Genomic DNA, 220,207 nt, shown 5'->3' with positions numbered 1-220,207 from the left:
ATACATTTCTGGAAGTAAGATTACTAAGTTAACCAGTATGTAAATCTTAAATTTATGATCCTCCAAAGAAATTGCACCAATTTGTATTGCTTCCAACGGTTTCTTCATAACCATGCAGATATTGTGTATCATCAAATGTTTTAATCTTTGCCATTGTGAGAGGTTAAAAAAACAGTACCTTGTCAATTCATAAAGAATAAATGAGATTGAGCATCTTTTCACAGTTTGTAAGTCATTTGTATTTCTTTTTCTAGAAACTGCATCTATATGTCCTCATAGATTAATTTTTAAAAAATGTGTTGCTAGCTATGTTTTTGAGTCAGCCAGTGAGTGAGTGGGTAAGGACTGAGAGAGTGAGCTGAATCCCGTGTAGGGACCTTAGAATGTGGCCAGGATCTTTAATCTGCTTTCTTTCCTTCCCTCTGTCCTTTGGATTTGTGTCTAGACATCTGGGCTTGAAATTCTGCAGAACATAGATTCCCCTAGTCTTGTCTCCCCCTCCTACCCTGGCACCAAGCCATGTGGGTACGTATGAGCCAGAACCATGCAGGTGAGTGATGGTCAGGTTCCAATGGAGGGGCACTGTGCAGGACCCTTCCCTCCACTGCCCTGTGCCCTGGGAAGTCAGCCTGCATGCCCTGCCTCACTGGGTTGCTTGCCCTCCAGCTACTGATTGGGTTCAGTAAATGAGGAGCCCCACAGGAGACTGGAAGGAGAGGGAAGCCAATGTACTTTTCTTCTCTCCCTGTGAGGTTGCCACAGGCTGCCAAAGGTCTCAGCTCTTGGCAGTCCACTTTGCAACTCAGCCACCCCTCCTTTAACCACATCCTCCCTCAGCCCTCCAGGCCTAGGGGTGGGATGGAGGCTGTTGGTGACCCTGGGACACTGCGCTCTTCCTTGTGAGTTGCCTACTCCTCGCCTACACCTTTGTAAACAGTCCTAACAGACTGCTCATAGAGTGTCCAACATTGCAAATGTCATCTCAGTCTAGGGACTCCAACTGATGCAGGCACCTTGTGTTTAGCTGCATCCACTGGGTCCTAAATCAGAAGAAAAGTGATGGAGCAGCACCCACAGCTGGTGTTAGAACCTTCAGCCACACCCAAAGGGGTCACAGAGAGTAGTACCAGGGGCCAGTCAGCTCCATGCTGTCCCATAGAGCTCCCAGGACCAATGGAGAAAGGCTATGAGGCCTTTGTGGTTCTATTTTCTCAGACTTGACTTTCAGCTATATTCCAAGTAGATGAGGTAGCCAAATAATCTAGTGCTAGGCTGGGAGTTTGGGCTGTGTACTCTTGAAGGAACATGGCTGTGGTGGAATGGGGGCAGGAGATGGGCAGAGCAAAGAGAAGCCCCTGATGTAGCTTCTGGCTTCACTGACTGTGTATATTGGGCCCAGGATGTGATCAATTGTTATGGCCATAGGGCAGTGTGGCCCCCAGATGTAGAAGAGGCACTGTGACAACCCCGACAGACCGGACCCCAAGCACAGTTCTGTGGGGGTCCCGGGCTCTTTGGCTGCCCTCCTCGGCACCCAGACTGCCCATCTCTGTTTTTTTCCCATGCCTCATGCTTTGTCCTGGACCCTGATTTCTTACCTGAATCTTCTATTTCTGAATCATTCACATCTGAATAGCTGTGTATTTTTATTTAGTTCTTTATCTGAATACCATCCTGCTTCATTCTGACTCCAGCCTTCCTAGTAATGTCACAAACCATCACTACTTTTGGCTCTGGTGTCTTGGCACTTGCTTGGATCTAGTAGGCCCAAGAGTTTCCTGAGCTGGGATAAAATCACATGGGACAGCCAACTGGGATATAAGGAGAGGTGTATATTCCATGGATGGTTGGGTTGTGAAGATCAAGCCAGAAGATTCTAAGAAATGTAGGGTTTAATGAAAAAAATGGCTGGTGTTACGCCAGCAAGCACCCATTTGTGGTCTCCAACCCAGATTCTCAGTAAGTGGGTAATAGAGCTTTGATACTATCCTTCCTCATTCTGAGAGAAGAAAATAAGCCTCTGGGAGGACAGGTTCCATCCTGAGGCAAGTGCAAGAGCAGAGTCTTCCTTGAGGAGCTCCGTATCTCTTCTCTCTCCCTATCAGTATGGCCAATTGACCTTCTAAGACCTTTAAGGAATGGGTGAAGTTGGATGGGGGGCAGCAATGCAGAGATTCTAAAAGAACTTTTGACTTAGAATTGCACTGTCTGCAAAAGGGAAAGATGTCCCTCCAGTGTTCACTAGGTATGTTCCTTTTTAGCTACTTACTCTCCTATGAGCAAGTGCTGTTGCTGTGGGCCAGTTCAGGGTCTTCCTGGGGAGTCCTGCAAGCAGATCTGTTACCCCACCAGGTGAGGACTTAGCTCACAGTCACACCACTGCCTTCAAAGGCCCTGTTATCATCTACTGCCTAGATAATTTCAAACATGGTCTAGACCAGCACAGTCCAGAACTTTCTACAATAATGAAAAATTTATGTCTGCCACCAAAAGAGTTTTCCCTAATATACCCTAGTCTGGGTTAGGGACCCCAGATGGATACTTAGTGGTGTAGCATCACCCATTTCCCAGTAAACCCCATGTTTCTTAGAATCTCCTGGTTAGATCTAGACAACCTGACCATCCCTTGTCCAGCTGACTCTGAGGTCTGTGGGCTGATGTGGCTCCATGTGATGGCCTCCAGCATGCTTGGGTCACCTCTGTTCATAGCCCGCATGCTGAACCATTTGCTCTGCCCTCCTTACACCCCATTTCTTGCTCAGTCCCTTATGTTCCTCACTTTCCGACCACGTTCCATCTTTAGTTGAGCTCGCTGAGAGGGACCCTGGGAAAATCATATTTCTAATGTGTAAAACAGAAGTGTTAAACAGAAGAGTCATTAAGGATGAAGCCACTTGCTCCGAGGTGCACTGGGTGATTTACCAGATTCTTTTGGCCCTGACCTTGGTCTCTGTTAAGCAGAAATAACAATTAAGACAACAATAACAGTCATTCTTGCTAGAAAAATACAAAGAAATAAAACGTAAAATAACTTTGAAAAGTTAGAAATGCTCTAACAGTTAAAGTATCAAAAAGCTATCAAATCCTTGCTTTCCTCTGAGGCAGACTGCCAGAAAATGCTGCTCATTTTATCCCTTACGCTTTTTATTTCTCTTCCTTATTTCTTCTGGGCCAAGTAGGGTGTAGCTGATCAAAAAGTGCCTTGGACTGGGAGAGTTTCCTTCTCATGGTCACCATCAAAGTGCTCTCTTGTTGTCTTCTTTCATCTGGGTCACATTCAGAAATAGCTTTCTAGCTGGTTTGAAGAAACAACTTTCAAATTACTTCATAGAATAAAAAAATCAAGATTCTGACAACCCACAAGGCTCAGTGCACCCAGCTGGCCATTTCCATAAATGCCATAAGATGGCAGGCAAGGCTGCAGTGAATGCATCCACCAAAGTTGGCCAAGTGTCAGAGGACCCAGGACACTGAGGATGATTGAAAAAAAATCAGGGCTCCAGTCAACACATTTTTGGGAGAGAATCTTATAGAGATTTTTATACTAAATATCACCAGAAGTGCACTTAAAAAATAACCAGAACATACTCTATGGTAACTAACAAAATTTAAATAAAAAAATAATCAGAACATTTTCTTTCTTCATATTTTATAGCACGGAGCAAGAATTATTTTAGGCGAGTAGACACTGAACATACAGAACATAAAGAAAATTCTCCATAACTCATTTATCTTGCTGGATTTAGAAGGGTCGAGTGACAGTTACAAATGACAGTCCTCCTAGGTATTCAATTTTCTGAGGTCTTTTAAATAAGGAAATGTATTTTTGGGAATGTTTATACAACAGTAACAAAGCAGTGCTCAACTTTAGGTGATAAAAAATAGGGTTAATTAAAATACTTAAAAATGTATATCAGATTTGAAAGTTTTGTTTGAATATGTTGTGTTCATTGTTGGCATTAAAGAGGATGGCAGTGGGGGTGAGAGGGAGGAAGGCCATCTAGGTGCTCCGATCAGGGCCCCAGAGGTTTCGGGCCATCCTGTCCATGGCTAGGTCTTTGTGCTGAAGATTCAAAGACAGTCTCATAAAAACCAAATCCACAGAAGACTTATGAATATGGATACTCCATACCCTTGCAGGGGGGAGGACCTTGGAGGTCACCCTCCATGGGCAAAAATGAGAAGCAGATGCTTCTGTTGCCCACTGTTATGGCCCTTGGTCTACCCCTCCTTGGTCCACCCGTGGCTTCCTTTAGCTGAGGTCCCTGACTGGGCCATCTGAAGGACCTATCTCTTCTACTTCTTAAACTTCTGTAGCCAGCATTGCCTAGGTTTTCATCAGACTCTAACCCCAGGCCAAACATTCCAGATAAACATGCTGCCTAGGGGAAGATGTCTCCAGGAATGGGAGAGAAAGAAGCAACACCTGTTATGTTCAGGACTGTGTAATTGATCTGGTGCTCCCTACTGAGCTTGAGGCCAAGGTTATTGGCAAGTCATCTATACTTGCTCACGGGAGGGCCTCATTAGGCTTTCCTCCTCTATCAGCCAAAATGCTGACAAGGTGTGGGAGCTTCCTGGTTAGTCAAAGGCATCTGGTAACTCCTGGATGGGCTTCTTGTTAGTTACAGTGTTTTATTCTTCACTTTCCACTCAGTCTTCTCTTACAAACAAGATCCTCAAGAAGAGGGTAGGGTGGGGTTCTGCATTTGCAGAATTCTTGTGGCTAAGACAGCTGAAAACTATAGTCCTTACTTATTCTAGTTTCTCTGACCCCACTTAGGCTTGCATGGTCAAGGCCAATGCCCACAGCATAGCATTGAGATCTCAAGGGAGATCTCAGGTGTGACAGTCTCCATCCTGTTGCTTCTTCTCTTGGGAGCTCGTCCTGGTAAAGGTCAACCATCTGGTTTGGGGATGGGAGTTGCTCACTATCAAGCTTGCTTCCATCTTCCAAAGAGTCTGCCTTGCGGGTGCCTGAACCATGGCAACTTGGAGAGCCATGCTGGATCTGGAAGCCCAGGTCAGGCCAGCCATGGTGGTCACAATCTTTCATTTCTTGAGCTCACTCTGTTATTTGTGTATATGTGTATATACACACACACACACATATATAATATATATAGCACATATATTTTATATATATATATATTTGGATGGTGAGTTCGTGTGGGTGAATGCAGGTAGACACTGTATATGTTACAATCTCATCTGAAATCAGGGATATGTAATCATAAGCTTTTCATTCATTTATTAGTTCAAACAAGTATTTATTAAATGCTTAAAAGTGCACAACACTGTACTAAGAAGGAAGTTGGGGTGCGGGGCACAGAAAGGTAAAAAAGACCAAGTGCCCTCTCTTCAGGGAGCTCGGAATTTATGGGAGAGACAGGTATGTAACATCATATTTTACACCTGGCAAACATCGTCGAAAGAGAGGTATAAATCATGTAACATGAGCATTTTGGTGAGGAAAGGATCTGTTCTCCCTGTGGGCATTAGGGACCATGCCCCTGAGGAGATAACCTTTGAGGTAGCCTTGAAGGGTGAACAGAATTTCACTTTAACAGTTATAAAAATTATTAGTCTCGGCAGCAAAGCTCTTAACGATTTGTATTTGTATGACAGTTCCCACTGACTGAGCAGCCTCACGCACTTTATCTTACTTAATTGGAACAATAACTTTGCCAAGGTTAAGTAAGGGGATATTACTAGTATTTTTTTAAGGTCAAATTGAGGCTTAGAGAACTTTTATGACTTGCCTCAGGTGACCTATTATTTAGTCCAGGGAGGAGGAAGTGTGGATGTGCAGCAAGTGTCTCCTGAGAGCCTTTTCCCTGCCTGTCCGTGCTTTTCCAGAGGCGCGTTCCAGAAATTTGCCCATCGTTGGTCACTCACAGCCTTCCTAACCAGCCTCAGCGACCATCGATGGCTCTCAAACTGTGGTCCCCACCCCAGCAGCATCCACGTCACCTAGAAACCTGTTAGAAATCTAAATTCTCCTTAGCAATCCCGGCAGTTGGTGGTTTAACCAGCTTTCCAGGTGATTCTGCTGCAGGTTCTAACATGAGAGCCGCCGGCAGAGGGGATCTAAATAACACAACTTTTGAGGATTCTCTTAAAATAGAATGAAAGATGAGACTGCTTCTTTAAAAAAAACCCACTTAATCCTTACAGTGTCAGAAATTAAGACAAATTGTGTTTTTCTTTTTGTTGTTTGGGGATTTTTATTGAGCAGGGTGATTTGGCATAGGGCTGGAATAAATTTGGTAGTAAAACTGCATGCCCTTCTTTCTCATTGAGAAAACTGAGATACATTCAAAGCCACAGGGAACATGGGACTCAGTCCGCAAAATCAAGGCCTCCCAGAGCTGAAATACAAGGTCATACATTACTTTGGAACACAATGGGATGGGTTTCTGATAAGAGTTACCCGCAAAAGGGGGCCCAACCCCCCATAACTCGTGAATCTGCTCTTGAGAACATGCAGGCTCTAAAGAAATTCAGCTGAGAAATGGGAGAAATCCTGGTGTCATGGCATTTCATTCTTTTGAATACTCTGTGAGAAAAAAACAGAGGGATGAGGGTATTCTGTTACCATGGCAACCTGGAAAGGCCCAGGCTGGCGGATGATACCGAGGAGCTGACAAAGCTTGGCATCCTGATTCTAGATGAGAAAAATGGGGCTGTGGAGGCCTGGAGATTGGGTCAGAATGAATATTCTTTTATTCCTGCATAGTTCTGCCACACTGCCTGATTTAAAAAAATAATCCGTTAAATTAAACAACTTGCACACTGACTGTGATTGATGAACAACTAATCGTGTGTTCCCTTTACTTAGAAGGCCCTCCACTTTATTTGGTTTCTACCTGCCTTCACTGCAGAGCTCCTAGCCTGCTTTCTGAGGGCAGCCTTCCTCATGGACTGGCCCCTAAACCCGGCTCTGCAAGGCGTGCCCCCACGCCTTTTGCTTCCCAGTGTTTGTTTATAACACAGAAACTATCCCCTTCAGCGGGGAGAAAGTGCTTTCAGGGTCTAAATAGCAAAGCTGTCTCTAATTCCGCCCCCCCTCTTTCTTTTAAAATAAAAATACCTAACAGTTACTGAGTGCTTATTGTATACACCCCGGTGCTATTTAATGTGTGGTTGACCACCAGCAGCATCAGCATCACCTGAAAATTTGGTAAAAATGCAAATTCGAGGGCCCTACCCCAAACCTGCTCAATCAGAAATTCTAGAACATGGGGCCCAGGAATCTCTTTTTAATAAGCACCCCCTCCCCACCTCAGTGATTCTTATACGCACCAAGTTTTAAGAGTCACTATACTAGACACTTCTAGGTGCTTTGTATTTTTTCTCACTTAATTTTTGTAGCAATCCTTAAACTAGCAACTAGTGTTATCTCCTCACACAGATGGAGAATGGAGGCACAGAAAGTATGAGTAAATTACTCAAGGTCCCCGGGGTGTATTATTTTCAAAGATGTTGACCACAATCCCTCCTACTTTTCGGATAGGACTTTGTCACTTCTAGCAAGAAGTGGAGTCTATTTCCCTTCTTGAATTGAACTGGTCCGTGACTTGCCTTGACCAATAGAATGCAATGAAAGCATATGGCGCACCTTCTGATGGAGGCCTTAGGATGCCTTGCAGTGTCCGTTTTCATTCTCCTAGTACCCTGACTCCCATGTCAAGAAGTCCAGGCTCTCCTGCTGGAGAGAGAGGCCATACAGGAACAGGGACCATGTGGAGAGAGGCCATGGGGAGGAGAACCACAGTGTGTCAGCCAACAGCCCTACCTAAGCCAGGTCCTGTGGGGAAGGCCATCTTGTGGGAGCCATGGTAACACCACATGGAGCAGAGCCTTGCTTGTGGACTGCTGCCTGAATGCCCAGCCTGCAAAATGCGAGCAAATAAAATGGTGTTGTTTTAAGCTGCTGAGTGTTGGGATGGTTGGTTATGCAGTGATAGATAATTGGAATGGTCATGTAATTTGTCAACCATAGATCCTGGAGTCCAACCCAGGCAGTTTAGCTTTGTTGTACATCTTAACCTTTGCTCCTTGCTTCACTGAATTAAAACAACAACAACAACAACAAAAAAACACTTGCTATTTTGCTGCTATATAGGGCTTTCAACCCAAATTCCAAGGCAGAGAATCTGGTAAGTTTTGGTAAACCATGTAGCATGTGTTGCACCCGTTTTTTCCTCCTAAGCTAGATAATAATAACAGCTAGCACATGTATAGTACTTGCTATGTACCAGGCAAATCCTGCTTTGAATATGTTTTAATTTGCTATTTTTTTTAACTTTTGAACTATGTACTTAGTTAATTGGTTTTCAGCCTTTTAAAAATGCAAGTATTTAAAGCTATTTTCTTTTAAGTACTATTTTAGATACATCCTAAAAATTTTGATGTTATATTGTAATTATCATTTCATTCAGAATAATTTCTAATTTCCACTGTGATTTCTTTTTTGACCTAGTGTTTTTGTCTTTTTAGAAATACATTGCTTAATTTGTGTTTTTTTCTCATTACCTTTTTGTTAATTCTTTTATTTTTATTTTATCTTCCTGTGGCTAGAGGATATATTCTGTATGATTTCAAACATTTGAAATTGATTGGGACTTATTTTATGGCCTAGTATATTTTCAATTTTGGCAAATGTTCTATGTGTACTGAATAAAAATGTTCATGCTACAGTTGGTGGCTGACTTCCATAAACTTTTGATGTTGTTGTAGATAATTATTCCCTTAAGGAAATTTTCCTTTATAGACCCCTTCAAACAAAGAAGGATTATGTTGCCTCACAAGGGTCTGGAGGCCCAAGGTTGGGGAGGGGGAATATAACCATTTTTGAAGGCTTCTGTTTTATCTTAAAAGTTTTTTGACTTGTGCTGTTGATTCAGTAATATTTGTGTTTATCTGTGCTTATTTTGAAATGGAATTATTTTTCTAACACATGCGTCAGAAAAACACCACCTCCTCCAACAGTATCTGACACACAGGAGGCCCACAATAGGTATTTGTTGAATGACTGATGGAAGGTTGGTTGACCCTGTCTGCGGTCTCAGCCACAGAAGCCTCTTTAAGGCTGCCGTAGGCCTCACTGGTCAGATGAGATCCTTCCCTGCCATCTGCTGGGAAACCTTTGTAGAGAAGATGCAAATTATAATATCTCTAAGGCAAGTGGGGCCCCCTAGAGTTGTGCAATATCCAGTGTGCTCAGCAGCACCCGTGGCTCTAGCTGGGGCCCAGGTGGACCTACTTTCAGCTTCCGGTTCATCTTTTCCCCATATGAGCCACACGGGTAGGAAAGCTACATTCAAGCCCGTACCTGACTGGGGTTTCTCCTTATCTGGACTCTAAGCAGAGGACCTGGATTCCAGTGAGCGGTGGTGGCAGCAGGCAGTGTGTTTCCATGGAGCAAGCCTTAGCCAAGTGGTTCCGGTAACTGTGAGTGTCCCCGACAAGGAGAGTCAAGGTAGGACTGTGGTGTATCTTCACAGATGCTGAGATTTTCATTTCTCTTATTTTTAAGGTTTTTATTTATTTACTTGAGAGAGAGAGAAAGAGTATGAACGGGGGGAGGAACAGAGAAGAGGGACAAGCAGACTCCCTGCTGATTGTGGAGCCTGATGTGGGGCTCCATCCATCTCATGACCCCAAGATCATGCCCTGAAATCAAGAGTCCGATGCCTAACTGGCCGAGCCACCCAGGTGCTCCAAAGACTTTTATTTCTAATGGAAGAAAATCACTAGTCTTGTATGTCTTAAGTAATTGAATATATAATTACAAATATTTCTACAAAGAAAACTCCATGCCCAAATGGTGATTTTTAGCAAATATTTAAGGAAGAAATAATATCAATTGTGTATCTCTCTCAGAATTTAGGAGAGAGTATTTTCCAACCCATTTTATGAGGCCAGCATTACTCTGATACCCAAACCAGACAGACAGACATTATAAGAAAAAAAACTGCAGTTAATAAGCCTCTGAATATGGCCACAAAAATTCTTGACAATTAGCAAATCAAATCCAACAACATAAAAAAGGATAAAATATCATGACCAAATAGGGTTTAATTCTGAGAATGCAAGCTTGATTTAAGGTTCAAAAAAGTCAATGCAATAATCATGTTAACAGAATAAAAGAGAAACATCAAATGACCATTTCAGTAGATGAAGAAAAGCATTCGACAAAATTCGACACTCATTCGTGATTAAAAACTCTCAGTTTTCAATACAAGGGAAATACAAGGGAACTTCTTTAACCTGATAAAAGCTATCTTAAGAAAAAACAATTGAATGAAAGTTCTTCACTCTTTGCTCACAAATCTAGGGTGATAATATCAGTATCTAACATCTATTGAATACTTACTATGTGTCAGCCCTCGATCCAAGTTCTATTTAGATGTCATCTTATTTGATCCTCTGAATATCCCTATGTTGGTTGTACTACCATTATCCCATTTTGAGGATGAGAAAACTCACAGAGGCATTAACTACTTAAGATTGCTCAGCTAGTACGGGGAGGAGCTAGGACAGACTGGCTTCAGAGCCCATGCACTTAACCGTTGCCTTGTACTCTCATCTTCTCATCTGAGGTTTGACTTTGTGGCATAAACCAAAGGGCAAGAGTGTAAGGCAGAGGCTGAACGCTGGCCATGTAGTAGAAATGCTTGTAGAGTTTTCAAAAGCCACACGTGTCTTCAGGGCTATGCCATGTGGTTGCATCAGCTGTATGTGTTGGACGGACATTTTAGATTCCCAGCCTCTGAGATTCTGATTCTGTGGCACGAATTCAGCATGGGCATCTGCATTTTAAAAAGTTCTGCAACTGGGGGGATCAATTGGAGGAAGTGTTTTCTGTGCTGGATTCCTGGATTGGGCACCATGATCTTTAGAATCTTTGAGTGTACCCTTTGCAAAGGAATTACTTTCTCAAGTGCCTTGGTAAGATACAATTTCTCATGCATGCTCTCATGCATGCTTTCTGTGCTTACTGTGTACCCAATAGTCATTCACTATTTCTTTGAAAGAAAAGACAGATTTTGTTGGAAGTGGCAATGTGCCTAGTGAACAAACATTTCCCAGTTGTCCTTGCAGCTAATGGCCACATGACATGGTTCTGGTCAATGAGATATAAGTCTGCTGGGGATTTATTTGGGAAGTTTTGCTCTCATGGCTGATGCTCCAACCTCCAGACTTCTGAAGTATGTGAGAAAAAAATAATTCCCACAAATACTTGTGTATGTCTCTGTTACGTGCGGCCAAACCACTTTTCACTGATTTCCTTTCAGTAAACATTTACTGAGTACCTGACTCTGTGTTGGCTGTCATGGACAAAACAATGAATAAGCTAGAGTCTTTTCTTCAGGAAGCTCATGATCAGGTTCAGAAGAAAGATATATGAAAAACAACAATAGTACACCCTGATAATAGCTACCATAGAGGTAAGCATCAGCGGTCAGGATAATCAAGTCTGAATGAGCCAAGAAGGCCACTGAGAGATGTTTGTGTTTGTTCTGAAAGCGTGAACTGGAATTTGCTAGGTGGATTTAGGGTGGGGTGGGAGAAAGGGCATTCCAGATAGGTGGGAGAGCATGTGTGAATGTATGAAGTTTTGGAACAATACAGCATGCTCAGACAGCTCAATATGGTTAGCCTGTGGGCTGAAGGTAATGAACAGTGTGAATGAGAGCTGGGCCAGCTCAGACAGGGAGGTATGTGCCATTTCCTACTGGGTGTGATTGGTGTTGGGAGTCAGCAAATTGTTTTTAGTGATTTAGGGAAGTGATTTGATAAGATCTATGTCTTAAAATCCACACTGGCAGCCGTGTGGGAAGTGGACTGGAAAGTAGTGAGACAGAAAGATGAGTTATAAAGCTATTTCATTGTTAAGACAAGAGATGTCAAGAGCCCATGCCAAGGCAGTGGCAACAGGGCTGGGCAGGAAGGGATGGGGAGGAGATAAGGTTTCTGCTTTCTATTTAAATTCCATAAAATGACATTTTGGGCCCTCAATAGGAGAGTTTGCTCATTGGGACTTTGTACTTCTTCTTATTAGCAGTTTTAAATTTTTATTTAAATGTTCAATTTCCACTTATTTTATTGCCTTTTAGACTTGTGTTGTTTTTTAAATACATTTTTAAAATTTATTCATTAGAGAGAGAGCGAGAGAGTGGGAGAGGGTCAGAAGGAGAGGGAGAAGCAGACTTCCCACCGAGCAGGGAGCCCAATGCAGGGCTCAATCCTGGGACCCTGGGATCATGACCTGAGCCGAAGGCAGATGCTTAACGTCTGAGCCACCCAGGTGCCCCTAGACTTGTGTTCTAGTAATAGTTTCTGTCCCCAAGTGATGGTTGGTTGCCTTTTTTTCACTGGATTTTTTCCCTGAGTTCTACAAGGACCTTCTGAACCTCCACCTCTTGATCTTCATTCAGTTCACAAGGGAAAGCTCAAGATTAACTCACAGAAGAGCCTTAGGTCAGAGTCTTCCTCTGGAGGTGGATTATGTCCAGCACAGGCATCCATTCTGGAAAATTGCTAGAAAAACACTGCTAGCTGTTGTTATGTTTCTCTGAGAGGAAAATTATGACCTTAACTCAAGTTCTCTATTATGTATACTGGAGGATGAGCACTTGGGAAGTTCAGCTCAGATGGAAAAATAAAACTGTCTCTTCAGATTGTGTTTCAGAGAACACTTGTAAAGTACCAAGCTTCTCTTTACATCTCTTTAGACAGAGGAAGAGGAAGGATTCATGCAAATATTTATTTCTTTTTACGTCACCTACCCTTAGATTAAAGCTGTTCAAAATGATTGACACGAACCCTTGCCTCCAAGTTCCCGGGGGATATGCTTTCTCTGGCTTTCGTCTGCAGCTAATTAGAGGTGGACACATATGTGAAGAGTTTGAACTGGGACTGATTAGATGTGTTAGTTTCCCACTGCTGCTGTAACAGTAACCACAGAGTTAGTGGCTTAAAGCAACACTGCTTATTCTCTTATAGTTCTGGAGGTCAGAAGTCTGAAATGGGGTCTTATGGGGTTAAATCAAGGTGTCAGCAGAACTGCATTCTTCCTGGAGGCACTCGGGGAGAATCTGCTCCTGGCCCTTTCCAGCTTCTAGAGGTCGCCCACATTCCTTGGCTTGGAGCCACATCACTCTGCTTCTGTCATCAGAAGCACTCTTTCTCTGCTTTCCTTTTATAAGAACTTTTGTAATTACCTTGGGCCTGTGTGGGTAATCCAGGGTAATCTTTCCATTCCAAGATCTCTATAACCTCATCACATCTGCAAAGTCCTTTTTGTAAAGTAAGATAGCATTTCACAGGTTCTAGGGATTCTTGTGGGGTGTTATTCTGCCTACCACATTGGACTCAGTCCAGGGGACGTTGTCTGAAACAGGTGGCTTGGGAAACCACCATGCCGCCATGAAGTGAAAGATGGAAGTAATGAATGGTGTAGGTTACCTTACCTTCTAATCTTAATGAGGTTTTTTGGTCTCCGAAAACCCAACTTTCTGTTTATAACAATTAGTGCAATATGAGATAATACATTTAAGGGTTGTTTCCTGCCTGTTGCCATCATTAAGGGGGCAGAGACTATGTCTGTTGTGTTCATCACCAGTGTGTATAATCCCCCACTGGCTGCCCTACTTCTTCCTTAGTGACTGAATTTCAATTTTATTCTCAGGGTACTGTACACATCCCTAAGAAGCAAATGACTGTCTAAATCAGTGAGGTAATCCTATGCTCCTTTGCCTGTGATTAGTCTACGGGTGACCATGTGACCTAGTTCTGGAAAGATCCCACATTTCTACTCCTCAATCTTTAGCCCCTGGTTTCTCTATCTTAGCAAGTTACCAAATGGGTAACTCCTACTTCTTCTCTATCCCTTCAGACTGAATGACCCAGTTATTTCCTCTTCTCAGATACTTTTAGGAGCACAACATCTCAAATTTGCACATTATTTGCATGCTCTAATCATTAACAAAAGTCACCACTTGTTGGATTTGGTTTAGGTGAATCCATTTTTTTCTGGTTTTCCCCTAAGGCAGGAGATCAGGCAAAATTGAGTTTTCAGTCTTGCAGAGTTAAAGACTTGTTTCTGGATTCTGGGGACCCCACAAAATTGTCATTGGGTGGGAAGGCCTTGTCCACTTGCCCACTCTGATATCTCTCTCCCTCTGGACTTTAGCCCAGCAAAACTGAACCTTTTTAATGAGTAACCAGAGCAGCCATAAAATTGAATGTTCAAAGCTGTTCTGTTTACATTATCAACAAGAAAGCCCGTGTCTGGAGATAAGAATTCAGGATTGGTGCAGAAAGGGGACTCTAGTAATAGAAAGAGGCAAGGAGATGGGCTATCTCTGGAGAGTAGGGATTTTAGAGAAAATCCTAAATGATGATGAAGCTTCTCCTTCAGGTCAAGTAGTCTGAGGGATTTGGCCATTCCTGGTCTAAATTCTTAAGATAACTAAGCACTTAAAGCCAGAGAGTAAGAAGTGTCTCTACTCCTACTTAGGCACTGTTCGTGGCCCTGGAGGCTGCAGAAATGCCTTGGGAGGCAGCCCGGCAAAATGCAGCAGGAGCTCTAAAAATATTTACGTTGTTTGACATAGAAATTCCACTTCCAGAAATAAGTCAGAAGGAAATAATCTCAAATAAGGAAAAGAATTAATAGGCACAGAAGGGTTTATTGCACTTCCTTATTATAATAAGGAAACACTGGAGCCAACTTAACTCTTCAATGATAGGAGGATGGTTAATTAAATCATACTATATTCCCCTGATGAAATATTATGCAGTCATGAAAATTTTAATTGTGGAGACAATAAACATAAAAACATAACGATGTGAAATTTTATGCATACTTTGATTGCAGTGCCCTAAAAATACACAATCATGTAATCAAAGAGTGGAAGGGAAGACATAAAATGGGACATAGCTATGTTAAGGTGGTGGAATTATTAGTGATTTTTTTTCCTTTTATATTCCTATACAATGTAATGTTCCTCTTTGTTTTTTATAAATATAAAATAAATAAATAAAATGCAAATGCTCTAAGAATGGTTAAGAAATGGGGCAAGAACTAGCATTCACTGAGGGGCTATCATATTTCAGCTACTGGGCTAATAATATCTTACATATATTATCCGATACTATTCTTTTGTCTCCTAAGAGTTATCTGTCCTTACATTTTTATGTAAGAGGAAACTGAAGCTGACAGAAGCTGACTGAGGATGAATAGAAGGGGGGAGGAGGGCAGATAAACAGTCAGCATGATCATAATTTTCCCAGCAGCAGGACAATTAAGGAGCATCAGGAATCAGTCCATTCTATTCACTGGCTACGTGGGATGATGAGGGCTAATTCTCTCCTTGGCTTATTTGCTTGTGCTGCTGTCCTGGTAGACAACTGAAGGATGAACTGTTGGCCGTACCCAAATGGACTCCTGGATTGCTGCACCTCTCTGAGTGCCCTAGAGGACCTCCTCCCAGAACGGGTGACATCTCGTTGGGCATTACTTCAACACTTGGAGAGATAGGGTGTGGCTCTGACGTACACCTGTGAATTCTCAAACACACATTTCTTGGAGAGGGCTTAGAAATGGTGATGCAATAAATATCTTGAAATGCCTGGGCCAGAGACTTATAGGGCATCGGTTATGGGGTCCAAGAGAAGAGGGAAAAAGAAGCACATGGGTAGGGAGCTGAGAAGGTAATGATAGGAATGGAGGACTCTGGGGAAAGTCAGAGAGCGGATGTGGTAAGAGTGAGGACATCGATGAGCTTGCAGGACAGGAAATTATGGCTGGTATTAACGTTTCTAGATGATGACATTTTCAGGTTGTGACACTGGAAATGTGTGCATGTTAGGGACTGAATTGTGTTCCCCCAAATTCATATATTCGAGCTGTAGCCCCCTATTTGGAAATAGGGACTTCAGAGAAGTAATTAAGTTTAAATGAGGTCATAAGGGTGGGGCCCTAATCTAATAGGATTCGAATCCTTATAAGAAGAGGAAGAGACGCGCAAGAGCTCTCTCTCCCTCCACGGCACACAGAAGAAAAGCCACGTGAGGACACAGCGAGAAGGTGACTGTCCAGGAATGGAGCTCTCACTAGAAACTGAATTTGCTGGCACCTTGATCATGGACTTCTGGCCTCCAGATCTGGGAGAAAATAAGTACCTATGGTTTAAGCCACCCAGTCTGTGCTATTTTGTAATGGCAGCCTGACCAGACTAATCAGTACCTAAATCAGAGTGGGTGGGAGATCTATGTAGCTAAGATGGTCAAACTCTAAGACTAATGGGTAGAATTCATCTAAATGGATGAAAAATATTCCCATAAAGAAGATTATAAAAATGAATCATAATGTTAGCTAAACTTACTAGGCATTTATGGACCAAGAAATCTTTTAAGCACATTATGGGCAATAACTCATTTAATCCTCTACCCATCCCATGACATAGATACTACTATTTCATCCCCATTATAGTGAAAAGGCACTGAGGCCCAGGGAGGTGAGGGGGCATATCTAACATCACAGAGATAGACAGAGGCAGTGCCTGACCCACCTGCTTGGGCTGAAGAGCTCACACCCTTAACCACTGTTCTGTATTAGGGTATAGGATATGTTATGAGACGGGAGCCAAAGAAGAGATGTGCACAGAGAAGTGAAGGAGGAGAGATTCCCGAGTCATCAGCCAGAGCAGCTGGGCAAATCTGGTGACCAGTGGATGACAGATGTAAGAGGATGGCCTCATCGCCTCTCTTCCAGAGGGGGATAAAAACCTATGGTGCGAGCTTCAAGAAATGCGGGATTTTTGTATGAGGATAGAAGAGAAATGACATGGAATCGGTGGGGCACTGGGTTAATATTCATACCACCTTGCAATTGTGCCCCTCTGAGAGGGTTGTAATGTGGCAGAAGCTTCATGTCAACAGTAGGTGCAGGCTGGAAAGGGTGCCTTGAAGACCCTGTCCCCCGCCCCGGAATTGAAAACACCAGCTCAAAGGAATATTTGCACACCCATATTCACTGCAGCATGATTCATGATATCCAAGAAGTGAAAACAACTTAATGCCCATCCATATATGAACAAATATAGGAGCTGTGATATATACACACACTGCAATATTATTCAGCCTTAACAAAGAAGGAAATCCTGTCTCATGCTAAAAACATGGATGAACCTTGAGGACATTATTCTAGGTGAAATAAGCCTGCCGCAAAAGGACAAACAATTCATGATTCCACTTAGATGAGGGATTGAAAGTAGTCGTTCTGGGAAACGGAACTAGAAAGGTAGTGGCCAGGGGCTGGGGAGGAGGGAAAAGGGGAGTTGTTCAAGGGGTAGAGAGGTTCAGTTTTGCAAATGAAAAAATTCTAGCGTTTTGTTGCACAACAATGTGTATATAGTTAACACTACTGTACTATACACTTAAAATTAGCTAAAAAGGTAAATTTTATGTTATGTGCTTTTTAAAAAACGCAATTTGAAAGAGAGAAAAAAAATACAAGGAGGCATGTTACTTGGCTGATCACAGAGTGCTAACAAGCACAGCTAATTGCTTGGTTTCATAGGACATTTTCAGAGTCTGCAAATAGTCCATCCTGGGGTAAAAGGGAAAAGAAATGACCTCTCGGCTCCACCTCCCACTCTGTCTCCCACACCCCTGAGGTGTCACTCCACCATACTTCTAGCTTGTGCCACTGGCCTCTCCAACCAGTTGGCCGGTTCGCAGGGGGACGCCGTGTGCGAGGTGCTTCCCAATCTGCGGCAGCGACCTGGCTCCCCAGTCATGAGCTGTTGCTCAGGTGGGAACAAGGCTCATGGGTAGACCTGAGCGGTGCAGAAACCGAGGCCGGTACAGTGTTCCTATGGCCTCTTAATTAAAGCTGAAGTCAGGAAAGGAATTCTATGAGAACATCCTTGTTTGTTGTCAGGAATGTGGAGGAAAACATAGAATTGCAAACTGGTGTGTGAGGGCATTCGTTGAGGAAGCCATTCATCAAAAAAGCAGTCAGGTGCTGATGGCCCGGGTAAAATAATACTTTATGCGGCGGAAAAGCATTTTGATGGTATCTATTCAGAGTTCTGTGTGGCAAAATAAAGACCAGGGCTATTGGTGACGATTCTACTGTGGCTGTAGTAAGTAGTTTGTAAAACTCAACTAACAACGGAAGAGAACCCTATTTACTACAATGGCATGATGATGGGGACACATTTTAATGTTCAAAATACCACTTTGGAGGGTAAATTCATCAGTGTCACAGAGCTGGCTGGAACCTAGATTTTATTCTTCTCCAAATCGGCAATGGAAAGTAGGGTCAAGTCCGTTTTATTTGTATCGCTTTTGCATTGTGCTTTGGAGACTAGAGTGCCACACTAATTAAGCTGAACAAAGTCTTGCGAGAACTACTTGCTTTTATTAGCAAGCAACATATTTTAAGAAAAAAGAAAAAGAAGAAGATAACAGGAGAGGAAGAAAAGGGGAGTATGTCAGAGGGGGAGACGAACCATGAGAGATGATGGACTCTGAAAAACAAACTGAGGGTTCTAGAGGGGAGGAGGGTAGGGGGATGGGTTAGCCTGGTGATGGGTATTGAGGAGGGCACGTTCTGCATGGAGCACTGGGTGTTATGAACAAACAATGAATCATGGAACACTGCACCAAAAACTAATGATGTAATATATGGTGATTAACATAACAATAAAAAATTAAAAAAAAAAAAAAAGCAAGCGTTTATTAACCAAAAGGCTTTCCCTGCATTTAATCCGCTGTTACAACTAATCCCCGGATGTAGCAGGTTTTATTTCCACCCCTATTGAGAAGTACAGAAATTGACTGAAGGGCATCTGAATTGATCTAGCAATAGGAGAGATGATAGTTTCCCTTAGTTATGGTTTAGGATCTTGCAAGACGAGCAGTCCCGGGAAGAGTGAAGCAGTTATTAAGACAATGCACTTGTCACGAATGTGCAACTGGTCTCTTCTGCCTTTTATGCTTCCCTGTCCCTCCACCCCCGGAAGCGGGCATCCCTTTAGCAACAACTCCAGAGATCTCTAGTGTCTCCTAACTTTGAAGAGGGACTTTCTTCATCCCCAGCGCCCATGCAGCTTTGCCACTCCTGGACAACATCCATTGCCTCAATTTACTCCTTCTCAGTTGCATTTCAGAGGATGCTTCTCTGCTGATGAGCCGATAGCAGGTCATGCTCTCATCTCGACTGGGAACAAATCCCTTTTAAAGTTTTATGTCTCCCGGAAAGCAAATTAGCCCATCAGTGACTGTGGCACTGTTATCAAGCCTGGTGAGACATTTATTGCAGGCTGAGGGGAAGGAAATCCAGTGCGCTTCTGGGAGCTGTCAGGACACTCCTGTCCCCTCTCTCTGCCCTCCCTCATCTCCCATCACCCTTATCACTTAACCCCCACCGTCTGACTTCTGACTGCCAGCATGGGTATTTCCTTACCTGTGGGCTTTCCTGTGCAAGCCACAAGTGGCCCCTACTCTCAGCAGCCCTTGGCCAACGGATGGCAGTTGATGTATATATAAATCCCCTGGCTCCCTCACCCCGGGCTGGGACAACTCTGAGGCATGTGTGTATACCGACCCCCAGAGTTCCACAGCAGAATCCGGCTCCATGGTCCATAGATGGAACTTGCTTGATAATGCTCCTCATATTGGCTTCCTTCCTTCCTTGGCTCACTTGCCTACTCCTCTCCAGCAGTGTTGCCTGCCATTGCTTCACAAATAAACCACCTGGAACCCAAATGAGGAACCAACAGCGTTTAAAATCATAAGACACATCTGAGCTGAATAAAAGGCTGAAGTTTATTTCTAAAAGAGCCCTTGCTGATGCATATTCATGTCAGCCGAGCGCTTCTCTGTCACATGACTTCAATTTGCCCAGAGCTGAAGGGAATGGAGGCGTTTGGGTTTGCCAGACCTCATGACATTTTAAAGTTGTTTCCCAAAGCCAGTTTTTCTCTATTATTATCTATATTAGTGGTTTTTTTGGATGTAAAGTTTAATGCATTGCGTTCTATGAGAGAAGCAATGAGCCTGAAATTTAATGAGTTAATCCTTTCCCCCTCCTTCCTTTTCTCTAGCAATGGAAGCATTTTGGCATTTAGCTAAATCCCATACACTTTGATATATAGTTGAAAACATGGAAACAGATGAACTAAGGACCTAACTCCCCAAATTAGAAAAAAATGATGGCAAAGTACATTCAAGGGAAGCAGGAGGAAAACACAGTAAAGATAAAAGCAGAAATTAATAAATTAAAAGCCACAAAAATCATAGAATTGATAAATCAAAGAGCAGACTCTTTTAAAAGAACAATCCATCACATAAACCTCTGGCAAGTCTATTCAAGAAAAAAAGAAAACATAAACCAACAGAGTTAACTATTACAATACATCACATTAATAGAGTAAAAGATGCCTTTTTTATCACAGCCATTTTTCAACGTTGTTTGGAAGTTGTTATCCAGAATTACTCTGACTTCAATCCATGAACACAGGTTTTAGGAGAGGTGACTGTGGAATTTCTAGGTAGGAAAAGCTAAGAGGACATATGTTTGCAGGATGGGGATATTTGAGACTTTGATTGCCATTGTCCTGGGGTAGATTAACGGACATTGGCTGGGGTATTAGGTATGCTAGTTATGCAGGGTTAGATAAGTTTAACTAGCTTTCTCTACCATATGATTCAAGTGTAAGTCATGAACCTATGAGAGGAAGATAAAGTACCAGCATTTTCCAAATTCCTGGGACGCTAGGGTTCCGGGGGCCCTAGTTCTAGGGATGCAGTGAGGCAAGAACTGAAAAGGAAGATAGAAAAAGAAGAGCTGTAAGTTTATTTACAAAAATAAATCATTATTTTTAGCTAATGTGATTATTTCTCTATAAAATTTAAGAAAATCAATTGAAAAACTATATGACCAGTCACAACATTAATATATCAGCAAATATATCAGCAAAACCAGTTAAAAATAAAATGGGAAAAATATCATATTTAAATACTATTAAACATTTAAAATACCTAGGACTGACATTAATAAGAAATGTACTAGATCAATAGGAATAAAATTAAAAAGTATTCCTGAAGAACAGAAAAGAACAAATGAGCAGCGTTTTCAAGGTTTTGAAGCTAAGTTTTCAAATTAAACTATGGGTATAATATAAATAGAATATTTACAGGGATTTATAAGAAATTTAACACAATAATTATAAAAGTTACCTAAAGATTTTCTATTTTCACATAAATCTGTATTTATTATTTTTATAATGAGAAAAATACAGGTATAAAAAATAAATGAGTAAATACAGCTAAGAAGTGGTTGGAAAAGAAGTTATATGGGAAGTACTGACCTACTAGATATGAATGTAATATATAAAAAGACTATAAAAATAAAACAATTAAAATGTTATGGTACTGATTCAAGACATGAATAGACATCCATACTCTAGAACACAAAATAGCTTAAAATGTAGTAAATAGAGCATCATAATAAGAAATAGATGAATTACTTAATAACTGTTGAGAAAGTTGGTTATTTTCAAAAGTAATAAACACAGAACCTGACTTAAAATTATATGTATATACCTTAAACTTATACAGTGCTGTATGTCAATCATATCTCAATAAAATTTGAAAGAAGAATACATATAAAGCCTTAGGAAACTCGAAGAAAATAAGTGAATGTGGATTTAATCTCTGGGTAGAGAAGAGCTTTCCAAGTAGAAAACAATAGAATGAATAACAAAGGGAAAACAGATTTGCTTACATAAAATTTAAAAATCTTCTACTTTTCAAAAACTATGTAAAAATGAAAAGAAAAGCAACAAATGGGAATTATGATTTTTTAATCATTTAAGTCCTCATAAAAATGTTTAAAAAATTCCAAGACCTCAATTGAACAATGAACAAAGAACATGAAGATATGAAATTCAGAGAGGAGAAATTATAAATGGCTAAGAAACATACAAAAAATACATATCAACCTCAGTGTTAAATAAATGCACAATAAAACAATAATGAATTGCTAACTCTTGCTGGAAATTGGAAACTGTATCCTGTCTGAGGCAGAGATAGTCTGCTGTCACCTCTGTCATTCCAAATCTGTGCCCTTCCTCCAAATAGTGCAGAACGGACGAGGACTACATATCCCAGTAACCCATGCAGTTGAGTGCGGCCATATGGCTGGGTTCTAGCCAATGGAGTGTTAGTGGAAGTGATATAAGCCTTTTCTGGGCCTGGCCCATAAAAACCTCCCATGAAGAAATACACCATGTGTTTCGATCCTCCTGGGTGGCTGGATTGGAGACAATCCCCAGAGTGATCTTGGAAGCCAAGTGTTGAAGAAAGCAAACCCTTATCAATTCTGGGTCCCTGAAAGACCTGGCAATCTATTCACATGCCCACTACTATTATGTGATCAAGAAATAAATTTATATCGTGTCTGAGCCGCCATTCCTTTTGGGGTTAACTTGTTACAGGAGTTAGCCTACAGTAATCAATCCAGCACCCCCCAGGAGACTTTGGACTTTCCCTGCCCCAAGAGACTGTGCTGCCAACACATGGGGCTTTGTGGGACGCATCTTGCCTGTGGCAACTATTCCGCTCTGTCACTGTAGCGGGAAAGCAGTCATAGACAATAGGAAATAAATGGCCATGGCTGTGTGCCAATAAAACTTTATTTGCAAAAATAGGTAGCTGGCAAGGTTTAGCCTTAGGGGCTACCAGAGCCCAGCTCTACGCCTTTGGCCTAACTTACGTTCCTTCACAGCACTTACTCCATGATATATATCACATACAGAAGCTTCCCAAGAAGAGAAATGTTTTCTGTCTTGTTCACTAATGTATTTCCAGCGTATAGAGTAATGACTAGCTCATAATAAACCCTTGATGAATAATGATGATAGGTTTTAGTGAAATTGGTCCATTCATCTGCTGCTGCTGTGATTGTTAATTTTAGTATCATATTTTGGCAAAATATTATGGCAGAATGGTTGGCTCTCTTTTTACCCACCATGTCTCTTCATCTTCCCATATTGAAGCATCACATGTTTTACACTTGCAGCTACACAGTAGCCACACTTCTCCCTCAGCATGCCATCTGTGAAAAAATACATTCACCAAAATTACAAACACTCGGGGGCATTTTCACAGAAATGAATACCTCTGTTTGTAGTAATTTGGCCCTGGATGGTGATGTTGATATTTATTCTGTAGAACTTTAGTATCAGGGTAAACGGTCTCAGGCAACAATGACAAAATGACACCATTTGAAAAAAGAAAAGAAAATAGTTTTTTGGAGGGCGACCATTTGATCGTCTGTATCCCAGGCAGACTGCCTCCGCGGCATCAACAGTGCGCTCACATGGTATGTGTTCATCATGGGGACAGTGGCGGTCACTCCCCTAGTTCTCCTCACATTGTACAGAGGCATCTTTCTTCCTCTCAAATGTTTGATATTTTGGGCTCCTGAAGACCAGAGACTCTGCAGTTATGGATTCCAGTATTTTTTAGGTGTGCATCTTACCTAAGGAAAAAAAGCACCCCTGACATCTGGAAACTGGCCTGCCCCAATTAGCCTTGGTGTTGCTGGGAGGTGACCAGGCACCCAGGGCTGGGGCATGTTCGTCTATCGGACATAAACACCGACATCACACAGGGCCTCTCTGTGAACGGGATGACATGAAACACACCAAGGCCACTTCATAATTTTATGTGAGCTTAGACAAAAAGACGCCCCACTGGGCCATCTAAATAATACTGAACACTGCCTTATCCCGGCGAATGAACGTCGGCTGCTTCCTCTGCAACGAGAGCTTTGTCCCTGCTCTCGCCTGTTCTCCCGGTTGAGGAGCTATATTGAGATACCCGGTCACAAAATTGCCTACACTTTCTGGCAGTTTTCTGACATTGAGCGAATCTCTACTTCTTTAAACCCTCTCCCAAATCACCAAACCCAAACTCCCCAAATCTATAATGTTATTTCTAACACCCTCTTACTGAGACGCCCCACGGTCGTCTGCGGCATGTATTCTCCCTTTTGCTGCAATGTGATAAAACCCAACATGTTCAGCCACGAGTGTGTTCCTGGTGGCCTTTGGCTGGAGGGTCACCCGTGGGAAATGTGATGTCTTCCTGGGAGGGAAATGGCTAAGCATTAGGCTCTGTGACCTTCTGGAAAATTCCTAAAGTACATCTTGAACCTAATCTACCAATTTCAATGCTTGGAATTCTAATAGCAAACTACACAATAGTGTGGAGATAGAACCCCAGGACATGTAATAGGAAATGAGGATAGTTTTCCTCCTTAAAACATTTGGAACCTTAAAATTAGGCCAACCATGATGGGCTGTCTCCAGGCTGTCCTTGGGGATCACTAAGACCTCATTGTGAAAGGATTTCAAGCAGTTGGAGGAGAAACTTCACAGCAGATGATGATGTAGTTGCACCCAGCCCAGCTTCTCTGCATCTAGCCACCCCATTACTGAAGACTCTATCTGCTAACGGGTGGTACTTGAAATCACTAGTCCAGCACCTGGAAGTTCCTGTGCCTGCTCACCCTGGGGACAGGTATGGAACTCAGGCGAATTCTTATCAACAAACTCAGGAGCTAGCTCAGTCAGGGTTCTCCAGGGAACCAGAGCCACTAGGGGCTGTGTTTGTGTGTGTGTATACACATACATAAAGAGATGTATTTCAAGGAATTGGCTTATGTTATTGTGGGGGCTGGCAAGTCTGAACTGGGGGGCTGGCCAGCAGGCTGGAAACTCTTGGGCAGAAATTGATGCTGCTGTCTTCAGGCAGAAGACTGTTCTTCAGGGAAACCCCAGTTTTGCTCCTAAGGGCCTTCAATTGATTGAATGAGGCCCACCCACATAATCAAGAATAATCTCCGCAAGTCAACTGATTACAGATTTAGCCACAACTTCAAAATACCTTCATAGCAACACCTGGCAGCACGTAGTGTTTGATTGAATAACTGGGTACCATGGCCTTGTTAAGTTGACATATACAACTGTCCATGATGGTACAGCTCTTCTCCTGGGTAGTCAAGTGCCTTCCCGAGCAGGTAAGGAGGGGTGGGGCAAGGGTGTGAGGGGACAGGGACTCGGCTTACTCAAAACACGGGATGGTAGCTTCTAGTCAAGAGTGGAGGGATAAACAGGAAGCAGGGTCTGCTCATTTTCCTTCAGACATACATAGGGTAGCCAGAGCTCCTTGGTTTCCTCTAGTAGTATGACCTGGGCCAACTCCGCTGCTAAGTTATGCAAGTGACTTGGGACATTAGAGGTCAAAGTTCATAGGTACATTGTGGACACGACAGTGAAATAATCTATGTAAAGCATTTAGTTTTAAAACATTGGCTACTTGAGTATTAATATTTAATATCTCTTTTCTTTCTTTTCTGCTTATGAGATCACACTCATCCTTAGGACTTAGCTCAAACCCCAGCCTCACCTCACTTCCCTAGTGATGGCAGACTGTCCTGTGGCTTTAAACACCATCGATAATGCTGATGCTTTTTAAGCTGGTAACTTCGCTCTGACTTCTCTCTTGAACCCCATATTCATATAACTAACTGCCTGTGTGATGTTTCCACTTGGATGACTATTAGGCATCTCAAATTTGACATGCCTTAAACAGAACTTTTGATTCTCTGCCCCAAATATGTCCCTTCAGCAGCCTTCCCCATCTCAGAGGACTCAGCTCTACTCTCCAGTAACTCAGGGCAAAAAGTTTGCAGTTATTATTACTGTCTCCTCTCTCTCTCTCTCTCATGCTGACCTCCAGTTCACCAGCAAACTTACTTGGCTCTACTTTCCAAATAGAACTAGAAGCAGATCCCTTCTTTCCCCCACAACTACTCCCACCCTTCTCCGAGCCCCCTTCACTCTCTGGGTTATTGCGGAAACCTCCCCACTGGTCTCCTTGCATTCACCATTGTGTGCCTACTGGCTGTTCTTAACACAGCAGCCAGGATGATCGTTTGGAATCTTAAGTCCCTGTGTCCCATCTCTGCTCAAAACAGACATCCTGGCTTTCCATCGTGCTTGGAATGAAAGCTCAAGTTCTTAGGGTGGCCTCTAGGGCCCCACGTGTTCTAGCAGTACACCTCCTGCCCTGCTAAGTCACATTGATGAATTTCACAACGTAATGGCTGAAAGAAGCCAAACACAAGAGCATACATACTATATGTTTTTATTTATATAAAGTTGGAAACAGGCAGGACTTACCTGTGGGGCCCGAATTTAGGATGGTCCCTTAGGGAGGGGATGGTGAAGTGATAGAGCTGTAGGGGAGCTCTTAGGTGCTGGCACTGCTCTATTTCTTGACCTGTGTAGTTGTTGCATGCATGTGTTCACTTAAGGACAAATCATCTAGCTGTAACCTGACAATCTGGGCAACTTGTCTTTATGTTTGTTATACCTCAAGAAAGATGTTTAAAATCATCCATCAAGGGGCACCTGGGTGGCTCCATTGGTTAAGCATCTGCCTTCAGCTCAGGTCATGATCTCAGGGCCCTGGGATGGAGCCCCACTTTGGGCTCTCTGCTCGGCGGGGAGTCTGCTTTTCCCTCTCCCTCTCCCTCTCCCTCTGCCTGCTCCTCCCCCTGCTTGTGCTCTCTCTCTCTCCCTGTGTCAAATAAATAAATAAAATCTTAAAAAAAATCATCAGCTTTCAGATCTATAGGTGGAAAGACTCCACTTTTTTCTTTTTAAAAGATTTTATTTTTAAGTAATCTCTACACCCAGTGTAGGGGTGGAACTCACAACCTGGAGATCAAGAGTCGCATGCTGTACCGACTGAGCCAACCAGGCTCCCCAAAAGACTCCACTTTTCAAAATTACTGCCCAGGGATTTAAAACCATGTCTTGGTGACTTGTGGACATCAGGCTGCAGGTCAGGATCGGCAAAGCCATGTTACATGCCGACTCCATTCAGTTATTGGTGGCTGCCTGGGGCAGTGCTTCGAGAGGGGTTTTAGGTCACTTTCTGGGTTTAGCAGCAGTGGAATGCTATGGCCAAGAAGAGACTTATGTCATGACTGAGGGACAGAGAATTGGCTGCATGTATGCCTAGTACTAACCAGTCCCACGATGGCACAGTCAGGTACTAGCCAATTCCTGTCTCACTGTCTGACTTGGGCCAACATAGAACTGATTTGAGATTGCAGAAGCTCCATCATGAACCACAGACATTCTGTTGATCTCCGTGTCTCTGATATCTTTGATGATCCATCACTTTCTAAACCCCACCCCGCCCCGCCCCCCTCAAATAGCGTCCTCTAGACTTGAAGTGCTGGCAGGTTCTGTTAGCAACCCCTTACTAAGCAGGTGCTTGTTATTTCATCCTCCTTGCATCCGGCCAACCTCCAGCTGCCACACTGGCAGCCCCCAGCTGGACCCCTTACATCCAGTTGCCATCTCAGCCTGGGCACTTGGAGGCCCTGAAAAAGCCATGGGAGAGTGGTGGGTGGCCTCCCCCTTCCCGGGGAACACAGAGGATGACAGGGGGCATCGCTTCTGGTAGTCAAAGCCCACATGGTCTGGTCTGCCGTAGTAATCCTTCAGCCTCTTTTCACCTCAGCTTGGGGAGAGATGAGTGCCAAGATGCTTTTCTTTCTGTTCTTTAAACACAAGAAGCTGGTTCGCATTTCAGCATTTTACACTTGCTGCTACCTTTGTTTGGAACATTCTACACATAGCTGTCTCCTTCTCATTTAGGTTTCAGCCTTAAAGTTGCTTCCTTGGAGAGGCCTTCTCTCACCGCTCTGAGTCATTCATTCTCTCACTCATTCATTCAGCGATTATTATTGAGACCCACTCATTGCCAGACGCTGTTCTCCGTACCCTGATACAGCAATGAACAAACGGATGGAACCCCTACTCTCCAGGGAGCATTGGTCAAGCAGGGGAGAGTAGAATACTTAGTAAGTAAGCATGTACCTGTATCATGTAGCAGGTGCTGACAAATACTGGGAAGAGAATTAAATCAGGGCAAGGAGAGAGGAAATGAGAACAGGGAGAGAAGGGAGTACCATCTTGGGTTGGGTAAGCAGGGGAGGCCTCCTTAAGAAGGTGGCCCTTGAAGCTGGACAAAGTGAGCCAAAAGCGCAAGGAACGTCTGGGAACCAGCACTGCAGGCAGATGGACCAGTGAGCAGGAAGCCCTGAGCAGGAGCCCTGCCTCCCCTCTAACGTGCCCTCTGTCCCCTGGCCCCAGTTACTTTCTCCATAGCACCTGCTACCCTTTGAAATTATTTATTTACTTATTGTTTACATTATGGTAAGGAAGCTCTGCGAGAGCAGGAATCTTACTGATTGTTCACTGCTTTATTTCCTGTGCTTAGAATTGAGTTTTGTAAAAAAAAAAAAAAATACATGGGCATGACTTGTTAACTTTCTGGTCAATTAGGCTTTCTTAATGCAAGCCACAGAAACTTACAAGGAAAGAGAAAGCAGAACAAAAGCAAAAGGGAATTTATTGGAAGGAAGTGAGAGTTCACAGAATTATAGGCAAAGCTGGAGAATAGGACAACAAAGCCTTGGAAAGTGAAGGGCAGAAACCAGGGCAGTCCCTGTGGTCTGCTTGCAGGAATGAATGGGTGTCCCCATGGAGGTCTGCCACGGATGTGACTCAGCTTCCTAGTTTCTCCCCCTGTGACTCTCCTCCCAGGAATCCAGTGGGACAAAGAGGCTGGCTTCATGGGCATGCAACCATGCTTTGAAGAGCCCTTGCTTGACTTAATGCCCTGCTCTTGCCATCTTGAAATTCTTAATAATTGTTGAATAAGGATCCCTGCATTTTCATTTCAGTAAGACTTTAATTTGTTTAGAGCAGTTTTACGTTCACAGCAAAATTAAAAAGAAGGTACAGAAGTTTCTCATATACTCGCTGACCCCACACATGCATAGCCGCCCCCATTATCAGCATCCCCCACCAGAGTGGTACTACACTGATATATCATAATCACTCCCACTCCACTGGGTACATTAGGGTTCACTCTTAGTGTTGTACATTCTGTATAACTGTATAAATGTATGTATAACAACAGGTATCCATCATTACATACTGTTGTATGGAGGATTTTCGCTGCCCTAAAAATCCTCTGTGCTCCACCTATTCATCCCTCCCCACATCCCCCCATCCAACCCCTGGCAACCACTGATCATTTACTGTCTCCATAGTTTTGCCTTTTCTAGAATGTCATATAGTGAAATCATGCAGTATGTAGTCTTTTCTGATTGGCTTCTTTTCACCATATTATAATATACATTTTAGCTTCTTCCCTATCTTTTGATGGCTTGATAGCCCATTTCTTTTTAGTGCTGAACGATATTTCATTGTCTGGATATACTACAGTTTATTTTTTTATTCACCCACTGAAGGATATCCTGGTCGCTTCCAAGTTTGGGCAATTATGAATAAAGTTCTCTAAACATCCATGTGCAGGTTTTTGTGTGGACAAGGTTTACAATTCCTTTTGGTAAGTACAGAATGATACAGTAAGATTGTGTTTAATTTTGTAAAAATAACTGCCAAAATGTCTTCTAAAATGGGTTTGCCATTTTGCATTCCCACCAGCAATGCATGAGAGTTCCTGTTGCTCACCATCTTCCTCAGGATTTGGTGCTGTCAGTGTCTGCATATTGGCTGTTCTGTAGGTGTATACTGGTATTTCACTTGTTTCAATTTGCATTTCCTTGCTGACATAGGATGTGGAGTATTATTTCATTTGCCTATTTGCCATCCATATATCTTTTTTGGTAGAGTCTCTGTCTGCTCAGGCCTTTGGCTCATTTTTAAGTAGGTTTGTTTTCTTGTTGTTGAGTTTTAATTATCTATTTTGGATAACAGTCCTTCATGAGATGTGTCTTTTGCAAGTATTTTCACCCAGTCCATGGCTTGTCTTTTGACATTGTCAAAAGACATTGTCTTTTGCAGAGCAGACATTTTTAGTTTTAATGAAGTCCAGCTTATCAATTATTTCTTTCATGGATGATGCCTTTGGTGTTGCATCTAAAAAGTCATTGCCCTACCCAGGGTCATCTATGATTTCTCCTGTTTGTCTTCTAGGGGTTTTATGGTTTTGCGGTTTACATTTGAAATAGTTAGAAAAGGAGCCCTTCTTTTTGTAGGGATGGTAGTGATTCTTTTTGCCTTTTGTTTTCATTAGTGTACATGTGTAACAAGGAAGTGGTCTGTAGATCAACATTTTAGAAACTACAAATATAAGTTTGAATTAAATACTAAAAAAAGATACATCTGGGATCTATTTTGAGTTAATTTTTGTGAAGACTGTAAGTTCTGTGTCTAGATTAATTTTTTTTTTGCATGTGATGTCCAGTTGTTCCAGCACTATTTATTCAAAAGACTGCCTTTGCTCCATTATATTGCCTTTGCTCCTTAGTCAAAGAGCAGTTGATTGTATTTTTGGGGGTCTATATCTGGACTCTCCAATCTTTTCCATTGATCCCTTTGTCTATTCTTTTGCCAGTAATTCACTGTCTTGATTATTGTAGCTTTATAATAAGTCTTGAAATTGGGTAGTGTCAGTCCTCCAACTTTGTTCTTCTTCAGTATCATGTTGGCTATTGCAGGTCTTTTACTTCTCTATAGAAAGCTTAGAATTAATTTATAGTATTTGCAAAATAATTTGCTGGAATTATCAAGTCTGATAGATCCAAGTTGGGAAGATCAAGTCTGTAGATCAAGTTGGGAAGAACTGACATCTTGACAATATTGTCTCCCTAGCCATGAATATGGAATATCTCTCCATTGATTTAGATCTTCTTTGATTTTGTCATTAGAGATTTGTAGTTTTCATCCTACAGATCTTATGCATATTTTGTTAGATATGTATGTAAGTATTTATTTTTATTTTTTATTGTTATGTTAATCACCATATATTACATCATTAGGTTTTGATGTAGTGTTCCATGATTCACTGCTTGTGCACAACACCCAGTGCTCCACGCAGAACGTGCTCTCCTTAATACCCATCACCAGGCTAACCCATCCCCCCTCCCCCCTCCCCTCTAGAACCCTCAGTTTGTTTTTCAGAGTCCATCATCTCTCATGGTTCATCTCCCCCTCCAATTTCCCCCCCTTCATTCTTCCCCTCCTGCTATCTTCTTCTTCTTTTTTTTCTTAACATATATTACATTATTTGTTTCAGAGGTATAGATCTGATTCAACAGTCTTCCACAATTCACAGTGCTCACCATAGCACAAACCCTCCCCAATGTCTATCACGCAGCCACCCCATCCCTCCCACCCCACCCCCACTCCAGCAACCCTCAGTTTGTTTCCTGAGATTAAGAATTCCTCATATCAGTGAGGTCATATGATACATGTCTTTCTCTGATTGACTTATTTCACTCAGCATAACACCCTCCAGTTCCATCCACGTTGTTGCAAATGGCAAGATCTCATTCCTTTTGATGGCTGCATAATATTCCATTGTGTATATATACCCCATCTTCTTTATCCATTCATCTGTTGATGGACATCTTGGCTCTTTCCACTGTTTGGCTATTGTGGACATTGCTGCTATAAACATTGGGGTGCACGTACCCCTTCGGATCCCTACATTTGTATCTTTGGGGTAAATACCCAGTAGTGCAATTGCTGGATCGTATGGTAGCTCTATTTTCAACTTTTTGAGGAATCTCCATACTGTTTTCCAGAGTGGTTGCACCAGCTTGCATTCCTACCAACAGTGTAGGAGAGTTCCCCTTTCTCCACATCTCTGCCAACATCTGTCATTTCCTGACTTGTTAATTTTAGCCATTCTGACTGGTGTGAGGAGGTATCTCATTGAGGTTTTGATTTGGATTTCCCTGATGCCGAGCGATGTTGAGCACTTTTTCATGTGCCTGTTGGCCATCTGGATGTCTTCTTTGGAAAAATGTCTGTTCATGTCTTCTGCCCATTTCTTGGTTGGATTATTTGTTCTTTGGGTGTTGAGTTTGATAAGTTCTTTATAGATTTTGGATACTAGCCCTTTATCTGATATGTCATTTGCAAATACTTTCTCCCATTCTGTCAGTTGTCTTTTGGTTTTGTGGACTGTTTCTTTTGCTGTGCAAAAGCTTTTTATCTTGATGAAGTCCCAAGAGTTCATTTTTGCCCTTGCTTCCCTTGCCTTTGGCGATGTTTCTAGGAAGAAGTTGCTGTGGCTGAGGTCGAAGAGGTTGTTGCCGGTGTTCTCCTTTAGGATTTTGATGGACTCCTGTCTCACATTTAGGTCTTTCAACCATTTGGAGTCTATTTTTGTGTGTGGTGTAAGGAAATGGTCCAGTTTCATTCTTCTGCATGTGGCTGTCCAATGTTCCCAACACCATTTGTTGAAGAGACTGTCTTTTTTCCATTGGACATTCTTTCCTGCTTTATCCTGTCTCACATTTAGGTTTTTCAACCATTTGGAGTCTATTTTTGTGTGTGGTGTAAGGAAATGGTCCAGTTTCATTCTTCTGCATGTGGCTGTCCAATTTTCCCAACACCATTTGTTGAAGAGACTGTCTTTTTTCCGTTGGACATTCTTTCCTACTTTGTCAAAGATTAGTTGACCATGGAGTTTAGGGTCCATTTCTGGGCTCTCTACTCTGTTCCATTGATCTATGTGTCTGTTTTTGTGCCAGTACCATACTGTCTTGATGATGACAGCTTTGTAATAGAGTTGGAAGTCCGGAATTGTGATGCCGCCAGCTTTGCTTTTCTTTTTCAACATTCCTCTGGCTATTCGGGGTCTCTTTTGGTTCCATACAAATTTTAGGATTATTTGTTCCATTTCTTTGAAAAAAGTGGATGGTATTTTGATGGGGATTGCACTGAATGTGTAGATTGCTCTAGGTAGCATTGACATCTTCACAATGTTTGTTCTTCCAATCCATGAGCATGGAACGTTTTTCCATTTCTTTGTGCCTTCCTCAATTTCTTTCATGAGTATTTTATAGTTTTCTGAGTACAGATCCTTTGCCTCTTTGGTTACATTTATTCCTAGGTATCTTATGGTTTTGGGTGCAATTGTAAATGCGATCGACTCCTTAATTTCTCTCTCTTCTGTCTTGTTGTTGGTGTATAGGAATGCCACTGATTTCTATGCATTGATTTTATATCCTGCCACTTTACTGAATTCCTGTAAGAGTTTTAGCAGTTTTGGGGTGGAGTCTTTTGGGTTTTCCACATAAAGTATCATATCATCTGCATAGAGTGAGAGTTTGACTTCCTCTTTGTCAATTTGGATGCCTTTGATTTCTTTTTGTTGTCTGATTGCTGTGGCTAGGACTTCTAATACTATGTTGAATAGCAGTGGTGATAGTGGACATCCCTACCGCGTTCCTGACCTTAGAGGGAAAGCTCCCAGTTTTTCCCCATTGAGAATGATACTTGTTGTAGGTTTTTCATAGATGGGCTTTTATGATATTGAGGTATGTACCCTCTATCCCTATACTCTGAAGAGTTTTGATCAAGAAAGGATGCTGTACTTTGTCAAATGCTTTTTCTGCATCTATTGAGAGGATCATATGATTCTTGTTCTTTCTTTTGTTAATGTGTTGTATCACATTGATTGATTTGTGGATGTTGAACCAGCCTTGCAGCCCAGGAATAAATCCCACTTGGTCGTGGTGAATAATCCTTTTAATGTACTGTTGGATCCTATTGGCTAGTATTTTGGTGAGAATTTTTGCATCCATGTTCATCAAGGATATTGGTCTGTACTTCTCCTTTTGGATGGGGTCTTTGTCTGGTTTTGGGATCAAGGTAATGGTGGCCTCATAAAATGAGTTTGGAAGTTTTCCTTCCATTTCTATTTTTTGGAACAGTTTCAGAAGAATAGGTATTAATTCTTCTTTAAATGTTTGGTAGAATTCCCCTGGGAAGCCATCTGGCTCCGGGCTTTTGTTTGTTGGGAGATTTTTGATGACTGCCTCAATTTCCTTAGGGGTTATCGGTCTGTTCAGGTTTTCTATTTCTTCCTGGTTCAATTTTGGTAGTTGATACATCTCTAGGAATGCATCCATTTCTTCCAGGTTATCTAATTTGCTGGCATAGAGTTGCTCGTAATATGTTCTTATAATTGTTTGTATTTCTTTGGTGTTGGTTGTGATCTCTTTCATTCATGATTGTGTTGATTTGGGTCATTTCTCTTTTCTTTTTGATAAGTCTGGCCAGGGGTTTATCAATCTTGTTAATTCTTTCAAAGAACCAGCTCCTTGTTTCGTTGATCTGTTCTACTGTTCTTTTGGTTTCTATTTCATTGATTTCTGCTCTGATCTTTATTATTTCTCTTCTCCTGCTGGGTTTAGGCTTTATTTGCTGTTTTTTCTCTAGCTCCTTTAGGTGTAGGGTTAGGTTGTGTATTTGAGACCTTTTTTGTTTCTTGAGAAAGGCTTGTATTGCTATATACTTTCCTCTCAGGACTGCCTTTGCTGCATCCCAAAGATTTTGACAGTTGTGTTTTCATTTTCATTGGTTTCCATGAATTTTTTTAATTCTTCTTTAATTTCCTGGTTGACCCATTCATTCTTTAGTAGGATGCTGTTTAGCCTCCACGGATTTGAGTTCTTTCCGACTTTCCTCTTGTGATTGAGCTCTAGTTTCAAAGCATTGTGGTCTGAAAATATGCAGGGAATAATCCCAATCTTTTGGTACCAGTTGAGACCTGATTTGTGGCCTAGGATGTGATCTATTCTGGAGAATGTTCCATGGGCACTAGAGAAGAAGGTGTTTTCCGTTGCTTTGGGATGGAATGTTCTGAATATGTCTGTGAAGTCCATTTGGTCTAGGGTGTCGTTTAAAGTCTTTATTTCCTTGTTGGTCTTTTGCTTAGATGATCTGTCCATTTCAGTCAGGGGGGTGTTAAAGTCCCCACTATTATTGTATTGTTGTCAATGTGTTTCTTTGCTTTTGTTATTAATTGCCTTATATAATTGGCTGCTCCCATGTTAGGGGCATAGATATTTACAATTGTTAGATCTTCTTGCTGGATAGACCCTTTAAGTAGGATATAGTGTCCTTCTTCATCTTATATTACAGTCTTTGTTTTAAAATCTAATTTGTCTGATATAAGGATTGCCACCCCAGCTTTCTTTTGGTGTCCATTCGCATGGTAAATGGTTTTCTACCCCCTCACTTTCAATGTGGGGGTGTCTTTGGGTCTAAAATGAGTCTCTTGCCGACAGCATATTGATGGGTCTTGTTTTTTAATCCAATCTGATAGCCTGTGTCTTTTGATTGGGGCATTTAGCCCATTTACATTCAGGGTAACTATTGAAAGATATGAATTTAGGGCCATTGTATTGCCTGTGAGGTGACTGTTACTATATATTGTCTGTGTTCCTTTCTGGTCTATGCTGCTTTTAGGCTCTCTCTTTGCTTAGAGGACCCCTTTCAATATTTCTTGGAGGGCTGGTTTCGTGTGTGCAGATTCCTTTAGTTTTTGTTTGTCCTGGAAGCTTTTTATCTCTCCTTCTATCTTCAATGACAGCCTAGCTGGATATAGTATTCTTGGCTGCATATTTTTCTCGTTTAGTGCTCTGAAGATATCATGCCAGTCCTTTCTGGCCTGCCAGGTCTCTGTGGATAGGTCTGTTGCCAGTTCAGTGTTTCTACCATTGTAAGTTACATATCTCTTCTCCCGAGCTGCTTTCAAGATTTTCTCTTTGTCTCTGAGACTCGTAAGTTTTACTATTAGATGTCGGGGTGTTGACCTATTTTTATTGATTTTGAGAGGGGTTCTCTGTGCCTCCTGGATTTTGATGCCTGTTTCCTTCCCCACATTAGGGAAGTTCTCTGCTATAATTTGCTCCAATATACCTTCTGCCCCTCTCTCTCTCTCTTCTTCTTCTGGGATCCCAATTATTCTGACGTTGTTTCGTCTTATCGTATGGCTTATCTCTCGAATTCTGCCCTCGTGATCCAGTAGTTGTTTATCTCTCTTTTTCTCAGCTTCTTTATTTTCCATCATTTGGTCTTCTATATCGCTGATTCTCTCTTCTGCCTCATTTATCCTAGCAGTTAGTGCCCCCATTTTTGATTGCACTTCATTAATAACCTTTTTGATTTAGACTTGGTTAGATTTTAGTTCTTTTATTTCTCCAGGAAGGGTGTCTCTAATAACTTCCATGGTTTTTTCAAGCCCAGATAGTATCTTTAAAATCATGATTCTGAACTCTAGGTCCGACATCGCATTAATGTCCGTATTGAGTAGGTCCCTGGCAGACAGTACTACCTCTTGTTCTTTTTGTTGAGGTGATTTTTTTTATCTTGTCATTTTGTCCAGAGGAGAATAGATGAATGATAGAACAAAATGCTAACAGGTTAACAATGTCCCCAGAAAATATACTCTAAACAAATCAGAAAAGACCTGAAACCAGGGGAAAAGAAAGGGATAGAAAGAAAAAAGAAAGAGAGAGAAAAAAAAGAAAAAGATAAAAACAAACAAAAACAGAACAAAAGAAAACAAAAAAACAGAATATGATTAAATATGATCAGGCTGGTGCATAGATCAGTGGCACACACTAGGTTTTGGGTGTATTTTGGTCTGTTAGAAGAAAGTGCCTCCTAAAATTTTAAAGAAAGAAAGACTTATATATGTGCAAAATAAGGGTTGATACAATGAAGGTATGGAATATGACTGTAAAAATGAAAATTATAAAAAATTTTAAAAAAGGAATTGATCAGAAGGTGTTTGAAAAAATAAAGAAGAGGATTTAAAAAAAAGGAAAGAAAGAAAGAAAAAAAAGGGGAGAGAATGTGATCAGGCAGGAGACTGGAAAAAACCATACAGTAGAGATTTAGGGTATATTTTGATATGTTAGAAGAAACTGTATCTCAAAATTTTAAAGAGAGAACAACTTATATATATATGCCAAAAATAAAGGTAACTTCTATGAAGGGGTAGAATATGACTCTAAAAATGAAAAATAAAAATGTTTTTTTAAAAAAAGGGATTGATAAGATGTTGGTTGGAAAAGGGAAAAAGAAAAATTAAAAAAAAAACTGTTAAAAAAACAGTTAAAAAAATTTAACTTTGAAAGACTAATGAATCATGGTAAAAAAGCCATGAATTCTATGTGCAGTATTCCCCTAGCTCTGGAGTTCTCCTGTTCTCATTGATCGGTAAACTTGGTCTTGGCTGGCTGTTCGTGGTGATCTTCTGGGGGAGGGGCCTGTTGCCATGGTTCCCAAATGTCTTTGTCGGAGGTGGAATCGCCCCGCCCTTGTCAGTCCTGGCTAAGCAATCTGCTCGGGTTTGCTTTCTGGAGCTTTTGTTCCCTGCAAGCTTTCCGTACAGCTTTGGAGGACGAGAGTGAAAATGGCGGCCTCCCAATCTCCGTCCGGAGGAGCCAAGAACTTGGGGTCCCGCTCCTCAGTGCACCCCCAGAGAAAAGCAGTCAGTCACTCCCGTCTCCCCGGTCTCTGGCCGCACTCCGTGTTCACCTGGCCTGTGACCGAGTGTTTCTGTCTCTGGCACCCGACCCCGTGTGGAGTCCCCAAACCCAGCAGATCCCTGAGGTGCGCTCCTGCGCTGTTCCTCCCCGGGGGAGGGAGGGGAGTCTCCCCGGCTCTGCTGCTTGTTGGGTCCCTGCTGGAGGAGCAGTGGCCCGACTGGGCCGCGGATCACAGTTTATGGCAACCCCGAGCTGCGAGCCCACGCCTCGACTCCGTCTCTGCAGCCGGCTTCCCCGCTCTGATACCTGGGAGCTCTGCCGCACTCAGGCACCCCCGGTCTTTCTGTGACCCCAAGGGTCCCGACACCACACTGTCCCACGAGGGTTCCACCCCCCGCTTAGCCACTGGAGCGACGTCCCTAAGCGGAGCCGACTTCTTAAAAGTTCCGATTTTGTGCTCTGCGGCTCTATCACTTGCCAAAGCGGCAGACGGAGGCCCCTCCCCCGCCGTCTATCCTCCCGAATATCGCCTCGGATTCACTTCTCCGCACGTCCTACCTTCCAGTAAGTGGTCGCTTCTCTGTTCAGAGAGTTGTTGCTATTCTTCTCTTCGATCTCCTGTTGAGTTCGTAGGTGTTCAGAATGGTTTGATCCCTATCCAGCTGAATTCCTGAGACCAGACGAAATCCAGGTCTCCTACTCCTCCGCCATCTTGCTCCGCCCCCTGTATGTAAGTATTTAATTTGGGGGGATGCTAATGTGAATGGGTTTTTTTTTTTAATGTCAAATTTCACTTGTTCATTGCTGGTATATAGGAAAGTGATTGAGTTTTGTATATTAGGCTTGTATTTGTGCATTTTCATTTTGCACTGCAAAATGCGTGGTCATTCCTGGGGCCAACTTGGGTCATGTACCTATCTCTTTGTCAGAGGAGAGCAGGGGCAATATGCCTAGCAGCTCCCCCAAGATTTCCCCTAAGAAAAATGGAGGGGAGCTACTGGTTTGGGATGGGAGACAGACCATGCTAGAATTCTGTTATATACTGGGTTTGTTAGCAGTTAGAAGTAGAAATGGCTATCTGTTTCTAACTCAAGAGACAAATCTTATGCCTGTATCCACTCTCACCCATAAATGCTGTTTTCCTCAGTACGGGCAGGGTTTGGCCTGTACTGCTGTTTGTCTCTCAGTGTCTGTAAATGGTTTTCCCCAATTGTTCTATGTTGTTCAGAGAGGGAGTTCTGAGGTCATGCATGTTGACTTCTTGATTGCAAATTACATATAATGTAAAAAGTAGTATTTTCCTCAGTAAAATGTAGCTTTTTTTGTTTCATGAAAACCACAAGAAAAAATTAGTCTTTTTTTTTTTAAAGATTTTATTTATTTATTTGAGAAAGAGAGAGTGAAAGACAGCACGAGAGGGAAGAGGGTCAGAGGGAGAAGCAGACTCCCCGCTGAGCAGGGAGCCCGATGCGGGACTCGATCCCGGGACTCCAGGATCATGACCTGAGCCAAAGGCAGTCACTTAACCAACTGAGCCACCCAGGTGCCCAAGAAAAAAATTAGTCCTAATTGTATCTTACTTTAACTCCCCCAGTGTCTCTATCACCACCTCTCTGTGGTAAACTTTTGGGTTTTCAAAGGCATATTCTTGTAGTTCTCTTTGTATAGTATCACACTTGTTAGGCTCTTATTGGCAGTTTAAAAAAAAAAAACATGCTACTGTTTTGTTCCTTCCTCATGGCAAGTTAAGGATAATTGTATGGTTTTGGGTTCTGTTATTTGAACGGGTTTAAAATATATAAGCAGCTGAGTCCTAGAGACTTTGAAAACTCTCAGCCTGCTCTTATTGTGAAGCGATTCCCTCAGTTTTTGGTTCAATATGGTCAGCTGGGCACTCACTTTTATCTCCCTGCCTTCCCCAAATCCTATTGAAATGTCAGAAAAAGTACAAGAAATGCATCCACAAAAGCACTATAAATTGTAAACTTTGAGCATTTTTAGAAGATAGAAGGTAGATATAATCGAATGATGGAGAAACCAGCCTAGAGAAAACTGCAACTCTGAATGGTCTTGGGCATGGATGATATAGAGAGGTAAGAACCATTCTTCCCCATAGACTCTGGAGCTTAGAGGCAACAGAGTTCATCACATCAGTGACAGAGCACAGATAGTGAGAAATATCACAACTTACAAAAGAAAGATGCATCAAGGACTAATTATGTTCTATACAGTGGCTAACTGAACATGATAATAAAAAAAAGAAAGATACAAATCAACATATGAATATATAAAGAGCTTCTACAAGAAAACATCAAAATGCTCAATAGAAAAGTACAGAAAAAGGAATGAAAATGGTAAAAGAAAACAAAACCTACTACAAACAGTTGTGAACTTCGCTAATAATCAGAAAATTGCAAATTGACACTAAGCTGAGATATATAATTTCTGGCTAAATCGGTGTAATTAGGGTTCTCCAGAGAAACAGAACCAATAGGCTTTGTGTGTGTGTGTGTGTGTGTGTGTGTGTGTGTGTGTGTGTGTGTGAGTGAGATAGATTTACTTTCTGGGACTGGCTCTTGTGATATGTGGAGGCTGGCCAGTGGGAGCCTGCAGGGCCTGTGGGCAGGCCGGAGACCCAGAGAGCTAAGGCTGTGTTCAGGTCCGAAGGCTGTCTGGAGGCAGAATTCCCTCTTTCTTGGGAGATCTCAGTCTTTTTCTGCTAAGGTCTCTGACTGATTAGAAGTCTTCACATTATTGAAGGTAATCTGCTTTACTGAAACTCCACTGATTTCAGTGTCAATTTCATCTAAAAAATACATTCAGAGCAACATCTAGACTGGTGTTTGACCATATGTCTGAGTACCATGGCCTAGCCAAGTTAACACATAAAATTAACCATTACAATAGGCAACAATTTTTAAAAAGATGGATAAAATCATTGTTTATAAGAAGTAAGAAACATAGAAATTCTTCTGTACTCTTGGTGGGGAGTATATAGAGAGACCTTTCGGGAACCGATGAAACAGCAGTTTGGCAGTTTCTCCAGAAATGTGAAGTACACCTAACTTCCAGTACAGCCTGGCTTTGCTGGCTTATGTCTGCCTGGCTGTGTGGTTCCACCTGTTTCCACCGCTCCTCTCTTGTAGCCCTTGTCCGCCAACCTCTCCTTCTGGGTTCAGTCAATGCTCCCTTCTCTTGTGTCTTCAGGGCCAGGGGTGGCCCCCGCCCCCGTACTTCTGTAAACAATGCCCTGATTGTCCTCCCCCCGTTCTCCTGACTCAAGGGTGCAGTTTCCTCCTGGGGCCCTGCCTGAATCACCCATCCTCCAGGATTCTTCTCTCTCATCCTTTTTTAAAAAAATCTACTCTCTACCATCAAGACCTATCAATAAAATCCTTTTTACTCTTTTTCCCCTCTAACCACAGAACTAGTTTCCTAACTTCCTAACTTCCTGACATCTTTTGCCTGGATTTCTGAAGAACTTTCCTGACTACGTTCCTTGCCATTAATCTTATCTTCCTCCAGAAAATTTTCCCGTTATTGCTAAAAGATCTTTCTAAAATGAAAGCCTGATCATACCCTGTTTCTCTGTTTAAAATCTTCCAATGGTTCCCCAATGCTCTTAGGATAAACCTCAGATCTCCTAAGTGAGGATTGTAGGGCCTGTGGTACCTGGCACCTGCTCACACACGGCTTTAATGATTTCCATCTCACACAACTTAGTGCTCCCCATCTTTCACTCTGGGCCTCTTTTAACTTGCAACCAGGAAGCGCCAAGACCCAGAAGACAGCCAAGGATTATCTGTGCCCTGAACATAAGAGGCTCTTAACACCCAGGGAGGCTCTACTGGTTTTGAATAAATTCATCCTCCAAATTAGAACTGCCATTCTCAGCCCAGATGATGTATCTGGCGTGGTCTCCCAGCCCGACACCCACCAGTCATAACACTCAAGAGCTACTGAACAGAATCCCTCCTGGGAGAGTGAGGTTTTCTGGAGGAATGTGCTGTTTCATGTAGCAGCCACTCGTCCAGCATGGCCACCGAACACTGGGAATGTGGCGAGTGTCACTGGAGATGTGCCATACATGTAAAATGCATACCTGATCTTTAAGACTTAGTATGAAAAAAAGAATGCAAAATATCTCAGTAAATTTTGTATTGATTGCCTGTTGAACTGATAATTTTTGGATATGTTGGGTTGAGTAAGATAAAGTTAAATTATTTCCGCTTGTTCCTTTTTAATTTTTTAATGTGGCTACTGGAACACTTACAATGACATCTGTGGCACTCCGCTCCAGACCCCGCAGCTCCTGGCTACTCCACCACCAGCATCCACTGGGAGCTTGTTAGGATCGCTGATTTCAGCTCCGCTTCTGGCACATTACACATTCATATGCACAATGTACATAGTCATATGCACATTACAGTTGAGAAGTGCTGGTCTAAAGGGAAGGGGGCAATGAACAGAGCCTTGGTCATTCTTCCTGGATGCAGACATTGATTACATCTCTTCATTCAAAGGCTGTAAGTGTGGTTTTTGCTTTGGGGGCGGGGGAGATAAAATTTAAAGAAATTTTTTAAATCAGGTGCACACTCCCAATCAAGCATTCTGAGCACAGAGGTTTAAGAGGAAGTAAACTGAATACATCAGGTTTTAAAAAAATGATTGCAAATTCATGATAAATCAGACTAATCATTTGAGGCATAAACTTTCAAAGGGAAGAATCAGAACTCCTTCGGAACACCAATCAGGCTAGAGATTCTGAGCATTCAAAATTCAGACGGCGAGCACTGTTTCTCAGAACAGTTAGGGCGTTTGAAGTGATCACAGAATTGATGTCCAGAATTCTAGAAGGTTTGCCCCGAACTGCAGCATGAACCCAGCTGAGAAAATCTAACTGGAGACAGAAAAAGAAATGCAGCAGGTTTTGATGTCTTTCTCTCTCGATTATTTTGTGTTCAATTTATTTTTTTGGATGAAATCTGGACAATGTCTACATTTATTATTAAACTTGAAACCATCTTCTCCCAAGGAATTTTAAGAGTCTTAAGGGGGAGAAGGACATATTTCTATGGTTGTCATAGCTGCTGAAATATATCTGGCATTTAGCTGTCAAAATAGCGGCTGGCATTTTTAGACACTTTGCTTGAGGCAAACTGCAATACCAAACCCTTTCTAGATAAAAAGAAAGCGTTGTGGTATGCCATGTTTATTCTGAATGCATTATTTAAAAAAATTTTTTTTTTCTCATATGGTGACTCTCATGGACAGCTGTGCTCATTTGCCAGAGAAAACAGAGTGTGGTCATTACCCTGATCCCTTGCAACACATGCATGTTTAAAGTCAAGTTATTCTATAAATAAAATATGTTCTTTTAATAATGTATTCATATTATAGGAAGAGACACATAACAGATGCTTAGTGACAAAGATACCTGCTTCCAGCATGGTTTCTGTAATAGCAGGATGTTCCCATTCTCTTTAAAGGCCTCTGATGTCCTGGACAAAAGGTTTTTTTAATTCAGGGCTTTCCCTGGATGGTATTTAATAACTCCATTTTTCTTTTCTTTTCTTTCTTTTTTTAAAGATTTTATTTATTTATTAGAGAGAGACACAGAGAGAGAGGGAACACAAGCAGGGGGAATGGGAGAGGGAGAAGCAGGCTTTCCGCCGAGCAGGGAGCCCGATGCGGGGCTCGATCCCAGGACCCCAGGATCATGACCTGAGCCGAAGGCGACGCTTAATGACTGAGCCACCCAGGCTCCCCAATAACTCTATTTTTCTTAAAGTATTATGAACAGTCACCGTATCCTAGAAGGTTTAGGAAAAGATATTTGGCTTTCGGAATGGTTTCAAACTCATCCCAAGTTGTGTTCTCAATCTCCATTCACCAATTCCTCACAGTGCTCTCAGGTTAAACTCAAAGTATATGTATATTTTTGGTTTAATTAGGTTGATTTCTGCTTTTCTTGTTTCCAAAAAGTTCAAGGCAATTAGTAGAAAGGAGAACAAGGCAAATAAAATGGAAATAGAAAGTCAGTATACAGAAAAGTAAGTGGAAATAATGTACTAATGGTAAGATGGTATCAGCTGGTGTACAAGACCCAAACTCTCTTGCACATTTCCTGAAATCCAGGGATAAGAGGCAAGCAATAAATATTACACTATTCATGATCAGGAAGGAGTGAGTATACAAGTTTCCCAATAGAGTCAAAATTTTTCTGACCGTAAATTCCAAAAGAAATTCTCAAGCAGAGATTAAGGCGTATGGTGTGATATTGTGGATAAATGGATTAATGCTAGTACCTTCCTCCTTGGGGATATGCAAAGACTCAATGAAGCAAAACATGCTAAGTCCTTAGACTTGTGAGGGGCACATAGTGATCTCAAACATTAACTGTCATCCTCATCATGATTATATAAAAGTTATAACAAATTACATAATAAAAACATTGATAATATTCACAGTGACTTTTATAGCAAATGCAGAAGTGGATTTCATTTCATTGTTTCTTGAAACAGTTCTAGCCAAGAACATGACATTAACACAACTCAGTGAAGGTGGCCAGCAGGAGCCACAGCTAATGTGGTCCAAGTGTGAGGCTGGCTCCTCGCTGGATCAAAGGACAGAACAGAGGGGAGCTAGAGAAATGGCTGGCTTGCATATTTCCTAGACCAGTAATATTCAGATATGATTCTGAGTCATCTGGTAAGCCCTGAGGGTCCTTTAGATGAGCAGGGAATGAATCAAAAACCCCCAAGTTCTATAAGCAAACGGCAGGCAATTCCATAGACTTTTAAAGTTGCTTACTAATAACTATTAGGTGTTTTACTGAGGGTTACTAAAATTTGGTACTCAAAAAACTCACATTAATACTATACTAGAATTTCCTGAGGATTCTAATTCAGCAGTCTACCTGGTGACTCCACAATGCCCGATAATGCTGCAAAGACCAGAGAGAGAGAGATGGCTTGTTATCTGTTTATCATCAGCAGCATCCCGACTTTATTGGGATGGTAATTGAATGGCAACTATTCTTGATTTTTAATGTATTAATTTATTTTTCCGAGGGTTGTTTGGTTAATCCTACAATGTGTTATGATTTCCATTTACGTCAAAGTATTGCTAAAGTTAATGTCTGTATGATTCCCTCCAAATGTGCTTGTGTTATCCTCATGGTTCTTTGTCTGTTGGAGTGTCTTTCTCTGACTAAGTGACAGTCACAAATGTTTGAGAGCCGCTGCCTTAGAGTCTCTTGCCTGGATGTCACAGTGTCGGCTGGACTCTCACTCACTGCATGTTGCTCTGGAACCCAGCAAGGACAAGATGAGGTTGACTCCCTAATGTATATTCAGTTATTTATTCAATAGGTATTTATTGACCTAATCTAAATAATCTAAAATCAGCCCTTTGTGCCAATACTGTACTAGGAAATGGGTGTACACTGGATCATAAAACTAACTTGGGCTCCTCGTGGGACTTACAGTCTAACAGGGATCCAAACTTTAAAAGAATAGGGTGAGATGAGAGAAAATAAGGGTGGGGGTCTGTTTGGGGGCCTATTAATGTTGGGGATGTGGAGAAACATTTCCAGAGAAGTAGCTTTTATTTAGAGATGTGAAGTTAAATGGGTGTTGGCCAACCAAAGAGTGAAGAAAAGTTCATTAAGAAAATGACTGAAAACCAGAAAAAATCCTTTGTAGAATTCACTTATCCCTTCTCAGTCTTCAAATTCATGGACAGAGATGATTTATGTGGCAAGATGATCTTCACATAGTCATCACGATTTTCCAAAATTAAACTGGGTAAAACTTGCTCGGATCCATCTTGCTTGAAATTTGTAGTTAGGTATTATATTCAGATTTAGATTAATTGTGTGCATACTCGTGTGTTGTTACCTTTTGATGAGGGTCATACCTTGGAATCCTCATAAACCAGATAATGACTCATACTGTAACTTACAGTAATTCTGGGAACAGAAGGGTTAAGTTGAGTGGGGCATGACTTAGGGATAAAATAAAACCCTGGTTATTAGAACTAGGGTCTAAGGTCAGAATAAAAGACTAAGTTTGAGTTAATGTTGAGTTGCCTCAGAACTGAATTAAGATTTATTCAATTTCACATAAGGTCAAGAATAGCTTCAGAGCTGCCTTGGTCCAATAGCCCTCCTGGGAGAGTGGAGCCATCCGGGGACATAGAATTGTACAGGTTGTCATGTACACCAGCATAGTCTTCTTGGAAACACTTATTTCTTCCATTCTGGATGGTGAGTTTCACATGAGGATGAAAAAGGGTACATGTCCCCAAATATTGACTGGGTTTCTCAAAGCCTGGTCCCCGAACCATGTGTTTCAGAATCAGCTGTGTTGTTTGTTACAAATGTAGCCACTCCAGAATGGCCGAATCAGAGTTTCTGGACAGTCTGCAGTGACTCTTTGAAATCTTTTATATGCTCCCCCAACCACTAACTTGTAGCCCTGTTCCCCAACTTCCTGCCCATTACCAGTGATGACCCTGCTTTCTGCTTCTTAGAGAAAATGGAAACAATCGGTTAGAGGAATTTTTCTGATATCCGGCTTTCAAATCTCCGAACCTACCCTCACCCTTTGTTTCTCATCTTCCAGCTGGGCTTTCTTCTGCAGACCACCCTCCTGCTTTCCCAGAAACTGTTTGCTACCAATTTTCTCTTCTCTCTCCTATATATTCTAGTGCTCCTTCTCAAAAAGATCATTCTTGTAGGCACTGAATTATGTCCAAGTCTCTTCTGTTAAACAACAAATACAAATTAAAAATACCTTCCTTGGTCCCACATTCCCTCTAGCTACTGCCTTCTCTTCCTCTCCTTCTAAACTAGCCTTTTGGGGGGAGATCTGTAGGTTTGGGTCTCTCTTTCTTTATCAGCCATTTCTTCCTCAGCTCACTGTGATCTGCTTCTAGGACCCCACTCAAACAGCTCTTGCTAAGGCCACCACTGATCTTTTCATCACTAAACCCACTGGGCATTTTCCATGTCCCCTCTTCCTCAATTTGTTTGCAGCATTCAACATCACAGAATCCTTCCCTCAAAGATTTCTCTTTCATTCTTGGCTTCTGAGACACCATGTTCCCCCGTTGTGGGTTGTTCTCTCTTCCCTTCTCTCAGCACAACCCGACTCCTCTTCTACCCAGCTATGAGATGTTGCATTTGATTACCCAATGCTATCACACTTGGCAAGCTTCTTCATGCTCATGGCATCAACTGTCATCTATAATTGGCTTAGAAATCGATGTCCTCAGCCCAGTCTGCTCCCAGAGCTCCAAATCTGCATGTTCAGCTGCTTACTGGATATCTCTTTTGCTGTCTCTAAGTTAGCTCACATTCAACTCAGAATATTTCTGCCTCTCCTCTCTCCCCAAGCTGATATCCCAGTGTTCCCTGTTTCAGTAAATGGCACTATCCTTCAACTAATCACATGAGTAAGAAACACCAAATTCCCCCTTGAAACCTCCCCTTTCTCCATAACCAGTGAAGTCCGTCAACAAGAAGATATTTCTCAAATAGGCTATGGTCTTCTCAAGTCCATCCTCTCGTGCTCATCTCCTCTTACTTGGATCATAGCAATCGCCTCCTAACTGGTCTTCCTGCAGCTGGAGTGGTCTTTTCCAAAAGGATTGATCCTAAATCTTTTGCTGACTTGCTCTCCTCTAAGACTGAAGACCATAATGCTTCTCGAGGCCCATGAGGAGCTCCAAGGTCCTCTGCCTCCTTCTCTTCCAGCCTTGACTTCCACCATGTCTCCTCCCTCTTCCAGCCAGGCACATTGGTCTTGTGCTTCCAGTCCCTCAAATACACCATGTCCTCTTGCATCCCCGACCTTTCTCCATGCCATTCACATACTTGGAATGCTCTTTCCCTCCTCTTTGTCTGGGTTACTCTCACTCCTCAGGGCTTCACTTTCTTGGAGAACACTTCCCTGCCCTGAGATGCTGGGTCCAGTTCCTTTGTAGCTGAACCTTTCTTTCTCCAATAGTCCTTTCCTCAGTTTTTAATTATGCCCTCCTTTGTGGGATTATTTGATCAGCATGTCATATCTTTTCATTAGCCTGAAAGCTGCTTGCCAGTGGGAGCCAGGCCTGTTTCCCTCTCGTTACCTCCCTGATGCCCAGCACAGGGCCAGGTGGGTTGTGGGCATTCCAAGAAGGCATGGATGAAGAACTAGGCATGCCCAGACCTGAAGGAAGCTTCATATTGCTTGTCACAAGGACCATCAGAGATTATTTCTCGAGTACCAAAGCACCAACATTGCTTCTTTGGAAATTACTCATCATCTCTGAAGGAACATTTCTAGAATTCGATAAATGTTTGTTGAAAGGGTGAGTTTCGGGGAAGCTCACCGTTAGCCCTGCTCTGATTATGAAGGCAGGAAAGGGCATCCAGAGATCCTCTACCCCAGCTCTCAAGCCCACGTTGGGTGCTGCCTCTGCCTTCACAATGTCCAGTGGCACATCACACGGTCTGTTACCTGAAAAGGGATCAAACTGGAGATAACTATGCTTTATAGTCTTCTTTTCTTATAAAAAGAAAATGCATCCAACTTCTGCTGCTTTTGTCTTTTATAGAGATCAACTCCCCACCCCCCAATGTGCACATAAACAACATTGCTCTGACATACAGACTTCTTCCTTTGCTTGGATGTGAATCTGAGTTGAACATAAGGGGAAGTTGTAAATAATTGAAAAAGTCATAATATTGGAATGTGTGTTGGGTGTATAAAAATAAAGTGCTTTCCCATAAAATGCTCTGGGAATTGGTTTAGAATTCAGGGAAAACAGTTCCATCCTGAGCTGGACACAGTTCAATACTGGGGCTTTCCAGAATTTGGAAGTGATGGCACATCTCTAGAAATATGGGAAGTAAAACTTTTGCACTTTAATTCTGATTTTGCAAACTTGCATGAAAGAGGACCAAAACAGGGGCAGGGGGTGGGTGGAGGATAGTAAGTTACTTCGTGTTGGAGGGACAGTTTTGGAATGCTGGAAGGAAACACTGGGAATGGGGGCTCAGACAGGGCAAAGGCAGAAAGTGGATTGAGCTGTAACCCCCTCTTACATCTCCTCCCATTTTCCCCCTCCGCTTTGTGGTACTGACCCTGGGGCCTTGCTCCCAACTACCTGCTTAAGCCCAGTTCTTTGAGAGTCTACCTTGACTAAGTGAGGCAAGACTGTGTGTTAGGAACCCCCTCCATTCACCTACTCTTAATTCATCGTTTTCTGTGAAAACCCCTTCTAATCGACTTTCCAATCTGTTTTCTGTTTAGGTTTTGACCTGCCCAGTGGTTCCACAGGCCACCTGCATCATAATCACTGACATACTTGTTAAAATGCAGATCTACTAAGTCAGGATCTCTGGGAATGAGGCTAGGGATCTAGCTCTTGATAAACCCCCTAGGTGATTTTTTTTTAATGCCCATTAGCATTTAAAACAATTGACTTGGTCCCTCTAGTTTTCAACTTCCTACTTCCTTTTCTTGGGGATTGAACTCACCTTTCTTTCATGACTCAGTGATCTGTGGGCAATGATCTGGTTCAGGCTGGCCCAGGACACCTTCCCTTTGTGCACCATTTCCATGGCCAGTCCAGCAGTCCCCACCCTTACCTCCAATACCTAGATGAGTCTGACCTTATAGACGGGACATGGAATTTTTAAGTTTTTAGTTGTAAACATAAGATATTATCCTTCCCAGTGACATATATCTTTCCAAAAGAAGGGTATATCCTCCAGGGAAATGCATATCTAGGGAATTCTGTGCACCCAAGGCTAAATGTGCCAAGATTAATTACAGCAGGAAATATTTGATAAGCAGTCTTCAGATCAGAGTTAGAACCTGGCCACATATCCTGCCTAATTGTAGGAATGACTACAGAGAATATGAGGACAATTTACCCTTTGAAATGTTTTTCTGATGATTTGATGGGGCTGTGGAAGTTTGCTGCTCCTGGACATACCGTGTCTTGAATTAGCATTTTGGCAGAGTGTTTGGGGCAGTCCTTCCAGCCTGGCCTGCAGCACCTTTAAGAGGAGAGAGGCCGGGACGCCTGGGTGGCTCAGATGGTTAAGCATCTGCCTTCGGCTCAGGTCGTGATCCCAGGGTCCTGGGATCGAGTCCCGCATCGGGCTCCCTGCTCTGCAGGAAGCCTGCTTCTCCCTCTGCCTCTCTCTCTCTCTCTCTCTCTCTCTCTGACTCTCATGAATAAATAAATAAAACATTAAAAAAAAAAAAAAGAGGAGAGAGGCCTGGGGATATGAGGAATGAAGGATATGAGGGCTTTGTGATTGCACTGCTCTGAGAGTCAGTTCTGGTTAGATCTCCGACAAGTTACTCTGTATGCCCCATTGTTCTCCTATTAAATTAAGGGACAATAATAATATTGATTTCATGGCCTGTGAAGATGAAACCTGATAAGGTGCATGAAATATTTGGCACAGGAGATCCAGAGCATAATACTTGTTATCACTGTTATCATTGTCTTGATTATTACCTTTGAGATGGGAGAGGGAAGGAAACAATTCTTCTGTTCTTCTACTTTTCAAACCTTCAGACTTCCCTAGAGCACACATTTCTGTTTTCACTCACCTACTCTTTTCCTCTATCAAACAAGGACCTCTATCAAACAATATTTTACTCTGTGCCCCTTCTCCCAAAATGTAAACAGATGTGACCCAGGGAGCATGACCACCCAGGGCCAAAGGGTCTCCAGCATTCGGGGAATGTGTAGAAAAGGGCAAGGGCTGTCCACTCACCCTGCCTTGATGATAGCTGGGGAGTAGATTCATGCTGGTATAGAACCTCAATGTCATCTTCTTTTTGAGAAATTAGCTGACAGTCATGCCTTGGTCAGGCCATGGGACCCTGCAGCCAGAACACACACCTGGAGTGTGGGTTATCCTATTCTGCCTACTCCAGTCACGGGGATTTATGCACCGTCCCTTAGGAGATGTGGGGACTGAATTCTGCCCTGGAAATCTACAGAAAGATCCATGACAATCATCTGGTAGGGGTAAGAAGCTGCTGGGGCTTCATGCTTCTGAGCCACGGTGTCCAGTTCCCAATCCAAGTCCAGTGTAGATTGAAGCCAAGAGTGGCCCCGATTAGCCTAAAGTATCTGATGCAAAATAAATGCTTCCTGTCCCACGGGTATTGCCCTAGATGGGCAACTGAGCCTGCCCAGCCACAACTTGGCATCAGCAGCATAAGAAGCAGAGAACCTTATTGTCTCTTAAAGAGAGGACCTTGCATGGCATCTCTACATGGGCTGCTGGGAGCCTGGGCCCTGCACTCTGCATGTTCCTGGGTGGTGGGCCTAGCCATCCACTGCTCTGCATCCTACCATTATGACAATCCCACTGGAGCATTAGGACCATCGTGGGGCTCCTGGGAGCTGGCAGAATGCATATCATGATTAGGAACCGGGGATCTTCAGATCAGAGATGGGAGAAGGGGAGGGGCGTAAGGAGTCCATTGTGGAGCCCTACGATTGGCTCGCAGGATCAGATCGGGAGTTTTCCTGGTGGGAACAGAAGCACAAGTGGCTGTCTGTCCATAATGACAAGTCTCTTTTTCCAGGCCCCGTGTTTTCTAATATGTGTCTTACTTTCTTCAAATCTATAACCTAAATAATGCCCAGGCACAGGAAAATCATGCTCATGGCATTGACTCCTCGGCCACTTCAAAGCAAGCACCTTACCATCCGGCAGAGCGCTTTTTTAAATAGAGCATTTTTATAGGGTCCTCCAGAGGGCAGCAGAGAGCAGTCCTGAGGCACCAATGAGGAACTTGGCGAGAGGCGGCGCTAGCGGTGGTGGCCGTTACATTCCCCTGGGTCTGGCTGTTGACTTGGGAGGATTTGAAATTAACAGTAGAAAGGGGGCATGCATCGGAGAAAGGAAACTCACGACCCTGAAAAGTAAGGGTGCCCATTACATACAAGAAAACCTGGGAGATTTTGGAAGTGAGCCATTGCAACGGGCAAACGTTTGCTGTGAGTGATTGCCTGCCTATTGCCACTGACGAGAACACTGGCCTGAAGACTTTGTCATCTTTTAGTGACATCTGGGGAGGTGTGGCATCGAGTGTGCATCCTTGCTTTGACATTCCCCCCACTGGGCTATGGTGAACATCTTTCTACCCCTCTGAACTGGAGAGCAGGGACCAAGTGCTATTGAAATTTCTATTTCCAAATCCCCAGCGGGGCACCTGCAACGTCCTGGTTGTCAGGCAAATGTTTAGTGGACGAAGTTGAATTATCGGCTGCCAAATCTTCAGAGGTATAAAGTAAGCTGAAAAGACCAGCTTCCCTTGGTGAGAAAGTGTTTGGGTTGTCCCCAGATTTTGGAGGTCAAAACAGAGCCATGTTCATCATCAGCTGTCACAGCATCTCTTTTTGCCCATCTGGACCAATGCATGTGGCTGCCGTCTTGGAGCAATAGTTACCGCCCCGTGGGACTCTTCTGCCAGAACAAGTACTGTTCCAGGTGGTGGTTAGCGAACAAGAGGGCAATGGGCATGGCTCGGCAAGCAGCGACCAAAGCCCCAGAGAACATGCACTGCCTTCCCCTTCTCCCTCCGCTCTGGCTGGTGGTCTCTTCGAGCATTAATGTTGTTCTCCAAGTCCATACGTTGGCATGGCTAGGAGCCGATGGTGCTCCCATCGAGTCTGCTGTTCTCCCCTCCCAGCCCGGAGGCCGGATCTGCGAGGGAAGTTGCTGCTCTTAAGTGTAGGGACTAAGGAGTCCTGTCCCTAAAGCAGCTCAAAATCCGGGAAAGGGGGTGAGTGGGAGGTGGGGTTAGGGGGTGAAGGGCAAGTGTGGGTGGGCGGGTACGTGGGGCAGGCAAGGGGGGATTTGGGGAGATGGGATGGGAAAGGGGACTGCTAGGGATGGGCATTCTCACTACCGCTCCAAATCCTCTCTTTGTCGATGAGGGCACCGGGAGGGCATCCAGGGTTGTGGCATTACAACCTGGAGATTTCAGCAGGGAGCGTGTCAGGAGGAGAGGGCTTCCACGGATGGACTAAAGAGGGGAGAACAAAAGGAAACTGGAAATAAAAAGTGGCAGAATGAGAGAAAGGGCACGTGTGCACGCAACGCAGGGGACCTGGGTTTGAATCTGTCTGCATGAAAATCTCTGTAGCTGGGCGGGGGGGATGTATGTGGCCAACGTGTCACGGGAGAGAGACAGGGCAGGGGCCGCCGCGCGCGCCATCATGTCAGTGCCGATACCCGGTAGTCACTTGCTTCTACTCAGCAGCCTCGTCTCCTTGCTGGCTGAGCAGCTGCTCGAGAGGGAGGCCGGGAGCAAAGGTCGCTACCGTATTATGTAGGATTCGGTGCTTGTGTATAGGCCCTGCCACAGCCTCAGGCCCCTTCCTCCCCATTTTCCTCAACTGAGCACAGAGAAATGGGGGTGTCTCAGAACACTGCCTGTGGGGGTCAGGAAAGCAGTTTCTACAGCCAGATGCTCCCCTCGCCTTTGAAGATGGATGAGAGGAACATGCTTGGTGTGTCCCCCACCTCGCCCACCTCCACTTGGGGTTCTGACTGAAATCTCCCCTCAGGTTCCAGAGCTGAGAAGATCTGTTCACTCATGGACTCTCACATGCACTCATGGACGTGCACACCCTGCGAGGGGGATGGAGGGCGTGTTACCAAAGGCGGCTGCGGCTCCAGAGGCTAAGCATCCACAGTGTGTCTGTAGGCCACACGTGCCCACACGGGACTAAATGAAATGTCTTTGCCTTTCCACAGGAATATCCGTACTCCGGAGCTGGCCTGACTTGTTTGCCCACAACTCAGGTTAGTCCTTCCTCAGCTAACAAATACTCATCGTTTCATGGAGAAGAGTGAGCACACCCCTTAATCATGAATTTGGTGTTTTTACTGCCACAAACATCTTTAACGATGTTCTACAGCTTTAATTCATCCGCGTGTCTCGGGTGAATCATGCTCTTGTTCCAAAGCGGTTTCCAATTCCCCAGCAGCCGCTCTGGGTTCTCCAAGGCTGCCTCTACCGGTCACGGCGTCTGAAGGTCTCAAGGCTGCTCGGCCCTGTCCTACAAACAATTTCATTTCTCTCCTTCTCAGGAGAACAGAGGGTGGATGATTTCTTTGGGGGAGATTCAGGTTTTGCACCTCTTAGTACACACACACGGACACATGCACACGCATATGCAATGTCTTACATGTGACTTGTGGAAATCTTGCAGGGGTCTGTGGATCCCTTGAAGCTTATATAAGAATATCAGTTTAAGATGCTTTAGTTTGCATGGGAACATTTTTATTATTTGTGTCTGATACTCAGGATGTTGGGTAACTGCCCATATTCTCCTCAAAACTCCCTCTTTCAAATGCCGTTACGACCTTTGTCATTTCATGTCCGGACGGCTGCCCACTGCTCTTTTAGGGGAGGTGCCTGGCAGGTGAGGTGGTACAGGGTGGCCCCCGGAAGTAGCAGGCAGGTTGCCAAGGTTCACAGACATTACCATTAAGGTTTCACATTCGGCCAATGGTTTCCTGACATGTGTTTTTAAACGCAGGGGGCTGGCCCCAAGCTCTGGTGGCAGTCATGGGGGTCCCAGCTCTCATGTCCCTTCAAAAGAGAACTGAGCGGGGGGGTCAGCTGATAGCCCTCAGCTGCAGTGCCTCAGGATTCATGGCAGGGCTCAGCTGCAGCCCACTCTCTCCCCAGAGAGTTCTCAGCCAGTGAGCACCCGTGGCAAGGGTGCCAGGCCTGGCCATTTCTGCCACCACGGGGCTTCCCTATGAGCAAACTTTGATATTGTTGGGCCAGCTGAGAGTTTTCAGAGCTACACCAAAGTCTGAGGCTCTTCCTGCCCATCCTCCCCACCCCATTTCATCATACGGGTCAGATCTGTGCGGGCTCCTGCATCCTCTCCCCCCATCTTTCCCAGGTGTCCCCCCAATAAATCTCTTGCACTTCTAACTCTGTCTTGGTGTCTGTCCTGGGAAGATCTGCATGGACACAGCTCTGCTCACAGGTGACAGTGTTGGTCACTTCACACAATCCCACCTTCCCTTCCCAGATCCCCACCTGCAAATAGCTCCCACCACCTGCCAACCCATTTTGTCACAGAGTTAAGTTTGTTGGGTGTTGGGTTCCATCCTTCTGGCTATGCAAGTTAGCAGGGTTCATGATACTACCCCATTCAGCATCCTGTAGCGTCCTGAGGCTCCCTGGAGATGAGACAGAATCACGAGAGAGGCAAACACATACTTTATTTATGAATGGAAGTTCTTTCCAGGATCCTGGGTTGGATAACAGAAACCTCAGGAATGAACCCTTCCACTTACAGGACTCTTCTCGAAAACCAGGTCAATGAGGTCAGCTCCTGAGTCCCCTTTTCCCAGGAGTCCTCTTAGTCCTTCCGAGGGAAAGGGCATTCCAGCGTGTCTTTGGATTCTGGTGAGGGTGAGGAAGACGAGGGTTCCTGCCCTTCAGTCCCTCCCAGAAAGGTCTCCCACCCACCCCTCAATTACTGTGGTCTGATTGTGAGTCCATGATGTGTATCAGCTCTTCTCTGTGACAGAATGAAGAGGAGAGATTGGCACAATACAAATAATGCATTGACAGCAACTGGATCCCACATTTTGGAAGTAACATAACAAAGATGGCCCCATGATGTCTGATATTCTATTACTACCGGACAGTATATCAAGGAAAAATGCTCAAGAGATAAACACAGGGCGACAGATTGCCATAAGCATGAGACTCATGCATGGTGCAAATCATGGTGTTTCTCACACATGGGAGCTGACAACATTCTTATAAGTTCAATGGGCGCTGGACAGTGGGTCAGAGGAAGGTTTGCTGGGCCCTCAGCAGGGATGTTCTGCCATATTTGAACCAGCCATGACCATCCAATAGTCTCCCTTATTATGTGCAGTGGTGACACTGTCCAAGCACATCCCTTCAGTTACCCTGGACCGACTGGTGGCTCCCTTGGCAACAACCTCAGTGAACTCATCGCAAAAGGCTCTCTGAAGGTCCTAGCCTTTGGCCTGATTACCCATGTTGAGTGTGGGTCTTTAGAATCCTGGGGAGAATGTGCTTCTCAGCTGCCTCCCTGCCCGATGACCAGTCTGGACCCGCTAGGAAAGGTGATTTAGCCACAGCCAGTCTGGTAGTTTCCTCAAGAGTGGGAGGGGTCTCGTGTCCCCAGCTCAGGGCTAAGCGCAGAGCAGGTACTCCACAAATCCTTGTTGAATTCAACCCCCGCCTCTTCAACAGAAAGGATGTTTCCAATTCTTTGACACTTTCTTCGTAGGTATGTCTCATAATCATGCTGGTTCCTTACATACCCCTCTGGAGTAAATGATCCACACACGGCACAATTCTTTATTGGAAGCATGACTAATGCTTTGGGCATTGATTTTTTTTTTTTTTTTTTGGCCCTTAAATTATGTCTTTCATTCATATATCTGCACTGAGCTGGTTTTATTTAGTTTATTTAATCCTTCCCATGCTGCTTTGCAGAATATGGCTCTTGGGTTGTTCTGGCTTATACTGTTGCTATACAACCTCCCCCGGCCTGACAATACCCTGGTAGGGTTCTAGCCTGCAAGGCTGGTGAAGGCTGTAAAGCCTGGGAGCCGCATTGGTCTCCCTCAGTGCTGCAAATGCAGCACAGGTGCATCCATTCTTCAAACCACAAAGAGGACATTGATGGATTGTACTTGAGACTTCTGCTTTCAGCCACATCTGGACAAAACGCAAATCTGGGAGACAGAGAGAAACTGCGTGCTCACCTGCTGGACACCTCAAAGCTCTAGTGGGATAGGCAGGATTAAATTCATGGCTCTTGGTAGACTGACTGGCCCGTGGGGTGGGTGGGACATCCCACCCCTCATAGACAGCTGGCCAGTAAAGCCATGGGGGCAGGAAGGGAAGATTCAGAGAATCAGAAGGGAAGATACAAGGTGACCTCTTCCCACAAGTGGGGCTGCAGGGGGCAGCCTCCTCGTTCATTGGATATCTGAGCACATGCCTTATGCTGGTAGAAAGCTAAGACTGCATTAGTGTCCCTGCCCTAAGATACCCCACAAGGCCAGGGCAGGGAGTGCCTGTGTTCATCCTCCCTGGTGGCATCTCCAGCTGTGGGACTTGGCCTGTTAACATCTGATGGTGAGAGGCAGGCTTTGACATGAAGTCCTCTGCTCTGTCAAAGACCAAAATGTTCCAGAAGAAGGAAGGTACTCATGGTTTTAGGATAAACCAGAGAACGTTTGATATGGATATTGACACATTTTAGGAGTTGCTACTCTCCAGGAACTGGGTATTAAGTCACTGACCTTGCTATTCCTAGTCCTTTTGAGACCACCAATTTTTGGTGAAACAAACAAAAAACTCATACAGTTCTTGAACTCTTGAATGTTAAAAAGGATACTTAGGTTATTTCATCCATGGTTTTACAAATAAGGGAAGAAGCTCAGATAGATTAAGTATGGCACAGGCCTCCCGATTCTTGGTGTGTAGCTGACATTAGCTTGCATCAGTGGACATATTCTGCCACACTGGTCGCTCAGGACCGTCCCTAGGGACAGAATGCAGATGAACGTGAAGTTCTCAATCTCAGGATGTTTCGATGCACTGAAATACTGAGGTGCCTAAAGGAAGACATCCATGCCTCCTTTTCATAGATGCTTAGAAGACGGAGTTAAATCTTTCCTTCAGATTTTACATAGTTCCTTCTTTTGTTCACCCTGTCGAGTGAAGGTTGATGTGAGGTTGATGTAAAGACCAGCTAAAGGAGGGTAATCTGCACATGACTGAGGACAGCTTCACTGAAGTAAGACAGGGGCTCCAGGCAAATCCAGGTGCTACAGGATTCCTCCTGGAATGAGCCCCCACATACAACCAAAGTTAATTTTAGAATTATGGCAGGGATTGCAGGGAAAATCAAGTTCAACCTTGCCATTTTACAAGCTCAGAGAAGTTCAATGATTTGCCTTGGGTCACACAGCATGGGGGATGACAAAGTCACAGAAGAAACCAGGGTTTTTTTTTTTTTTTTTTTCTCACAAGCCCCAATGTGAGGGTGTTTCTGATGGTTTCTAGATCAAGGCGTTATCCATGCATGGAGTGAAGCAAGACACAGATGGTGGTGGCCGCCCCTGCTGAGGACCTGTGGTCTAGGAGAGCATGTTGGAGTAGAAGCTGAAGCTCTCTGTCACGGTCTTGGAGTCGCGAGAGGAGCCATTGGAGGTCAGGTCCAGAGCCGAGGGTATGGTCTTGGGACCATCCTCTGGCTCCTCCTCGTGGGCCCCCACCACTGTGGAGACGGTGGTCTCCAGGCGGCTGACCTTATACACGCTGCCCTGGGTTTGGAGGTAGCGGGTGGATTTCATTTCGAGCCCCTCGTAGTCGCCGGCACTGATAAAGGGGCAGCACCGGAAGGCATGCTTGAAGCCCAGACGGAACCTGGCGAGAGAGCAGATGGAGAGGTGACCCTCGGGGACAGCCTGCTCCTAGAGGGCATTCCCCCCACTGTCTCAGCTCTTGCACACGTGGACATACCCGAGCATAACTCTCTCTTATTGGTTTTTATACTGACAGCTGGAGACATTAAGGCCAAAACGATTTGAAGGTCAGTCATGAAGGCACAGTCCAGGACTAGACCCCAGGCTCGCGTGAAATGCTTGTACTGACTGAGGGTGACCCCTGAACTCTGCTGCCTCCACCCACACCTCAGCCCACGCTGGATCGATTCAACACTAACCAAAGCGTCCGCCAAGTGTTTGCTGTGTGCTCGGTACTGTGCTCGTCACTGGGCAGGAAACCCACGTGTCAGGACTCCTGTCTCTCGAGGAGCCTGCTGACTGAGGTTCACTTCAGTCACGTCCCTTCCGTGTGCCTCAGGTCCCTGGTTTGATAAACTGGGAGAATCAGCCTTTACTTAAAGACTTGCTGGGATATTTAACCCCAGATGAATCCATGAGTTAACCTAACAGACAGCATCTGGATACGTTCAAGAGAATGGCTGCCACCAAATTCACAGCACCTGAGTGTCTCATTCACAGAAGGCACTTTATAGGCTGATGACCGAAAGCTAGAAAGACCGTGACAAGCATTTTATTCCTCCCCCTGGCCCTGCCTCCTTTCCCAGCTGAGGGACTGAGCTGCCTCCTGGGGACTCTGCGCACGGACCCGAATTCCCTATTGCTGACCGCCGTCCCTGATGGGCTCCCCCTTCTCTTACTTGTCCAAGGTTGGCTTCTTCTACTAGGACAGCTCTCCTGACTGGTGTGGCCAAGTCAGGGCCGAATCAGGGCCTTTTGCTTACCCAGTCCTGCTGGAGCTGCTGGAAGAAACTGGAGAAAGCTGCCTGGATTGTATGATGGGATGGATGGGAAGGGGAAAGTGAGAGACCAGTGAGGGGAAAGATGCCCCGTGGAGAATGGTGTTCTGGTGCCGTCAGTGTCTCTGTGCATGACTCTCTCTGACTCCCTCTCTCTCTCTCTCCCTCTCTGCACGCACAGCCCCCTGTGCGTGGACCTGTAGGGCAGAGTGACCAAACTCCCAGGCCGTGAACAGGATCCAGCTTGCAGACCTCTTTATATGCATCAATGACAGAGGTTTTTTTTAATGTGCACCCCCACCCCCACTACCTTAGTTGCCAGTGTTCAAAAGTTAGAAGACCTCACACAAAAATGCGGATTTCTGGTTCTTCTTGGAAAGGAAAAAAAATGCCCACTTTGGGTTCGCAATCCTGCATGGCAATAATTAGTAGGGCTTGAGTGGCGTGGTCATTTTTTGCTGCAGTCCCTACCACTCCCTTTTGTCTCCCAGAGGCTCATTTAGGTTGGATGCTTGGCTGCTATGGAGACAAATGATCTTATTGCCCCCAGAGTGAGTGTGGGGGATGGGGTCCTCACCTGTCGTTGAGGCAGCAGTAGATGATGGGGTTGTACATGGTGGAGCTCATGGCCAGCCACATGATGGCCAGGTAGACCTGCTGAATGAACTTCTCCAGGTAGAGATCAGGGTTGATGTAAGGCAGGAGGAAGAAGATGTGGAAGGGCAGCCAGCAGATGGCGAAGGTGCACACCACGATGATCATCATCTTGACCACCTGGCAAGAGGTGAGACTCCAAGAGGGTGAGACAGGTCAGACCACCTTTTCTCATGGTTCTCTCTTCTCCCGCCCTCTCGCCGCACTCAGTGCAGTACAGGCTGGGAAGTATTGATAATAACCCCTTTCGAGGAGGAGGAAGGACAGTTTATGTGCAGTACCAAGGGACTTTGATTACGTCAGTAGTTCTCAGAGTGTGGCTCTGGGACCAGCTTCGTGACATCATTTGGGAACTCGTCAGAAATGTAGATTCTGGGACCCCATTCCACACTCACAGAATCAGAAACCCTGGGGATGAAACCCAGAATTCTGTGTCTGACAAGGCGTTCAGATGATTCTGAGACACACTCATGTTTGAGAACCTCTGTGTTCTATCATCCTTCTGGGCAGTGAGTGGAGAAGCCAAGGGTGGGCAGACCCAGGGGAATGGGTGTTCAGGGGGTAGAGATCCAGGAAGGGGGAGGAAGCAGCGGGGGTGTGTGGAGAGGAACCACGGGCCAGGGCAGTACCTGGGCAAGGAAGGGGAAGGGAGGGGTCTGGAGAGCGGCAGCAGGGGAGCACCAGATGGCGAAAGGGGATTTCAAGGGTTTTTATGAGCAGTGGGTGATGTAACATGTTCCTTTTTATCCCCACGAAACCTTCAGAGAAAAACTAACTAGCATCCACTAATGAGATACTATGTAAAGAGGTACCAAAAGAGAAAAAATTAGAAAGCTCTTGATGTATCGGTTTTCGATATATCTTGTGGATACTGTTAAGCGAAAAAAGGGAGGGGAAGAAGTGTGTATTTATTGTGTAAAAAAGAAAAGACTATATATTTGGCTTATAAATACATTGTAATATCTGGACGGATTAATAACAAATAACAGTGGTTACTGTGGTGTGCGTGTGTGTGTGCGCACACCTGCGCATTTGGGAACTGGGTAGATGGAAGACCTGGAAAGGAGGGAGCCCTTTCATGGTAAGACTCCATATATCTTTGGACTTTTGATTTTGAAATAATTTAAGACTCCCAAGAACTTGCAACAGTAGTACGGAGAATTCCCAGGTACCTCCAGCGATCTCATCTTACACAACTCTATCACGTGATTAATGAGGAAATCAACATTAGCACAGCACTATTACCTCAACTTCAGACTGCATTTGCATTTTGCCAGTTTTTGCATGCACTCATTCTTTTTTGGTGTATAGTTCTATGAAATTGCGTCACATGCATAGATGGTGAAAACCCCACCACAATCAGGATACAGACCTGATCCATCACCACAAAAAAACTCACTCATGCTGCCCTTTTATAGGCAGACTCTCCCCCCGGTATAACCCGTGGCAACACCTGGTCTGTTCTCCATCACTAATTTTGTTCCTTTTGATACTTTTTGACGTTTGAATCAAGTGAATGTATTATTTTGCCGAACCCTAATAATAAAAGAGGACTTAATAGCTCTTCACTGCCTTTGTAGTTAAATGTGTGTGCGTGCGCGCGTGTGTAGTGTATGTGTGTGCATGTTAATAGCTTGACGGGTTGCCAATTACTCTTAAGGCAAGAAGGAAGTGGCTCCTGCCTGTACAGGTGGGCCCAGGTTACAAATACGATGAAGAAAGGTCTCTTCCCTCTCCCGCCCCACATCCCCGCCCTCCCCTCCACTGTTCCACAGACCCAGGAATGTTTTGTGCTTGCAGCCTCTGGGCCTCGGGAGGCTCTGGGGCTCCGGTGCCTGCCAGCCTATCACCTGTACCAGGGTGGGTCAGATGCTCTTGCTCTTCGATTACCTTGCGCTTGGCAGAGACCTGCTCCTGGTAACGGTCCGAGGAGTCCCCAGGGATCTCGCTGGCCCACAGAGTGATTCCCACCACCGTGTACGCATAGCCGATCACCAGCAAGGGGAGGAAGTAGATCAGCACAGTCACACAGATGTGGTACCTGCAACAAGGAGCATGGGAGGCGTCCGTCTAAGAAATAACAGGGGTGGTCAAAGCTTGACAACTACCTTTCTCAGCATTTGGATGACAAGGCACACCCAGGGAGGCTTGCCGCCTGCATTGAATGGTTGGGTGATACATAAATGGATAAACTAGAGAAAACAAATCTCTTCAACTTATGTTTTTCTTGCGGACTCTTTCCGTAATAGAGATTCCTGTTGAGATTGAAGAGAAGAATAAACACCGATGAAAGGGAACTGAATCCGTTGTATACGTATGACAATTTTAGTTGATAGTAAGTTCAATATTCCTGACACTCTCCCTCCAAAAAAATGCAACCCGAGGCTGCATTAATAGAAGTATAGTCTCTAGAATGCAGGAGGTGGTTGTACCACTCGGTTTATACCAGTCAGATTACATTTAGGCTCAGTTTTGGTGCAGGAGTGTGGGCCAATTTGTACATTCAGATGAGAGCTACTGAAGGGTTGGTGAGCTCTCATCCATTCTGCATGACAAATGGATTCACGGGTATAAGAATAATTAGCTTGGAGGAGAGAGATTACATTTATCTTAGAACTAGGATCAGTGGGTGAAAGCCACAAAGTATAAGCCACTTCTAAGCCTGGCCCTTAAAAATCTATCTCCAGATGGAAGCTTCCCGGGTCTCTGAGTTACAACTCGCAGGCCAGATACCAACTGACTTGAGTTTGACTGGAACAAGGGCAGGAAAGAAACCTTTGCCATGTTAAGCCCCTGAGATTTTGAGGTTTGTTACAACAGCATACCTTATCCTATTCTGTTTAAGGCAAGGATCTTTCTAAGTAGGACACTCAAATAATTTTTTTTGAATTTTGAGAAAGGATATTTTTCTCAGGGGGTCCTTGACATGTCTGGCTAATTGTAGCCCCTTTCTCCTGGTGTAAGCTTAATGGAGAGGCTCAGTCTCCTAATAGTAATAATCGTAGTGGGAACAGCTAATATTTTGGGGAGTTCACTCTAGATCACTGTGCTAATAATAATGTACGGTATTCATAGCAGAAAGGGTAGTTAGATTTCAATTAGTGAAGAGCACAAAGCCAAGCACTCAACTACTCAACTATATTATTCTTATTTGATCCTGAAAACAAATGATTAGGTAGCTACCATCATAATCCCATTTTATAGATGAGGAAACTGAAGGTTAGAAATTAATTAACTTTCCCAAATTCACAGCTGCTAAAAAGAGGAGCCGGGATAAGAAGGCAGGACTGTGACCCCAGAACCAGCTTCTTGTCACTGGAGAAAGGTCACCCAATGGTATTTTATTCCACTCTGTTTATGCTTATTCTCTGAAATGATTTTTTTTCCCCAACAAGGAAAACCCACTTATTTATTTCATTTCTCTCCTTTATCGGTACTATGTTTTCAATCACTTTTTTGCCCCACAGTTTTACTACTTATTCAGCTTCCTCTGAATATTAAAATTTGCAACTTGAGGACCCTTGAAGAGCTCTTAAGTAGCGCACCACAGATCAGCAAAGCAGGGTGCTGAGCGCATCCATTTTGTGCAGACAGGCTGCTCCAGTCTCATCAGGCTGGGGGTCAAGGACATGATGGGAGGACTGTGCAGTCCTCACCCGTGCTCCTTACCCTGGACCAGTGGTTCCCAACTTGAGCCAGCTTCAGAATCACCTGGGGGGCTTGTTTGAACACAAAGGGCTGGACCACACCTAGACTTTCCCACTTAGCAGGTCTGGGGTATGCCTGAGAATCTGCATTTATTTTATTTTTTATTTATTATTTTTAAAGATTTTATTTATTTTATTTGAGAGAGGGAGAGAGAGAGAGAGAGAGAGCATGCATGAGCAGGGGGGAGGAGCAGAGGGACAAGCAGACTTCTTGCTGAGCAGGGAGCCTGCCACGGGCCTTGATTCCAGGACCTTGAGAACATGACCTGAGCCAAAGTCAGACACTTAGCCAACGGAGCCACCCAAGCGCCCTCCTGAGAATCTGCATTTCTAACAAATTCCTAGGCCATACTGCTGCTGCTGGTCCAGGTTCAGACTTTGAGAAACACTGTCCTAAATTGACAGCTCTCAAGCCGGGAATCATGAGAATCACCAGGGGAGCTTTTAAAATGATCGGTGCTCAGAGATGGACATTTAATTGGCCTTGAGTGTAGAAGCATGAAACCACAGTTGAGAAAATTCTCCAAGTTATTCGGATACTTGGTTAGCCCTGAGAAGCACTGTTTCAGGTCCAAGGTCTGCAAGCCCGTTGGAACCCCATTGTTTGAGATTTATGACTTCACTTAAAGTGTGTGTTAACCATATTTTTTTAGTTTCTGTATCTGGTGCTTTGAGGTCTAGGCCTTGCTGACCTGGAAAGGACTGTCCCTCCTTGTGCCAGTTGATTCCTAGAGATAACTTGTGTTGGGGTGACTTTCATATATAAACTAACCAACCCAGGGCCCATACCCCCACCTGTTTTCTCAGGGGCTTTTACACTGTGGGATGCTATCTGGCAGCCATAGTCACCCCAGGGCCACCTCGGGCAGTCAGGGGCACGGAACCCACGGAAATGATTCAAACTAGCCAATTCTAAGCCTGTTTACCCTGCCTCACCCATTCCTTCTCTGGAACACACAATAAAGTCTTTCCTGAAGTTCCCCCATGCTCTCTCTCTGCCTGTGGCCCTGTGTGGCACGTCTGCCCCTTCGTCCTGGGAACTATGAGTAATAAATTATCTTTTCCATGGCAATCATGTCCTCATCTATTGGCCTCGCCATACCTGAATAGAAAATAAAACTTACACTTTAAAACAAAGTGCCCTTTGGAAAATCACAGATCAGATTAGACCATTAGGAAAATGCGAAGCTGAATCACTAAACATAACTTATCAACCTTTCTTTTTTTTTTTTTTCCCCCAAGTAGGCTCCACGCCCAGCATGGAGCCCAGTGTGGGGCTTGAACTCACAACCCTGAGATCAAGACCTGAGCTGAGATCAAGAGTCAGATGCTTAACTGACTGAGCCACCCCGGAGCCCCCAGCCTCTTTTTTTTTTTTTTAAGAAGGAAAAGTTATTTTCTTATTTATTTGTAAACAACAGAAAGTATGGTAACTTAATTTCAGTTAAAAAGTATTATAATCAGTTAGAGCATTAACCTGTCCATTCTAGAACAGGGATAATGAAGAATAACAGAAATATGACTCCACGATTCCACTTCTAGATGTATGCTCAGAAGATTTGGAAGCAGGAACTCAAAAGAGATACTTCCACACCAATGTTCCTAGCAGCACTATTCACCATAGCCCAAAGGTGGAGATAACCAAAATGGCCCTCAAAAGTTGAGTGGATAAACCAAATGTGGTATATAATTAATGATGGAATATTATTCAGCCATAAAAAGGAATGAAGTTCTGGTACGGGGTACAAAATGGATGAACCTTGCAAACATTATGTTAGGTGAATAAGCCAGACACAGGAGGACAAATATGGTATGATTCCGCTTATATGAAATATCTAGAACAGGCAAATTAATAAGAACAGAAAGTAGAACAGAGGTTGCCAGGGGCTAGGAGGAGAGGATGAGATAATAGGTACAGAATCTGGGATAGTGGAAAAGTTCTGGAAACGGAGCGTGGTGATGGTTGCAACAATACCAGGAATGTATAATGGTACATTTTATGTTATATATATTTTATTGCAATAAACTTAATTTAAAAAGTCCATTAAGAACATTCTAGTGGAGCTGGGGTCTTTAGGTCTTCAGATGCACAGTCTTCTGCTCCCTCCAGCAACCCCTCAACAACCTCCCTCTCCAAAATCATAAAAAACAAAAAAACAAAAAAACAAAAACAAACTAACCTGTAGGTTTGATTCTTGGATGGGATCAAAGTTTAAATGCATCCCCCTAAATCTTGCTCAGATAAACCCCTTTTACATAGAAATGGCAAATACTCAATTTAAACAATGTCTGAGTTATCAAAACTTCTAAATGGCTCTTGAATGAAACTCCATCAGTAGAAGATAGGAAAATAAATACATTTCTCCCATCTTGACACTTTCTTGGAGAAATTTTATCATATCCTTGTAGTTAATTGAAGATAATCCTGTTTGGTAGTTTTTTTTGCCAAAATCATTATTTTAGAGAGCCGGCCAATGGAACCTGTGTAATCTTATTATGTGTGGCTCCATGCTATTGTTTGACTCTCAACTCTGATATTCCCTAGGTTCCTGCCAGGCAGGGTTTTATCAGCTCTCAGAATTAATATCTGCCTTGGGAGAAGAGAAGAGGGGTCAGGGATGCATCAGAGGTGAGTCAGAGAGAGGACCAGGAGGGACAGCAAGAGGCTGTGACAGCAGGGATGGCTTGGCTGCCTTCCCACTTGATGAGATACGTGCATGGACTCTGATCATTAAATTCTGTTGGTGGAAGCAGCACATTTTACAGGATAAACTTGCTAAATACAGACTGTGTCATCCCAGATCCTGCAGATTCGCCTGTCCTTAATGCCTTAATGCTCACTAATCCAGGTTTACTTAATGTCTCACTATCTGGAATCACCTTGTTGTTCAAGCACCAACAGTCTCTGAAATAATCCCCAGCATCTGAAATCAGATACATGGGTGTATTAAATAGTATCCAGTGCATCTTCTAATGCACTTCATGGAGGTTCTAGGTGCCCGAAGTGGGGGATGAAGGGGGCTGAGAGGGCAGGGCTCTGGGGTTCCTGCTTTCACTCTAAGAAGCAACTCTGCTTTGCTGGGTTTATGTGTGACTTTCTGTGGATGATGCCGTTTGGTGGTGGTGGGGGAGACTTCAGCTGTAACAGAAAGGCTGATGAGCACTGATGTAATCCTAACCCTTATCCAATGCATTAACCCTCTCCACACTTTCCATACCATGTAATCAGCCATTTACTTCTTGAATACCCCCTGTGACGTGCCGCTCACTGGCCATAAAGCCAGCTCCATCAGCGATACCTGGGGCTTGTGAGAGTTACAGGTTCTCAGGCCTCACCCCGGATGCGCCAAATCAGAATGTGTATTTTAACAAGACTCCCTGGTGGTTCAATGCGCAAGTTCAAGTTTGAAGCACACGGCTCTCCATCTTGGCTGCACATTGGAATCACCTGGGGAGTGCTGAAAAATTCCAGGGTGTGGACTCCACCCTCAGCTTCTGATTGAAGCCTGGCCTGCAGGGCTGCCTGGGTCTCGGAGTTTTCAGAAGCTCCCACGTGGTTCTCCTCACAGCTGGGGCTGAGAGTCATTGTCGCTGAGCCTCCTGCTGCCGGCACCTGCGGACCGATGCAGTGCCTCAGACTGAGAACCTGGGGCCTGCAGCTTTCACTACTCCATCCTAGGCCACGGGCAACAAGCTGAGTCCGCCTCCTGGGATGGTCCTGCAAGCTTGAGGTGACCGGGAGCACGCCTGTCCCCAGAGCCTTCTTTGCATCCCAGACTTGTGGGGCCACCCCTCGTTGGACACGAGCTGAGTAGCACCCCCTCCCGCTCTCCCGCCAATAGCCCTCAGGCTCTTGCTTCTTAGAGCACAGTGCTAGATGCCTGCTTGACTTCTTCCTCCCAAGAACTTGTCTTCTTTGCAGATAAGTGTGGTTTCTTCGTAGTAAAAGGAAGAAAAATCCATATATTTCTTGGTTCACTTTCACTTCTAGATATTAGACCAAATCCCAAAGCCCCTGGCAGCCCTTTTGGAGGCAGATGGAAATGACAATCTACTAGTTTATAAGTTCTGCAAGTGTTTATTCTGCACCTCCTACATGCCTGGCCCTATGTGAAGGGCCCAAGCGTCGGGTCTCATCACCAGGAGCTCAGTCTGCGGGGGACACAGAGAAGTGCCAAGGAATGTGACACGGGAAGTGACAGACAGTGGTTACCTCTTCAAGCCGAGTGGAGACACTGAGAAAGGTGTCAGAGGCCTTTATAAATATATATGAAATATAAAAAATAGATACATATATCAATAATTTAAAAATTACTCTGACTACCGTAGGCATTTTGTTACTAAGTGCGTGGAGAGGAATGAGAATGCAGAAGTGAGACTCTCAACCAAGCCAATCACGGAAGCTTCCTGGAGGAGGGGTGCTTGGCCGGGCCCTGATATATCAGCAGGAGGCGGGCACTTCGGGGAGGGAGAACGGCAAGGGCAAAGGCACTGACGGAGGATCTTGGCATGGTGGGGTGCTGTGCTGTGTTTTGGACTGAATGGAATGTGACCCGGTGAGGACGTATCAGGAGACTTGGCCAGAAAGGCAGACCAAGGCCAAATCATGAAGGGCATTTTATGACAGGCTGGAGAACTTATAATGTATTCTGAAGTTGATGGAAACCATGAGATGGTTTTAAACAGGGAGTGACATGGTCAGATGCTTGCGCTCTGATGGAGGCAGGGCTTGGATGGAGGCCGGCCAGGCTAGAGGCGCCAGCCTTTAGGATGCTGGGCAGGGATCTGGGCTGGAGGTGACAATGGCCTGAGCTAGAGCCACGGCAGAATGGGGAGGCGGGGAAGTCTCCAAGGGGTGCTGTGGCTGGTGGGCTTGACAGCCGATGGGGCAATTTAGCCGGATTTCTGGCCTGGGTGAATAGGGGAGAGTGAGGCCAACTGTTGCTGGTATGGGGACCGTGGAAGAGGAGCCGGCTTGCTGGGGGAGGTCAGCAGGTTGACGTTTGGACACGCTGACCTTCAGGCAGGCAGTTGGACATCTGGATCTGGCTGGAGCTAGGACAAAACACCTGGATGAAGACTAGATTTGGAGCCCTTGGGTGTCCCCAAACCCTGAGAAGATGAGGGGATGCGGGGGAGAGAGGAGAGTGGGGGTGAGCCCAGGGCAAGGAGGGAAGAAGGACCAGGAGGGAGCGGAGGGAAGGGAGGGCGGGTCCAGGGGCTGGTGGAGCCCGTCTGGGGGAGGGGCCTTGGGAGGGCGGCGGGTGGGATGAGGACTGGAACTTGCTCTGTGGTTTTGGAAAGAGGAGGTGAGCAGCGGAGTCAATATTTTCGGGGTGGTCGCGAAGGCTAGAGCAGGTGAGCTGGCTGATGGGGAACGAGGAAGTGGGGGCAGTAGGCGGGACTCCATTCTTAAAATGTTGGGTCACGAGAGGGAGGGGAGGGCAGGGACCCAAGGAAGCCATCTGTGTGTTGGTTGACAAGGCAGGGGCTACTGAAGCCCCCAAGTACCCTCCCCCGCTTGTGCCCGGTCTACCCTGGCGTACGGTCATGTGAGTACATGTCCTTCTCCCTGTGCTTCAGAAGAGGGGCCAGGATCAACCCTCCATCAAGACTGCATCCAGCCACCAACTCGGGGCACAAATGCCCCTAAGTCAGCCTCTTTTAGGATGTGCTTTGACCAATCGAGGCAGATGCTCAAGTGAATTCATTGAATTCACGGAAAGATTGGGTTCACAAAATTCCTACCCCCGAATGGTCCTGCCTCCTGGAGGTAGTCGCTCAGCTCCTGCCTGTGAACAAGACAGGAAATAAAGTACATTTCTTCGTCGGGCACTGTCCAAACCATACAAGTCATAATTTTGATGTGTTCTTCTCCAGGCAACTTTTTATATTTTATCTGCTTCATTAGATGCTATGGTCCTTGGAGGCAGAGCCCAACGGTATTCTTTAATCACCCTTGCAGAAGTGGTACCAAGGAAATGTTTCATAGAAAGAGAGCATCTCAGGCTTGGAAGGACATTAGAATTCTTCCCTGCTCCATCCCCACACCAGCAAGAAGTCCCCCTGAGGGCATCCTCCTCAGTAGTGTGTCTAGCATCCACTTGAATGCATGTCCTATAAGCACAGAGCCTGGAGGCCCAAGCATTTCCTACGGTTTCATTCTTTAATCAATAGTTTTCTTGTTGCAAGCACTATATATTCATTGTGGATTTGAAAATATGGACAAGGGTTAAAAGAAAAGCTTTAGGGGGCGCCTGGGTGGCTCCGTTGGTCGTGTCCGAAAACTCTTGGTTTCAGCTCAGGTCATGATCTCATGGGTTGCGAGATGGAGCCTGGAGTGGGGCCATGTGCTCAGTGGGGAGTCTGCTTGAGGATTCTCTCCCTCTCCCCCTCCCCCATTCATGTGCGCACGAGCATGGGCTCTCTCTCTCCACCTAAAATTTAAAAAATGTTTAAAAAAAGAGAAACTTTAGAAGTTCCTATAATCCCATGACCTTGAAATAAATTTTATTAAAAATGACTAACGTCGTCCTATACCTATATGCACACGCACACTCACATTTATACATACGTAAGTGTATTTTATATTACTTCAAAAAGCACACTGTGTCACAATCCTCTGTTTATGCCAATAAATATTTTTCTATAACAACGTTTCTCATGGGTGTGATGATGCCCCATTTTATGGAGGTACATGTGTATTCAGCCCGTCTTCTAATTGGGACATTTGGGTTGTTTCCTATGTTTTGATATTTAATCGATACTGTAATTAACATGCTGAATTCATGCCTTTGCTCTCATTCTTATTTCCCAAGGATTAATTCACCGGAATTAAGTTAAAGTGTCCTTAAAGGTTTGGTATATCTTGTCACTTGTCAGAGAATACCTGCCAGTTTACACCACCCGTGGCCTTGGGGCTTTCCCTTTCCCTGCACAGCGGCACCGGGTGTTAGTAAGTCTTCTAGTCTTCGACAGCATGATAGTTTACTTTTAATATTCTTGATTCATTATGCACTGAAATTTTATAATTATGCTTTTTTATCACTGTCATGTCTTCTTTTCCAAATTGATTGCTTATATAATTTGCTTGATTTTACATTGGGGTATTCCTACGGTCCTTACTAATTTGTGAGAACTCTTTATGGCTTCTATCATATTATACTTAGAATTGCCTTCCCAATACTAAAATCATGGAAATATTCACTCATATTTTCTTCCAGTTCATTTATTTGATTATTTGCATTATAACTATTCAGTCCATCAGGGATTTATTTTGGTGAGTATTATGACGAAAGGCTCCAAATCGTTTTCTTCAATGATTCCTTGGCTCTGTTTGGGGCTTTCGCTCTGTTTCCTTGATCGATCTTTCTTTCTGGTGCCATCTCCACACTCTCTCATTTTTTGGTGGCTTTGTAGTGTATCTTTTCTCCATGACAGTAAATCTCTTCTACTATTTTACTCAGTTCTCCAAAATAAAATATCTCCAGACCTTCACATTTCTTTTTTTTTTAAAGTACTTGCTTTATTTTTTTTTTAAGATTTTATTCATTTATTTGAGAGAGAGAGAGAATGAGAGATAGAAAGCATGAGAGGGAAGAGGGTCAGAGGGAGAAGCAGACTCCCCGCCGAGCAGGAAGCCCGATGCGGGACTCGGTCCCGGGACTCCAGGATCATGACCTGAGCTGAAGGCAGTCGCTCAACCAACTGAGCCACCCAGGCGCCCAGACCTTCACATTTCTTAAGAAGAGGGTCAGGGGATAGTTTCAGTTATTTGCAGCCAGACTTTCAGCTTTCTAGAAGATATCACATGGCAAATTCACTGGCCTCATCCCCGCACTGGCTCTCATGATGTCCTGGTTTCAGATTTTTTCTTGGTCAGCTAGCTCTCTCAGATGAAGAGAACAAAAGAGGATGTGTGCCAGGAATGGCTCCAGAGTTTGGAAATGCTCTAACAAGAGAAATGTAAACAATGGACTCCGGCAGAAAGAAACTAGACTCCCTTACCCACACCCCTCCTCCTTCCAGTTTGCTCAGGGGCAGAATGGGAATGGGGTAGAGACGGGAAGATAATACTCCTACCTGAAATTTTCACTGGTTTCTATGTTAAAGAAAAAATAAACCCTGAATTCCAAAGCTTCTGCGCACTTCCCAATGCTGAGAGAAGAGAATAAATCAGATGGTCCTTGATCTGGCTGAGGACTTTATTGTGTTTGGGGACAAGAAAAGATAGGCCAAAAGCTTAATTTGAGGTAGGGAGAAAAATGCTAAACCTGTCTCTGGTTGGGGGCAGGGGGGAGAATATCAACAGTACAAGGAACAAGCAAGAGAAAGAGCAAGCGCGAGTGTTCCTGAGCCCCAGGATCGGAAGCAGGGACTTGTGAAAGGGCACCGCCAGCAACAACTTGCCCATGGTGAGAACTGCTCATCAGATTGCAAAGACAAGGGTAGCTGTGAGTAAATTCAAGAAAGAACAATCCTATCCTCTGCTGTAATTCTCTGATTTCTATAATTACTCCTCTAATGTTCTGTAAAATATGCCCCACCCAATAGCTCAGTGTCAGCGGGGCTTTGAGGAAATGAAGGAGGAGGACTGATTTCCAGCGTGGGGCCAAGGGGCTGGTCAGAGACCCTGGTGGCCACAGAGTTCCCATGGTGGGTGAAGGTTCTTGTTTGGTGGGGTAGGGAATGTGGTGGAGAGGGAGACTCTGTCTCAGGAGGCAGGGAGACAGACATGGAGTCCCTGAGTCTATACTCTGTTCCCTGGTCAATCTTCTCAGCCTGGCGGATCACATCAAATCATGTAGATATTCCTGGAATCCCCATGGTAGTTCTGGAAACCCTAGAACTACACAGCCCAGCTATTGACGTCCGAGAAGACAACCACCACCAGGTGGCGCCAAACTGCAACTATCACCTGGACCAATCAGCATTTCATTTGGGTTACTGGCATTTCCCCTACCACCACCACGTTAAAGCAGCATGCATCTTATGGGCTTGCATTCGTTGTACCCTGCACACCTCACCCCCCAATCCCTCATGATGCCATTTTCCAGTATGCACTTTGGTCCAGTGTTTACCAATGTAGCATGAGCTTTGCAAGCTTCCTTGGTTCATTACAACCCCACTGAGAACAAGACTGCATTTTGTCTGTGACATGTTTTTTTCCGAGGATTAGTGAGCACTGATAAATGTTTTCCTGATATCGCTCACCCACCCTCAGCCCCTCCAGATAGTTAACTCTATTGTGCTCTGCTCTGCTTGAGGTTGGCTGACTGTCACTGCAGTGGAATCCTCCTTGCTGGATGAGTCACCGGGGACAGATCTGGGATGAGCTTCTGCCCTGGCTGCCAAGCCTGTAACTAATGCTGAGTGAGGAGGACTCAGACTCACGCAGCGGCACTGATGCTGGTACTTTATCATTCTGTCGAGCACTGAAAATACAGAGATTTTTTTGGTGGGGCATTGTTTAAAAACCGCTTCTGTTGGTGCCAACTGGTATCAGTAAACATTTCCTGATAGAAGTAAGTTGCACCAGAAATATGGGTGTTGGTTGGTGGTTACCCTCCCTCTAGTCTGTGGGATCTGAAGAACACTTAAAATAATCAAAACAATCCTAGTCATAAGAGCCTACCCGCCCTGTCTGGACTAAGTTCCCAGACTCTTGGCCTTCATGCCGAGTACCCACTTCTCTTGCTGTGCCTGTAACGTTCCTCTTCATAAGGCAATTCTCAGTAACAACACCTCCTAACGGATGGCCAGTTAGTGGCCATTTTCCTTTTCTTTGGGTGAAATCTTCTGATGAAACCTTGCATCAAGCGTGGTACCATGTAAGCAGCTACTGGCTTGTAAAAGAGGCAGAAGTCTCACGTTTTCTAGTTTCATTGTAAAGGTGTTTCTGCAAAGTGGATTTGCCTTCGTGTCATTACCTCTGGGACTTGGGGTAAGAGACAGAGATTGCTAACCCCATTTTAAATTGAAAAATTAAGGCACAGGGAAGGTAATTGCCTTGTTCAAGTCACTCAGGGTTGAAATGGGACTAAAAAACAGATCTGTCCTCCCATTTCAATCCTTTGCTTTTTTTTTTCCCTTTCTGCTCAGATGAGCTCAGAAGAAAAATTGATAAATGTCACTCAGAGCAGGGAAACCATAGTTTTCTAAGAATGAACAACACGTACATCATGCACAAAAATTATCCACAGCGTTTCATAATGGCAGGTAATTTACTGAAGAATAGCATAGCTTAAAACATCAGCCCCAGCATTCAGTTTTGTCTACATGGGTGACTTGGAATGTGGCCAAGTCTTAGCTTCCAGTTTACAATGCATTTCTACTGCCTTTTCCTGCCTTGAACCCTGAGCCCAAAGACGCTCCCAGTTGGCTGAAATATGTGGGAAAGACAAACACCCTACTTTCTGTTTCTCAGCCAAAAGTTGCTTAGCACAGAGAATAGACCAGTACACCGCCGCCAGCTTATAGTTTCCATTAACAAACTGAGCAATGCAATTTATGTGTCTCACAAGAAATATTCAAGGAGACTACATTAATCAATTTGAAGTCTGCTGTGAGTCGTATGTGAGAGGACAAACATTTTTAATGTGGGAGTATTGACAGATTCTTATGTCTCTCCAAGCTGGCCAAAGAAAATCTAGTAATTTCTGCACCATCTTTCATGTAGTCTTTTCCTCTTACAAAAAAAAGGGGGGTCTTTATTGCTGGAATAAGAGCTAAGCTGATCTGTGCAATAGAGACAGAAAGTCTGTATGGGCTGGATGTGGGAAGGAGGCTCCGACCAGGAGGGCCCGAGGGGGGCAGTGATGGGGTATGAGAGCGGGACGTCAGAAAAGACCAAGCATTGTTTGCGGTTATTGCTGTGGACAGCTGTTTTGGCTAATTTTTAATGGAGTTCCTATCTTTATTACTTTTACCTATTAAACGAGGCTTCCTGAACTTGACTCTGTGTACGTGCTGGATCATGCCAACTTTGGCTTTATATGGGTTGTGTGTATATTGTTAACAAAGTCACCCGTTCAGAATGGAGGCCAGCCCTGTGTTGAGGTAGCACTTTAGTTATGGGGGAGGAACGTGTGAAAGAAGGAGCAGTGTACTTGCCGCTGGGCTCCATTCATTCAGCCATCCGATTGTTCATGAACTCCCTACTTTGTGCTAGAATCTAGGGATACCTGGTGAATGAAAAACACATGGTCCCTGCCCTGGAGAAGCTTATAGTGGGGAAGACCGATGATAAACAAATATAGGAACAAATAAATATAAACCCATGAATGTGTTACGTGCATAAAGGAACCAGTGGGGATGGCGATGGAGAATACGAGGCACTCACACTCAGAGGACTCTCTGATGAGGTGACCTGAAGGGTGAGGCAGCCACATAAGGGTGCGGGGTGGAGGGCCCGCGCAGAGACAAGAGCAGGCACAAGGGGTCGAGACGGGGGCGGGGGGGCGGGGCGCAGAGGGGAGCGGGGCGCCGGGGACCAGGGATGTCCCCAGGCTTAGCCTCCGGCCCAGGCCCGCAGCCCCACACATCCACTGTGTTTGGGAAGGAAAGGGGCTTAGGAGAGGTGGCATCTTGGTTGAAATGGTTTTCCAACATGCGATAATCCTGGTTCAAAGGGGGCCCGGGTAGAACATGGTGGCGTAAGGAGCGTACGTGTAACTAAATAGCGCCTTTTAGTACTGACAGGGGCCAGAGATACCTAGCCCCGACAGGCCTCCAGATAATAACAATAATAATGACGACAACAACAGCAACCCCAACCCTAACCCCGCACACGGAGACAGTGTTTGCTGCATGCCGGGCACTGTTCTCAATGCTTTATATATATATGTGTTGCCCCACTCACGACTCCCTATAGTAATCTTGATTTTATAGACGATAACACTCAGACACAAAGATTGCAGAGCACTTATGTGCCGTGGCACTCGGAACAGCCCCGGGACGCCATTCGCAGAGACAGTTGTGTGAACAGCACCCCCTGGAGTTGTGCAAGGCGGTTCACCCTGACAGAGTCTAAGCAAGAGGCCCAGGAGTTCTGTGTTGTAGAGATCAGCATTGCCTTGGATGAAAGGATGGTGCCATTCTCATCACATACTATCAAAGGTACATGCTCTCAACATGGCTTATTGCTGTTAATGTTGACTTGGGTCACCTGAGGCGGCATTTGTTAGGTTTATCCACCCTACAGCTACTCCCTGCCCCATTCCACACTGTGCTCTTTGGAGGAAAGTCACCAGGCACAGCCCACACTTAAGGAGTAGGTAGTTATGCTCTCTCTATAGAGTAGCTACATAAATTATTTGGAATTTTTCTGCATGGGATAATATGGGACCAACAGAACATTCGTCCATTCTTCCGCATTTGCTTATTTATTCAATCCTTTATGTCAATATGGACCCATGGATATGTATTATATACTTTGAGTTATAATCCAATACTAATTTATTTTTTTGTTCTAATTGCCCCAGCTTCAGTCATTGGGAGCTCTTCTGATTGCCCTCAGGTCTCTTGACTTCCAACATCATTTGTGTGTGTGTGTGTGTATGTTGTATGTGTTGGTTCCCTTTGTTGGAGAACAAAGTTAGAAACTGAGATCTGGGTCCTGGGTGATACAAAGTCTCATTACCCTTTCCAAGTGCAGCCATATTTATTTCGTCATTTTCTCCCCCCACCTCTTATCCTCTCGCCTCCCAAATAATCCCTCCCTCCACCCCCCAGAGTGAGTAGAATCATTCCAACCCTACATAAAACTAGGGAACTGCCCTCCAGAGATCATGCAGCAGATCTCAAACTAGACCCTAAATCTCACAACTCTGAGTCTCAAGCTTTTTCCAACCACACCTGTGCTCTGCACTCGGTGCTCTTCCGGACTTCCTGCTCATTTAATCCTCATAGTGGCCAGAGGAGATGGATGCTCCTAGCTTTTTGCTACTCTGCAGGCAAGGGAGCTGAGACACAGAGAGGTAGCTCCTGCACAGCTGGGCATCTGGTGAGTAGTGGTCATAGGGAGGAATGGTCAGACGTGGACCCGGGGCCCCTGACACCACGGGCCCCACACTTTAGCCTTCCACGGCAGGGGCCACAAGCTACTGCCCTCAGGTCGAGTCACATCACCACCTGTTTGCTTAGGGTTCGTGAGCTAAGAATCATTTTTACATTTATAAATGGTTAAAAAACATTAAAAGAAGATTATTTCGTGTCATGTGAAAATTATATGACATTCAAATTTCAGGGACCATGAATAACATTTTCTTGGAACACAGCCATGCCCATTCAAGTATGTCAGCGACTGCTTTTGTGCCGCAGCGGCTGAGGGGAAGAGTGGCCCTAGGTCCTGCAAAGCCCGAAATAGTTACTACCTGGCCTCTTAAAATCTGCCGACCCCTTCTCCATTGTACTGCGAAGAGAAGGGGCTGAGTTACCACCATCACCGGGGAAAGCAGTGCAGGCCAGCGCTATGCCTTCACTGGTCTTATTTATGCTACTGGGATGCTCTCCCTGGTGGCACCAACCCTAGTCCTGCCCTCCTTCAAGGCCCCTCTCCTGCTGCGGGGAGCTTCTCTGGTCTTTGTCACCCCTCCCTTTCCTCTGATCTCCCACACCACTTAGCAACGACTTCGTTTTTGATTACTCGATGCCTTGTATAGTTTTTTCACGCACGTGAGCTTTATCTTCCGAGTTATCTGTGACCTCCCTGAAAGCAGGGACAGTATCTTTCTTCTGCACTCCCTAAATTATCAACCACAGATTAAGTATGCCAAAACCTGGCTCTGATCATTGAGACAAATGACCTCCTTGTGCAGGCTTCCAGCTGCCTATCAGATTAGGCATGAACTCCGTAGCTCAAGATGGAGAAGGGGAGGGGGAGAAGAGGGGGAAGGAAGGGTCCAGTTTCTGTCTTCTTGATGAGTTAGCTGCTGAGCCAAAGATGTAGGGAAGGATTAGAGACCTGAGGGGAGCAGTCGCAGGAAGACAGCTCATGACTTCAGTAAGGGAGTTGCTGGAAGGTTGCTGGTAGCACGAATGAATACAGCCACACACGAATGAAAACAGCCACAGTGCCTTGTTTCGGGACTTTCACTAGCATTCCTGGGAGATGCCAGGTGTTCAAGGGGAGAAAATGTAAGAATATGAGGTGGGAATGCTGAGGCTGGGGATAGGCCATGGAGACTGGAAAATGTTGAGAGCAAAAATATGAATACATTTTTTGAGCTACCCTTGATTTAGCCCCAGCTACAAGCTATCTTGCATTACCCTCTTTGATGCCCACACCAATTCTCTTCAGGTGGGGTTTTATCATGTCAGTTTTGCAATTAAATTTGATGTTGACTGATGTCACAGTACTAACATGTGGTGTGGGCTGGGATTTTAATCGATCTTTTTCCACTCTACTATTCTGCCTTTACACTGTGGAGATGGGGTCCAAGAGACCCCAGGGTACCACAGATTAGGGGAGTAAGTGAAGCCATGAAGGGTTAAGAGGCTCTTTAGCACCCTCATTTCTAGCCCATCCCATGTCTTTTTTTTTTTTTTAAGAATTTATTTATTTATTTGACAGAGAGAGACACAGCGAGAGAGGGAACACAAGCAGGGGGAGTGGGAGAGGGAGAAGCAGGCTTCCCGCAGAGCAGGGAGCCCAATGCGGGGCTCGATCCCAGGACCCTGGGACCATGACCTGAGCCGACGGCAGACGCTTGACGACTGAGCCACCCAGGTGTCCCTAGCCCATCCCATGTCTTTCTTCACTGTGGTGCCATTCACCTAACCCCTCCTGGCTGGCCCAGGCACACAGGGGGTGCTTGTGTTCTGCTGAATGTGTCAGTGAAAAGCAGAACCCTGAGGGTACCAATGTCCACCTGCGGGAACCATGGGCAGGTGCGTGGAGGAGGCCACTCCTTGCTTTCCTCTCTCTCCAGTCCCAGAAAATCAGGAGTGGGAAGGGGACCATCAAGGGTCCAACCTCAAAACCTCTTTGCTTTTCACTATGACTCTCCAGCAAGACCCCTCCTATGCACTGAATGTTCGTGTCCCCCCGGTTCACATGTTAAAATCCCCACCCCCAGCGGGATGGTTCTAGGAGGTGGGGCCTTTGGGAGGTAATTAGATGATGAGGGTGGAGCCTTCATGATGAAATTAGTGACCTTATAAGAAGAGGTGCGAGAGAGATGATCTCTCTGTCTCCATCATCTGTGGATACAGCAAGAAGGTGGCCCTCTGTAAATCAGGATGAGGGTTCTCACCAGGAGCTGAATTGGCTGGCACCTTGACCTTGGACTTCCCAGCCTTTAGAACTGTGAGAAATAAATGTTCCTTGTTGCAGCCCCTCACTGTGAGGTATTTTGTTGCAGAAGCCCAAAGGACAACCCAGGTTTATTCCAGACTCTCTACAATCCTTGGGTGAAAATCTGTTTTGGTGCCAATCGGACAATAGCAACAAAAATCGTTTTAAAGATAAGAAAGGAGGTGGCTTCCTGAGTCTAGAAGGAGAAAGATGAGAGGTTTTTCTGACCATGTGAAAACCCATTCGCTGTCTTCCATCTCTATGGCCGCTGTTCTCCAGCAGATTGCGTAAAAAAAGTCACCATGGGCATGTTTTTAAAAAACGATTCCTGGGCCCTACCTCAGAGATTCAGAGGGAGGACCTGGACATGAATTTGAACAACTGCCTCAGGCACCTGAGGCAGGTGGCCCCACCTGCACGTGAAGAAAACAGCGCTCTAAGAGGGAGACCAAAGTCACCAGTTTAAAACCGCGTCAATCCTAATTTAAGTCTAGTGGAGGGCAATCGTCCAAATTCCTCCCCAGAGACAGATTTGCCAGTGACCTTTGCCGCAATTTGAGAGAAAATGGGTGTCTGTGGCACACAAAGGTGTCTCTGGGGACAGCAGGCGGGCAAAGGGCATTCACCTTGGGGCGCTGTCTCCAGTGCAGGGCCTGGCCTCAGGTCCCTCATCTGTCAGCATGCACAGCCTCAGAGGCATGGGCTAACCACACTCTCAGGAATCTGATTTGGAAGCCATTTTCCAGGAGAAATAAGCTGCTAGGCAGACTGGATGCCAGTGCTGCCAAATCAACAGGCTGCAGCTCATGTCATCAGATGGGGCACTAGGAGGGCGGCTTGCTGAACAGGGCCTCCTGACATCAGACTCCGAGAGGCCGAAAGGCGGGTGCACACCCCTCCACAGTGAGGTTGTGTCACGGGTGTGGACGCGCCCGCCCCCAGGAGACACCCATAGCTTCTAAGTGCCGGGCGCACTGCCAGTGCCCTGAAGATGGCTTACAAGGTGAGGTCAACTTCAGGACACTTTTGCCCAAGTCCTCAAGATCTATGGCTCACAGACTTCTCCATTTCATGGAAACAGTTTAAACAAAACTTGGGGACTGATGTAGGTTTGTTTTTTTTCAGTCTCTTATTGTACAAGTAATTACTAGTACAAATACTAACCTAAGGGAAGCTAACCTAAGCTAAAGCAAAGGAGACTAAGCTAAGCTAGTGACTACCGTCATCATTACTATATTCAGTAAATTATATTTTACAACAGAAAGACATAAGAGCATCATTTCAGCATAGAAGGTAGGCCTTTAAATTAAAAAAAACCTCACTACCATCAACAGAGAAAGCTTTACCAGCTGCTGGCATTCGAACAGGGTGTCTGGAAGCCACTGAGAATCTGGCCATTGTTCAAGGGCCATCACTGTGTGTCACTGCCTACAATCACCATCCAGACGAGCTGCCGCCTGTCCATTTCCACCTCCTGGCTCCCAACCGCAGTGCCACCCTGCTCCCAGATGCCCCCGCCTGGCTGCTCAGGTGTCCCCCAGCTTGCACGGACAGCTCCTGCATCCTCTGTGTGTGCAAGCTCCCAGGGGGAGTCTCCGAGGATGACTTTATTTCTGAGTGGAGGAGAGGGAGGGGTGAGGAGGGTGGTGACTGGCTGAGGTTGGTCACCAGGCTTGGTGGCTGCATCTTCTGTCTGACCACCGCCGAGGGGGTGTGTGTGACCAGGAGCCGCACGGGATGTTGCTGCTGGCCAGGAAGGCAGCAACTGGTGTGAGCCCAGTTACTTCAGTGGGACGAAGACCAAAGGGAGAGAAAGAAACGAGACACTGAAGGATGAGGGCGTGGTGGTTGCTCACAAGTGAGGGTGCTCCTGGGGCCCCCAGAGTCAGCTGGACGCCCATGGAACAGGCCTGGGAGGAGGGAGCCATCAGTCTGTGGGGAGGGCAGGCTGACACAGTCTCCCATGTCTGGAGACCACTCTCGGGGAAATAGGACGGAGAAGGGAAACACTTCTGAGACACTCTTCTGAGACACTCACTCATCTGGTCATTTAATGGGATTCTGGGCGATTCCTTTTCCACAGCCTCATATAGGACCAAGAGATATAGGCCAGATAAAGCAAGGCTCCCAAACCCACCTGAAGGACCGTTTCTGCCAGGCAGGGTGAGGCAATGACAGAACAGGCTCTTCTCAGCCCAGCTGGGAAGCCCTTTTCTACCCAAGGGCTTTGAACCTGACGGCAGCTTCACAATGCCTGAAGTAAATGGACACCTGCTGCGGCCTCGCCCCATTCTGTGCTCTGCCCGAACAAAAAGTGTCTTGGAACTATATGGCACATACAGTGTCTGAGATAGACCACACAAATTAGAATTTATATTACTAGTTAGTTATTATTTTTTTAACCATTTATCATGTTACACTATTTACCAAGTGGAGGGAAGTATCAAAATACTGTTCCCAGGTGCTCCTGCTAAATGGCAGCCCAGCTCACAAGAGGCACCAAGCATATCTGCAAGGCAAGAAACCACTGAGACAAGTGTGGACTAGTGCTGTCGGAACTTGCTGCGAGGGAGACAAACTGACAATGGAGGGTCCCTGTGGTCTTTGTTCCCTGAAACTCCACCTCTAGCAAGAGCCCTATTAAGTCTGCTTTGAGAGGCTGGCATCCACCAGGAGCTCCTGGGTGTACCCAGGCCTTGCGTGGGACGCACAGCTTGGACTACATATCCACGAAATGTGGCTCTAGCGCCACATGTGGCTGATTCTCCCAGCAGATTGGCGCTGGGGTCTGTATCATTTTTGACATGTCTTTTTGAGACATCGCATTTCCCCAGCCTGGGGAAATAGGGATTTTTGGAAAAAATAGCATAAAATTCACTGTGATCCAGATTTTTCTTTTAAAGTGAGAAATAAAAGTCTTTCACTCATCTTATTCACTAAGAACAGGGATGATCCCTTGGGGGAGTGTTTTTAGGTGAGAAGGCGGCTTCGGATTGTAGTCTATCCGCAGCCATCTGCCATATAGAGGCCAGGCCTGTTTTGAGGGTGTGTGTATGCATGAGAATTAGGCTCCTTACATGGAATAAAATGGTTTAGGACTATGAGGGTTGGAGGACCTCAATATGTGTAGTGTGGGTAGGTGACAAGCTCGTCTCAGTTTGCCTGGGATTTTTTGGTTTTATTTATTTATTTATTTATTTATTTGACAGAGAGAGAGAGAGAGAGAGAGAGAGAGAGAACGTGCACAAGCAGGCGGAGCGGCAGAGGGAGAGGGAGAAGCAGACTCCCTGCTGAGCAGGGAGCCCCAACGCGAACCTCGATCCCAGGATCCTGGGACCGTGACCTGAGCCAAAGGCAGATGCTTAACCGACTGAGCCACCCAGGCGCCCTGATTTTTAAACCCTGGTTTTAAAACAGAAGGTCTTGCACCTGAGGAAACGCGTCAGTTCCAGGCAAATCAGAATGGTTGGTCACCCTACATGTGGGGGTCCTGTGAACCTGCTGCTCTTCCGAGCTGTCCCCTCTCTCACTGGCCTATGATAGGTCTGGTTAGACACTACTCAAGATCCATTCCTTTGAGTGCAGACATTGTCTCATATTAAGCTGTAGACACCTTGGAGAGGGGTGACCCATTAAACCATTACAGCTGGAAACAGCACTCTCCACAGCTGATCACTCCCTCCTCTCGAAATAACTATCTCCTTCCTCAGGGAAATGCAAATTAAGACCACAACAAGATAGCATTTCACATTTACTAGAGAGGCAAAAGTAAAGAAGTCTGACAACACCAAGTGTTAGCAAGGACATGGAACAACAGGAACTCTTGTTCACTGCTGGTGGGTGTATAAGTTGGTGCACTCACTTTGGAAAATAATTATCTTATGGACATTATCTTACAAAGTTGAACATGTCCAAATCCAAGCTAACTTCACTTTAAGTTATGTGCCCTAGAGAAACCCCTCTACTTGGAACTCAGGAATCATACATAAAAATGTTTACAGCTGCAAAACATGAGTAACCTCCAAAGTGATGACAAGGAAGAGAGAGGATAAATACATTGTGGAGTACTTACACATGGAATAACATGCAGCAGTTAAAACTGCTGAACCACAATCTCAGAGACAAAGTGTTAAGCAAAAAATTTAAACTAATCATGAAAACTACATGAAGTAGGACACCATTTCTATAAAGGTGAAAATCAAGCAAAACTAAGCAATCTGTTGTTTAGGAATGCATACAGACCACCTATGAGAGGGAAGCAGAGAGGATTTCTATGACTTCATAATGCTCTAGTGCACAAGACGAGCGCTAGATTCTCATGTTCGATTATTAATATGTCCTATTACTTGTGTATGTGTTTGTATGTATGTATTTGTAAAAACAATATAATAAATGTCCAAGGAAAATAAAAAGATAGAAATAAAACAAAATATGTCAATGATCATGATAAATGTAAAGAGACTAAATTCACTGATTAAAAAGCTGGGATGGTAAGATTATATCTTAACAACAACAACAACAACAATGAATCCGGCTAAATGCTCCTTATAAAAGATACACATAAAACATAAGGACACGGAAAGATTGAAAGTAAAAGGACAGAAGAAAACATTCCAAGCAAAAGGCACTATGTTAACCTCAGACAAATAGACAGTAAGGCAAAAATTAGGGATATCTAATATCCTAATGTCCAACATTAGCAATCAAGAGGGTCTCTATAAAACCACCAGAAAGTTATAACTTATTTGAATCTGTACAACATAGCTTCACTATGTTATACTATGGGTATATAGCAAAACCCACATAATTACTAGGATAAATGATAAATGCACAACCATGCTGGGCAGGAGATTTTTAACATAGCAAGTGAATGGCAGGTGCAGATTGGTGCTTGGATATGACTCTGCTATTCTGTCCCTCCCAATTTCCTATGTGACCTTGAACAAGTCTCTTCCTCTTGCTAGAACTGTTTCTCATATCTGAAAAGAAGGGACCGGACAGTACGGGTAGGATTCCTTGAAATACCCATACTCCCCTGCCAGGAAGTATTTGGGAAAAGACCTTGTCACATGATGGATACTTCTTTTTTTTTTTTTTTTTTTTAAGATTTTATTTGTTTGACAGAGACACAGCGAGAGAGGGAACACAAGCAGGGGGAGTGGGAGAGGGAGAAGCAGGCTTCCCACGGAGCAGGGAGCCCGATGCGGGGCTCGATCCCAGGACCCTGGGATCATGACCTGAGCCGAAGGCAGACGCTTAATGACTGAGCCACCCAGGCGCCCCACATGATGGATGCTTCTGAGCCCAGTGGCAGCTGGTGGTCTTTACTCAGTATGTCTCAGGAGAATCTATCACCTGCTGTTTTCTTCTCTGACAGTTTCACCTCCCCAGTTCCCCCCACCCCCATCCCACGCAGCTTTACACATACAGAAGTTTATAAAGCTCTTTGTCAGTTCAAGGGCTAATGGAGTAGAAGCACAGCCCGGTCAATCCAGCTTCTGGGAGCTCCATGTCTGGTTTGCCTCTTGAAGTCAATTAGGAGGTGACAGAGTGAGGCAGGCCGTCCAAGCTGACTCTGTTGGAAGGCTGGGATTAATATGGAGCAAATGCCCCTCCACACGTGGAAGAGGCCATCTGTGAAAGCTGGCAGTCCAACCTCCCTAAGTAGAAAATTCCAAGGGCAGCATGAAGGGACTAACGGGGCATGGTTAGCGTGGTCATAGGGGCTGGCTTTGCTGGCCTTGATGGTCACTGGTGCAACGCCGGGCTCCCTGCGGCTGGTCTCTCTATGTCTTCCTCATCTCTACAGTGAGATGGGGGCTGGGTTCTCACCTCTGTGGCCTCCCCAGCTCTCATAGACACGGGCAACTCTAAGTCTTGGAGAGGTAACTCTTTTGTTAATTGAATATTTTCCTCTGAAGGAAGGGGGGAGGTGGGGAACTAGGGCATACCAGGTACTTACTGGATTCCAGATGCTTTGTACAAGTAATTTCACACATCTGTTATTACTTTCATTTTACTGATGAACTGAGACTCTGGGAGGGAAGACTTTGGGCAGTAGTACTGGTAGGATTCAAATTCAGGTCTTTTGATACCAGAGACTGTGCTTTTTCTGCCAACCAACCTACGGTGGCTGAGACATCTCCCCTAAGAGTTCAGATGTGATTCTGCTATGAAATTTTCTTCCTATCAGGTGGAACACTTCCAGAAGGCGTGAGAAGGAAGAAGAGATTGTTGGTAAAGCGCTGACACGGCACTACAAAAATCCACAAATATCTGATGATTGACATGGCGCCAATATAAATACACAAACAGCCTGGCAAGGGGTCTTAGGAGGTCATGCTCAGGCAGAGCCCTGTACTGTAGTCAACAGGGGAGCACGAGCATTCATTCCTTCACCCATTAACCACGTTCTGCGCATTTACTATGGAACAGCTCTGGGATGCTGGGGGTATGGCGATGAGCAACACAGACCTAGTCCCTTGTCTCTTCATTCACCTGTTAAATTCACAGCAGCCCGAGTCTACTGAGAATTCAGAGGAGCCACAGAAGGAAGAACAGTGGCTCAGAGCTGTCAAGTTGTGATGATCATGAATACCAAACTCAATAATTAAATTAGGAACACAGGCTAAATTCAGTGTCCCTGTCCAGATTCCATTTGGATTCTTATTGTCTCATTTGAGTTGGGAGTAATGGATTTTGCACGAATTTGCAAGTTGTATGACCTTGAGTGATTTTCTAAATTTGCTGAATCTCAGTTTATGTATCTATAAAGTAGAGATTATATTATAATTCTCCTCACAGGAGTTTCTGAGAGGCAAATGAGATTGTTCATTTAAAGAGCCTAGCATAGTACCTGGCTCACATGAGGGCTTGAGAAAAACCTGGTACTATTCAAAAGAGTAAGAATTTAATTTCTGTTAATTCCCCCTTACCTCTGTTTTATTATTTCTCCTTTCTATTTATTTTTAAACATTTTCATTTATTTATTTGAGAAAGAGTGAGAGCACCTGCGAGAGAGAATGAGCAGTGGGGGAGGAGCAGAGGGAGAGGGAGAAGCAGACTCCCTGCTGAGCAGGGAGCCTGATGCGGGGCTCAATGTGGGGCTCAATCCCAAGACCTTGGGACCATGACCTGAGTTGAAGGCAGACGCTTAACCGACTGAACCATCCAGGTGAGGTGCCCCTCTCCTTTTTATTAAGATCCTCTTCTTGTAGGCAAAATATCCAATGGCATCTTATTTTGCTTTCCCAGGTTCCACCCCAACCTGCATCAATCACACCATCCATACCACTTGCAGCATCCTGGAGTAGCACAGAGATGTAACCAAGGCCCTGGTAGGGATGCATTCTGGGGAACTAAAGATCTTTGGGCATCAGAAAAGCAAATTGTAACTCATTTGCTCCTTTTCTGATAATTATGCTGTGTGCAAAATTCTTAGCACCATGACTTGCCTCTTGTAGATTCTGGGTAAATGAGGGCTCTTTATCCCTCATTCTCTTTCCCTTTCCCAACATCTTTTTATCTATTTCATCATAAATCCTGAACATTCTTAGAATTATAAGGGAAAAAATGTGACAAAATAATTCTAAAGTTCACGTGAAGTGAACAGATGTTGAACCATGTATCCACGAGCTCCCTGGCAAACCTATCAAAGCATCGAAATCCTGTCTGTGCTGAACACATCTCTCTGTGTCTAGTCTCTCCCCTGCGACCTTTCTTCCCCATTCTTGCCACATTTCTCTTCCCGAAACTGGATTACTTTCTCTTGGTTACAGCTCAAATGTTAAACTTGGCCCCTGAGCCAGTGCTACCACCTTCCCTGTCCTTCCTGCCCTCCGCTGCTGGTCCCCAACTGTCCAACCTGCCTTTCCTGTCTCGTCGCTCACTGAACCTTTCCACCACAGGTACCAGTGGTATCTCTAGTCACTGTGGACAACTTGTTGCCAAGAATGCCTTGTGATTTTCTGCCTCCTTGTTTTCACTTGGTCCATACTCATTCTTTCTCTGGAATATTCCCCCTGCCTCACCCTCTATGTTCAAATGGGATTTATTTATATTTTAGGAGAAGTCCAGACTGTGCTTCTAGACCTAATACATTTTTGTCTCAGGATAGAGTAAATCATTTCCATCCATCCCCTGAAGACATTATTCTTCAGGGAGATGTCCCAGTTGTGGCAACCTTCTGGAAGATCCATCCCATGGTGGTCTTTGGGGTTATCTGGAGGGAAGGAGACTGAAAGTGGAGAAACAGCTACATTTCCTAAGCAGCTGTGTCATCTCGGGCAGGCCGCTACCATCACAAGGTGCAGAGAAGGCAACCAGAAGCTGGGGTTGAAGTAATTAAGCTGGATGCTGACAGTTCACAGCACAGAAGGAAGTAGTTACTCTCCAATCTTGCAAAAGATTGCTACATGTCTATTACTTACACTTCAGGATATTAAGATTGGAACAGAGATAATTCTTACTGAAATTAGAAATCGAAATGCAATTAGAACTTCCTAATTAAGTTGTTATAAATATTTATGAGAGTATAAAAATGCACATTTCAAACGGCTGGAACACTGAATGTCTCTTTGAATGTTCTGAGGGAGAAAAAGGTAGTGCTCAGTCACTCCATCCTGGGAAAAAGGGTGGGTCCCCTGAAGGCTGAACGCACAGAGAACACATGCATGAAAACACCCCGCCACACACACAACCCTCATCTCTTCCCTTGAGCACCTGTCACCGTGGGTATGCTCAGAGATAGCTATTCATTTGGACTTTGAATAGTCACAATTTAACATTGGGCCAGTTATAGAGACATTTTATAGTCTTTATACCTCAGAACTTTGAAAATATGTTGCATTACTCACCATACAAGAACGTTATTAGGTAGCTCAGGAAGCTGATGTGGTATCTAGAGCCAACAGGTTTAGGGAGAAAAATACTTTACTCTAGAGGACGGAAGACCAGAACTTCAACTCTGGCTCTTTCAGTCATCAATCCTGTGAGCTTGAGTAAGTGTTTTATCCTTTCATACCTCCAGACCAGGTTAATAGGAACATCTCTACTTTGAGGGCTTTGGGGAAGATACGTAGAAATAAGCGATGTGAAGTACTTAGGAAAGTTAAAAAGAATGAGGCGCCCAGGTGTTATTGTTGTTGATGTAATTATTACTTAACCTGAATGGCTGATGGATTAGCACACACAGAAGAAATGCTTCCTAAAGTGTAATACCTGGAGGGGGAAAGTTGGAGGAGGGAAGCCGCAGGGAAGGGGCTGGATGAGAAAACAGATGTGCCAGGAGCATGGATGGATCAGTCAGGAGTCAGGGTGGAATCATCTTCATCAAGCCAAATGAGAAAGTGCCCTGATTCTGGGTCACCAGCAGACTGCTTGAGAGAACAATGGCATGTCAATCAATGATCAGTCCCTCAGTCCATCACATCCCAGGAGCTGGGAGGAAAACCAAAGAAGCACCCAGCTTGCCTTGGGAGAAATTACAATTGATTGGAGAAACAGGATGTACACTCAGGGAACAGAATAAGATTGTATAATAAATGATGTGACATTGTGTAAAGGGAAAGCACATTAGTTCTCCCAGCCCCATGCTTAGACCTGGGCAAGAGGGGGTCACTATCCTGTGTCCTGTGCTTTAACAGCCCCACTGAAGCCCTTGTGTGATCAGGCCCACCCCCACAGATTGAGGACTCTATGACTTTTTTGGGGTCAAGAAGACATGACCCCAGGTGACCCCTCTACCTTTGTCATGGTTTTGTACTTAGAATCCTGGAATTCCCTAGAGCCTACTTCTGGGGCCTGTGTGGGCCTCCTTCTTTGGGACAGTTTCCCCAAGGGTGGACAATGCTGCTTGTGTTGCTTGTGGGGTGGCCAGGGAATAGCTGCTCATGGGGCTTGGGTGTGGACAGAACTTGGATGCAGAGATCGGGGTGTCCCATGGGTAGGGGGCAGAGGCAGGGATACGAAGGGGAGTGGGCCAGGCTGAGAGCTAGAGGCTGGGTGGTCCTGCAAGGCCGTGTTCCCACAAAGAACTCCAAAGAGTAAATGGTTCAAACCTGGCCTCCAGGTCAGTGTTAAGGTATAATTTTTCAAGCTAAGAGGACAGAGATTTTAATTAATGTTTTATTAGCTTGATTTATAACTTTTCAGGATTTAGACATGATACACAGCCTGCACTCTTGCTTTTGACCTGCAAATGTTAGTGGCAGATCTGAGTGCTACAGCAGTTTTGAGAAGGCAGAGACCAGCATTTCCTAAGCAGCTGCATCACCTCGGGCAGGCTGCTGTATCACAAGGGGCAGAGAAGATTGTTGGATGCTGGTGTTGAAGTAATTAAGCCGAAGCCCGCAGATCACCGCACCGGAGGAAGTCATTATTCTCCAATCTTGCAAAAAAGGTTGTAACATGCCTATTACTTACACTTCAGGATACTAAGATTGGGAGCAAGCTATTTCTCACTGGAATTAACTGCAAGCATCTGGGAAGATCTTCCTCTAGGAGGAGGGATTTGAATTTTGCCTTGAAGTATCCATCAAGGTTGGGAAAGAATTTCAAGGCATGTGCATGATTGAGGCAAGTCTTGGAGGTAATGAGGTGACCTGGCTGGAGTCGGTCGCTGCTGATTCCTTCCAGCCTCTACCACTCTCGTTACAACCCTATGTGGCTAAATTCCTGACCTTTTCTTTATAGCTTACTGAAGCCCCACCTCCTCCATGAAGCCTCCTCGGATTTTTTCATTGCATAAAATCACCTCTCTTTTCTAATCCCCTTGTGGAATACCTTATCTACACCATCCACATGTACAACATTTTTTTTGAGAGATCATACCATGTACATGGGCATGACTAGTTGGCACTACCCAGTTGAGAATTTAATTGTGAACTAATAGTTTCAGAAGGGTTAGTTTTGTCTCCCCAAAACTCAAACTTCTGGGGATCAAGAGCCCTTCAGTGAAACACAGAGTGATTACAGAACTGCTCTGTGACAAGCTCATTCTGACAATTGTGTGTTGTTTGGGTTGAGCAGAGGGCAAATGGAGAAGGAAGAACAATTACTGGCTTTAGTCTTTTTGATCAGAGTTGCTTCTTGAGGCACAGGAACTGGGAACGTGTACCCTCCAGGGAATCTGAGAGCTTAGCTCAAAGCTATGCATGACAAGCCTAGACATTCCGTGAAGCCTCTCGTTTTATCTCAAAATTTCATGTAGGTTTTATATTCTACTCCATGAGATGCTTTTGTATCTGTTAAAATAGAGTTCTAAATTATTTATCACGGAGTAAAACTGACTCTTGGAAGATTCATCATGCCAGTATTATAAAGTGTGAATTATTCTCAGGCCAAGCACGGCCCTTGGCACAGGGTGGACATTCAATAAATATTTGCTGAATGAACAGATGAACAAACCACACTGGGGAGTCTCACGTCCCCAGTCCGTATCACTATATTCCCAGAAGGAGGCATGCCAGGTTGGAGCAGCTGGGGATTACATCACTATTTCAACCATCTACGTGTGAGGGAAAGGGCCCCGTCAGAGTGTTGGAAGTATAGGGGAAGGACAGAGATGAGAGATGCTTTAAAGGAAGAATAAGCAGGACTAATAATGCACTGACTGCAAATTTGGAAGCTAAACGAAAGGAAGATAATCAGAAATGGGGAAATTTCAAAAGGGAAGGAATGTTTCATTCAACTTTGTCATTTGAGTTTGTGATGACCACGGCAGATTCAGATACTCTTGGGTCATCTTTTGCAGGCAGAAGAAACCATCAATTCAACATACAACATGCTACAGACAGGGGTATTGTCAATGTAGCATGTAAAACACGAAAATTTTCAATCTGATAGATGAAACCACCACTGTCTAGACTCATCTGGTCCAATATGGTAGCCTCTGGCCACATGGAATTGGAACTGAACTGGGCTGTCTGTACAAAATTCACACTGGATTTTGAGGAGAGTATACACGCACATACACATACCCACAGTCAAAGGATTTAAAATAGCCCATTAGTAGTTTTTATATTAATTTCATGTTGAAATGGTAATACTATGGATGTATTAGGTTGAATAACATATACTATTAAAATTAATTTCACCTGTTTCTTTTACTTAAAAAATATGGTTACTAGAAAGTTTAAAAGGACCTATGTGTCTTGCATTTAAAATTCACATTATATTTCTATTGAGCAGTGCTGGTCTAGACGGATGAAGTAAGACAACTTGGTCACAGATCCAGGAAAAGAGATCTTAGTATCTCTTTCCTAAGGACTACCAAGGACAAGCCTTTGCAAACCTCCCTCTGCAAAACAATGTTTATCTCTCTGGTGTATTTGGGAGAGATTGTTAATAGATGGTTGCAGAGAACGATCATCCTTCACCACACACATTTGGTAGGGTTTACTGTTGAGAAGAGCTGTAGAAGTGTAAATTTGGATCGAAACTAATTAAAATCCTTGCCTAAAGAAGCCCTATCAGTCCCAAACAAACTCAAGCAGAGATGTGTGATTTAAACTCCCTTTTGTGTTAGTCAGCACTTCCCCAGCTGTATCTCCAGGTTGTCATGGATTCCTCCACCCCTTGCCATTTTAAACAGTAAATAATTAGACTTTTGCTCATCTCCTTGCCTTTCCTTATCCCTTCTCCCCTGCTGAGACCTGGTTCTTTAAACTAACTGGTCTTATCCCCCTGGAGGTTGTTACTTAAACACTGTCACAGTTCTAGCAGGTTCAGGATTTGAATCACCTTGTTATTTGTGGTATTTTCATGTAGCAAAGCACTACATGGAGTTACACGGACACCTATAAGGAACTTGACCCCCAGTGGCAGGCATTCAAGGATTGTTTTTTGAATCCTTCCAAGAGAAACTCTCTTCTGTGGTGGAATGAGCTTCTCTCATCTGCAGTTCTGCCTCACCTGGGTCCTTGCTTCTCTAGCCGACCTCTGCCTGGTAGGCTGGTCCTGCAGTGTGTGGCTCCAAGCTACCCCTTTGGTGACAGGTGGATGGGTGAAACCCAAACCCTCAATGTGGCCAGCTTTGTCTGACGTGCTCTTTCCTGCAGCCACATCCCAGGCCGCTGCCCCCTGCACCCCACTCCATTCACCCTGGCTGGCACAGGATCTTGTCCCTGTCCTACGGCTCAGCATTAGGGCCTCTCCTTACAGTGCTCCCAGCCTGCAATGAGGCCTTCTGCCCTCCCTCTTCAGACACCAACTCCTTCCCTAAACAGCTCCTCTGGGCATCTTTCTGGAAACCTCCAACCTTTTTATTTGCTCTCAGTGGAGGCCTGGGCTTATCTTTCAAAGTGCGCATCACAGTTGATGATCTATGGTTTGTGTGGTCGTGTGATTATTTGATTTCTTTGTCACGTGATTTTAAGAACCTGGAGGAAGGGGATAATCTTTGTTTTGTTCACTGTTGTATCTCTGGGGTAGAGACTTAATACGTATTTGTTGAATGAATTTATAAACATGTTTGTTCTGCTCCTCCCACAGACTGCCTGGAACAGCCCTGGTGGGCATACTGACCACGAGGCAGGTATGTGGGGTTGGAGGGACACCTGTCCCCTCATTTTTCCATCAGGTAGAAGGGCCTGTGCTTTAGACCTTAGCTGCTATGTGTGGGGAAATGGTAGGGTAGTTAGGTCAGTTCCAAGCAGACCCATGGAAAAGGTATGACTTATGGTGTAACCTCCACCTCTATACCTCCAATCCTTGCCCCCTTCTTTCAGTCCCTTGGTCTGAGCTACTTCTCTTCAGCCCCTGGGATTTCCTTCTCTTTGCATTTCAAATCTTGTCCCTTTTCCCCGTAGCTGTTCTGCTCCAGCTGCTTTCAGCTTTTTCCTTCCCTTTCCATGCGCTGCCCCCATCTTCCTGCTAGTCTGGCAGTTTCCCATGGAGAGCATCAAGCTCTCTGGGCACACGGAGGCAATTTTCCATCTTATTATAGTGATTTCTAGTTTTAGCACACCCATGAAAGAGAGCACAGGCTCAGGGAGCTATCTTGGAGGCTTGTCCCATGGTCCTCTCTTTGACCTAGCACACAGGGCTGAGGGCCTGGTACAGAGTTTCAGATGAGGCCACTGGTTAGAACTCTTCATGTCCCAGAGATCACATCTGCCACCACCTTACCTACCAGGTACATCATGGCTCACCTTTTGCATAGATGCAAGATTTTTTCATATGCTAGTTCTCCTATCAAAGACATATCAGGAATCAGATCACTTCTCACCACCTCTAATGCCAGCACCTTGGCCTAAGCCACTGCCATCTTTGTCCAGAATGACTGCCACATCTCCTTGCTTCTGCCTTTGAGTCCCTAGTTCAGCACTGCGTTCTGCATGATCTTGTTGAAATGTAATTCAACCATGCCACTTCTCCATTATGATCCTCTAACAGAAGGAAATACTGCCATTTGAAACTGTGTGAATGGACCATGAGGGCATCATGCCAAGTGAAATAAATCAGACAGAGAAAGACAAACACTGTATGATCTCACTTATATGTGGAATCTAAATAAACTGAACTCATAGAAACAGAATATAGATCAGTGGTTGCCACAGGTGGGGGGCCTGGGAGTGGGGGAAATGAATGAAGGTGGTCAAAAGGTACGAACTTTCTGTTATAAAATAAATTAGTCCTGGGGATGTCATGTAGGGCATGGTGACTATAGCTAACAATTCTGTTTTGTGTATTTGAATGTTGCTAAGAGAGTAGATCTTAAATGTTCTCCTCACAAGAAGAAAAATTTGTAAATATGTGAGGTGTTAAATAAGCTTATTGTAGTGGTGATAATTTGGCAGTATCAACATATAGCAATCCATTTTATGTTGCACATCTTAAACTAATGTAATGTTACATGTAAATTATATCTCAATAAAATTGGAAGAAAAACAGATCCTTCAATGGATCACTCACTGAGTCAAGGTGAAGTCCACGCAATTGCTCCCCGCAGCCTTGCCTCTTACTACTTTCCTATTGCTCATTCTACTCCAGCAACACTGACTTCCTTCTGGCTCCTGGAATGTGCCAAACATGGTCCTGCCTCTGCACTATGCATTTGCTGTGTCCTCTGCCTGGAATGCCAACTCTTCAGTGTGCCCACAGCTTATTCTCATCTCCTCCAGGACTCTGCTCAAATGTGATCTTATCAATGTGTGGACCTTGTGTCTTTGCCCTAACCTTTTATTCGTTTCCCCTTGTCTTACCTCTCTGGAAACAGACAGGCATACCATTGAGATTACGGTGAAACATTGGCTGGATCAGAGCTCCCTTAAGAAAATCAGTGCTCCTGCTCAAGGGCATCCGGGGATTTATAAGAGACGATAGACACTAGGGCAATGGTTTCCAACTTTAAAAAAATAAACGGAGCCCTTTCATCAAAGGAAATCATATGTAGAAGATCTTACTTTGGCAGTTTTTGGAGAGATGAATTATATGACCACATGAACACATTGCTGGGAGCAGAGGCTATTGTCTTAGCTGACAGATTAAGAAAGTGAGGCCAAAAGAGGTGAATTTTTTTAAAGATTTTTATTTATTTTAGAGAGAGTGAGAGAAATCACGGAGGGAGAGGGAGAGGGAGACTCCCCGCTGAGTAGAGAGACCGATGCTGGCCTCAATCCCAGGTCCCCGGGATCATGACCTGACCTGAAGGCAGACGCTTAACCGACTGAGCCACCCGGGCACCCCAAGAGGTGAAATTCTTAATGTAAGAGTTGGAAGCAGTGAGGGGAGACTGGGTATAGACTTTGTCAACACCACTCCATGTCCCACTCTCCTCCCCCCACCCAACCATAGTGCATAAGAAATAAATTTCTGGTAAGTACAGCATACTGCCTGGCTTCAGATGAATGCACCAAATATGGCAGCTCATCACCACCCTCACCTCCAACAAATCTTCGTCATTACCATTCAGCTAATTGTCTATATTGCATCATTTAGTTCATAAGGACAGTGTGAGGACTCATCCATGCATTTGCTAAAACAAATGTACTCTCCATCTCCTTCAGTTCTGCTCAAAGTTCACCTCTCAATGATATGGCCATCCTACTGCAGAATGGGACCTTCCTTTTCCTTCCCCTGAGCTCCCATTCCACCCACTCCATTCTGCTTTGCTTTTCCCATGGCACTTTTCACCTTCTAACATGTTTATAATTTACTTATTTATTGTTATTTTTTTGTTTGCCTCTGCTGGAATGTAAACTCATCATGGGCATCCCCTCTGTCAGCATTCTACTTTCCTTTCAAGTTCCAATCCAGGCCTAAGCTTCTTTCCTGGCTCTGGTTTGCATTGATTCTGCCTCCTCCTGATTTCTCACACATTTCAGTGTTTGATTAGAATGACTTATTGTAATCTTCCATTTCTTTTGTGCTTGAGGTAGAAAAATAATTTCCCACTGGGCTTCTACTCCTAACTCTGCCATAACTCAATGGTGCCCTTGGGAAATTATCCAACCACTCTGAACCTCAGTCTCTACATTGTAAGAAGGAGCTGAATTAAATGATATTCCAGTCCTCCCCAGATTTCACCTTGTAAGAAATCATAAGCAATTTGATAGGAGGGTCCATGAACAACAACAATAATAAACAATACCCATTCACAAATATCTGCTGGATCCTTCATCTACATCATTTCCAAACCTCTCAATGATCCTATAAAGGAAGTACTACTCTACCCACTTTACAGATGAGGAAAGTAATACTCAGAATTTAAAAAACAATCAAACTTGTTTAAGTGACTAATGAGATAGGGTTGGGAATCTTTTCTTGAGTCTGTCTAGCTTCTAAGCCTGTGTCCATTTCCTACTTCTACATGGTCTTTGTCTTATATTTCTTTTATATTATTTTTATTACACGAATGAAAAATCTGGGCACAATAAATGGTCTGAGGTGAACTCTGAATTGTTTCCCAAAACTCAAGGAGAGGAATCTATTTGCATTTTCTTGCTTGGCTCTGGCACCTGACTGCTGCGTGGGCTGGGCTATACCCTCCAGGGGCTCCTTGATGCTGGCAGTTGGGTAGAAGGCAGCCACATGGGGAAGAAGTCATCCTTCCACTCACTAATGTGTATGACTATGGACAGGTTACATAAGTTCTATAAGCTTCAATTTGCAAATTATTTTCACCCATTAAATAAAGACAATAGCATCTACTTCCAAGGATTATTAGGAGAAATTTAAATAAGGAGATGAAGGTAGCATTAGTGTGTGGTGTTTTAAAAAATTTGTTTAAATTGTGGTAAAATACACACAGCATAATATTTATCACTTTAATCATTTTTAAGCCCACAGTTCAGTGGTAATAAACACATTCATTTTGTTATCCAACCATTACCACCATCTATTTCCAGAACTCTTCTCATCTTGCAAAACTGAAATTCTGTACGGGGTGTATGTTTTTGTTCTAACTCAACCTAGATGCAGAACTTAGCAGACTTTCCAATTCTCTCAAAAGAAGACACACACACACACACACACACACACACACACAGAGGCAAAGACCTCCCTGATGAACTTACAAAGTGATAGAAGAGTGTTTAAATCACACACTGTAGTAAACAACTCAATGTCCACATTCTGGTTCCTGTTTTCCATCCCTCCACCAACTTCATATACCTCCCCTCACCTTGGGTTATGCAGAATGCAATACCACCAGCTTTCATCTCCGAACTCCTGTTTCTGACTCATTATGGTGCTCAGAAAACAAGGTCCCTGCTAGTTAACAGGATTCACTCTCTGTGGACAGTAATTTGGGTTATAAATTAAAAAGATTATTTTCCTTATACATTACCATCATCATCTTCATCATCAAAAACTTTTGTTGGTAACTTGGAGGAATGATGCAGAAAGAGAAAGGTGTAAAAAAGGGACAGTTTAATCAATTTAATCAACTCAAAAGAGTTACAGATAAACAGATCAAGAGAATTCAATGCTGGATAAAGTAGCTCTGGGACTCCGCCTCCTAAGTGCAGAGAAATGGAACCAACTACATCCAACAACTGAAGCTCGTCTATCACTCTATACTGGTTGAATATAGCCTGGATAGCCACAGCTCCACTCAATTCCCATTCCTACCTCATCTGTGATAGCTCCTGGGTGGGGGTGAGGAGGTCTCCAAAGACCACTCAGATTTGTCTGACCCGGAGGTTGGAGTCCTCCTCCCTGGGCTGACATGGGGTGGGGGTGGGGGTCCTCCATTACTTGGTTCATGACACCAATCTCACAGATCAACACTCCTTATCATGGACTGTCTACCAGAAACTCCCATGTCAGTGTGATTACCTCTGTCTGGAGGGTTCCTTCCAAGAATTAAGTGGAAATCAAATTTATCTGGAAAGGGTAACATGAATGCTATCTGAAGATGCTGAGGAATGGAGAAAGGGAATTAAAGCTATCAAAATAAGAAAATTCCTGATCAAGAGTCTTCAACTAGTCCTTGTCATCTACAGGCCAAGTTATTTTTTTGTGTAAGCTAAACTTGTTTCTAATACCTTAGTGAGCAATAAATCACACCACCGATGGATGGAACGCAACAGAAAGTAGACTGTGTATCTGGGCACGGGTCCTTTAAAAGCACAAAGGAGGAGAGGACAGGAGAAAGGGTGAATGCATTGCAGGTCCATATTTACAATCTACAACGACCTAGGGATGTTTAATTCCGACTTTCTTCTTCCTCACAAATTAACCCTCCATTTCCTCTGGTGTGACTGTCCACAGAGCAGAAAAAGGATTTACCTGAATATTGAAGATTTTCATTTTCTATCTTTGTGCAGTATCTATGCAGCATAGATCCCACAGATCTTAGGAGTTAGAGATTAGGCAATGGAAGGGACCAGAAGGCTTGTCAGTGACAGCTGTAAGCTTTGCTCTCTTAGCTAGATTTTCTCCATCATTAAACTTAGAGCAGGATGAATCTGATCTACTCTTAATCCCCTTGTGGAATTCTCAACAAACGCAAGACTGAGCTGGTTAAAGGCACTGACGAAGGGCTATGGGGCAGGCATTGGAGATGAAAGCCCTCAGTGTCTGGGAGGAATAGACAGGAGTCTGATAGCATTCAGTCTGCCCATCTGTAGCACCTGCAGAATCTGTCTCTGACTTGCATGTGGTAGGGAGGAAATTCTTTGTGCAGTTATGGCTACCACTTTCTGTTTGATTTCTAACAGCTCAGCAACATACTACACAGGCTGTTTGAGGAGGGAATTTACTGAAAAGTGGGGAGTCTGGGATAACTTCATGGAACAGGTGATATTTGATCTGAGTTTTGAGAGAGGATAGGGTTTGAATATACAGAGAGGGAGGATGTTTCATGGGGAAGAAAGCAGGGGCTGAGGTTTAGGCATTGGAATGAGTGGATCGGTTTTGCAGAAGTGGAGGCCCATGAGGTCTGTTGGGTAGAGTCACTCTGGTCATGCTGGGGACGGCCTTGAATGCTCAGTAAAAATGTTGGGCCCCTTCTAAGGGCAGGGACTTCTGAGTCAGGACAATCCATGCTCACCCAATATCTGTGTGTTCACCTTCATGTTGACCTCCCTTGTAGTCACCTGGGGCCCTGTGAGTGAGCTCTGGCAAAGAGGAATGTGAGCAGAAGTGATACATCACTTCCACTCGGGACACCTTGCCTGTCCCCTCTTCTTTGTGCCTTTGGAAATGCTCCAGGTTGTACAGCTACAAGATGGCAGAACCTTCATTACCTAGGACTCAGGATTGTGAGGAGGAGGACCCAGAGCATATGCTGTGCATGAGAAATAAGATTTTGTTGTGATAAGAGCCTCAAGTTTGGGGTTAATTTGTTAGGGCAGCTATCCTGACAGCTTCCAAGGCTTGGGGTCAAGCAGAATTGGAAGTTGGGGTTGGGTGTAAGGATACTTATAAGGTCACGTTCTCTTTATTTGTGAAGCTTTCTGTCACGAGCAATCAGATGGAAGAGTGCTCTTCTGGGCCCTGAAGAGAGCAGTTGATTATAAAATCTATGAATGCCTCTCCTTTTCACTAGGCACCATCCCTTTCCCTGTGCTGCTCTTCGAACACCTTGGAGCAGCAGGGTGGACATGGGGAGTAAGATACTTGAAAGGAAGTGTGATACTCTAGTTGAAGCAGAGCATTAGGAAGCAAGACCCTTTTGTTCTCTCCAAACAACAGCCAGCCAATGGAGGCTCTTCAGAACTCCTGATGCTTCTCAGAATCCAGGTTGAAAATGCATGAAAGTGCACAGGAATTGGATTTAGAAGATCTGGATTTGACTCCTGGATCCACCAATTACTAACCATGTGAATATGGGTAAATTTCTTAATCTCTCTGGGCTGCATTCTCCATGTGAAACTGGATACAATAATTGCACCTCCTACTTACAGGCAACTGTGCAAATGAGAGAAAATGTGTGAATGACACTTTGTGAACTACATAGGACTCCATGAGTATATATGGTTTGTTCATTATTGTGCATACATGGCTGCAAAGCTGTTTCAGGCGGAGCCTTGTTGCTCCCTATCACATTGCTTATGTTGTATATTCCAGAACATTTTCACTTCTTTCTGTAGATGACTTTGCCTCCCACTTCATGGAGAATATCAAGAACTTCCAACATGGTATCTCAGCTTCTCTCTATACTTTTCTACATCCTCTCATTCTTCTCTCCTGTTTCAGGGGAGGATGGTGTTCCTCTCTGCTCCAGGGCCAAGCCCTCCACTGGGGCTCACAGTCCCATTCTAGCACATATCTTTCAAAACTGCTCCATCCATCAACATCTATCTCCTATCTTACAATATTTCTGTCCTCTCAGTCAGATAATGTGTTCAAGTCTTGTATCCTAAAAAAATTCCCTTACCATATTGCCTCAGAAGGCTAAGTCTTATCTTCTCTCCTTTTCTTTACCACATATACTTCTGAAAGACTTGCCCAAGTTCTTCACTTCCATTTCCATGCTCACTTGGAGTGGGAAGAATGGAAGTAGATACTTTCTGACCATAATTAAAGAGCCAGCTAACTTTTCGTGGGTGTGATGGATGTGGGCAAGTAAAGAAAGGGAGGTGGTTCTTCAGAATCTTTTGTTCTGAGTAGGTGGTTCTTCAGAATCTTTTGTTCTGAGTAGGTACACAGTATCAACAACAAAAAAGTTTCATAACCAGAGAACTAGACAAAATAACTCACTTCTCTTTGATCCTTTTGCATTTTAGGTTTTCAGCAACGCCACTGCATCATTGATTTTTTTTTTTCTATTGTAGGTGATGAAACTGTTCTTTGAAGTGTATGAGTATGTATTTGGGGACTTGAAACAAACATCTCTTCACCTAATAAATAGCACATTCAGGGTAAGAGTTAGCCTGGATCTTTTAAAATAAATTACAAAACCATGGAACTCAACCTGGGAAAAGCAATGACAGTGATAGATCATTACACAGGGGCAAGAGTCAAGACTGTGGGGGGGCCAAGCCAGTTTCAGGTACCCTTCTCACTCCCAGTTTGGTATGAGCCAGCAACCACTGTCTATGCCCTGGGGGACCACCTGAAATGGAGGCAGCCATTATTTATCCACTAAATCTCAGAGACAGATTTTGTTTTTTCCTATTGCTCAGCTAAGACAGGAACAAGTTGTTGCTCTCCTCTCTAGGGATCCGCATCTGGTAGAGATATGGAGCATTCAGTCTCTCAAATCTTTGCCTGCTCAGGGGTCCCTGGTGGTGGTGATAGCTAGTGGTATGTTGGTAACACTTAGCTCTCTGTGAAGAAAAATCCCTAACTGGTAGCATTCTGTGGTGTAAATACATTGCTATGGTCAATTTCAAGCCACACCATGATGTCACTGAACAAAAAATTGGGAAGCGATGTGCACAGTTGGAAGTTGGCTCCAGCACACCACTGAGTATGTCACATATTCTGTTAACTAAGTAGTAAACATACCATAGAAAATTTGAAAATGATTGAAATGTAGGGAAAACTGCAGAGAGAAAAAAGTGCTATTATTTTCCAAAAAAAAAATATATATAATTTGACATATTCCATTTTCAAAAAAGAAAGAAAACTATGCATAAATTGCTTCCAATGTTTAGTTTTGCATGGTTGTCATCATCATCCTGCAGTTTGGTTTCTTTTTTATATCTACCACAAGATAGCATTTCCCCATATTTATTACAAATTTGTCCTAAATTTATAGTGGCTGCTTAATATTCCAATGCAGGAGCAAGCCAGTACATATCATGGGACATTAAGGTTGTTCCTGATTTGTGATAAAAAATGATCTTGCTTACCATAATAAACACCCTTAAATCTTCCAGAGATACTTTTGAGGAAGCCAAGGGAACAGCCGTCTTATGAGTATGATTAAGGGAAACCTCTAGAAACAGCTGCCTTCATATTGACCAAACCTGGGGATCACAGGATCTGAACTGAGTGAGTCTTGTCTGCTCAGAGATTTCCAGGCATTGTCCCTGAAACCCACATCCCCATCAACCTTGCTGCCAACCATCAAGGTAACTCTATGACTTGACTCTCTCTCATCTCCCTACTTCTGGGTTCATCCCATTAGCTAATCTAGTCTCTCTCACTTTCCTCTTGAACTCTCCTGCTGTGTGTTTGAACTTCTCCTTTGTGGCAAGTAAACTCCCATCTATCCTTGAAGATTTAGGAATGTTCCTTCACTTCCAGCCTTACTAGAACCCTGGCTGGCCCCCGAGAACATGTGTTCTCTGTACTTCTGCTTTCTGTTTTTCTTCTCAGTCTCACATTTATTCTCAGAACCAGGCGGTGGGGTGAGGGTCCTTCTGCTCCTCATCACCATTTCCAGACCACTTCCCTCTCTGTCCTCCAGCCACAAACCTCTCTCCCTCATTGCTGTCACCCTCCAGCCTCCAGGTCACCCTTCCCTCATCACTGAGGACTTTGGCTCTGGCTGGAAGCTTTCTTCTCCCTCTGGCCTCTCTCTTATGGTGACTTCTTTCTCCTGAGGAAGACTGCCCAGCACTCTGGCAGCTCAGCTCTCAGACTCCTCATCTGTCTCCTCAGTCTCAGTTATCTGTTTCCTAGTCATACCTGGATTGTGCACCACTTTTGAGACGTGAATTTCAAACATCCCCTCCATGCATACATGTTCATCGTCCTGGGTCACCTGCCAGAGTACCTCCACTCTCACAGTTCTGTCTCAATGGGAACTCAAATCAACAAAGCCTGCCACTTTCTTCCTATCCCTCAGCCTCTTCAGGTTTCACTTCCCTCCTTGTCCATCAATATAATCACTCCTTTGCAGCTGCTGCTGATTCCCTTACCTTTTCCACCCTGTGTCATGTGAGATAGCATCTCATCCCTAGATGAACCCAAACACTCATATTCTTGTCTGCTGCTGCTCCAGATGCTAACACTGAGAGAAGTTAGCAGAGCCAGACTGACTTGATTTTAATTCCCAGGGCCCTTTCATTTTGTGATTCCATGACTCTACACCCCTACTTCTTTCCCTTCCTGCTGGCTACCGATTCACAGTCCCCCTTGGCTGAGTCCTCCTATTCTACTGACTTTCTCGGACCTTTGTTCAGACCTTCTTTTCTGATTAGCTCTCCCCAGGTGACTCATCTGTCCCAAAGGTTGTAGATCCATCTATGAGCTCATGGCTCATGTTTTTATGTCTCTACCTCAGAACCTCACTCATGAGCTGGACTTATATGTCCACTGGGATGCATGTCACAAGGTGCCTCATAACCACCTCTTGCTTCAGGCTTTCCAGTTCCAGCATTTATTCTCCACTGTTGTCAGGGTAAAGTCTAAACTCCTCAATGGGTTTATGTGATCTCTAGCCTACTATTTCTTCACTTATTCCCCATCCTGCCCCACCCACCACACACACACACACACACACACACACACACACACACTTACTTCACTCAAAGACACTGAATTTCTCCAGAGAGGCAGGATGACATATAATAGTTAATGAGTGAGCCCCACAGCGAGATTTCCTTTGTTCAAATTCTGGTTATGCCACTCACTACCTGGAAAATCTTGGATATTTTACCTACCTTATTGAGCTGCTGTGAGAGTAAAATGAGATGAGCCATGTAAAGTTCCTGGCAGAGTGCCCAGAACACTGTAGGTGTTTAATGAATGTTAGCAATTATCATTTTAAAAATTCAATTTCTTAGGCATAACATATGATCTCTTTTTTACAATATGCTCTTGCCTCAACCTGGAATTCTTTCTTCCACTGAACTCTGCATACCCAGCCCCCACCCCATCCCCACTACATGTTGTCTATCTAACTCAGACTCAACCTCCAGGACTCAGCAAATTACCTACTTGGTCTGTTGAACATTTCATGACCCCAAGTTAAAGACATCCTTCTTTAGGTCTCCTGGCACCACCGCCTTTTTATCCTGTAATACCTACCACTCACCACTGCCTTTGCATGAGGTATCCTTTACCTCTCTGATTGCACAGTAGACTCTAAGAGCATGGAGGGTGGGGAGTGAATCTTGGCCATTGTTGTATTTCTAGCATAGTACCTGCCATAAAGGAAGCATTCATAAATATTTGCTAAGTGAATGAATGAAATGATAAAGCACACTGAATAACTGTAGTCTCCTCTTTCAAGAAGAATAAATCAAAAAAAGAACATTTATGGGAACTATGAAGTAATTTTGTGATTCAGAGATGCAACCCCCAATTCACTAAACATCCTTAGTGATATGAATAAGTGTTCCTTGAAATAGACAACTACAAGAAAAAAAAAAGAACACTGGTGAAATGGCTAATTTATGTACTCAGAAATAATAAGATTCTGTTTTAAAGAAACAAAAGGAAACTTCCATTAAATGAGTTCCTACTTCTAAATCCAGCCAATCATGATGAAAATCATGGTTGCTGAATTAAAAAAAAAAAAAGAACAGTAAATAACATAGTGGACAAGACAGAAAATTGAATTAGGCAGAGGACAACTGGATTATTCTCTGAGATAACTTAGAAAAAGGAAAACAAGGTGAAAATAAAGGTGTGTATATAATAGGAACAGAAGTGAGATTAGAAGAGATTCTAGCTACTAAAAAGAAAAGATTTTTGGAATGAAAGCGATCAGAATGATAGAGATGAAGGAATAAACAAAGATTTTGTATCTTTTTTTTAAACAAGTCTTCCCACCAATGGTGCTGTAAGATCTATCTTATTTGTAATAATAATTAAATAAAACAACTTAAGAATCAGGAGCCATCTGCATTTATTGGATGAATACTATGTACCAGATATGGTGCTAAAGGCTTTACATGCACTATGTCATCTAATCCTCCAGTAACTCATGATGTAGGTATTATTATTACCCCCAATTTTCAGATCACAAAAGTGAGGTTCAGAAGCATGGGTAAGCAACTTTCCCATAGTCACATAGCTGGTGAATGGTGGTTCTATTGTGGATTACTTTGGGAATGACCTCTTGACCCATGTTGGGTAAATCATCATCTTAATTCTGGAACTTTACCTAAGAAATAAATGACAGACTCTCTTCAGCAAATGAAAGTAAAGACATGAACATATTTTCTGCCATATGGTTTGGGCAATAGCATGTTAGCAAATGCAGGACAAGCAGAGCCTTGAAAAGCACTAGTGCAATGGGGCTTGTCCTCTCTTGCTGTGTTTGGAATCCAGCCACCATGTGAAGAAGCCTGAGTGTCTTGCTGGATGATGAGAAACTCATGGTTCATTCACCCTGTCACCTTGGCTGGCAATCTTCTAAGTGCCAGATATGTGAATAAGGGTTTCTAAGTTATCCAGCAGCCAGATGACCCACAGCTGAGTGAAGACATATGAGAGAGTCCCACAGGGTTCAGCTGAGTTGACACAAACCAGATCAGGCAACCAATTTGCAAAATCATGACCTACATGAATAGTTGTTACTTGAAATCACTAAGTTTTGGAATGGTTTGTTACTCAGCAGGTGCTAATTGATACAGTATGCAAAGTCAGTTTCTGTTATTTGCAGCCAAAAGAGTACAATTATAATAAAGTTAAAAAATTTTTATATCTTGGCCAGAAACTTGACAGTGACAACCCTATTATGGGCAAACATAATATTTCAATCTGTTTTGATTTCCTAGATTAATATATAATCTGATAAATGTCTTGGAATACATTTCAGGCTAGCCCCAAAAGAAGAAACCATTTTGACCTCAAACAACAAAAGAGCAACCTTTGCAAAACTTAAAAAGACTCAGGATATTTCACCAATACATACCCAATCAAGCTGCTATTTGTATGTATATGCAAGAGAAAAGTATTTTCAAATATGCAAGTACTCTTTTTTGCAAAGAAACCACCAAAATACATGCCCCAGGACAATGAATCAAAATGATGAGAATTCAAAATCAGGAAGCCCTAGAGCTAATAAACTGGTAATGACTAATAAAATAAAAGTATATAGAGGTGGCCATAAATCATTGTTTATAAACTGCATTATAAAATAGAATAGAAAACACTTTTAAGAAGGCAGGTCTATATCTGTTCTCAACCTCTTTAGTCTTAGGACCTTTTTATACTCATAGTTATTGAGGACCCCAAAGAGTTTTTGTTTGTGTGGATTTTACCTATTAATAGTTACAACAGAAGAAACAAAAGCTGAGAAAATTTTAGTGTTTGTTAAGTCATTTAAAAATAACAATAACACATCTAGACCCCAGATCTTGGTTTCTAATACCATTCTCCAATGGCTGTCTGTAGGATCGGGGCAGGAAGTATAGGGATGAGCTTGGAGCACCTTGTAGTGCCACAAACTATGAAAGTGCTCAAAACGCAACAAAATAAAAACAAAAATTAAAAATAAAACTAAATGAATAAAACCCCAAGTCACAGTAATGTATGGGATGTGTCACAATGAGACATGTCAAAAGGAGGCAAGAACCAACTAAAAGAGCTCCCAGTGGCCAAAGCTGGAACAGTTGGAGCAGCAAATTAATAAAGTGACCCAAAAGGATTATAACCCTAAGTACAAAATAAATATTCACAAGCACATACTGATATTAATAAATGATTAAATAAATAAATTAAAGCAGGAGAAGAGACAAATCTCTAGTGCAGAATAATTCCAAACAATTTATGTAGATCTGCCCTCTAGGATGGGGAGCACAACTCTCTACCCCTTAAGTGTGGGATGCACGTAGTAAGTTCCTTCCAAAGAGTACAGTAAGGGACAGAGGGGGAAAAGGGTAGTTCAGAGTAAGAAATTTGACAAACACTACCTCAAGCCAAGTGATCAAGATTAATTCCGGCAATGAGTCATGTTAATAGCATGTACCCTTGATGTGATGTGATGAGAATGGCACTTTATCTCTGTGGTCTTCCTCCCCTAAACAGACAATCCTGGTCTAATCACGAGAAAAACCCAAGACAAATCCCTGTAGAGGGACATTCTATGAAATACCTGGCCAGTATGCCTCTAAACTGACAAGGTCTTCAAAAACAAGGGAAGTCTGAGAAATTGTCACAACCAAGAGGACCCTAAGGATACATGATGACTAAATGTAATGCCATGTCCTGGGTGGGATTCTGGGACTAGGAAAAGGATATTAGGGGAAAACTGAGGAAAACTATGGACTTTAGTTAATAATAATATATCAACATTGTGTTCATGTTCAAGGTGGGGTATTTGGGAACTGTTTGTATTATCTATGCAACTTTTCTGTAAACTGAAAAATGTTCTAAACTAAAATATTTATTAAAAATAGCAATAATAAACTCATTACAAGTCAACATAAATGACATATTTATTAAAATATCTATTAATTTCAAAAAAATAGTAAAGAAGGTGGCATTGTTTTGCATTTTTATAAATCCCTTTAATGTCTGGGTTAATAGTAGACAGAGTCTCATAGCTGCCTCTGCATTCAATCTGCTGCGATATCACATGTTATGGAACCTCTGGAAAACTTCCTGTACACTCATGAGAGGATGAGAGTGAAAAGGCAAATAACATCTTCATATTTCCATATAAATAATTTTGACCTCATGGACACCTTGAAAGTGTCTTGGGGATCTCCAGGGGTCCCTTGGTCACACTTTGAGCATGACTGATCTATATTATAAAAAGTACACGTTAAAAACCCCAGATTATTAACAGAAAAGATGGCAAAGGAAGATGAAGGTAGAAGGTGGCAAGGTTCTTCTTCCTATAAATGGAAACAAAAATGAATTCTGTTATTGACATTTTGGCAATAAATGTCAATATAATGTCAACTGACATGATAAATGTCAATAGCTAAAAATAGTAAGGAATGGTTTTTAAAAACTTTAAGATTGTTATTTGTAGAATGAAATGAAAGATCTTTATCTTATAAACTACCAAAGATAACAGCCAACAAAACCATCTATAAATCAAAAACACAATAAAGAGGAAACAATAAAAAACAGAAAGTATGAAACGAAATGATGAAACATCAAATATAATATGTATGGATGAATGACAATGAGTTTACAGATGTTAAACTTGTCTGTTAAAAACAAGAAGATTCTTATGTGAAGCTGTAAGCCAATATCAAAAGTATGTTGTGTACTGGGGCTCCTGGGTGGTTCAGTTGGTTAAGCATCTAACTCTTGATTTCAGCTCAGGTCATGATCTTGGGGTTGTGAGATCAGCCTCGCTTCAGGCTCTGTGCCCAGCAGGGGAGTCTGCTTGAGATTCTCTCTCTCTCTGCCTCTTCCCCCCCCTCATGCTCTCTCTCTCTCTCTCTCTCTCAAAAAAAAAGCATGCTGTGTATAAGAGGCATTCTCACAACAAAATGATAGAGATAAACTAAATTATACAGAAAAACTGAAACTAAACATGCTGGGAGAGCTTACGTTAAGCAAACAAAACAGAGGTGGCACTGTGAATACTACAGAAAGTAGTGTTGATGGCCAAAAGCCCTAAACAGAGAAAGAAGGATATTTTCTATTACTCAAAATACCAAATCCAGTGCTTCCACATGCAAGGCAAAAGATTTTAAAAACATAAAGAGAACTGAGCAGAAATACAATTACAATGGAAGATTTTAAGGTTATCATGGTTACTCTATGATAGGGTAAGTTATCAAAAATACATTAAGAACAATTTCAACAGAACAATTAGTAAGATGATTCACTATCAAACTTTGAATCTTGCATGTAGAGAATGTACTGTCCTCTCAAGTATCCATATTTCAGGCCACAACAAGCATTTAATAATTTCCAAAAGGTAAACTTTGTTATATGTCATTGTCTCTGTTTTTTTTTTTTTTATGAGAAAGAAAGAAAGAAAGAAAGGGAGGGAGACAGAGAAAGAGAGAGGGGGAAGAGCTACATATATCTTGGACTTTAAAAAATAAAACTTTTCTAAATACCTACTGGGTGAAAGAAAAAAGACACAATGGTAGATTATTTAAAAAATAAAGAATATGACAGCATTATATATCAGTGCTAGTGGAATGGAGACAAAGTGGATCTGTGTGGTAGACGGTTTTATTATTTGAAAAATGAAAATAAGTGGACTAAGTATTCAACTCAGAAATTCAAAAAATGTACATTTAAATAAACTTAAAAAGGGGCAGGAGGAAGAAAATAAAAATAAAAGCAGAAGTTAATAAATGAAAGCAAAACGGATAAATAATCTCTTTTGGCAGGTATTTTGGAATAAAAACAGAGGAAGTAGAAATAAGAAATTTTAAGATGGTGTATAATTGTGTATTATTAAATTGAAAGTCACTATGAAATAGATATTTTTTCATAAAAATATATATTAACATATTTAAATGCAAAAATACTCAATGTAGCAGTGATGGAATTAAGAATGTACTATAGAATCCTCCCATAAAGAACTCCAGAGCTAGCTGGTTTTATGGGTGAGTTCCTTTGCTAATTCCAATGCTATCTCAGAAAACAAGTACAGTTTTCAAAAGCATCCCTAACCTGGGTACCTAAACCTGATTTATCTAAGAGACACAGGAATAGAATTACAATGATTTGTATCCATAGGGTACATTAAAAAATACTTTTCTCAACACATGCTGATATATTTTGATAAAACTCTTCACCAAACTAAGAATAAAAGCATGCTTCTTAAAATAATAAAATATACGAATATTGAGAAACAATCTTCTCAATAAAACTCCCAATATTAAACTTAATTGTGAAACCAATAACCCAAACCCTACTTAATGGTAGAGTTCTGGAGGCATTCTCAGAAAAGTAAGAAAGTTAACGAAGTCCTTATTATTTAATGCTGCAAAAGTTCTGGTCATTACAATACAACATGAAGCAGAAATAAGAGGTGTAGCCACTAGAAAGATGGAGAAAAAAATTATTATTTACCCATGATATGTTTGCACTCTTAGAAAAAAAATCAGCTTAAATGTTATAAGAATCAGTAAAGATAAGCTCATAAAAACAAATTACTTTGCTAAGCTACAAGTTGAAAAATATAAAGGGAATCATTTCAAATTTTGGATGTAATACTTTAGTTTAAGCTCAATATAGTTAATTACTTCTCCTTCTGGAAAAGTACCTGAAATTGTCAAAGAAATGTAAAAACCCATTTCAGCTATGGAAATGAGTGCAGGGTGTCACCCACTGGACAGGGCAAAGTTTTTCAAGTTGCTGAGAACCTAAGATTTGACAGAGGGATGGTGCAGCCAAATGAAGGAAGAATGACCTACTTGGGAAAACAAGTGTCAAGACACTGCCCCAGTGCAGAAGACTGCAAGGTGATGTTGAGGGAGGGCTTGAGGGAATGGGTAAGGCTTGAACCTGCTTTCAGTTCTAGAATGCACAGTAGGCCTCAGGGTAAGAAACGGCTAGCTCAGGGGCCAGTACCCAGCTTCCCAATGATTTGCATGGCTGGGGCCATGAACCTTGATGACTAGAGAAGGGGAGCTGGGCTCTGAGTATCTCTGGGCTGCCCCCTACAGTGGAGAAGGAGCAAGGAAGAGAAAAATCATAGCAAACATATACTTCCTTCTCATCTGTCATTGAAAGACTGAGGAGGGATCCATACAACTCCAGAACCATCCTAACTCCCCACATTGGGCTACACTTTCTAAGGATGAGCAAAAAGAGAAAATGATTTGATATTTGATAGAGCTGACAATGGGAACCAATCTACTAGAAAAGAAAATATCTCTTTGTGAAAGATCTTGCTTCACGAACAGGTGGAAACTTGAGGTACAGTTATCTCTCACTTTTATAAAAGACCTACATCAGTACCTGTTTTCAGTAACTGAAAGAAATTTGAAGATGTTCACTTTTATGAAAAAGGGCAAAAAGCAAAAATAGCTTCCAGTGCTTGTCGTGCAGTGAGCTGATATACAGCAGTACCCACTCTGAGCAGCAAGAGCAGGCTCACCAAGCTCCTTCCCCAGGAACTACACTCAGCATCTCAGCACCAATTCTCCATAGCTTAGAAATTTGTCTGTGAGCACATTTGCTTTATCTCAATTTATTTTGTGCATCAGTTAGCAAGATGTGTCCTAAGGTATCAGAAAAGTCTAAGAGAGGTTATTTTTTGGGTCTAGTGATGATCAAAAACCTTTCCATGTAAATTAATGGTAATTGCTTCTTTGCTTTATACCATTTCAGTTTACAAAGGATTTCATAAAAATGCTCTACTTTTGGATAACAGGAGAAACCTGAATCCCTTATTTTTAAAACAAGATTTCAGAGGCTGTTGCACCCATGGAAAGGGCAGGAAATACTTCTTTCAAAGGAAAACATGATTACAGAATTAAAAATGCAAAATCTGGGGAAGATGGCCGGGTAGGAGGATCCTAAGCTCACCTTACCCCATTGATACAACTAGATACCACCCACATTAGGGTAAATAACCCAGAAAATGACCAGAAGACTGGCAGAACATACTCTCACAGCTAGCTATAGAGAAGAGGCCACATCAAAGAGGGCAGAAAGGGCAGAGATGTGGTTAGGAGCCAAACAGACCTGCAGGACTGTCTGCAGGAGGGAAGGAGGCTATAGACATAAAGAGGGGAGAGGAGCAGACTCCCACAGCAGGCATCCCAGGCACAGGGGATCCACACTGGGAAGACAAATCACCATAACATTTGGTGTTGAAACCAGAGGGGCATGACTTTGTGAATTCTTACAATCAGCAAGGCTTAACATCTGGAACTTTAAGAATCACTGGGCTTGGCTCTGGGAGAGCCAGGAGGGTGATAGGAAATGGAATCCCCACCCTTAGAGACAGCACAACAAATAGCCCCATGGAAATACAAGCATTGAAGCAAAAGTTTGAAAAACACCTGGGGTATATGGGAGGGAGATTTGTTTATTAATCTCAGTGTGGGCATTGGGAGACTTCTCCAAGAACAAAGAGCTAGTGGGCACAATTCCCCCTCCGCCCATCCCCACCCCCAGCCTAGATACACAGACACCCGCAGGAACCAGCACAGTGCCAACACTCTCCACCTAGCTTGCTAATAGGGTGCCCTGCCCCCTCCAATATGGCCTTGGCCAGAGCCCATCCAAAATGGTGCCACAAGCCTGGTAGTGTGCAAGTGGTCCTGACAGGGGCTAGCAAACTCCAAAGTGACTCCTGCCCCAGGGAGAGGGGATGATAACCATATATACCAGTCCAACTCCAGCCTTAGCAGCAGGCTGGGGCAGATGTCTGGTCTGACTACAGCTCCCACCCATAAATGAAAGCTTCTCAGGGCACAACACAGGGAAAGCACACTGCAGTTCAGTGCTACTTCATCTCTGGCAAATGCCTGGTCTGACTCAAAGCCTAAGGTGGCCTCAAACTGGCCCACAAACAACACAGGGACCAAACCCTACCCACAAAAGACAGAGCCATTGAAGATGACTGGACTGAAGGCAAAAGCAGCTCAGCCACAACAGTAGGGAATATGCAACACACATAGGAGACATCCCTGAAATGCCAGGTTCAGGTGAACAGAGGACATTGCACTGCAGAGCACTACAGGTCCTCTTCTTCATAAGGTCACTACTTTCAAGAGCAGAAGATGTAGCTGGCTTTCCTAACACATAGAAACAGACACAGAGGGGTGCCTGGGTGGCTCAGTCAGTTAAGCATCTGCCATCAGCTCAGGTCATGATCCCAGGGTCCTAGGATCGAGCCCCACAGTGGGCTCTCTGCTCAGTGGGGAGGCTGCTTCTCCCTCTCCAACCCCCCGCTTGTGCTATCTCTCTGACAAATAAATAAATAAAATCTTAAAAAAAAAAGAAACAGACACAGAGAGTTATACAAAATGAGGAGACAGAGGAATATATCCAAATGAAAGAAAATAACAGGACAGAATCACAGCAAGAGACCTAAATGAAATGGAGATAAGTATATGCCTGATAGAGAATTTAAAGTAATGCTCATAAAGATACTCACTGGACTTGAAAAAAGAGTGGAGGACCTCAGTGAGGCCCTCAACAAAGAGATAGAAAACATAAAAAAGAACCAATAAGAGATGATGAACTCAATAACTGAAATTAAAAATACACTAGTTGGAATAACTAATAGACTAGAGAAAGCAGAAGAACAGATCAGCAACCTGGAAGACAGAGTCATGGAAAACAAGCTGAACAGGAGAAGAAAAAATAATAATAAAAAATGAAAACAGACTTAAGGAACTCAACAATACCATCAAGCATAATAACATTAACGTTATAGGGATCCCACAGGAGAAGAGAGAGAAAAGGGGGCAGAAAATTTATTTGAAGAAATAATAGTTGAAAACTTCCCAAATCTGAGGAAGGAAACAGAAATTCAGATCCAGGAGGCACAGAGATCCCCCAACAAAATCAACCCAAGGAGGTCCACATCAAGACACATAGTAATTAGAGTGACAAAAAGTAATGATAAAGAGAGAATTTTAAAAGTATCAAGATAAAAGAAAAGAGTTACATACAAGGGAAACCCCATTAGGCTATCTGCTGATTTTCAGCAGAAACTTTCAGGCCAGAAGGGAGTGGCATGATATACTCAAAGTGCTGAAAGGAAAAAAACCCTGCAACCCCAAATACTCTATCCAGCAAGGCTATCATTTGGAATAGAAGGAGAGATAAAGAGTTTTCTAAACAAAACTTAAAAGATTTCATGACCACTAAACCAGCCTTACAAGAAATGTTAAAGGGGACTCTGAGTGGAAAGGAAAGACCATAGGTAGGAGTAAGAAAAGTAGGAAGTACAAAAGCAGTAAAATTAAGTATATCTATAAAAATCAGTCAAGGGATTCACAGAATAAAAGGATATAAAGTATGACACCATATACCTAAAATGTGGGGGAGGAGTAAGAATGGGTTCAAACTTAAGTGACCATCAACATAATATAGACTAGTATATGCATAAGATGTTATACACAAACCTAATGGCAACAACAAATAAAAAATCAGTAACAGATATGCAAAAAATAAAGAGAAAGGAAACCAAGTATATCACTAAAGAAAGCCAGCTAATAGTAAGAGAAGAGAGCCAGAGAAGCAACAGAGAAGAACTACAAAAACAGCCATAAAAAAAAAGCCATAAAAAAGTAACAATATGGCAATAAGTACACACCTATCAAGAGTTACTTTGAATGTAAAAGGAAGCAGCCCAAGTGTCCATCTATAGACGAATGGATAAAAAAAAAGGTGATATCTATATCTATCTATATCTATATATCTATATATTTATATATATGACAAAATGAAATTTTGTCATTTGCAACAACATGGATGGAGCTAGAGAGTATAATACTAAGTGAAATAAATTGGTCAAAGAAAAACAAATACCATATGATTTCACCCATATGTGGAATTTAAGAAACAAAACAAATGAACAAAGAAAAAAAAGGAGACAAACCAAAAAAACAGACTTTTAACTCTAGTGAACAAACTGATGGTTACCAGAGGGGAGGTGGGTGAGGGGATGAGCAAAATAGGTGAAGGGGATTAAGAGTACTTTTATTATGATGAGCACTGAGTAATGTATAGAATTGTTGAATCCCTATATTGTACATCTGAAGTTAATGTAACACTATATGTTAACTATCCTGGAATTAAAATAAAAAATTAAGGAGTGGAAAAAGATGGTGGAGGAGTAGGGGACCCTATTCCAACCAGTCCCTTGAATTGAGCTGGATATCTACCAGACCACTCTGAAATACCATGAAATCAGCCTGAGCTGTAAGAAGATATATCTGGATCTCTACAAACAGAATATTGCAGGCGGTTGGTTTTGAAGTATGAAGTGGGGAGCTGTGATTCTGCAGGCAGATATCGGAAGATAAATGGAAGGGGGAAGGAGCTGTCATAAGCGCTGGGAAAGGAAATAACACAGGAGCACAAAAGCCTCTGGGGACGGGGCTCAGACTCACAGACCGGTAGCAGTGAGGAAAGGACTTTAGGGCAGCTCCCCGGACTGAAACATGGAGCGGCAGGACCACACGTGTGAACTAGGGGCGGCTCGCGGTTTTAGAAACACTGCCAGCAGAGGGCAGAGATGTGCCCCCATGCCCCGACTTGGAGGAGAGGACTGGGAGCACTGCTGAGGGGCACACAACCCAAGATGCTGCAGTTAATAGCAGCACAGACAGAAACGGAGATAGTGTGGCCTGGAGAGCTCACTGAAGAACAGACTGTGATCTCCCTGCTCTGAGGCAGAGGGTTGGAAACGATCTCTTCTGCTCTGACTCCTGGGAGAGGTGCGGAAACCTACCAGGGAAAGCCTCCAGGGAACAAAAACCCCCCAAAACCGGTTTTTACTGAGCCCACCCCCCCCACAGGGGGCAGGGCAACTCTGCCCAAGCAGGGTTGCCTGAATAACAGTGCGGCAGGCCCCTCCCCCCAGAAGACAGGCTGGGAGAACAAGAGGCTGACAACACTCAGTTTCCTATGAAACAGGTGCATCTTGCTTGGGTTGTGGTCAATAATTTGGACTCTATACATTCCCTCAACCACCCCTCAACAGAATGACTAGGAGGAGGAACCCCCAAAATAGGGAAGACTCAGAGACTATGACTTATGTCACAGATTTACAAATGGATGCAGATATAACCAAGATGTCGGAGATGGAATTCAGGCTAACAGTTGTGAAAACAATAGCCAGAATGGAGACATCGATTAATGGCAACATAGAGTCTCTAAGGGCAGAAGTGAAAGCTGAACTGGCAGAAATGTTATCAATGAGATCCAATCTAATCTAGATAATCTAACAGCTAGGGTAAGCGAGGCAGAAGAATGAATTAGTGATCTAGAAGACCAACTGATAAAAAAGAATGAAAAAGAGGAGACCAGGGAAAAACAACTCAAAATCCATGAAAACAGAATCAGAGAAATAAGTGACACCATGAAATGTTCCAAGGTCAGAATTATTGGGATCCCTGAGGGGGTGGAGAGAGAGAGAGAGGACTAGAAGATATATTTAGCAAATCGTAGCTGAGAACTTCCCTAATCTGGGGAATGAAACAAACATTTGTGTCCTAGAGGCAGAGAGGACCCATACCAAGATCAAGGAAAACAGGTCAACACCCCGGCATGTAATAGTAAAACTCGCAAATCTTAGAACCAAGGAAACCATCTTAAGGGCAGTTAGGGGGAAGAGATTCCTTACAAACAGAGGGAGGAACATCAGAATAATGTCAGACCTATCCACAGAGACCTGGCAAGCCAGAAAGGGCTGGCAGGACATATTCAGGGTACTAAATGAGAAGAACATGCAGCCAAGAATACTTTATCTGGTGAGGCTGTCATTTAGAATGGATGGAGAAATGCAGAGCTTGCAAGACCAGCAGAAACTGAAAGAATATGTGACCACTAAGCGGCCCTGCAAGAAACATTAAGGGGGGTTCTATAAAAGGAGAAAGACCCCAACAGTGATATAGAACAGAAATTTATAGAGACAATCTATAGAAACAAGGACTTCACAGGCAACATGGTGACAATAAATTCATATCTTTCAATAATCACTCTCAATGTGAATGGCCTAAATGGTCCTATAAAACGACACAGGGGTGCAGACTGGATAAAAAGACAGGACCCATCCATATGCTGTCTACAAGACACTCATTTTGAACCTAAAGATACATCCAGACTGAAAGTGAAGGGACGGAGATCCATCTTCCATGCCAACAGACCTCAAAAGAAAGTTGGGGTAGCAATTCTTATATCAGAAAAAATAGATTTTGAGCTAAAGATTGTAGTTAGAGACACAGAATGACACTATATCATTCTTAAAGGGTCTATCCCACAAGAAGATCTAACAACTGTAAATATCTATGCCCCCAACATGGCAGCAGCCATCTACATTAGCCAACTGTTAACCAAAATAAAGAGTCATATTGATAATAATATGTTAATTGTAGGAGACCTCAATACTCCACTCTCAGCAACAGACAGATCATCTAAGTAGAAAATCGACAAAGAAACAAGAGCTTTGAATGACACACTGGACCAGATGGACCTCATAGATATATACAGAACATTCCACCCTAAAACAACAGAATACTCATCCTTCTTGAGCGCACATGGAACTTTCTCCAGAATAGACCACATACTGGGTCACAAATCAGGTCTCAACCAATACCAAAAGATTCGAGATCATTCCCTGCATATTCTCAGACCATAATGCTTTAAAACTGGAACTCAATCACAAGAAAAAATTTGGCAGAAATTCAAACACTTGGAAGCTACAGACCACTCTGCTCAAGAGGGTTTGGGTCAACCAGGAAATCAAAGAAGAACTGAAACAATTCATGGAAACCAATAAGAATGAAAACACATTGGTCCAAAACCTATGGGATACTGCAAAGGCAGTCTAAGGAGGAAATACATACCATCCAAGCCTCACTCAAACAAATAGAAAAATCCCGAATTCACCAACTAACTTTATACCTTAAAGAACTAGAGAAAAAGCAACAAACGATGCCTAAGCCATGCATTAGAAGAGAAATAATTAAGATTAGAGCAGAGATCAATGAATTAGAAATCAGAAACACAGTAGATCAGATCAACGAAACTAGAAGCTGATTTTTTGAAAGAACTAGTAAGATCAATAAACCAGAGGTCAGTCTTATCCAAAAGAAAAGAGAAAGTACCCAAATTAATACAATTATGAATGAAAGGGCAGAGATCACGACTAACACAAAGGAAATAGAAACAATTATTAGAAATTATTATCAACAACTATATGCCAATAAATTAAGCAACCTGGAAGAAATGGGTGCCTTCCTGGAAACCTATAAACTACTAAGACTGAAACGGGAAGAGACAGACAACCTGAATAGGCCAATAACCAGTAATGAAATTGAAGCAGTGATCAAAAACCTCCCAAAAAACAAGAGTCCAGGGCCTGATGGGTTCCCTGGGGAATTCTACCAACATTCAAAGAAGAAATAATACCTATTCTCCTGAAGCTGTTTCAAAAAATAGGAACAGAAGGAAAGCTTCCAGACTCATTCTATGAGGCCAGCATTACCTTAATCCCCAAACCAGGAAAAGACCCCGTCAAAAAGGAGAATTTCAGACTGATATCCCTGATGAATATGGATTCCAAAATCCTCAACAAAATCCTAGTTAATAGGATCCAAAAATACATTAAAAAGATCATCCACCATGACCAAATGGGATTTATCCCCAGGTTGCAAGGGTGGTTCAACATTCACAAATCAATCAATGTGATAGACTACATTAATATGAGCAGAGAAAAGACCCATATGGTCCTCTCAATTGATGCAGAAAAAGCATTTGACAAAATACATCATTCTATCCTGATTAAAACTCTTCAGAGTATAGGGATAGGGGGAACATTCCTCAAGTTCATAAAATCCATCTATGAAAAACCCACAGTGAATATCATCCTCAATGGGGAAAAGATGAGAACCTTTCCCTTAAGATCAGGAACACGACAAGGATGCCGACTCTCGCCACTATTGTTCAACACGGTACTAGAAGTCCTAGCAACAACAATCAGACAACAAAAAGAAATAAAAGGTATTCAAATTGGCAAAGAAGAAGTCAAACTCTCTCTCTTTGCAGATGACATGATACTTTATGTGGAAAATCCAAAAGACTCCACCCCCTAATTCCTAGAACTCATACAGCAATTCAGTAAGGTGGCAGAATACAAAATCAATGCACAGAAATCAGTTGCTTTCTTATACACTAACAATGCAACTGTAGAAAGAGAAATTAGAGATCGATTTCGTTTACAACAGCGCCAAAAACCATAAGATACCTTGGAATAAACCTAATCAAAGAGGTAAAGGATCTATACTCTAGGAACTACAGAACACTCATGAAAGAAATTGAAGAAGACACAAAAAGATGGAAAAACATTCCACGCTCATGGATCGGAAGAATAAACATTGTTAAAATGTCTATGCTACCCAGAGCAATCTATACCTTCAGTGCCATCCCGATCAAAATTCCAATGACATTTTTCAAAGTGCTGGAACAAATAATCCTAAAATTTGTATGGAATCAGAAAAGACCCTGAATCGCCAAGGAAATGTTGAAAAAGAAAAACAAAGCTGGGGGCATCACGTTGCCTGATTTCAAGCTATATTACAAAGCAGTGATCACCAAGACAGCATGGTACTGGCACAAAAGCAGACATATACACCAATGGAACAGAATAGAGAGCCTGGATATGGACCCTCAACTCTATGGTCAAATAATCTTCGACAAAGCAGGGAAAAATATGCAATGGAAAAAAGACAGTCTCTTCAATAAATGGTGCTGGGATAATTGGACAGCTATATACAGAAGAATGAAACGTGACCATTTTCTAACACCATATACAAAGATAAACTCAAAATGGATGAAAGACCTCGATGTGAGACAGGATTCCATCAAAATCCTAAAGGAGAACATAGGCAGTAACCTCTTCGACATCAGCCACAGCAACTTCTTTCAAGATACATCTCCAAATGCTAGTGAAACAGAAGCAAAAATGAACTTTTGGGACTTCATCAAGACCAAAAGTTTCTGCACAGCAAAGGAAACAGTCAACAAAACAAAGAGGCAACCCACTGAATGGGAGAAGATATTTGCAAATGACACTACAGATAAAGGGCTGGTATCCAAGATCTATAAAGAACTTCTCAAACTCAACACCCAAAAAACAAATAATCAAGTCAGAAAATGGGCAGAAGACATGAACAGTCACTTCTCCGAAGAAGACATACAAATGGCTAATAGGCACATGAAAAAATGTTCATCATCATTAGCCATCAGGGAAATTCAAATCAAAACCACAATGAGATACCACCTTACACCAGTTAGAATGGCGAAAATTGACAAGGCAAGAAACAACAAATGTTGGAGATGTTGTAGAGAAAGGGGAACCCTCTTACACTGTTGGTGGGAATGCAAGTTGGTACAGCCACTTTGGAAAACAGTGTGGAGGTGCCTCAGAAAATTAAAAATAGAGCTACCGTATGACCCAGCAATTGCACTACTGGGTATTTACCCCAAAGACACAGATGTAGTGAAAAGAAGGACCATATGCACCCCAATGTTCATAGCAGCAATGTCCGCAATAGCCAAACTGTGGAAAGAGCCGAGATGCCCTTCAACAGATGAATGGATAAAGAAGATGTGGTCCATATATACAATGGAATATTACTCAGCCATTAGAAAGGATGAATACCCAACTTTTACATCAACATGGATGGGACTGGAGGAGATTATGCTAAATGAAATAAGTCAAGCAGAGAAAGCCAATTATCATATGATTTTACTTATTTGTTGAACATAAGGGATAGCATGGAGGACATCAGGAGAGGGGAAAAATGAAGTGGGGGAAAATCGGAGGGGGAGACGAACCATGAGAGACTATGGATTCCGAGAAACAAATAGAGAGTTTTAGAAGGGATGGGGTGGGGGATGGGTTAGTCCAGTGATGGGTATTAAGGAGGGCATGTACTGCATGGAGCACTGGGTGTTATATGAAAACAATGAATCATGGAACACTACATCAAAAACTAATGATGTACTGTATGGTGACTAACATAATAAAATTAAATTAAATTTAAAAAAATTAAAAAATGCAACAGAAGCAGTGAAGAGCAGATAATCTCTTGAACTCACAGTTTTATCAGAAATGCTTGAGAATTCATCAGAAAAAAAAGATGAAAGAAATGACCAAGATTAGTAAAATAGTAAGGGACATAAAGACTGCTAGCAATTTATACATAACATTCATTCTGAAAAGGAGAGCAGAGCAGAGAGTAGGTAATTAAAGAAATTTTAATAAAGAAAATGTCCCTGAACATGAGACTGGAAGCTCTCAGCAATGATAGGTAAATACAATACAAACCTCTATATATACATATTTTTCTGTTTTTTTTTTTTTACATAAACAAAGAAAAACCTTAAATGTATGCAGGTAGAAAACACAAATTATCTAAAATGGAAAAAAATCAGATGGCATCAGATTTCTTTGTAAAACTATATGCCAGAAGACCACAGAACAATGTCTAAAGAATTTAGAAGAAAATGATTCTGGTCTAATAACTATATAATTAGCCAAACCATTTTTCATGTGCTAAAATATTCTTTTTTTTTCATTTATAGTTACCCTAGTGATTTTATCCAGTGATAATATTTTTATTCTAGAAGTGGATGCCTTAAAAATTCCATTCCTGAATTTTAAAATGCAGTGCAGGTAATAATTTGTATTTAGTTTGAAGAAATTTAAATTTAAGATAAGCAAAAATAAAAAATTTAACAAAAAATCACAGAAATGGTACTACACTATACATATTACTTTGAAACCCATTTTATTTACTGATCAGAAGATAATGAATATATTTTCATGTTAATTAATATGCTTATACAATGTTATTTTTAATGGCTGCATAGTTTTTCTTTGTGTGGATGATCTATTAATGATTTATTCAGTCATCTATGATTGGGCATTTGCTTCTAATTTTACAAACTTATAAATCATGCTGATATCAATATCTTGCATATCCACTCTTGTCCTCTTGACCTTCTAAGAGCATAAGTGCTGTTCCAAATCAAGTGTATATTTAATTTTCTAAAGTTTTAATTTTAATTCCAGTTAGTTAACATACAGTGTTACATTAGTTGCAGGTGTACAATATGGTGATTCCACAATTCCATACATCATCTGGTGCTCATCACAACAGGTGCACTCCCTGATCCCCATCACCAAATAAACCCACCCCCCCACCCCTGCCCCTCTGGTAACCATCAGTTTGTTCTCTATAGTTAAGAATCTATTTCTTGGTTTCTCTTTCTCTCTCTCCCTTTGCTCCCAAGTGTCCATCCATTGATGAAAGAAGATGTCATATATACAAATATATATAGATATATACATAATGAAGGTTATTCAACTGTAAAAAAGAATGAAATCTTGCCATTTGCAATAACATGGATGGAGTTAGAGGGTATAATGCTAAGTGAAATAAGTCAGAGACAGAAAAATACCATAGGATTTCACTCATATGTGGGATTTAAGAAACAATCAAGTGTATATTTAAGGATCTTGATTGATATTGTGAAACTGTCTTCCTGAAGACAGTGCTCATCTTCCCTATAACCTTGTTAATACTTAGCATTTTCATTAAGTTTAATGTGGGCCAATCAAATAAAGAGATCATTGTATTTCTTACCAGAATACAGTTTTTCATATTCTTTTATGCACTGTTAGTGTTTTGATTTAAAAATACCCTTTATTCTTATTGATTAGTAAGAGCTTCTCTATGTTAATGATACTGGTGGTTTGTCTCATACACTGTATTTTCATGGGCTTTCTTTGATATACAGAATTTAAGAAATATATCTATATCTTTATATCTGTATTCAAACCAGAAATCTCTTCCATTGTGGATTTGCCTTTGGCGTTGGGAAAGTCTCTTTTCCATCGCAACTTACATGGAATTTATATTGGTCTTAAGTTGTGAGGAAGGAATACAGCTTTACAATTAGCCCAGAGTTTCCCCAGAATATGTTTTATGGACAAAAGTTCTGTGGGATGTTGATGGGATTAATCAAAAGAAGGATTTTATGATCAACTTGGGAAACATAAGGTTTAAGCAAAACTGTCGGGTTTCTTTACTATAATACTTAATCGGGTGGGGGAGCCTATTCATTGCAATATAATTTGAAGTAGCTAAACGGTAGGAACAGTTCAAATATACATTGAAATCATACCAGATAAATAAATGATGTTTCTCCATAAAGAGGAATACTATGCATCTGTAAAAAAAAATGAGAATGCTTGCTCCATATGGTGAGAAAGGACATCTGAGATAAGTTGTTAATGGAAAAACAAGAACAGGGTGTATTACCTATTTTGTGTAAGAAAGAGAACAGTAAGATCACATACACAAACTTTTTAAGATAAGCATAAAGGAAACTTTAACAAGCTCACCAGAAAGTAAGAACAGTGGCTAGAGGGAGAAATATTTTCCTGATTACCCTTTTACACTGTTTTTTTAAACCACATGAATATATTTCCTATGAAAATAAATTTAGAACATTTTTGAATGGAAAGCCTCTCAGAGGCTTCAGTGTGTTAATATATATTGTGACTCTCCAAGCTGCAGGCAGTGGTGGCTTATGCATATATAAAATCATTTGAGTTAGAGAATTCTACAAAATTTTGGTTGATCAGGTTTCCCTCCAAATTTACAGAATAATCCTTACAGATTAGACATGCCATCTGTAGCATATACTAAACACCACATTTATAGTCTTGGGTTTCTGTGTGTGTGTACAGGTGTATGATTTCTGTTCTGTTTTTTTACTGATTAATTCTATCCCCAGAAATGATATTTTCATATCTGGAAGAGTGAGTCACTTCTTATCATTGTTTTTCATTATTTTGCTGATACCAAAATTAATTCTTTTTGTTCAATATTTTCTTGAACGATTTTTATCCATTTATTCTTTTTAAATGACTTGCTTTATCAGTTACCTAAACATGCTTGTGGAACGTTTGTGGAGAACTGATAGCAATTATAGAAAGATAGAAGGGTGTTTCCACCTTTTGACTACCGTGAATAATGCTGTTATGAATACTGGTGTACAAATAGGAAAAAAAGAGATAGAAAGGAGACTGTTTCCTATATGAACCTTAGATAAATTCCCAGAGTTTGAATCAAGTGAAATGTATTTCTCAAATATTCTCTTATGCTATTCAGTAAAGTCTAAAATAGCATAATGCTTTAACTTTCTTCATATAACTCTTATTTCTTAAATATTCAAAGTGTTTTAATTTTGTTTCTGCTGTCAAGGAGATCTGTTATACGTTTATTTTCTCAAGGATTATTGCTGATATAAGCTACTTTTTTCTTTAATAGATATTATATTTTAACAAATTTATTTTGACATTTATTGAAACAAATATATGATGTTTTTCTTTGACCAATTCATTAAATGAAATATAACAGATTTCCTGATAATTTACTAACCTTATTTGCTGGAAAAAGTCATGCTCAAAAACAAACCATTGCTATTTTAAAATCATTTTGATTTTTTTGGTGGCTTTTAATTAGGATGTGTACATATATGTTTGTAAATGGAATTGGCCTGAAGGTTTGTTTTTGGAGTTCTGGGTTCTGTTAGTTTTTTACAATTATATTGTGCCAAGGGTGTATAATAACTTAGCAAGTACTCCATATGGTTTTGAACTCTTGAAGAGCTTATAGGGAGTTTGAAAGAATTTCTCTGCACAAATTTTGGTCCCAGTGCCTTTCATAAATGGAGTTCTTGAACAGTATTTTCATTCCTCTCCCCTCAAGCTGTGTCAATTTGATATTCACAATTTTGTAGGAAATCATCATTTTTACCTTACTGTCAATTACGCTCTGTGGCCTGGGTGCACCTTGTGCCCAGTCTAAGAGCAGCTACCTCTGGAAGCTGATTATGGCAGCCCAAAAGAACCTCAAACTAGGGGATCCCATCTTTCTCAGGCTTACACTTTCCCCTCAGAATTAGGGGCTGCTATTTATGTCTTGTCTATGACAGTCCTTGGTGGTGGCTGCCTCTTCTTTGGCTCTATCTGCACAGTATCTACCGGAAATGGAGTGAAATTTCTGGCATTTGTATGGCAACCTTCTTAGTTTCTGTATTAATGTAGGCTTTTTTTTTTTTTTAAAGTTTCCTCCTTCTCCTTTTTTACTTTGCTCACTCTAATTTCTTTCTGGGAGTTAAGGTTAAGGGATTGTTTTTATGCAATCATCTTTCCCTGAAGTGTCAATGTACTTTTCATTCTTGGCTTAACTGGTTTTCATCAATAGCCGAGACAATACCAGGGGCCCTGGGCTGTATCTATAAATGTAGCAGGTGTCAGAGGAGGAGATTAATCATAAAAGCTAGCATAAACCATCAGTCCTGGAAACACAAATATGCTGACACCCCCTTGGCCAAGGATCCACATTTCTTTTCTTTTGTTTATTTGTGAAATAATCAAGAAGGGGGAAAATTTGAGAAGTAATGCTCCAGGTACATTTTCTGATATTCCCTTTCCCCTCATACTCTGTCAATTAGCTGATTTTCAATTTTCATTAATATTAATGAAAAGATATGTATAAATATAAAATTTCAGCTAATTTCTGATGATGGGCTGTAAAATATAAAAGACAAAATGCTGCAAAAAATAACAACACATATTTTTATAGTCTTTCTTACAACTGGTACTTACAGAGAATTATATTAGATACACATATATACACATTCATATTCACATCCACAAAATTTCCAGGTAATTAAAGTCACGAATGATGCTGTTTTCTGGCATAGACTCCTTTCCCAGAAAAATTGGTAGTATTTGGAATTCAGAAGAGGTATGTCTTACTTCTTGCTACAGCTCTACTGCGAAGTTAGGTACATAGAAGTTTAATTAATAGAAAATGATATATAACCAATATTAATAAATGATTCAGGAAAACTGAAATTCCTCCACTGTCTAAATCTCATTCATTTGGATGTCTTTCTCATTTTTCATCCTCATTACAGACTTTTTCTTGGCCTTGGTGATGGGCCCTCTGATGAAGAAATGTTGGCTCCTTCATCTTCCTTGTCCTCAGGGGCATTGCCCTGGAACCCTCTGGGACCACTGCAACTTGACAGCCTGTACAGCATCCTCCAGAGTGGGCTTGGCTCTGAATAACTTTGAAAGCTATGGCACATTCCTCCTCATTTTAGTAGAACAGGGAGGTTGATGTATTTTTCAAAGCCAAATGTTTCTTTTTTACACTTTCCTCGTCCTCTCATATGTATTTTTCTCCACCAGGAGGAGTCACTTTTGGTCACCCATGAAACCAGTCAATGCACTCCCCCTTCATAGGACTTCCTGGGCAGTGTCACAGTTCACCAGCTTGCAAATTGTGGCAAACACTCAATTATGGATGATGATATTACTGCATTAATAACGAGCCCACATCTTCACGTTCATGAATGTTACAACATTAGGATATTTTCTATAACCGTGCACCGTAAACATAAGCAGGGGATGGCAGAAGGCACTGAAGCAGTCCCCACAGGGATCTAAGGATATAGCTAGAAGCAGCTTCTTTTAAAGCTTGGCATTTTATCTTAGGTCAGCTGAAAGAACCCACTGGAGTAATCAATTTTCAAAGAGCAGATTAGTTAACAAAATTGTCATTAATTTTTCTAAAGATCTATTTATTTATTTGAGAGAGAGAGTGTAAGAGCAGAGGGAGAGGGAAAGAATCTCAAGAAGACTTCCCACTGAGTGCGGAGCCTGACACGGGACTGGATCTACACGACCCCGACACCATGACTTGAGAGAACTCTAGAGTTGGAAACTCAACCAACCGCGCCAACCAAGTGCCCCCAAAATTATTAATTATGAACACATATAAACATATGTGTATATGTATATATTCATAGCAGGTTGTAGAAACAAGTTTAATGATACAGGAAATCATTTATAATATGGTAAATAAGCAGATAAAAAGATGTATATACAAATTACTCCTATTATGACAAGATATTCAATCCTACTCGTAAAAAGAGAAATGCCAATTTTAACTATAATGGGCAAAAATCTAAAAGCCTGATAATATAGAACTCTGTTGGGAAAGCTGTAGAAAAACAGGGACTCTCATACACTGCTAGTGAGAATGTAAATTAGTACCATCCCATATGGAAGGCAAATACCAAAATTAAAATGTTATATATCTTTGACTCAGCAATTCCATTTTTGGAATTTTTTTGCTATAGATAGCCTTGCATGATATATGTGAAGGCTATCCAAGGCTGCACTCTGTAATAGCAAAAGGCTGAAGATAATCCAAAGTCCACCCAAAGTGTGATTGGTTAAATAACATTGTACATTTGTAGCCTGGAGTACTGTGTAGCTGAGAAAAAGAATAGAAAAGCTCTTCATGAATTAATATGGAAATATCGCTAAGATATATAAAATTTTAAAAATAGGATACAGAATGATGTGCATAAAAAGCTACATTTTATTTTACAGAGAGGGAAACAACTTATATTTGTGTTGACCTGTATCTGTGTAAGACACTTCAAAAGAAACTAAGAACAGTATTTACCTAGAGAGAGAATAAGAGACTGGAAGAATATTCATCTAAATGTTAGAGCCTTTCATGAATGATGGGCATACAGGTGATTAAAGAAATTAGAGGAATTTTCCATAGACTCCATAATTTACTCATTTTAAAAAATGCAAAATAAAGTTTTAAATGATTTTCCAGGAAAGTGACCAAGTCTGTCGGTAACATTTTATAGCCCAGAGGTGGGTGCTTATGAATAGCAGCAAGAGGGGAGGGGAGCTGTGGAGACTGTCTGGGCCTTATGCTCTCCTTAATGTTTGCCACTCCTTCCAAGGACAGCATTTGTCCCATACGCTCTTAGACCAGTTGGGAAAATTCCAGGTAGGCTGAAGTATAGAAGTCAGCAAGGCAAAATGCACAGGGTCAAGTAAGCATGAGAATGAAGTGGGGTCCATCCATACTTTGGCTTATTCAAAGGTAAAAACTTGTGAATAATATCATTCTAGGCAAAGCTCCACACCTCAAAAGGTAATTTCTTAGGAAGGAACTTTTGGGGAACTTTTGCTCCCAATGAGAGCAGTTTCTTGAGAGCTTGTAAAAGCAAAATCATTTGAATACCATTTAATTTACAATTAAAAAATATGAAGCATACATTTTGGAAAAAGTGGATGAACAAAATTATCCGGTATTATGAATGATTTTTAAGCCAACAGTCATGCTACTACAACAGAGATCAAGAAATATAATAGTGTCAGCCCCTCAGAAGCACCTCTAAGTGTTTCTTCTTGATCATACCCCTTTCCCTCCCATGAGAGAGAATCATGTCTTCACTTTCATGGTGACTACTGCTTTGTTTGCTTTTATAGTTTTACCACCTCTTGATGTGCTCTTAAAGATGTACTTTCATTTTGTTCATTTTGTTTTAAAACTTTGTAAGAGCCATCCATGTTTCATGGAGCTACATTTTGTTCATTGTATTAATTATATAGTATTCTCTTACATGCTTGTGCCACAATTTTATACCCATCCTACTGATGATGGACATTTGGAATATCTCCAGTTTGGGGCATTAAGAACAATGCTGATATGAACCACATGCTAGCTGTATTTGGGTGCACACATGCATGCATTTTTCTAGGGCAATTATCCCTGAGCGAAACTGTGGGGTTATAGTGTATGGATAGGTTCTGCTTTTCTGGATACTACAAAATGTTTTCCAATATAGTTTTATCGATGTATACTTCTTCTAGCAGTCTACAAAGGTTCTCATTGTTTCCTAATTTTACCAAAAGTTCTAAATGCTTAGTTGAGTCAGACTTCTTAACATTTGCTAGTCTAATGGGTGTGCAGTAAGATGTCATTATGGTTTTAATTTGTATTTCACTGGTGACGAATGAAGTTTTGTGCCTCCTCACATATTAATTGGTCATTTGGACATTTCCTTTTGTGAAGTGCATGTTCAAAACTTTTGCCTGTTCTTTTATTGGATTGTGTTTCTTTAATAGTGCTTAATTTAATCCATGTATTAATAAAGAGTCTGAATGATTAATGATCAGGTCTGGAGGTTCACCATGCAGCCAGAAGGCAAATGCAGCAATCTAAGACTTTTCACAAAACCTTTTTATGTAATTAGCTGGCACAAATTATTCATCAGGCAAATTGGGCCTAAGCATCTGCCCACCACACTGTCTGCTGCCAGTCATCTACCCATGCATCCGGATCAATGACTGATACTGATGACAGTAGTTAACACTCACCAAACTCTTCCCATGTGCCTGGCACTGGGCTAAGCATGTGCCTTATTTGCTTCTCTTAATACCTCTCTGTGGAATGTTCCGTTCAGCTTAGAGGCTTAAATAACTTGACCATGATGACTCAACTAGAGAGTGATGTGGCTGGGAGTTGATCCCTCATTTAACTCCAGAACCCACGTTCCTAACCTAATTATTATACTGCCTTAAACAAAGTTTCCTTCTGGTTTCAAATTTGGGATTATTGTGTGCTGTGGAAATGGCAATCAGTTCTAGCAGAAGACAATATAATGAAGTACTTAGGTTACAGCTAGTAAAACTTAAATTCTCTAAAAGTATATCATAATACATTATGAAGGATATTGACAAAAAGGAAATAGACTTACATAAAGCTTACTATGCACTTGACCTACGTTTGCTTCACAGCACATATGTGGATGACAAATATGGGTTCTTTTAACTTACCACTGTATCCATGAGCATTTTACACAGCCTGAGTAGATAAAATCAGATGCTCTTCTCCAGACTCATTTTTTAAGTTTAAAATAAAAAAATAAACGTATGGTATTGTCTTTTTCTGATTGACTTATTTCACCTAGTATTTTACTCTTCAGCTCCACCCATTTTGTTGCAAATGGCAAGATTTCCTTCTTTTTTTATGGCCAAACAATATTCCAGTGTGTGTGTATATGTGTGTGTGTGTGTGTCTCATATCTTCTTTATCCATTCATCTTCACTCATATGTGGAATTGAGAAACAAAACAAATGAGCAAAGGGAAAAAGAGAGGGAGAGACAAACCAAGAAAGAGACTCTTAACTATAGCGAAGAAACTGATGGTTACCAGAGGGGAGGGGATGGGGAGATGGGTGAAATAGGTGAACCCTTAGCATGGTGAGCACTGAGTAATACATAGAATTGTGGAATCACTACATTATACATCTGAAACTAATATAACACTGTATATTAACTATACTGGAATTAAAATTAAAAACTTAATAGAAATAATAAAATTAAAAAAATAAACACATAAAAGAAGAAGTTTAAAAAATCATGAAATAAACAATGATGGCAAACCTAACCATGCATCCAGTACAGCTACCCTAAGTTCTCATTGCAAGGAAATAAGACAATCCGGCACATGCTGTATTGAGTCTCAAAGGGCTTTCTTTAATAAGCATAAGACAGCAAAATGTTCAAGAGTAAAACTTTAAAAACTACTATTTCTTGGGCAAGACTCCAGAGATCTGTGGAAATACCTTTGTTTCCATGTTAAACTTAGAATTTGTTGGAAGATAAACGAACTGTATTTTGAAACAAAACTGTAGGAAGGTAACCAGACTTGGAAAAGATCATGAGAGCCAAGAGCTGAGCTACAGTCCGTGCAATCAAAGGCGGTTTCTAAGCAGTTTATAGAATGGGCTTTAATTCACAGGGCTTTCATTTTTCCCTTTTGAGGGAACCTTCTGGCTGGAACATGTTCAGGGGTCCTGTACAGCTTGTGAAGCTATGTTCTTTCTCCTGCTGAGACCCCACTCAGGCTTGTAGTTTCATTTGGAAGAATAATTTTCAATGTTTCCTTCTAGGCTGAGCATTAATCCCCCCACTGCTTGATCGATTAAATCCCACTGCCTGTGTCTGGAAGGCAAAGTCTGGGCTTTATGTATTGCTTGCTGGCAAGCCCCACTTCCATGCTCCATGGAACAGGTACAGCCTCATAACTCTCTGCAGCAGGCTTTAAGACACTCGGATCTTGGGGGTCAACAGGTAGTGTTTTGTGTTACCATCTAGTGAGTTTAAAGGCCTGTAATGATTCTACCGCTATCTGATGAATTTTGTTCGATAACAATGTCTTACCTTTCCTATGGCATTTAATAGCTTACAAGGAGAGGATACATTATCTCGTTTGTGCTTCATAGCAGTTGTTTATGGGAAGCAGTGCTTTGTTGCTTTCAATTTTAACAATGAGGGGGGACTGTGATCCTTGCCCAGAGTCACATAACTAGTAATGGCAATCTTGTTATAGATCACCTGATTATTAACACCTGTGTTCTTTTATGATTCACATAATAAACCCGAGATAGGAGGATTATAGAGAACTTTCAAAAGGACCCACATTATCAATGTGCTCTGAGCCCAGAAAACTGATGGTAATATAAATGTCACATTGCCACTTACCTGAGCAGAACAAAACAAAGAATAAGCCATTTCAGTGTTGCCTCTAGGAGAAGTCTTGGAGAAAATTGCCAGGATTTCTTTGAAAACCCTTAAATGAGATCAGTCAGGGACCCAAAGATAAGCAGGCCTGCTTTGTAGGGAAACTTGTAATTCATAAGGTCTCATTGTACTGGCTTTGCCTTCCCATGCATTTTGAATGTGCATCTTATTTCTCCACCTAGAAAACCCTGGATGATAGGTGCTGTGGCTTGGTTTTCCCCAGAGGCACATCCTGAGATAAGCATTCAAGTGCAAGTGACTTAGTTAGAAGGAGAAAGAAACACCAGTAGGGAGTAGGGCAGTGATACAAGGAAGGGTGTGTCATTGAGCCAGCTGCCGCTGGGGTGACTGGGGAGCTTCACCCCAAGACAAAACCTTGGATACAGTGTAAAACACACACCTCAGAGACATCCCACCTGTGGGCTGAGGGAGCTGGGGTGCTCATACACCAGTTCCTATCTGTTGTTGAGAGCTGCTGGGAGCAGGGGATAATTCCCCCACCTCTGGCATGCTGAGCAAGAGGGCAGAGCGGCGTTCTGTAGGTGAGGAAAGAGCTCCCAGGCAAAGCAATGTAGACACTGGTGGGCCAGTCACTGGTAACCCACGGAGGAGATGGAAGGAACACCTGGATGGTAGGCTATAACAGGAGCCAGGTCCTACATTTTTCTAATTTTCATTTGAAGTCCAGAGTAGTATTTGGGAGATAAAAGTCCCTTGATAATGATGGATGCATCAACCTGATATCAGAGTGGTTATGAAGAAATGCTTGTAGAAAGACACTAAATCCCAACCAACAAAAGAGCATGGAAAGAAAGAAGAAACAAGAAAAGACAAAGGAGGCACCACTGGGGAGTCATCCCTACTCACACTTTCTCGTAAATCTTGTCGGGATGCTCTGGCCATTCAATCATACACACCACTCTGTTGGGCATGGTCTCTGTGGTTGAGTAGTAGCCCTGGGGGAAGGCCAGTAGGAGAGCCAGGACCCAGATGACACAGATGACCACCTTGGTGGCCGTGGCTGACAGCCGGGGCTGGAGGGGATGGATGATGGCCATGTACCTGGAACAGAGAAGAAAGAACAAATTTTTGATTTGGTCACGAGAATTTGCATTGGTGATTAGCATTGTGCCTACCAATGAAAAATTCCAGGGAAACCTCTGACTTCTGATGATTTTTATTACTATTTTCTGATCCCTTTTGCATATTCTATCCTTAAATTTTATGACTCCTAGGACATAAAACCCTAAAATCCATAAGAAAAGACAACCAGGTTTTTAAATATTTAGAACCCATCTAGCAACATTCCAGGAGAGACATTTTCATTGTTAGAATGCTCATGCTTGGGGACATGATAACCAACTATAGATCAGAGGGATAGAGTAGAATTAGAAGGACAAGAAAAATGTTGTCAATTTATTCAATATAAAGGCTGTCTTTATCCTTTTTGGATTAAGGAATGATGTTGATAGAAATAGTGGTTTTTAAAAGTTCTTATGTGGCAATTGAAAAGGCTAACAATCTTATATTGGTCTCTACAATTTGAGGAACAGTGAGTGTGTGTGTGAGAAAGCAGTAGCCTAAGAGAAAACATCAGCTCCAGGCGAAATCTTCATCCGTTCTTTGAACATCTAGAAGTCAGTGTGTGGCTAACAAGGCATGCCTCACGGGGAGAAACAGTCTCCACCTGCTGAGACAGACACACTTGGGTATATTAAAGTCCAGGGTGGATGAAACCTCATTTGCAGGGGAAGAAACATAAATGATGACTCAGGACTAGGAGCCACTCCCCCATGTCCTCTCACCCGGGATGGAGCCCCGAATGAGTGTGTCCACACGTTTGAATTTGTGCCATCTCTGAAATGTAGCAGAGATCTTAGGAATAATAAATATTCCAATCAACATTTCATATCAATTATAATCACATCAATTCTGAATCCTCCGTTTTAAAAGGCATCTTAGTCTGCGTATTTTTTCTTGCAAAGTTTATGGATCGATCCCTTAAAATATGCATTCTTTGCCAGAGTAGAAATTATGTCTCACACTGCCTTTGGGGTTTAAATATTATCGGACAAAACCTTACGTTTGATTCTCTGATATGCAGGTATTTCTGGCTTCTGTGGGACGGAATGACCAATGGAGACTTCGGAAAAGAGCAGATAAATAGCAGCCCAGCTGTCAGCTGGCTGCACATAATTCCACATAATTCTCTTTCTACACCCTTTGGACTCCTAGGATCTGTGGGCTAGAACTGGGGCCACCGTTACAAGTAAAGCAATTTCATTCAGCATGTGCTCTACAAATTCGCACTGGGCACCTGCCGCATGCAGAACACAGTTTTTCCTTCTCGGCTCCAAAGCTTCTAATTTCTCTGGGGAGAGTAGGCGCATAAATAGGCAACCACAAAACACAACAGTAGGATATGTGACCTCAAGTGGTAATCTGATAAATGCCTTAGAGCCTTACGGAGGCGGCATAGGTAATCAAGTCTTGGTATGGCAGGGGGACTGTTGGAGGCACTTAAAGAGGTGCATTTAGTTGGATTTGGGACAAGTCTGCTGGGCATCCAGCTTGAAGGGAAAGAAGCGTTCAGAGCCTTCCTCTCTTCCTCGTGTTATGATCAGATCTGACTCCCTGTCTGGGAAGCTTGATGGCTCAGTTTTTGTGAAGGCTTCTTTGAGTGACCTTTTACAATTCTAAACTTTAAAACACCTTTCTTCACATTTTCTTGCTAGTGACCTGGGTTTTCTTCTCTGGTCTTTTCTAGTGATGCCACTGAAGGTGTTCAGTGTGTGGAGGTTGGATACCAGGGTACCTCAGGTCAGCCTTCACATATATGATCGGAAGTGATAACCTTCAGGAAGAAAATCCTCAGAATCTCTTCTTTCTGCCTCTTTTGGAAAAAATCGGCAGGCAGTCTAGAAGTCAGGAGAGAGTGGAATTTGGAAGACATTTAGAACAGATATTTTGGTGGGGGTGAGCAGTAAGCCATAAATCTTTGGGCAAGTTTCCTCGGTTGAGTTGATGGCCGTAAAGCCTATCATTCAGCTATTGTCTAGAGCACCAGAAGGGCAAAGACAATTCTCAAAATGCCGTGAATCAAACACTGTCTGTCTTCTTTAGGTTACTCCAAGGGACCATAGCTGCTTCCAAGGGGGTCCACTACACAATAGACCTGATGACCTTCCATCCTTGGGGTGGTCTCCTGAAAAGAACCCTGAGATGTCCTGATTTCCCTCCTGGATCTGCCTCTTTCTTGCTGCCTGAAGCCAATGGAACACTGGTTTCCTCTTCAGTCATGGAGTGGCGGTGGACAGGGAATGCAGAATCAGAGCCAATGGAAGTGAACTGTACAGCTACTAATGTCCTTTCTAATTCGGTGAAGGGCTGGACCTAGATGGTCATTAATTGTGCTTGCATTAATTGTAGGCTGGCTTACTGGATCATTTCCCAGAGGCAAGATCTTCCCCCTACAAAGCTGGACACCTAGCCATGCAGATGCCTTTCCTTGCCAGCACCATCCAGGCTTCTGCTGTCACTGTAGCTGTGCCTTCTCAGGCTCCACAGGAGCTTGAGGAGACTGCACAGAGGAGAATGTGTTAATTACATTGCCGCCTTTTAATATTATCTCACACGCAAGATTTTAATTTGCTTTTAACTCAGGACAAGCACTCAATCTTAAATAAATGCACCTTAACACCCATGCCCATGCCCAAATTGGCAATACACCATTCAAAATCTAATGTGACTGGGGCTTAAAGGGAACTGCATCAGCATATTGGTGCTATAGCTCCAAATAGGTTGCAGAAAGTCATATTTTAACTTTATTGCAAAAATTACAATTTGGGAGCCCATTTCAGTTAACTCTGCCATTTCTTGTGTGGAGGAGCCATTTCAGTGACAGATGAAAGTGTTACCTGCATAAAGCCAGAGAGAATACAAAAGATTGGCCCTAAAAATTGTATTTTCATTTGTTCAAAATAGAGCCATTTGTAAATCTTTCTCTATGCCTTTCTTCTTTTTTACCTTTCTTCCTTCTTTCTTTGGCAATCCTCACTTCTGGAGCTTACGTGACATGCTTCTTTCTTATTCACCCCAAATCTAGTACCCCTGGGATAACTTGTCCATAGATGGATACATATTTTCTTTCCTGCTGACCATTCCTAGCTTGGATTCCATTAACATACCTTTATATATTTATTTGTAACCACCCTGAACAATTCTTGCTTATTCAGTTATGACTGATCATTGAGCAAGTGCTGCAAGCCTTAGGAAAATGGATTCAATAAATATTTATTGACTGCATTGTGCTCAAGAGACCAGAAGGCAGTCAATGAAATGTCTTTCTGGTTTACACATTAATCATCAGGCTGCCAGAGAAAGGGGTCCGGGGGCTGTGTGGGATGTGGATTATGTTCTCCAGTTCAGGTTGTTCCAGTCCCACGGAGGGCCGGTCGCTCTGATTTGAATTGTATGTGGCCTCCCAGCTCAAACACCTGAGGTGCTATCTTCCTCTTGCATGATAATGCTTTATAAAAAGAACTCTCCATAGAGTCTCTGAAATCTGGCAAAATATAAGGCTGCACTTTTTTTTTAAAGGCAGAGTGAAACAATCTTATTGTGAAAAAGAATCCAATTTTCTGATAGGCCCCAGTATTCTCATAACGTCCTCTTATACCAGCCCTAAATCACCTGGCAGAGAGGATGTCTTTCCTCTGCCAAGAGATCTCACCTCCCAGGCTCTGCCTCCAGTTCCAGTCCCCACTCTCCCTCATCCCCACTCCCTCCCTCCCAGGATGGTTTCTGTCAAGGGACTACATTCCCCTGGGTTCAAATGACAAAGAATAGTGACAGCTGAGAGCATGGCTGCTGTAGTTTAGCTCAAAGGTTGGCGAACTTTTCCTGTAAAGGGCCAGATGGTAAATAATTCTAAGCTTTGTGGCCCAAACAGTTTCTGTCATAACTACTCAATTCTGCCTTTGTAGTATGAAAGCAGACAAGGCAACTGTTGGGCGTGACTGTGTGCCAATGAGACAATTTACAAAACTGGTGGGGGCCCTGCTTGGCCTGGGGCCACAGTTTGCTGATCTTTGGTCTAGTTGATAGGAAGTGAAGAACAGGAGGAATAAGAACCATAGGAGAACATGGTCTACTCTTCAGAAACACTCTAGCTTTGGCAGACGGAAGACTCTAAGACTAAAGCTCATTGGGTGGATAGATCTTATAGCCCACAAGGAATTAGTAAAGTGGTCAGCCGCCACTCATGACTCCAGAATCTAGCCGCTTGTCTGAGTACAGTGGTCACTAACCCATGATGTTTTTACTCCTTGATCTTCTGGCTGGTTCCTACTTATTTGCATGGCTTGGCCCATTTATCATGTCCTGTGACTGGGTTTAGGTGCCCTGCCTTTCCTGCTGTGAAGATCTCTAACCTTGTGTGGACCACATTTCAGTTTATTTGCCTATCTCCCTTGTCTTAATTCATCCTTGACAGATCTTTTGCAGATGGCCGTTGCTGTGCCTTATTGAAGCTGGTTTCCTTGGCTTCCCTCAGTGCCCAGGACATAGTAAAAACTCAATGAAAGCTTAATTGAATAAATGAATATGAAATTTCTTGGTATATAGCAGGGGCTCCATAAATGGTCGTTGAATAAAAATAAATGCAGTAGGAGAACTACATTCTTACTCTACCTTCATTCTTCCCAGTCTGGACATAGGTGAGACTACTACGGGGGAATAATTATTGCTCAGTGTTTTCTATCATACAAACATCCAGGATCATCCTGCAGGAAGGACTTCACTGGACCTGGGTCTTCAGAATTTCCCATCTCTTGACATTAAGCCCTTACACAAATTCTCAATAAGTATTCATTGACTAACTTCCACGCTGACCACTATGTAGAGAATTCATTCTCACTACGTGGCATCCCCCTCCAGCTCTTCTTCCGAACAAGAGGCTGCTCCATCCTTTCCCCTCCTACTTCCCACCCCATTCCATCTCAGAGAACACCTGCTGGGGCATCAGTTGGGGTTCTCTCCTAGGACCTTTCTTTAATCATTAAAATCCTCATTTAGACAGATCACATGACCATAACTTTGTCCACTCAACTAAGCTCAAGCATCACGCAGCTATAACCAAAGAGGCCTTTGAGCAGCCAACAGAAGTGACCTGAAGTTCACATACTATCGAAACATTTTTGTTAATGGCAAAGCCCCTTGAGTCCCCACCACTGTTATGCACAGTTCTAAGAAGCACGAGTTTCTGGCCTCGCAGCCCCACATAGAGTCACAGCATTGTCAGATTCATTTTAAAAAAGTGCCAGCTGACAGCAATGGCACGCACAGTCAACAAAACCATAAGAAATAGATGCAAAGACAGATGGAGCTGAGAGCCTGGGACAATTTAGAGTTAACTGAAGGAGAGATGTAGCTAACTGATGTCTGAGCCATCCTGCCCCATGTGTGATCGGAGGATCCATGTGGTCCAAAGGTGATTCAGATATAGAGTCTCCAGCCAGGGCTGCCATAAACGTACACATGACTAAGCCCTGAAACGAACTATGGGGGAAAAAAGCAGTAAAGATCCAAACCAAGTACAGTATCCTGAAGGCTTCTGCCTATAGAGGTGGGGCCAGATTTGCATGAAAACTTAAAGCAGGGGCAACTGAGACAGAAGGGTGGGGTGAGAGGGGGGTTCAGAGAATGGCATGTTCCCACCTCCTCCTCCTTGTCCTCCAGGGCAGCCTCTCTTCTCCCACAGACCTCCTTTATTCACCAGATAAAGGCAGGATCCTGTGAGTGAGGCACTCACTGTTGGTTGTACAAGTGCAGAGTTGGAGCCTGTCTTTTGATATTCTGCTAAGTGTAGATTTTTTGCATTCATTTTTTATATTTTAAAATATTTTTTATTTTGATTGCTGAATTATTTGTGCCACCTTAAATTTTGCACCCAAAGTGAATGCCTCACTTGCCCTCCCCTAATCCCGGCCCTGATAATATTGCGCCACTCAAGTACATCAGGTGGGATAATCACTGACGAAATGACGTGCACTTGGACTTAGGTAGTGGTGGGACTATTGTTCAAAGCTGCTGGTGCCTTCAACCCCCTGATAAACAGTTAGTTATGCTGTGTCCTCTGCCTGCAGCCTTGTAATGCCCAGGTCACCAGAGCATGGGTGGCAGGGTTGATGTGAAGCCTGGAAAATTATCACTAACATGAGCAGAACGGAGGCTGAGCAATTCTACTGTATAATTTGGACACCCTTGCTACTGTGATTTTGCCTTTTATTGTACATGCAAATCCACGACTATTTATTTTATTGACTGATTGGCTGACAGTGCTTTCTTACTTAAAAAAGTTCTTTGATAGCAATAAGTTATAAACAAACAAAAGTGAAAGTTTAATGAAAAACTATAGGCTTGATTTCTGCTTTTCATTAAAATTAATGATGAGTGTGTGACCTGCACAAAGGGATTGTAGACATTTACCTTCTGTGGAGCCTCAGTGTTACCACTGAACATGTGGAAACCAGAGGACACCAATCTGCTAAAGAAGCAGCAACATCCACACCAAAAAGTTAGTAGTTACTTTAAGCCAAACGCGTCCAAAGACGTTGACATATGCAGTGAAAATGGTGTGTTTGCCCATTACTCTGTGAAGCATGACTTTTCATTTAGATTAAATGACTGTTCTAAATTAATTTCACTAATTTTCATTTCTAATTTTTCTTGTGCATGTACAAAAGATCAAGTGACAGCTATTAGTGTCTTGGCTCAGTTAGCAGAAGACTTGGCAAATAGCTAAACGATTCTAATTTTATATCAGTCATCAGATTTTTCAAATAGGAAATCAGGTAATTTCAATAATGGTTCAATTCTTTTGTAATCTAATTCATGGAATCAAAGTTTTGGGAAGGAGAAACAACTGACATTGTGAATATTATCATGAATTCATTTCAAATTTCGACAATGAAGATAAATTGTTTTGTTTTGATGCTAATATGAATACAATGTGGTAAAAATAATGTCCTTATGAAAATAAGAAACCTATGGAACAGAAATATACTTGGAGACATATAACTTGCCAAACAAGCTCTGGTATTTTACTAGTTAAAATAGAAGCTGAAGTTGTTGAAATTCACAAAAATTTTTGTAGGTGCAGAGTAACTGAACTAATTTTTTTCTTTTTTGGTAGTAAAGTTGGTGATGAATACAAAAGTATACTTCAATAGGATTTTGGAAGTGTTTAAGCCTTTGACAAATTGTTTTGTCAGTTTGTGAATTAACCTACATAATAATACTAAACTTTTTGCATCTGAATCCTCTAAGTCTTGGTTGCATTTTATTTAAAATTAATTGAATATCTTTAATCAAATATTTTTTAAAAAGATTTTGTTTATTTATTTGAGAGAGAGCAAGAGAGATCACAGAGGGAAAGGGAGAGGGAGAGGGAAAAGCAGATCCCCACTGAGCAGGGAGCCTGATGCGGGACTCAGTCCCAGGACTGAATCATGACCTGAGCTGAAGGCAGAAGCTTAACGGAATGAGCCACCCAGGTGCCACTTAAATGCAAATCTTTTTAATGGAACATCCCAAAATATGAGCTTCTGAAGCTTTTAGAAAATGATAATTTTTGAATACAAATCTGGTAAGTAAAAAGACCCTGAAATGTATCCCTATAAAGGCAAGAGAGGAACTGCACAAAGTAAACAATGAAAGCTCTAAGGTGTGCACAATTTAATTTTGGAATTCTTGAATTGCTCTTAGGAATATTTTCACTTGTTGGGAAAAATCTTTTGATAGATCTCTATTTTTTAGTGAATAATTTGTACTCTCTCTCAGAATGGACTGGTATGAGCTTGGAGTAGACTGTAAATTTGCAGTATTTAAATTTGGTAAAACATTAAAAAGAAACAGAGAGACCCCTTTTTACTAACTTAGACAACTTAGTTTTTTTCTCTTAAGTGTGTCTTTTTGTGTCTTTGTGCTACATTCTGGATACTTATTTTGGACCAATCTTCCAGTTCATGGACTTTCTCCATCATATCTTATCTATTATTAGAACTACCTATTAACTTACATTTCAACTCTTATAATTTTTCATTTTTATAATTTTGACTTGCTTATTTTTCAACATGTTTGGTCATTCTTTATATTTTTCACTTGGTCCTCATATTTTCAAGCTTCTTCTTTATAGCTTCTTTTTTTATTTCTTTATACATAATACACAGAGTTTATATTCTGTCTCTATTAACTCCAATAACTTAAGTCTCCCTGGGTCTGCCTCTGCAGGTTCTCACTCACATTGATCTGTTTCATTTTGACTGCATCCTGCTTATTTTCCTTGGAACTTTATCTGTGAGAATTCATTGATGCCTGGGTGGAAGGTAGGTTCCTTCCAAAATTTGCAGTAATTTCTGCCAAGAACCTGGGAACACTTCCAGGCTGGGACCACTGTGAACTAGATTTCTGTGTGAGATTTTTTTTTTTTTTTAGATCAATCAACTGATATGAATTTGGCCTGCATACCCATGTGTGGACTCCTTTTCTGCTGCCAACTTTCAGATTTTTTTTTCTATTTACTCTGCACCAATGTTAGAGATGAATAATTTTCCTTATGGTCCCTGGGAGGGCAGGCATTTATTTACAGGTCTTTTTTTTTTTTTTTTTTTTTTTTACACTGAGGGTGTAGCCCTTTGCTTCTCAACTTTTAAGAAAATTTATCCTGTTAGACAACCCACGACAGGCAGGTCCTACGCTTTGGGTCTTAGCCCTGTACCTTAACTTGAGAGTCAAAGTCAAGATCAAATATCCTCAAAACAAAAACTAGCTTCACTACTCTGTCCAATAATTAGAATTCCTGCCCTCATTTAAATTTTTACCTAGGGCGCCTGGGTGGCTCAGTTGGTTAAGCGACTGCCCTCGGCTCGGGTCATGATCCTGGAGTCCCAGGATCAAGTCCCACATTGGGCTCCCTGCTCAGCAGGGAGCCTGCTTCTCCCCCTGACCCTCCCCACTCTTGTGCTCTCTAATTCTCTCTCTCAAATAAATAAAATCTTAAATTTTTTTTTACCTCAGTATTCCTGACTTTCTTGCAAGAAAATGAATGCATTTAAGAAGTTTGCATGCATGTATAGTATCGTATCCAGAATTTTTTAATTTCAAGATCATCAATCAGGATATCTAGTCTGCCGTTTGGCTGAAAACTGAAGTTCTGATCTTATTTTTATTTTTTATTTTTTTATTGTCAAATTATTTGGTGTAAAAATTCAAAGAATACAGGAGGAGATAAAGGGAAAGCCTCTCTCTTACTCTGTTCCCTTTGAGAAACACCTAGCTAAGGTACTGAGCATTTGAGAAGTGCCAGGCTCCATTCTCTGTGCTTTCTGTGTATGAGCTCATTTTACCTTTCGCCAACTCTTTGAGGCAGGCTGCTGTTATGACCCCCAATTTCCAAATGAGGAAACAGACAGAGAGGTCAAGTAACTCATCCACCAAGTGGTGGGGCTGGGTTTGAACTTGGCCGTCTGGCTTCTCTGCTTTGTTTTGTCCTCCCCCCACTCCACCCTTTTGCTTTGCTTTTATATCATGGCACTATCCCCAGGACTCTCAAACCTACTGCCAACAATGGGTGCGGTCTTCTCTTCTCTACACATATAAACCTGTATATTCATGCCTTTTTTAATTGCTGTATTCTTCATTCAATAAACATATGTGATCCCCTTCGATGTGTCAGGTAAAAGCTCAGTATCTCTCTGTAGTGAAGGAGTCTGTCTAGAGGGAGAGGTTTATACTTGTACTGTAGTGCAGATGCAATGTGTTGTGTGCGGCAGGAAAGCTACAACATGTAGGAGGCATGGAGCAGACAGGAGGCCATTTTGGCCTGGGCACAGAGGCCAGGGAAGTTTCCCAGTGGAGGTGGTATTTAAATGTGACCCTGAAGGATGAGTTGGTGTGTACATCTATACAGAGCTGTATGCAACATACTTCCCTGGAGGAGGCAACAGCATATAGAAAGTCTGGTGACCTGGAAAAAAATGGCTTGTATATAATCACTTCTAACATTTTATGAGATGCTTCTCAGGAAGAAGCAAGGAACGCATCTTCTATTCTTCTGAATCTCTGATAGGGCACAACATAGCCCCGTGGTGACCACCCACTCACTGACTTAATGTCCCCCTCTATTAAGCAAGCAGATGTTGGCCTCTGAGTTTGCTCCTTGCAGATCTTGATGGGAAAACAAGGATAGAGGATTGAGTGAGGAAGGATCCGGTCCTGTGGTCTCTGTTGATGACAGTGCCCAGAGGGGATGCTAGCCTCCAAGGGAACATATGGAGGATGCTGGGACCAGCGATGCCAAACAGAGCCAGAGCCCAGGAGAGACAAACATGCTTTCCAGAAAGTAAACATTCCTCAGGCCTGTGTTTACAGACCACCCAGTGGCCTGTCCTGCTGCTGATGGTGGGCTTTCTCTGTCTGCATTGCCGGAGCGGGAGACCCTGCTGCCTGAATTATGATTTTCCTCTTCCCAAGGAGTTCTCCGCACAGAACATACCTCTTTTACCCTCCCCCTTGCTCTTACTGCCTTTTCAGCTCCTTAATCCCTCTCAGAGTGATTTCTCAGAGTGTCAGTTTTCTCCTAGTGAAGGAAGGACATCTTTGTAATGCACACACCCAGAGGCAACTCGGTGTCTTCTCAGAGGCTCGGTGCCTAGCTTAAGCCCGGGCACCTGGCGCAACACACATTTCAACTGCATAACCCATCAGCGCAACTGCCTGGATCCCCGGTCAAGTGCCCAGAGGTACTCAGATGGCAAAAGGCCAATGAGGCTGCAGCATCAGCTTAGTAGCCGTTGTCTAGAATGGAAGAGCTCAATTTACAGCTTAAATAGTATTTCATGGGAAAAATATAAACAGGAGCAGTAGTGTTCATTCCCCACAGTTCCCGTGTGTGAATTCCCCTGAGACATTTAAGCATGGCAATTGCTGAAACGTAATGTCACAGGCTGGTGAAGGGGCACTGAACTTTGGCCAACTACACAGCAGACCCTCTTAGGGTTTGCTGGAATGAATAGTCTCCCTGCAGCAGACCCCAAGACCCCGCTTCCCTGGTTAAGAGGAGCCCGATTCATCCCATCCTTGTCCCCGAGGCTTCCCCTCCACACAGCATCCCGTTTCACTGCCTTTTTTGCAAATCTCATTTCTGAGACTCACTAGAGGCCCACCAGAGAGCGACTGTGATACCGGGAACTAGCGGGGTGTTGTCAGAGGAGCGGGCACATGGGCTGCGAGTGTGGGCGTTGCACAGGAGAAAGCACCTTCGCAAGCGAGAAGGAGGCGCATGGAGAGGGCAGGGGTTGACAAGACAGGGGCTTGTGGAGAGGGGCCGGCAAGTCATCTGACAGGGCACGGCCCACCGCCCCACACTTCCTGAGTCCTCTGTCCAGCCTTCTTCTCTGGCCTTCTGAGGGGTGGTTGTTCCCTTGGGACGTGTAGGTCTGAGCTCCAAGGGGCTTGGCCGTCACTTCCTTCCCATAGAGCCCAGGCCAGAGGCCTTGGCATTGACACTTACTGGTGCCACACAGTAACAAAACCCAAATCCCCTTGGACTAGGAGTCAGAGAGAACTGACTTCTAGTTTTTAAATTTTTCGGCACTGACTGGTGTGAGCTTCTGGCAAATCATCTCCTTTCCGAGACTTAGTGTCCTTACTGGCGAGCAGTTTCTATAGATGTTCCATGAGGTCAGAGTGCAGGTTTGGCTGTGAGTCTTGGCCCAGAGGTGCCTCTGCTCCCAGCTCCCGAAGGCTGTCCCTCCTTCACCCCTGTCCCACCTCACAGGACCTCTCACCCCATGGCTCTCAAAGCCCTCTCACTCCCATCAGAAAGGGTCACTTTCATAACAGGGGCTTTCACTTTTCCAACTCATGTGCGCATTGTGAGGATCAAATAAGAAAATAAAAAATTAAGGGCTTATAATTACTAGAGAGGCACTGTTAGGCAGACTCCTCAGACAGACCCCAGAAAGACAGGGCAAAAAGGCAACTCATCCAGATGTGTTCTGTCACCTTCGGAGCTTTTGAGAGATCATGGACAATGGGGGGTGGATGACAGCAGAGCAGAGCCTGGCTAACTCTCTAGGGAACCTGTGGTGCCCCCACTGGCTCAGGCAGGGACCTCAGCAGATAAGGATGTCCTAACTGCCAGTTTATATTGTCCCTCAGGGGAAATTGATAGGTCTACCGTAACTCCTAACTAGAAGCCCCTCAGGCCATGGATCAGGTGACTATGTCCATGGTGTTTGCATGCTGATGGCACACGGGACCTCAGTGACTATGGAGGCTGTTAGGGTGGGGAGGGGGATTAGAGGTTGTTTAGTCCGGTCCCTTCACTAGACACAGGAGGACACCAAGCATGAAAAATCAAGGTCAAGTTTAAGGCCAAGTTGTGCTTAAAGCCAGTGGTGGCTCCGGAATTTCTATATTGGAAGGGCTAGGGGAAGAAATTGGGTTGAGGGAAGGTGGGGCGACTTTAGAGAAAATTGAAAAAGTGTCACCTGTTTAGATCAGAAAATAGGAGGGAGGAGCTATTGCAGCTGGGAGAGAACTAAAGACACTCGGGTACCCACACGGCTTCATGCCCAAGAATCTGCTTTCCTGCTCTTCTCTCCTAGATGTGGCCACCTGAACATTTTTAGGTGAGGGAGGAAGAAGATAGGTCCTTCTGTGTCCACAGCAATGAGCCCACCCTCTGGACTAGGCAGGACTATCCCCGCCCCTGCCAGGGTCACGGGGAAGCACTTTCAAGGAGCCGAGTGGGGTCCAGCCTTGGCAATGGATGCTCACTGTAAAGAGACACCTCTCTTTTCATCTCATGCCCAGATTTAGAAGATCAGGAGAGTGATTTCTAGCAACAAACTCATTAGTACCAACCTCTATTACCAAAAAACAACTTGGAGGGCTGGTTAAATTCACTAAAATGGGATTTTCCTGATAAAGGTGACTGCAAACAGAAAAGACAATGATTTATGCCCAGCTTTGCAACACCCTGGGAGAGGGTGTGTGTGAAGGGATTCTCTCTCTCCCACTGAGACTTGAAGGGCTCTGACCTTCTGGGACCTTTTCTGTGCCTAGGCGACAGGTGTCACAAACAGATTAAAGACATTTGTTTGAACAGCTTCAATGGCTTTGTTTGTTTCATGACTACCCAGCCAGCTTTGAGGTCTCTATTTCCTTGCTTGCTTGCTTGCTTGCTTCCTTCCTTTTTTTTTTTTTTTTTGTGTCTATTTGCTCTGAGTGGTTGCAATCCCCTGGTTGACTAGCTGACTGACCAAGATGGCCATGGGTCACTTCAGGAGCTAGTGTCTTTTTTTAAGATTTTATTTATTTATTTTTGGATACAGAGAGAGACACAGTGAGAGAGGGAACACAAGCAGGGGGAGTGGGAGAGGGAGAAGCAGGCTTCCTGTGGAGTGGGGAGCCCGATGCGGGGCTCGGTCCCAGGACCCTGGGATCATGACTTGAGCCAAAGGCAGATGCTTAACCACTGAGCCACCCAGGCGCTCTGGGATCTAGTGTTTTAAAAGAAGCTGGATGGTTTATATTCCAAGTGGTTCCTGGAATCTCACTGCAGCCCTGTCACCAAGCCTGGTTCCCCACCTGAAATGAAATGGGACTCTGCTTCAACAGATTTGATATATATGTATTTTTTAACATGGTGGGGTCAACATGTAGAAATGTTGTTCTGATATCAAGTAATGTGCAGAAAATTACTTCTCCATCCCGAAACCACCCCCCGACTCTTGCCTACCTCTCTTGGACTCCATCTTTAAGGGAGGGTTGGTGATGATGTGAGGATGAGAGCTGGGGTAAGGTCCAGAAAGGGGATGGAGGAGTCCATTAAAACACCTGGGATAATAATGGTTGGATTTCTACTAGTGCCAACATGTCTTTGCTGTCACGTCTCATCCATTTACGGCTGTTTACTTCTGGGTATCCACTGGGTCAGATACCACCCACTCCTCCTCTGGGAAAACAGTGCACCCTTCAGAGTCTCTGAGCACAATGCCTTTTATATCAGATATCCAGTTGATCATTCTCTGGGATATGATATCTAATCACTGTCTAGAGCAGAGCCAGCTGGTGGACCCACCCAAACTTTTGTTCTCTCCCTCAGCCTCAGTAACAAAACCTTATTTGAGTCACGCAAGTTCTGGCTAAACAGATGTAAGCGGAAGGTTGTGTAAGAGTTCTAGGAGAGAGTACCTTTCTCCCTTCTCCTCTCAGCCTTTTTTTGCTGCCTAAGACATGGGTGCAATGATTGGAATCTCAGCGGTCACTTTGGACCATGAGGTAATGTGAGAATGGAGGCCACGCATGGGAGAGCAAAAGGAGAAGGTGTCCAGGTGTCTGATAGTTTCACAGAGCCATCATACCTGTTCTCCTCTGGCCGCTGCCTTTCAGGTAAGTCTGGCATTTGCACGCCTCTGGCATCCTTACAATGTCAACCTGCCTCCCTCTGGGATAATTTTATGTAATAGAATAAACCTTTGTGTGTTTAAAAATAGTAGCCAGGCCTCAGTTACTCTTTGCTGATGTGAATTCCAACTGATATCAGAATTTAGCACTTGTAAATAACAGAAACTAGAATAAGCCAGGCTCTATGGCAGGGTCTGGGGATGCAGAGGCAGGGATCATAAATACCACCCCTGATCTTAGGGAGCTCTAGGTGAAAGATGGTAATCAACTAAACCTACAAAAAAATGTTCAATTATAGCTGTAATAAGAAGAAGGGCCAAAAGATTATGTAATAAGGGGGATCTGGACAGCCTTGGGGGTCAGGAAAAAGTCTCTGAGGAAGTGACATTTGAGCTGAGACCTACAAAGTGAGTTGGATCTGGTAGGTGAAGAGTGACATGGGAGTGGAGTCATTCCAGAGGGGGATAGGGAATAGCATGTGCAAAGGTCCTGTGGTGGGAAAGAGACTGGTATATTCCAGGTACTGGAGCACAGGCAGTGAGAGGAAGGATGGTGTGAGATATGATAACAGCTAGTACCACTGGCTGCTTACTCTGTACCAGCTGCTATTTTTAAGGGTTTTACATATATGAACTCATTTAATCTTCATAACAACCCAAAGAAGAAGCTATTATGACCTACATTTCACATATGAAGAAACTGAGTCACAGAGAGATTAATGCATCCAGTGTCATATTGTTCCTAAGCAGTGTGAATCTCCGGGTAGCCTAGTTCCAGAGCAGTGGGCAGGGTGGGGAGGTGTCTTTACCCAGATGGGAATGGGAAGCCATTGTATGTTCCTAAGGTGAGAAGTAGGGTGGCCAGGTTTACACCTTGAAGAGGCCACTCTTGGTGTATGACAGCTTTGGGGTCATCTTAGACCTTCTGCCTCCCATCTTCACGACGTCCCAGGACACGTACTCAGTAGTGAGAGGCAGAAGAATGATGCTTGGTGATAACACCACAGTCCCCTGTATCCTATGTCCTCAGGGTTCTGTTGCTCAGGCCTCAAGAAGAACTGCAGAAAGGACAGGCTGCTAAGAGTCTGAATGAAGTGTCTGCAAGCATTAAGAAGTCCATCCGCCATGCCTCCTTGCTCAGATGGGAGGAATGAGCAGAAGCAGGCTTTCCCTTCTCTCCGAGCCACGGTGACAGCCTTGCACCTGGGACCAGGGGCCTTGGAGGCTGCAATGGCTCCGTGCTTGCTGACTGGCCTCCCCTCAGCCCCCTTGCAGAGTGTCAGGACTAGATCACTGCCTCTGCACCGGACTGCTCATCAGTTAGCCAAGGAACTGCAAACAAAAGCTAGATGCCATCACCCTTCTTTAGATCTACCAAATCAGAATTTCTGGGAGGAGGCTCAGAAATCAGAATTTTGAAGAACTCCCAGGCTGAAGCAGACCACTTCTAAGGCCTCTTCTTGCTCCAAAATGATGATTTTTGTCTTTCCCTCCATTTATGAAATGAAAGAAAAAGAGGAAGAACGAGCCACAGCGGTAGGATGCTTTATCTATTTTCCATTGCTGACTGCTCACCCCAGCCCTCTGAGGCTGGGAATACCATCCTCACTGGATGGATGGGGAGGCTGGTTCAGGACATTTACTTCCCACTCAATGCCTCATACTTGATAAACACTGGAACCGCTGTTTCTCTAAAACCCAGTCTCCTTCCACTGGCCTGGGTCGGGCGGTGGGGGCAAACGTTTTTTTAAAGGGTCAAACAGTCAATATTATTGATTTTGTGGGCCATATAAGTCTTATTGCAACCACTCAGCTCACTGTCACAGAGTGAAAGCAGCCACAAGCAGCCTGTCCCAGTGACGCTTAGTATATAAAAGCAGATGGCTGGATGGATTTGGCCCTTCAGCCGTAGTTTGCCCACCACTGCACTCAACAGTTGAAGTGTTAATTTAGCCTTCCAAAGGAAAGGGAAATGAAATGAGCATTTGTTTAAACATGCAGCAGAGGATGTCTGAAAAATGGGCTGCCCAGGCATCATGCTGGACGCTTCAGGGCTTTTGTGTCCTCTAAAGGTGTTGTCACCTAGGTATTATTGTCCATATTTTACTCATTAGGAAATGGAGGTACAAAGCAATTAAATGATTTGCCCAAGGTCACATTGCTAGTGAGGAGCTGGGGCACGGGGTGCATCTCCAATGGGCCTATTAGGCTGGAGGCAGGGATCTGGTGGGATTTGAGCCCGGGTTGCCTGACTCCAGCACCTGCAGTTTTTCTGTTAAAATGAGAGCAGCAAAGGAGAGTCTGTGCTGGGGGTCTCCCTGCTGTGGCCACGAAGGTGTAGCTATGGGTCCGGTTACCTCTGTCTGACCCAAGGGCTTAGGTCTTTTCCTCCCTGCTCTGGGAAGTTGTGTAAAGCGTCATCCTCTAATGCACTTGGGCCACACTGAGTCCCCCTCTCCCCCACCCCGAGAATCGGGGGCTATGGTACCCGAAACCGAGTATTTTAGAGCTTTCTTCCTCCTGTATATAAACAAGTAAATCATCAGTGTTCAATATTCTGGTAACAAAGCAATCTCCTTCTTGTTGAGCTGAAGATAAGGGATTTGAGAGGCTCCACTAGGGGAGAAATAAGAACCCGAATTGTAAGTTTATTTGAGACACAGCCAAGATACTAACATCTCATTCAGAAGGGGAAAGCAGTGAGGCCAAGAGGTAGATACTTTTGGACATTAGGTAACACAAGAGCCCTGGTCAACATCTCCCAACAGATGAGAATAAAAATGTGGCCCATTAATGCTAGAGGCACACCCAGGTTGTTAATGGGAAGAGAAAACCTATAATTCAGAAATCTGTTTTTGTTCCTTCTAAATCAACATATTTCCATTAAAACGAAAATTGAAGTCCTGTGATATGGAGCAGTCATTTTCTGGATTCTGTAAGATTATCTTTACCTTTGCAGGCCACAGTGGAAAGGGAAAGACTCAATCTCACCCATTAGCTTTTGGAAGTCTGCAACTTCAAATTTTTTTAAATTTTATTTTATTATGTTATGTTAGTCACCATACTATACATCGTTAGTTTTTGAGGTGGTGATCCACGATTCATTGTTTTCGTATAACACCCAGTGCTCCATGCAGTACGTGCCCTTTCCTTAGTATTGTAGACATCTGTTGATCAGGAGCAGGGGCTGGCTGGGTGGTCCGGGCCTGCCTTCCTCCTACTCAAGGTAATTTGGAAAGGCCAAGATGACAGTGGGGTGCAGGAAGTGGCACCAAAGAGTTCCATTGTGTTTTGTTGTTGCTTGTTTTTGTTTTGTTTTGGAAAAAGAGCAGAGGCAGGTAAATGTCCATCTGGAGAATTGTTTTTCAAAAGTCATCATAAGGAAAAAGGAAGCAAAATGTGCTTGCGAAGTTGACAGGCAGATCCTGAGAGGCCTGTGCTTTCACCGAACAGGGGACAGAGCTGCTTTTGTCTACTTGGGCACTTCCTGGCTGGTCTGTCTGAGGAGATGCTGACAGGGAGCTCTAGAAAAGGCTGTTCCCATATTCTGCCAAACCAATCCTGCTTCTGCCTTGTAAGATGCAATTCAGGGTGACCCTCAAGGAGCCCTTCTCAAGGCCTTTCTCTAATCACCTGTATCATTTTTTTTTTACAGAAAATGAAGTACAGCCTGAAAGCCTGGTGTCCAATGGCTTTATATCTTGTCTGTACAATGAGACCGTCAACTCCTTGAGGACAAGGCCAAGTCGCATGTTATTTGTGCATTCTTTGTGGTGCTGGCAAGAAGGACAGCAAATTCTGAGGATGCATGAGTCACTTGAGAAGACTCTGCTCTGCCCTTCAGTGGTCCAGATTGATCTGGATCAAACTCTCAGTTTTTATAATCTCAGCCCTACCCATGATATATGTGGAGATTCTCAAGGTCTCTCTTCTCACGGTTCCTGTTGTGGCTATTTCTTAAATGCATACATTATTTCTTTTTCCTCCTCAGGCACCTGGATGCAAAATTCTCTCTTCACTGGTTGGTGAATCTAGTAAGAATTGGGGATTTAGAGATCACACAAGGGGCCCTGGGTAACTCACATCGTCTTGTTGGCCATCTCTTCCTCTTTCATCCCCTCTTGGATTGCCCCAGAAACCTCAAGTCATTCTCCTTTTAGAATATGGAAACCTCCCAGCTCCCCCAGCTTGCAAATCCACATCTACTGGGTTTCAGCAGAACAAAGCTAACTCAGAACAGGACCCATCTTCTTCAGAAAACAGTCAGAGCTTTAAAAGATAAACTTTCCTAGCTACATCAAACAGGACTTGCCTCTCCAACAAGAATCCCTCCTTAACAGAGGTGCTTTGCAACACTGATGACTTTATCTGAGAGCAGGAAGCTCAAAATCTCCATGCCAGGGGTGGGGTGGGGGTGGGGTAGGGGGTAGTGGTGGGGTGTGGTCTGGTGGGTAACTGGGTGGACTCTAGATACCTGAGAGCACAGGAGACAGAGCTGTGTCTGGGATGGCTTAACCTCATCCAAGTGTGGAGGCAGGGGCATGGACTAGATGTCTTGTACGTTCCTCAGTAAATATCAACTTATTCTCATCACACGTAGTCTGGAGGACCAAGGAAGTAGGAAAGAACAAGGGAGAAATGCTGTCAAGCTGTGCCTTTGCCCTCCCACTGTTCAGTGTACAAATACTTACTGGTCCTCTCTCAGGCACTCTGCTAGGCATTAAGACTACAGATGAGTGAGGTATGAGCCTTTCCCTGAAGAGCTCTTCTATGTGCTGGAAATGTGTTACACCGTCTCCCGATGAGGAGTCCTGGATATCCTAGAAGGTAGCCTGCTTGGTCTGTCTCAACAGTCTGGTTTTCATACCTCCTGGAACTGCGGTGTACTTGCTAGACCGGACTCTGAAGTTTCCTGCAGCTGTAGACCCCACTGTCTGCTGTGTCCCACCACGAGTCCGAGCCCAGGCCTGTGGGCTGCTCTCTACTGTTCTGCTGCAACATTTACTGTAGTCTACTTGATGCTTTCATATATACTCTTCCATTTTATTCTCATAACAACACTGTAATGAGCCTCTTTTACCCCTCTTTTATGCCTGAGGACCCTGAGTTTCTGAGTGGTTAATGACTTGCCTAAAGTAACACAGCAGTTGGAGGTTCTTGGAGGGGAGTTGGGCTCAGTCCTAGCATCCTCAACCTTATTCCCATGTCCCATCTAGCACATTATTAAGTCCATTTAAAGTGTGGGCACAGCTTTCTGGCTGTTCATTTTTTTCATTCTTCATGACAATCCTCAAGCCAACCTTCAAGTTGCTGAATGTTTAAGTCTCAGGAGAAGGCTGTTACAATATAGTCCCTCTGATCTCCTGAGCCTCCTTTCTCAAGAAGACAGAAGGTTCACAGTGAGCTTGGTGATGAGTGTGGTATATGTTGCCAAACTAAAAACAATGGCTCCTGTCTCACATTTAAGCTCTTCAGGTAAGTCCCTGAAAGTCAAATGAAGGTGGGTAAAAGCAATGAGCGAGAAAGGATGAAGACACCTAAGAGGCTGGAGGCTTCTGCATTTAGGGAAGAGGCGATTCAGTCATTCATTCATTCTTGTAACACATTTCTCAATGCCTGGAGCTGTGGACACAAGACAGGGTCAGTGGACAAGGTGCCGGAGACACATCTAATGGAATTCCTGGCCTATTAGAGAGAGGAGGGCATGCTAGCCAGAGGGGAAGGTGAGTTAACCAGACAGGAGGGCACGCTAACCACAAAGGACAGGTTAATGAGAGAGGATGTATTATTAACCCAAAGCTGGCTGGTCCTCAGAATCACTTCAGTTGTTTTATAAATATATGGATTCCTGGACCCTCCTAGCTAATGAATTAGAATCTTCCAGAACCATCATTTGTATTGAGAGTAAGCTCCCAAGTTGATTGCAATAATCATGGCAGTTGGGACTAAAGCCTCACAGGTACATTGTAGAGAAGGCTGCACTGGGAGCAGTGTGGATACCAAGCGTGGGTGGGGGGTCCGTTGGTATAATTCCAGGCTTCCTAGAGGAGATGATTTCTGAAGCAAGCCTTCAGAATTGCAATAGAGCAAATAAAGTGCACAGGGATGTTGAGAAGGGGAAAGGTGGAGGGCTTTCAGGTGGAAAGCTCCAAATGAGCAGAGGCCCTGTGATGTTAATTACCACAATGAGCCAGGAGGTCTGGTCTGGCTGGAGCCTGGGGTACAAGAAACAACAAGGTTAGAGAAAAGGTCAGAATGTGGGCTCCATCTCAGGTAGCCTTGTTAAACCCACCAACAAACTTGAATTTTACCCTCTTTGACATGGATGACCATTCAAAGATTTAAATCAGGGAGTGAATTGATCAGCTTTAATTTCAGAACAATTACTTTAGAATTTCTGGAACAAGATGGAAATTTGAGCCCACACATTTAACTCTTCTCTTTCTAAAATTTTCATGGAAATAGCCAAACAAATAAAAAAGGGAGAAAAATCAGGGAAGGGTGCCTTCCTCAATTCCCAAGTGTTGACACTTTTTGTATTAGTTAACATTGACTGAGGCACTGTCTGGAATGTTTGGCATCACAGTACTCCATGAGGGAGGTGCTATCATTATTCACACTGATGGGCTATTGTTTTCTTCTATTACAGATGAAGAAACCACAGCACAGGGAAGGTAACTAAGTCCATCAGTCCCATAGCTCATGGCACAGCTGGTATTTGAACCCAAGGAGTCTGGCTCTAGAGACCAAAAACTTACTCACAACATTATACTGCCTAATATATTGGAAAAATATCATGCTAGTAGTCTGCTTTGACTTGTGGACCAATGTCCCCAATTCTGCACATATGATGGAGAGGTTGATCCAGGTGGTGGGTATATGTGGTAAAGAGTGCAATCCCGGTAACTTCCAAGCTTGGAGGGCCTTCACACAGGGGAGGCCATGAGCAGGGTGTAGAGGAAGTATTATAAGGCCAGAACCTATGTCAACAACAGAAGAGGAGCATTCCCCATCCACTCAACAATGACACACCCTGCCAGGGGTCTGCCTTCCATCATCATTACATTCCTAGTTTTCATGGCCAAGGGGAATTCTAACTCGGCACAAATGCTCCTAACTTTGAGAAGCAGGGCCAGGACTCCATGGGGCCATTACTGGAACAAAAGGCAAGGTCTTTCATAGTGTTCAGAAAATACAGTGGGAGCGGACAGACGGTCTTGGGAGTCTTAGGAGGTGAGATAATTATTAAAGTGTGGGCATAGCCTGTGGTGTTCTGAGAAAACCGTGGACTTCACCATGCACTGGAAGGAATCCCTCAGCACCACATGAGCTTCTCTTGTGCAGATATCTCTGGCTGTAGCCTTTTCCCACTCCTCACGGCCAACTAAAGCTACAGACTTCTCCCTGGACTTGAGATTTTTAAGATTTATTTTACTTATTTTATTTATTCTTTTTCTGAAGGGGCACCTGCACCCCAGTGTTTATAGCAGCAATGGACTTGAGATTTAAGTAAGCATCCCCATGATCTCTGACAAAACCACTGTAACTCACAACCCTAAACAGTACTTTCTCAAGAAAGTTGTGCAAACAGAAAAATCAGCAGATATATGAGATAGTTCAGCAGTTTGAAAGAAGGAAATGAATCTGAAGAATCAGAGCAAATATTCTCCTCGGAAGGAAGCTTACTCCAAAAAGTGAGAGAGAACCAGAAGCAAACCAAAATGGATTTATACTCTTAGTGAGAAATATTGCTCTTAAACATTTAAAAAATTTTAAATGTAACTTTATTTTATAGATTTTTAAATTCAGACTTTGAGTTTCAAATTTTTATTTGCAAGTGGTAGCTGTGAATAGCAGATTAGATAGTACTGAAAATCACATCAATGATTCAAAAGTCCAATTTGAGAAATTCTCCAAAAATGCAGAAGGAAAATACAGAGATGCATATAATACATAAAAATGTAAGAGATGTGAGAGTGTAGGTTTAGGAGATAAAATATAGTATAATAGGAATCCTAGAAGGAGAAGCAGTAATGAATAAATTTATAATGTAGTCCCCTAAACTGAATAAAATTTTAAGTTCTTAAATTAAATGGACTCTTTCTAGAAAAAATATACTACAAAGATAATTCAATATTAAGAACTCTATTAATATCCCTTATCATATAACTAAATCAAAGGAGAAAAAACTTACAAATCATTTCTTTGGATAACAAAAAGACATTTAATAATAAAAATTTAACATCATTTGCTAATGTAAAATAGAGATAGAATACTATGCCATTAATAATATAAAGTGTATATATTTAATGATGAAAGGATTTTAAACTAAATGATGAAAAATAGAAGTGGTCTGTTCTTATTAAAGTCAGAAACCACACAAATGACCATTATTACCAGCAGTAACATTGTTCTAAGCATGCTACTCAATGCAATTAAGCTAAGAAAAAGGAATGAGGGGCATAAATAATGTAAAATAAGAGAAAATTATCATGATTTGCAGATGATAGCCTATCTATAAAACTGAAGAAAATCAGCTGAAAAACAGGTAAGTTAGAGATTTCAGAAGGTGGTTTCAAAACAAATGTGTAAAAGTCAATAGCTTTCAAACTCTATACAAGCATAGCCATTTATAAACCATGATGGAAATAAGATCATATCACTAGGGTCATGAAAATATACAATAGTTAGAAATAAACACTTATTGAAATATATAGGACCCATGTGAAGAAAACTACTAAATATTCCTTTACTGAAAGAACTAATGGAAACTTGAATAAGCGAAGAACCATGGCCTGCTGATGGGTGGATCCAACCTGCAACATTATAACAATCTAGTTTGTGGAATTTCAAGTTCTTATTGCACACCCAGGTGGAGAGATGCAGAAAACATATAGCATATATGTTTTGAATTCAGATGGAGGTCTGGGTTGGCAAGAGAGATTTGGGAGCTACCACTGTAGAGTGAATGGTTGCAGCCCTGAACATGGATGAATCCCCTAGGAGAGTGTGGAGTGCAAAGAGAAAAGGACCAAAGACCACATTTTGGAGAACACCAGCATTCATAGGGTGCACAGGGACAGAGAAGCCAGTAAATGAGACTGAGATGGTGGGTATTAAGATGGAGGAGAAAAACCAGGAGGAAGCACTGTCACAGAAACCAAAGGAGCCAGCCTTAAGATGTAGAGAGTAGTTTACATGGTCATTTGTTACAAAGGGGTCATGCAAGATAAAAATGGAAAATCCGTGATATTTGGCTTCTAGGAGATTTCTGGTCATAGTGGAAATTTGGAGTTTCAGTGGAATTGGGGGGGTACCAAAGTTGAGGTGATGATTATTGAATTTCTTATGATGCTAACAGCCACATGGAATCTACCGATTAATATGTGAAGGCACTAAACCCTAACAAGTCTCAATTTCCTCATCTCTAGAGTGGAGTGGTGGTTGCAGAAAAAGAAAGTGAGACAATGACTGTAAAAATTTTTTATAAACTATAAACCACCCTACAAACAGATGGTGTTATTTTTAGTTCTGACGATCTTCCAGGCAATATTTTCACATGAAATGTGTTAAAGGTGATGGGGCTGAGATAATGGCCCTGAAAAATTTCCCCATCACTTCCTCTGTAGTCCCAATTTCTCATCCCAAGGCAGGTTCTGCAGGCTTGTTAACACAGAAACATGATCTGCCTTGAGCTTCTGTGCTGACGCAGACGAAGCTGTTGGGGAAGCCAATTGATCTGAAAGGTTTTGCAATGCCATGCATTGTTTCAGCCATCCAAAAGAGAACAGAATTCCAGTCCCAATGAAGCAAGGTGACAGAATGAGTTCCTGTTTGCCTAAGTAGATGCCAGCACTTAAATAAATACCATGTTCCTTCCCAGAACTTAGCTGGAAAGCACTCCCACCAAACATAACCCTGAGATACTTGGCACGTGGCCCAAACCAGCTGACAGTTCAATTGTCCTTCCCCCCATTGTTGGGATCTCAAATTGGCCACAGGGTTGACATTTCTCTACACCTTCAGTGGGAACATTTCAGTGACAACTATCAAGTGATCATAACATAATGGGCTTAGACTCACGTTCCTTCCTTTCTTCATCCATCCCTGCAAAGTACATTTGTTAAGCATCTATGACATGCCAGGCACTTTGCCCAGGATAAGGTTCACAAAGATGAATGACACTGAGTTTGCCCTTGAAGAGCTCACTGTTTATTGAAAAAGAGAAGCATAGTAGCACTTCATTACAATACAATGAAGTAAAAACTTTAAGAAATGCATGTCCGAAGTGCTATGGGAACCTTGAAAAGGGCATCCAGCCTGCCAGTTCAGACAAAAGGCCAGGAGTTGAAGTGTCAGACTCCTTCTAACTCTGAAAATAGCAAGCTTAGCGGTTGGTACATAGTAGGCGTTCAATTAGGCTCAATAAATGATTGGTGAATACCACCAAACATGCCTATAGACCACAGCTCTCCTAATCACCTCACTTCTATTCCCATGAAGGTAGTTGATTTCTGAGGGGATAGTGAAAGATGCTTCCTCAGAGAATGGACTATACACTGCACTCTGCCATCCTCAGCAGGTAGACCAATGACCATTAATCCAAAAGAAAGATGGGACCAAGACTTCTTGTTTTTTTTTTTAAAGGTCTTATTTATTTATTTATTTGAGAGAGAGAGAGAGAATGAGAGAAAGAGCACAAGCAGGGAAGGTACAGAGGGAGAGGGAGAAGCACACTCCCCGCTGAGCCGGGAGCCCGATGCGGGTCTTGATCCCAGGACTCTGAGATCCTGACCTGAGCCAAAGGCAGACACTTAACCAACTGAGCAACTTAGGTGCCCCGGACCAAAACCACTTGTAAGATTGTTTTAGGCAAAAGCTCAGCAGGAGAGCAGGTCAGGAATGGCACCATGGTCACAATCACCCTAATTGAATCTCACAAGATACCATGGCACAGGATGGAAGCAGAGGTCGATGTGAATCTTCTGAAGTCATCCATACTTCAGTGGGATATTATGAAAGATTGCTGCTAGGAAGATAGTCCTGACACCAAAATGGGGTAACCCACTCAGGACAAGCCTCTCACCCTCTGAAGGTCACTGACCTCATTTGTCAGATAACAGTGCTGCCTGGCTGTGCTCAGACATCTCTTCCAAATCTAAGAAACTAGGATTCGTTTTTGAATCAGGAAAATTTTTTTTTAAATGAATCTCTTAGTTCTTAGAATAGTTGTGTAAGAAGAAATAGCAAGATTCCTGAAATTCACCTAACACATTTCCCATTTCCTTCCACGTGGCTGTTAACCCTTTTAACTTGTCAGGGCAAAAGATCCAGGTAGGATGATCCAGGAAGCAAAATAGAGGAGACAATTTTAACTCCCATGAGCAAGAGTTTGACTTCTCACACATCCTATCTTCCTCCTCACGCTAATTCCAGGCCATCAGTGTCATGTAAACAGTCTAACCAGACTCAACTTTTTACTGGAGTTGCTGGCTGTGGACAGCACTATTCAGCTTCATTCAGGTTGTCATACCAAGAAAACCATTGGAGTGTCCCTGCTGTATAAGGGCATCATCAGCCTCGGTGAGGGGCTGGCCTCCCTGTAAGATTTCAAGAAAGGCTGAGCCTGCTGGCTAATGAATTAATTGAAGGGCAGGCGTGGGGGACCTTGCTGTGCAGGACACGAGCTCCCTCAAGTGCCTTCTGCTAGTGCCCAAAGCAGTGCCTGGCCCCACAGGAAGGCTGAGCCCCATGCTGCCTTTCTCCCAGGCTCCTGGCTTCCCCTCAGATCCCAATGATCAGAGTCACACTCTTGCTGCTGAGGCATGAACATCGTGTTCCTGAAAACCTCCCAGTAACAACATCCCTGAGGGGACCACAAGGGAGTAGTTAGACCTTTCAGACTGAGCATGTCACAAGGGAAGACTGCATCACTGAAGCTGCTCGCTCTAGGAGATTTCTAATTGGAAGTTTGGCCCCAGGGAGATAATCAGGCAAGCAAAAAACACTGGGGATTCAGGACCAAACCCAGCACAGCTGGGTGAGAAATGCCAGCCTGTCAGCCACCCAGCCATGGTGCCTCTCTCTGACAAGTGTTCCCCATCTGTCCCTGCCCTTTTATCACTGCTGTAGGGCAGGCACTCCTGCATCCTGCCTGGACCGTGACCAGAGGCTCCTAATTGTCTTGTGTTCTCTGGCCTTCCTGCCCTAGTCTCTCCCTGTCCACCCACCCTGCATTCCTGCTGCTGTCAGAGGAGTCCCCTAAAGCATTCTCCAGAGCATTGCTCAGCTCCTGTTCTGTCCCGTCATTCCTTCTGGCTCACTGTGTGCTGCTAGCTTCAGAGACTGCATCCAGTCCACTTCCCACCTCAGTCATGGCGGCCGGCCTAGGGAACCCTGCCTTCTCTCAGCACTTTGGGCTCTCCCCATTCCTTGGCTCGCCCAAATTCACACAGAGCTTAATCATCTCTGACCCCATTTCTCCACACCAAAGGAATGCACTAGGTAAGTACAACTTCATTTATTTTAGAAGGTTGTTACACCTTGACTTCTATTTAAAAAATAATAAAAACAAAACCAAAACCACTTAGGAACTTTGCCCAAGTCCCAGCATCCTTGCCCGTCTCACCCTCATCCCTTAGGGATGCTCTTTCCATCCTTGAGATTTTAGCCCCTCACTTATCTGAATTCTCCTCAGCTCTAATTGCCCTCTTTCCTGGTATGGCCTAGTAAGCCTCAAGCTCACTTAACATCTTCTGGGTTTAATTTCCTCTCTTGCCATAAGCAACCTCATTCCATCCTTCTGTGTCTCTCTTCTTCTCTCCCTTCCTTTTCCCATGTCCCCTGCTCTTTGCTTACATTGCCCTTCCCCTCTCCCCTCTGTCTTCATCTCCCTCACTGTTGTCATTAGCTCCTATCAGCCTCCCATTCATCTCACCCCATCTCCTGCTCATCTGGCCCTGCTCATCTGTGGAAGGTTCTCCTTCTACACAGGTTACCATTTCCTGTTCTGAAAGGTCATGGACCTCACAGACACATAGACAAGGTCAAGACCATCACCTTCCTGCCACGGGAAGTCACCATATTACTCTCCCTCATCATATCCCTTGTGAAATCACATTTACATTTTGTCATATCCACATGGCTGGAGGGAGAGTTTCAGAAAGGAGTGGGGGTCACAACATGTGTCAAAAGGCATAGAAACCTTTAGAATAACAAAGACGGAAAAGATAGTTGGCCTTAGTAGAAGGTTATTGGAGAACTCTGAAAAGAAATCAAGATATTTTAAAATATATTTTATTACTCAAACCCAGGCTGGGCAAATTCCAGTCCATGGGCCAAATCTGGCCTGTTTTCTGTATGGCCTATGGGTGAGGAATAGATTTTACATTTTTAAATGGCTGATAAAAAAATAAAAAGGGGACCATTTCATAATGTGTGAAAATTCTATGCAATTCAAATTTCAGTGTCCATAAACCAGATTTTCCTGTAACAGAGCCATACTCATTTATTTATGCATTATCCATGGCTCTTTTCACACTAGCTACAATGGCAGAGCCCAGTAGCTAGTGTCACGGGCAAGACCCCTTGACACCCTGAACTCAGGACTGATCCCTTGAGCTCACAAAACTTCTAGAGGCGTCTGCCCTACTGCCAATTTCATCTTTTAGGAACTAACACATTGCTGGAACAGGAGAAGAAACATTTGAGGAAGACCCTGTGCAGATGAATCAATCAGAAAGTGCCTGACAGTTACCTCAGCTTCATTAAAATGTTAAAATCCCCCCTCTGAATATTCATCCAAGCCCTAATAAAAGGAGCCTGCTTGCCCCTTTCAGGGAGTCAGGGCTTTGGACATTATCCCCCATGACCTCCTTATTTGTACAAATGAAGATAACTTTGTGTTTACAACTCCACTTGTAGAGTCTCTGTCTGTAACTCACCAAGAAGTGGTCCCACTTTAGTCTAACATTGGGACATAAAGTAGTTACACATTTATGGCCTGTAAAGCCTAAAATATTTACTAACTGACTGTAATAGGTTGAATGGTGGCCCCCAAAATAGCACGTCCATGCCCTGGTATCTGGATCCTGTGCACGTTACTTTATTTGGAAAAAGAGTGTTGCAGATGAAATCAATGGTATTAAAGATGAGCTCATCCTGGATTACTGGGGTGGGCGCCACATCCAATTTCGAGTGTTCCTACAAGAGACAGAAGAGAAGACATAGACACGGAGGGAAGGCTGTATCTCAGAGGCAGAGACTGATTATGCAGCTGCAAGCCAAGGAGTACCTGACGTCACCAGAACCTGGAAGGGGCAAATAAGGGTTCTCTTCTAGAGCCTTTGCAGGGATTGCAGCCCTGCTAACACTTTGGTTTTAGACTTCTGACCTCTAGGCTTGTGAAAAAATAATGTTCTATTGTTTTAAGCCACCCAGTTTATGGTAACTTGTTAAAAAGTCCCTAGGAAACTGACATGCTGACCTTTCTGCCAACCTCTGTGCCTACCTGTATTTCTGTATTTCATTCAAGTTTAGTTTATTCCTAAAAGAGGGAGAGGACACATTGTGTTTTTATAAACTTAAGACGAAAAAGAAAATGTAAAAGACTGCTTGTCCTACACTCCCAAAACAGAAGCTCGGGTTCCACGGATAAACCTTTAATCGGCAAGGTAAAGACCTAAAAGACAAGAATTTGACTTAGTGGGATCAGAGAATGCACTGGAAAAAACTGAAAAAGGAGGATTGTATCCACCTGGTTCCCCAATGTTTATGTACAATGTGCCAAGGAAGGGCAGATAAGTAGCCCAGGCAGCCCTCAGATAACCCAGGGCCAGGGTCATGACAACTGGCATCAGTGGGAGCCCCACCCCTGCTCCAGGGCAGAGGCCAGGTACAGGGATGCACTGTGGTGGAATTGTCTCTCAAAAAAAAAAAAAAGGAAAAAATTATAAATGTATTTATTTTCCTCAGGAAGAGGTGGGTCTTAAGCAATTTAAATATTTCATTCTGTTCTTTCAGTTCTGGCTACTGGCCATTATTAGGAAGATGTGGGAGAAAGCCTGAATGAAAATCTTCTCATTATTGAGAAAAAAAAATTCACAGCAGTGAAGCAATTTACAGCCTTTCTACCTAGAGACAGGGAGGTAAGAATATTCTGAGTCCAAGGCCCCATGGAAATGATCTTTAGTTCAGAGCTTGTTACTCAAAGAACTTGCATATAGACACATGGATTTGTGCAATTCTCATTATAATCTCATAGGTTAGCTCTAAACCTTATTTGAGGTCTGAGAAAATGGAGCCTAGCTATGCTGAGAATTTATCTAAGATCAAAGAGATTGTTCAGGATGGAGAGAATATGGGGCTCTAACTATGACCCAAGTTTGTTTTCCAACACTCCTCACCACTTTGGGATCTAATGAGAGCTGCAGATGGGCAAAGGCCTGGGCATTTCTTGGAAAAACCTGATCAGTATAGTTTCTATTAAGCAAAGTGGGCACGAAGAGGTTTCCAAGATCTACTAACTCTCTTTTGCTCTCTGCCTTCTTCCTAGGCAGAACATGCATATTATGTATTCCCAGGGTCTGATTTAATAAAGGGGATTGCTATGAAAGGCTGCAGCAAGACAGCTATTTTCCAAGATAAGATACGTACTTAGTTAGATTAAATAGCAAAAATGGAAATGGCCCTAACAGGGGGCTCTAGGCCCCCAAGCAAAATTCAAACCTTAGAATCTGTTAGTTTTTTAACAGCAGGGTTAGAAGTTGTTTTTGTCAGCTTTGGGCAATTGCCATATATTTTCATCAATTAATTTTTGTTGAAATGCCTGCTGAGTATGTGGTGTAGAACAGGGAGTCGGCTGACTGTTTGCACCATAATCTAATTTGGCAGCTGGGCCTTGAATGCTGAGTATTACTCAAATTAACATGCCCAGGATAGCAGAGGAAGCAGAACTGAAGAGAGGGGACTGGTCAGTAAGATGCTGGCTGTGTGGCTATTACTGAGAACTGAGGCTCTGCTTTGAATTCAGATGGTCCCGTGTCCCAGCCCTAGTTCTGCTTTGGATCAGCTGTGGGGCTTCCCACAAGTTATCTTAGTCTCTGAGCATGGGCTTCCTCATTTGTAAAACCGAGATAGTCATTGCACCAGTTTCTAAGGGTGGTGTACTAAGTGCTTTAGATGTATTACCTTATTTAATTCTTACAACCACCAGCTGATAAAATAACTTTTTATTGGTACTTTTATTTTGGAGAAGGGGGTGGGGGAGATAAGTAAAGTAGCTAATTTGGTTGGAAAGGCCAAAGAATAGGAGCCCTGATTTCTAGTCCTGCTTGGAGATTAACTAATTCTAGATCTGTAAGGTTTCAGAAAGCAGATCCCAAATAACATGCCTCTCCATTTGCATTATTTAAAGTATTAAGTACTCAGGACAACAGCAAAGCAAAGAATTCAAATGGGGGAAGGCATGTTATAAAAGGTCAAGTGGTAAGTATTGAGCCCAGTTAAATTAAAAGAATTATTAATTGCTGTAATATCTTTTTATTTTAAAAAATCCAATAAATTGTGATTTTTCTCTCCAACCTACTGAAAAATAATTCAGAAAAAAAAAAAAAAAAAGAAACTCATTTCTATAAAACTGGAAATTCTGAGTATTCCTCCATGCCAGGAAACAGAATTTCTATTAGTCAAAGTTCTGAGGAAGCTTACAGGCAGGAGAAAGGAAAAGGGTGGTAGGGCATTCTTTAAAGCTATGTCTACCACAGATCTTTTCTTTTAAAACATGGAGTCTGCCCACCAGAGAAAGAGAAGCTAACATAGATTTGACTTCTAGAATAATTAGAGCCATTTTTGGTACATTTTCCTTGACATTAATTACTGTTTTCCTGCATCAGTTCTGGGACTATAATTACTCACAAAGCTGTGTGACTAGGAGTGCTTATTATATCTAAGAGGGTCAGGTTGGCAACTGGAAGGAGCTAAGCCTGACAGAGTTGTGGTGCATTCTGGGAGTTCTATTGAATACTAGAAAAACTATTCACTGAGCATTTACTATATGCCAAGCAAACATAGCATTCACTTAGTTAGATAAATAAAAAAACTAAAAAGCATGGCTGACTATGCAGGAATCCTTGCTGCTTGTGAAAAGATAAACAGGCAGTGGTACTCGATGTTTCCTCCTGGCAATACATTTGCACTAAATAAAAGAATTCAAAACAGCAAAAAATAAATTTGCTAGAAAATATGAGTATCAAATGAAACTTGATCTTATGATCTGAAACGAGAATTCTATCAGCAATTATGTGGACAGCGAGGGGAACCAAGTTAAACAACAACAATGTACCTACATATAGAGTTTACAGTAAAACCTAGTCTGAGGATCTCTCCATGTTAAAGGATGAAAAATAGAAAAAAAAAATCAAACTTAGAACCAATGAATTATGAGTGCGTATTATAAAAGGGGGAGAACATAACACTCAAAAGGCAGGGGAAGAACATAATTTTGAAAAAAACAATTTGCTACAGGTTCCAGAAATAAATTTTATAGTACAATTGCTTTGGGCTTTAAAAACTATTCAAAATAACACGAACTCTATGAAGCAGATATAGGATGAGATCAAAGAAATTAAAGCTGAAATAAGAAAAGATCTAGTTTGGGGAAAAAGGCAGGAATGAAAAACACATTGACACAAGAAACAATTTTGAAGGAATTAAAAGGCAGCTACAGAATTAAATTCAGCATTAGAATAAATACATTGGAGAAAGCAAATTAGCAATAAATAAACCAGCTTTAGAAGTTGTTCTAGAACAAAAGGAAAAGGAGAAGAAGACTAAAAAGAATGAAGAAATTGGGAATTTTGAACAGGAGAATTAAATAATTTGAACAGAAATAATGATTTGAGATGTAATAGAAGAAAAATATTTCTGAATTGAGTAAAGATCTGGGGCTGGTTATACTAAGCAAAATCAATGTGGAAAAGAGATACATACTTAGAGATATTCTGATATATATATATTTATTTCAATAGTAAAGAAGAATTCTACCAATCAAAAAGATAAATATTTTGCCTGTAGGGGAAAAAATCATGTTGGCCTCATAATTCCCTCCTACTATAATGCCAGAAAATAAAGGAGCCACGTTTATAAAATTACAGGAGGAGAAATCTTAAGAGTCTGAGCATTGTCTACCTAAGTTGTTATTTATGAGTTAAGCCAACAGAAAAAACTCAGGAACATAAAAGCTCAGAAAGTCTACCAGCTATACCATCCCCAAAATAACAACAACAACAAATCCCCAAATGCCACTCAAAGACATTATATTGGAGAGAAACAGCTCAGAATAGTGCAGGAAGAGGGAAGCTGTTCACTGAAAGGGTTATGGCTACCCCTACAACAATTTAAATAGAGAATTAAAGCTTAATAAGAGTTGTAATACTATTATAAGGCTTAACACAAATGTTTAAAAAATAGCCCTTGGAGGACAATATATACAGCATAAAGTACAACAGAAAAGTATGAGTTAAAATTCCATATATAGCTTTTGGTTACTATGACAGGGCTGGAGAGATCCCAACCAGGCTGAGGACGTTGGATCTCAGTGTCCTCCCAGCCCTTTGATTCCTCCCCGGCCCCACCATGGAGTCCCTCAATAACATGGTTTGAACCCAGAAAAAAAATTCCCCATAATAATAACAACAACAACAACAACAACAAAAACTGAGAGAGTGGGAGAAAGACAAAAGGGAATTAAAAATGCATGCTAAAGGGCAGAGCAAGATGGCGGAGGAGTAGGAGACCTGTATTTCGTCTGGTCTCAGGAATTCAGCTGAATGGGGATCAAACCATTCTGAACACCCACGAACTCAACAGGAGATCGAAGAAAAGAATAGCAGCAACTCTCTGAACAGAAAAACAACCACTTTCTGGAAGGTAGGACGTGCGGAGAAGTGAATCCGAGGCGATATTCGGGAGGATAGACGGCGGGGGAGGGGGCCTCCGTCGGCCGCTTCTGGCAAGTGATAGAGCCCGCGGAGCACAAAATCGGAACTGTTAGAAGTTGGCTCCGCTGAGGGACGTCGCTCCAGTGGCTAAGCGGGGGGTGGAACCCTCGTGGGACAGTGTGGTCTCAGGACCCTCAGGGTCACAGAAAGACTGGGGGTGCCTGAGTGCGGCAGAGCTCCCGGGTATCGGAGCGAGGAGGCTGGCTGCAGAGACGGAGCCGAGTTGCGGGCTCTCAGCTCGGGGTCGCCATAAACTGTGATCCCTGTCACAGTCGGGCCACTGCTCCTCCAGCAGGGACCCCAACAAGCGGCAGAGCCGGGGAGACTCCCCTTCCTCCCCGGGGAGGAGCGGCGCGGGAGCGCACCGCAGGGATCTGCTGGGTTTGGAGACTCCACACAGGGTCGGGTGCCAGAGACAGAAACACTCGGTCACAGGCCAGGTGAGTGTGGAGTGCGACCGGAGACCGGGGAGATGGGAGTGATTGACTGATTTTCTCTGGGGGCTCACTGAGGAGCGGGGCCTGAGTTCTCGGCTCCTCTGGGGCGGAGATTGGGAGGCTGCCATTTTCACTCTCATCCTCCAAAGCTGTATGGAAAGCTTGCAGGGAACAAAAGCTCCCGAGAGCAAACCCGAGCAGATTGCTTAGCCCAGACCGACAAGGGCGGGGCAATTTCGCCTCCGGCAAAGACATTTGGGAACCATGGCAACAGGCCCTTCCCCCAGAAGATCAGCACGAACAGCCAGCCAAGACCAAGTTTACCGATCAATGAGAACGGGAGAACTCCAACGCTAGGGGAATACTGCACATAGAATTCATGGCTTTTTTACCATGATTCATTAGTTTTTCAAGTTAATTTTTTAACTGTTTTTTTAAATTTTTTCTTCTTCCCTTTTTCAACCAACATCTTATCAATCCCTTTTTTGAAAAAAACATTTTTCATTTTTAGAGTCATATTCTACCCCTTCATAGTAGTTACCCTTATTTTTGGCATATATATATAAATTGTTCTCTCTTTAAAATTTTGAGATACAGTTTCTTCTAACAGATCAAAATATACCCTAAATCACTAGTGTATGTCTTTGTTCTAGTCTCCTGCCTGATCACATTCTCTCCCTTTTTTTTTTAAATCTTCTTTCTTTTTCAAACAACTTCTTATCAATTTCTTTTATAAAATCGTTTATAATTTTCATCTTTACAGTCATCTTCCATCCCTTCATTGTATCAACTCTTATTTTGTACATATATAAGTCTTTCTTTCCTTAAAATTTAGGAGGCACTTTCTTCTAACAGACCAAAATACACCCAAATCTAGTGTGTGGCACTGATCTTATGCACTAGCCTGATCATATTTGATCATATTGTTTTTTTTTTTTGTTTTGTTCTGTTTTTGTTTGTTTTTATCCTTTTCTTTTTCTTTTTTTTTCTCTTTCTTTTTTCTTTCTTTCCCTTTCTTTTCCCCTGGTTTCAGGTCTTTTCTGATTTGTTTAGAGTATATTTGCTGGGGACGTTGTTAACCTGTTAGCATTTTGTTCTATCATTCATCTATTCTCCTCTGGACAAAATGACAAGATGAAAAAAATCACCTCAGCAAAAAGAACAAGAGGTAGTACCCTCTGCCAGGGACCTACTCAATACGGACATTAGTACAATGTCGGACCTAGAGTTCAGAATCATGACCTTAAAGATACTAGCTGGGCTTGAAAAAAGAACGGAAGTTATTAGAGACACCCTTCCTGGAGAAATAAAAGAACTAAAATCTAACCAAATCGAAATCAAAAAGGCTATTCATGAGGTGCAATAAAAAATGGGGGCACTAACTGCTAGGATAAATGAGGCAGAAGAGAGAATCAGCGATATAGAAGACCAAATGATGGAAAATAAAGAAGCTGAGAAAAAAAAGAGAGATAAACAACTACTGGATCACGAGGGGCAGAATTCGAGAGATAAGCCATACGATAAGACGAAACAACGTCAGAATAATTGGGATCCCAGAAGAAAGAAGAAAGAGAGAGAGGGGCAGAAGGTATATTGGAGCAAATTATAGCAGAGAACTTCCCTAATGTGGGGAAGGAAACAGGCATCAAAATCCAGGAGGCACAGAGAACCTCTCTCAAAATCAATAAAAATAGGTCAACAACCCGACATCTAATAGTAAAACTTACGAGTCTCAGAGACAAAGAGAAAATCTTGAAAGCAGCTCGGGAGAAGAGATATGTAACTTACAATGGTAGAAACATTAGATTGGCAACAGACCTATCCACAGAGACCTGGGAGGCCAGAAAGGACTGGCATGATATCTTCAGAGCACTAAACGAGAAAAATATGCAGCCAAGAATACTATATCCAGCTAGGCTGTCATTGAAGATAGAAGGAGAGATAAAAAGCTTCCAGGACAAACAAAAACTAAAGGAATCTGCAAACACGAAACCAGCCCTCCAAGAAATATTGAAAGGGGTCCTCTAAGCAAAGAGAGAGCCTAAAAGCAGCATAGACCAGAAAGGAACACAGACAATATACAGTAACAGTCACCTTACAGGCAATACCATGGCACTAAATTCATATCTTTCAATAGTTACCCTGAATGTAAATGGGCTAAATGCCCCAATCAAAAGACACAGGCTATCAGATTGGATTAAAAAACAAGATCCATCAATATGCTGTCTGCAAGAGACTCATTTTAGACCCAAAGACACCCCCACATTGAAAGTGAGGGGGAGGAAAACCATTTACCATGCGAATGGACACCAAAAGAAAGCTGGGGTGGCAATCCTTATATCAGACAAATTAGATTTTAAAACAAAGATTGTAATAAGAGATGAGGAAGGACACTATATCCTACTTAAAGGGTCTATCCAACAAGAAGACCTAACAATTGTAAATATCTATGCCCCTAACATGGGAGCAGCCAATTATATAAGGCAATTAATAACAAAAGCAAAGAAACACATTGACAACAATACAATCATAGTGAGGACTTTAACACCTTCTTGACTGAATGGACAGATCATCTAGCAAAAGACCAACAAGGAAATAAAGACTTTAAATGACACCCTGTACCATATGGACTTCACAGACATATTCAGAACATTCCATCCCCAAAGCAATGGAATACACCTTCTTCTCTAGTGCCCAGTGGAACATTCTCCAGAATAGATCACATCCTAGTCACAAATCAGGTCTCAACCGGTACCAAAAGATTGGGATTATTCCCTGGATATTTTCAGACCACAATGCTTTGAAACTAGAACTCAATCACAAGAGGAAAGTCGGAAAGAACTCAAATACATGGAGGCTAAAGAGCATCCTACTAAAGAATGAATGGGTCAACCAAGAATTAAAGAAGAATTAAAAAAATTCATGGAAACCAATGAAAATGAAAAACACAACTGTCAAAATCTTTGGGATTACAGCAAAGGCAGCCCTAAGAGGAAAGTATATAGCAATACAAGCCTTTCTCAAGAAACAAGAAAGGTCCTCAAATACACAACCTAACCCTACACCTAAAGGAGCTAGAGAAAAAACGGCAAATAAAGCCTAAACCCAGCAGGAGAAAAGAAATAATAAAGATCAGAGCAGAAATCAATGAAATAGAAATCAAAAGAAAAGTAGAACAGATCAACGAAACTAGGAGCTGGTTCTTTGAAAGAATTAACAAGATTGATAAACCCCTGGCCAGACTTATCAAAAAGAAAAGAGAAATGACCCAAATCAACAAAAACATGAACGAAAGAAGAGAGATCACAACAAACACCAAAGAAATACAAACAATTATAAGAACATATTATGAGCAACTCTATGCCAGCAAATTAGATAACCTGGAAGAAATAGATGCATTCTAGAGATGTATCAACAACCAAAGTTGAACCAGTAAGAAATAGAAAAACTGAACAGACCTATAACCACTAAGGAAATTGAAGCAGTCATCAAAAATCTCCCAACAAAAAAAAGCCCGGGGCCAGATGGCTTCCCAGGGGAATTCTACCAAACATTTAAAGAAGAATTAATACCTATTCTCCTGAAACTGTTCCAAAAAATAGAAATGGAAGGAAAACTTCCAAACTCATTTTATGAGGCCACCATTACCTTGATCCCAAAACCAAAGACCCCATCAAAAAGGAGAATTACAGACTGATATCCTTGATGAACATGCATGCAAAAATTCTCACCAAAATACTAGCCACTAGGATCCAACAGTACATTAAAAGGATGATTCATCATGACCAAGTGGGATTTATCCCTGGGCTGCAAGGTTGGTTCAACATCTGCAAATCAATCAACGTGATACAATACATTAACAAAAGAAAGAACAAGAATCATATGATCCTCTCAATAGATGCAGAAAAAGCATTTGACAAAGTACAGCATCCTTTCTTGATCAAAACTCTTCAGAGTATAGGGATAGAGGGTACATACTTCAATATCATAAAAGCCATCTATGAAAAACCTACAGCGAATATCATTCTCAATGGGGAAAAGCTGAGAGCTTTTCCCCTAAGGTCAGGAACACGGCAGGGATGTCCACTATCACCACTGCTATTCAACATAGTATTAGATGTCCTAGCCACAGCAATCAGACAACAAAAAAAATCAAAGGCATCCAAATCGGCAAAGAGGAAGTCAAACTCTCACTCTTTGCAGATGATATGATACTTCATGTGGAAAACCCAAAAGACTCCACCCCAAAACTGCTAGAATTTCTACAGGAATTCAGTAAAGTGGCAGGATATAAAATCAATGCACAGAAATCAGTGGCATTCCTATACACCAACAACAAGACAGAAGAGAGACAAATTAAGGAGTCGATCCCATTTACAATTGTCCCAAAACCATAAGATACCTAGGAATAAATGTAACCAAAGAGGCAAAGGATCTGTACTCAGAAAACTATAAAGTACTCATGAAAGAAATTGAGGAAGACACAAAGAAATGGAAAAATGTTCCATGCTCATGGGTTGGAAGAACAAACATTGTGAAGATGTCAATGCTACCTAGAGCAATCTACACATTCAATGCAATCCCCATCAAAATACCATCCACTTTTTTCAAAGAAATGGAACAAATAATCCTAAAATTTCTATGGAACCAGAAGAGACCCCGAATAGCCAGAGGAATGTTGAAAAAGCAAAGCAAAGCTGGCGGCATCACAATTCCGGACTTCCAGCTCTATTACAAAGCTGTCATCATCAAGACAGCATGGTACTGGCACAAAAACAGACACATAGATCAATGGAACAGAATCGAGAGCCCAGAAATGGACCCTCAACTCTATGGTCAACTCATCTTTGACAAAGCAGGAAAGAATGTCCAATGGAAAAAAGACAGTCTCTTCACCAAATGGTGTTGGGAAAATTGGACAGCCACATGCAGAAGAATGAAACTGGACCATTTCCTTACACCACACACAAAAATTGACTCCAAATGGTTGAAAGACCTAAACGTGAGACAGGAGTCTATCAAAATCCTAAAGGAGAACACAGGCAGCAACCTCTTTGACCTCAGCCACAGCAACTTCTTCCTAGAAACATCACCAAAGGCAAGGGAAGCAAGGGCAAAAATGAACCATTGCGATTTCATCAAGATAAAAAGTTTTTGCACAGCAAAAGAAACAGTCCACAAAACCAAAAGACAACCCACAGAATGGGAGAAAATATTTGCAAATGACATATCAGATAAAGGGCTAGTATCCAAAATCTATAAAGAACTTATCAAACTCAACACCCAAAGAACAAATGATTCAATCAAGAAATGGGCAGAAGTCATGAACAGACATTTTTCCAAAGAAGACATCCAAATGGCCAACAGACACATGAAAAAGTGCTCAATATCGCTCGGCATCAGGGAAATCCAAATCAAAACCTCAATGAGATACCACCTCACACCAGTCAGAATGGCTAAAATTAACAAGTCAGGAAACGACAGATGTTGGCGGGGATGCGGAGAAAGGGGAACCCTCCTACACTGTTGGTGGGAATGCAAGCTGGTGCAACCACTCTGGAAAACAGTATGGAGGTTCCTCAAACAGTTGAAAATAGAGCTACCATCCGATCCAGCAATTGCACTACTGGGTATTTACCCCAAAGATACAAATGTAGGGATCCGAAGGGGTACATGCACCCCAATGTTTATAGCAGCAATGTCCACAATAGCCAAACTGTGGAAAGAGCCAAGATGTCCATCGACAGATGAATGGATAAAGAAGATGGGGTATATATACACGATGGAATATTATGCAGCCTTCAAAAGGAATGAGATCTTGCCATTTGCAATGACGTGGATGGAACTGGAGGGTGTTATGCTGAGTGAAATAAGTCAATCAGAGAAAGACATGTATCATATGACCTCACTGATATGAGGAATTCTTAATCTCAGGAAACAAACTGAGGGTTGCTGGAGTGGTGGTGGGGTGGGAGGGATGGGGTGGCTGGGTGATAGACATTGGGGAGGGTATGTGCTATGGTGAGCGCTGTGAATTGTGCAAGACTGTTGAATCACAGATCTGTACCTCTGAAACAAATAACGCAATATATGTTAAGAAAAAAAAAAGAAGAAGAAGAAGATAGCAGGAGGGGAAGAATGAAGGGGAGTAAATTGGAGGGGGAGATGAACCATGAGAGATGATGTACTCTGAAAAACAAACTGAGGGTTCTAGAGGGGAGGGGGGGATGTGTTAGCCTGGTGATGGGTATTAAACAGGGCACGTTCTGTGTGGAGCACTGGGTGTTATGCACAAACAATGAATCATGGAACACTACATCAAGAATTAATGATGTAATGTATGGTGATTGACATAACAATAAAAAATTTAAAAAAATGCATGCTAAAATCTTTCACAGATGTAGCCAATAAATACAGTTTTAGTCCAGGCATTGACATTGATAAAAATAGTTTCAAGCATTTTTTTAAAAAATGTAAAATTAACCACTAGAAAAACAACAACAGAGCACAAAACTTTCAAATCACTAGAGGAACCAAAGTTAAAGGAAACATAGTCCATATAGTGAAGGGGGATTTAAAAAACCCCAGTAAGACAGGAAAGAGACAACAACAAAAATCATGTAAAACAGAAGCAGAAGCAGATCAGGCATATTCATTAGGACAAGAAGTGTTAATGGATAAAACACATTTACTAAAAGAAAATGAACCTAAAAGATCAGCAGCATATAAACAACTATATAGACTTCCTAAACATCTATTACCTAGGAAAAGTTTCAAATAAAAAGATGGACCCTCTGTGTATAAATTCAGCTTATGGACTTGAGTCATATCTCCTCATCAGCTATTGGGAAAAACATGGGCAGTATTAGGTCAAGAGCAAGTGGATGAATCAGGTAATCACTAATCCAAGGTGAGTATTTGATGAATTTACCAAAACTGAAGCAGAGAAGCCCAACTAAAGCTCTAAGCATAAACTATCCTTAAAAAAGAAAAAAGGAAATGTTGGAAATCTTCGCATTAACATCATTCAGGAGCATACTGGAAATCTATTTGCAGAACATGAGCCAAAGAATGTTCTGAAAGTGCCTTTTAGAATAAACTACTAATTCCTTTGTGACACCTACAAATTCAGAAGACAGCTATGCAATAAAAAGTTTAAATAATCAGATTTATGAAGTTCAAAGACATCTCAAAATATTGTATGTTTTGATGACCCCACATTAATATGTCTTTCAGAAAAATTGACAGAATTTTTAAAAAATGTGTAGAGGCACACAGCTTAGCATACTTTAATTCCAGCCAATGGTCCTAGATTTCCAAATAATACCAGAAGAAAACCAGTGCCTTCATATGAACGTTTGCAATATTTAGTTATCTTATTTTAGGAAAGAAAGACGTGGGACTAGAACAATAAAACATACCAGTGGAAAGGAGAACTTCAGCTAGAAGTGGAAGATATATCAAAGGGAGTACGTTTGTTTGAGCTCTGTTTTATCTCAGACATATTTAATTACATTTTATGACTTTCTTGGTTGAGGAGACAGTTTCCTGTAATTGAAGGTCAATATGATTATATTTTTAGCATATTTTTGTGTGTGCATTTTAGCATTTTATGTCTGGGTGACACCCAGGGTATTGACTTTTTTTACTTAACATCTTTTTGGGTCTTAATTTTATGTTACCATTTCCTTTAAAGATGGATGACTCAGAAATTTTGTTGATATTTCAAAGTTGTTAAAATTTCATGCTAGGATTCCATTTACAATCAGCTATACTGAATATGAAGTGCTACGTATTTTTCACTTGTGGGAGACACTGCTGATGCTCTCCCATATCCAGTTATTTTCTCTGTCCTAGTCCTGTTAGAGATTACAATTCTCAGTCCCATTGCTGCTAGGCAAGGTGGTGTGACTAAGTCTAGCCAACAAAATGTGAATGTAAACCATGTGTGTTATTTCCAAGCTAAGATGGTTGATTGCTGGGGCACCTGGGGGGCTCAGTCAATCAAGTGTCTGCCTTTGGCTCAGGTCATGATCTCAGGGTCCTGAAATTGAGCCCCACATCGGGCTCCCTGCTCAGTGGGGAGCCTGCTTCTCCCTCTGCCTCTGCTTCTCCCCCCACCCCACCACTTGTGCTCTCACTCTCTCTCAAATAAATAAATAAAATCTTAAAAAACACAAAAACTTTAAGATAGTTGATTGCTGATATACCACTTTCCCTCTTCTCCTGCCATGGCAACCGTGGAAGTCATGTGCTAAAATTATAGTGTCACAAGATGGAGAAAGATGTGATTCCTGAGTCACCAGATGGAGGAGAGCCTCCACAGACTCACCATCAGACTTTGGGAGAGCAAGCCATAAACCACTGTGCTAAAGTACTGAGAACTCAGCGTTTGTCTATTCAGCTGCTATTGATTACTTGCCCTAACGTGAGATTTTTTTGTGCTTCCTTTTGGCTCAAGTTCCTTAGGATCTATAAATATTTTATTTGAATGAAAATGTGAATCAGCTGATAGCAGGTAAAACGTACAAACTTAAAGCAGTTATATAATCGCTAATAATCAATTTAGTGTCTCATTTACATGTATTCTATTACATGTAATTCTACGCTGATTGTTTGGTAGGGCAAATACTGCCAGTTTTATTATTTATTATTAAGTTTTTACTTAAATCTTTAAATCATAAAGATAACCAGGATAAAAAAGTTGAGATAGGAACGCTGAACTCTGAACTGCCTAATGACTCATTTTCAGAAGGTTGGTGCACAGGTATGTTAAAAATACAGCATTTGACACTGAAAGTATTCTGTGGTTTATTTTGAAGAAGATTGTCTATTCAATATAAAAACGTAGATGTCTTAATGGCAAGGGAGGGGAGACAGAGAGAGAAAGAGATTGATTCTTATCCCAATATTGCACTATTATGCCTCATGACCTTATTTATTCTATTCAATGAAGTTTAAAATAAACCATTTAAGTTTCTCCATGTAGGTTAATCAGTTTACATTTTCTACAAAATGATTGTTCTTATATTTCTTTGGAGTGCTTCATGAAGTGGTGTACACACTGTCATTCTAATCTTTCAATAAAAACACATACCCTCTATTTTTTTCGCAACGGGTTTGCTGCCAGAACACAGGTGTCGTGAAAACCACCGCTCAACCTAAACCAAAATGGGAAAGGAAAAGACTCACATCAATATCGTCGTCATTGGACACGTAGATTCGGGCAAGTCTACCACTACTGGTCATCTGATCTACAAATGTGGTGGGATCGACAAAAGAACTATCGAAAAATTTGAGAAGGAGGCTGCTGAGATGGGAAAGGGCTCCTTCAAGTATGCCTGGATCTTGGATAAACTGAAAGCTGAACGTGAACATGGTATCACCATTGATATCTCCCTGTGGAAATTCGAGACCAGCAAGTATTACGTGACCATCATTGATGCCCCAGGACACAGAGACTTTATCAAAAACATGATTACAGGCACATCTCAGGCTGACTGTGCTGTCCTGATTGTTGCTGCTGGTGTTGGTGAATTTGAAGCCGGTATCTCCAGGAATGGGCAGACCCGTGAGCATGCCCTTCTGGCTTACACACTGGGTGTAAAACAACTAATTGTTGGTGTTAACAAGATGGATTCCACTGAGCCACCCTACAGCCAGAAGAGATACGAGGAAATCGTTAAGGAAGTCAGCACCTACATTAAGAAAATTGGCTACAACCCCGACACAGTAGCATTTGTGCCAATTTCTGGTTGGAACGGTGACAACATGCTGGAGCCAAGTGCTAACATGCCTTGGTTCAAGGGATGGAAAGTCACCCGTAAAGATGGGAATGCCAGTGGAACCACACTGCTTGAAGCTCTGGATTGCATTCTGCCACCAACTCGTCCAACTGACAAGCCCTTGCGTCTGCCTCTCCAGGACGTCTACAAAATTGGTGGTATTGGTACTGTCCCTGTGGGCCAAGTCGAGACTGGTGTTCTTAAACCTGGGATGGTGGTCACCTTTGCTCCAGTCAATGTTACAACTGAAGTAAAGTCTGTTGAAATGCACCATGAAGCTTTGAGTGAGGCTCTTCCTGGGGACAATGTGGGCTTCAATGTCAAGAACGTATCTGTCAAAGATGTTCGTCGTGGCAATGTGGCTGGTGACAGCAAAAATGACCCACCAACGGAAGCAGCTGGCTTCATGGCTCAGGTGATTATCCTGAACCATCCAGGCCAAATCAGTGCTGGATATGCACCTGTGCTGGATTGTCACACGGCTCACATTGCTTGCAAGTTTGCTGAGCCGAAGGAGAAAATAGATTGTCGATCTGGAAAAAAGCTGGAAGATGGTCCCAAGTTCTTGAAATCTGGTGATGCTGCCACTGTTGATATGGTTTCTGGCAAGCCTATGTGTTGAGAGCTTCTCTGACTATCCTCCTCTGGGCCATTTTGCTGTTCGTGACATGAGAGATGGTTGCTGTGGGTGTCATCAAAGCAGTGGACATGAAGGCAGCTGGAGCTGGCAAGGTCACCAAGTCTGCCCAGAAAGCTCAGAAGGCTAAATGAATATTATACCCAATACCTGCCACCCCAGTCTTAATCAGTGGTGGAAGAACGGTCTCAGAACTGTTTGTGTCAATTGGCCATTTAAGTTTAATAGTAAAAGACTGGTTAATGATAACAATGCATCGTAAAACCTTCAGAAGGAAAGGAGAATGTTTTGTGGACCATGTTTTTTTTGTGTGTGTGTGGCAGTTTTAAGTTATTAGTTTTTAAAATCAGTACTTTTTAATGGAAACAACTTGACCAAAAATCTGTCACAGAATTTTGAGACCCATTAAAACAGAAGTTTAATGAGAAAAAAAAAAAAACATACCCTTAAAAAATAAACAAATGTGGGCGCCTGGGTGGCTCAGTTGGTTGGGCGACTGCCTTCAGCTCAGGTCATGATCCTGGAGTCCCAGGATCGAGTCCCACATCGGGCTCCCTGCTCGGCCAGGAGTCTGCTTCTCCCTCTGACCCTCTTCCCTCTTGTGCTCTCTATCTCTCATTCTCTCTCTCAAATAAATAAATAAAATCTTAAAAAAATAAAAAATAAAAAATAAACAAATAAACAAATGCATGTACAAAGGCAGATCAGGCATAAACTGGTGATCTAAAAAGAGCAATAATCTTGGGAATTATTTGTGGAAAGCCTGGGCAGTTTAATAGGTCAAATTTTTAAAAAAGAGATTATATGATTTCTATGATATGTGAACACTAGGGAAAAGAGGTTAAAGCCTCTAAACTCATTTCATGAAGCACAATCTTAATGAATCATCAGTCTCCTTCATAGGTCTTCCCTCAACTCAAAAGAGCTAAATAAAACACCTGCAATACCAATTCACAAATACAATGTCAGATAACACATCATGGTCTAAGCAGAATTATCCATGATTACAGTTAATGTAGCTCCTAGGGTCGCAAGAAGGTCTTGCGTTTTGGGCTCCAGGTCTACCAAACCCACTCCCATTGGTCCAGCTCAAGCCTGGACTTGGCCTCTGCAGAGGCTCTTGACAATGCTTAGTCCCAAGCTCCATCAAAAGTTTACGAAACACTTTACGAAATTATTGGGTAGAATAAAGCCAAAGCATGAGGCTGGGTCCATAACAACTTGATACTGAACTAGCACCAATCCTGCTCAGGGATTTCATGGCTCTTCCCTGTTATTGGCGTTTGTATTGAATTGGAGGGGTGAATGCACCGCACCTAGCATTAGCAGGAGCATTGGATGAACTGCATGGGCATGGATGTTAGTCTTATTATCTTCCCAAAGGGGCTTTTCAGAAGTTAGACTAGGGTTCAGATGCCCAAGATTCCCATAAAGAAAACCACTAAGAAAATGTGTCAGCATAAATTGGCCACAACTCTCACTTCTGGCCCTTTTCAAATAAAAGATCATGAAAGAGTAAGGGGCACAAGGGTCTATAGGCTCACTACAAACTATTTATGGATAGAGAACCAAGGAATGATGCACACTTGAGGCTGGTGTCCTACCTTCCATTCTCTGGATAAGACTATCAGGCATTGACATTCCTTAGCTCCAGGTCTCTGTCCTTTAGTCCTCTGTTCGTGATATCAGAAGTGACCACCAGTGGAGTCAGGAAGATAGCCACATTCTGTCAGGGTCTCCTCCCCTGCTCATACTTCCCTCCCCTCTGTTACATAGTGAACTCTCCTATCAAGGTCATATGTTTCAGAATGACTTTTTTAACAAGAAGAAAAACTCCATACTTTAATGAGTCAATTCAAACAGTTAACATCTTTTATGGAGCACACATATATCCCTTTCATTTTTACCCCTTAATTAAAAAGTCATTAACAGATGAGCAATCCCTAAAGGGAGAGACTTTTCCCAACACTGTGAGTAGAGACTCTTGGCCAATCTAAAACATGTAATCATAAGCACATGGCTCTATTAAAATAAGAATGACTTAATATTAGAACCTTCATTAATAATAAAATGTCACATCATTAGGTTATGGGAGAAAAACACGTGGCCATCAGGATAAAGACCAGAAATGGATTCAGTAAAATTCAACATTCATTTTTTTAAAGTAATCTCTACACTCAAGGTGGGGCTCAAACTCATAACCACAAGATCAAGAGTCATGTGCTCTACCAACTGAGCGAGCCAGGTGCCCCTCACCAAACATTTTTGATGCAGTCTTAGAAACTAGGGCAGATCCTTTCTCTGCATGATAAAAGGCATCACAAACCAACAAACAAAATATAGAATGATGAAGAATAAAAATAAAAGTATTTTCATTTTGGTTTGGATGTCCACTATTACTACTATGGTTTAATATTATAGGTGCTTTAAGCAATTCAATACAATAACATGATTATTTAACTTGAAAATTCAAGAGGATTATAATGAACATATACCTGACTGTTGGCCAAGTAATCAGCACCCTCTTCTCCTTCCCCACCTCTCCCTTCCTCCAACATATGCTGTTACTGGCCTTTTGCCTCTGGGCCATCTCTGTCTCTTCCAGAGGTAGAAACCACAATTGATCGACCAATAGTCTCTTCCCAAGGCATTTTGCAAGAGACAGAGCAAGAGTGGGGGAACGAGAGCACAGCAAGGCAGTGAGCTAGAGATTATGGGTGGCTGCAGTTGCAAAATGTAAAATTTGAATGCTATTGGAGGGTATATCCCTTTATTTGGTTCAAGCTATCTGAGGTATGCTATTTGCTGGGAGACAGAATGAAGGATGGAACAAACATTCAGGGAGATCCAGAGCCAAGAGACAGGAAAACCCAGTTTTAGTTCATTTTGAGATGCAGCTGCAGCCCTCCCTTTGGGTTATGTGAGATGCCTCAGTGTTCTTATAATAAAATATGCTTTTTGCTTGTGGTAGTTGGAGTTGAGCTAATGCAGGGAGGTAGCTAGTTACAAAATAGATATAAAGTGATAGATTTTTCATATAGTCACATTAATAACAAGTGAATATATATGATAAAAATATTTTTCCACAATAGCAACAAAAAGATAAACTATAGGAACAATCTAATTAAAATGTGCGGGACATTTGTATGATGAATACACTGAATACTTACCAGAGGTCAAAACAAAACAAAACAAAAAATAAATTTAAAAAAATTAAAAAAATTGAAAACTTAAAAATGGAAGGCTTATAACGTTGAGGGAATGAATTAACTGTCCATCATTTTATATTTTAATACAATTCCAATAAAAATTACAGTGAGATTTTTCTTGTACCATTACTTGGACTGTACCTAATCTTGGCGTGATAGAGAACTTTCTAACCTTAAAACTAGTAACAAAAAATGCTCAGTAGGGACACCTGGGTGGCTCAGTGGGTTAACCAACTGCCTTCAGCTCAGTTAATGATCCCGGGGTCCTGGGATCAAGTCCCACATCGGGTTCTTTGCTCAGTGCAGAGCCTGTGTCTCCCTCTGCCCCTCCCCCCTCTTGTGCTCTCTCTCTCTCTCTCTCCCTCTGACAAATAAATAAAATCTTAAAAAATGCTCAATAAACTATGTAAAACTTCTGAATGTCAAAAAATATCTTTAAAAATTTAAGAAGTGAATAACAAAGTTGAAATAGTTTGCATATTATATTAAAAAGGGTTAATATCATTAATGTAGAGATAACCCTTAGAAATAAATTTAAGAAATAAGCAAATAAACCCCTTATATAAAAATGGTAAAAGAGTTAAATAAACCAGTTTCAAAACGTAAGAAATATAAATGGCCAACAGAAATATGGATGAAAAAAGGTTATGCTTATTAGTAAGCAAAGAAATGCAGTTGGTACAATAATGTGATATCATTTTTCACTCATCAATTTGTCTAACATTAAAGACTAGTTACATAGTTCCCAGGTGCCAAGGTGAAAATCAGGCATTTTCATAGACCACTGGAGAGAGATGAGTTTAGACCTTTCAAGAAGTAAATTCAACATGTCAAGAGCTTTGGCATTTGGAAAAATAACCTTTGACTTGAAATTCCAATTTTAGAAATTTGCCCTATGGAAACACTCAAGTTTGCCCAGACTTATGTGAAAAAATATTTGTTATTCATTATTTTTGAAAATCTTGAAACTGATGTCCAATGAAAGGGAATTGGTTTAATGAATTATTACCACAAATAGTGTGGTAGGCAGAAAAACACCCTCTCTACCCCTAAGATGTCCAAGTCATGATCCCAGGAGCCTGTGAATGAATGAATACATGATCTTACATGCTAAAGGGATTTTGCAGATGTGATTAAATTAGGATCTTAAAATAGGGAAGATTATCCTGGATTATCAGATGGGCCCAACTTAATCACTTGGGTTCTTAAAAGCAAAGAATCTTTCTCACCTGTGGTCCGGGGGAGGCCTGACAAGAGTATAGTCAGAGGAACTCAATACAGGCTCTGAATGATGGAGGAGGGGCAATGAACCAAGGAATGCAGGGGACCTGTAGAAGCTGGAAAAGGCAAGGAAACAGATTCTTCTCTAGCATGCCAGAAAAGAACAGAGCCCTGCCAACACCTTGATTTTAGCATATATCAGATTTCTAACTACAGAGCTAGAAGAGAATACCTTTGTATTGTTCCAAGTCATCAAGTTTGTCGTAATTTGTTACTGCAGCAGTAGAAAACTAATACAAATGGGATACCTTGTGATCAGTAGTCAAAAATCATATTGGTTAAGAATTTCTTTAAAGTAAAAAGCCGATTACAAAACTGTAGGTACGATAGCTAAGTTCCAATGATGAAATGTAAATACAGGAGCATGATTATTTCTGGGTGCCGTAATTGTGAGACTTTTTCTTGATTATATATTTTCCAGATTTTCTAAAATAGCTCTCCTTTGTAATCAGAAAAAAAATACATGTGTTAAGTAAAATGCACTTTAATTTATATTACTCTAATTATTTAATCAACAATAATAATCTAATGTATGATGGCTTTACTTCAATGGTACCTTCCGAACCCTACCTAAATCCTAGTCTTAAACTTATTTCCGTAGAAAACATAACAGAATGGGATCCACTTCTCTTCCCCCAAAATAACACTGTGCTGAACTTGTCTTCCTGGTATCTTGTTAACCTTAGTATCTGATGCGATTGCAGATTTCCATAATTTTGTCTACTTTGCTGAATACTGCATTGCAACATAAAGTCTAAAGAGGCTTTGTCAATGGTTATTAACTGACTGCTAGCTTAACTGTGAAGTGACAGTCACCAAATATTTGCTGATAATGTTGATAAGGCATGATTCTGGAGTCTATCCCACTGACCTCTACCACACTCCCATTTTTTTTTATAAAAATTTTTTAAAAATTTTTTTATGTTTTTAAGATCGCCAAACCATTGGACTTCACAAGGGGCATGTATCCTCCTTGTAATATAAACCGTGGGTCTGATTTAATCTCATTTTTAAAGCATTAGCAATCAATAAACCAGTGACAACTAAAAGGTAACAACTTTGCTTCAGTGGAAAAAAAAATTCTGGTTCTATACCCTCAGGTTTGATGCACAGCCCATTTAAAATGCCCCTCTTCCATTTTTGCTTTCTTGAAATTTCTTGATGAAAATAAATCCCCTGGCAAATGTCTTTAATCAATAATCACATTTTTGAAAATTTGAATAATTTATTTAAACTAAAAAAAAATCAAACACATTACCCATTTTTCCCACTCCCCACCCCCGGCCTCTGGCAACCAAAATCTGTTCTCTGTACCTGTGAGTTTGGGTTTTTCTGTTTTGTTTTTTAGATTCCACATATAAGAGAGATCATATGGTATTTGTCTTTCCCCATCCGACTTATTTCACTCAGCCTAATGCCCTCAAGTTCCATCCATGTTGTTGCAAATGAAGAGATTTCATTCTTTTTTATGGCTAAGTAATATCCCATTGTGTGTGTGTGTGTGTGTGTGTGTGTGTGTGAGTGTGTGTGTGTGTGTGTCTACATATATATCACATTTTCTTTATCCATTCATTGGTTGATGGACACTTAGGTTGTTTCCATATCTTGGTTATTGCAATAATGCTACAATGAAGATGGGGGTGCATATGTCTTTTCAAATTAGTGTTTTTATTTCCTTCAGATAAATACCCAGAAGTGGAATTGCTGGATCATTTGTAGCTCCATTTTAAATTTTTTGAGGAACCTCCATACTGTTTTGCAAGGTGGCTGCACCAATTAACATTCCCTCCAATAGTGCACAAAGTTCTCTTTTTCCCACATCCTCACCAGTACTTATTTCCTGTCTTTTTGATATTACCCATTCTGACAGGTGTGAGGTGATATCTCATGTTCATTTTGATTTGCATTTCCCTGATGATGAGTGATGTTGAGCATCTTTTCATGTGTCTGTTGACCATCTGTATGTCTACTTTGGAGCAATGTCTGTTCAGATTTTTTGTCCATTTTTAAATCCGATTGTTTTTATTTTTGCTACTGAGTTGCATGAGTTTTTAAAATATATTTTGGATATCAGCTCATATTATATGCTTTGCAAGTATTTTCTCCCATCCAGTAGGTTGCCTTTTCATTTTGTTGGTGGTTTCCTTTTGGTGCAAAAGCTTTTGAGTATGATGTAATCCCACTTGTTTATTTTTGCTTTTGTTGCTAGCTACTATACTTTATTGTTCTGAATTGCTTTACTGCTCTTTTTGGGTTACTTATTGAATCATGAATAATAAGTAAAGGCCACTTTCCACTTAGGAAGTTGGTTCCTGATCTGGTTGAACTAAAGGAGCGTAAAGAATGAAGGAGGGATGGAGATTTAGAGGTATTTAGCAGCCTGACTTGACCATAATGAACCAGGCAAAACAGGAGGAAAACAATTTTTTTTCTAACCTTCACACAGGGGTGAGCATGGAGCAAATCATAAGGTGAACTCTTGTCTAATTATACAATAATTATCTACCCTTTTAATTTGAAAGAATATTCATCATACTTCTCCCTCATCAAAAGGAACATTCCTCTGAGTTGGTAACCATCAAACTATATTCTTAAGTAGAGAGAAAGGCAGAAATTAGACCTTCCTGTTCTTATGCAAAGAACAGTTCTGTAATGAGCTGTCTTAACCTTCTCCATTCTTTGGAGCCACGCAGCGGCCTTCTGGGAGGACAGACACCTGATGTGTTAAACAATATACTGGTGCCTAGTATCTCTGGTGAGGGCTAAATACATCACCGTGGCTCAGGAACTCAGGAGTGAAGCAATCACCCTCTTGACTCCTCACCCACTCTCATGCTATACTACGAACCCAAAGACTTCTGTGTCTTGGCTCTCAATGTGTACATTACCCCCTCTGAATGCTGTAGTCCTTCCTTTCCATGTGATGCTGAGAATCCCCCAATGGAACCTTGAGTAGCATTGATGTTATTGCATCCACGTAACACAGAGATCTATCATGTATTATCGTCTAACACTTCTCTTCTAAAAATGGTTGCTAAGTATGCACAACCTTTGCAGATAATAACAAATGGCTGCTGAGGAAGAGGCATTATATAAAAGAAGATTCCTTTTTTTCTCTGTAATCCATAGCAATGGACACTGAAAGGAGAATGATTCATATTTCCATTTTAACTGAATTAATTCTCCCCACTTGAGAATTTTTATAAATGGTTGGGGATTTCATTAAAGATGATTCCCTGGGAAACTAGAAGGTTCTGGATTGGGATGGCTTCTATTATCCAGTGGAAGTTCTGTTCTCAGACTCAGTTTCAGGGGGCAGAGGATGAGGAGGGGCTCAATACAGGCTTCTAAGGAATCAATAAGGAGTACTTATTGATTGATCAGAATACTGAAAGCTTACTGACCTTTATTTTGTCTGCTTTGAGGCTACTGAGTGCCAAGTAACTAAAGATCCATAAAAGTATCTTTGAAACTGGGTTTCTAGTTCCAAGAAGTCTTCAGATATGAATGCCTCCACTTCCTTGTTTCTCTAAATTGAGAATTTGCAGAGGCACCTTTTGGTTGGCAATAACTCAGGGATGCTGCTGGTATTTAGATGTGGGGTCCAGGAATGCTGGCTTGTCCTACAGTGCGTGGTATGGCCCTGCACAAAGAAATACTGTCCTACACTCCAAATGATTTTTGAATGCCACTCTAGACAGTCATGCGGGTGAAAAACCTGCTTATAATTACCCAAATCCAGAACCTAGCTTTGATTTTTATATAAATAGGGTGAATGAATTTCCTATTACTTAAAGCAACACAAACTTATTATTTAATAGTTCTAGAGACCAGGAGTCTGAGGCGGGTCTTGCTGTGGTAAAATCAAGGTGTTGGCAGGGCTGTGCTCCTCCTGGGGTCTCTCAGGGAGGATCTGTTCCCTCGTCTTGTCCATCTTCTAGCGGCTGCCTGCATTCCTTGCCTCATGGCCTCTTCCTCCAATTTCAAACCCAGTAGCATAGCACCTTCAGTTCTTTCTCCAGATTGGACCCTCCTGCCTCCCACTTTCTTTGTAAGACCCCTCTGATTACACTGGTCCCAACCACACCGCCCAAGACAAACTCCCCATCTCAAGATCCTTAACTTAACCACACCTGCAAAATCCCCTGCACCATATAAGGTAACATATTCCCGGGTTCCAGGGATTAGGATGTGGACATCTTTGGGGGACTTTTATTCTACCTACAACATAAAAAAGTATTTTTGAACATAAAAAGAAAAACATATCCTGAATTTTCTAGAAAACTAACTGCCACATAAATAAGGGAAGACTGTCTTTTGTTTTGTTCATTACCAAGAATTGATCCCTATTTCCCATATCAGAGCCTCATGTCCCTGACAGAGCATGGTTCAAAGTATTTGAATTGCCAAAATAAACAAACTAAAGAAAAAGGACTCCCTGCTGTGTCTGCCTGCATCTGTTACTATCACATTCTCTTTATTTGAAATAAAGATGTAAACCTAACACACTCATCTTGTATCCTCATGTTGTATGCCTGAGCATTTCCATATTGAAATACATATTAATTTATTATAAACTGCTTGTTTTCTTATTTCTCTTTTATAATACACTTAGGACATTATATTGATTTTTTCCTTGAAAATGTGTATATAGGTAGATTATAATATCTATGAATTTTATTTCTAAAGGGAACATTACAAGATATTTGTTGTAAAAAAGTAGGACATTGAGTCTGATGTGTGTATCTCAGATTCTGCTGACCCTCTCGACTGAAGAAGTCTCTTCTCTCTAGGCCAATGTTATCACGTATGCTTTGGATTTCACGCCCTTCAATCTCCTTCAAAACCCTACTGGACCTATTCTTGGCTAAGGGCATCAAGCAACCCCCCATGACATATTCTGTAGTTGTGGTAAACAATCTACTCCCAAGATCATGAAATTTCTAGGAAAAGTCTTTGGAGGAGGCCTCTAGACTTTCAAGAGCCCACTACAAGATGTCTCAGTGTCTAGTACGAAGGGAAAGCTCTAATTAGGAACATTATAGGCCTTCCTCTTAAAGACCACCATGACCAGTTCCATTGTTCTCTACTTCTGTGTGTCTGATCACCACCGGAGGTGGTGATCTTCTCTAGTCAACAGCTACCACACTGGCTCTTATCTCCAATATGGCTCAAAACATTTCCCTAGTCTGATGCACCCTCCCACCCTGCCATCCCCATGAAACACATAGTCTGTCATCAACAAAATCTTCACCTCTTCTTCAAAGGCTCCCTTCATCTTTTGCTACCTGCAACTTGGTTGTTTCAGGATATCACATCCACCACCTTCCTTAAACTTAGGTCCCTGCCTATGATACTTTTCCTCTTCTCCCATTTATAACTCTATTTTCCCCCTCACAATCTTCTGTCAGCCTAACCCAGTCAATTTCCACCACTTTACTAAAGCTGCTTTTGTCAGGGTCAATGATGGTCTCACCTTGTCAAATCCTTGACCATCATCTTGCTTAATCTCTCAGCAATTTATGACATAGAAGGTACTTTTTCCTTCTTGAAAAGCTTTCCTATTTAGCTTCCAAAATACGTCACCTACTAGTTCTCTTCACTCACTGGCTATTCCTTCCTGGTTATAGTTGCTACTTCCTACTCCTCTTTCCTGCTTTTGTAAATTTGGAGTTCCCTTGGGCTCAATCAGTGGCCATCTTCTCTGTCACTCTTTCCACTAGCTGGTTGTATATAGCCCCCAAGTATATGCTAATGACTCCCACATTTGTATCCCAGCCCTTACCTCTCTTCTTGAACTCCAGATTTAAAGATCAACTGTCAGTCCAGAGAAGACATACAGGTGGCCAACAAGTACATGAAAAGGTGTTCAACTCACTAATCATCAGGAAAATGCAAATCAAAACCACCATGAGGTATCACCTTATACCTGTTAGAATGGCTATTTTCAAAAAGACAATACATGACAAATGTTGGTGAGGATGTGGAGAAAAGGGAACTCTCATGCGCTGTTGGTCGAACTGTAAATTGGTGTAGCCACTACGGAAAACAGTATGGAGGTTCCTCAAAAAATTAAAAAGAGAACTACATATGACCCAGCTTCTTCTGGGTATTTATCCAAAGAAAACGAACACTCTAATTTGAAAAGATATATGCACCCCCATGTTCATTGCAGGGTTATTTAGCCAAAATATGGAAACAACTTAAGTGTCCATCAGTGGATGAATGGGTGAAGAAAATACACACACACACAAACACACACATAGACACACATGTGTATTATTCAGCAATAAAAAAGAATGGAATATTGCCATTTGTGATAACATGGTCAGACCTCACGGGCATTATACTAGGTGAAATAAGTCAGACAGAGAAAGACCAATACCATATGTTCTCACTTATATGTGGAATTAAAACAAAAACAAAAACAAAATCACCCGAAACTCAAAGATACAGAGAAGAGATTGATGGTTGCCAGAAGTGGGGTGTGAGGGATGGGTAAAATGCGTAAAAGGAGTCAAAAGGTACAAACTCCCAGTTAGAAAATAAATAAGTCACAGGGATGTAATGTACAGGATGGTGACTATAGTTAAAAAAAAAAACTATTGCATATTTGAAAGTTGCTAAGAGAGTAGATCTTAAAAGTCCTCACCACCAGAAAAAAAATTATTGTAAATTTGTATGGTAACAGATGTTAACTAGATTTATTGTGGTGACCATTTTACAATATATAAAAATACTGAATCATTATGTTGTACACCTGAAACTAATGTTATATGTCAGTAAAAAAAAAAATACAGTAAAAAAAATCAACTATAAGTTCACTCAATATCTCCACTTGTCTGTCTGCTACTTTTCTAAAACTGATATTATCAGGGCCAAAATCACTCCTGGTTTCTGCTCCTGAACCTATTTCTTCTCCATTCTTCCCCCAGCTTAGTAAATGGAATCACCATTCTCCCAGTTGCTTAGTCTCAAGCCCAGGCATGATTCTTGATTATTCTTCTTCTCTTTTATCCCACATCTACTCCACTGGTAAGTCACTTGCTTTACTTTCAAAACATAGCCCAAATCTGATCACTTAGCACCCCACCATTATACTTTGGGTTAAGTCACCATCATCTCTCTCCTGGGATCACCATAAGAGAGCTCCTAACTGGTCACCTTCCTTCCACTGTTGCTTCCCTACTCTCTATTCTCCATACAACTGCCAGATGATCTTTTAAAAGTATAGATAAGATCATGCTCCTTCCCTGCTTATTATCTTCTAATGGTTTATCATCACACATAGAATGAAAACCAAATTTACCTTGCTGTGGCAGAAACTTTTAATGCTTGCTGAACATTCATGTGCTCTCCCACATTTTCCAGAGTCCATGCAGTTGGACCAGACCATATGACTTGTTATTGCTAATGGATTTTGAGGAGAAGTGATATGTATCACCTCTGGACCAGGGTAGGTTAAAGCTCCCATGTAGCTCTCAGTTCTTTCTTCCTTTAACGTAGCAACCAAGCTGCTCAGGTTGTGATGGCTAGGCTGCAAGATGGAAACAGCCTGTGACCAAATAATGTTTTCAGGGAGCTGCCCAAGAAAGAAATTGAACCTATAGTAAACTTAGAGTGAGTGATGAATAAACTTCTGCATATTAAATCATTGCAGTTTGGGGCTTTACTTATTACTGAAGCATATCATAGCCAATCCTGATGAACACTTGTGATCTGCACGGCCTTGTTCTTTAATTTCACTGACCTTTCTCCACCTAACTCACTGTCATCCGATCACACCCAGGTTTTATTACAAACCCATTCTTGACTTAGGGCTTTTTATTCTAGCTCTTCTTGTACCTAGAAAGTCCACTTCCAAGATCATTATACCACATTACTTTTAACCACTCTCCATTCTTTTACCTTTTTCATTGCAGCATTTAATTATAGTCAAAATTACATATTTTTCAGTTTATTTATTGTATATATCTCTAAATAGAGAATAAGGACTTTATTGTTGTTCTCTGTTGTATCTTCAGGGTCTAGAACAGTGCCTGGCACACAGTTTACATGTAGATTAATTGCATTAATGATATCAAATATTTGTCCTTCTCTGTATCCTTGCCCTAAAGGGATGGAATCCAGTTCCCTAAGCGTGACTCTAGTCCATTCTGAGGGCTCGTTTTGGCCAGTGGGGCATTAGTAGATGGGACACAAATATAGACTTGAAAAAGTGTTTGCATGTATCTGTTTGCCTTTTGCAACTTTGCCATTGCTATGAAGACCTACCTTGGCTAACCCGTGGAAGGATGAAAGACACATGGAGCAGAGCTGAGCTGCCTATCATCTCCGCTGAGGCCAACTTGATCTGTTGGCAGCTCCCTGGCTCCAGAAATATGAATGAGTCCAGCCAAAATTCAGACAAGCCTAGGCCAAATCAGCTGAACATTGCAGACTAATAAAATAAACAATTGTTTATTGTTTTATATCCCCGAGATCTTATGGTTTTTATACAGCGTTACTATGGCAATGGATAACTGATACAACATGGGCGCAATAAATAGCTATTGAATGTCTACAGTGGATATGTAGATGTTCTGCAGTGGGTATGTATATGCTCTTTCTTAATGTGTTCTGCCTCCTGTGTTCCTGATTTTACTATCCACCTATCTATTCTCCCATGTTAGTAAACTGAGAGAAGCCTCTGCTCCTTCCTCTCCTTCATTTCCAACTCCTACAACTTTCCAAACATTGAATAGCTTGCTACATTTTATAATTTCACCCTAAAATCTCTGGAATCTGGTTTCTCCAGATCCACAGTCCAATAATATTTTACCTCAATATTATAATAACTTCCTATTTAGAATCCCTACCAATAGTTTTCTCCCCAACTCTAGAACATCCTCCACACTGCCACTAAATTTTATCAACTTCAAAAACAAATATGGATTTATAGTTATATAAAAGATTGAGGTGTCACTTTGAAATACTTTTTTCCAAATTCCTTAAAAAAAACACCTAGGAAATAATTTTTCAAAATAAAAAAGAAATAAATATAACCTGAGCAAGTTCAGTAAGGCAAAAAAATGTAAAAACACAGACAAACATAATCCAGCCCACTGTTTCTTAACTGTCTGAATAATTTATTATTTCTCATATAATATCAAATATTAACATTATGGAAAGTAAATGGAAGTGGATGCAACATTATTCCTACAGTCATGCACTCACTCACTTGCTCTGCTGAGTAGGAAATAAGAGGTGGACTCATAGTATTTCCAACAACTCTTTGTTGATCTTGTCTGCCTCACAGCCTGCAGTGAGCTTCTTTTATTACCCAGACTCCATTAATAGTTAGGGTGGTAATAAATCACCATAGTGCTTATGAACTGTGATTTTATGTTTCTTCCATTTTCTTTTAATTTTATCCACGGATACGTTTTTAATGTGAAAAATGGCAAGTGTAAATGGAAAGCATTGGTTCTTCCAATGCATCATACTTCCTCCTGCCCAGGCTTTTCATAAATGCAGCTAACTTTTCTCAACTCTCCTCTCCACCCAAACTCCCTCTTAGTGAGTTAGGATTTACATTTCATTGCAAATAAGAGAAAAATGTGTTTATCGTAAGTTTAAAGAAATAGAGTTTTCATTGTTTTTCATAACAAGAAGGCCAATGCCAGGTAGGGTAGTTTAGGGCTGGTATGTGGGTCAGTGAATGCTCAGGGTTTCAGGCTCTAACTTTCTGATCCCCAAACCTTAGTGGATAGAGGTTGTTCTCATTGGTAAAATGTGCTGCTATCATCCAGGTCTCTTGCCCTTATTCTAGAGAGGAAGAAGGGGGAAAAGCAAGGAATAAAAAGAAGTATTTTTCTTGTAGACATTGTCTTTTTATTCAAGAAGAGAAGCTCAATCTAGAGACTTTCTCCTGCACCCCACTGGCCACAACTTTGTCATATGGCCAATGCTCCCTGCAAGGGAACTGGGACAACAATAATATCTCTAGTAGAGGTTCGGGAAGGTGAAGGGGGTTGTATATGGCTTTTGTGTAACCAACCAGTGTCTGTCACTGCTCTTCCTAGTTCCTACTCATCCTTTAGCTCTCAGCCCAAAACCATTCAGATTAAGTGAATTTTTATATACTCTCGTAACATTAATATTATTTAATACCTCTTAAGACAATTTTTAAGTGTTCACTGATTTGAATAATCATTGGATTAATGTCTTATTAATATCTGTTTGAGGGCAGAGATCAGGCTTCATTCTTGCTGACTATTGTATCTCTGGAGCCAAAGTATGTATGGTATTTCATTTAGCATAATAATCTTTAGCTCCAAACATGTCATTGCAAATGGCAAAATTTCATTCTTTTTATGGTTGAGTAATATTCCACTGTGTGTATATTTATATTTATATTATTACACCATATCTCCTTTATCCATATATCAGTCTTTGGACACTTGTGCTGTTTCCATAATTGGCTATTATAGATAGTACTGCTATAAACAATGGGGTATATGTATCTCTTTGAATTAGTATTTTTGTATTCTTTGGGTAAATACCTAGTAGTGCAGTTGCTGGATCATAGGGTAGTTCTATTTTTAACTTTTTGAGGAACCTCCATATTGTTTTCCAGAGTGGCTAAACCAGTTTGCATTCCCAACAACAGTGCAAGAGGGTTCCCTTTTCTCCACATCGTCACCAACACTTGTTGTTTCTTGTGCTGTTGAATTTAGCCATTCTGACTGATGTGAGGTGATATCTCATTGTAGTTTTGATTTGCATTTCCTTGATGATCAGTGATGTTGAGCATCTTTTCATGTCTGTTGGCCATCTGTATGTCTTCTTTGGAAAAATGTCTATTTGTGTTTTCTGCACATTTTTTAATTGGATTATTTGGTTTCTGGGTGTTGTTTTATAAGTTCTTCATATATTCTGGATACTAGCCCTTTATCATATGTCATTTGCAAATATCTTCTCTCATCCCATAGGTTGCCCTTTAGTTTTGTTGATTGTTTTCTTCTCTGTGCAAAAGTTATTTTGAGAGTATTATGCTAAGCAAAATAAGTCAGCCGGAGGAAGACAAATACCATATGATTTCACTCATATGTGGAAGTTAAGAAACAAAACAAACAAGCCAAAGGAAAAAAAGAGAGAGAGAGAGAGAGAGAGAGAGAGAGAGGCAAACCAAGAAACAGACTCTTAACTATAGAGAACAAACTGTTACCAGAGAGGAGATGTGTGTGTGGGGGGGGAGTTGGTTAATAAATGATGGGGATTAAGGAGTGCACTTGTCATGATGAGCACTGGGTTCTGTATGGAAGTATATATTGTACACCTGAAACTAGTATTACACTGTACATTAATTAACTGGAATTTCAGTAAAAACTAAAAAAATGTATGTATGGTCTTGACCCTCTATAGGTATCTAGATCTCCATCTACATAGCATGAGAGAGTTCACGTTAATGGAACAAAACAATGACTGTTTTAAAAGCAAAGTGATGGTGAAAACAAAATGTGCCAAAATAAATTTATATTAACAATAACATTGTAGAAGCCAATAAACTATATATAATGATTTTTTTAAGCCACAAAATAAGGTTTATTTATACGTCTGTGATAGTATCTCCTTGCTTGCCTTATTCATATTGTTTATGGGAAAGGAGAATCTGGAAAAAATAAAACTTGATATTTTTAAAATAAAGTTTAATTTTTTTAGATTGCAATTTTAATTTTTCCCTCTAAAATGCTAATTATCAAGGTCCTTAAATAAGCCATTTTATTAATCACGGTCTTTTTTTTTTAAGATTTTATTTATTTATTTGACCGAGACAGAGACAGTGAGAGAGGGAACACAAGCAGGGGAGGGACAGAGGGAGAGGGAGAAGCAGGCTTCCCGCTGAGCAGGGAGCCCGATGTGGGGCTCGATCCCAGGACCCTGGGATCATGACCTGAGCCGAAGGCAGACGCTTAATGACTGAGCCACCCAGGCGCCCCAATCACGGTCTTTTTCAAAAGTCTTATAAAATGCATACCCAAGCTGAAAAAAATCTGTGCTGCTAAATTTTGCTTATCCGTATATCTTCTTGGATTTTGCAAAATCTGTGTCTACCCACAAGGGTGTGTCTTCCCTGGGAAACTGTGTATTGTGCCAGAAAAAGAGATGAGCATGAGGCTCATCCTCTTCCTCTGGCTAAGGAGCTTCAGTGCACAGAGAACCACTGCTGGGCTCTTCCCGCTCCTTGGGGCTGGCTTTTGCATTGATCATCTTCACAAGAACTGTGTGGCTGGGGTTCTTTCCCTGCGATTATATCATTGGCTGGCAAGACCCCTAAACAGAGAGGGTAAAACCGGCAAACTACTGTGTAGACCCCTCACTGCCACTGGTTTTCTGAATCAATAACCTACTTTGTTATTTCTTTTTTCTTCTGCTTCACCCGGGCCTGGGAAATGCCCTGTACTACTGTGTAATGGCTAAACAGAGAAAGAGAGGGAAGCAGTATCTTCCAGGAAGTTGACTGGAAGAAGAGCTTCTCACCAAAGTCTTATTTCAGAAAGCATAATAAATTTTAGAAAATGCTTATTTCTTTATAGCCCTGAAACGAAAACTTGAAAAGACAACACTAAAAAAATGAAATGATAGTTGTACCTTACAACAAAGATGCAAAAATGTAAATAAAACATTAGCAAGCAAATCTAGCAGTGTGCTAATAGAACAAAGTCTAAGACCAAGTACTGTCTATTCTAGGAGCTCTACATCAGTTGAAGACTAAGAAATTAGGCAATAGAAGAAAAAAAAGTATTTCTGGATGCCAAAAGGACAATTGATAAATTAATATCTAGATCTGATTAACTCTCTTGGTAAACTAATAACTGAATGATATAATTTTTAAACTTCTGACTTAAACCAACAGCCAACATATTTAACAGTAATATTAAGAGAAACATTCTTGGAAGTCAGGGGTAAGAAAATATGTTGACTTTTACCAGTTTTAATTAAAATTGTTCTGAAAGTTCTAATAAAAAAGAAGGACATAGACACTGGATATAAAATTTAAGAACATAAAGATTTATAAATTTATATGATTATTGGGCAAATCTGAGAAAAGTGACATGAAAAACATTAGAACTTCTGCTGTACAGGGTTCATTAAGATAGCTGGCTTCAAAGTGACTATAAAAAAAATATCGAAGCTTTAGAATACACTGACAATAACCCATTAGAAAAAACTATGGGAAAATGATTGCATTTTCATTAGCAAGTGAAAACATTAATTTTTTAAATGTTTAAAGAAATGTGAAGGATTAAAAGGAGAATAATATAAAAAATTATATAAGAAAACATATAGGCGGGTGCCTGGGTGGCTCAGTTGGTTAAGTGATTGCCTTCGGCTCAGGTCATGATCCTGGAGTCCCAGGATTGAGTCCCGCATCGGGCTCCCTGCTCAGCAGGGAGTCTGCTTCTCCCTCTGACCTTCCTCCCTCTCATGCTCTCTCTCTACCATTCTCTCTCTCTCTCTCTCAATAAATAAAAATCTTAAAAAAAAGAAAACATATAGGCATGAATGCATAGAATATACACCATGTTCATACATTGAAAAAAAATCTTGATATGCTAACAATTCTTCCTAAAGTTTATTTCTAAATTTAACACATTTAACACATCTCCAATAAAAATCCCAATAGGACTTTTCAAGGGGCATTTTAAATAATGAATCCAGAATTTATCAGGATGGATAATGGTGTCTAGACAGCAGGATAAACATATATGACATTTAAAAAATTAGATATAATTTAAATTAAATTACTGATGGGTTAAAGAAAAGGCAGATGGATGTAATTACAAAAAAAAATTAAGATAATCACTGAAACGGAAATTAAAATTGTAACCAGAAACATGGAAAACTATTTGCAGCATATGGCAGTCAAAAGGTTGTATCCTTAACATAGTTTCTGCAATGCAGTATGAAACTTAAAAATGCAGATTTAAATTTTAAAATGTCCTAGGGTCATGAATAGGAAAAAAATTGCTTTACAAAAAAGCAAAATGTAAAGGAATAATAAATACACAAAAATATTCAATCTCATTAGTAAGAAATGCAAACATAAATAACATTTTAAATCTTTTAAAGTGGAAAAGATGTTTCTGAAATTGTTAGGAATATGAAGGAACACTTTCATACAATGGGTGTATATATTCTGATTCACGCTGCCAAACTGCTAAAGCTTTCCGAAGACCAAGTAAGCAGAATGAAGCCAAAGCCTTTTAAATGTCCAATGCTCTGGAGAGACTTTTCTCCTAAGAACAGAACCTCAGAGTCACAGCCATGTACAAGTGTAGCTAGAACATACTGATCACACAAATGATACATTATAGTAAAAGCTAGAAACAACGGAAAGATCTCAGGATGCAGTGTTATTTAAATTATGATACTTTGTAACCATGAAGCATGCTCTTTTAGAAGAACATTTAATAACATGAAATGTTTATTATGTTAAATTTTTTAAATTATACATGCTAGGGTGCCTGGGTGGCTCAGTCAGTTAAGCATCTGCCTTCCGCTCAGGTCATGATCCCAGAGTCCTGGGATCCAGTCCCAAGGTGGGCTCCCTGCTGAGCAGGGAGTCTGCCTCTCTGCTTCTTCCTTTCCCTCGGCCCCTCCCTACCTCATGCTCTCTCTCTTTCACTCACTCTCTCTCTCCCTCAAATAAATAAATAAAATCTTAAAAAAAAGAAATAAAATTGTATCTGCTACAGGAGTATAATTGTATAAAATATCCTATGCATAGGGAAAAATTCCTGTACTGAAATAATTTCTAAGAATTGACAATAGTGGTGTTGGGCAGTGAGATGAGGGTTGATTTTGCTTTTGTTCTTCATCATGCTGTATTTTCCATAAGGTGCTAATTCTCCTTAATGAATACATAATATTTTATAGTTTTAGAAATATATATATTAAATGTAATCAGAAGGGAATTTGCAGTTGTGCAGGTAATATTCAACAGTAAGTTATTTTTCTTAAAAAAGTAACTTAAGTATACCTTAAATTTACACGATGTTATCGGTCAAATATATTCCATTTTTTAAAAAGTAGCTTAAGTTTAGACCTAAATAAACAGTCTTAAAGAATATATTCAGGACCCTTCTGGAATCAAAATCATAGTACTTTGCATTTTTAATATTTAACAGCTTTTGGTTTTGTCTGCTCCAACTCCATTTTTCAGGCAGTAACATTTATCGAAGCCATGCTATTTTCAAAATGCTGAAGAGGAGACGGGAGGAAATGGAGCAAGGAATTTTTGGTCCAGGTGTAGAGAGAAAAGGAGAAAGGAAAGACAGACAAAGAAAAAGGGATGCAAGCTTCTAGATGAAGTGTGGGTCCAGACAGACACTAGCAGAAAACTCAGCTCTTGGAAATCCAGCCCTCACCCCAGGATTTGTAAACAGCATTAATCCACTGTTGAAGATGCTAGAGAGGTAAAGAATCAGGCTTGGCCACCTAAACGGGGACTTCACTGCACTGCTGCCCTTAACCCCAATCTACCAGACCCTTAGGACTGCCTGGGACTGTGTGACCCAAATTCCCTTCTGATGACAATATCGAAGCTATAAAAATACTACATATTTATCAAAGAGAATTAGTGACTTACAAAGAAGTATGAAGGACAGAAGCAAATTCACCCTCGTTTCACCAGCTAAACACAAATGTAGAGTTCACGGGCACCTCAGGACTGAGACAGTTCTGATTATGGCAGGAGAGGGTCTTTCAGCAGCTACCTGGGCTCATCATAACAGCCCCTTGTGCTTCCCAGCTGTCTCCTTGGTAGACACATGGGGCCATGTTGTGAAAGCCAAAGTCTGGACACCCTGAAGTACCTAAATCCCAGCATTCTTTACATCTCATATCGACTCAGTCCTCAAGACTGTTTGTCTTGGTTCTCTATGCTCTTTCCTGCTCATGAGGAGGTAATTGAAAGGAGTAGGTAATCAGAACGGACACATTCCCATTTTAAAATACAAAGGGGACTTGGAAGGTAGAAGCCCAAATCATTTTCACCTTAGTGTGATTTTAATTGGCTACTCTTCTCTTGATTCAACTCAATTTACCAAATTGGACTGGCTGTGATGAGAACAGAGCAGTAATGTGGGACCCCACCCTTGCGAGGCAGGATCGGGGTGTGCCTTGATGCAGACTTGGGCTGGTTAGAGCATCAATGAGGGAAATGGCCAGAAAGGAAAGAGGATACCTTCTTTGCATTTTGCTTAGTGTCAGGCTGGCTGTGCCTTAATTGGGCCACTGAAACCCATGATGGCTGCGATGTGGCTCATATTCTGAGTCTTTAACATACTAACTTCCAGACCCTTCATCATGCCAGCTAGAAAGAGAAAGGAACTGGTCTTTGGAAACAAATTTAAGTGAGGCCGCCGGTAAGGATTGGGCCACAGGGTTTCTAGGTTATTGTCTAAGTTTCTCTTAGAAGAGCCCGGTTAAGTTGTTGAGTTAACTAGCTGCATTTCATCCTCAGGACTGCTCCCCTTTTAGTTCCCATCATAAATTCAGGCATTTTTAAGCACCCTCTGACTCCCTCGGACTATTCGGGAGAGTATTTCAGCTGTTTCTGCGGGTTTTCTTTTGTTTAAAGATTTTCAGAGTCAGACAAATCCTCTTATGAGAGCATTTTAATTATTCAAGAGGCAATTTCTCCACAGTAAAATAAAATTAATAAATCATACAAGGTGAGTATTTAAGCTTATGCTCCTAACTCCCCACATACCACCAAATGTGCACATTAGACTTTTCAAAATTAGTGTCTCAGTTATACTCTATGACAGAGCAGGGGGGTAGGTAGCACGACTATTGACTTCAGAGCTCAGGCAGTAGTGTGACTTGCGAAGGTGGTTGCTTGTCAGTCCATATATGGCTTAGGGCACTGAGTTAAGCTGTAAGAACAGAGCATCACTTATTTTTTATGCTCTGATATCTAGGACACTGAGAAGGGAAGGGAAAGGAACTCAGCATTTCTAGAGCTATAAAAAAAAGCCATGAGAGTCTGTCCTCATAGGGAAAACCCAGATGATCTGAAGAAAGACCACCTCATGATCCAATTGGAGGATTCAAGTGTGCCAGATACCTTCCAAGCTCCAAGAAGAAAGGTCCTGCCACTGAAGACTTCATGCCAAGAGGAACGGAAGCTGCTATGTAGACCTTCTACATATGATGCGTACATGTCTCCAGGCATAGATCTGAAACATGCTGAGAGCGTGAGTTTGTCAAAACCAACAGCTACTACCCTTCCATTTTTGATGATTCATATGAAAAAGCAGGATACACCAGAAAAATTCTGGCATGTATTTTTCATGACCTCAAAGTCTCAAAAAAGAAACTGAAGGACCCAGGATAGATGGTGATTTTTTGGGTTACTTTATCCATGGCAATGAGCTATGGAATGGAATGGCGGTCTATAAGAAGGTAAAAACATAAGAGGGTGTGGAATGCAGTTAATACTACTCAGGTAGTAAAGTACTTGAATGCAGTCTGGGGTGGAATGAGGCTCTGCATGATTCTATCAATGTAATTCAGATGATAAAATGGTAAGGTGAAAGTTGGAGAAGGATAACACTTGAAGGAAGCCAAGGAGATGCAGGGCACATTGGGACTATTCAATTCCAGTGGTAAGGTGTGAGTGGATCCTGGGGGCACTGTGAAGGCAGAGCTCCACCATGAAAAGGGCTCAGGGCTCTGGGCTCCTGAGAGACATACCCAGATTCCGATCTCCAACTCAACCCTGATTCCAGAACCTCAGTGGCTCCTATGGCCCCTAGGATTTTGCAACCACTGCTTATGTCACTTTGTAACCCTGGAAAGGCATTTTGTAAAATTCAACTGACAATGAAGAAATGGTGCTTCTATGTAAGAAGTGTGTGTAAAGTAGTGAGTTTTATAATCACTACTTTATGTTATGTTATTGGTGGGTGATTTGTTTTTAGTATGTTGGAAATGAGAATCTGATAGATTACAGAATTTGACTTACCAGATTTGTAATTTTAATTGAAATACTTAGGAGGATTTAAATAACTAATTTTGTAGTTACTATTTAGAGGCTGATAAGAACCTCATTTACTTGTGAATTTAATTCTTAGGAGGTTGAAATGCTTTAAGATAATTTAATATGCCAAATATGGAAGGTTTGATTTATTAGGTTTATCAGAACTATGTGAGTCCAGAGAAAGATTTTGTTTCTTATATTTTTAAGTCATTTTAAGGGATTTGAAGTTTCAAGAAAACCAGATGCATTAAATTTGTGTATTAGATTTGAAATATTTAAGGGAATTTAATAATCAACTCACAAGTGCTGTATACATTTTTAAGATTATTTGATTTTTATATTTGTAAAAATTTGTGACTAACTGGAAATATGCAAGATCATTTGATTAAGTTTGAAAATGTTAAAATATTTAGGAGGAATTACCCCATCTTATGTTTAGGAGCTAATTGAATATTAGTCAAAGGACAAGGGCAAGTGAATGTTTAACACTTTAACTAGACTTAGAACAAAACTTCCAAGATTTATAAGATGTGTTCAAAGGCAAAAGAAACAACTTTAACAAATTGAATATCAACTAAAACACATGCAGCTGTAAGAGTGTTATGCTATTATCTTCAGGCATTTTTTTCCCTTACACATTTTTGCTATGACCCTAAGTCATTAAACACTCAAACGATGCTCCATGGGACAGTGGTGACTTTGCAACATACAGGATGTAGGAAGTGAATGTGTGGTTTTGGAGATGGTATAAATGAAAATGACTTAGTTTTTCTGGACTGTGATATACAATATCCAAATGCCAGGCTTCTGGTCGAGTGTGTATTTCCATAGGTGGGAAGGATGTTAGAAAGCATTTGGCAAGAGGTTTGCTGTCCCAATTTGGAGGATTTTAAACTATAATTGGGGGGGCAGAGATATAAATGTTTCACCCTTTAATACTTGATATAGAAGGAATTCAAGAGGAGCTGAGACAGGAATGGGTGTGTAGAATGGGTATAATGGTGTGTCAGGGTTTATTATAGATCATAATACAGCCATTAATTGAGCTCTTACTGGATTTAAGGCAATGAATCAGCAATTTCCCATACATTTCCCTTTCCCTCTCTCTCCTTGCAACAATACTCTACGAGGTAACTTTATTATATCCCTTTTATCAGATGGGGAAACTGAGGTCCAGAGAGATTAAGGGTCTTACCTACATTCACATATCTAGTAATGGTAGAAGCACTGGGACCACTGCCTGTGCTCTTTCCTATACTAAACTCCATTATCAAAGGTTAGATGTAAGGTTATTAAAAGATATTCTTATACAAAAGACATGAAAGGCACTCCATAAAAAGTCCCAAATATTAAATATAGTGATAAAGCTGAATTGGAGAGTAGATCAAGTAAAGAATTATAAAAAAGAGGAGCAAGGCACTAGGCTCAAGCCTGCTTAGACAAATTTCCTAGAGCTTCATGTGTTGCATTAATACTCAAGCCGAGATTTTTGTCTTAAGGACATCATTAAAGCATCTCTTCATCACTGGGGATTCCTCATTCATAGAGCCTCATATCTCCTCTTCCATGAGTTGGAAGCATAGCTTCTCAAGGTGACAAGAGAGGAGGTTTGGGTAACGGAAGCCAGTTCCTCAGTCTGTCCTCCAGGTCAATGACTTTCTTGGGTCGTCTGCTGGAAATGTTCTGTGTCTGTGGTATTTTAATATAGTATGGACTATATGTTCAGACAACTACTGTGGACACAGGATTTGGAGTGCTGGTTGGAGGGTAGGCTTCTGCTTGTCGTGACTCAGGAAGGACAAGTAAAACAGAGTATACTCCCTGTTGCTAGTAGGGGTTTTGGAGAAAAAGCTAGGGGGTTGACAACAGTTGGGCCATAGGAGGGTCCTAAAATATATGAGTTTCCAGTATTCCTGGAAAGACTGGAGAAATGATAGGTAGAATGATAGAAATGATAAACACCTCCCTTGATTAGAAGTGTTCTCCTCGGGTACAATATCTTTTGGGGACAGGGTGTGGGTCAAGAATCCAATGGGGCCAAGTAGAGTGTGGAAAATGCAAGTGTGAATTAGAACACATAGTTTTTCTAGAACAGGGGGTTCTGAACCAAATGTTCTATAGTGTAGCAAAACTCCATTGTAGGCATATATTTGGCCCAATTTTTCTTTTGCTTCAAGGCATAACATCTTAGGTGTGCTTTGATGTTTGCCTGATGCTTTGGGTCTGGTTTTCAGATTTTGGTTGATGTGTGTAGAAAAGAGGTACAGTCAAGTCAACCACCATCCACACATTGTAATGAATACCTACTCTATGTCAGGCAACTGGATAGCTGCTGGGAACAGGGATAAAGCATCCCCGTTTTCATGGTGCTTGTAATGTAATCTAGTAGGCAGGGAGGTGTGGGAGAGAACAACAAATTATAGACAATTGTATAAATAATATGGGAATAGGTAAGAAGGATATACTTCATCGAGACTTGAAGGCTTAGCGGTGATGGTACTTGTGCTAAGTCTAAGAGAACAAAGTCACCAGGTATAGGATGCCAGTCCTACAGCAGGTGAACCTGGACAAAGTAATTGTAATAGGGTAATGTTCAGTTCTGGATATTAGTTAAACTCTCAGTTAAGAGGACTGTTAACAAATAGGAATAGCCAGTAAAGACTAAGGAGGATGGAAAGATGAAGGAACCAGGAACAGTTAAGCAGGGATGGAGAAGCTTCAGGAGGGATATATCCAAAAGACTGCCACATAGAAGAGGTATTATATTAATGGGAGTAGCCCATAACCAGAGGCAGATTTCAGTTCAACAAAAGGAATAATTTTATGATTCAAAATGGAATGAGTTTAACAAATGAGCCAGATTGAGTAAAATATTTAAGCAGAATTTTATATTCTTACCATAGCCCCATCTAGAAGGTTGTGGGGTTGAATTTTTGTCTGGGTGAAAAATGATCCAAAGTCTCTAACATCCTCTCTGGCACAGTAGGACCCTTACCTCACTTTTCTGCCTCAATGACAACTTTCCTTAGATGATATAGCATTCAAGAACCACGTTGAGTGGGACTGTGTAGGCAGACATCTAAAGCACAGGAGTGCAAATTGCATGGGTCTCCAAGCTACGAGGGAGTAAAGAGTGGGAGAACAATGCTAAAAGAAATTGTTTCTAATAGTCTTTCCAAGGCAGAAACAGAATCCCCATTGCTTATTTAGGATTTGATGAGACAACAGATTAGAGAGCATACAAATATAAGGTATCATTATCAATTTTATTAACATGAAATCTTTTTTCTAGTTTCCAAGTGACAAACACTAATAAATCATTATAATTCCCAGCTCAGTGTTCTTGAAGTTAATTAAAAAAATACAAACTCCACATTGTTTTCTCTGTACTTTGCTTTCTTTTCTCCTCCTCTCCCTCCTTCTCTGCCTTTTCTTTCTTTTACCAGTAAGTCTTTCCCAGATTCCCAAGGGTAGTTCCTCCCTCTGTCTCCAAACTCTCTCAGCATGGAATTAATTACATTGGGTTATAATGGCATTCGTGACTTTATCAATCCCCAAAGATGAGAGCACAAAGTCAAAGGCATGTTTATTGCCTCAGCGTTTGGCACATGGTAGGTCCTCAGTAATGGCAGATGGGTGGATGGGGGAGGAAGAGGCCATTCCCCTCACTGCCTCTAATTTTATGCCTCTTAACCATACTCTGCTGATACTACCATAGCTCACCGATGTTCACGAATTACCAAATCCAATGTCCTCTGGTGAGTTTCAAAAAGTGAAATCCCTGGTAATTTCTGGATTCTAATGACACTAATGAACAGAACCAACCACAAGTCATTTCTCTTAACCTTTGTCAGTCCACCTATCCTGATTTCTCCACTATCTCTCTGCTTCTTTTTTCCTCTCCTATTGCTTGATAGGACATTCTCATGAACACTTGGCCTCTTCTCTGGAAACATGTATAGGTAAAAGAGATGTTCTTTACTTTCAAACTCCAATAAGCCATCAGTTTGGAAAACTCCTAAATCTACATTTTCATCCCTGGCTTCTCAGTCTCTAGTCCCATATCTCAAGTTGCTTGTTGGGCATTTCCTACTGTTATATTTTCATATCAAATCCAACAAAACCTGTACTCATCTTCTTCCTACCAACCTCTCCATTCATTCCCTGATTTACTTGTGAACTCACTTCATTTGAGTCAGCCAGTCATTCTTCCCAAACACTTTGCAACTTTTTACCTCCACGCTTTTGTCAAACAGTTTCTTTTATCTGGAATGTCACCTTTCTTTATCATCCTCTCTAAAAAATTTGATCTAATCTTTGAGGTCAAAGTCAAATGCCACTTTCTGGAGTCTTCCTTGATCATCACTGGACATAGTGTTCCTCCTCTTCTCTCATATTGAATTTGTCTGTACAATCCATATAAAATACATCATGTAACACCTTGTATTGTAGTTATCTCTAAATCAGTTTTATTTGCCTCAATATACAGCATAAGGCCTTTGAGGGAAGACATGAGGCCTTGCGTTAAGAAACATCACATTACCTGGTGGCATTATCCCTTGATGTACTGAAGATCTTTGTCCAGGTTTAACTGAGTGTTTCTCCCTCATGATCTTTATTCACCCTTTGCTAATTTAACATCAGTAATAGTAACAAAGTCTTGTGGTCCTACTACATGTGTTTACACTGAGAATTACTCTACACTTTCCTTCAATTGAACCTGTATTTCTTGGTTTTGAAAAAACCAAGGCCCTTGACCATTCAGGACACTGGGAGTTCCCATGAGTAGGGACAGGATGTGGCAAGTGTAGTGGGACAGCTCCAGAGAGTAAGTGGGCATTGAACCTCTCTAGGAAAGGTCCTCCAGCCTAACTGACCCATCCCAGATGTAACAAGCTCAAGTTTGATTCATGTCAACTCAAGACATTTGATATTCTGGATTTGAAAAGACAGGGTCAGTTGTGGTGGATGAGCTTCTAGTCAATGACCATTCTCAGTATCACAGAGATGCTTGGTCATAGGTTGTAAGGTTCATCTAAATTAGTGCAAAGATTTCTAAAATCTATGTCTGACCTGTGGGTAGTGAAGAACTGACCTGAGATATACAATGGGATCCAAGTCTAGCCAACAAGGTGGGGTTCAAGGACAGACTGCAGGTCTAGTGGAGACCTGGGAAGCAGGCTATTTGAACTTGTAGCTGAGTGTGACTGGGAGAGTGGGATAGATACCACAGAACCATGGGAAGTTTCTGTTATTTATGCATATCTTTGCTCTTGGTTCCTTTTTTACTCTCTCAGAGAGCTCACGTTTTCTTTTGCCTTCACCATTACCTATCTGGGCAACCATATTTTTGGTCCTGACCATATTTCATACTGTTCAGAGACCATCATAATTTAGATGTTTCCTTTCACTCAAACAGAAGATCCAGAAGCAGTTTGAGGAGTGAGCAATCTTCTCCTTTCAAATCGCTGGAATTACACCTGCTCCTTCCATGTGGAGAAGCACTGTCACCAGCCCAGTGCTTTTCTTTTTCTGTTTTTTAAAAAAAGATTTTATTTATTTATTTGAGAGAGAGAAAGATCGAGAGCGAGAGTGCGAGCACGAGCAGGGGAGGGGGGAGGGGGAAGAGAGAGAGGGAGAAGCAGTCTCCCCACTAAGCAGGGAGCCCAATGTGGGGCTTGATCCCAGGACTCTGGAATCATGACCTGAGCTAAGGGCAGACCCTTAACCAACTGAGCCGCCCAGATGCCCAAGCCCAGTGCTTGTCTAAGCCTTCTGTGGCTTTGTTTCCCAGTCAGGCTGCCTTTTGCCTCTACAGTCCCTCTTGTGGAGCTTCAAAATTGGTCTCCCTCCTCCCTTCTTAGATGTTGCTCTGCAGTACTAGGACTGGCAACCATCACGGGTCCCTGCAAAATGGAGGTGTCACCTCAGTGTCCTCCAACTTCCAATTTTTTGAAACATCACACGTGCCTTTTAATTTTTCTAACAGGGAAATTTTTTTTCCCTGGGTGGGTGAAATTGCAGAGTTTCAAAAAGTGAAATCCCTGGTGTTTTTGGAGTTTAATTAGAGTTAGACCTGCTCTTGTTTAGGTATATTTGTCTCTGCAACCATTTTTTTAAAAAGATTTATTTGAGAGAGAGAGAGAGAGAGATGCAAGTGGGGGGGAGGAGGGGCAGAGGGAGAAGGAGAGCATCTCAAGCAGACTCCACGCTGAGCTTGGGGCTCCACATGTGGCTCGATCTCGATCCATGGCTCTGAGATCATGACCCCGAGATCACAACCCTGAGATCAGGACCTGACCAAAATCAAGAGTCAGATGCTCAACTGACTGAACCACCCGGATGCCCCTCTCTCTGCAAACTTTTTATTCTAGGTAAATACTGCCTCCAATAAATACATATTTTTTCTTCAGAAGTAGACACCCCCCACCCCCGCTCGTTCCCCACTCTATGGAAAGATAACAGAAAAGAATTAAATTAGTACTACAATCTACAGCTGAAGGTTTTTTCTCTGTATACATTTTGGTTCTAGAAGGAAATCTGGCAAAGTTTACCAAGACAGTTTGACCTACCAATTCCACATCAAGGAGTTTATTCCAAGGAGAGAACAACGGATGCTCTTAAAGATTTATGTCTAGGATACTTGTAATTATTAAAAATGGAAATAATTTACATCTAAAAACAGAGTAGTGGTAAAATAAATGAGTATAGCCATGCAATATAACGCATCCATTAAAAATCCCATTTTGCAAAGTATTTCATGACATGGAAAATGCCCATGATATGATGTTAAGGAATTAAACAAAAAACAAAAAGCAACTATTGAACTGTTTTATTATGATCCAAAATTCATCCTTAAAGGTGTAACTGTATGTGGCATAAATAATGCAATAGAAAAAGCCAGTATAAGCTAGCATTCCAAAATTTTAACTGGTTATCTGTCAGTAGTGGGATTGCAGATACTTTTTACATTTTCTTTATAATTTTATGTATTTTCGAAATGTTCTTCGGGAAGATGTATTATTTTATTCATTCATTCACTTATTTAATAAATGTGTAGTGACCATTAGGTGCCAGACACTCTGCTTTGTGCTGAGGAGATAAACAAGACAGAACAGATGTGTTCTTTGCTTTGCTCAGAGTTTACAATCCCTTAAAATTGGGAGAAAAAGGTTTTTTTCTTAATTCATTTCATCTGACCCAGTAATTCCACTTTTGGGAATCTAGCCTAAGGAAATAATCAAGAAAGCAAAACAAAATTATCATATAGAAATGTTTATTAGTGCATTAACCATAAGGCAAAAAAAATTTAGAAACCACCTAAATGCCCAACGGTAGGGGGATGGTTAAAGTAATAATAGCACATTCATATAATGGAATAATAGGAAGCTATTAAGATTAAGTTACTGAAGACTTCTTAATAACATGGGAAAGCGTTATTAATGATTTCCATTACTATCAATGGGAAAAAATAAGCTGCAAAACTATATAGAATCTGACCTCAATTATGTAGTATAATAGTCATAGGAGAGAAATTCAAATGTTAACAGGTGTTATTTTTACATGGTGAACTAATGGTTGATTTGTACTTTTGTGTCCATGTTCTTCATATTTCCCAAGTTTTTGCAATGAACAGGTTTAATTTTATAATCAGGAAAACCATGTTGCTTCTGCTTTGAAGACTTGACTTAGACACTATCTGTTAAAAATTCAAGGAAACGTACAAAAAGATAATTTACCATTTCCTTAAAGTCTGCACTGTCTTGGTGAAGAAAGGAGAGATAATTCATATGGAGAGAGCTGACAGCCCCTTTCCTTTCTAAAATATTCTTGGGAGAGAATGGATGACCACAAATGCAGTGGAGCTACCTCCAGCACAGGGCCTGTGGGGGATTAATTCACTGTGCTCATGAGGCTGAGCAAGGAAAAATAGAAGGAGCACTTGGAGACAGAGCCCTGGAGCCTAATCCCAACCTCTACCTTGAATTCTAACCTTGAGCATGATGTTGATAATCTCCCTGGGCTGTATCTGTACATTAGGGACCTGGGGACATTTCTCACTGCTGTCATTTCCCTCACTGAGCAGGTGTCATGCAGGGTCAGGGTCCTGTCTCTGGTTTGCCTAGAGAGAAAGAACAATGGAGCCTGAGATGCCAGGGTCAAGGCAGCCAAAATCTGGCTCCCTACCCAATCTAGTGTGAAGACTTTGACCCTGACTCCTGCCCCTTGCCTTCTAAGTTCAAAGAGAAAGAGCATGGCTGTGGAACATGTCAATTCTGTGTAAGCCAAAGCAAAGAGAGCCAGCTGCTGGTGCTCCACCAGCTACTGAATGCTCAGGCACACACTGACTGAGAGGTCTCCTTTGAGCCCACACAAGGCCCAAGTGCATTTAAAATAGCAACTTTCCCTCTAATTTAAAGTTCATCAAGGCTGAAATCACAGCAGGTTTCACTGCACCTGTATTCAGTCATTTATCATGCTCTGGGTTTTCTAAATGTAAGGGTCTGCTGTGCAGTTAAAGGAGCAAGTCAGTGCAGAAAGATTTATAGGCATACTTCACTTTCAACAAACTTAATATCTGAAAATTAAAGTACCATAAAAGATAAATTTACAAAAGAATTCATTTCAGTAGCACTTCGAGTAATTGGTTTACCTTCCACCTTTAAAACATAAATTGATTCACCACAACCTGTTTTACACACAACGTATCAAGCACATAGAGGTACATAAAGGGAGATGTACACGGAATTTAAAAATCAGCATTTGGACACCACCCCAAAGCTGGAAACATTTCTCTGATTGGCTATAGAGGCTGAAAAAGACCTTAAATCAATTGCAAATGATAAACAATCTTTATGCTAAATTGGCTATGGAAGCTGAAAAAGGCCTTAAATCAATTGCAAGTGATAAACAATCTTTATGCTAAAAGAGTTTAGTAGTTGGGAAGTTTTTTTTGGGGGGGGATTTTTCTTCTAGGTCCTTCTTGGGGTTTCTCATAATTCATTGATTTCATCAAGGCCATGGAAAGAACCCATTTTAAAATCATAGTAGAAGGTGTTTTCAACATACCTCCGCATCTCAGGTACGCATTTAATAACTGCGCACACATAGATATACACATTAGAGACCTATAACACCCACAAAAATGTCAATACAGATAAAGCTGTGCTCTAATAATCAATTTTCCATCCTGCCACCTGAGGAGCCATTCATCTCAAAATGCTAGCCCCAGTATTTGAAAATGCCAACATTTTCATTTTCAATCAGCTTCTGAAATCCTAGTTAGTTGCAGGAAAGAAAGAGCTTTCAATTGCCTTTGCCAAGCACGTTTCTCTGTGGATACAGACAGGTTAAAAACATTGACCTTACATGACAGAAATTAAAAAGGCTCCTGGGTAAGCTCCCTGGGTCCCTATCTGTGGAGTTCCTGAAGAACAGCCCAGCTGCCTCTCATTCCTGAATGAGAGAGCTCCCAGCAGCATAGACAGAGCCAAATTAGAATCCTGAGTATTTTATGATTCTAACGAAATGCTCTTCACATACAAATAATATTGGAGAGTTGAGGTGGGAGCAGAAGATCTCCGAATGTCCAGGAAAAAGTGAAAAATGAGAAATTTTGCTTAGACATACTTAAAACTGGAAGGCACCAAGAGACTGCCCAGCATCATAGTAGGCTTGCAGGGATTCACAAAGCCCCAGCCAAAGGCCAGCCCCTTGGCCAAGTTCTGGTACCCCCTTCAGGCCTTCAGGGTAAAGGAGAGGATGAATATATGGAAAGAAGCAAAGCAGGAGTGGAAAGGGACGTGTCAAGGAGATGAGTGCAGGAGGGGTGAAAAAAATAGGCTTAAATGAAGGATAGAGGAGGCGTGTGAAGAAAGGGAGACTGGCAATGAGTGAAAAGGAGGAGAAACGGGAAAAGGAAATAGAAAAGGAAATGGTGAAATAAGATAAAGTTCCCCATTAACAACTGACTTAGTTGGCTGTCAGGAAAAACCCCAGGGTACAGGTGACCAATCTCCACCTTGAACCAGGCGCAGTGCAACCTGGAAGCTCCCAGCAATGCCACGGTCCTCTATGGACACTTCCTCCCTTCTCCACAGAGGGCAAGCTCACCTATCGAAGGCCACAGCAGTCATGGAGTAGATGCTGGCGAAGACAGCGGCGATGGGGAAGAAGTTGTGGAACTTGCAGTAGAACAGGCCGTAGTACCACTCATTGTGGACAGCGTAGGTGAAGTTCACCACCGTGTTGAATGCAGCCATGGATGCCTCTGCGAAAGCCAGGTTCACCAGGAAATAGTTAGTCACTGTCCTCATTCTCTTGTGGGCCAGGATGATCCACATCACCACCACGTTGCCCACGACCGAGGTCACCACGATGACCGTATAGGCAGCTGCCCAAAGGACAATTTGCCAGGCCGGCTGCACAAACTGGTTGGGCTCTGAGGTGTTGGTGGAGACATTGGGGAAGAGGTCTGGGTCTACCTGGAGGACGTTATCCATCCCCCCGCCAAGTGGTTAAGCCCTCTTCCCTGCACACACCCTGCCTTTGCAGCAGGCCCTGAGGCTGACGGCTGGGGTCAGGGTCCTGTTTAACCAAGACAGGAGGGCTGCAGGCTCCTTCTGGGCAGAACTCTTTTTTTGCAAGCAGGAGAGTTGGCGCTCAGAAGATAAACGCTTCTAGATGCGCTGTCTGCTTCTCGTGGCTCTGAATTCCTCCACTTTCAAGCATCAGGAAGCATTTGAGTTCAGAAATCCGGAGACAGCGTCTCTACTGCGTGGGACTGGAAAAAGGAAAGAAATTCCACGGGTAACCGTTCCGGGAAGCAGGAGACCTTTCTGCACCTGCTGCTGCTTGCAACTCCTGTTCCCGCTGCTCGCAGCGGCAAATGCAAAGCCCTGTTCTGCAGGAGGACTTAGGGGCAAAGGGGAGAGTGTTCGTCACAGCACGACCTGTAAAAGTTCTGAGTCTATGGCGGGGATTCTGGGGCCCCTTGTCCGTCCAGAGATTTTTCCTTTGCTTTTGCTGCACTGCCGCCGCCGCCTGCAGCTTCGCAGGCGCCTCTTTGGCTTGGGTCCTGCTCGGCTCGGGAGTTAGCAGAACCTCGGCAGGCAGCGCGCGAGGCTTTTATAACCCTCTGCAGAGACGTCACCGAGAAGGGGCAGTACCTGGGTTGCGTACTCGCAAGTCCTCGTGCGCAGCGCCGCAGCTGAACCAGCTGTTGGCAACTGTCTCATTCCACCAACGCAGCCACCCCGCCTTTTGGGCTACCTGCTGCGCGAGTCCTCAAGCCGGGCGCCCCACGCACTCCGCGAGGGGGCGCTAGGTAGCCTCGGAGTAATTGCGCCGGACGGAGTCTGCAGCTGGAAGCACAGAAAGGAAGGATTTGAGAAAGAGCTGTAGGGATGGACACAACAACTTCCAGGGAGAGCAGCCCGGAGCGCTGCGACAGCTCTGCAGAGGCGCCTGCCTGTGGCTGTGGGAGTCGGGCAAGTGTGGGGGCGACGTGCCAGCGCTGCGCTCCGGGCCTCTCTCCAGCCCGAGTGTACCACGGGCTCGCTCTGGCTGCTACCGAGAAGGAAGAGGTGACAATGCCCAGTTCTAGGTCTACGGAAAACAACTTTCCTGAGATCGTGTTTAGGAAATATCCCCAAATACCTAGTTCCCTTCTCTGGGTGGACCGATTCCCCTGGGGAAGCAAGGATAGACTAAGCTTTGGGGACACCTTCCCCAGACTCGCCGGTGACTTGGCCCCTAGGTCCCTGAAAGCTCCAGCTGAGCTCTACAGTTGAGCCCCCTGCATAGGCAGCCAGGACTGGGCTGGGCTCCCTACGAAGCTTGGTGAGCGCAGGAGCCACCTATAAGCAGTGTGTCGCTCAGACGCGCCTCTCTGGGCTCTCTGCCAGCACCCACTGCGGCCTCGCGTTCACCGCCCGGGGCCCTAGCAGCGTCTGCCTCTGCGCCTCCGGGGCCTGAGGGCCAGAGTCCGGCCGGGTGGCGTCCGGGGCTCCTTCCCTTACTCCCTCGCAGTTTTGCATAGGGACTGGAAGGCAGTTTTGTGCCCCTTCTCTCCCCACTCCCACCCTTCTCTCCCCACTCCCACCCCCCCGGCGGACTTCGAGGCCTCATCTGCCAGTCGAAGGCCATTTCAAACCGCGGAGCTGGTGTTGGTTTCCCACCAACGTGAAGTTGGTGGGAAAGGCTCGCCCGTGGGTGCGAACCGTTTTGGAAAAGCCGAGATGGGCTGAGGTTTGGAGGGCTTTCCAGCCCAGAGTGCCCAGGAGATACGGTTCCCCGGAGGAACTGAACCTTCGGAGTTTTTCTGGGGGCCATCTATTCCTCTGTCCCCTCTCTTTTCACTGCGGGGACTCAAAACTGTGCGACGTGGGTGGGGATGGGTAGCATGGCTCAGCGCAGAGGCTCGGGTTAGCGCAAGCCCGCATTCTCCCGGGAGCGGCGTTTACGCACTAGTCCTGCCTGCTTGCGCACGTCTTGGGGGAGCAAGAAACGTATCTGGCAGGAAGCGCTTTAAGGCTTGGAAATTTATTGTACGGATTTATGCCAGGCTAAAATCGGATCCTTTCGGGGGGGCGACGGTGGAGGGGTGGAGGTGGAGGAATCTGCTAGTTCACTTTGGTTTTGTTGAAGCCTGGAATTCCAGCATTTATATGAACCTCACCTTGCACTCTCTGGTACTCCAGGCACCCCTAAACCCGAAGAGAAAACTCCAGAGATGCCTAGGGGAGCACAGCACGCCCTTATTTAGACAGGTTGCAAAGGAGGAACCTTCTCGTGGGAGGGAACTCTTCCACTCTGGATCTCTCATCACTGCTTCCAGTAATGGGTATTAGAGGTCTTCTTAGCTTTGTCATTCTAAAATATGTAAAATATTATAACATTGCTTATACATAGTGTTTATTTTCCTACCAGAAAATTTGAATTTCTAAGATTTTTTTGGCTATGTGGATTTTCCCTTCTATAATTTGTCTATTCACATGCCTTGTCCCTTTTTCTGTTGGATTGCTTTCCAGGCACTTTTTTCTCAGAGCTCTTTGTATATTATAGATATAAACACTTTGCCTGTCATGAATATTTCAAGTATTTTTCTAGTGTTATTATTTATCTCTTGAATTTATGTATTTGTCATAAAAACTTAAACAATTTTTATGTTGTCTGTATTTACTTTAATGACACTTGGGTTTTCAAGTCTTGGTTTAAAAAGTTTTACAAAATCCTGGCTTTTTTCCATATAAATACCTTGGGTTTTCTTGGCAGTTCTTTCTTTTCTCTTTTCTTTTCTTTCCTTTTCTTTCTTTCTCTTTCTTTCCGATGAGGTCTTTAATTCACCTGCAGTTTGTTATTTCATATTATGTGAAGTATTTTCTTTTTCATATAATTAGCTAGTTTTGACAGCTCCATTTTCCTAGTGAATTAAACCATTATCCTTGTCATAGATTAAATTTACATATACATGTGATTTAATAGTTATATTCTCCAGTCTTTCCTACTGATCCATTTATCTATTCCTACAGCAATACCATGTATGTATGTATATATACATATTTGATTAATATGATCTTCTACTTTGCCTAGCCCCCTTGCAGTTAGGCAGAGCCTTGTGATTAATTTAGCCAATAGGTTGTGAGTAGAAATGATGTATGTCACTGCTAGGCTGAACCACAGAAGAGAAAGAGAGGGAGAGTGTGTGTGTGTGTGTGTCAGAGAGAGAGAGAGAGAGAGACTTCTCCATGTATTCTCTCCTGCCAAGTCCCAAATGATGCAGCTACAAGAAGACAGGTCTTAATTACCTTGAATTCCCAAGTAACTATATAACCCAGGCTGCTGCCCAATCATTTTGGACATGTAGTACGAGCTAGGAAATAAATTTTTTTATATTAAGACACTAGGGTTTGGGATTAATTTGTTATTCACCCTGATATAGCTTAAAACTATTCTGATATCTGGTAAGGCAAGTTCATCTGGATGTTCATTTCATGCTTTTTAAAATCTATTTTTGGACATCACATTTGAATTTTAATATTTTAAATTCAATTTAAAATTAAACAAAACAAACTGCATTAGTATTCTAACTGGAGCTGTGGAATTTATTGAATTTTGACAAAATTGTATTTTTGATATTATTTTTTTAATCCAAGAACATGGTATGCCTTTCCATTTATTCAAGTCTTATTTATGCCTTTCAGGAAGATTTTATAATTTTGGTTAAAACAGATCCAGTCTTTTGGTTACATTTATTTCCAAATATTTTGTAGGTTTTGTTTCAATTTTAGATGAAATACTTTTTCTTTTTTTATTCTAGATCCAAGAAAACCCATTATCTTCTGTGTATATGTATTTATGTGTATGTGTCTGTGAGTGTGTTTGTGTGTATGTATCCTGGTCATTTTACTAAATTTCGTATTTATTCTTGTGCTTTTTATTTGAGTTTCCTTAAGTTTTCAATCACATCATTAGCATATTCTTGTCTCATTGAATTTCCTTTACCTTCTAGGACAATGTTAAATTAAAATTGGTGATAGCAGGTATTTCTGTATAGTTTCTGAATTTAAATTAAAATGACTTTGAATTTTTACCGTTTAGAATAATACTTGTTGTTAAATTTACTAAACAGTCTCTTATGTTTAAATGGTTTCCTTCTACTTTATTTTACCTAAAAGTTTTAAAAGGAATGTCTTGTAATTTCTTTTATTTTTAAATGCCTTTTTCAGGATCTGTTGATATGATTGTGTAATTTTTTTTCACTAATTTGTTGACATAATGGATTAAATGAATAGATTTCCCAACACTGGGCCCAACTTAGCATTCCTGGCACAATTTCTGCTTGGTCAGAGGCTATATTATTTCTTTGATATATTGTTGGATTCAACTTGCTAATGATTTATTTAACATTTTTACATTTATTTTTCTAAGTGAGATTGATGTAGAGATTTTTTCCCTTTTCTTTTTCAGATATTAGTGTTACGCACCAAAAAATGAATTGGGAGGCATCTCATCTCTAACTATGGCAAGAAATAGTAGTCTTGGTCCCTGAACTACCCAGTACTAGTCGGAAATGTAAGTCCTTGGGCCAGCACAGAACTAAATTAGAATGTGCATTTTAGTAAGATCTTAGGTTATTTGTATGCATATTAAAGTTTGAGGAGTTTAAAATAGGTCCAGTGTTTTCCAAATTTCTTAATGATAAGAATCTCTTGAGTTGCTTGTTAATTCCCCTGAAAACTCTGATTTGGTGGATCTGGATTGGGGCTCAGCAGTCTGTGTTGTTACCAAATACCCTGGGTCAGTCTTCTCTTCAAGCAAGTTTTGGAAATATGTGGACCTTTTTACTTTAAATAGCACAAAACTAGATGAGTTCTTTCTTCATCTCAAGGAAATTTTCAGCTAGTATTTTTTGAAATTATTACCTCTTCTCCATTAGTCCTTTTTTCTCCTTTTAAGACTCTCATTGTTACCATGCTAGGTCTCCTAGATCCATCCTCTGGATGTTTTAGAAACAATTCCTACCCCCCCTCCCTTCTCAGATCTGAGTAGTATCCAGGCTCTTCTGTTTTGGTCCTTTCTCCAGGTTCCCATGCTAATCTCCCAGCAGAGCCTAGCCTGCCCAGTTCTATTCTTCTCTTAGCTCAACCCCCAACAGGCCCAGGGCTCATTTATATCCACCTGCCCTTAAGGCCTGAAGCCATGTGGATAATGGGAGAGAACATTGGAATTGGCTGGGAAAGGGAGGGCAGCTGTGTTCAGGTCCCCATAAACTCTGGTCTCCCGAAGCCACTGGTGTGGAAGCATCCCCTTCCCCCTCCAGTGTGGATGAGTTACTACTATTAGATGCTGGCTTCCTGCCATCCTTTCAGAAGACAAACTGGTATATATTATATCTCTTGGAAATTAGATTGTTAGTTCTCTGAAGGCAGAAACGATGTTATTCAACTATTCATTTGTTAGCAGTCCCTTCCCTACAGGGCATGATCAATACATATGTATTGGGTTGGATTGAATTGCCTGACAATGGTAGAATTTAGAAAGGTGGTGTGAGGCAGGGAGGCAGCACCAGATCAGGATTCAGCAAACTGTAAATCTTCCCAACACAAAAACAACAAAACATTAATAAAAAAATAACAGGAAGCAGAGGGAGGTAGAAGAGGGTAAATGGCTCTTCAACAATGCTTACTGTGTGCCAGGAACAACTGTTCTACCCACTTTACATATAGTCACTCTATTATTTGAGAGAGAGAGAGAGGGTGAGAGAGAATGATTCGGGGGAAGGGCAAAGGGAAAGGTAGAAGCAGACTCCCCTTGGAGCAGTGAGCCCAGCGTGGGGCTCGATCCCAGGACCCTAGGACCATGACCTGAGCTGAAGGCAGACGCTTAATGACTGAGCCACCCAGGTGCCCCTACCTCTCATTTCTTAAAGAAAATCACTATTTCCTATTCCTGGAGAATATTTTCAGACCTGTTAAGTTGTTATAACTATTTAAATATTTCTGTTCTATTACTGGAGAATATTTTAGGAGAGAAGTTAAAGACTAATATTTGAAATGAAAATGTATATCTATATTTATTTTTTAAATAAAATTTCATTGAAATATGAATCTATACAGAAAAGGACACACATCATAAGTGTAGAACTCAATAAATCAGAAAGTAAACATACCTGCATAAACACAACCTAGGGGAAAAAACAGACTATTACTAGAATGACAGAGACCCTCTTACACCCTCTCTCTCAGTCATCTCCAAAGGTAATCACTACCTTAGCTTCTAAAACTGTAGATTCAATTTGCATGTTTTTGAATTTTAAATTAATGGAATTATGCCTGTATATAGCTTCTTTTACCACACATTACAACTGTGAGATTCATTTATGTTGTTTGTAACAGTTCATTTTCTTTTTTTTAAATTTATTTTATTTTATTTAAAATCAATTAATTAACATATGGTGTGATAAGGAAATTCTGTGTCCTATGACGGCCAACTGAGCCAGCGAGAGAATCCCAGTCCTTGCCCTGGGGCTCTTCTGGGTTCTCCCTGCTCTGCTTCCCGCATGCACCAATCCGGGTTCTTCTCCCTGCCCTGCTTCGCACATGCACCAAAAGTACCAAGTATGCGGAAGCAGATATGTATAAATTGCCCTCTGTGTTTGTGGTTGGGGCTCAGACCTTTAGAGACCACTCTCTTCTGAGCCCGCTGGTGTTAAATAAACCTCCTATCCTCCAAAATCTCTGGGTGTCCCTTGGTTCTTCCATCGGGAGATCCAGTCCAGGTTCCATAACATTTGGTTCCCTGCCCGGGAAACCCCACTGCGCTGGCCCATTGTTGCCACTGGTTTAGGGCAACGGCAGGGCGGTGACAGAATGAGGGATCATAACGGAGAAGGCACGCCCTGCCTAATTTTCAGCAGTCTCCCACCCCGGTTGCCTCGGGCCGTCCCCGCTCTGCTGTTCCCGCCAGACTCGAGGAGACTTGCCAGGTGAGGACCTGGTCCCGACATCGGATTCTGGTAAGGCCTGGGGCCCCAGGACCCAGACAGGCCCACCCCCATTGGAGGGGAAAGGGAGCCTGATCACCTCCTAGAGACCTCTTAGAGGTCTCACAGTTAGGGATTCCCAGAGAGTGAATGTAATAACTTCTGGAGTGTGATTGTGTGAGTGAATGTGCAGTCTGACCTGGCTTGCTCAAGCGGACTGATTCTGTGACTCCACGGGCCAGCACCCTCAAGGTCCCCAGAAGCCTATGGAGTCTGAGCGGGCCCGTCTGTGATTCCATGGTGAACGGCATACACTCTATGGCAGCATCGGAATTGTTTCCGATCATAAGTCACAATGCTGAGACCGCTATGGCTAAGCCTCACCTAAGCTCCTTTGGAACATGGCCAGACAGGCATCTGATTGGTCTCCTCATCTCAGGAGGCAACCCCCCTTTGTCTGCCTCTGCGCCACTGCACACAGGGACATCACCATGGGGTCAGGGCAGAGTAAACCTACAATTCTAGAGACCATGGTCAAAAATTTCAAAAAGGGGTTTTCAGGAGACTATGGAGTCAGGATGAACCCCAGCAAGTTGAGAACCCTATGTGAATTGGAATGGCCCACCTTTGATGTCTGGTGGCCTTCAGAAGGTACACTGGATGTCCCAATGATTTGTCGAGTATGGCAAGTCGTAACAGGAGAAAAAAGACACCCTGACCAGTTTCCGTACATTGACTCCTGGCTAGGAATTGCTCAGACCCTTCCCCCCTTGGGTGCGATTCGCTTGCAATAGGCAGGGACAGGCCAGAGTCTTAATCGCCTCATCCAAGCGACCTAAGAAAATCAGCAAAAGCCCCAGTCTCCACAAATCCTAGCTGGAGATCCCGAGGATGAACCAACCCTGCCCGCACCGTACATACCCCCAAGACCACCTACACCTGGCCCTTCAGCTACAGACACTCTGCCGCCATCAGTTTCACCAGCGCCCCCAGGCCCAAAAGATCTACTTTCTCCAGGACCAGCAGCCAGGCTGCACCCCAGGCCAGGTGCAAGCACCTTCCAAATGCCAGTACGAGAGAAGTGGGAACCCGAGAGGCACGATGAAGATGGGACAGTCCAGCCCGGCAGTTCCATAATGTATTATCAGCTCTTCTCCACCATTGACCTCCTCAATTGGAAGCATAACACCCCATCCTACTCTGAGAAACCACAGGCCATGGTAGACCTCATAGAATCCCTCTTCCATACTCATCGGCCAACCTGGGAAAACTGCCAACAGTTACTCCACACCCTGTTTAACACAGGAAAGGAGGAGAATAATGAAAGGTGCACGGCAGTACCTGGAAAAGCACACACCAGTGGGAGTCATCAATCCTGCTGCCTGGGCTAATATGGCCGCACCCGAAGAGCGCCCAGCATGGGACTTCACCACAACCGAGGGACAGGCCCACATCTGCTGGTACTAGGAGGCTCTCCTCCAGGGAATCCCGGCAGGAGCTAAGAAACCCATGAACATGACTAAGGTATCCTCGGTCCCTCAACAACCAGGGGAGTCCCCTGGGGACTACTATGAAAGACTATGTGAAGCCTACAGGATATACACTCCACTTGACCCCGAGGCACAGGAACACCAACAGATGGTAAACACCTCCTTTGTGGCTCAGGCTGCCCCAGACATCAGAAAAAAACTTCAGAAACTAGAGGGTTTTGCCGGGATGGACATCACCCAACTAACAGAAATTGCCAGTAGGGTCTACATGAACAGGGAGGTCCCAGCCAAACAGGAAGCCGACAAAAAGATGAAAAAGAAAGTCAGCCTCCTTGCCACTGCCCTAAAAGAAAAGGACAACACAAAGACGGGGAGACCCCAACCACCAAAATGGGGGAAACCCAGAAACCTCTTGGCAAGGGATCAATGTGCCTGCTGTAAAGAGAAAGGGCATTGGAAAAACTAATGTCCCAACCGGGAAAGGCTCAAAAGCCCAGCTGCTACAAGGAAGAACCCCGAGAGGAGGACCTCATAGGCCTTGTGGGAATGGACTCAAACAGGGGGACCGGCTCGTTCCTCCTTGGCCCCCATGAGCCCACGGTCGGAATGAAGGTGGGGGGCCAACCAGTGACTTTTATGGTTGATACTGGGGCCAAGCACTCTGTTGTCACCTCCCCAGTGGCCCCTTTCAGCAAAAGGAATGCGACCATCCTTGGGGCCACTGGGACGTGGGCAATACAACAGTCCTTTTGCCAGGCTCGCCAGTACGAACTCGGGGGCCACAGGGTCCAACATGAAATCCTTTACCTGCCTGATTGCCCTATCCCTCTCCTGGGCCAAGACATACTCTCCAAGCTTAGGGCTCAGATAACTTTTGAGCCCACTGGACACACTAGCCTCCGAATGAACCCAAGGCAATAGGAGATGAGGTCTCTAATACTAGCAATTACCACGCCAAGGGAAGAAGAATGGAGGCTATTCTGTGCCCAGGCCCAACCGAGCAACCTGCCAGAGTTCAGACTCGCCTTCCCTTCAGTATGGGCTGAAAACAACCCACGTGGACTAGCCCGGAATCGGGCCCCTATCATTGTTGATCTGATCCCAGGAGCCCAACCTCAGAGGCAAAGACAATACCCCCTTCCACAAGAAGCTAAGATCAGCATCCAAGAACATCTGACCAAACTCAAAGAAACAGGTATTCTAGTCAAGTGCCAGTCAGCCTGGAATACCCCACTCCTGCCAGTCAAGAAGCCAGGAGGGGGATACCAACCAGTTCAAGACCTGCAGGCCATCAACAAGGTGACTATCTCTCTGCACCCAGTGGTCCCGAATCCATACACCCTCCTCAGCCAAATCCCATACACCCTCCTCAGCCAAATCAGCCAGATGGTTCACTTGCCTAGATTTGAAGGATGCCTTCTTCTGTCTCCGCTTAGCTCCCCAGAGCCAGCCACTGTTTGCCTTTGAATGGTTTGAACCTGATACAGGGTGCCAGATGCAACTGACTTGGACGCGCCTCCCACAGGGGTTTAAAAACTTATCAACCCTCTTTGGGGAAGCACTGGCGGCAGACCTCGCCAGCTTCCCAAGGGAGGCCACATGATGCACCCTCCTCCAATATGTGGATGACCTCCTCCTCATCAGTGACACACAAGAAGACTGCACACAAGGCACAAAGGCTCTCCTACAGCTCCTGTCAGACTCAGGATACCGAGCCTCATGGAAGAAGGCACAAATCTGCCAACAACAGGTCCGATACCTTGGCTTCCTCCTCACCCAAGGGAAAAGAGAACTAGGGCCAGAGAGGAAAAGGGTCATCATCTCCCTGCCACAGCCCCAGACAAAAAGGGGCCTAAGAGAATTCCTGGGGCTGCAGGATTCTGCTGCATCTGGATCCCTGGGTTCTTGGCAATAGCAAGACCACTTTATGATCTCTTAGGGGGACCAGATTGAGAACCCCCTGCCTGGACTGAGGAAGCAGAAGCTGCTTTCACAGAGATAAAGACCGCCCTGGGGTAGGCTCCAGCCCTGGGCCTTCCAGATGTACAGAACCCCTTCAATCTCTTTGTGCATGAAAAGGAAAGAATAGCGCTCGGGGTACTCACCCAGACTGTTGGACCCTGGCAATGGTCAGTTGCTTACCTGTCAAAGAAGCTGGACCCCATGGCAGTGGGATGGCCACTGTGCCTCAGGGTACTGGCAGCCACAGTCCTACTCATCAAGGAGGCGGACAAACTTACCCTGGGGCAAGAATTTAACGTCAAGGTCCCTCATGCAGTTGTGTCCCTCATGAATGCATCGGGACACCACTTCCTTTCCAACTCTCGGCTAGTACGATACCAAGGGCTCCTCTGCAAAAACCCGTGGGTCACCCTCAAAACAGTAAGGACATTAAATCCAGTAACCTTTCTCCCCACGGAAGAGGGGGAACCAGACCATGACTGCCCTGAAGTGACTGATGAAGTCTACATGAGCCGTCCAGATCTGTGGGATCAAGCCATAAAGGATCCAGAGCTCATGCTGTTCAGCAATGGCAGCAGTTACCTACAAAAGGGTGCCTGAAAAGTGGGTTATGCAGTAACCACAACCACTGAAGTCCTAGAAGCTAAGGCATTACCAGCTGGATGGTCAGCTCAACGGGCTGAGTTATATGCCTTAGTCCGAGCAAGCAAGTCAATGTCTATACTAACTCTTGGTATGCCTTTGCTACTGTACATATACATGGAGCCATCTACAATGAAAGGCGCCTCCTAGCCACCACAGGAAAAACTATCAAGAACAAGGAGGAAATACTGAGCCTCCTCGAAGCCGTTCTGGCTTCCAAAGGAAGTAGCAATCCTGCACTGTAAGGGACACCAGAAAGGAGATGACCCCATTGTGTGGGGAAGTCATCTGGCAAATGAGGCAGCCAAGACCGCAGCCAGTGAGGACATAGACAGATCCCCTTCCCTCACCATGGCCCTAACACCCCCAGAAGAAGTTCCTCTACCCAGTTACACTAAAAAGGAAAAGGAATGGGCCATGGCTGAGGGAGCCACACTGACTGAAAAGGGATGGTGGATGATGCCAGATGGGCGCATTTTTATTCCAACAGCAAGTGGAGGGCATCTAGTCAAGGAATACCACCAACTCACTCATCTGGGGAAAACTGCATTAGAGGCCCTTCTCAAGAAGCACTACATCAGTCAGCTGCCAGCACTATGCCGAGCAACGAGTGAACGATGCATAACATGTGCTAAAAATAATGCTCGGTCTGCACCACGGCCCCTGCTGCATGTCCAGAGGATGAGAGCAACCCCCTTCGAAGATCTAGAGGTAGACTTCACAGATGTGCAGCTGAGCAGGGGGTTCAGATATCTCCTAGTAATAGTATGCACATACTCTGGGTGGGTTGAAGCCTTCCCGACTAGGACAGAGCAAAGCTAAAGGCCTCTTGCAGGAGATCGTGCCCCAGTTTGGCCTACATTAACAATCCATAGTGACAATGGACACGCATTTGTGGCAGACACTGTACAGGTCTTGACCAAATCTCTCAACA

General features: G+C 42.4%; 1 protein-coding gene and 1 long non-coding RNA gene across 3 annotated transcripts; one reads left to right on the top strand and one right to left on the bottom strand.

Moving 5' to 3' along the window:
- The first annotated feature begins 53,226 nt into the window (after positions 1-53,226).
- Positions 53,227-58,113, top strand: LOC113938628. Its single transcript, XR_003524915.2, has 3 exons — positions 53,227-53,276; positions 57,556-57,702; positions 58,054-58,113. It is a non-coding gene; the product is annotated as an uncharacterized LOC113938628 (long non-coding RNA).
- TACR1 (tachykinin receptor 1) lies at positions 56,143-208,933 on the bottom strand. 2 transcript variants are annotated; one of them, XM_027624112.2, is made up of 6 exons: positions 208,863-208,933; positions 207,808-208,477; positions 130,711-130,905; positions 61,340-61,490; positions 59,373-59,569; positions 56,143-57,918 (listed from the first exon to the last, which is right to left on the bottom strand). In XM_027624112.2, the coding sequence occupies exons 2-6, from the start codon at positions 208,194-208,196 to the stop codon at positions 57,630-57,632; spliced, it is 1,221 nt and encodes a 406-aa protein (XP_027479913.1). In that variant the 5' UTR covers positions 208,197-208,477; positions 208,863-208,933; the 3' UTR covers positions 56,143-57,629. The 2 variants fall into 2 exon arrangements, with proteins under 2 accessions (XP_027479913.1, XP_035584940.1); XM_035729047.1 differs by lacking the exon at positions 208,863-208,933 and having other exon boundaries at positions 207,808-208,753.
- Between the last annotated feature and the right edge of the window lie 11,274 nt (positions 208,934-220,207).

Source organism: Zalophus californianus, chromosome 8 (assembly GCF_009762305.2).
Source record: "Zalophus californianus isolate mZalCal1 chromosome 8, mZalCal1.pri.v2, whole genome shotgun sequence".
Taxonomy (NCBI): Eukaryota; Metazoa; Chordata; class Mammalia; order Carnivora; family Otariidae; genus Zalophus; species Zalophus californianus.
The sequence above is the reverse complement of the archived record's forward strand: the minus strand, read 5'-3'. Positions and strand labels throughout refer to the sequence as shown.

Bases quoted from the DNA above. Each gene is read 5' to 3' on its own strand.
- TACR1 (XM_027624112.2), bottom strand. From the start codon at position 208,196: ATGGATAACGTCCTCCAGGTAGACCCAGACCTCTTCCCCAATGTCTCC. The intron at 130,906-207,807 runs GTGAGCTTGCCC...TCTCTGTTCCAG, and splicing joins ACTGCTGTGGCCTTCGATAG to GTACATGGCCATCATCCATC. The intron at 59,570-61,339 runs GTAATCGAAGAG...ACCTCTTGCCAG, and splicing joins AGGTCTCTGCCAAGCGCAAG to GTGGTCAAGATGATGATCAT.